At 40.9% G+C, this 288,358-nt stretch overlaps 1 protein-coding gene, 2 non-coding genes and 1 pseudogene across 6 annotated transcripts; all 4 read right to left on the reverse strand.

Annotated features, from left to right (window-relative positions):
* Positions 1–17,832: 17,832 nt before the first annotated feature.
* On the reverse strand, positions 17,833–228,327 carry LOC124594848 (cytohesin-1). Of its 4 annotated transcripts, XM_047133305.1 has the most exons (10): positions 228,190–228,327; positions 217,093–217,166; positions 46,479–46,543; positions 41,257–41,523; positions 40,184–40,296; positions 36,296–36,444; positions 36,062–36,173; positions 34,601–34,828; positions 33,095–33,164; positions 32,608–32,821 (listed from the first exon to the last, which is right to left on the reverse strand). In XM_047133305.1, exons 1-10 carry the CDS (start codon positions 228,257–228,259, stop codon positions 32,623–32,625), a joined length of 1,347 nt encoding a protein of 448 aa, XP_046989261.1. In that variant the 5' UTR covers positions 228,260–228,327; the 3' UTR covers positions 32,608–32,622. The 4 variants fall into 4 exon arrangements, with proteins under 4 accessions (XP_046989262.1, XP_046989263.1, XP_046989261.1 ...); XM_047133306.1 differs by lacking the exons at positions 32,608–32,821; positions 217,093–217,166; positions 228,190–228,327 and adding exons at positions 17,833–19,301; positions 84,738–85,023; XM_047133307.1 differs by lacking the exons at positions 32,608–32,821; positions 217,093–217,166; positions 228,190–228,327 and adding exons at positions 17,833–19,370; positions 84,738–85,023.
* On the reverse strand, positions 71,253–71,327 carry Trnat-ugu. The gene has a single exon. It is a non-coding gene; the product is annotated as a tRNA-Thr (tRNA).
* Trnat-agu lies at positions 174,160–174,232 on the reverse strand. Its single transcript has one exon. It is a non-coding gene; the product is annotated as a tRNA-Thr (tRNA).
* A 54,958-nt stretch (positions 228,328–283,285) lies between the features above and the next one.
* On the reverse strand, positions 283,286–283,403 carry LOC124596881 (annotated as a pseudogene).
* Positions 283,404–288,358: the final 4,955 nt, after the last annotated feature.

Genomic DNA, 288,358 nt, shown 5'->3' on the forward strand with positions numbered 1-288,358 from the left:
CACTACTGGTTTCCTTGAAAGACTTAAGCCAATGATGGATAGTTTTCGCTGTAGGTGGTTCACCACCATACTGACATCTAAAATTATGTTGCGCTGTTATAACTGACTCAGTTTTCACAAGCCAAATAACACACTGCGCTTTCCGTAGCAGAGTACACATTGTTGTTGAGTTGCTCTCCACTGCACACATGCCATGCTATGCCTGGACTGAAATGAGGGAACAAAGGAAAATAAAACAGCACTGGTGCTGTCTCAAGATCAAGCAGACCTGCCAACTGCAGGGGAACCAAAGTTGGAGAGTTGATGAATCAAACACCAGAAACTAGAACAGTGGATGTCACTTTGTACAGATTCTAGGACACATTAAGCTAGGGAGTTCTTTTTCAGACTCACTGTATTTTAAAAATTTACGTGGGTGGTCTCTAGTACCATCTAGTTTTGATTGTGACCTAGAACTGTGTGCAGTTGCTAACTGAGAGGCCACTGCCTAGTGAAATCATACCAGAAGAGCAACAGGAACAGGCAGACAGAGTCAATGCTCCTATGCCCGTGCCCTTGGTTAATACCTCCACTGTCATACTGTACTCATTGGCAACAATTTAATTAATCTATGTAAGCTTTTAGTCCCACATTCATTGTTTCAGTTTAGCTTTCTTTTTACTTGCACACAGTTGAACATGTTGTGCACCATGCTGCCCTAAAAAAGAAATATCGTTTTATGGATAGCTGACCATTTTGGAACATTTACACAACAGAATTGTTTTTGAGAAAAACGTTTCGTGCAAAAAAAGTTTCAAATAGACCAGCATGTCAAGACAAGTCTTCTATCACAGTGATGCAGAAGAAAGGACCATGACAACAGCAAGTTGCAGTACAGGGATTTGCCCAAAGGTAACTAAAAAAAATTTGGTTTAACACAGATCTATGTGAAGTGTTCATTGCAAGCAATATTCCTCTTCACAAACTTACAAACCTTATCCTCAAAGACTTCCTGCTGAGATATTGCTTAAATCAAAATATACCAGATGAATCAACATTGCTTAAAAGTTACATACTGACAATTTACATAAATGTTCTGGAAGAAATACGCAATGAACTCATGGACAGCATTATCTGGCTTTCAGTTGACAAAACTACAGGCACTTGTGGCTGTTACATTGCAAATTTAATCATTGATGCTTTAAAAGAAGAGCCTTCTTTTTCCTCTTTAGTGGCCTGCAAAGAATTCGAAAAAGTAAATCGTTCTACGATGGCCGTATTTGTGAATGAGAGCATTAGAAAAAATATTTCCAGAATCTTCTGAAGATGAAGGGGAGTTTGTGTTTATTTCAGATACATGGTCAAAGCAGGAAAAGCTCTCCCGAGTATTTTATCTCAATTTGACTTATGTGACATGCTTTGCTCATGGAGTACATTGCCTTGCTGAAGAAGAACATTCCACATTTGTGAATGTAAATAAACTGATTTCATCCACAAAGAAAGTGTTCCTAAAGGCTCCTGCTTGCATCAAGACCTACACAACTACCAAATGTGCCTTAACCTCCTGAAGCAGTGGTAACTCTGGGTACATGGATTGAAGCTGTGTTGTTTTAACAATGAACATTTTGACACCATTAGAGGGATAGTGCGGTGGCCCGGTGTAATGTTAAGCTCCCTCTATACAGCTTAAGCATTTTCGTGTACGTACTTGTTGAAGAATGCTGGTTCTGCTTTCTTGCAGCGCCGATGTCTTCTGCTAGCACTGGACACTTCTCGGAAGATTTCACTGCTAGGAAGGGGAAATTTTCACTCTCTCTCTCTCTCTCTCTCTCTCTCTCTCTCTCTCTCTCTCTCTCTCTCTCTTTATTTAAAAATACACTACTCGTGGAATATCATTCAATGCACCAGAACATATTTATTTCCACTTTGTACAAAAAAAACAACTTAACTTTATGACGTAAGCCCACACATTACCGGGCATCCAAGATCAGTTAATTACACATTTTTGAACACAATTAATACATAAGCTTTTATCGTGGCTGACTATCCATGTCCAGTCCACGTACTCTCAACAGCAGTTCAACGTCTACTAAAACAGTCACTATCTCGAGTCACTCCATTTGTTTTTCAACAATACAAAGCTATATTACTCTTTGCAGCCGGCCACGGAGCTTCCGGGCCGTATGTGTTTATTCTTGGCAGGTCGCGCTGAACACTTGCCAGCGCCGATGAATTATCTCCCTTCCAGTTTCGCCTGCACAAACAATAAATGGGTGCAGTATCCCATGCTCATCCTTACACCCTGCTTTAAAATAATGCGTGTTCAAAATGGCTGGAACACAAGTGTCTCCAGACTTTCGTAAAATTCTGGGGGCACTACATAATGTGCCTTTACCTCCTGAACCAGAGGTAACTCGTTGGGGTATGTGGGGTGAAGCTGTGTTGTTTTTACAATGAACATTTTGACACCATTAGAGGGATAGTAAACAACTTCAGTAGTGCAGAGGCTTTGGTAGTTTGCCAGTGCAAGAAAGCTTTTAATGATTCCAGTATAAAAAGACATTGCTCTGATTAGCAATCATTTTTCTCATATACCTGCAAGTATTAAAAAGCTTGAAACGCAAGGTTTGGTGTTGAATGAATCTATTCAGTTAATGAATAAAATTATTCTAGTGAACTCATCACCAGAGTATTCCCAAGAAAACTTAAAAAAAAAATTGGAAACACCTCAAACAATAACCCAGCCTTTGAATCCTTGTGCCAGACTGATAGTTTTTTAGCTGCAGTGTAAATGAATTAGGTCCTGCAACTGTGCCATGCTTTTAGTAAAACAGCTAGCTATACTATGTGCTAAAATGCTCACTAACAGCTATACTGTGCAGCAAAATGCCCCTTCGATGTGCTGTCGGCTGATGGGAGAACGGCAATCTAGCAGGCATTTTGGCGTGCAGTGTAGCTGTTTTACTAACGGCACAGCAGGACCTAATCCATTAACACTGCGACTACAGTCAGGAGGTTGCATGTTGATATCACGATGGGGTTACCACTTCAGTCGCAGTGTAAATGAATTAGGTCCTGCAATTCTGCCACGCCGTTAGTAAAACAGCTACACTGCACGCCAAAGTTTTATTAATGGGACAGGTGAACTTTTACCAGAAACAATAAGTGCTAACATAGCACCCAAATTCGAATACTGCCAACTTACCTCAGTTGATGTAGTATGGTCCTTTTCTGTTTATAAAAATGTTTTGAGTGATCAAAGACATAATCTTACTACCAAACATTTGGAACAGTACTTGGTGGTTTATGTTTACAATAGTAGAAAAATGTAAAATAAATTGTAAATGTTGCTTTGGTCCAATAGTATTAATTAAAAGTTATTCCTGTTCAAAAAAATTGACAGTTGTATGTTTTTTAAATAAAATATTATGGAGTTTTTGAGTGTGCCCCTCTGCGTGTGATGTCTCTCAGCAATAGCAAAGAAGGAGCAATTGTTGAAACACGGTATGCGTCCCCCATGTTGCAAATTTTTAGAAAATAACCCCAGAAGGACCCCCTTCCTAACCTCTGCCAGAAAGTATTCAGAAAATGATATCAGCATTGTAAATATACTGATTTTTCATGTGGCCAATGTTCTTCCTCGTAATTGATATGCCATGTTTGACTTTGAGATATAATGCACGCAGTAACTACTATGTTTTTTTTTTTTTATTACTTGATCTTGCATATTTCGACACTTTTCATGCATTTTAAGCATTTTTCATGCACATTTGCATGCATATTTTAATGTTTTTATGATGCATATAATCCAGTCTCTAGTGATAACTTATGAAGCCACATGTCCATTGACGTAGGATCCTGCGAAGGAAACTACACAAGTTTTGTGCTACTTCTGCCAAACACAAAACGTATTTGCCAACCCCTTTATGTTGCCTTTTTTTCCCTTTGAAGACTGGATAGCAGAAAGCTTTGAACACTTGGAAGAAGAACATAAGGACACTGCCAAAGAACAAGTTCCCTCGCATGCTGAAATCAGCCTTTGATGAAGTTGATACCAGAACTCAAGAAAATGTGAAGTCTGGATTTCGTGGCTCTGGTATAGTACCCTTCAATCCAGACAAGGTGTTAAGTAAAATTCCTGGTGATGAGGGAAAGGAAAGCTCTGCAGACTCTTCCTGATTAGGAATCTTTACTGATCATCTGAAGAGGAGCCGAAAAAAAAGAGGGATTAAATGTTGTTCCAGGAAAAGATGTCTAAGGTTTTGATGTCGAAAACAGAAAAGATGGAAGAATTGGGAGGCCTCTGTGGTTGGAACCTGGTGATAAACAGTTTTCAGAGGCAACAGATGAAGGAAGCAAAAGTCAAGATTCCAGTGATGCGGAAGGAAGTCAAGAACCACAAAACAAATATATGTACAAGGTTGGTATTTTGGTTTTGGTCACATTAAAAACAAAAAAGGAGAGACTGAAATAAATCTTACATTGGCACAGGAAATGAAATCACGATGAGGTTTCTGAAGAAGGAGGTCACTCCTAAGGGAACATATTTTGTCTACCTCATGTCAATTGATACAACTGTCAACCCAAGTGATAGTGTTACAACTGGTAGCTAGGGACGTAAGACGAGGAAGAGTTGAATTAATTTCTAAGATTATATACTAAGATGATATCTGTTCTTTCGGACATGCCCGAAAGAACAGACACCATTGGTGATCATGCAGCTCGTTAGAATGAAATGAACACCCTTAGCTGCTTACAGGCGTTGACATACGTCAACGAGAACAGATGAAAATGTGTGCCCCAACCTGGGACTCAAACCCGGGATCTCCTACTTACATGGCAGACGCTCTATCCATCTGAGCCACTGAGGACACAGAGGATAGTGCGACTGCAGGGATTTATCTCTGGCACGCTTCCTGCGAAACCCACATTCTCAACGTATTGTCCCTCTAACGAGCTGCATGATCACCGATGGTGTCTATGTGACTTACCAAACGAAAGCGCTGGTAGGTCGATAGACACACAAACATACACACAAAATTCAAGCTTTCGCAACAAACTGTTGCCTCATCAGGAAAGAGGGAAGGAGAGGGAAAGACGAAAGGATGTGGGTTTTAAGGGAGAGGGTAAGGAGTCATTCCAATCCCGGGAGCGGAAAGACTTACCTTAGGGGGAAAAAAGGATGGGTATACACTCGCACACACACGCATATCCATCCACACATATACAGACACAAGCAGACATATTTAAAGACAAAGAGTTTGGGCAGAGATGTCAGTTGAGGCGGAAGTGCAGAGGCAAAGATGTTGTTGAATGACAGGTGAGGTATGAGTGGCGGCAACTTGAAATTAGCAGAGATTGAGGCCTGGTGGGTAATGGGAAGAGAGGTTATATTGAAGAGCAAGTTCCCATCTCCGGAGTTCGGATAGGTTGGTGTTGGTGGGAAGTATCCAGATAACCTGGACGGTGTAGCACTGTGCCAAGATGTGCTGGCCGTGCACCAAGGCATGTTTAGCCACAGGATGATCCTCATTGTACCTGCAGTACCTGCATTATGACAGCTGCCACCCATTCCACATCAAACGGTCCCTTCCCTACAGCCTAGGTCTTCGTGGCAAACAAATCTGCTCCAGTCCGGAATCCCTGAACCATTACACCAACAACCTGACAACAGCTTTCGCATCCTGTAACTACCCTCCCGACCTGGTACAGAAGCAAATAACCAGAGCCACTTCCTCATCCCCTCAAACCCAGAACCTCCCACAGAAGAACCACAACAGTGCCCCACTTGTGACAGGATACTTTCCGGGACTGGACCATACTCTGAATGTGGCTCTCCAGCAGGGATACGACTTCCTCACATCCTGCCCTGAAATGAGATCCATCCTTCATGAAATCCTCCCCACTCCACCAAGAGTGTCTTTCCGCCGTCCACCTAACCTTCGTAACCTGTTAGTTCATCCCTATGAAATCCCCAAACCACCTTCCCTACCCTCTGGCTCCTATCCTTGTAACCGCCCCCGGTGTAAAACCTGTCCCATGCACCCTCCCACCACCACCTACTCCAGTCCTGTAACCCGGAAGGTGTACACGATCAAAGGCAGAGCCACGTGTGAAAGCACCCACGTGATTTACCAACTGACCTGCCTACACTGTGAAGCTTTCTATGTGGGAATGACCAGCAACAAACTGTCCATTCGCATGAATGGACACAGGCAGACAGTGTTTGTTGGTAATGAGGATCACCCTGTGGCTAAACATGCCTTGGTGCACGGCCAGCACATCTTGGCACAGTGCTACACCGTCCGGGTTATCTGGATACTTCCCACCAACACCAACCTATCCGAACTCCGGAGATGGGAACTTGCTCTTCAATATATCCTCTCTTCCCGTTACCCACCAAGCCTCAATCTCCGCTAATTTCAAGTTGCCGCCACTCCTACCTCACCTGTCATTCAACAACATCTTTGCCTCTGCACTTCCGCCTCGACTGACATCTCTGCCCAAACTATTTGTCTTTAAATATGTCTGCTTGTGTCTGTATATGTGTGGATGGATATGCGTGTGTGTGCGAGTGTATACCCGTCCTTTTTTCCCCCTAATGTAAGTCTTTCCGCTCCCGGGATTGGAATGACTCCTTACCCTCTCCCTTAAAACCCACATCCTTTCGTCTTTCCCTCTTTCCTGATGAGGCAACAGTTTGTTGCGAAAGCTTGAATTTTGTGTGTATGTTTGTGTTTGTTTGTGTGTCTATCGACCTGCCAGCGCTTTCGTCACATCATCTTTGTTTTTATATACATAGACACACACACACACACACACACACACACAGACACACACACACACACACACACACACACACACACACACACACACACACACTCTCTAAGATGGTATCTGTATTTCGGACATGTCCGAAAGAACAGACACCATCGGTGATCATGCAGCTCGTTAGAGGGACAATACGTTGAGAATGTGGGTTTCGAGGGAGGGGTGCCGGAAATAAATCCCTGCAGTCACACTATCCTCTGTGTCCTCGGTGGCTCAGATGGATAGAGCGTCTACCATGTAAGCAAGAGATCCAGGGTTCGAGTCCCGGTTGGAGCACACATTTTCATCTGTCCCTGTTGACATGTGCTGCCTGTAAGCAGCTAAGGGTATTCATTTCATTGTAATTTCTAAGACTAATGTAAAAGATGTTGAATAAAAAAATTTTCACGTTCATTTAATTTACATTAACAGTCATTGTTTGTATATTGTGTAAAGTATTAGTAACTAACATTTTTTGTTCATTTTATTAATGACAACACATGCTAACTTCACATTAACTATATGAATAATAGTTGTATCAGTGTTCTCTGTATTAAAATAAACATTCAAATATTCTTTTTCTGCCGTTACTTCAATTAAATAATTAATATAATGAAACTTATAAAATATAGATAAATAATATATTTATTCACTTTTTTAAATTTTACTGATTGACTTTACTTTTATAATATTCTAAAGTCTATCTCCTATTAAATTTAATCTGTGATTGACTTTACCCTACTTAGGCGGATAACTTCGATCACATTTAAAGAAACAAATTACACTCTTTGAAAACAGCAATTCTGTTTTTCTTTAAGGCACATGATAAAGAAAGAATACTGTAATACAATATTAAATTTCTAATCCATTGACTTTGTAACATAACCTCAAAATCAATAAAAAAATCATAAAATTTGGTCGACTTCACCCTCTTTTACGCTACTTGCACTTGACAGATGTGAACAGTTACCCTCTGTATGTGTGCACATGATGAGAGGGTTAAACTATGTTGTTGATAAGCATTTTTGCTATCTTGATAAGGGAACATATTGTGTCCTAACTCGTGTCAATTGATGCAATTGTCGACCCAAGTGATAGTGTTACGAGTGGTAGCTAGGGACGTAAGACGAGGAAGAGTTGAATTAATTTCTAAGCTTAATTTAAAAGATGTTGAATAAAAAAAAGCAACCTTATTGCTTCTGTGCCCATCATTTCATTTACATTAACAGTCATTGTTTGTATATTGTGTAAAGTATTAGCAACTAACAATTTTTTGTTCATTTTATTAATGACAACAAACGCTAACTTCACATTAACTATATGAATAATAGTTGTAACAGTGTCCTCTGTATTAAAATAAACATTCAAATATTCTTTTTCTGCCGTTACTTCAATTAAATAATTAATAAACTACATATAATGAAACTTATAAAATATAGAAAAATAATATATTTATTCACTTTTTTAAATTTTGCTGATTGACTTTACTTTTATAATATTCTAAAGTCTATCTCCTATTAAATTTAATCTGTGATTGACTTTACCCTACTTAGGCGGATAACTTCGATCACATTTAAAGAAACAAATTACACTCTTTGAAAACAGCAATTCTGTTTTTCTTTAAGGCACCTGATAAAGAAAGAATACTGTAATACAATATTAAATTTCTAATCCATTGACTTTGTAACATAACCTCAAAATCAATAAAAAAATCATAAAATTTGGTCGACTTCACCCTCTTTTACGCTACTTGCACTTGACAGATGTGAACAGTTACCCTCTGTATGTGTGCACATGATGAGAGGGTTAAACTATGTTGTTGATAAGCATCTTTGCTATCTTGATAAGTAATCTGATACTAGACCAAATGGTTATATGGGAGCACCCATACATGGCGTAAAATTTGTAGCTAATGAAATCTAATCACAATGAGAAAAGAATGGCTCTATTTTTTACCACATGCTTTGCAACCTTATTGCTTCTGTGCCCATCAACCAGCTGCAGATGTTAGCCTCTGTACAATTCTATTTGGTGGCATAAGCAGTAGTTGGTTTTTAAATTCTTTGTCCCAAGTGGCCTGATGATGCAGTTAACATGAGATTACAGGAACTGTGTTGTAAGTGATGAAATAAGTGGGAGCCACGACTGCAGACAAGTGACAGTGTATTATTGAGTGATCAGTTACTGTTCAGTGTTATCACAAATTTAACATTGTTTGCCCATAGCAACACCAATCAAGGGAAAACATTCTACCAGCATTTTGTAGCAGCAAATCAGCATTACTCCTGTTATCATGCAGTGAATCTAAGTTTCCTAATATTATTGTTTCATTTCTCCTAAGGTAGTATGTGCACAATGTACATGTGTCTGTGGACTGCCTGCATGATACTGAGGCACCCAGTGGCTGGAACTTACTTACATCTGCTTCGGCACAGAACAGCTCTCTCTCAAATCAAAAGTCAGCTGCAGCCAGTGTGTGCCAACTTGGCATCTGTAGTGATGAGCAGTCCCTTGCCAAATATACCAACGCCTTTACTGAGGCCTACACAGACCAAAATTACCCTCCCAACCTTGCACAGAAACAGATATCCCATGCCTTGTCTCTCCAGTCACCTACCACTTCCCACATACCCACCGCCTGTCCACAAAGGAGCACTTCTCTCCTGACTCAATACCACTCAGGACTGAAGCACCACTGGCCGCGGTGGCCAAGTGGTTCTAGGCGCTTCAGTCTGGATCTGCGCGACCGCTACGGTCGCAGGTTCGAATCCTGCCTCGGGCATGGATGTGTGTGATGTCCTTGGGTTAGTTAGGTTTAAGTAGTTCTAAGTTCTAGGCGACTGATGACCTCAGATGTTAAGTCCCTAAGTACTCAGAGCCATTTGAACCATTTGATTGGAGCACCTGAATCACATTCTCCCCCAGGGTTTCAACTACCTCTCATCATGTCCTGAAATGAGGACTCTTACCCACTATCCTTACCACTCATCCTGTGGTGGTATACTGCTGCCAACCAAACCTATGCAATTTCCTCCTGCGACCACTACCACCTACTCTTGTTTGATCAGACATCTATTCCATTGAAGGACACATGTCAAGGGGCACCAACATAAGAAATGTCAATTTTGATTGTTAGTTTATAAAATTGATAATCAGAAAATATTTTAATTGGTTTGAAAATGTTTGAAAATAATCCTTTGAAAATCTGCTTTGTTGCAGGGTTGTGCGGTTACTGCCTGTGTTTGATTGCACTATTTCCATTGCAACTGTTTGAGTATTGATGCACTTGCTGGCCCATCAAGGGGTTACCTGTTACTACAGTTAGGAAAAGGAAGCTGGTTATAAGAAGCTCACTGAAGCTCAAAACATGGGTTAGTGTTAACTGGATTGGATGCTTACAGTATGTGAATGTGGAGATCATTATCCCCCCTCTCCCCGCGCCCCACCTCTTCCTGCAGCAAATGCTATACCTTTGTTCTCCTTCTTCCCACTGGGCTGCCAAGTTATAATTCGTGAGCAGTACTGCTCCTGCATTGTTGTCTAGCTCACGAAATCTCCCCAGATGACCTGACCATCAAACTGTACATCTCCAGCTGCAACCCCTTCATACACAGTGACCTCCATCCATTCAGGTTCCATCAGTCCATACCCCTCACTCACCTTGTTGTCCAAAACACTGTAAATCAGCCAAAATCTCTTTGCAATGTCCGTTCTCCAGCTGTAATTCCTTTGCTCTGCAATCCAAAATTCCTGATCTCATCTCTCACACTGAAACTCTTGCCATCAGGAACTACAGCAGCATGCATAATGCCACCTCAAAAAGCTCTCCAACCTGTTCACCTCCTACTCTCACCTTGGATTACCACTATCCAGCATCTCTACAAGAGCCTCCACACTTTCCCCGTATCACCTCATAACCGACAAACCCTACCTCCCAGACCTACAACATTTACCGCTCCCTCAGAAACTGCCTCCAAGCACCACACAGAATCCAGAATCTGAATCAACCCGAAACTGACATGACCTGACCACCAAAACCCTTACCCTTTGTCCCACTCCCAAATTCAATCATGGTGGACACGTTACAGACATTTTTTTCCCCCGGTCCCTGCATTGGAAATACTTTTTTTGCCACCAACCATACCAATCAACTCAACCCAAAACCAATACTGAACTGTGCATGACTCAGTTCAGTCCCCCATCTGACAGTGATCCACCTCCAAATCACTCCCTTCTAACATTTTAGAATTTCTTAACCTCCAACCTTACCTCACCATGATTCCCCCAATCCCTCAAGCAGAAACCAACCTTACATCTGCAGCAAGAACTGCAATCCACCACCTAATAACTGATCCTGTTCTCATAACCATACCTGCTGATGAAGGCCAAAACCATTGTGGTTTTGAACTGTAGGGATTACTTGGCGGAGGGACACTGCCAGCTCTCAGATTCGCTCATTTACAAGCCCTGCCACAGTGGCCCCATTGCAGAAATCCAAGATGATCTCCAGCCCTTCCTCAAACCCTTAGGCCCATTCAAGAAACTTTCCCTTAAGTATCTCTGTCCTCACCCCTACAATCTACATGCTTCCAGAAACTTATAAACCCAATTACCTAGGAGCCTCTATTGTGGCTGGCTATTGTGCCCCCTCAGAGAGAAAATCTGCTCTTGTTGACCAACACCTTCAGCCTGTTACCTGTAAACTACCCTCCTATTTAAAGACAACATTTATTTCCTCCACTGACTCTCCACAGTTCATATTTCTTTACTGCAAGGTGTCCTGCTCATCACTGTTAATGCTCCCCCCCCCCCTTACACTAACCTCCATAATGCCCATAGCCTTGTCACTATTTAACCCTACCTTTCCCAATGCCTGCCTGTCTCCAAACTACAGCCTTGTCACCATGGCCACCTATATACTCACCCACAATTACTTCTCCTTTGAAGACATTACCTATAAACAGATCTGTGGTACAGCAATGAGAACCCACTTGGCACCATCCTATGCCAACCTATTCATAGACCATCTAGAGGAATCCTTGCTAACCATCCAGAATCCCAAACCCCTCATCTGTTTCAGATTCATTGATGACATCATTGTGATGTGGACTGAGGGTGGGGACATCCTACCCATATTCCTTTAGAACCATGTCATCTTCTCCCCTATTCGCTTCACTTTGTCCTCCTCAACCCAACAATTCATCTTCATCAATGTTGACCTCCACCTAAAGGATGGCTATATCAGTACCTCTGTCCCTATCAGACCCATCAACCACTAACAATAACTCTACGCTCTACGTTGACAGCTGCCACTCATTCTGTACCATGAAGCCCCTTCCATATAGTCTAGCCACCCATGGAAATTGTAGTGATGAACAGTCCCTCACCAAATACGCCAGTGGTCTCACCGAGGCCTTCACAGACTGAAATTATCTTGTACAGAAATAGATCTCGCATGCCTTCGCTCTCCAGTCACCTATTGTCTCCCACATACCCTCCCTCCGGTCCAAAGGAGCACTCCTCTGGTGACTCAGTCCCACCTAGGACTGAATAACATTCTAACCCAAGGTTTCGACTACCTCCCATATACTGGCAATAAACCCAGATTCAAGACCTGTCCCATACACCTTCCCACCACAATCTACTCTTAGACTCCTGTTTGATATGTCGGATGAATACAACATTGCAAATGGGGTTTCTAATCAGAAGCTATTAAATACTGGGGTATCCTACCCTCGCAACATGGATGTGGGATCTCATATGGATATTCCAAGAGCCATTGAGTAGAAGCTCACAAATTATGATTGTGTACATGTTTCCATTCCTCCATCTGTGGCAAAACGAATGAAATGTTTCATACAAAACATATGTAGATTTTGCCGTAGATTCATAATTGGCAATTAACAAAATGGGTGTCCCCATTGAAGATTTCAAAGTTGCTCCCTGGCACCTAACACCATGGTGTGAGGGGTCGAGTGTGGTATCGTTGGATGTCCCCCTCCTAGACAAACAAATTGGAATTATAACCTTTTTGATCTGATGTGTAGTTTGAGATGCTGAAATATCTTCAGGTAAAATGAACATACCGTACACTCACCAAACGATTTATATTTAAGGGTGCAGTGTGAAAAACAAAATTACAATTTAGTACAGGTTTACTATTTACAACAATTCAATACAATGCAGTGTGCAACTAGAAAGATGATTGGTAATGCAGTGGTTTTCGTGATTAAAAAGCCTAAAATATGTTCACTGAGAAATACCTCATGTTAACAATGTTTTGCAGCCATGTGTAGCTATCAACTCACCATTTCTCTCCCAGCTGGATTCCTCAACGAGGGCTTCACATTTCAGACTATTAAAAGTGGTGCATATCTTTTTCTTTCTTTGCATCTGATTGTGTATGTAAACTTCACCCAGAGTCATCATCAACAATGCATTTTACTTTAACACTTTCGCTGCGGCTGACACTTATAAGCATCACAACAAGCCATGAGCCAGTGCGGCTGACGCGGCTGCACTCACCGTCTGATTATTCAGTCTAGTTGCAGTGTCTAAGCTAGCATCATAGCGTGTAAACTTTTGTTGTGTGTGGTCAGTTATCGAACATATATTGTTCGTAATGGCGGCTAATGAACATTTGAATGACGCCTGTGAGACCCCTATAGGTGTCAGACAGCAAACAGACTTCAAAACATGACTACAATACAGTCGAAACTTATTTGAAGTAATGCATCTAAGGTGTCATCATTAAGTCGATATAGAACATAATCCTATAGATCGTACAAGGTCTTGACGACACCCTGTAGCTCAGGCGTGCTTAGGCGCGTCGGTTACAAGCGGTACCTGCCGTTTCGGAGTGTTACTGGGCAGCACTGGAGAGTTGCGCGCCTGCACCGATGGTGCAGAGAAGGTGTTAAACAACCTGTTTCTTATGTATTCTACCACAGTGTGTGAGGTACAAAATTATCTGTGGTTCTGTAAGTAATAAGTGAAAAAATCATGTATTGTAGCATGCAAATGAACAAGCATGACAAGTTTTGCATTAGTGAGCAGTTCAAGGATTGCAGTTGTCCCTTGCTGGGATTGTAGTTTTTTAGATTACATGTTAACGTGGTTTGAGGTATTCTTTTTGGATTTCATGCAGCACTGAGTTTGGTGAAGCAGCACCTGGCATCAGCTAAAAGTGCAGCAAAGAGACATCTGTGCCACATGCTGCTCCAAGAAATACCAAAGACCTGAACATATGATGGAAAAGAATATCCTTGGCATGAAGACTTCTTTGTCTAAGAGCTTGTCTGTGAAACTCTACGAGAGTGAGTTGGTGTATTAAAGAGCTAAGATTAAGTAGTGTTTTGTCCACAAGTTGTTGAGTTGCTCCTTCAGTCGAGTTGTTAATAATTAATGTAACAAGTAAATGAGAAGAATCTGTCATGAGTTCAACTGCATCAGAGGAGTTCGACAGATGTGGACTCTTGCAAGTGCTTACTCTGCTTTATTACAGGAACCTAAATAATAAAAGTGTAAACCTGTGTGGCTTTATTATGCCATGCCAAATGCCATTTAACACACGTTAATGCTGTTTTCCTTGACTTCCAAGAGTCTGATGCAGATCCACACTGTCAAATAGTAAATGTAACACGAGCTTACAGAATAAGGAGACCAGCTTTGTAGTAAGATTTAAAACTTTTAGCCAACAGAACTTATTCTTAATGGGGAGATATCATATACGAAAGTATTATGGAACGAATATCCATATGCCTTTCAGATATTATTTATTTATTTCAATGAAAGACAGTTTCCTTATAGCTGTATTTTAATTTAATTTCCATGTTTATCTCACGTATATACATTTCACAACAATCTGTCCCATCTTAAGTTAGTTTGGCATGCTCCATGAACTGGAAGTCATAAGTACTGTAACTGGTACCTTCGAGAGGACAGCCTGTAATGCATCTGCCATGCAGTTTGATAATTTGTGTCAAAACACCCTCTGCTATCTGCTTCGAAATGAAATTTTAATTACAGTACTTACAGCATTTGATTCATGAAACACTCTTAACAGGTACCTGAAGATAATCTCTTATGTATAATCGATTTCAAGACAACAAAGATCAAAATAACAAAAATACATTGGCAAGGAAAGTGACTCACCAGAATAAATATGATTGAGAGGTGTTATTGGAATAAATATGTAAAAAAAAAGAAAAGCTTCAGACACACCCCAAAGAGCTGCTGTTACTATTCATGACAAGAGGATGGAAGATGTATCAAAAATGCTTTTGAAACCGAGAAAGATTCCTCACACGAAAAACGGTCAGTACAAACATTTCTAATTAATAGTGAAATAATATTTTACTAAGTTCTGAAGTCAAAAGATGGATAATGGATTGTTGCATGAACACATGAATGATTTAAAGTAACCAACAACTTGAAACCAGTTACAGTAAAGGTAAAGGTAAATACTGGATAGATCAATTTTGAGACTCCTAAGGAAGCTTAATTCATCCAATATGGACACATTTTAAAAACCCTCATTCATCCTATTCTTTAACATTAGTTTGCAGTGTGACTTACCTACTAGGATTAAAGAGAAGAAAATATACCCAGAGAAACAGCGCACCATTTAATAGTGGTGTGTGCATCACAGAGACTGTCCAACTCTTGTCACAGATGATACCTACTGTTAAAATTCTAAGCGCATGTTTCAAAAAGAGAGAAGCAAGATATTACTTCTTCCCACAAAAGCTGCAAAATTGCCATAGTAAAATTCGAAGAAATTTCAGCTGATATTGATTACTGACACATGACTGTCAGTCTTCCAGTATGTTATCCAAGAAAGAGGAGAGGAGGAAATGACTGCACTACTACAAATTGTCAGTTCAGTCTTAGGTGGCTTACCAAAGAGTAGATGTAGATGTGTGTGCCACCACCATTGCCACAGGTGGAAGTGCTTCTGCACTACAACTGCATGGTCTGATTAATGTCTGCTGCAGTCTACAATATTCACATGAAACTATTCAATCAAATCTGTGGTACCCTCATTAAAATTACACTCCACAATGATCTTGTTTATATCCTTTGTAAGCAAAACTAATATAAAGCTTTCAGGTCTGCAGTCTACATCTACAAGTCAACGGTTACAAATAGATGTAACATTCTGGGAACATACTGTGATCATTTTTCAGTGAAAAAAAGTCTTATCAAAATTTGAGTCTGGTCAGAAAAGAACAGGCCAACATAATAACTATCAAAGTTGAATATTATGTATCACACTGTATAGAATTGTCTGGTGTACAGTTTATGCCTCTCCACTTTTGTAGTTGCCAATTGCTGGCCCTTGTTTCAAAATGTATTCAGTGTCCCTGTGTAAGGGGCCTTTATTCACCACCACTATATTCAAAGCAGTTTCTTTAAAAACATGTGTACACCAGCAGTAAATGCTACTGGAACACTGCACCTTTTTTAATCTCTCAGTAACAGCCTAAAGTATTTACACTTTAAATTTGTTTCTATTTTGAGAAACAAACATCCCACAGTCAAGACTGGCAATTAATAGTTTTTAAACAACTGTCATCACATTGGGTGCCCTACACTATTAACTTTTTTTAGTCATTGTATCCACAATTCACAACAAAAAAATTATATTTGACCAACTGCATACAAAGACAATGGGCAGGATAGAGGAAAGAAAAAATCTCCACTAACCACACACTCATTCTCTCCTACCTACCAGACAGGTGTATTAAATCTATATCAGATTGCAGAAAGGAAGAACATGTAATGGATACTAGTACCCAGGGCATTTGTCAAGATTGGTAAAACTGTAAAACTAATATTTCGCTGTAAAATTAAAATGAGTTCTGCTAAATTTGTAAAATTTCTAAAAACTTTAAATTTTGAGAAAGCTTTTGACACTATCAACTGGAATATACTGTTTGAAACTTTGAATGCAGCAGGGATAGATTCCAGGTGGTGAGAGGTTATCAACTTTTACGATTTTAAGAGTTGAAGCACATGAAAAGAGGCAGTAGCTGGGAAGGGAGTGAGAAAGGGTTGTATAAAATAACCATCTTAATCTCTTTATTGAGCAAGCAGTAATATGAATTGCAGAGAAGTTCAGAGTGAGAAAGCTTAAGGAGAAGAAATAGAAATTGAATTTTGTCAAACACATAGTACTTATGTTAGATATGAGAAAGGATTAGGAAGATCACTTCAATAGAATGGATATTGTCTTAGAAAGATGATTTAAGATTGACATCAACCAAAGTAAAGAAAGGACAACGAAATATACTTTTAATAAATCTGATAACATGGAAGGAATTAGAGCAGCAAATGATATACTAAAAATGGTAGATAAGTTTTGCTATTTGGAAAGTAAGATAACTGAATATGAAGTAGGGAGGGCATAAAATGCAAACCTTCAGGAGCAACTGAACAAGAGTAATTTGTTAACATTTAACGTATGTTTAAGCGTTATGAAATGTAGTCCATAAAAAAATTCAGACAAGAGGAAATTTTAAGCTTTAGAAATGTGTTATTGGAATGAAGGATTGAATAGCTAATGAAGATTTACTTAAATGGGGAAAAGAAGAAATTTATGGCACAATCTGACAGATTGGTTGATAAGACACATCCTAAGACATCGCAGTATCGTCAGTTTGATAACAAAGGAAAGTGTGAATTGTAAAAATTCTAGGATACAAATGCTTCACCATAGTAATCAGGTTCAAGTGGAGGTAGGTTACAAGGATTTATGCTCAGATGATGGGGACTTGTAAAGGATCAACTAGTATTGAGACTGCATGAAACTACACTAATTATGGCATGACAGTAATTTTTACAAAAAAATTAATTTTCTGTCATGCTTCTGAACTTTCTATTAAATTAAACATGAACTGTGATTTCCATATAGGTGAATGCCTCCAATGCCAGCAACCTTAGACTTACACGGCATGAATAATTCATAATCAAGACCACCATTGTATTCACAAAGGAAAGGAACACTCAGGAATTAGCACCATAAATCAGAACAATTTGTACTTAAATGTACAAAATGTTTATTATTGTTACAATCTTATTTCAATAAAATAAATACTGGAGACAACAGAATTTCACAGTGGCTGTGAAAAAGTATTTACATAATTTCCAGTCAAATCAGGTCAAACTTTATTTTAACAGATAAATAATGAACATAACTGCATTAACTACTTGTACAAATCCTTAAATACATATACACAATATATTACAAATAAAAATAATTCTGGTCAACATGAGGGAACTGACAAAAGCAACTGTATCATAAATATATCAAAGAAATAAACATAATGTACAAAAATAAAGTCACACACACTGCAATATTAATACTTCGTTATTTCCATACACATTACTCCATCCTGGTTACAACATCCCAGCACACTTCTAGTATAAAAATCTAACTTTTTTTATAAAAATGGTGAATTACAATGAGATGAGTGAACATTATAAATTACATACCATTTGAAACTGTCTATAGTAACACAAAATGAAGTAGCAATACCATTTACAAACACTTTTATAAAAAAATCACATTTACGAAGAGAGACTGATGCAAAAATAACTGAAGTTCTCCCATTCTATAAAATACTTCCAGCTTTCACTGTCTCAAATATTGGTCAGATGACAGTTTCTTTGGTTTACTGAGAGAAATTTCAGTTGGAACCATTCAAGATATGGAAAGCACATAATACATAGACATATATCACACTTTCATGCAGCACAGGACAAAATACAAACTTATTTGAGTATGTCGAATGCACGAGTCTTCCTTCTGCTGAGATTCTTAGCACCAGCCACTTTGACCATTAGTACTTCCAGTGCCATAAAATGGTTTTGTAATATTGTCCAGCATTTCAGAGCTCTCAAATCATAACAAATTTTCAAATATTACAAACAATGACTGGTATAGCACATTCACTGCATTGTTTATTTCTCTCACCCTTGCAGTTTTCTATCTTAAGCTGCTGCAATGTTTGAACAGTTGAAGCTTTAACAACTATATAAAAAATACAATTTATCATTCAGTCATGCTATGACCATTTTTTGGGAAAACATATTTAAACAGTACATTCAGTATTTAACATTACCACTCTTCTTGAACATTAGTTCAAGGCTGCCATTTCCTTGGGTGAAAATCCTAGATGGATTATTAAGGAGAGAAAAAGCAAAAGAAATTAGGATAGAGCTGCTCAGAAGATACCACAGTCAAGTGCACTTTAAATCACATTTCTTTGGTTGTATGCTGTGTTTCAAACTGCACCTCCAGTACAAGCCCTATACATAATGTACAGCTTGCACCAGTATGGTGCAGTGCTGTAACACACTTGGAGCTGCGACAGCTCTAGAGTAATACCATAATATATGTTACACTATAAATGTCTTAGCTCTTCAAGTGGTGGTGAGCACTTGTCTTCTGCGCTTTCTTCTTGCGAGCTGCCAACATATCGTAGAACGGATTATGGCTGATGCTTTGCCTATAGCAGAAACAAACACTCGTGACTCACTGCTGGCCGCCACTTCATGTATTGTGGCTGATGCTTTTCCTATGTTGGGAATAAGGTTTTGCTTTATTTATTCAAATTTTTTTGTTTTATTTGTTTTTACAGATTTTGTGAATCAATCACAGATGTTTATTTTCAAGTGAGTTATTTTATTAAGACTGGTGGTGTGTCTTGCTGTTAAAATCATGTCCTCCAGAGGACTGAAGTATTTGCCTATCTAGAGAATATGATTTCATGCAGGAACCTACCACACAGTTTTAATATTAATAACATTACCTGAAAAGACATCTGTGATGCAGACATAATATGAACTTTCCGAAAATATTTACAGAGGCATGCATGTGCCTGGTAAGCATGCACCTTACAAACATCAAATTCAAATTCCCATTTATTATAGGAAAGTGAAATATACTTAAGAATGATCAAAACAAAAAAATTTAAATAAATAAGCATAACCATGAGGCCAACATGCGAACATGCATCTTCACACAATACTTTATACACTCAGGATAAAAAAGAATTAATAGAACTTTTAGGAGACTTCAAATGAAAAATACTGAAATCATTAACTACACAGAATTTAAATTTAGACTAAACAAATCTGAAAAATCTCTACAAACACTATAAAATGTTGCTATTTAGTTAACACTGCAGTTGAAAATGTGTTATATTTTACTGTGCTTGGTAAACTACATTATATTTTACATAATACTACTGTTCCCACTTAATTATACTACATTAGTAAAAGCCACTGCAGATGAAACATATGAATGAAATTATGCATTAAGCCTACAACAGTATTGATTTCACGAATAAACTAATCTCAAAAGACAGAACAGCAATGATGTGTGCAGCCACCTTCAGTGAGAACAACATACACCAGTCAACATGATGCCTAACAACAACAACAACAACAACCACCCCCTCCCCATATCCCTTTCCTAAGAAGGAACCAAACAAAAGATTGTAGATAAATGAGAAAGTTATGTTTATTCAAAATATGCAAAGAGCAGATTTAAATGATACTGAAGACAACATACAACTCATTGTTTTTCTAGTATTTCAGTCTCATCTATACAGTTCTGCTTATTATATTGGATACTTCTCATTTAGTATACCCACATATTATTTTTTCCATTTACCATTTTACAATGTTCCAGTAAATTGTGAGGTAAATCTGCCCCCTCCCCTCTCAACATCTTTACATACCTGTATTCTAAGAACAGAAACCTTTATTTAGCCTATAATTTGGAGCAAACATACACAAAACATGTTTTAATCTTCTAGTTTCATGTTGTCTTCATTACATTAAATGATCATAATATGAATATTGCCAGGGCAAGTCCCTTTTGTAGTGTGGTTAATTTGCAACTAAAAATTTTCCTATCCATACCCAGCTGAATAACTGTGCTAATAATGAACTGTGTCACGTTCCAAAAAATCCAAGTATTGTTTACAGAATTCTGATCTGATACTGCCAAAAACTAAACATTGCTTTTATGCTAATAAAAGGGTTCGTAGTATAGGAAATTTCAAGTTAATTAATACACTCTGGAAGAACAAAAAGTTAGTTACCTTCACTTTTTGAAACTTAATGACTTAAAAAAGAATACTCTTTTCATAAGTGTTGCAGATCACTAACAAAAATTTAAGCAACTGCTGAGGTTTGTTCCCACTCACTAAAATTTAAGTAACACACACAACATCTTTGGATATTTACTGGTAAGATCCTTGAGTACTGAAAATTATTACTACTAAATCTTAAAGAAGTGGCTTTCATCCTTACAATGACAAACATACATTTCTGCTAAACAAAAGTTGTTTAAATGTTCAGAAACTGGACAATACATTATTATTAAGTATAGAGGTCAGTAATGCTCTCTTTATGTGCACATAGCCTGTAACAAAGTAAATTCACTGGCTGCAGCTATTAGGTCTTGCTAAAGTAATCCTAACCCCCTACTCTCATATGTAGAAACATCACCTGCCATTTCTTAAATGTGATTGATCTAACAGCATGGATATTCTCCCTACAAAAATGCTAAATTGAGCCTAAATAATTGGTAGTGCACTTTGAAGTATGCTCCACAACCATCTCCATTGTGCAATAATTCTCTCTCTATACTCCCAACATTGTGATAGGTAATATTACACAGTTTTAAAAACAAAAGTTTGCAGTAATGCTGAATGACTGCTTTACACAAGTAAACTGCACTAATCACCTCACTAAAATTTTGGTTCTTGTATATCAGTGACAATCTCAGTGAGTAAAATACTAGCTCATGTACAACAAGTTACACAGGAACAACTATGCAATGTTCTGCAAAAAGTTTTTAGAGACTAATTTTATGCTCCTTCCGTAAGACTTCAATTCGTAATTACAAAAAGATTACATTAAGGGCACATGCTTTTCTAAATTAAGGACTTAATTAGCACAATACCCATGCTAAACATCAGAGCCACTAACTGTTTGCAAACCATCACGAACAGTAACATTTCTACTGGACTTTCTATACCATAATGGACAAACACTATGGCATCTTTTTCTGGGTAAAAAAAAATTAGATCTTATAGTCTAAATGCTAAAATGTCACCTTCATTCAAAAAATTTAAGGCTCCAGCACTCACTAGGACAATTTAATCAAAATTAAACGTTGTGGAATGCCTAATAAAATTTATCCGTTACTTAAAATATAAAACAGTGATGAGAGAAACAGAGGGGGAGGGGGGGGGGCTTGGGGGACTAATAAGAAGGAAAGTTCACAAAATTTGTTGTATGTTCTGCTGAACATGCTATTGCCTGTGACAGCATGATAAATGCAGGTGACAGATTTTTTTTATTATTCCAAAAACTAATCACCTACCCTTTACTCCATGGGAGGACAATTTCACTTTAGGAAGAAAGACCCATAGACGAAAACCTTGAAGAAAATCCTCATACATTAGGAATCTCCATTTGCAGTAGAATCACCCATAACTAACAACAATTGTATAAAATATACAAGCTTTGTTCTCAGAGGAATACATTCCTATAGGGTCTGCAACATTTCACTAATATTGGATCAAGTCTTCAGTGATCTCCATCTGTACAAACTCTGAGATGCACTTATATTCTGAACTGCACCACTTGCCTTTTGAATGTAATATGATATTTATACCTGTATGTATGAGAGCACTTCCACCTGCAAATGTGTTAGAGAGAGAGAGAGAGAGAGAGAGAGAGAGAGAGAGAGAGAGTCCAAGCACAACTTTTCTACTGCTACCATAACCACTGATGTGGCAGCTATTACTATTAATGCAAACTAATAATTTACACATTAATATCTACAATGTCATGTGCAGCCTAATATGTACAAAGCAACAAATGTACAAAGAATTCACACACTCTGATTCAACTACAATTAGATTAAATTGTGATAGTCAACGTCCTCAACAAACAGAAAAAGCAACAGGCAATAACAAAAAGGAAGGAAATAAGGAATTCGTCATATCTGAGCAGTATTATTGTTCTTTAATTACACAAATTCATCATTATCACAACAAAAACACACATAACTTGGACAGCACAGGAGGAATTTCCAAATGAAACATGGTCTAAATGTTACAGCAAAACTGTAAGCAGTGTGCACTGTGACTATAAAGAGAGTGAGCTACTGTTAAAAGAACTCCAAGGGCACACAAAATTAAAACAAAAATTTTCACACTGGAATGATGTTACAGTTATGACTCCTATTTAAACCTTGTGCAACATGTAACTAAATATAATGGTCAAATACCTCATTTGAGAACTGCATATATTCAAGACCTCCATATAAATTTATAATTTCTCTCAACTAATCAGTGAAACAAAAAATTATCTCACAAATTCTTACACAAAAAACTGTAGTTGGCATTATGCTATACATGCCTCATTACAAAAAATGTGCACCCTTTGGGAAAATAATGTATTTTTATATTAAAATATTAGTCTCCATAGTTAGGGTCTTTAAGTGGGATAGTGAAAAAATATTAATCATGTTGTGTGGCGACATCCGCAGTTCCAATGGTTCTACCCCACAGTAGAGACCCATGCCCAAGAACTATCATCCTACATCCTTTGATTTACATCACCCATAACATACCAATTGATTTAAATCACCACCCATAAGAAACTATTCTGTTTGCTACAATCATTTATCACAATTGTCCATACTATTAAATTACAAGCAAGATCATCATTCGTGTGTTGGAGAAAGGCGGTGATCAACTACATCCTCTAGAACCTTCACAATAAACACTGTCTGAACACAATGTAAGAGCACTCTGTAGCGAGTATGATGATTTGGGCTGCCAATCAGTTCATGCAGTTACTAAAGAATATCAAACATTAAATGCACCTGTAGCACAAAGACAGGTACTGCAGAAGATGACGAAGAAGAGAAGCCGTTGATAAAGCCATACCAGGAAGAGGTGTCTGCTAATGCATCTATAAAGAGTCAATTTTGCACTACAGGAAACTGGAAAGGATGGGATGGAGGAAAATACAAAAATAGCAACACTTCAGAAACACATGACATATTCGAGAGGCTCAGTAAGTACTGCAATTTTTCCTGCAACAAGATATGCTGGTTTAGTCTGAATGGAACAAAATATAGCTTTGTTTGCTGTGGAACTGTTTCAATCAAGCATTTTTATTTCATATTGTCTGGCTGACAAAAAGGCAGTACAACGAGCATTATATTATTGTGGTACATGCTGCCATTACCTCCAGCTGTTATTGTCAGTAGATGAATCGTGGTTACGTCACTGCTGCTGTATTTGAGCAGATCCTCATTTGACATGAGACAGTGGGCAGTATTTCAGACCTCCCTACCACAGAAAAAATCCAAAGAGGTACTGGGATTCACAATGGAGCCCTTCTGGACCAAAGACAGCAATGTCAACCATTTGGTTATGGAGGTAGTTGCATTACCAAGAGAAAATAATAGGTTTAGCCAGTATTATGCAATTAAATCCAGACATTATTTTGGGGTGGTACATATTCAAGAGTTATAGCCGTTGCAAGTCTGAATACTGGAACCTATTGAAACATTTGGTGGGTACATATAATCTGTTTTCCTGGACATAAATAGTTTTCTCATATTTCTGGAAGCTATAAGTTGGTCTCCTATTTATCACCTATTAATATGATAATATCAGTCATGTATGAACAAACGATTGAACAGTGATCCGTATTTAACTTCAATTTACTCAGTGTAACCTCCTTAACATCCATTTATTTTCTACAACTCACAAACTTATGTTTTTTAAGTGCACTATTTTATACAATGCCTATGTTGCACTTAACTTCATTCACTACCAGTCTCACCAACAAATTTTTAGAATCCCCATTATATTAGACAAATAACAGTACCAGCCCAAGCACCAACCCAAGATATCACCAACTCATCCGTGCCCTAATCACACACCACCTCATAGCTGCTCTCATTACTGTCAAGAATGACTTTTTGCTGTCTGTTCTGAAAATATGACAGGAACCACTTGGGAGCTGCTATTCTTATTCCATAATGGCTCAACTTCTGCAGTAACATTTAGTGATAAACATTACCACATGAGTCAGTTAAATCAAAGAATACACCTAGTGTGCACAGCTTTCTCTTTGATCCATCCAATGCCTCATAGAGAAGAGAGAATATAGTGTTTTCAATTGTTAAACACTTGCTGAAACCAAACTTTACATTTGACAGAAAATTATGTAAACGAGAATAATCAATTACAATCAGTTATACATACAGCATCTCAATAGATTTTGTGAACACTTACGGCATAAAAATAGGTCCAAAATAGTCTAAATTATCCCCTTCTCTTTTTTTATAAATCAATTTTACTAGTGGCCACTGCAATCATTCCAGAAATTGACCATTCCCAAAGTAAAAATTACAAATGTGGCTAAGTACTGTGCTAACATATGCAGCCAAGTGGCTTAGTATCCTGCTATATATGCCATCATCTTCATGGATGTTCTTAGTATTCAGTGACTTTGCTGCCCAAAAAGCAAAACTCATTACAACTTTTAGTGTCTCATTTCCCAATCTAAGAATGATTGATGGATATGTTGGTCTTGGCACATGACAGCAAATTCTTTAGCACCTGTGTTTGAGATGAGTGCCAGTAAAATACAATAAACAAGAGAATAAAACAGCATGGGAAATGAAGGTAACAAAAGTTGGAAAACTGTGTGTGTACCCACACAGAAGCATGGAATGAAGTATTGCACCAATATTAAAACATTAGCTAAACAAGAAGAAAGTGATATGAGGAGTTAAAACAATACAGCAGGTGGACATGGCAGGCTGATTGCAAGTATAGAAGAGGATGAGCCAGCCACTCTGCAACACACACAAACCTCCAGCCTAAAAGCTTAGGCCAGAGTCCAGGCACATCATGAAACTTTAAAATCTTACTCACACTCATCTCATCATCAGCTAAAATAGAGGGCAAAGCCCCAAAGATATTTGCTTCTGCCCTTGCATCACAGTATACAAAGCACACTGCTAAAATATGGCGTACAGAGATTTGCATGCCACAAGCATCACAAAATGAGGGATCCTCTTACTGTAGTAAAAAAACAGTGTAGTACGGCAATGCCCCATTTGAAGACATGTGAGTCACTTCATCCCACCTCAGCAAACTGTACGAGGAATGCGAATGCCGGATAGCTGACTTCACCAACTGCAGCTTATTGTCCGTTACCGCCAGTCATTCTTCACCCCACAACTGCATGAACTTCCTATGCAGTGCATGAAAGACAGCCTGCAAGGGAATAGGACACTGTCCTCTGCATGCAGGCCTTCCTGGTAGCCATATCAGTCTGTCCATTTCCCATATTCCTACATGCTCTGGCACCCAGCAGAGTGACACCTGCTTTGCTTGCCATTGGAGCAAGTGTAGTTGGTCATATATCAGCTAGGCCAACTTCTCAGCTGCGTACAGATTCTGTAATGATTGTGAGGTACTAAAGGAATCAGAACAGATGAGAAATTATTTGCCCTGAATACATTGCATCTGCTCCAGTGCCTTCAGGATCACCACAAAGAAAATTTATACTCATTCCGAAGACGAATCTTTGACACTGTCAGGGTACATGACAGAGCAACCAAGGGAATTCCACTGTTTGGACCCATTAGTGTACACTATTGTGAAACCGTGATGCATATCTACAATAAGTCCGGGTCTCCGGAGGAGCCAAGGTGGAAATCTGCTACAACTATGATGTAAAACATTAAGACCAGCCACAACAATCTCTAAAAGGAAAACCTGTGCACAAATACCTTAAGGCCTCTTTGTCCATTGCTGGTTATGAAAAAGCATGGTGTGGATAGTGTTTTACATATGTGGTGCACCATAAGTAGCCATCCCCTGATGTGACGTGGTGGTTCACCAGCCTCTGCACAGAGGCTTGGTCTGGATGCCACAATGGCCAATCGAATCCCTTCATTGTGCAACACATTCAACATCTTTAAATAATAGTTCCGCAGACCCATACACCATGTGCCCATAATGTAGTTGAGATCACACAAATGTTCTGTACAACCGGAGCAAACAAGTCCTGTACAAGTACTGCAGCTAAGACATTTTAAAATACTTATAGCCTCGAAAGACTGTTTTTTTTTACATGTCCTTCAGATGTGGCAACCATTTAAGTTTGCAGTCAAATGTAAGGTCCAGGCCTCACTGACACACTAAAATTAAGAACATCCTCAACTCAAGAAAATTTAAAATGGAATGAGAACAGTTAAAAAGAACACACACACACACACACACACACACACACACACACACACTTCTCGGTTGAAAACTTAAAACCACTTTTCTGCATCCATTCATTCAAATGTCGAATAGTTAGATGTAACTGACGTGTTGTCACTGCAAGGCTTTAAGAAGAGCAAAACACAGAAGTCATCCACAAAGAACATGGGCCAGGACTTTTCACTACTGACTTTAGTGCTATTAATAGCTATGGCAAAGGCAGTCAAAACACTACCATGAGGGACACCGTTCTCCTGCTCAAAGCGATCAGACAGGATGACACTGACTCAATATCAAAAATACAGTGGCAAGAGAAAGGACTGAATGAAAATGGGAAGACATCCACAAAATCCCCATTTGTGAATCTGCTGAAGGGTAAGATGCCTGTAAGTAGTATCATAGGCCTTCTCAATGTCAAAAACTGTACCTATAGGATGATGCCAGTGCAGGCAAATCTGTTGAATAGCCACTTCCTGGAGGGCCAGGTTATCAAAGGTGGATTGGTACCTCCTGAACCCACACTGAAAGTGACTAAGGAGTTGCCTGGACTCTATGATCCAGACAAGGTGGCACAAATCCAAGATCTTTCCCACGCAGCTAGTGACGGCAACACTAAGGTAACTTCTAGTGAATGTACGGTGTTTCTCAGTTTTTACAAGAGAAATTAAAACTACATCACAGCATGAGTCGGAAAATAACATGGCACCAAAATGGCATTAAAAAGCGCGAGCAAGGTATCTGTTTTGCCTTGTGAGGTGCCACAGCATATTTTAATCGATTCTGTCTTGACCAGGGAATGTGTGTCAAGTCGCAGACAATGCACAATCCAGCACCCACATGGAAGATAGGCAGTTGTAATCTTTATCAGTGGAGGACCAGAAATCCAAACAACTACTATCAGCAACCGCTCTATGTCACTGGAAACCAGCATCTTGACTGGTGGTTGCCGTAATTGTGGCAAATTAGGCCACCATAATCTGGGCAATGTCTTGCAGATTGGTTTGGAGAGTGCCATTCCCCATTAAAGCAGCCATCACCACCTGAAAGGCTGCAAGATTCTCTGCAATTGGCTGGCACTCTAACCTATGCAGAGCCGCAAGCCTAGTCCTGATTGCAGAGTGGCATTCATAGCTCCACGAAGGAACAGGCTGCTCTTCAGTTGTGTGGACTGTGGATGATACTTCAGCAGCAGGGTGAATCTTTTTGCTAATATGATCCATTCCTCAAGGTTGACATGATGTTCAAACTGGGCTTCACAGTACTACTCTAGCTCTCTCCACTCAAGTCACCTTTTTTGTGGAGTGCATGGCCTTTTAACTCAGGGGTGTACAATCGAGTGAAATTAATCACCTGGTCTACCCTGAGATAGTAGATGATGATCTACATTCATCCTGAATCCCTGCAGGTTCCATTGAAGTATGGGAGCCACTGATCACAGGGGCATCACCTTCATCCCATCTCTCCACCGAGGTACATTCGTCTAGAAAGATTCTGCAGTCCCTACTCTAAACAGGATGGCATCCTGAGCAGTTCATACATTTGGCAAGAGACGAGAACCAACTCCTCCATGAGAAGCCTTACTGCAGCTGCCACATGTCGCGTCTCCCTTACACCCTAGTGTTTTATGCTCGAAACACACTTTTGAAACAGTGCATTGAGTCTGGGATGTATGGATGTAAGTTTAGGCAAAGAAAACCTGCCTTGACTACTCTGGGAATTTTGGAGAAAACCTTTTGGTCCCACGAGCAGCTTTGGAAATAAGGGTCCACTCAGAGCCCTGCATGCCTGAGTAAGCCTTATTGCTAATGTAATTCTTCAGCATCACCCAAATTAACTTGACTATATTCCATTATCCAATTTTTGCTTTTGTTGATGTTCATCTTATATCCTCCTTTCAAGACACTGCACATCCCATTCCAATGCTTTTGCAAGTCTTTTGCTGTTCTGACAATTACAATGTCATAGGCAAACCTCAAAGTTTTTGTTTCTCTTCCCTGGACTAAATCCTATGTCAATTTTTTTTTGTTTGCTTTACTGCTTGCTCAACGTCCAGACTGAATAATATCTGAAACAGACTAAAAGCCTGTCTTACTTTCTTCTCAACCACTGCTTCCTTTGTGTGTCCCTCGAGTCATAGCTACCACCTCGTTTTTTTTACTAGTTGTAAATAGTATTTTGCTCCCTATATTGTAACTTTGCTACCTTCAGAATATCAGATTATTCCTGTGAACACTACCAAAAGCTCTCTCTAGTATTAGCATGTTCACACAGACAATAGTTTTACTGTTACGTAATTAGTATAGATGATAACCTTATCCCATTAATCAGTCTGTTAGTGACAGCACTTTTTTTAAATATTATAATGAAGAGTGACTTTCAAAGAGCATGAGAAATGTGTTGAGGAAAGCTTCATACACTCCTGGAAATTGAAATAAGAACACCGTGAATTCATTGTCCCAGGAAGGGGAAACTTTATTGACACATTCCTGGGGTCAGATAGATCACATGATCACACTGACAGAACCACAGGCACATAGACACAGGCAACAGAGCATGCACAATGTCGGCACTAGTACAGTGTATATCCACCTTTCGCAGCAATGCAGGCTGCTATTCTCCCATGGAGACGATCGTAGAGATGCTGGATGTAGTCCTGTGGAACGGCTTGCCATGCCATTTCCACCTGGCGCCTCAGTTGGACCAGGGTTCGTGCTGGACGTGCAGACCGCGTGAGACGACGCTTCATCCAGTCCCAAACATGCTCAATGGGGGACAGATCCGGAGATCTTGCTGGCCAGGGTAGTTTACTTACACCTTCTAGAGCATGTTGGGTGGCACGGGATATGTGCAGACGTGCATTGTCCTGTTGGAACAGCAAGTTCCCTTGCCGGTCTAGGAATGGTAGAACGATGGGTTCGATGACGGTTTGATGTACCGTGCACTATTCAGTGTCCCCTCGACGATCACCAGTGGTGTACGGCCAGTGTAGGAGATCGCTCCCCACACCATGATGCCGGGTGTTGGCCCTGTGTGCCTCGGTCGTATGCAGTCCTGATTGTGGCGCTCACCTGCACGGCGCCAAACACGCATACGACCATCATTGGCACCAAGGCAGAAGCGACTCTCATCGCTGAAGACGACACGTCTCCATTCGTCCCTCCATTCACGCCTGTCGCGACACCACTGGAGGCGGGCTGCACGATGTTGGGGCGTGAGCGGAAGACGGCCTAACGGTGTGCGGGACCGTAGCCCAGCTTCATGGAGACGGTTGCGAATGGTCCTCGCCAATACCCCAGGAGCAACAGTGTCCCTAATTTGCTGGGAAGTGGCGGTGCGGTCCCCTACGGCACTGCGTAGGATCCTACGGTCTTGGCATGCATCCGTGCGTCGCTGCGGTCCGGTCCCAGGTCGACGGGCACGTGCACCTTCCGCCGACCACTGGCGACAACATCGATGTACTGTGGAGACCTCACGCCCCATGTGTTGAGCGATTCGGCGGTACATCCACCCGGCCTCCCGCCACCCGGCCTCCCGCATGCCCACTATACGCCCTCACTCAAAGTCCGTCAACTGCACATACGGTTCACGTCCACGCTGTCGCGGCATGCTACCAGTGTTAAAGACTGCGATGGAGCTCCGTATGCCACGGCAAACTGGCCGACACTGACGGCGACGGTGCACAAATGCTGCGCAGCTAGCGCCATTCGACGGCCAACATCGCGGTTCCTGGTGTGTCCGCTGTGCCGTGCGTGTGATCATTGCTTGTACAGCCCTCTTGCAGTGTCCGGAGCAAGTATGGTGGGTCTGACACACCGGTGTCAATGTGTTCTTTTTTCCATTTCCAGGAGTGTATTTATTATCTATATTATCTGTACAATGAACTTCCTGCTACTCTCTTCCTACAACAAGATTTTAAGAAGTTTTTTGCCATTGGTTTAACACTTCTAATTAGTCTTTAGATGTTACCATTCCTTTGTGAGAGACTGTATGAGAGGGTGTCAGCTCCAAACACTCCCCTCTTGGTCACATGATAGCATTGTCAATGTGTGATTAAACTATGTATGATATTTTTTCCAGTACATACTGTGGCTATCTGCTCTCCTCATGAAGAGGGAAGGGGAAGTCCACATCCCCTTCAACTGCCATAGTGAAGAAGATACTTGGTATATTGAAAAGCATTTTGCAAGGAACAAGTCTAGGTTTTATATGACTTGGGTCACATAATAAACATGCAACTGCAGTAAAATAAATATCTTCAGCTCTTAAGAGCTTGATTCCATGGATTTATGTACACATAGGCTACAGGTAGTGAAAGTGTGCTACATATGGCAGCTTCACTCGTCTGGCAACAACAACTGTGTATATTGTTTAAAGTAAGTCTGTCATGGCAAAACAGATTTCTGGCGAAGTATTTTAGCACTAACAATTTCCAATTAAATTTTACAATAAGGAAATACGAAATTGAATTCTATCTTGATGCATAAGTTGTTAAACCATTCCAACCAATCTCAACAAAACTCTACACATGTTTGCTATTGACCTATCTAGTTTTTGTTTCACTACAGAAAGACTCTCCAAAATCACTGTAAGTCTCACACACTGGCAAAACACATTGGCAAATACATGGTGGGGGTCATTATTGCATATAGCAATGACCTAATGACAAATTATACAAATTTCCATCAATAGATGACTCCTTACATTAACGACACAATCATTCAGCTCTTGCATAGGGAAGCAACTCCAATGTATTCTAAGATGATTTGACTGCACTGAAGAGAGCATATACTGCTAAAGTATGTGTGTCCAACAACTGGTGAGGCATTTTACTACTTTATCGATACAAATGTATCAAATGTTAAAGGCATTACAATACTAATGGGAGAAACAGGACACAAGATTCTTTATTGTCTTTGAGCTTCAAACTTTAGTGGAAAAATGTCTAGAACATAACGTGTTCTGGCTATGTGCCTAATATCCAATTATTACAAACCTGACAATGCAACACCAAACAAAAACTACAGACTTATACTGAATGGCTTTGGGAACAATGGCTCTAGCAATATGACAACAGAAAGAGGATTTTTAAGTGAAAGAATAAACTAGCCAACAGTGATACCTGTAACTTTTGTATGTTTTAGTCTGTTCACATTAAACAATATATTTGTTTGACTGCTTTAGGACGTGGCATTTTCCAATTTTAGATATTTTATCTGGTTGTCTGGACATGGGAAGTACATGGTGCACAAAAGTCACTTTTCTTACAGAAAGAACTTTTGAGTTGTCTCCGATTTTAATAATTTAAAAGACTTCATAATCTGACATTGTAAGACGGCTAAAGAATCAGAGAAACCATATGCATTCAGAACTTTAAACAATCCCCCACCCCACCCCACCCCACCTCCCCTCCCAAAAAAGTACGTACACACACACACACACACACACACACACACACACACACACACACACACACAGAAACACCACAGCATAGTTACAAAACAGTTTCTCACAATTTAAAAGTTGTACCAGCACAAGATAAGGACAACACATGAAGCAAGCATGTCCATCGTAATATATTTACTGACTTCATGGCCTTCCATTGGTGCTTGATAAGCTTTGCGGCCGTAACACGAGGTTCCAATGACAGCTCTTGGTTTGGCTGAGACAGCTGCTTCTCCCAAGGATGAAAAGTCAGTGTGGCTCTCCTATGAGCGGCAATCACCACAGAGTTTTTGATTGGAATTAAATTTCATTATCAATATTGAAAATAAGTCACCAACTGTGAGTTCAATGACAGTGACAGTTACAGATATAGTTATAGTTACAGTTTTAACAGAATATAGGTTAGTTGATAGTTTCAGTGCACGTCAGTACCATATAATCACTGCATGTGAGTGTTTTTTCCTGAAAATTTTGCCTGTGCTGTCCAAACTACACCACTATCTCTTAGTATGTATGTACACACAGTCCTGACTTACCTTACACATTTGATCCACTCGTCCTTCTCCTCGGGTGTGGCAGCTGACATTCTATATACAGTGTGTTTGCCTGTAATAAAAATTAATGGTTATTTGCAACCTTTTTGTTTAAATAGATTGCGTAAGAGGAGAACTGGGAACAAGATATGCTTCAGCATAAAAGACATAAAATAAACTATTCTCCAGAGTGGAATTCTCAATATATCTGCTTTTACGAGAAGGACAACAGTTTAAAAAATAAAAATTACAAATAGCACTGTCATTATCAAAGAGCATCAGCCTTTCACCCACTGGTTGTAATTGAACAGCAAATGGAATAGACACACTGAAGCACCATGTGGTTGGTCTTTGCGTGACGTCATTGTGCATAATGTTTGCAAACATCGTGATCACACCATGTACACATTTTTACTATCAACCTTATCATCTTAAAGATGTCAACTGACTGCAGCACTCTTAATGTTGGGCACAGTGACATAAAATTCAAACAAAATGCTTGCAAACCATTTGAAATCTTGTAATAAGAGCAGATAAGAAATAAGGTGGTTTAACTGAAGGATTAGTCTGGAAAGAGTTTTATGCCTTTCAACACTTAATTATTATTTATTTATTTATTTTTTTTTTTTTTACACACATACCACATTAACACCAGGTATCCACCTGGAATTTTGAAATATTAGTTTTCTGTACATGAAAGAAAATGTTGACTATAGACATATGTTACTGTATTTGAAATAATGATTTCTATCTCTTGACAAAAAGCACTCTAAAAATACGTCTTAACTTCCACAATATTTTTTGAAATTGGCAGCTAACACCATCCCCTCATTTCACATTTATGAAATATTTAAGGACTGCTCAGTCTTTGTATAAAAATATCTGAAGGGAATATAGGTTCATTCTTAAAAGTTCCTTCAGGGTTTCAGGGGAAACTGTGTGAAAAGTGTGAAACATACAGAAGTGATATCACACCTGCCGACAGGCAGCCCATTTATCCTATTTCCAAAGCGAACTGCTATCATGCCTCCTGGGCATACTGAATTTTGCCACATCATGACTGGCACTCTTAATAAGCAACTGTAATGCAGACTCTAAACTCTGAGAGCTGCTCTATCCACCAATCTGCTTATACTTTCTGTGTATTGTATAGCTTTTGTGCAGTTGTACTTGTGAATAACACTGTAGTTTCTCCATATTATTATTATTATTATAATTATTATTATTATACAAAGAGTCACTCTGCACATAATGTCCCTTCCGAACAGGAACAAGTCTGGTACATTATCTCTCTCTCTCTCTCTCTCTCTCTCTCTCTCTCTCTCTCTCTCTCTCTCTCTCTCTCTCTCTCTCTCTCTCTCTCTCTCCCCCCCACAGACATTGTTGGCTTCCTTACTATTAATAATGTAGCAACATTACAACAACTAAGAGACAGTAGCATATAGAATACATGTTCCTATGCATTTCTATCAAAAGTGGTGGAAATTATTTCAGATTATCTGATCTTACCTTCAACAACTTTTCCTTCACTGTCTGTCTTACATGCCTTGATGAAATCAGAACCACTAGCATACAGTTCAAAACAATGATGCTTATGGCGATCTGTCACTTCACGAACTTGAATATTTTCAAGAGGAATAATACCACGAGGTTCTTTGTCAGTTGTGTACTCAAAATAGTACAGACAGTTGTCATTTAGTATGAACCAACGTCGCTTCCAGCTTTTGTATCGGCCACCTGCAAATTAAAATGTAGCAGAAAATTTTAAAAATTAGCTGAATGAGGCTGTGTTGCATACATACCCTGCAATTAAAATGTGTTTGAATGAAGCATACAGGTGTTTTGTGAATAGTGCAAAAAAGGTCACACTCTTTAGAGTTTACATCACTCTCTCTTTCAGAATTGTTCTTAATAAATTAACACCCAGCATTAACAAATATACAGCACAAGATATTTGTCAGTGTTAATTCTGAATGTCTCTAGGGGAATGACAAATATTCATACTACTGGTGGTGGTGGTGGTGGTGGTTATTATTAGTAAGTTATTCACACGCATGGTTTATCTTAGCTTCATTTTTCGTATTCAGTCAACATTTTACGATGAACACTTAAAAAGCTATCACCTATTTTTTCACTTCACATAATGCTACTAATACATTGCTGAACGCTGTGCCCTGTATTTTAGTCTTTTTACAGAGGTGACTATAGCACTACTCTTGAAACTTTGTTCACAGAGGAGACTGGTTGTTGTATATTGTGATTAAAAATCTGAAATGACTAGTGCTTAACCACAAATTACTGGTGTAAAATATTACTGTAACAATACCTTGGTCCGTTACCTCATCATATTCTAAAGTAGCTGCAGTGCCCAGCATATTTATTTATGTGAGACAAAGTGATTGGCCCTGTGCCTTTGACACCCATAGCAAATGCAAGCCAGATATGGGAAACTGCAATCGCTTTAAACTGAAGAGCATATTCAAATTACTGGTTATCAACGGAATTAAAAGAATGAATATATCTTCGCCTGCAGTATATTCCTTGATGGTGGCCTCTATTACGTTTGGTGAAAGGTTCTCCACAGTCAGCCTTGATCCATTGCAAATGCAACAATGGCAACTAATCAAGAAATAAGAGTTTTCAATCATGTCAAATTCTTGAGCTTTTGCTCGTTCTATGATCTAGTGGTATCTGACGGTACTACCTGCTGTGATTTATTCTCGTTATTGGAATCGCAGTCAGTTAACCACAATATATTTTGTTTGTTAGGCATTTGATTTGTCCATTAATTCTCTTCATTGTTTCATCTGAATCTTATGTAGACAGTGATCTTTCCTTTGAAGGTCGTGTGACACACACACACACACACACACACACACACACACACACACACACACACAAGATTCAAACATATCTAAATACAAATGTCTATAAAAATTAGTGAAATGTACAAGTATTTGCTTTTCTTACCTTGCTTCCACAGCCAACCCTCTTTATCTGGATTGAAAAAGGTATGCATCAAGTCATTCCCATCATCCTCTGGGATTTTGAATGGTTCAGTCTTTATACTCTCATAAAGGCTCTGCAAAAAGCATGTAAAGATGCTAAGCTTAGGATTCTTTCCAGACTAATTCATTTAATTAAGCTGTATGTGGACTACTTAGTTGCTAGTAAACTAAATTTGTAAAATTTCGAAAACTGTACCATGAGCAATTCCTGAGGCAGATCACCACCATTGTTTATACCTCTATTCATGGAAATGAACTGTTCAACTGTAGGTTTTTCCTTCACACTTGGATTATGTAAACTAGTATTGAGCATAATAATGGCAAATGACAATACATAGCACGTATCTGAAAAATAAGAAATTAACAACTTTTTATTCAAGTATTTTGCGCTGGAGACGCAAATCCAAACATTACTAGATACTGTACAACTGATCTTCTGTTAGATCCACACATGCTGTATAATTTAAAGTAAATCATAAGAATTGAACTGAGAAACACATGAGTGACAAATGGCAACAAATTTAAATACTTACATTTTGAAGGAATTTTACAACAAAACAAATTTGTCATAACCTCTTGAAAATGATTCTCAATTCAAAATTATGTATGGGAATTCTTATTCCTCAGTTTTCCATGAAAATTAAGTCTAAGTAGTCACGATACTACATCATATCTCCTTAATGCAATACTAGTGGACCGGGCAATACTTTGCAACTGCTAAATTTGTATGGGAGTTGGATATATGTTCTAATGTGGCGTATCCCTGGGAATTATGTCACGATACAATTTTTGGCTTCTCATTGCAGTTTCACCCACTTTAAAAGAAAATAACTAAATTATAATAAACCACAGAACATTAGCAGAAAAGAATATTTTGTTTTTATTGGTTGTAAGTTTTTTTCTTTAATTTGTACACAACACAATTAGGGAACTTCAAAACATACATCATTTTTCAATAATATGTTGTATGAGAACTGGTTTTCTGAACTACCAAATTGTTAAAGGGCAACATATAACTACTCATGCGAAAAACATTGATGGATGACCTTGAGTTCAGTTTATTGTTGATGTAAACATATAGAATTGTGTCAGATAAAAGGACTGGCAGAGTTTTTATTTTAATCACATGGGAAAACAATTTGTTGAATAGTTATAACTAAAGCCAACTGCGAGGAAGGAAACTGAGCTCCACATTTCCACAGCACATCTACACCGTTTTACATATACAGTGAAACTCCTTTTTATGTTTTTCTGCTGTCAAGAATAAAATACAAAATTGAGGAAAATTTTAAACCCCCCAAAGAGCAAAAACACCTTTAAATGGTACATATGGTTAAAAATCTCAATTCTCTACAATACTTTTATAAACTCTGTCTAAGTGAAGGAAATTAAATGAACAATACAATGCATATACAATAATTTGTGGTAATGAATTTCATCAGGTCTTCAAAATCACATATGTAGCAGCAAGCATAAAATCATCAAAAATTGAAATTGGTATGTGGGTACAAGGTAATTGAGCTGTTTTCCGACATGCTACGACTACAAATTATACATTCAAAATCACAATTTTTTGAGAGATTATCCTTTGTGCCCAACCAGAGAAAAAACAAAAATTGACGAACATGTTGAATTAAACCAAAATCATCACAGCAGCTAACTGGTTAAACAAAATGCATAAATGCGGACATCTGCTTAATGACATACTTTGTCACCACTGCTGTTATTGTTTAATGCTTTTCTTATGAGCAGCACTTCATATGCTAACCACTGTTAAAGTGTTATTTTAGGATTGATGAGAGGAATAGATGTGAAAAAATGATTTTACTTCCCCAACTGACATTACAAGATCAATACAAGCCGCGTCAGTGAATTTCTGTACACTGTAAAATGTATTCAGTTCAATTCAAATTTGAAAGAAAGCGTAGGTGCTACAGTTTCGCTTCAAGCCCTCTACCACTGCTACCAATCTTTACGATCTACAATGTGCGGTGTGTGAGGTCCAAAGTATATACATTAGTAGTGTGTGCAGTTGTTGGAACTGTATCGTGACAGATTTGAATACTAAAGCCTTTAAAATGTGCTAGCACAAAACCCTTGTTCTATTTCTGTGTGACACCTCTGTCATAGCTCATCAACTGCACTAAAAGTAATTTTCAACAATTCACAAAGTGCTTTCATCCTACCTGCACTCCTGCCACTGAAGGGCCACTTCCCCTCACCACACATCCAGGTGAGCTCTTTTACATGTGTTATTGTGGTGTGGTGGCTGTGCTGGTTATCTGGCGACTTACCAAGTTGCCAGCCAATATGAGTTCACTAGCTGGAAATGGGCGACATTTCCTCGATTATGACCGAGCATATTCTTCAAGATTCAGGGTTTGAATTTAAAAGGTTGACAATTGATACTGTTGCTGAATACAGTACATCGGAAATACACGCAAAAAGATGAGACTGAGTTACAAGTGGCACACGAAAAGGTGGGGGTGGGGCCGTTTGTCACGTATTGGCTCGGTCCGGAACCCTTTGTGTTGACTCTTGTTTCTCCGTTACTGCAGCAACCTAGCAGTAGTTTTATCACAATTGTGCGGTGAAGCTAAATGTTGCAGGTTGTGTTGCCAACACCAATCCTGGATTACGTCATTTCGTGTCTCACATCTCCCCACTCCATAATGGCCTAAAATATTCCCTTAATCCCACCACCACCAGTGGTGTGAACCATATGTCTTCTGAACCACTTAACATATTCAGCCACATACATGAAGAAAACAGGATGAAGTGAGACACGAGTACTTGGAATTGAGGCAAACCTTACTATGAAGAAATGTAAAATCGGAGAATTTTTAGCATTGATCTTATTGGTTTTTCACTGGGGCTACGAATTTATGATGTAAAATCCAGAGAATGTAAAATCCAGAGAATGTAAAATCCAGAGAATGTAAAATCCAGAGAATGTAAAATCCAGAGAATGTAAAATCCAGAGAATGTAAAATCCAGAGAATGTAAAATCCAGAGAATGTAAAATCCAGAGAATGTAAAATCCAGAGAATGTAAAATCCAGAGAATGTAAAATCCAGAGAATGTAAAATCCAGAGAATGTAAAATCCAGAGAATGTAAAATCCAGAGAATGTAAAATCCAGAGAATGTAAAATCCAGAGAATGTAAAATCGAGGTTCCACAGTATTACTGTGTATACAATTGTTTAAAAAGATATAGCCTATGCCCTAATAGAAGAGATTATAGTTTTAAATTTGCGGGATATATTGACTAGTAAGAAGTAGCAAAACAACACACACACAGTTGATCTTGCAAAGAAGCACTGATCATAAATCAATTTTGACATATTTGAGGCTTCTTTATTGTTACTGCACACGAAACCTGATTCGCTTAAACTGAATAGGTAAATCAGATGGGATCATTGATACACAGGGTAAGAGAGACCTGTCCAGCTGCTGGATCTGCGAGGATAGTAACTGTAATTACATTATTTCACACAGTTTAAATCTGAACAGGCAGTAAACAGTTTCAGATGATTCAGAGTGCTTATTAGTTTTCTAATCTTAAGTCTTAAACACAATAATTTTCTTAATATGTAGGTTTTCCTGCAATACCAACTGCAAGGAAGAAGAAAAAACTGTACATTCCCGCAACACAGCAGTTTTCACTCACAGTCAACTTTCATGGAAAACCTGTATACTGTTTACAAAAATATATACCCTATGGCCATTTAAATGCTTACTGGATTATTGATCAAAAATTTGAAGTAATTCAGTCAAGAACACCAATTTTTATAATAAATTTTGATGAAAAGTATGACTTCCTTCAAAACATATTAAAGTTTTGTAATATATTTAGTACTATGTCAAATCTAATAAACTATTTGACCTCAGTAACATATTAAGACCTTCTACAGCATTCAAATAAACCTTGCATGCCATTCTCATTGTGTTTTAATTGGAAAATGGTCTTCATAAAAGGTTTGAAGTAGTACACGTAATTCTGTGTGTTTCTATCCAAATTGAATACATGCTACCCTGCTTTCCAGTTTCAAGAAGGAAGGAAATGTTTTGTTGATAGCTTTACCTGTATTTGTGAAAATGTTAGGATTCAGTTGACAATATCGCTGTGCAAAACATTCCATCATCCGATCTATTTTCTGAGCTTCTCCTGGCAACCTGAAGCTCCACAAGAATTGCCTGTAATAAATTCAGTTATGTTGAGCTGTGAAGTAAGCAGTAACAGGGAACAAATGCTTTTTCGAAGTAGGTTGTAACAAGATTTTTTGCAGTTTTATGAGGATTATTGGACCATTTCAAAGTTATCTTCAAATCTTACATAGTAACTGAACCAATGAACTAACAAGTGCTTGGTTTACAATAAGCACATTTTTGAAGGATGTCTGTGATTAAACAATGGAAAATCCAGGATGAAATGTAACAATATTATGAGAAGGAAAGTTGCTACTCACCATATAGCAGAGATACTGAGTCACATATAGGCACAACAAAAAGATTTCCACACTTAAAGCTTTTGGCCAATGGCCTTTGTCAACAATACACATACACGCACACACCCGCACATGCACACCCGCAACTCACACACACGACTGTAGTCAAAGGCAATTGAGACCATAATGCGCAGTTTTATGAGGGTTATTGGACCATTTCAAACTTATCTTCAAATTTTACATAGTAACTGAACCAATTAACTAACAAATGCTTGGTTTACAATATATGGTGAGCAGCAACGTTCCTTCTCATAATATAGTCTCTGTGATAAAACTTTTAAAACAAGGAAAGGGGAATAGGCTACTCAGTTCCACAAAACATACAGGTCTCTGCAGAAATTAAATTGTGAAGCACTATCCTTGAAGGGCTCCACTGATTTCCATTATTATACCCATTCAAGTTTTATCTGTAATAGTTAGTCTAACAACATGGTAGAGGCGTTGAGTCATCAAGAGGTACACACGAAAGAGAGGGCAGACTGTTATATTTCTGAACAAATCTTTTGCTGAGCGAGCCACTGGCTCCTACATTTTGCACATTTCTTTAACCTATGTGTCTATTCTATCCATTTATATTTTTAAAAATTGATTATTTTCATTGATACATAAAAGAGTTGCATATATCTCATTATGAGCCAAAGAAACGTACCTGAGTGCCTGGACCAGTATTAAGTCAGTGAAGTCATGTAGTTCCACGAAGGCCCTCAGCACTTGTTCATTGAAATCTGCACGTTCACCTAAGTAATCTCCAATTGCTGTCTTATTTAAACCTTCACCTTTGTACAAAAATTGGGCAACATCTTCTGGCGTGCTTCGAAGCAAGCCATGTTCAATCAGGTACTCAATGCCCTTTTTAGGGTCCATATTAAACTTTTTGCGGCCAATGGACATCTGCTTTGCTTTAGTGTTGTTTTTACTGAAAAACAGACAAGCTACTCATTATGTGGAAAAATGCAGTAAAATTTCTGGAATACCTATTATATTTCAGACAAACAAAGAGGGAACTACAATGAAGAGATTTATCAGAGCAACATTTGTATAAAGAACAAGCATTTCTCATTTTTGTACAATCACTCTGGCCTAGTCATTAGGAATCATTAACTGAAAACAGTTCTGTTACTTATAGCTTCTTACCATTGTGGGAATGACTTGTGTATGTCAAAAATGCATCTGCGTCTACATTAAACTAAATGTCTCCCAATACCTGACAACTGTAGTCAGCTTCAAGGTCAGGGGATCATGTCTACCAAAGCACTGTAGTGTGAAAACCAACTATTTAGTTGCTGACAGCTTTAGATTCTTTTAATTTAATTACTATGAAACAAAAACAAAAACATTTTTGCCATACATTATGGAAACCATCAAGAACAGAATGGAGAGGTTTGGGAGATATGGTGAGATTACCCCATTTACTCACATAAATGCCTAGTCAGACAGACATCTGTGGTACACACACAATTCATATAGTGAAGTGGAAACAACACTGACACTAAGGCTGCAGTGTTATGTCTGCACATAGCAGTAGTGACTGTAGAGTTTTCTGATGCTACCTAACATCACCCCAAAAAGAGTTAAGAGTATGTGTCACAACATTATGAAATTTACAGTGAAACCTGCATGCTGTTCATAGCAAAATAATGTCTTTTGATCTCCAGGATGCCCGACTGTTAGTGGCAGAATTCAGTTACATATCATGATCGGTGGCCACCCACAGCAAATAATACAGATCTACCTTCTACATTTAGACACACACTCCACAAACCACCCAATGGCACACGACGGAGGCTACCCTGTACCACTTCTAGTCATATTGTTTCTTTCCTGTTCCACTCGCAAATAGAGCAAGGGAAAACTAAAGTGTATATGTCTTCATATGAGCCCCAGTCTCTCTAATCTTATTTTCATGGTCCTTATGGGAAATTTTCATTGGCAGTAGTAGAATTTTTCTGCAGGCAGCTTTAAATGCCAGTTCTCTAAGTTTTATCAAGAGCACTCCTCGAAAAGAATGTCGCCTTTCTTCCAGTGATTCCCATTTGAGTTCCCAAAGCATCTCTATAACAAATATAGTTCTGTGTCCATACCAATAAAGCCAGCATTATTTCATGTTACCTGTAATTGCAAATACATAAAATGCAGATACTTGAGCGTACAATGGACCAGTTATAATGAGCAGCGCTAAGGTCTCATTTTAAGTGGTATACTGTATGCTTTAATAAAGCATTAGTATTTGGATCATTTGCTGTGGTTGTTCCAAGCATGCATACATAACTGTACTCAGTAACTTACAGAGACAGATGGTCTGAACCTGTATCCAAGTCCGAAATTAGTCACCATCAGTATATAAAGAAGACTTCCTAATGTAACTTACTAAGGTACTCCATTTATTTCACAAAATAATGTCAGCAAGAGCACAACGTGAAATTGCTATTGTATCCATTTATATACAATCTCATTAAGCATGACCGTATATGAAGTCTTAAAATTCAAATTGCCACAATAAATAAACTGGCGTAGAGTTCCATTTAACACTGCCCAATATTTATCAATTCCTCTATGGCAGTGTTCTCTCTCTTTAACAAGCTCTGCCTCACGGGTCTTACGATATTTTGCACTTTCTATCAAATATTGTTCACCAATACGAAAAAGCCATGTCATCTACTTCTACATGGATACTCTGCAAATCACATTTAAGTGCCTGGCAGAGTGTTCATCGAACCACCATCGCAATTCTCTATTATTCCAATCTCTTCTAGCGCGCAGAAAGAACGAACACAAATATCTTTCCGTATGAGCTCCGATTTCCCTTATTTTATCGTGGTGATCGTTTCTCCCTATGTACGTCAGTGTCAACAAAATATTCTTGTATTCGGAGGAGAAAGTTGGTGACTGGAATTTCGTGAGAAGATTCCGTCACAATGATAAACCCCTTTCTTTTAATGATGTCCAGCCCAAATCCTGTATCGTTTCTGTGACACTCACTCCCATACTTCACAATAATACAAAACGTGCTGCCCTTCTTTGAACTTTTTTGATGTACTCCGTCAGTCCTATCTGGTAAGGATCCCACACTGCGCAGCAGTATTCTAAAAGAGGACGGACAAGCGTAGTGGAGGCAGTCTCCTTAGCAGATCTCTCTCTCTCTCTCTCTCTCTCTCTCTCTCTCTCTCTCTCTCTCTCTCTCTCTCTCTCTGTCTGTGGACATGTATGTGGCCACAAGGAATTAACTTCCAGGAATTCAATTAAATTATAAAACAATCAAAGTTTTACAGAAGTGTGTTTTTATTTAAATGGCAACCTGTTTTGGACTTACTACCAAGCCATTTACATAAGTACTACGATAACACCATAATGCGTGTACACTGGACACATTACTCACACTGGACTGTCATACACGTGTATCTTCGACTTAGCCACTCCTACAAGCAATGTGGCCAGTGTACGCACATTATGATGTTATGGTAGGACTTTTGTAATTTCATTGAATCATAAGTTGCCGCCTATTGCCATCCATCATGCTGGAAATGAGCCAATTTACAGGTCATACAGTGTTTCGTACAGAAGTTGTGTCCATACCAACAAAACCAGTATGTCACTGCAGATATATAAAATACATCTAACACTGTAGTTTTTAACACAAGTAAATGATGATCATCCAGTGAAGTACACACACATTTATACTCAAAGAACATGTTGTATCCAGTGATATTACTCAGTACATAGCACAGTGAACAGTCATTTCTAATATTTCTTTCACAAGATCTCCTTCATAACAATTTACGTTTACATCATCACGTAAATATGAATCAAGTTACAGAAAAATGGTTATCTTGTGGGAATTTTTTACTTCGAGTGTTTTGGGAGGTAGAAACAGCACAGAGTTTTTGTGATGCACCGCCAAAGTCAAAACTGTCCATAGCAATCATTCCATGAATGAGTTTCATCAGCATTGTATCTATTAAGAATGGAAAGCATTATTTCAGCTTAGAACAAGCTTCTTTGTGTGATCTGCTGTAGATCTCTACTCAAACTACTGGACAGAAATTTATTGTACAGAATTTAAGTGTGCTACAATATTCCAGTTCAGCCACTGAGACAGATGGTCTGAACCTGGATCCAAGTCCGAAATTAGTCACCATCAGTATATAAAGAAGACTTCCTAATGTAACTTACTAAGGTACTCCAGTGGAAATTGGAATTTTAAGACTTCACATACAATCAGATTGGTTTGGATGGTGGCATAGTTAAATACCTTTATAAGTTTACAAGCATTTTATCCAATGGTTTTGTTTGTCTATTGGTTCAAGAAGTACTGCAGGACAACTTTATCTCTCTACAGATCCTTTGAAGGAAGGCATGAAGTGCAGTGTGTAAGTTCCCATGCATTTTCTGCAGACATCCCATGAACAACTTTTGGAAAACATTTTTGAGCAGCAATGTTACAATGCAGCAGTCAAGCAGTTGCTCTTATGCCTGTAGATTTTTGAAGAGGAGGAGGGAGGAGAAAATTAAATTTCCTATGACGCTTTTTCTTAAGGAACAGACATGTGAACCAATTCAGAAAGCACAGGGTGAGTTGGTACTGAGTTGCAGAAATGTTTTAGAGTGGCCAATGGCTTCATGTGGCGGTCAGAGGATACAGAAGGCAACTGACTGCAGTTGTTGGCTGACAACTCTGACCAACAATAACACTACAACTGATGAAACAGAATTGGAAAGACAGAACAATGGCTGTGCAAATCTCTTGTAAAAAGCTGAACAAGTGAATGCTTCATGTTCCAAATACCTTCATACAGGTCCAAACTGACTGTTGAGTTCACTCTTGTCAAGGCTTGCTATTTATAATAGACCACAATGAGAATTTTTAAGAAAAGTTTTAACAGTTTAAAAGTCACTAAAACATTTTTTTAGACAATTTGTGAAACCATTCTTCCAGTAGTTATTTACACCATAAATCTTTAGGTTAGTTTCACACAGTTCTCTTGCTTGCCAGCCATCTTCCATTTCTGCCTAACTGCTGCATCATCTGTCAGAAATCTGCCTTTATACAATCATAAGCAGGCTTATCATCTATGACCAATTGCTTCCACCACACCTTTCATCTGCTGTTTTGAGCAACAACCGATATCAATGTGTGTCCAACCATTTTCTGGGATTCATTAGGTTCTTACATTGTTCTTGTTGATACACTGCAGGATATCTTTGTTCTTTACTCAATTAATTTGTTCTTCAATAGTCTCACCTAAAAGTACATTTCTGAAGGTTCTTGTTATTTCATTTCTCATCATAGAATGCAGGCTTGTTTTCTACTTTTCACACCAGTACAGACAAATGGTGTCCAACTACTTCCTGGGCAGCAATGGATTGCCAGAGTATCAAATGGAAATTCCAATGTTTTACCATATTTGCCAAATTTGTCATCTCCAGATAATTTTCTCTTCCCTCAACTTAATACACATGAAGGGCTTCAGATTCCACTCTTCAGAAAATCCAGAAGTTTGGGAGCATTGTTTTACATAGGCATTCTAACAAAATAGGAAAAATGGCATTTGTTCTCTGTTAGCATATTATACTTTCATAAATACACAGACTAATCTCCACAGCATTCTCAAACTGTAAGGTTATATAAACTGTTAACCTCAGATGAATGCATATATTTTTCACTAGGCCAAATAAATGTGTCACCAAGGTGTTCTAACTTTTTTTTTTATACACATGGTGTTGAAACCAAGAAGATCAATATTTTGGTGTGGTGCCTCATGTGTCAAAAAAGACACCTCAACCAATTTAAAGTCTTACAATAATTTTTTGGCACTTTTTTTGCAATATTTTTTATACATAAGTTTTAGAAGTAAATGTGAAACTTTACTTTACCTCTCATCAGCAGTATCCATGTTTTCCATCTCTGCAACAACCTCACCCAAGGCATCCTTCAGTTGCTGAAACACAAAGCAACACAATAAAAGTCACTGAGCAGGTTATTCAAAAACTGTGTTTATAAAATATGTGGACTGATCATCACATCCTTTCTCTTCAACTACAGCCACCTATGCCCGAACACAAAAAAAGCATACCCATTGACTTGGTTAGCTCTTTCTTACAGCTGAAATTAGGCCTACTACATTCTTAACAAAGTGTGCACTGGCAGATATTGTATTAACTGAAAAAATTAGCAGTAAACTTTGTAAAAGAAGGAAAGAGAGAGATTCATTATTTGCAACATCAGTAACTGCTGACATTTATCATTTACACCACACACTATAAAATTTCGTTTTAGATCTTACACAAAACAGCCTGACAACTACACCAAGTACACACTAAAGAATGTGCAGTTTCGGACTACTACATTGCTTGTCTGTGACAACCTCTTTCCTTTCAACTACGTCACTATCAAACATTTGTTTGTAAATGCAGTAACTGATATCAAATAATGAAGCACGACACCCATTTCGAGGATGACAGGGACAGAATGTAAAAAAGCCAATAATATCAATATTTGCTGTGGAAGATATGCAGATGGTACTGTACATACTTTATAGTTACAGAAAATTTTACTGTTTATGTATTACACCGATTCATTGATGTCTTTTCAATCCCACACACGATTTTCCAGGCTGTCTGTCCACATTTCGAGGTGTTTTTATATACCATTATGAGAAACAGTGATTAATTGCACATCTCAGGTGTAATACAATGTTCATCAAGAACTCACAAACCACCATATTAAAATCTACAAAAACAGCATGATCTGTGTGTAGATCTATCCTCTACCCGTGGTCAAACAACAATTGACCTGTCTAATGTCACAGTTAACTATAGCTACAGTGCACTCTGGACGAGATCCTATGCTACCTAACGCACTGTCAAAATCCAGAGAATTACTGGAAAAAAATAAAACCTAAAATAAAAATACATTATAAGCACACACTTACAATTATGCCGAATGTTTGTTACATAGTTCTCAAAAATGACTCACAGCAAGCTTGATAAGTTATCTCACTTCCCGGAAATCATCTTCCGACAGGAAGAACTGCAGAGGAGCACCAGTGGATTCAGTTACACAACTCTGTCTTTACTAAAATAAATCCTCATTATACATCCAATCAACATTGTTTTGAGTGTGGTAAAGGGTACATAGTAAGCTACTGTGGACCCTCTCACCACTAGCCAGTATCACACACTAAGGCTTTATGTGAAGACTGCCAATTCAACTCCAAATTATCTCAGCTTATCTAATTTCACGCTTTAGGTTATTACAAAATACTTTGTATAAAGTGTAAATATACTACAATTTCTGAGGGGGAAATCATGATGTCTATTTTAGCACCTACTCAGTTGTTTGTTGAAAGTATCTGTGATAGCCTCATTATGCCACCTGGTGATGAACTGCTCAGCTCTTCTTTCAACCTCTCTCTTCCTTCAATGAATACTCATTGGTTCATCAAATCACATTTCTTTTCACTGGCTCATGCACATTAAATTTGACTATACTGAGGCTTAACTTCAATTATGCATGTGACTACAGCTTGCATTTCATAAGGCATTTTGTGGAAGTTTTATGGATGTAAGTCAATGTCATCAACTTTTATGTACATATCACACTGAAGTCAAAAGAAATTGTTTCAGATTGGTAAGAATACACCATCCAGAAGGCTGTGAAACACTAACAACAGTAGTTATTTCCCTGGAAACCGACTCATAAAGTCAACTGTATCTATGAAGATCTCTCTTATCCTTCACTGTGATTTAATGGCAAATTTATTTAATCTGCAACTAATGCTCAAAACTCTTCCCTCTTAAACATTATTCAAAGGCAATTAAATGTTAGTATGGTGCTGCACTGTTCTGCTACAAAAAATAATTCTCGTACAAAAATGGGGGGGATTGGGGGGGGAGGGGGGGGGGGGGGGGGAGGAGTGGAGTGGTTATATTTGGGAAAGAATAGCAGCAACAGTGTTACTTCCTTGCAACTTCTCCATTCGCAGTAATATGTCCCAATTTCTTCACAGAAGAATGTCTGTGAAAGTCATCTAGTAAAGTTCATGACAAATTTAAAAGTGTGCCATGTCGGAACTTGGTGTAGAACCTTACCTTTCATTTTAAACTCGCTGACCTACCCTCACGGCTTCAATTCTGTGAGTATAGCACCCTTCTACTACTTTGCACACTTCCATTCAATTGAAGTTTAAGTGCTTGTGCAGTACACAGTTTTTGTTAGCTAAGAAGTTTCAAAATAGCACATATTCTGCTTAGAACGAAAGATGCATTTTGAGGCCACATTACATTTTTACTGAAGGAATATTGCTTGGTTTACTACAACGCCTAAGTATTGATTCACTTTATGTATACAGATGTTGCACTTTATGGTTTAGTTCAATGTCTGATTTTTATCACATGGCCAAAGAGTACAATTAGTAAAAGATTCATTCGTGGTCATTAAGCATTACTGACTCACCTGTAAGGTTCATTTTCAGAGTGTTACGAACAAAACACGGGAATCCATGGTCATCACCTTTTGTCGAACTATTCACTAGCACCTGTCAAAAATCACCATACTAACTACTACTATAGCAAATCCGCAAAACAACCTCTACACTTCGACCATTCTCATTATTCTGTATAATCACACTCTGCTCAGGCCAGGCCCCCTCCCACTCCTTCCCTTCGCCATCAAATTTCTCATATAATCTTGTTCGATATTAGACAGTGGCATACAACCAAAAATCTGTTCTGGAGCAAAAGATGGACAATGAAGGTATTTCTTTACTAATAAGTACAATGACATAGGAATTGCCACTGCAATGTGGATTTACAGCTTCAAACAAAAAAGGTCTTATCCAATATTCTTCAGGCATTATTTTTTCTAGACTTTCAGAGATTACCAATATTTATCAACCTGTAGCACAAATTGTGTTTTATCAAGGCCTTTAACATTCTTACTGGTTGAAACTTTCTTTTTTATCCTACATGTGTGTTGCCTCTGCTCTAGCAATTTTCTCTCTAATGAAAAACTTTTTATACAAGAGCATTCTTTGCTTAAAATCAGATTTTATACCTAAAGCCTCTGAGAAACATTTTGCAACTGCAATGGCAGGCTATCCAGCTACCTAAGCATCAGCTCCATGTGAACAGCCACACGCCGCCTGATGTATGGCAGGTGTACATTCTCCAACAGCTTGCGCAGATGAACTGCAAGATATGACTTAAGCAATATCACAAACTGTGCACTCACTGCAGATTTGATGACGTGATCTAGCGAAAACTTTAAATCTTTCATGCACATTTTGCGAATTACTATTTTCTGCTCCTACTATGTATATACTGTTTCGAAAGCTTATCTCTCCTACTTTGAACATCTTTTTTTGCTAATCTTTCAGGCTGCAGTACGTAAATTTCAAAAATTTCCCAGTGAATCAAATGTTCAAAGATATATCGGTCTTGCAGCTGGTCCTCGTTTACTGCATTCAACGATATTTCAATTGGGCACCTTCAGGTAAGCTGAGAAAGACCTTTTCGTTTATCATTATTTCAATTCCCCATGCATGGATGGGGTGGCAGTGGACGAAACGGCTCTTCAGCAAAAAGGTTTCACAAATTTAATAGAAGTTTTAAAGTACATAAAAAACAGATGAAAATAAATGATTTTTACATACTCTTTAGTGGACAAATTATGATATTTCGAAACTTTAGATGGTTTTATATTATAGTTAAAATTATCACTGATGATAATCCTCCTATGGTATAACAGTGATGCTGGTGGCACATGAAAATGATAAATGTTATGAGGTGGAATGATCAGTACTGACTTTAGGGTCTTGTGGTACAACAAATAACGACTAAGTCATTGAGGGAGAGGAAGGAAACTGGAAGGATGGTGTGAGGTGGGGCATTGTGATTAGGGCTGGAAAGAACTGATTTCATCACTGGTTAACTGAAGTTGGTTAAAGTTCTACTGGGAAAGGGTGGATAAAAGACCCAAAGGTGCACGGAAGGTGGCGTATGGACGTAGTGGTGCGGCAGAGTACCAGCTTTGTGATTATTGGACAGGGTATTGTGTGCTGGGACTAAGATTTCCCCCTTCTATAATTTATTAGCGTGCTCAGAGTATTCTGCACACGCATTAAGATCGTGATGATGGACTGACCAGCGCACTATCACTCCTGAAATTGTGGAACTCAGCTGTCCTCAGGATTGCCGCCCGCATTCATCATATCTGTTATCTTCGTTTATAGAAAATTGTGGAAGTGATTGGTTGCTCACAATATCTAGCTGGTACCCACTATCACGGTTCGTCAGATTCTCTGCCATCCACATTTCCAAGCATTCTTCAGTACTGCAATCCCAGAAAGATGTTGCTGTAGGAAGACTTGTTTTATCATACTCCACTCTCAGTGGGCATACAGTGTTTAGCAATAACAGACTGTTAGCTGTAAAAGGCAGGTGCAGATTTATATTGTTTGTGGCGTTCTTCCAAGGAGCCCATGTTCGGCCCGTATAAGGAACACCACACTGGCAAGGCATTTCTTACATTCCGCTTTTCTGTAGTAACAAATGAGGCTTCATTGATCCCTGAAGGTCTGCAACCTCAGGTGGATGGAGAAACAGCACTTTAAAATTCACAGAGGATTCTGACCACCTCGAACAAAACAGTGCCAGCAAAGGGAAGGAAATCTAGAGACTTCGCGGCGAACTTTTTATCTACTTCCTGGTCTTTTGTTTTGACTGATTGTGGTTCAAATGGCTCTGAGCACTATGGGACTTAACATCTGAGGTCATCAGTCCCCCAGAACTTAGGTTTAATTAGTTCTAACTAACCTAAGGACATCACACACATCCATGCCCTAGGCAGGATTCGAACCTGGAACCATAGCGGTCACACTGTTCCAACTGAAGCACCTAGAACAGCGGCCGGCGACTGTGCCGTGAGGTATTTTACAGAATGCGATTGGAATTTTTAAGCATTTATGCAATCGTAAAGACGTCTGAATACTACACTTAATTCGAAGACTGGTTTAACACTGACAGCAATGGTCAAAATTTTAAAAATCCCGCTGTCTTCCTCAGATTTTGACTTTACCAACCAGTTGTAAAGGGACGCTGAATTTAACGTGGACTCCGAACCACTGTGCAAATTAGAATTTGTACATTAACAAACTATTGACAAAGATCCGATTTGGAGTGAAATCCTGGTCCTGTTTAATTGCATTTTGCCACTTACCCACCGATCTACACTCAAGAATTAATCTACAAAAAAATTCCTTAATGTCCGAACGTCGTTTTGATTTCGTGGTGTTGCGACACCGCGTGACGTTTTCTAGGTGCAGCTTTCATGAGGTTGAGTTCTGTAAGGCGAGGGTACCTGGTGAGATCAACAAGCGCAGCTAATGGCGAGTCAGCATCCACCTGCAGGGACCTCCTGCGTTGTCCAGTGTATAACAAAGCAGCAGCACAATAGCCGATCCGCCGCTCCAAAAGCGAAGGTACGACAGCTCAGGCGGCGCGGTAGCGAAAACTTGAGAAACTGGTCTCGTAACTGCCTTATTCAAGGCACCGTTTTTCTTTCACTCACACATGCACCACAATCACAGTACGTGCTAGGTTCAGTGGACGCGTATTTTTCCCTATATTCTGTAGCACGATCGGCAAGGCTACAGCTAACTTTATGTAAGGTACAAAAAAAATTGAAATCAACTGAAGTTAGCTAAGTGAGCTGAACCCATGTTTGGGCGAAAGAACAATGAATCAATAGTGTCTTGCAACTCGCAGAATCTAAATGCCAAATTGTTCATGGAAGCTGGAAATCAAGAGTTACAATATCCGGAAGATGACACTAGTTTTAAATGTGCGAACGTGACAAATTTCGGCTGTTAATCTGAAAGTGACTTGTCTATGCTATCCACATTTTTGTCCATTACATGGATCTTCATTTACGGGTACTATGATGCTGTTCATAATTGATAATTTCAGTTAAAGTCATTAACATTCAAAGCACGAAAGGAAACTACACAAGGATGCAACGTCAGAAAATAAAAACAAATCCGAGAAAGTTATTATGTTCACTATAAGGAGACCAGTCCACAGTCAAATATCTATCAATAGGCAGGAACTGATATGACCGGTATCTTAACCTGAAAATCGACCGTAATCGTTAAGAAAGCAAATACCTGAGGCATCAACCCAGGCTACTGCTAGGTTATATCATCTGCATCCATTAGTTAACTGCAATCGGCTGATCAATAATGCTAAGTTGCTCATTTAGGAGGTGAAGGTCCGTCCATATATTTTAAATTGTTGAACTTGCAGAATAGCAGCAGAATCTTCCCTAGAAGGAAATTCAAAAGTTGCCGAATAAGACACTTAAAATATCCATGGATGCTTTCCATCAGGTTGGTGCATAAGTTCGTAGCGTTTTTGTTTTGCATGTTGGTATTACGGTTGATATGTGTTTGTTTATCGAGTAATTTTTTATTTGGAGTTCTCTGTTGCTATTTGAGTTTTCATTTTGTTATTTGGAGACACTAAGTGGAGCTATGGACGCTAGTAAATGGAGTGCCAAGTGGAGAAGTCTGAATATTTCCGACATATTCTTCCGTTTGAGTACAATAGAGGGATGACAGCAGCGGAGGCAGCCGGAACCATTTGTGCCGTCTATGGGGATAATGCCTCTGGGCAGAGCACGGCAAGGAAATGGTTGTCCCGTTCAACGAGGATTGTTTTGACACGGTCAGGAAGATCTTAGGCGTTTGATCAAGATAGTTTAAACGCATTAATCCACAATGATGCATGTCAGTGTACTCGAGAACTGGCAAATGCCATGAACTGTGAGCATTGCGACATCTGTATGCAGTGCGGCGAGCTCAAAAATCGGGTGTATGGGTAGCGCATGCTCTAAGCCAAAAACTACAAAAATCAGCGGCGGCATATGTACATCTGCTTGTTGTGAGCAACACCCCGACCAATCCTATCCTGTATCGTTAATGGTGACGAAAAATAGAGTCTTTATGATAACGTAGGGAAAATACGGAATGGCAGAGCTCAAACAAAGCAGCAGCTCCCCGTACAGACTAGGGCGGATCCACGGAAGATAATGTTATGCGCCTGGTGGAATAGCTAGGGTGCGGTGCACTACGAATTGTTTCCCCGAGGTGCAACCATCACCGCTGACATTGTCAACAACTGGGACGTCTTTCAGACGCAATCCAAGATCAACGATCAGAAAGACTGCGTTAAGTGATGCTACACCATGATAACGCCCACCCGCATTTTGCTAGGCTAACAAAAAACACTATACAGGCGATGGGTAGGTTAGTTATTCCGCACTCATCTTTTTCACCTATCTTGCTGCCTCAAATTTTCATCTGTTCCGCCCTCTAACAACTCCAAGGAACTTCCTTTCCGCATAAAAATGCGCTATGAACATGGCTCAACGAGTTCTTCGCATCAAAACCACATGGTTTCTACAGTCGTGGAATCGGAATCCGTCTAGGGGCAAGAAAACACAAAGCGATATGTTTACTGTACTTTCGTAATCCAATAGCTCAGTCAGAATGCATTTAAGGGGATACGGAATCGGATTTTGGGTTAAAAAATCGAATTTTTTTTTATTGGCGTATTATATTCTGCCATGTTTCCTCTTTAAAATGACGTATCATACATAGCTCTACTACAATTATAACTATTTTATTTTTATATATTTGTGAGATCGGGTATTGCGCTTTAGTTATACACGTCTCTCGTGGCTGACCATGAACTTTTTGGCAATACCTTTAAAGTGACATGAATTCAAATATCCCGGTTTCCAGCGACTATTTATACACTAGTTGCCCGAAAATGTTTCTCTCTGGTTTCCTCAAGTTACTCTTTGACTTTGTGGCGGGACTGTTTTGTAAACAGTGAGATATAAGAAAGTAGTTGTTGTTGAGTTATTTCGTATTTAGTGCTTCATTTTTCGCAGTGAAAATGCCTAGAGCTAAAGCAAAAGTATTTAAAAAGCGTGTGAACTGGCAAAAGAAAAGAAATAATGATTCATTAGCAAAGCAAAGCAGTTCATCATCATCACTGTTGGAAAATGTGAATCCACTTATTACTGATTTGCCGAACGAACTTACACCAAATGAAAACAGTGCTTCTCATAAAAAACTAAGAGATTTGGAAGAGAAATATAATTTACTTGATAGAGGGAATGAAGTTTTTGAACTCATTGATACGAATATATTGTGTGAAGCTCTTGAAAACAGTTTGTGCTGCAAAAAATGTCATGGAAACGTTTCTCTGAAAGTAGAATCCCATGTTGGCCTGGCTGCCCAGTTTAATTTAATATGCAGTGTTTGTAAATACAGCTGTAAGTTTCCAAGTTCGGTTTCAGTAACTGTAAATAATGGATACAAGAAAACTGAACTTTATAGTGTAAATATTAGGTTAGTTTATGGATTGCGAGCAATTGGTAAGGGCAAAGCAGCTGGTGATATGCTATGTGGTGTTCTAAATCTTCCAAGTGCACCTTCAAAGTTTGAAGCTTACAATTATGTACTAGGATCTGCAGTTGAAGATGTAGCACAGAAGTCAATGCAGGTTGCTGTGGAAGAAGCAGTGGAAGAAAATGACGGCAGTCGTGACCTCACAGTGGCGTTTGATGGCACGTGGCAGAAAAGGGGCCACACCTCCAACAATGGTGTTGTAACAGCAACTAGTGTTGATACTGGCAAGGTTATTGATGTTGCAATAATGTCTAAATACTGTAGGTGCACAGGCAGGCTGAAAAATGAACACAGTGATGACTGTATTGCTAATTATTATGGTAGTAGTGGTGGCATGGAGGTTGCTGGGGTGAAGAAAATTTTTCATCGCTCTTCACAGTGGTATAATGTTCGCTATGTCAAATATCTGGGAGATGGTGACTCTAAAGCATTCAAAGAAGTTTTGGAAAGCAAACCATATGGGAACAGTGTAAATATAAGCAAACTTGAATGTATAGGACATGTGCAGAAGAGAATGGGTGCCAGGCTGAGAAGGTTAAAATCAGTTATGAAAGGGAAAAAACTAGATGATGGGAAAACCTTGGATGGCAGAGGAAGATTGACTGATTCCATAATAGACCACATTCAGAACTGCTATGGCCTTGCAATCAGGCAAAATACAGGCAATCTTGAAGAAATGAGGAGAGCTATATGGGCTTTATATTTCCACACTGCATCCACGGATGAGCATCCACAACATGGTTTGTGCCCCAAAGGTGAAAACAGCTGGTGTAAATACAATAGGGGACTAACAACAGGAGAGAAATACATTCACCACCACAGTCTACCATCAGCCATCATGGCAGAAATAAAGCCCATTTTCAGAGATCTGGCTGACAGAAGTCTTCTAATGAAATGTCTTCACGGAAAAACGCAGAACCCCAACGAGTGCTTGAATAGTGTGATATGGCATCGTCTCCCAAAAACAGTGTTTGTCGGAATTAATACACTACATTTTGGTGTGTATGATGCTGTGGCAACCTTCAATCTTGGAAATATAACTAAATGCCAGGTCCTTCAAAAGTTGGGTATGTGTGTTGGTTCCCGTACGGTACGTGCTATGTTCTTTTTAGAAGAGCACAGACTAAGGCATGCTGATAATATAATCAAGACATTAGTGAAAAAAGCAAGACAGGTGCAGAGGGGTGCCAAAAGAAGACTTGAAGATGATTATGAAGACTGTGAAGGGGGTATTAGCTACGGATCAGGAATGTTTTAATCTTCTTTCTCCGTTTCCCGTAAGTTTACTTTTTACTTCATCTAGGAACATTATCTCAGGTACTGGTCAACCTAGAAGTCTGAAATTTTTATGACGTAGTGACATAGGTCCCTATTACATACTGAAACAACGATTTTTTAATTACTTGATTTACAAAAGACTTAGGGGTGATAGTCTAGTAAAAAGCGATGGAAAAAATTTACTTAAAAATAAATGTACAATATCTCTGTAAGAAAATACTTTGACAATAAACTGTTGTTTCAGTATTGTTGTAACATATGAATGCACATACAGTAAAATTTTTACCTCTCTGTCTCCAGTAGTTTGTGAGAAAATGTTCCCTATAGTAGGCATATATTAACATTGCGGGGATAGGTGATTCCGTATCCCCTTAAGGGAACTCCGCCGGTGTCTCAGGTAACATGGTTTTGAGCTCAGAGAGGATTCAAAATCAGCTGTTCATTCATTGGCAGAAGCAAAGGTTAAGCTGCCCAGAGTGGCGCGAAGTCCGTACATCACACTCAATCTTATAAACGAAAATCTGTTATGTCCGCTACATTTGTAATTGAATATGAAACTACCGTTACGCTGTACAAGTACAAGTACCTGGCTATACTCTCACAAGTGCATCACAATGCATTTACGAACATCAACATTTCTCCAATTCTTCCTCTTCGTTCAATTATTTCCATTGCATTCTACAGCTTTAACTATATTGTTACATCGTCGCCCAACGTGACAGCTCTCAAGTCACTAATAAAATCTTTACTAATGTTCAGGAACGTAGTGCAAATACGCCGTGGATGTGGAAGGAATGAAGAGCGAAATGGCGAAACTGAAGCAGGTACGTATTGTTTCCGTAACCAATGATATTTCCGAATGGAAAGAAGATAATTGCTTTCGAAATGAAGTGGCTCCAGGCCACCCACCTCTTACTGAAATACCTGTCTTAGAATGACCTATAATAACGGGAAATGGTTGCGCTGTATTACTGACCGGGAGCCTGAAGAATTCCAAGGACACCACACTGTCATATATTCATCACTCAAGACCGCAGCCGTAATTCCTTTCGTGCTTAGGAGCCTTAACCGGGTTATGTAGCCACGTATAGCGGACCTACTGCATATTTTATCTTCAGCAAAGAGAGAGTATGCCCTATCGACTATAAAGCAAGAGCCGCGGGGGTGACATTTTAAATATTCAACCTCATTTCATTTATACTACTGCAAATCCAAAAGACATCAGGAAAAAGAATCCCGTCCAGAGAGATTGTGCTCGTACGTTGGTTAATAAGCCTCTGAAGAAAATAATTACCGGGACGCAATCAGTAACAGTAAACATGGGCAATATCAAATAAGGATTACGAATTTATTTTGCGTTCCAAAACAATACTCATGTTTAATGTCACATGTGTGAACATAACTATCGTGCCGACTGGAGCTAAAACTGGTTTCATAGATCAGCAAGTGTGGCTGAATTTTGCTGTCATAAGAGTGAAAACCATTAACCTGAATAGACCACTACACCACTCTTGCTAATTACGTGCAGTTTAACTACGTAATACACGAAGAAAATGCAATGACTACGTAAAACACGAAGGCTACATGCAAAGGTATCTTCATTAACATTCAGCAGCACATGGTTCGAACAGCAATTGTGTGCTGAGAGGGAAATCTGGCCAGTGAAACTTCAGTATGTGGGGAAATGTGTTATACAGTAGAATATGTAACCTGTTCAAAGTTCTTGAAAATGTCTTCCGCAAAACAATTAGAGTAATAAAAACATACAGAAAAATCTTAAGTAAACAGTATTCCTACGCATCTCGGTCCTTTGTTCCTAGCCTGCAGCTTTACAGTCCACAGGCATCGCCGTTCGTGTCAGTTTCTCGGGAATGCTTCCAATCGATAAGGCAGCAGGATCGATTTCCATTCAGGTCCTTGGTGAGAACTACCGGGTTTATGTAACAAACAACGCGATGTTCCCATCGCGTGTGTTCCAGCCTGTTGTGTAACGTCCAGCAGGACTACAAGGCAGGGGCGAGGGCACGGGCCCTAGGAACACTTCAGAACAGACTTCCACACCAATTACGCCTAACTTAGTAACATGCATAATATCCTTCCAGTACATACTGACTCAGAGGAAACGACAATGCCAGATTTTCAAAACACTATAGTCGCTGGTTCTATTAGCTCCTCCGATAATCAACTTTGGCCACAGACGAACGAAATCCTTGAAAGCTGCGCAAGCAGCTGGGCCGAACAAGGTACGAATTCCGATGCGCCTATTCAGGTGAGGTATCCTATGACAATGTTACTAAACACGGAGTACTTTCATAGCGAGGCGAGCTACTACATCATCAGACCGGATACAACTTTCCTCTGAGGCCCGTATTAGACTATCAAAGCTTTGACAAATCTCTTATAAAAGCCGGGACCACACTAACTTACGATGAAGTACCCCAGTATAGGGTCAAGTATTTTACAAAACGTCTTCCAAAAATATTTCACAATTTTTACAGTGTAATACAGGCTCCACACCCTATGACCCACCAAGAGCAAGTAATACATGCGACTGATGTAACGTCAATACATTTGAACCATGTAAGGTCTATACCGGACGGGCTCTGAACAGTCAACACTACTCGGTACCAACTTATGTGATATCACTGAGGTAATCAGTAGGAACTACAGACTGGCAAAGCATTCATTAAAAACCTGTCTACACTTGGCTGTGACGACACTTTGCAAACTATTAGTTTCTTGCGGCTCCATCACTTGCTAACTAAGCCGCCAAGTTAGCCTCTGGATATGAAAAACTCGTGTTCAAGTGACAAGTGGCTGAGCACTGTTTAAAACTTCTATGATACAAACGTAAATCTAGACACCTATTTTTAATATTTTGGTGTAAGAACGGATCGCAACCAACAGCACAGGAACGGAAGACCACACAGAGGTTGAAGATTTTGAGGAACTACTGCGGAAGTATCTTTGCACTTAAGTCACAAGCAAATATTACATTACTCCACATATTAAAGGGATCTTCGCATAAGTATCTGGCCAGTGTAAATGCTAGCATCCTTAATTGGGTATTATATCAGAGCGTGAAATCACCTCTAAGAAATTTTCTACGAGTACACATAAATGTTGTAGAGTAGGAAGAAGGTTCAAAGTGGTGGTGTTTCATTAAATTACCATACTCTCGTTGGATATATTTTATTTACTTATCGTATGGCATACATCAAGAGGTTCGGAATCAGGAGAATAGCGACAAATATTATTAAACTACTACATATAAATATTTAAACATAGTTCTCCAGCATGGTACAACAAAATTAACTATAGGCGAATATCAACATCTTGATAGTTTACTGCACACTCGTCACTGTCAGGTAATATTCTAAACGAGACTTGCACTCGCTCAAGGGACATGATACATCAGCAATTGACTGTCGTTTCGCAGTAGTCACAAGATGGAGACGAAAATTTGCCCTGCTTGTAAAAAGAATGTGGCTATTTTCTACGGTCCGTTCGGATGTGGTCCAGGATAGCCCAAATTGCTAGTCAAGTCCAGATGGTTTCCCCCGGATGCAGGGCAGTTCCTGGCATCATGGAGGACAGTTTTGTTGCCAACGGCGTTTTCATTCATCGATGTCATTGATTTCATTTTCAGTAATAATCATGGCTGTGATAAGAGTGAGATGTCTTCATCTTTTTTGCTCCGCAGGGAATACGTAGTTCAATATAGGATGGTGGGGGGGGGGGGGGGGCGTCAATCTTCTGGTATTCAAGTAACAGAGCACCCTTTCGTCAGGTATCAGGCGGTGGAATGAGACTCAAGAGAACCACTATGTGAAGCTAGAAAATACTGACCCCCTAACACACACACACACACACACACACACACACACACACACACACACCACTCTACTCTACTGTTGAGTATACCAATCCAAGTGTTGAATGTGTCTCCTGATGGTTCACAATTAGCGCGGCTATTAACCAAAGACGATCACGAAACAAATAGGAGGAAACGCGCATTATACATTATCAATGAGTGATATATATCTTAAATGTAGTCGGTAGCTGATCAAACTGTGTGACACTAGGAGGGAGCATTATGTAAACCATGTGAAGAGCTGCGTAATGACAAAGTAGCCGGACAAGGAGTACTTTCGAAATTATCTTGCTTCACGAGACTGCAACCACACATGCAACTCGCGTTAATTTTGTGATTTCTGATTATAATTACGTAATTTGGCACGTCCTCTACACGCAACAGACCTACCTCGTACCTTAATCTTCATTTCTACAGACGTCTTTGATTTCTGCACCGTAATCATTTTCTAAATTAGAATGACTTTCTGAACAGGCTCAATGAAATTAACGATCCTGTTACAGATTAACTGGACAACATTCGAAAGTATCTGCGTCACCGCTGAAGCGGTGAATTTTCTAAAAATAAAGGAGTTTGAAAAGTTTAACTACTGTACTATTTATCTTTGGTCACACTGCTTTGCAATGATCAGATTACGGTGTAGTAAATGTCCTACACTGAATCTAACGACGAACCTGGTAATTTTTTTTTTTTTTTTTTTTTTGAAGCAGTGTCTTTAGCGTAACCATTGATACTGTTGCAAGACATCTAATAGAACACAGATACTTCCACGAATGTTGTGCATTGTAACAGCCATCTATAGCATTCAAAACAATCTGAGCGGAGCTTTTGTAACTTGCTTGTAGGAGTTTGTGACATGCGTTTGTTTTCATAGTGGCCATATTGAGGAAATAATTCACAGTGAAAGTAAATGTGTCTAAATTTATTGTGACGTACATTCGAGTTTGTATTACTGTTTTTATGGGTGGTTCCGAAATGGAACCACTGGGGCAGTATAAGTTTGGAAAAAGAATTTATTAAATTTTCGGCCCATTTTTGCTTGTTATTTAGGACTAATATGTCTTTGGAATTATGAGTTCATGTAAGTTTGGAGATGTGGGATTGTGTCTACGGAAAATGCGGATTCTATAATCTATCACATGCGATTATAAGTAGTTTAGAAGTGTAGGTCCTAGTGGTTACAAATTTGCCAGTTTCTTCTTACATTCGTTGCTTACCATGATAAAGGTTGATTGTATGAAAAATTTTAAAATTATAAATTTTCATATTGGTGGGACTCAAAAGGGTTAATGCTTACATATGATTAGACGATAACAGCTGTATGAAATAATATTCCAGGAATTTTATGAGCTTAAAGGGAGACGTACGTAAGACTACGAAATGAGGACGTGGACTGTGGTATTCCGAGATTTGGGTCGGGCTGAGAGACGTGAACTGACAGTCGAAGCTGTTACGATGACAGCTCAAGACAAGCGGGAAATATGGGTTCGAGTCCCAGTCCGGCACATATATTCACATGCCACGTTTGGGTAATACACTGATACCCTCTGCAGCTGATGTCATTAAATCCGCATTCAGCTAATAATTTGGAATACCTCTTTAATGTTGTTCTGTATCTGTCATCCGAGTTTTTCTTCTAAATTTATGCCTAGCAAACAAGGTATCTCCGCTAACTCTTGTCCGCTGTCGTGACAGCAGATATTGAAGCTATAAATACTGTTAGATTTGCAGCTGCTGTCACAGGTTAACTAGGGGTTGACAGTGACAGTCTGATTCCAGTGGAAGCGTGCGGTCCAACATGTCAGTAGATCAACACCACAACGATTATGGATGTTGGTTGGTTGATTTGGGTGAGAGGACCAAACAGTGAGATCAGCGGGTTAGGGAGGATGGGGAAGGAAGTCGGCCGTGCCCTTTCAAAGCAACCATCTCGGCATTTGCCTGAAGAGATTTAGGGAAATCACATTATGGATGTACTGGCGGCTCAGGACACATCTACAAATATTTATGGCACGGAGAGAAAAGGACGTCTGCTGGTAAAAGCGCAAACTCAAAAAATTAGTTTTATACCAATGTACATCTACGCTTTGAAGGGAGAAATCCTAATGGGATTACAGGAGCGACGTCAAACAGGGCGACGGAGCAGGTGAGGCACCACAGGACATTTTAATTTCCACTGTCTATAATTTTAGAAATAAATTCATAAAACTTTGTCAGCATGACCAGGAAGGATTCCGAAGGAGAGAGAGAATACAGTATCCAAGAAAAGCGAGAAGGAGCTAGTATCCAAAAAAGAAAGGGGAAGACGGCATCCTAACGAGATGAAACCAGCGTGTTCTAAGCGACGCGATGGGCGCAACACGAAAGCGAGGAGCGGTTGAGACGGCGCGTCGCGGCGGCTCTCTGCGGACTGCAGATATTGCGCCTCGCAGTCGCGCGTGAGTCAGTGGCCAGCCAGCCACGCAGAGCTTCTTTCTGTCTGCGTGTGGTGTGGTGATGGCGGCGGCGCCACATGCCTGCGCACGCGACGCACACAATGGTCGGCATTCCGACACGCGGGACGGCCGCCAGCTCGGCCCGTCCCCGATGCGCACCGCAATAGCCCAGTCCGCTTCCACCACCTCAACCCTCAAATGGAATTGTGGACGTCCTTTTTCGATACATGTGAAACTTTACACCCCCTGACATTTCCTCTGTTGGTCATTCCATTGTTGGCGGTTCCACATACCTTGCCGGCAGTTGATATCCGACCTGCACACAAACCAGAATCATTGTCCAGTCGCCCGCTTTTTCAGAGGTCACCTGTAAAATCTGGGTTGCGCCGCCATTATTGACCCACGACAGTAAGTGGTCCTCTTTTCTCTATGGTCAAAGTTTAATTATCAACTAAGTATAAATTTTTAGTCTTTTGATTTATTTTCAGTGTTTCTGGGGCTTCTAGCTTTCATGTACGTCAGTGAGTGACTCAAATTTTCTGGTCGAGAGCAACAATCTCATAAGTTTAGATGAAACTTCTCCCAAAAACTACCAATACACATTCTGCATTCGAAGAGGAAACTACGGCCGCATGCCAGCGAGAAAAAGACCAACCGGTACTGTACCTGCTGTTATGCAGGGTTACACAAACAAGTTTTCCCTTTGCGATTTATTTGGACTTATTTGTATTAAACTAATGTTTGTTATTTCAATGTATGCAAATACGAAAATTATGAATAAATATTCGTGGTTAAAGTAAAATGCATTACTTTCCATGGCTAAAACAAAGCGGTATCCTTTCCACCACCATTCCTCCTTGCCTTAAACGTTTGGTGATACAGGAAACATACCACTTAATTGGGAAGTCCTGACTCATCCAGTTTTGTGCGCGCGCGCGCGCGTGTGGCGCGCCAGACCACACAACAATACACCCTGTGTGGACAACCATATCTACAGAATATTTAGAAGCTGCGATAATTTAAAATGGAACAAAGTATGAACCCATTCATTTTCGTTGTAGGACATCTCATTTTGTGGGTGGAAGAGTACAAAACCAACAATTATTTCCACTGCTGAACAAAGTAAGATCATATGGACTATCAGACCAATTGTGTGATTGGATTGAAGAGTTCCTAGATAACAGAACGCAGCATGTCATTCCTAATGGAGAGAAGTCTTCCGAAGTAAGAGTTATTTCAGGTGTGCCGCAGGGGAGTGTCATAGGACTGTTGCTATTCACAATATACATAAATGACCTTGTGGATGACATCGGAAGTTCACTGAGGCTTTTTGCAGATGATGCTGTGGTGTATCGAGAGGTTGTGGCAATGGAAAATTGTACTGAAATGCAGGAGGATCTGCAGCGAACTGACGCATGGTGCAGGGAATGGCAATTGAATCTCAATGTAGACAAGTGTAATGTGCTGCTAATACGTAGAAAGATAGATCCCTTATTTAGCTACAAAATAGCAGGTCAGCAGTTAATTCCATAAATTATCTGGGAGTAGGCATTAGGAGTGATTTAAAATGGAATGACCATATAAAATTAATCGTCGGTAAAGCAGATGCCAGACAGATTCATTGGAAGAATCCTAAGGAAATGCAATCTGAAAACAAACTAAGTAGGTTACAGTACGCTTGTTCGCCCACCGCTTTAATACTGCTCAGCAGTGTGGGATCCGTACCAGATAGGGTTGATAGAAGAGACAGAGAAGATCCAACGGAGAGCAGCGCGCTTCGTCACAGGATCATTTAGTAATCGCGAAAGTGTTACGGAGTTGATAGATAGACTCCAGTGGAAGACTCTGCAAGACGCTCAGTAGCTCGGTACGGACTTTTGTTGAAGTTTCGAGAACATACCTTCATCGAAGAGTCAAGCAGTATATTGCTCCCTCCTACGTATATCTCGCGAAGAGACCATGAGGATAAAATGAGAGAGATTAGAGCCCACACAGAAGCATACCGACAATCCTCCTTTCCACGAACAATACGAGACTGGAATAGAAGGGAGAACCAATAGAGGTACTCAGGGTACCCTCCGCCACACACCGTCAGGTGGCTTGCGCAGTATGGATGTAGATGTAGATCTATGGTCTAACTTAGACATTTTTGGCTCATTGCAAAGAACTAAATAGCAAATTGTGCAATGACAGGCATAGTAGAAAGCAAATAAAAACACAGAAATCACGGTATCAGGCAACTGCACAGTGTCTTTCCTCGTATTATAGGCAGCAAGTGCCATTTACATATCTTGTCTAACACTGTGTTAGAAATACGTCACATAATATGTCAAGGCTAACTAGTTGCATTTATATCGGTACCAAACATCTACAGTCTTAGTAAATAAGCATTTGTAAGTTAAGCTTTCTAAAAATAACAAGACAACACACGTTAAGAGATCTTTATTTTTCCTGTTTAAGAATGTGTCATTGGCTAATATGTAGCTCGCAAGGTTTGCTTTCTCTGAAAGCTGTAGCTACCATAATTAGTTGAAAACTGGTATGTAATGAATAAATAAATAGTAAAGAAATAAATCCCCGTCTGTGCGCCTTTCACCTTTAAAAACGAGATATACAGAACGACAAATTGAGAACTTCAGTTTCTTGGGGAAATTCTGGGGAAATGTTACGTATAAACAAATGACAGAACCAACTAGGCATAAGTAAGCTGTTCTTGCCCGTCAGTTGTATTTCATGTTTGAGATGTTTAAATGGTGTAGAAGGAATTTAGCGTGTTTGTAAGACCGTAACAACCCCGCTCGACCGGCAGGAAAGTGACATTTTTGGCAAGAGACATAGGAATCTGCCCCTCGCCAAAGGCTGATGAGTAAACATTAGATACGGCGTTCTAAGAGTTTAAAACGATTCAATCAGTAATGTTTCGTATTCATATAAAACAAAGAAATAACATTCTTTGACATGCCTGGTCGTAAGGTGTGTGGATCTCTAAGCTCTTCGCAGTAGTGCGAGTAATGTTACCAGAACTGCAACGTACACATGGATAATGTGTGTCGAGAAGGAAAAACGCACAGAATATTTTTGTTACACCACTGAACAGATTCAAATAGGGTACGGATACCACGGATGCTATAACATGCAAGGAACGGTGTCTTCTGGTATACGGATACAAGGACTCAAATCCCGAAACTATTATGAATGTCACCCGACGTAAACAACGTTCTACTGTTGACTGGTGACTCCAATGCTCCTGACGTCCGAAATGTGTGTGTGAGAGAGAGGGGGTGGGGCGGGCGAGGACAGACCTGGGGTATGGAGTATTTTTAATATTTTGGAAAACGTATGGAAACTTAAGTAGACCTAAAAAGTTCCTGTTCGGAGCCTGTTAAAAAACCTGCCTAATGCTTACTTTTAAATTAATTTCTTGACAGAAAAACACTAGACTACACTATAGTTTTCCTTGCCTGAGAAGCTCGCTGGGAGGGTGGTGAGGGGGGGGGGGGGGAGTGTGGGTTTGCAGATTCCCTTTGCATCCCACCCCCGGGGTATGGTGGGCGCTCTTGCCTACATTGGAACCACTGTGATAAAGTGGTGGTACATGAGTAAGGCTTGTGTGACCGTTACCATAGGCAAGGAAGGCGGAGTGAGGCGGGTGAATCACAACGCTCGGCGTCCTGGCGACATTTGCTTTGCGCGGCTGCAGCCGCTCGCTATCTCCGGACACCGCCGCAAAAAACGCGCGGCGCGCGGGAGGCTGCTTTTTGCACACGTGCTACCGCCCCGCCGGTCGCTCTTCTGCCTGCGTTAAGCCAACGCACAAATGGTCCACCGGTAATATCTTTTCCGGACAACAGTAATTAACCACTCATCGGAAAATTAGAACCAAAAATTAATTATCTTACTGCAATATAGTGTGCGGACAGAACCCTGAAAAAATACAGTAACACCATTTTACTTTATTTTGGAAACTTTAATACTGTTCGAGCAAAAGGGTAAATCCTCGGTTATGCCCGATTAGTAGGAATAATCTCGATGCTCGCCTCGAATGGTTTGGGGGATCATTGAGAAATCCAAACTAGAGTGGCTGGATCAAGTAAACAAAGATTGCAGATGGATAATTTTTCGTACTTTTCAGTTCATTTTTGTGAGTTACAGTTACCGAAACACGTGTTACATTCCTCTTTACGTCCATTATCTACAATTTCATTCATTCATGTGAACACGATCATGTGGTCGAACTATTTCTTCCAGAACAGCAACCTTCAGTTTGTGTAGTGGTGGTGATGGTACGTGACTTTCCTTTCTCACAATACAGTATTAGTTTCAGATATTTTGAAGTCATGACTGAACGTGGATAACTTTTTTACAATTTCGTAAAATATATTAGGCGAGATCAGGCAAAACGCTCAGTGATATTCTCATCTCCTTTGACTCGCCCAACGGACTAAGCTATACAGTGCGTGTACCGGTGAAACAGTTTAGGGCGCGAGGAAGACATTTTGCCTTTTGCATATACAGAAGGACGGTTTTTCTGCTTGCTAACTAGTTACATTGGGGACTCATGCATTACATGGCGACTTCTGGAGAATTTACGAACGTGAATAAGCCGGCAGTTCATTGCGACAATTATTCCTTCATAGCTCCCAGATTTAGACTGGCAATGGCAAGGAAAGCGTTTCTGAAGAAGAGAAATTTGCTAACATCGAGTATAGATTTAAGTGTCAGGAAGTCGTTTCTGAAAGTATTTGTATGGAGTGTAGCAATCTATGGAAGTGAAACATGGACGGTAAATAGTTTGGACAAGAAGAGAATAGAAGCTTTCGAAATGTGGTGCTACAGAAGAATGCTGAAGATTAGATGGGTAGACCACATAACTAATGAAGTATTGAATAGGATTGGGGAGAAGAGAAGTTTGTGGCACAACTTGACCAGAAGAAGGGATCGGTTGGTAGGACATGTTCTGAGGCATCAAGGGATCACCAATTTAGTATTAGAGGGGAGCGTGGAGGGTAAAAATCGTAGGGGGAGACCAAGAGATGAATACACTAAGCAGATTCAGAGGGATGGAGGTTGCAGTAGGTATTGGGAGATGAAGAATCTTGCACAGGATAGAATAGCATGGAGAGCTGCATCAAACCAGTCTCAGGACTGAAGACAACAACAACAACAACAACAACAACAACAACAGCTCCCAGATTTCTATAACATAGTTACTAGAGGCGAAACCTGTGATTCGATAACATAATGAAGTTACTAACAATTATTATGGGCCAGTGACGAACGTCCACGCAGACAGGTGATAGCATGTAGGACTCTTGACACTACTTTAACACAGGAATTTCTGCTAATACGAGGTTAACCAATCAACGCGACACATGGAGAGCATCACAACAAAGTCCACCATGTACGCTTACGCTGGAATAAAGACACTCTTGGTATGGATGACGAAACTGTCAACAATACGCCGATGACTGGAATATGCAGCGTGTGATAAGATCCTGCGAAGTGACCAGCCTGCTCTCGGGATGTGGTGTTCGTCTACATTTACGGTGACTCAGTAACCATGCCTTTCTCCTTAACATTTACTCCCAATTACATGTACCTAAACATTTTGGACACCCTGTACTGTTAATGCGAGCTAGTATGAGTTGGTGAACAAAATAATTACGTTCCTTGAGCTATTCTTAATCATTTGCTATTTTCTTCGTTGGGGCGCTGAAAATTTAGCTGCTGATTGTTCTATCCTGCTGTATCAGTAAATCTCTATATAAAGTCGTCTAAGATGTTTGACAGACCTACAATTTGCAGACTGAATTGTGTAAAGATTTCGTAGAATCTTTATCATCATTACGAGACATCGAATTTTCATTTGGACGACATGAAGATCGTCAAAGCGAATATTATTGGACCACGTCCAAAATCTGAAAATATCTTTCCTACTGACAGTCCGCAGCTCGTGACCTACTGGAGAGAGGCGTTGCCATAGATCGCGAGGTCCTGGGTTCGATACCCGGCCGGGTCAGTTTTCTTGGTACAGGTACTGGGTTTTTGTTTTGTCAATCATTTACATCTCATCACGAAGACGTGCAAGTTGCCTAAGTGGCGTGAAATATACCTGCACAGGTCCTCGAACAACCTAAGACGAAGGTTTCCCCGACGAATAATGCCATTCGATCACTTCATCTCCTACGAAACAAACGTTTTAACGGAACTGCTATTTTTAGTGGATTTCTAGATTACTCAATTTCATCTCCAGGGAGGATCTCTCTTTAACCATGGTGATAGCTGGAGAAAACATCCGAGACAGCCGCGACCTAATTTCACCTAATTAACGCTGTCTGCTGTGCTGGTCTCAGATTTTTGGCGGCTGCGTGCCCGCCTGGCGACGTGATTCATTGCCCCACTGCTGTTAACTACATGGTAAGTGGCCTGACTTCCGCTATAAACAGTTGCGTTACTTACGAAGGTGACAGCCCGCCGTACGAGCTGCTCATTACAGTGCAGTTTTCTTTGTGTCAAAAAACTTTGCGTTTCAGTTGGGACCGACGCCCAAAAGAGCAACCTTGTCGAATACGCATTAAGGTATTACATACGTTTTACGATATCAGAAGTTTTTGCAGTTCGTCATTAACTGACATCTTGACTTTTAGGAAATGTGCAAATTGTTCGCTGTAATTTGCAGTACAGCACTGATAAATGTACCGATCACATTTCTTCGCCATTCGCGCCATTGCAGATTCCTGTACTAGCACATTTCTAAACAATGAGAAGATAGAAGTGCAACACACGTAGGTTATCGAGTGTATCTGCACTCGAAGTCATCGGCATAGCGTCTAGTTCTTTCCGTATGTATACTGTATGTTGGACTCGCGTCAGAGGCAGTGAGAGATTGTACTATTGGCGAAATTATGTATTTTAGTCTGAGAAACAGTGAGAAGTGAATTTTGGAGACAGGAGTGGGAAGAAGGATTAAAGCAGTTTTGCCCGCGAGCAGCAAGCGTGTGCTGATTACTTTCATCGGCACCTATAACTTTATATCATTTGTAATTAATTGAAAGAACTTTTAATGAATGTCTTCGCTCTTGGGATGTCAAAAATAATTCAAAATATACGCTCTTACACAAACTGAAAAATGCCTAGACAGGTACGCCTCAACGCATAAGCCGTTTTCTGAAAAGGAACTGCATTTCTGATACAGCTTCTCTTGTGTGTTCAGAATAGTGTGTTTTATGCATTCGCAATGGCCACTTTACTAGAATTTTTTATGGGGAATCAGACATAGTTCACTGTCCTCGCGTAGATAACGCAACGTACCAAGATCACGATAGCCAGTGCCATGTTACTAGACGTCAGACACTCTCTACGAGAGCGACATTTTCTTAAAAATCTTGAGAGCCGATTCGAAAAGTGGACTAACGTACCCTCGTTTCCTGCACAACAAACATGCTATTATAGAGCCCAGTAAAATCTTAACGTTCCTGAAACTTCTCTGCTTCGCACTGGACTCCGAGTCAAATTGATTCGTGTATGTTTTAACATTCTTATAAACTCAAATTAGCACATTTGTAACCAAGCAAATAAGATTTTTCATTTCACTTCAAGAACAGCAGCACTTACGTATCTGGGCAATTCTTTGAAAGCAAATCAGTATCTGAACATTACCGGCAGCTTATTCTTGTTAGGTAGCAGGAACGAAGAAGCCAGAGACACTAACGAGCACATTAAGACTGTGTGCTACGCCTGCTTTTCTTTTCAGCCACTTGACATGATCTAAGATACCACTGGCTTCAAACCAACAAAATATCTGCTAGCAACAGTATGGAGTTCAGCTGCAAATTTATACAATCTTACTGGCCGACAGTTCGGCTGCCAATAGATATTTAAACAGGTTGCGACCGCACGCTACTAATGAGGGATTTCTTAAAGCTTTATATCCATGAAGCATGGGAATTCGCGGAATCTGCAAAACACTGATATTGTAAGAAGACTTAATCGCATTACAACAAATTGTGTAAATTAATGTGAGAAGGAACTAATACCCTACCACTATAAAACGTACTAACGTAATTTTATTATACTTATTACTGTTGGGTATTCTCTAGTCTTCTGTAGAAGCTTTCCGAATGATAAAATTTATTATTTTACCTTGTATCATCTGCTGTTCGACATCTACATAGCCAAGTAGACAATTAAGACAACTGGGACAATTAAGTTTGCAAAAATGACTGGTGGTGACTGTTAGGAATGCAAAACTTCTTTAAGCCCCACAGAATGCTGCTCCCTTAATCCTGTGCTCTATTTGAATCTGTTTAGCGTTTCTTTGCTAGTAACACGAGTTCGTTTTGCAACTCTCACTTTTTTCCTAGCATGCTCATAGTTGAATATTTTATTGACTACACAATGAGCATTAAGCTTTCGTTCCAGATGCCGAACAAAAGAATTAAGTATATATGACGGTAGTATCTGTTCCCGATAGAACAGTTACCATGGATGACCATGCAGCTTTGCTAGAAATGAAATAATTAAATGGACACCCTAGCTGCAAACAGGCGTTGATGTACTTCATTGGGGACATGTTGAAAATGTGCGCCCCGACCGGGACTCGAACCCGGGACCTCCTGCTTACATGGCAGACGCTCTATCCATCTGAGCCACCGTGGGCACAGAGGATAGTGCGTCTGCAAGGACTTATCCCTTGCACGCTCCCCGTGAGATCCACATTCCCAACATGTCCACACCACTACATTCATAGTGCGCCTAATAGATGTTTGCCCATCATACTCATTACTCGTGGCAGATTAATCTACCAAGTCCCGTACGAGTTCGGGCATAGCGTGTGCGTTCGCACAAGAAGGTCAATGGCCGGGAAGCCGTATTTTAACTATATATGACGGTAGTATGTTGGGAATGCTAATCTCACGGGGAGCGTGCAAGGGATAAGTCCCTGCAGACGCACTATCCTCTGTGCCAGCGGTGGCTCAGAGGGATAGAGCGTCTGCCATGTAAGCAGGAAATCCCGGGTTCGAGTCCCGGTCGGGGCGCACACTTTCAACATGTCCCCAATGAAGTACATCAACGCCTGTTTGCAGCTAGGGTGACCATTTAATTATCATTTCAAAAGAATTAAGAGCTGATACTTTTTCAAGCTACGCCGTTGCGACAACAGCCGTACTTTGTCTTACTACAACACGTGCACTAATTGAGTCCAAGAGTTCGGATTTATTTGTTGCAAAACCTCTAACATGTTCGCACAATCTCAGAGGGCTTGTTTAACTGCCGACTTCCGGTAAAGTTAGTCCATTCGCAAGAATATTTCTACCAATGGATGGCAAACAAATTATTACTGCAGGAAGATAGGAAAATTAATGCAACACACCTTTGAACGTTTATTTCAGCCGTTTTAACTTTTTGATATTAATGTGTATTTTTCTGATGTTTCTTTATCTTTACCCTAATCTAGAATATTTCTCATTCCGAACCGCTATGACTTCGAATATGACAAAAATATGCCGCGTCCATTCTCTGGAAACAGGATGATATTAGCTGTACAAGGGTCAGGGACCTAGGAGATGGCTTTCGTCACTCTAAATTCTTCAAGTTTGTCCGCAATGGGTCTACGCTCATCTACTAGAAGATTTTCGTTACATGTACTTTTAAAACCAACAACACAGACAATGAAAATCGTAACGCCTGATGGAGGCAGCAAAAATTTTCATCAACAACCGTCCTACACTGTGCGCACACAGCTTTCGCGTTCTGGTTGCGTAGTCTGTTTCGGTATGAGTCACGAGGATTAGAAGCTAATTATGCAATCCTGATAAGATACGCGTCGTAAGTCTGCCTACCGTATTCCTTGAATCAAACAACGGTAGCAATGTTTTTTCAAGGTAGGGAACTGAGTTTCCTCGATTACACATGTGTAGTCGTCAACCTAAAATTTCACACCCAGTTTGATTGAATGCATTTCCTCTAAATATACGTAAGTATAATGAAAATGTGCAAGAAAACGTGAAAACTCACCAAGCAAAATGTTAATTTTTCCTTGCTAAGAATAGTGAGTCACCCGAATAAAGTTTGTGTAGCCGCAGTGTAGAAGAAAACACTAATGTTGCAACGACATGTTACGATGAGTCATCGTCGCTATTTTGCAGTAACAGCATGTTCAGGACGTTCTGGTTTCATAAATGTCGCGTGTACTATGTTATACCGAACACTGAGAAGCGATTCCAGTCTACGTACGCCATCGCCACCACTTGCAGCGTTTCTCCCAAAACCATTCACGATCTTCACGCTTCATGGAAAGTCCAGGTGGGTCTGTTGAGTTGCGTGTATGTGTACGTAATAAGCTTAGAGTAATGCTGGCTAACTTATCTCCATACACCATAGTCACAGCACGCGAACGATCAGCGTTACCACCTCACGAAGATGTTTAGTAATTCAGCGGCTTTATTTTTGTAGCCAAATGTGAATACTGTAGTACTTTACAGTCGCGTTGGTACGGTGGCTCTGAATACGATGGTTCTGAATGCAATTGTTTAAGCTGGACCGTTTAGTTACAAATCACTATGGTAAGCAGCGGGAGTGAAACATCTAGGTTCGCAATATTTGTTTCATTATTTGCATTTATTTCGCTTCAGATGTGACGTTCTGCATAAGTAAACGTTAAGTGCTGATTAATATTAATCTTAATGGTTTTGGAGTACTTCATTCGCTGAAAAATGCGGCAGGAAGATTTTTCCTGCCAACAACCGTTCGCTTTGCATACACTTCTATTACGATTGTATACTGTACTCAAACGTATGCTACAACATATTTTACGAAGCGCTGTTTATGGTAGTTTCAGAGTTTTGGTTACTATTTAGTCATGTTTCACCCTACCAAAACAGGTTGAATGTTCATGAGCGCATAGGCCTTATACCGACCGAACTCTAAGTATTCGGAACCGTCAACTTAGCGCATGTGACTACGAAAGACTTATGTACACAGTTTTTCCTCCAGTCGCCAGGCGACCCGCCGCTATGTATGCTAATACTAATTGTGGAGGTGACAATAGCGGTAGTGGGAGTGATGCACAAAATAGTGATGTTACTAGTGTATCTTCGAAACAGGTCGTGCCCATTCACAAATTCCTCAGCTAGGTAGATGACAGACATCAGTGTCCCTGGACTCACGCCATAGCCCAGCACAAGTGGTACTTCTTGCGGTAACATGTTCAGAAATCTGAGGTCGTTCTTTAAGATTTGCCAGACAGGGCATCAGCCGAGCATACAAAAGTCTATATTAAGAGGTATCAGGCGAGAATCCAATAATTATGGTATACCGTTATATGGAAGTAAAGGGTCTACGATAAACCGTGCAGACAAGGAGAGGGCGGGTAATTTTGAAATGTGGTGCTATAGCAGAATGCTAACGGAAGAGAGCCGTTTCTCATCAGCGTGTGAGTAAACGAATTCGGACCTAATGTTGTGACTCCATTTACTGGGTTTTATTCTTTTAAGTTTCTTTTAATTTTATATGTACCTACTTAGATTTTTTACATTTGTAGTTTCTATACAATGGTAGCCCTTTGCGATTCCCATTTTTAAACTAAATATTGTTTCTAGTGGAAAATTGATAGATTCGCGTAGATACAATAAAAAAACAGGCCGTAAAAGAAGCCCTTTTGACAACAACACTACGTTAGATGAGCAAACAGGAGAAATCAACAATGACCATGAGGAAATCATCGTGGCCTGAAATGACAAAGAAAAGTAAATGCTTGGAAAAATGTTCCAAAGTTTTAATCGATAGCGCCGTTTCGCTCAGTACAGCGAGAAAAAACGCAACACCAAACTTGCTAGTCTTCGGTCACCCAGTTGTGTGTGTCTTGTTTGAGACTCCAGGCAGATCGCATTTTCGCAAGCTACGCCCGTGCGCGGAATGCGCCTACTAGCTGTCTGGGCCTTGGACTTGAGCCGCCAGCCCGCTGTCGGCAGCATCACGTCACGTCACTCATACGCAGTTCTCTCTGGTCTGGCACACAAAGCGCTACCGCCATTGCCAACTGAGCCCGGGAGGTCGCAAAAACCGTTTCTCCTTGCTGCGCCAACAACGGCCCAGTCACCTAGAACTGACCCCAAACATCTGCATGTTGCATCAGTGGACACGAACCGCAAGTAACACTTCTTGTGCTGTACTGAACCGCGAAGAGGTTCATTTCCGACGAGACCAAACAGGGAACATATCCTTCGTTTTGCCGTAGACCCGAAACTCCGAAGGAATCTGAAGGAAATGATTTGCGTCTGTCCACAACATTCCAAAGATATATCCGAAACTTCAACTGCTGAAATGGTTCGAATGGCTCTGAGCACTATGGGACTTAACATCTGAGGTGATCAGTTCCCTAGAACTTAGAACTACTTAAACCTTTAACTAACCTAACGACATCACACACATCCATGCCCGAGGCAGGATTCGAACCTGCGACGGTAGCGGTAGCGCGGTTTCAGACTGAAGCGCCTAGAACAGCTCGGCCACACCGGCCGGCTTCAACTGCTGAATCTAGACTTTTTCCATGCGTATATTTAAAGAGGATTTTTGCGATTGGTTTTTCTGGATCATTCTTGTGTCGAGGGCTGTCTCTTACGACAATGAAACATGCTGACAGGTGTTGGACCTACTTAATCCTCTAGTACCGTGGCGGCGTAATAAATATCAGATACTTAAGTCAAAGCAGTCAAAAGATACGGTCATTTATGTAACATTTGATACTCGCAAACTTACTCATCAAAATCTGCAGATGTACTTCCCATCAGTCGAGAATCATGAAATCTGGCAAGAATAAGGTTTCATAGCACACGTAAAGGAAAAAAATCTAAATTGTGAAACTGTAATATCACAAGAAAAGACTCATTTGTTAACAGTCTTCAAACTTTTAATTAAAAATTCTAGAAAATCTCTGAACACTTGGAGCGACTTCTTAGCAATGTCAATGACAGCAAAAAATTGTCCTGGAATGGATGAAGTGTCACACACAAGCATCAGAGCGCGAGTCCTACTCGCACCTCGTAATTTTATTATGCATGGAGAAATATGAACGTTTCTTGACTTATCGTAACGCGGGCTCGTGAAACGCCAAGAGTGAGGTAGTTTGACTCGCAACGCGTCTTTAATTGCAGAGTGCAGGGGATTTATGTGACGTTCACGCGTTTACTAAAACGTGTGACGGGCCTAACAGCTTTTAATCGTCACTGGCTCTTAATGCTGCTTCGCGAAAATACCAGATCGACGAACAATACACCAAAACTGATTAGTTCGTACGTCCCACAGTACGAAGTTATGGTATTTGTTAAGTTCACTGACGCCGGACACCAATTTCGCTTCTAACTCCTACCTAATACAAACACTATCCCGAGTTTTGTTTAAAAGCACATCACTCGCATTCCTGTTCCGATGTTCTGTAAGTTTTTGTAAATATATAAGCTTCGTGTGTAAGTTCGTAGCGTTTCTGTTTTGCATGTTGATATTCCGGTTCCTATGGATTTAATTATCGACTGTCATTTATTTGTAGTTCACTGTTGCTATTTAAGTTTACATATTGTCATTTGGAGACAGTGCCTAGTGGACAAGTCGGAACATTTCCAACACTCTTCTATTTAGAGTTCAATAGAGATGACAGCAGCGGAGGCAACCGAAACGTTTGCGCCGCGTATGTGGATATGCCTTTGGATAGCGCCGGGAAGACCTTCCGGGTTTGATTATCCTCTAATCGCACTAATCCAGAACGATCCACGTTAGTGTACTCGAGAAGTGGCAAATGTGATGAACTGTGAACATTCCCCATCGTGAAATTTGCATGTAATGGGAAGGGTTCAAAAATTGTGTTATGGGGACCCCATGCTCCAAGCCAAAAATCAGCGGGTGTCATGTGCATCTCTGCTTGCTCGTCAACAACACAGACCATTCCCGACTCGTATCGTTACTCGTGACTAGAAATGGTCTCTCTCTGCTAACATAAGAAAAAGAAATGGATGATTGAGCCCAAACAAAGCAGTAACTATCTGTGCAAAGACCTGCGCGCATCCACAAAAGGTGTTATGCATCTCGTGGAACAGAGACGGAAGAGTACTACGAATTGCTTCTTCGATGATTGGTTTGTGGAGCGCTCAACGCAATTCCCAATCTTTTCACTGTTCAGTCTCGCCATTTTCCCGAATGATGAAATGATAACACAAACAGCCAGTCCCTGCTTCTTATCAACAAGTGAGACGTCTTAGAGACGCAATCCAAGAACTATTAGGACGACAGCGCAAAGTGATGCTACTCCGCGATAACGCCCGCCCGCATTCTCCCAGACTGACAAGAAACACTATAGAGGAGTTGGTTGGGGAGTCACTCCGCACCCACCTTATTCGCCTGACCCTGTACCCTCAGATTTTCACCTTTTTCCGCGCGCTATCGAGCAACCTTCAAGGAACTTCCATTCCGGACGAAAATGCTCTCTGAACATGCTCGAGTTCTTCGTCTCAAAATCACGGGATTTCTGCAGTCGCCGAGTCGAAAAGTTGCCCATCGTTGGCATACTGTTGTAAATAGTAATGTAGAATATTTTATTGATGTCTGAACTCGCTTATGTTTATCTGTTGTGTTTATTTAACTTATGGAAAAACGCCACCAGAACTACTTCACTGACCCAGTAGTAATGTAATACGGATAAGAATTAATGTCATCGAACCTCGTAATTCAAGAAATAACCTACCCCGGTCAAGGGCACGTCCTTTACTGGGCCAATGCAGCCAATTTTATAAAAACAGGTTCAATTTCGTGTTGTTGCAATACGACTTCATTCTCTCGGATCTCAACTTTCTCCGTATCAAATCGCCCCAATGTTTATTGATCTTGGTCTGTTATCTGGTTCACCTCCCAGTTTGCCATTTTTTAAATATTTTATTGTAATTTTAGTCCTCTCGCATGTTTCTTCGTTCCCATTATGCAACTAATGTTGGTCTTACTGTTGCATAATTTCACTACTGGCCCTCTGATATTTCATCGCAACGATGTTGGAAGGAGGATATGAGTTTCTTTCTAATTCCACCCATCCGTTTTGCTGTAAACTCCTAACGAGTTAGTCTCCAGCGTGCATATTATTGCTAGTGTTTGTTTATAAACGTACTGATTTTTTTCCATCCTGTATTTTTGCAGCGTTCAATTTTGAGAATTGTTTCACTTGCATATGTTATATCTGGTAGTGTGGTTAGTAATGTTTCAGTTTTGTGGCTACTGAGAGGGCTTTTCTTTGTATGAACTTATGTTTTTTCAGAAGGCCTCTTACTGCAGTAAACCTGCCATTTTATGTACCAGTACTTTTTTGCTCGACTACGTCTTACTCGTTACCTATTGCATGTATGATTCTAACAGCCCTGTTATCCGGCATTAACTAGGGGAAACTCTTAATAATTGAGATCAGAATAGTTGTGCTGCTAGAGGACCGTTTTCTCCTCCACGATAAGCGTGTGGCGTTTTAAGACGGGACTATTGCGCCTCTAGGCAGGTAATTCGCAAAGACCCGTTTTACATGGGACGTGCGACTAACAAGGAAGTCGCCTACTGCAGTGCTCCACGCTACTGACAGTCCAGCTACAAAAAAAGAGCCTACACTGTTTATGCCTGTCTAGTTGTCTGCTCGCTCTAGTTACGAGTTCCACTGATCAATCTCACGGTAACAGTTATGATGTGGAACGTGTCGAGTGCACAATAAATGCACTCATGATTAACCATAAAAATAATGTTTTTATTACGTACCCCATTCCCTTAAATGGCACAAAAGGCATATATTCTACATCTACATCCATACTCCGCAAGCCACCTGACGGGGTGTGGCGGAGGGTACCCTGAGTACCTCTATCGGTTCTCCTTTCTATTCCAGTCTCGTATTGGTCGTGGAAAGAAAGATTGTTGGTATGCCACTGTGTGGGCTCTAATCTGATTTTATCCTCATGGTCTCTTCGCGAGATATACGTAGGAGGGAGCAATATACTGCTTGACTCCTCTGTGAAGGTATGTTCTCGAAACTTAAAAGCCCGTACAGAGCTACTGAGCGTCTCCCTTGTAGCGTCTTCCACTGGAGTTTATCTGTCATCTCCGTAACGCTTTCGCGATTACTAAATGATCCTGTAACGAAGCGCGCTGCTCTCTGTTGTTGGATCTTCTCTATCTCTTCTATCAACCTTATCTGGTACGGATTCCACACTGTTGAGCAGTAGTCAATCAGTGGGCGAACAAGTGTACTGTAACCTACTTCCTTTGTTTTCGGATTGCATTTCATTAGGATTCTTCCAATGGATCTGTCTGGCATCTGCTTTACCAACGATCAGCTTTATATCATCATTCCATTTCAAATCACTCCTAATGCGTACTCCCAGATAATTTATGGAATTAACCGTTTCCAGTTGCTGACCTGCTATATTGTAGCTCAATGATGAAGGATCTTTCTTTGTGGATTCACAGCACATTACACTTTTATACATTGAGATTCAATTGCCACCATGCATCCATTGAGATTCAATTGCCACCATGCACCATGCATCAATTCGTTGCAGATCCTCCATTTCAGTACAATTTTCCATTGTTACAACCTCTCGATATACTACAGCATCGTCCGCAAACAGCCTCAGTGAACTTCCGATGTTATCGACAAGGTCATTTATGTATACTGTGAATAGCAACTGTCCTACAACACTCCCCTGCGGCACACCTGAAATCACTCTCACTGCGGAAGACTTCTCTCCATTGAGAATGACATGCTGCGTTCTGTTATCTAGGAACTCTTCAATCCAATCACACTATTGGTCTGATAATCCACATGCTCTTACTCAGTTCATTAAACGAGTGTGGGGAACTGTTCAAAAATGTTCAACTATATATTTATTCCTTTTTAAGAATTCGTCTACTGTATAGGAGTTGTCAAGGAGATATAATTTCAAATTATTTTTAAAACTATTACTGCTGTTTGCCAGACATTTTATTTCATCTGGTAATTTATCGAAAAGTTACAGCAGCATATTTTCCCCCTTTCTGTGCCAAAGACAGGTTAACTTGTGAATGAATTTACAAGTGAACATTTTTTTTAAGACTAGTTCCGGATACAAATACATCTGAATCACTGAATTTCGTTCATTTCCATGCACGGCCATCTTATCGTTTAAATTCCAATGAATGCTTACAGCAGATGCTTCATCCATTAACTATTAGGAGAGGAGCATTTCGCTGAGCAGGACACAATTCAGACGGAGCTTCGCGCTGTTTGTCAGTTGTGCTTACCGCTCGGTCGCCAGCGCACTATCGAAGTTCCTTCATACGCGTGAAAATAGGATTCATCCTGTTCCTTCCAAAAGCGATGCAGGTGTCCCCGACTACGTGGTAAAGGCCGGCGGAACCGGTGCGTCACGGGTAATCTCGCAAGCTCACACGTCCCGTGTAGAACGGGCATAAGTCAAAGGCCGTGAGGGCTGGGCGGCGCAGCAGGAGGCACATTCCACAGGCACAGCACAGGCGCCGCGCCGGTGACGCAAACCGGCGGCCACCGCTTCCGGCTGGCAGGCAAACCAGCCGCGCAGATCGGCAGCCTTGCTGAGCCGAGGCACCCACCTAGCGCAGGTAAACAAGCGCAGCGCGCCCAACCTGTTGCTGCACCTTGAACTCAACATATCGGCTGCGTTCGTGCACACAGCGTGAACAAAAATAACTGCACACAGTCTAGTCGAGTCTGCAGACAGAGTGAAAAAATAGCACGACCACCGCCTCTGCCAAAGTCAAATGAGTGGCTGCCTTGCGTAACGAAACAGTCCTTCCAAACCCAAGCTTGTAGTATTAAGCTTCTTTTACACGATCGACTTTCCTTGTCCCTGTTGACTACTCTAAACTAGTGCGTCCACTGCAGCGCCCTTGGCATTTTATTCCAGTACCGGCTCTCGTATGTTTTGAGTATTTTCGTTTACACGTCGGCGCCAAAATCTCCGGTGTTGTGACAGCTGTCTGCTGTGCAGTTTGGCATCTGAATGGTGAAAGTGAGGTTATGAGGATCGATTCTTTTTCGAAAAATCGAAATATAGTAACAAAATTTACGAACAAGCAATGACGACAGCATTCATTGACGACTAAAGTAGAACTCAAAGTGGAAGTTCTCAAATATCGTGTGGTAAATTGTTCCACGCACCCGAGAGTAGAAAGAACATGAAAAGAGTTATCCAAAAATATCAGACAATACATAGCACGCAGTAAATAGCGCCTTTTTGCTGTATCTTTTGTATTTTGATTTTCTTGTAAGTTGCCAAGTAACAACGAAATTTGTTTTTCTCGTCCAATAATTTTGATTTTCACCGTTGAATTTCATTAAGGAGATTTATTCACGCTCTTATTTATGTAAAGTGCGGGTTTCTTTCTCTGTAAAATGTGAATACTTCTTGCTTTCAGATATTTCGCCTCTCGTAGACTAGGACACTAGTAGGGAAAAAATACCAGGACCTTGGGTAATTTTGCAATTGCCATAATGTAATATCTATGACTTCGATCAGAATTGGTTATAATTTCCGATGTTGGCAGACGCTGCCAGCTCCTTGTCTGCGCATGCGCAGTGTGCAGTATACTCAGAAATTTAGAACTCCACACTCCGCGTAATCCACAGATCTTTGACATCAGACGCTCACGACGTGGTTGGTTGCTGATTTACACCCAAAAACGAAGGGCGCAAGAATTTCGACTATTCAATTTTCACAAAAAAATGGTTCAAATGGCTCTGAGCACTGTGAGACTTAACATCAATGGTCATCAGTCCCCTAGAACTTAGAACTACTTAAACCTAACTAACCTAAGGACATCACACACTTCCATGCCCGAGGCAGGATTCGAACCTGCGAGCGTAGCAGTCGCGTGGCTCCGAACTGACAATTTTCACAAGAAGGTCTCTTTGGTAAAACGGGCCTTACAGCATCTGTCGATAACAAACAACGATAAGGGCAGTACTGAAATTTCTGCAGCTGTACAAGACCATCGTTTTCAAGAAAAGACTTTCTGAAGCAAACACTAAAGACCTTAGGTATCTGGAAACATTTAAGGGTTTTCTCCATCTGATCAATTGAATTACCTAGGCTACAATCCAGGTCAAACTTGGAAACGAAGCGCTACTCATTTGGAGGAATTAGCTTCCTAATCTCGCCACTGCATAACCAAATATTGAATATTGCTTGCCCTACGGAAACTTCGGGCATGCAACTGATATTCCTTCCGTGCAACTATTACAAAATGTAGAGTACTGAACGTCTTCTGTGAAATGAAGCCACGTGTAATCTAAGAGTCAATTTATATTATTTTTCGGTGGGCAACCCATTTCACAGAAACTCATCTCTAGGACTTTCGTGATTTGGTACCAAGTGTACTGAAGTAGCCTAATACAGAATTGAAACGTGGAAGAAACATTTCAGCCAGATAACAGACTTTTGATACGTGGTGCTACAGAATATTACTGAAGATCAGATGGGTAGATCCGGTAATTAATTAAGATGTACTAAATGAATGGGTAGCAAAGAGCGCGCGCGCGTCCGTTGACGATTGCTTGGTGCCTCAGTGTGTGTCCTATCAACTCAGGAGTTGATAGCTGGCGTCATTTCAGTTCTTCCAGTATGAAACTTGTAAGATGCGACAGTGGCCAACTCTACATAATTACGACGAAGCCTGTCAAACATGTGCATATCCTTGTGCGCGCGTGTAGCGGGTGGAGAGGACCGCCGCCCTTGCTCCAGCTGGACTAGCGTGGAAAGCTAGCTGGTTTGACGATTTGGGGAAGAGGTCCAAACGGCGAGGCCATCTGTCCCGTCGGATTAGGGAACGACGAGGAAGTAAAACGGCCGTGCCCTTTCAAAGGGATCATCCTGGTATTTGTGATTTAGGGAAATCACGGAAAACCTGAATCAGGATGGCCAGACGCGGGTTTGGACCGTCGTCGTCCTGTGTGCGAGTCCAATGTGCTGACCACTGCGCCACCTCGCTCGGTGCGTGGAGAGCTGCATCGAACCATTCTTCAGATCGAACACAACTAGTATTACAGTATTTCAAAATATTTTGGTCACTGAATATTTGCGTTCTGCATCAGTGAAAAATATCCGCATTCGCACTTTCTCTTCTGCATGTGAGTGAAGGGGGAGGGGGGGACGGAGAGCAGGGGGCTATATATATACGATTAGAATCTTCTGAAATCTTATGTACGCGTGCCTTCGCTCAAACTTAAATGTCAGGTGCTATACAGCGTACTCAACAAGAGTCTCTTATAGAGTACCCAACAAGCTCAGAGGGTAGCAGCTATGCATTCTCCGAAATAGTTTTTTTGGCAGACAGTCTCAGCAGACCAACGGATCGTGACTGCTTTCATACGAAGCAGTCTAATTCCAAGCGCGAAGTCGGTGAGACAGCGCGGACTTCCAAAGACTACTCTCGGTACGGGATTTGCTAGCGAACGAAGCCTTTCGTCCCTCGGAAGGTTACAGAAGGTGACAGCCCGGCAGAGCTGGCAACAGCCGCTAATTAATCTCCTCGGCCTTCTACACGTACGTCACAGGCTTTTACCGCCCGATGTAGCTTTCAGACACTGCGCTTATTTCTTAATCCGCTAGCGGAAGAAAAAATTAGAATTCATTTCCGCCGAATGTCAGCAGCTGGTGAGGAGAGGATTCGGCTATGCTTGTTCCACGGACAATCAACATTTGCCTAAAATCCCAAACCTATGAGAACACGAACCCAATCAACCAGAGCGCCACCTCGCTCGACAGTGACAGGAAACAAGCTCAAAGAGCTTTATAGAATTCTACCAAGTGCTGCACAATCTCTTCCGTTTTGATTATGAATGATCTACAGAACTATTCAATGAATCCTTTCTTCCAGACGTCCCCTTCCGGAAGCAGGAAGGGGAAAAAACCGGTCTCTACACTTTCATGCGCGCTATAAACAATATATAACGACCCTTGCGGGAGCAACGCAGCCTGTAAGCCTTTACATGACTGCGAACCGGTTTCCGAAATTTGTAGTTTCTAAATCCACACAACCGATCTCATTGTTTCTCAAGTGAGACTTGGGTGTCTCCAGTGTACTGACTGCGTAATCACTATCATTCTTGCTGGTTTGAATACAGCATTTAGAAAAAACATTTTCGGCAACAGTGCGATTATTTCCAAGCATTATGTAATAGCCTTATCACTCCCTCTAGCTTAAATTTTTAATGTAGCTACATGCTCGCTTTAACATCAATGAACAATATAGTTTCTTAATGTAAATAGTAACTACAGCCAACGCACGCTAGAAAAAAGCTGCTCAATGACAATTATCGTTAACTGTACTATTATTCACCGCTGCTTTTAGTGGCCATATAAACAATGAATGTGTCACTTATGCTCGACGTAACACAGGGAGCGGATTCAGGAATTCTGAGGCTTTGCACTTCCTTTGAGATGATTGGGATCGAGATATTTCGCATCCATCCGGTAGCGCTATCAGTTCTTACGCATATTGTCAAACTGATATCTTTCCGCACGCGTCAGAGATTAAGCGATGACGCCCGCATCCCCTGCGGGCACGTACACGACTAAGATTTGGCGCAAGTTATGCGATCCAGGAAAACAAGCGCTGCACAAACTACGCCAATGAGTGGAACGTGACACCTTACTGATCGGGCACAGACGTCTACGCTTCTCGCACAAAACAGCCCTGACATTCCAGCAGCGTGGTTGCGCAAGTATACCTGACACACATCGACTCCGGTTCTGCGAAAGCAACTTTCCACGCAATGATCCATGATCTGCTGCAACTTCCAACTGATTAACATTTTAGCGCTCTTCTGTCCCATCTCAATATTTTTCGCCAATTACAACATCTGTAAATGCAAGTTTACAGAAATCACTATGTTCCACTTGTTGACGCACAATGTTTGACAGACGTTGTTATGCACGATTGGACCATCACATTCAACAAGTGTCACACTGGAAGGACTGAAATGTCGCCAGTTCTTAACTGCTAACTACCTCGCAATAAATACAGTCACTGTATTTACCAAGCACGATGCTGATAGGTCCCACGCTGACCGAGCAAGCAGCCTCCCATGCGCTGAGGTAGCAGAAGACGACGATGAGACCGAAGCGGTCCTGTGCTGTTTACGATTCCTCCGGAGTGACGCGAACCAACCCGCCGACACTGGCCCCGGGGGCTGAGCTCTACTCGCTCCGGTAGTTAGCACCATGATTCCAAGTCACTTAATCATCAGCCACTAAAACACAACAGCACCACCACACTCTGTACACAGCCGGCCGACCGCTCCGCCGGCTTCACGCGTACTTCCCCTGCTATCCAACAGGCCCTGTAGGACAGCAATATCAGCGCCCCTAGCGGCCACTCGGCGCACCTCGTCGCGCGCCGCGCCTGCCTCTTGCGGAGTCTTCACGAAGCTACTCCTGTCTCCTCGCATTGGTATCGGAATCACGTTCTACTTGCTCATCAGTGAAATCACCTTTACTCGTAAGCAGGCATACAAGTAACGCACAAGACTGCTTTAACGGCTACATGTCACGTAGAGATAAATGTATGCATCATAAGTTTAGCAAAGGCATAACGCATTTTTACGCTGATTATTACACAGCATGTAAAATCAGTGAGTGTCGCTATTTTCTTTATACATCTGCCTCCATTTCCCGACAATAACGTCATTTGGGAGACAATGGTGAAAGAAAACTGAACTGACAGAACATGTTTGGGTTCTACGGAATCAAGAAAGCATCGCACATCAAGATACTTGCCGTCTGTGCGAACGACTTTTCCTTTAATGAGTTAGTACAGGATTCGACAAGTCAAATTCACGTTGATTTAGGAACGATTCTTGGTTGTAAGCCTTGTTTATACTAAGAACATTAAATTATTTCGTTGTTTGAACTTCATTTACATCTGCAAATCACTCGACATTGTCCCGATATTTTGCTTCAGAGACCGTGAGAATGTACAGTACATTGTCTGGTTTAAAACAATGCCTCCGAACATACTGTGTAACCTTATCAGTCTGTTGGACGACGAATGTCTTCGATTCTTTGCTACTGTAGAGAGACGGTCAATGGGAATCACGAACTGTCGTCCATTTATGTACTAGAACTCATTTTTTGGTACTGGCTGATATGGATTTGCAAGTGACAGTTAATAATCGATAACGACGAAAATTAGAGACACAAAAAATAAGAGGTAATAACAATTTACTCCGATGCTCTACTTCGACACCTACCTGACTAATACAGCACGTGAATCTGGAACATGCCCTACGTACAATATAATACTTTCAGGTCAACGTTTAAAGGAACCTTCCTTCTGCAACTGTGCACTGTCAGTGCAGCCTCAGTAGGTCTCGCTTGAAAATAAACTAGTAAGGTTTGAAACTAGTCGCCAAATATAAGTACGGCAACTGTCGATAGAATCGTTAACAAATGCTTTAAGAAATTTAATAAAGTTGCTGGCTCCCTGTCAACAAAATGTCGAAAAAGTAAACTGTTTTGCAAAAGATTGCTGACAAAAAAACCATACTTACATATGGAACCAAATGATTACTATATCAGGCAACAGGTCTGAATCCAAAAATAGTGTTTCATGTTTCAATAAATAGTACTAGTTAACTGTGGAGATTTAAAGAAGAAAGAGGTATTTTCTTAACGCTTCCATATGTAGAGACACGGTTAGTCGCTAGTTTATCTAATTTATTACACACAGCATAAAGAACAAATATTTTGCAACAGAGATTGTACAACGTTAAGTTCTGCTGAAGCGACAAGCACGTTTAGAGAACAGAAAAATGTTATCCATATGCGCTTTAACTACCTCCTGAATGTTCTAAGTATTAACGTTATCTCCTGGCCTTAGATTTGTAGATTAGAATTCCAGATAACGTAATAATAATAGGACTAACTGAAGAGGGGCAGTTCAACTGTGAAATTTCACGCTTCCGTTGACTATCTGTGCAGATAAGTATTTACGTCAAAACGGCTTCAGATTCTGTTATATTGATGAAGCATTCACGCAATTGAGTACCTAAATCGTTCGCTACACTACCGCGCTTATTTAATACTGAAAAGGGGGAATATTAATATGTACCGCGTTACGTTTTGGCTGATGACGAAGGAGGGAGAATGGTTCCACTCGGAGCGCTAGCAGTAGTTCCGTATTTTATTTTTTTAAATATACTACATCACGCAAACCTTAAGCAGAAATTCCCAAAGTACTTCGTTATGAAAAGCATCCATCTTATATTACAAATAATTGCTACTATATTAGGCGACATGACGACTGTGACAGTTTTAAACGCACCTAGGTATTTAAATTCAATACAAGCATGCTGATGGCGAAATATTTTATTGAGAGCTGGCAGTCTCTGAGACAGTAGTATAAGGAATCGAATATCGTCTGTCTGGTAGATAGACCAGAAAAGCATTAGCATGGCACACAGGCTCTCAGAGATGGAATAGTTCCTCACGCAAAGAGGTGCGTCCGATAACATCGTGTCGACACAGAAGAAAAAGGAAGAAGGGTTAGTATTTAATGTCCCTTCGACAACGGAGTCATTCACCCCCACCCTCACCTACCTTGGCCTCACCATTGACCGTCACCTCACCAGTATCCCTCATCTCCGCTCCATCTGATCCAAAGCCCACAACCACCTCAGACTCCTCAAACTTCTCTCTGGCCGGACATGGGGGTTGCACCCCTCTACCATCTTCCACACCTACAAATCCTTAATCCGTCCCATCCTCTGTTATGCCAGTCCCGCCTCGATATCTGCCCCCCCCCCCCAAATTCTATAAGTCCCTCCAGATCCTTGAGCGTCCTGCAGTCCGCCTCGCCTTCCATATACGCCTCCCGTCCCCCACGCGGATCCTCTATGACCTCATTCCTTTCCCCCATCTGCTCCTATTCCTAGAACATATCCGCATACTCTACACCTCCCGCCGCCTTGATCCCCCTCACCCCCTGGTTGCTCCTCACCTCTCTCATCTCCCCCCCCCCCTGCCACGTCTTCACTGTTGTGTCTCCCCCACCCTCCATCTCTACACATTTCATCTCCTTTCCCAAGGTGGCTTCCATCAACTCCCCCTCCCGGATGATGCCCCTCTCCCTCCATTTATCCCTCCTATCAATTCTGATCCTCACGCCCCCTCCTTTCCTCTGTCCTTTTCCCGGGCTCCCTCTTCCCCCCCTTCCACCCTCTTTTTTCCCCACCTCCCCTCTCTCTGCCCCCTTCTCTCCCCCGAGTCCTTTTGCATTTCCCTCCTCTGCCTTTTCTCATTCCCTCTCGTGTCTGCCCTGCCCCTCTCCCCCCATATGAGTCCTCTCCCTCCTTGGTTCCCCCCTTTTTCGTTTTTTCCTCTCCTCCCACATTGTTTCCCCCCCCCCCCCCCTCGTCTGCCCGTGGCTCGGGAGTGTCATCTTTGTGCCGCCATCTTCGTGCAGTGTTTTACAGTGAGTGTTCCGTGTTGTGTGTCTTTTGGGACGTGTTGCGAACGGCCATCATACTGTCGCTGGGTGTGATTTTTTATCTCTTGAGAACTGAAACCAGACTGTCGCCATGTTTTTCTAATTGTGTGTCTACTATGTTACTTGTCTGATTCCTGTATACTTTATTAACATTGCCAACCCCTTTGCTTTCTGTTTTAACTTTCCGCATTTTTCCGCCATTTTACACTTTAAGTCACCGTTTTATCGCCTGTTTTTCTTGTTTCTTTCTTATTCCGATTTTTAAAAAGTCTGTAGGCTGTAGAGCAGCATACTAAGCTGCTGCCAGCCCGCTCCCTTCGGGGGGAATTGAAAATCAATAAAGGAAAAAAAAAAACGGAGTCATTAGAGACGGAGCACAAGCTCCGATTAAGAAAGGATGGGGAAGGAAATCGGCCGTGCTCTTTGAAAGAAATCATCGCGCTATTTACTTGGAGTGATTTTAGGGAAATCATGGAAAATCCAAATCAACATGGCCTGACACGGATATGAACCGTCGTCCTTCCGGATGCGAGTCCAGTGTGCTAACGATTTGGATACTTCGCTCCGTGGTACGACAGAGTGTCACATAAATGGAATATGTTTGCCACACTTAATTACTCTAAACGTGACTACGGCACCCTCGCTGGGCGGACCACTAGTACCACTGGTCGTCTGGTTTCATTTCTTTTTCTTTATGTAATTTGTCAATGAGTCGAGAGTCAAACGTACGGTAGGTCAGATACAAGTTTCTTCGGTGTACGCGACATTACAATGAAACCTGGGAGAGGGTCGCTGGCAGTTAACCCTTTTGTAGAGCGGATGAGGGAGAACTCGACAAGGCTCAGACCACCGCCCGCCTGCACTAACTGTCAGCGGGGACTGAGGCAACGGGAACAATGCTGCCATTCCAGAGCTGACGCCATCGAACTTAATGATACCGTGCACAGGAAGCGGACTCTGTGGCGCCATGCTGCACTGTCCTCTCCGTGGTCTCGAAAGAAGCCGACACCAACCACTCCTAGATGATAATCTGTGCTGTAACTGCAACATAGCTGTGCTCATTAAGTATAGCGTTTTACTGGTTGACATTCCCAGCACTCCAGTTACATCACAACTAATTGATCAAAACATTCCGGCAATTATTCTAATGCTCACTGATACATAAATTTAATATTAACGCCACGTAAATAAATCAATCCTTTATATTCGTTCAACTGAATAATATCATTACAAATAGCAAATAAATGATGACATGGTAAAGTTGAAGAATTACCTATCTCCCATACCTCTCTGATTAGTTATCCCTAGATGTAACGTGAAAATCATGTAAATTCGAAGGCCTCCACCAGCTATTTTCTGGAGTTGACACACAAGACGCACACCGAGACACTGATCAAGATGCTGTTACAAGTAACGCCAACATCATGCATGCTCTTCGTATGCAAAATGCACGTTCTGATTTTGTCGTAGATCCTGGGAGATAGTTGGAATGAGGAAGGGAGCACGGTTAGGATTTAACGTTTTGTCCACGTCGTAGTCATTAAACGCACGTACGAAATGGCGGAAGACTTACTGAGGAAAATTTAGTATTTGCTTGGAGTGATTTAGGGGGCTCACAGCACACCAAAATCAGTACGGTTGACAGGTCTGAACCCCAGTTTCCCCCTAATTCCAGATCAGTATCATAAGCGCTACGACAGTTACGTCGGTAGATATGTCCGACATGATATTAGTCAGAAACTATGAAATATTAGGAAATGTCTATTCATGTGGGGTAAGGGGGGGGGGGGTTGACTTTTTCCAGCGATTGGTAATTTTGCAAGTGGCAGCTCTGGAGTGGTAGATAAAAATATCAGAAAAACGGTGCCCAAGTACGAGGGGCGTTTGAAAAGTCCGTGCAAAGTCCAAGAGATGGCACCACCGGCGCGTATCGAGGTTATGTTTAGTTAGTAGCATCTTTGGAAAGAACGCACACCAAGTTTCAGCCATATTGGTCTATTTCTTCGCGTTTGGCATTCGTGTGAATCAAGTATGGTCGAAAAAGAATTTTCGTGTGGTGATTAAACATTACTTTATGAAAGGCAAAACGCCTCAGGAGACTAAATAGAAGCTTGATAATCATTATGGTAACTCTGCACCTTCGATTAGAAAAGTTTATAAGTGGTTTCAAGATTTTCGGCGTGGCCATATGGGCACAAGTGATGTTGAACGTTCTGGACGGACGCCCTGTGGAGGTTACGACTCCGGAAACCATTGATAAAATCCATGATAAGGTGATGGATGACAGAAGAGTTAAGGTGCGTGATTGCTAGTGCTGTGGGCATTTCGAATGAACGGGTACATAATACTTTGCATAAACATTTGGACATGAGAAAGCTATCCGCAAGATGGGTTCCGCGATTGCTCACGCTTGACCAAAAACGGAATCGTGTGAAGTGTTGCAGGGATGGTTTGCAGCTGTTCAGGAAGAATCCGCAGGACTTTAAGCGTCGTTTCGTCACTGTGGATGAAACCAAACAACAATCCAAGCAATGGGTTACCAAGGAAGAATCTGCAGGAAAAAAGGCGAAGACCATTCTTTCGGCCGGAAAGGTTATGGCGACTGTCTTTTGGGATTCACAAGGGATAATCCTCATCGACTATCTGGAAAAGGGTAAAACTATTACAGGTGCTTATTATTCATCGTTATTGGACCGCTTGAAAACCGAGTTGCAAGAAAAACGCCGGCGATTGGACCGCAAAAAAGTCCTTCTCCATCATGACAATGCACCAGTACACACCTCAGCAGTTGTGGTCGCAAAATTAATGAAAATAGCATTCCAACTCGTTTCACATCCCCCCCCATTCTCCAGACTTGGCTCCCTCAGACTACTATTTGTTCCCCAATTTGAAAAAATGGCTGGCAGGATAAAGATTTTATCCAAACGAGGAGGTGATTGCAGCAACTATTAGCTATTTTGCAGACTTGGACAATTCTTATTATTCGGAATAGATCAGCAAATCAGAACAGCGTTGGACGAAGTGTACAAGTCTAAAAGGAGACTATGTCGAAAAATAAAAGAGATTTACCCCAAACATAAAAAAGATTTACCCCAAACACGTAAGTAGTTTTTATTTTTGCGCGGACTTTTCAAACGCCCCTCGTATGATGTACTGTCTGGGAGATCTGAAACGCACGCAAGTGGATTGTCTATATCTACAACTATACTCAGCAAACCACTATGAAATGCGTCGCATGTGGTATTTTCCATTGTACCACTTATTAATGATTATTCCCGAAGGAGGAATGATTACAAAATGCCTCTATGTGCACAGTAATTAGTCTGTTATTGTCTTCTCAGTCCCTACGGGAGCGGTTTGTACGGGCTTACAGTATTTTGCTACATTCATCACTAAAAGTTGCTTCTAGAAACTTTCTTAGCAGGCTTTCACAGAATAGTTCTCGTCTATCTTCAATCGTCTGCAAGTTCAGGTTTTTCACGCATTTCCGTAACGCTTTCTGTGAGTCGAACAATGCTGTGCCCATACGTGCTGCCCTTCTTTGCATACGTTCAATATACCTCCTATATCGTGCTGGACCTCCTTTTTCCCAGATACTGCAGCACCTTGACGTTGTATGGATTCAACAAGTCGTTGGAGGTTCCCTGCATAAATATTGAGCAATTCTGCCTCTACAGCCGTCCATAATAGCGAAAGTGACGCGAGTGTAGGGTTTTGTACACGATCTGATCAATGTCCCGTAAATGTTCGATGGGATTCTTCATGTAGGGCGATATGGATGGCCAGATAATTCGCCCGCATTATTCAGAATATTCTCAAACCAGTCGAGAACAACTGTGGCCCGGTGACATGGCGCATTATCATCCATAAAAAGTCCGTCGTAGTTTGGGAGCATAAAGTCCATGAGTGGCTGGAAATGGTCTCCACGTTGCCGAACATAACCATTTCCAGTCAATAATCCGTTCATCTGGACCAGAGGACCCAGTCCATTCCATGTAAACACAGCCTACACCATTATGGAGCCGTCACGAGCTTGCACAGTGCCTTGTTAACAGCTTGAGCCCATGGTTTCCTGGGGTCTGCACCAGACTCGAACCCTACCATCAGCTCTTACCGACTGAAATCGGGACTCATCTGACCAGGCCACGGTTTTCCAGTCGTCTAGGGTCCAATCGATATGATCTCGAACCCAGGAGACGCGCTGCAGGCGATATCGTGCTGTTAGCAAAAGCACTCGCGTCGGTTGTTTGCTGCCATAGCCCATTAACGCCACATTTCGCCGCGTTGTCCTAACGGATACGTTCGTCGGACGTACCACATTGATTTCTGCGATTATTTCACGCGGCGTTGCTGTTCTGTTAATACTGACAACTCTACGTAAATGCCGCGGCTCTCGGTCGTTAAGGGAAGGCGGCCACTGCGTCGTCCGCGGCGATAGGTAATGCCTGAAATTTGTATTCTCGGCACGCTCTTGACACCGTGGATCTCGGGATACTGAATTCACTAACGACCCCCGCAATGAAATGTCCAATGCGTCTAGCTCCAACTACCACTCCCGCGTTCAAAGTCTGTTAATACCCGCCGTACGGCCATAATCACATCGGAAAAATTTCACATGAATCACCTCAATACAAATGACGGCTCCTGCCCTATTATACCTTGTGTATATGCTGCATATGGCTAACCCATGAGTTTTGTCACCTCAATGTAGTGCCTATTTGGTATGGATCCTACACACTTACGCAAATTCTGGGATGGGTAGCCCGAGCTTTTCGTAAGCAGTATGCTTTATACAGTAATTGCACTTCGAAAAATCGTGCCAATGACCTGTAGTTTATCGCCGGCCGGAGTGGCCGAGCGGTTCTAGGCGCTTCCGTCTGGAAGTCGCAGGTTCGAATCCTGCCTCGGGCATGGACGTGTGTGATGTCCTTAGGTTAGTTAGGTTTAAGTAGTTTATTAGCGACGACTGCGCCTGTTGTATGAGTTGACTGATTCAAATTGAGCTCATTAATATCGTGGTAATAGGTTACTAAGATTTTTTCGTTCTGTGAGAGGCAGAGTTTTAAATTTCTGAACATTTAAAGCAAGTTGCCAATCTCTGCGTCCCTTTGATTGAGATCGGAATGAATAGTTGATCAGCTTCTTCCAGTCAGCATTTCATCATTAGATAACTGGGTCATCTGCAAAAAGTTTGAGATTATTATTAACGTTGTCAGGATGTCGTTAATATAGAACACGAAGAGCAAGGGTCCGAGCACTCCTGAAGTTACTTCTGCGTCTGTTAACGACTCTCTACTGTACTTTCATAGCTCAATACCGTACAACAGAAACTAGTACAGAATTATGCGCGCTCCGAAATAAAAAAATCAAATCGTTTAATATCGTGATATCCAAAGGTGAGTAATTTAGTCAACACGAGCGCGTTATTAACTTTTCCATTACTTGTCGACGTAGTAACTACTTACAGCTGAAAAACAATACTGAAGTTGTAATTATGTTCTGACTATGTGTTTGCAACGTTAACACAAAATGAGAAGATACTACTTAAACATGTCATCGGAATGCTTCTTATAATCTATAGCCGCGTTTAATAAACTGTTGGACAGTGTCTATTAAGGATACGAGCGACGTAATAATCTACTTTCCATTTAGATTCCTCAGACAGGCGCATTCACGAATAACGCACGGAGATTTTGAGCGTGGCTGAACGCAGAGGAGCACGAGTGGAACGGATAGTATGTTGTTAATAAATGTCGATTTACAACATGCACTGCAAAACTGTTGCAGTGTGCGTTAGGTAGTTTAACGTCCCGTTAACAACGAAGTTATTAGAGACTGAGTACTAGCTCAGTGGGACAAGGGCAGGGAAGGGAAGGAAAACTGATGCGACCTTATTTAAGGAATCACCCGGGCATTCGCATAAGGTGATGTACGGAATCTACACAAAACCTAAATCGTAACGATATACGGGGACATGAAGCACTCACGCCCAAGTACTACGTTATTTTATGTTCGGAGTGAAGTAACAAATAGGTATCTCTTCTTTGTTTTTCTTTTATTTTCGCTAAGCTTCTGGTCAACAACGAGATCCTCAAGGGCTTGTGTAAGTCCTTGGTTGTGACACCCGATTGGAACACATTTCACACACCACTGGAAACCCACGTGGCTGGGCCGGAATACGAAACGTTTCCTTTGTTCTAATGACGTATCTACTGTTCTACATCGTCCGTCAAGGTCTTATACTTTAATTTCGTGTAAAGCAGCGAAAATCCGCAAAGAAATAGCAAGGCTATTGAAAACGGTTGCAATTCAACGGTTAAAGTGCGATCGCAATATCCAAAGAGACTTCAGAATAGCCAAAGATGTTATATGATGCGACAGAGCACATGATAAGATACATATTTATACTGATTCATGATTTAAAAAAAAAAAAAATCAAGCGAATACCAAAAGATGTCAGGTGTATTAAATTTCTCCACGCCGTTTTTACTTCACATCGAAAAATTAGTATTTATATGAGCACAGTTATTTGGACATCTCTGCCAGCCTCTTCCTTATTGGCCCTCTGACACACACAATCCATTTTCAAGCTCCTAAAAGAAATTCCGCTTAATACTATAAAAAGTCACCCGTGGAATAACTTATGGTCTCTCTTCAGAAACACACATACTTTTAAAGTTTTGACTTATCTATGAATTAGCCACATGAATATTTTCCGTGTCTTTTTATTCCAGTTCTGCATTAATCCGTTTTATAAGGCATGCCACACACTCAAGAAGTACTCAAAGCTTGTTCAAGAACGCTGGAATTAAGTGAAACATTCACACACCTTGCCAGTTAACCGAAGGCATGTGTAGTAGATGAAGATAAAAACTTTTGTAGCGATGCTATACACATGTTTTAGTGGCGTAGTTCTATATGGTTGTTCATCCGGGCGCTAATGACCGTAGCAGTTTTGCGCCCTAAAACCATAACAAAACAAAAAAACAAATGGTTGTTCATCATCAATACAGCATAATAAGCTTAGATACGTTTCAGGTTTCTTTAAAGGCAAATATTCACTCCATTTGGTATAACAGTTTTCAGGCCAACCATTACATTAAGCAATATTGTTATCAAAACCGAAGCAGCTTGTGCAACTCCATGTAACACTTTATCCTAGTGATGGATAGCTATAGAAAGTCACGTCTCCAGTAACGTTTCCCAACAAACTACCAAACAAACCGCTTGTCTCATAGTACAGTTTCTTCCACTGACCTTTGCATTTCTAATAATGCAAAGTAGAGCTGGCCATTTTTTTTTAAAGTGGAGCAACGTATATCACGTAATGTTACCTCAATAAAGTGGTTCTATCACATTAAGTTAAATGAAAGTGAGTTTGTATGGTTGGTCCTTGCAAAATGGATTGCGATATTGATTCTTGTAGAATACAAAACAGTCTTTGATCGAAATTTCTTTTAAAACCGTTTTCGATCCGAACAATCATCATCAGATACGTCTGTCATTGTTAAACTGGTTTAAAACATAAAGTTTGTAGCCAATATATAGTCACCGTCAAAAGACGAAAAAACATAATAAAATTATGACAACAAACACAACTGACCTGTATTATAAGGTCGCAATGACAATGTCATAGTGCTTTTCTTGCCATTTATTAGTACGTAAACAAAAATCCTGTCGACAGCTCAGCTAAAGTTACGTCCATTGCATAAATTTCTTAAAACATGCTTTTACTTTCACACACAATCTCATTTATACTTTTATACACCAAAATATAAAAGTGACAATGTAAGGATGTCATATTGTTTTAACAAATACGGCTTTCAAGTGCGTCGCCACACGTTATGATGTCGTACTCCATAAACAGACAAATTGACAGCACAGTTGGGACGGAGAAGAGAACTACTGCGGTCGTGCTGAAATAGTCGTATTTGAACGGCGTGAAGAAAACATCGAATATAGCAATCTACGTCAAAATGTAAATTTCTGACCTAAAACACAGTCTCTCAATCCTAGGCCATGAACCTTTCTCCATTTTGTCTCCGTGTTGCTACTTCCAAACCTCTTGTGCGCACTACGTGCTCTTACAGACGTCTGCAGATGGAACGGGTAATAATAAAACACAGGATAAAATTTTAGTCAGCTCCTTAACCCTTTCATTAACAATTATTTTGTCGGGCGGAAGTTATTAATGTATGGCTATTTTAGTTAATTCCGGAGTCTGAAGTAACAATATGAAATAATATTTACCGCCGTCTCCTTTTCCATTGTGGAGTAGCGCGCGACCTATAGGGTTATACCTAGTTACCTTGGGGTTTCAGAAGACGATTGCGCAAAAACTAAAAAGACGTACAGAAAAGAGACACCTCACTGGCTAGGGCCTCTCTCCAACTTTTTACCTCACATTACAGGTGCTTAATATGGCAAACGTTTGTGACGTGGCAAACATCAGTGCGCTCGGGCAATTCATTGACACGAACTCCTGGTAGGCGCGACAGCAGGTCGCTTAGCAAATCTGTTCGTTCGGTTGCCTACCTGTAGGCGCAAACTAATTCGATGGGGCAATACGGAGCGGATGATTTGTTTACATGTTCTACCTATAGGTGCAATCTGAAATTATAAGAATTCTGCAAACCATTACCCATCGGACACTGATACATAGTAATGACATGAAACAAATACCCACTGGTTCTCTGGCAACCTATCGTGGGACACACGTCCTAACTCAAAAGGTTTAAAGATCGCACTGATCACTGTGCAGCGTTATTGTGACGCGACGGAATGGCAGAAAGGAGTTATCGTATTTGGACGTGCCCACCACCAGGCCGTGAACAAAGTTGTCGGATTTGTTGGTTATCAATTCGGATTGTTCAGTGTGTCTATAAGGAATGATTTACCACTTTGGAGCCATGAACACAGCGTAACAACATGTTCGTAAAATGAGACTAACCGACAGGTACCAGAGACGAGTGTCACGCCTTGTCAGTGATAACTGGCTTCAAACACGATGGGAATGCTAACTGTAAATGCGGACATCTTAGGTTAGGTTTTACCGTGACTGTCACTGATATCGAATGAAACAGCAAGTTTACTGTTAGCGACCCTGATTTATTTATATCCACAACACGTTCAGAAGGTTTAAATCTCCATCATCAGGATTTACATGTGTTAGTGTGACATACGTGTGTGTTGTATTGATTTGGGGGTAACTTGTGGTACTGTCTCCAGTGGTCACAGGCTCCTTTCCCTATCGTAACACATCACATTTAAACTGTCATACTTTGTGAATTTTTTACAAAATATGACAGTTTACATGTGATGTGCTACGATAGAGAAAGGAGCCTGTGACCACTGGAGACATTACCACACGTTACCCACAATTCGTAACACAGCACATAGTAATATATATATATATATATATATATATATATATATATATATATATATATATATATATATATATAACACATGTAAATCCACATGATGATGCTTTAAATTCTTCAAAACCGTTGTGGATATAAACAAATCAGTGACTGGTAACAATAAACTATAGGAATTACTTCTCTGAATGAATACAGGTCTATCTCAGCCAGTTCCCGAGCGAACACACTGAACGGAACAGCATGCAATTGACATTGGGTACTTCACAAAAGGCCTTGCTCACACTGCACATGAAGATGCAAGTCTTCAAAGGGCTAAACGACTCATAAATTGAACATTAATTGACTGGAAGTGTAAATTGTTCGCCGAAGAGTTACGATTTTACCTCTTTTTCGAGTGAAGCACGGCGTCGACGGAATCGACGGCGCAACGAGGCCGTTGTTTAGGGCGGAGGTGCTTCTGTGATGTTTTGGTGTGTTTATATACCATGATTTGGGCCCGCGCATTCGTTTTGTTGTGAACGTGAGTCAAGATCCTTATTGCAACTTTCCCGGTGATCAAGTGTTGCCCTTTCTTCTATAAATTCGTTTTGAGTATGCGGTGAACAATCTTGTCTCCCAAGATGAATAACAGCCATGTTCACAGGGATGGTCTGACAAACACTCAGGCATGATGTTGCACCTCGACTAGCCCGCTAAATCACTTGATCTTAATTCCACAGAAAATGTCTGGGATTGGAACAGTGGAAGAAGCGTAGCAGACGATACCTCCACAGTCTGGTACCTATACGTGATGTAATCATCAGTGACTGGCTAATACGGCATATCTGAAGAAATTTATGGACTCTCTTCCCGGATTAAGAGAGCCAGTTGCATGGGATAGACTCGGTGTCACACGGTATTATCGTGATGTGTCCTAGGTGTCAGCGATGCTCACAAGAAAGACACGCCGTGGCGCGTATGCCACGTGACACTGCTGGTCTTACGAATGCCAGCAGCCGTTTCCGGCGAGGAGCGAGTAATTATTTCAGACGAGTTAAAAATTCTTGACTGAGTGATCAAATTTATGCAAGTTCTCGACAGCACACGACAAATTTAAGACCATTAGTGCGTACCTTTTCAGTTAAAAATTGATTTTCCGTGGGGCTGAGCATTTGTGAAGTGTGGCGGACAAGCCGACTAGTGTGACGTCACTAATTCGTTGGATGTGACTAACTTTTGATCCGGTGTGCCTATTAACTCGACCCTTAAAAACCATTTTATGCATGAAATGATGGTTGGTGGTTTGGAGTGAAAGGGACTAAACTGCAAGGTCATCAGTCACTTCATCAAGTGGTTCAAATGGTTCTGAGCACTATGGGACTTAACTTCTGAGGTCATCAGCCCCCCTGAACTTAGAACTACTTAAACCTAACTAACCTAAGGACATCACACACATCCACGCCCGAGGCAGCATTCGAACCTGCGACCGTAGCGGTCGCGCAGTTCCAGACTGTAGCGCCTAGACTGCTCGGTCGCTCCGGCCGGCGGTCCCTTCATCCGTTAAGTGACAAACGAGGAGTGGTCGTCAGAGCAAGGAGGCGAAAGGCAAATCCTGGAAAGGCTGAGTGTAACTAACGCAATAAACAAGAGATAAAAGCCCCGAAAAAAGACAGCACAGACAAGTCGTTAAAAGATATGTCAAGACAAGGCATTACAACAGAGAAATGAAAAAGAATAAAGAAAATAAAAAGGTGGAAAGGGTACAGGCCAGGCTCGGCTACTGAGCAACTGCCACCAAGGCACACCAGGGGGGGGGGGGGGGGGAGGGAGGAGGGGGAATGGGAGCAGGAGAGAGGTGCCCCACCAATCCCTCAGGTGGTCAATGAGGCCAAAAAGCCCTACCTTACATGGATGAATAGACACCACCTTCGTGGGCAAAACAACACCAGGTTAACCGCTATGGCGTTGTATGCTAACACCAGAGGGAGCGTGCCAGGAAGATTAAGATGTCGATTCAAAGCAACCAAATTAAGGCAGTCTATGAGTCAGTGGGGCCACCGTCAGGCGGGCTAAACAACAGCAGTGAGGGGAATCCTCATATCAGAGAATGTGGCCATGGGTCAGCCAAGTCGGTCAATGTGGAGTCGACAGAGGACGGTGGATTCCCTGCGAAAAGCACACAGGGAAGGCTGCCATGTGGTTGTGGTCTCCTTAATTGTCCTCAGTTTGCTTGTGGCGATCAGGGCAGACCATTCTGAGTTCCAGACTTCCAGCAATAGATGGCGTATAAACGACTGAGCGTTCTGTTCCCTCGACTCTTATGCATGAAATGATACCATTTCCCTTGGTACAGTGACGTGACAGATAATTGGACGTTGCACAAAGCTCTACCGCTTTCTTCAAAACGGTTGTACAGATTGTGTTCACTGTAGCGCATAATGAAATCTTTAGCACGATGTCCGTGGCCGTGGAAACTGGTGCTGATCTTCGACCTTTTCTAAATATCCATCCTTTAATGCAACACATTTTTTACAATGAAGGATGATTTGGCGGAGAGTTCGGGTGCAGCAGTTTAAGTTTCGGTTGTTTATGAAACGTTCCACCTGGAAAATTATCTCGCCGTTTTTCGAGATGAGCGTGTCCTCTGTAGAAAGAGGTGGGGGCTCATGTTGAGCAAAACCATCCCCTCGGACAGTGTGCCGCTTCGTTTCGACAGCCTCCAGTTACCGCATCATATTTCGGCAGCATACGCCTGGGTTTGCCGCTCACGAACACAACCTATTACCATCACACCATGTCAGGTTCAAGAAACGCTCAGTGTTGCCCTATTACCCTTCCCTATGACGGTTGGGTCTCCGACTATTTCGGCGGTGGTGAATCCGTGAATGTTTCCACTACTTGCTTTGCTCCTTTGTCTGGGGGTATTATCGATACACCAATCTCGCGTCCATGGTGATAAGACGTCTCAAGAAGTAATCTGATTTGGCTTGATACAGCTGCAATATTTCCACTGCTGCTTCACTTCGGAGAGCTTTTTAGATTGCTGTGAGCAGTCGCGCAATAAAGCAGGCTGCGACAATAGTCACGTTCAAAATGTCTCGCAAGATGTTGAAAATTGATCCTTGATTGATGTTCACTTCTTCCAGTATCATCTTGAGTGTTACGCGCCTGTCTTCAGCATTACAGTGCGATTAAAATTACTTGATAGTTGAGTCCGTCACTAGCCACTACAGTGTTGTCACATCCGCTGCCGGCTATGCCTCGGTTATAGGCGACAAACACGGCGGGTCACTTCACAAAAGCTGATAATGTATGACGCGGAGCAATGTTAGAAGCGGTCGCCGCGTGGTATGACTGAAATAGAAGATGCTCTGTCGAAAAGTGATTTTATGTGACCATTGACTGAACTGCGGCAGACGACGGGTTTTGTGGGCCTGAATTTAAACTCACGTCCTAACCAACCACAACCTCGTGACGTGCATTGTATCTGAGAAGATGGCGATTAACAATCTGCGGCAGAACTAAAATCACTATCCCCCTGTTCACGGTGTTTAACGATAATCTCTACGAGCAAACGCAAGACTGTTAATTTCTAGATGTCACTTGTTACCTGAAACTATCCTCACACTGGGTACACGGGATGCTGCGTTACCAATCGATAGGCAATCCTGGTTGGCACTTGGTTGCAGATTACTGGCGAAATAATAAGACTCCAAACAAAGGAAGAAAATGACAGGAAGAAAAATAAGAGCAATTATAAAAGTCAATGCGGCGATGAAAATTATGTAGCGAAGTATTAGAAATAAAAAATTACATTTGAACCAAGTAATCGAACAAAAATGATACCCATAGACTTAGAAAAATAAAAAAAATCGCTGCATTTGACGAGATTCGTACCTTCGACGTTCTACACGAGAGGATTTTACGCTAACCACTACGCTAGGCCATTACATTGCGAAATACTCTTGTACTTCTGACTATGGTGTTCCAGTCACAACTAATAATTGACAGCCTTCAAAAGTTCGGCTTCACATAATGTCGTGCGAAGCTCATCTAATGTAAGGCAATCTCTGAGATTGTAACGAATATATAAATGGTGCCGAATCGCACATTGTGCGGAAGGACACGGTAATGTTTGGTTAGTGCCGTGTATGAAACGTGTGTATTTCGTTAGCATAGTTTGTGTATGTTTTCGATGTGATTATCATGTGTGAAGAAATACGAAATAAAAGTGCCAGACCCAGGATTCGGAATCCAAACACATCAAGAAAGAATGCCAAACAAGGAATTGGAAGTGAACTGACCAACTGTTGTGGCAGTTTGGCAATGGCGACCGGTTCGGGCGTGACTGGAGGAAACCAGCTCCAACGCGTGAAATGTCAACTATCAAGTAATTTTAATCAGACTTACTGCTCTTGATATCCGCGATTTTTCAGAGAGGTGGTCTACTACTTTGTTCTTCGCCAATGACTACTTTGACCACACAAGTAGCTTCTAACCAGTGTCAGTAAAGGTGCGTAGATGGCGTTCATTTCCATTAACTCAGTAGGTACTGTAGCGGATTGTTCCCCTTCAAATGAAAAAAAAAAAAAAAAGATTTACTGAGCAATAATCTACTTTATCAATGGGGTGCGCCATTTTGTTGTGGCTCCTCTAACAGCGTGCTACGGTACTGTTGCGCGGGGATTTCAATGTGTACTACGACTGCAGTCACACGTACCTGTAAGGACTTATTTATTGCGAGGTGCTAATTACGACTTTATGGCGCCCCCTCGTATTTGCACGCGTCAGCCAACTTTCAAGTCTTACTCAGAGGAATTGAGTTGCTAGTGAAATCCAAGTACGGGAAGCCACGCCCGTCGCCACTAACAGGACCGGGGAAGGTCTACAGAGCCGCGCGGCGTCGCGCCGTGTCCCAACGGCGCCCTGGTTGCGTGCGCAGGTCCGCACGCATGCGGGCGTGACGCGTGGAAACAGAGCGCGCCGCCCACTGGCGAGGCAGGTTCACTGCACTGCCCGCACACCGCTGCGCGCTTTTCCAGCTTAGCGCTGCTGCTCAATAAATGTCCTAACACCCGCAATGGCGCTGGAAAACGACTATATTTGCCCTTCACCGTAATCGAGTCCCTAAGATGATGTTTCGACAGCAGTGAGCTCTAACTAACGAATACATCAGGCTGTTTCGAATTCCTAAAAATCACCTTCAAAAATCTTTCTGTTTACACAGACTAGCCGTAATGTCTTAGGGAATCATAGTTACCGTTTTGTAAAACGTTTTACCACACATTTCAGACTCAGGCACTAAATAGTATCATTACCGGTTTCCATTTATTACAAAGTCATTATCAAACGATCTTTTTTGAAAAGAAAGAGGAACAGGGATACTGAAATAGTAGGAAACTAAATTACAAATCAAACTATTACACAATTACACTACTTGAGCACGTTCCAAAGTAACCAATCATCTGAACAGGAAGGGTATTCACAATGAAAACATAGGGGCTGGATAAAAATATGCTAAAACACCGCGAGAAATGGTTGTTTGAACACATATGCCTGCAGGAGCGCTGTTGTATTTACTACGAAGAGCATCTGTACAATGTTCTCCATACGTTGCAAGTGGCAGGTGTCCTCATATTAGTGTTCTTTGTCGTTGTGAGTGCCCTATGTCGCAGCTAAGTGGATTCGAATACGGACAGACTGTTGGTGCTCCTATGGTGGGTGCTTCCTAATAAAGTTGACTGAAGTCTTTCACGTTTCAAGAGGCTCCGTATCGAAGAAAAGGCGCTGAAGGAGATGAATAATCGGAAAGCATTAGGGATCGGAAAAAACCGACCGGGTAAAACCGAGTTAGCTCGGCATTTGTTTGGCCTCGGTTACAGTAGGTGTTTTTTCCTTTTTACTGACAACCAGGTAAAAAAAAAACGAAATGTCAATAGCCACAGCAGAAGTGCAGAATTTTTTTTATTTTTAAGAAACCGTTTTTTAAAAAAGGGGTAATTTTTATTCGCAGAATTTCCACTGCTTTGAAATCTTGCGTTATAACAGAAAATAAGAAAAGCGATCAGTGCTAATTTAATAAAAATGCCGACAGAGAGGAGCAACAAACATATGGCATACGAATTGGTCCAACACTGCTGAGACACTAATATACCTGCTAAAATGTGGCGTGGCCTATTAGAGGATACGCGTGTACATGCAATGTGCAAGACTTTCTCCACTTCGTCGATGCGGTATTTTCTCGCTGTCGTCGTCGGACATCAATTGTGTTATAGAATGGCATCATGCCTACTCTGGCAGTATTTTGCGAAGTGCGGTATCAATGAAGTACAATCCTATATTTGGTTTAAAAGACTAAAAACGGAATGACCACAATTATTTTGCGATATTAAAACTTGACAATTCATAGTTCATGATCAAAATAAAAAGTAGCTGGTCTGCTGTCTGTGTTCGGCATAGTATAACTTTATTTGCTTGTGGTCCTTGAAAACGGACAAATTAACGCGAAAAATAGTTCTTCAACCTCAGTTTTGACCCTTTAGCACTGACTATTCGTAATGGCCAAATAACGGTATGATACTCGATTACTAAATGATTTTTGAGCACAGTTTCAAAAAATTAGAATCAACAGGAGAATATGGATGATTTTTTGTAGTATTCAACCACTTACTACTTTTAGAGAAAAGCAGCGAACGGTGGACGGACTAAATTTTCTTTTATTGGTCTGTTTAATTTAATATTTTGATTCTACATATCTTGAAACTGAGGGAATCAAAATTTATCCACCTCTGTTCGATTTCTGCGTTTATTACAGGAAATAACACGAACAAAAAACGGAAAATCGGTTATTTCAGAAACCGATTATTTTGAACGGTTTCAACAGTCAGGTTAAACTGAAGTCGAAAAGCAACCATGTAAGTGAAAAGCAGTTGTTTCAGCGATAGCTGCCATCCCTAGAAGGTACGTGGAGCCGATAACCTGCCGGGAGAAATGTTGAAGAGACGAGTGGTACAGAATCGATATTTACAAAAGAAGGTAAGAATAAGGACTGAAAATGGAATGCTGGAAAGAAGCACCAGTTAGACAAGGTTGCTGTCTCTCTCCTTCGTTGTTCAGCTTATACCTGGTAGATATTATTGCGGAATGCTTAGATGAAAAAAGAGGAGTATGTATTGTTGGGATGAGAATAAATGTATAAGACCTCCTGATGTCGTAGTATTAGTGGCAGAAAGCCAACAAACTGCAAATAAAATGCTAAAAAATCTGAATGAAGCTTCTGTGGAATACGGGATGAGAATCAAGACCGCTAAAACAAAGAGTATGGTGATCAGAAAAGGAAGGAGACTGGCAAATATTACGACAGCATAAAGTATTATTAGCCAAGTAAGAGCATTTAAATATCTTGGCAGTACGTTCACTTACGACCTAGGACGCCATCAGGAGTTCGAAACTCGCATTGCTATAGCGAAGAAGGGATTCAACAAAAAGAAGAGATTGTTATGTGGTAAACTGGATAAACGCCTTGGGAAAAGAGCTGGCAAATGTTTTGCCTGGTGTGAGGCACCCTATGGGATTAAAAAACTGACACTGAGACGAGAGGATGAAAAAAATGTTGAAGCATTTGTGTTGTGGATATGGAGCAGAGCGTCGAGAATAAGGTGGAGGGAAAGAGTGAGTAACGATAGAGTCTCAGAAAGTGTTGCTGTGAGAAGAAGAGTGCTGCAGGCTATAAGAGGAAGGAATAAGAACTGGACAGAACAATTGTTGAAACGGGAATGCTTGCTAACAAACGCTTTGGAAGGTTTAGTTTGAGGGAGGAGATTGAGACGAAGGAGGGGATACAAGATGAGAGACGACATAAAGGGAAACTGAAATTTCGCGGACCTGAAGACGATGGCAGAAAACAAGAGAGCATGGAGAGTTGCCATATGAAAACCTGGCTATACGCAGAACACTGATAATGATGACTGACGATGTACCGAAGATTTATACCACATACAGGGAAAGAGGAGCAAGATCATCAGCAAAGTCACAACGCGGACGAAAGTGTGTATTGAGTGATCGTGAGGTCATGGAAGGTCATTGACAACAGCTGCAAAATTCACTGCAGAACTGTATGTCGCTCTCGTTAGACCTGTCAGTACCAGAGAGCTCCATAAACAGGGAATTGCAGGACGAGCTGGAGTTCCAAGACCACTCATCGATGAAGCAAATGCTCGTAACAGGAAAATGTGGCGCCAAATCCATAAAAGGTCGCATTACTGCCTAGGATTATGTGACCATTTTGACTGTTCAGGTCCATCTCATGGTACAATCTTCGTTCGCCACTGTTTGTGTTCAAGATGCCAGGACGCTGTTCACATAGTTCGCATCGGCCAGGACTAGTTTTGTGAGCATAACGACGACTTGTCGCAACTCCCCTGGCCACCACTGTCACCAGGTCTCAACATTATTGAGCCTTTGTGGTCTGCTTTGAAGAGAAGGGTGCGTGACCGGTATCTACCTGCAACATCGTTACCTCAACGTGACACTATTTATCAGGAAGTATAGTATAAGATTTCCTTGAAAACCATACAGGACTTGTATTCATCGATTCTGAGACGACTGGACGCTGTTCTGAATGACAACGGTTTTCTTACACCGTATTACGTACGCTAACGTGTTGTGTTTTGTGGTGTCCCATATTTTTCTCCATCCCCTGTATCTGCGCTCTGATTGTTTGACGCTACATATGACTGTACAATAAAATAACGCTTGCAACTCTTAAACTGCAAACATCAGAATCAAAATATTCACAACATACAACTGATTGCGAGGAAAAGCTTTCTCACTGGTGCAGTCAGATAATTTTGTACTAGTCTTCACTTTGAGAACGCTTTCCCTCACAATCAATTGCTTGAGCACTCCTAAACCGTTTTCATGTTACTGAAATTTTAGCGTAATCTTATGACAACGGTTTTCTTACACCGTATTACGTACGCTAACGTGTTGTTTTCTAAAGCAGTCTGACTGAGAGTTAGTCTCAGTGGCTTTTATCATAACCACAAAGCTCATTAAATAATATACACCAATCACAAAAGTTTTCCCTTGTCCAAGGCCAGAGTTACGTACAACTGACTGGCTAGTTCGCTGTTTGCTATTTCAGAAACGTTCTTTTCGTCGGCTAACGCTACTCGTACACTTAGGGAGACCTGTAGGTGCTTAAATGCACGTAACTCTGCGGCACTGCCGGAGTACCTTCAGCTGCCGAGAATCGTGGTGTATTCCCCGCTGGGACTTTTTCGGAAGAAAAGCAAATAACGAACTATGGCGCCGACGACTATCACACGCACGCACCCGCAACAAATAAGAGCACCACCAGATGTTTCCAAATCAACGGAAGGACTGGCTTTACAATGCGTTGCACGAAGTATAGCAGGCGTCAATCGAGCGGATGTTCCGAATATACCATCCTTCCGCCATGGTATGAGCGCGTTACTGGGGAAAGAAAATCACATTCCACATCCCAGCAACGTCTGGGCGCATTAAAATGCGCTGGTATTTTTGAAAGCGTACGTACTTTCCTTAAGAAAACGGCTAGATTACCGCACCCGCCGCATGGCGCGATAGAGATATTACTGCTATTGGGCATTCTTTCAATGAGCATACTTCGACGTATCGATTTATAAAATCCAGTTATATTTTGCAAGAAAGGAGCGATTCAAGGTCAGATTTTTACCATTCACCGAAGCATGAGGTCCAGCACATGAAACCTTGTAATAGCAATAATGCGAGCCGATAACACAATGAATGTCACGGTCAGATCTACGCCAACATTATAAACGATTTTTATTGCTATCACGTCTCAGTTGGACGTATTATTATAAAATGACGTGTAGGAACAACAGATAATTTTCATTGGCGACTACATCAGGGGAGCTAGTTGCATTCAGAACACCGAAGACAGTGTTTCTTAGTTGATGCATTGATTAAAGCGTTCCGGACATGTACTGATATCCTTTTACTGTTCTAATAAGTATATAAAATAATACAAGATCAGATATACTTCTGGAATAAGGATTTACTAGTAGACGTAAGTTGTACTCAATAAGAAGCGGATAGTTTTCTGGCAGAAATGTGGAATAAAACACTTAATCCTATGAAGTGGATAAAAAACTTAGCAAATTAGGTTATTGAGTCTATGTGACTGTTTACGCTTAATATTAATCTACGATGAAGCGGAATCCCTCAGCTGTTACATAATTTAAGTAAATATAATGTGCGCCGGCCGCGGTGGTCTAGCGGTTCTAGGCGCTCAGTCCGGAACCGCGGGACCGCTACGGTCGCAGGTTCGAATCCTGCCTCGGGCATGGATGTGTGTGATGTCTTTAGGTTAGTTAGGTTTAGGTAGTTCTAAGTTCTAGGGGACTGATGACCACAGATGTTAAGTCCCATAGTGCTCAGGGCCATTTGAACCAAATATAATAAGCATAAACATGTGACAAAGTTACATGCTGTTTAATAAAGCGTCGGTGACAAATCACTAGAAACAGTCTCAACTGTCAGATATTTAGAATGTCTGTAGGAAGCTATAAAAACTAGAAGGGCATCGCACATGTATTAGTAAGGAAATTAAAACTTACGCGGTGAGTATCTGGAAGAATTACAAGGAAAACCATATCTATTGCGAGGAAGCTCGCTTAAAATATTTGAAAACATTCTCAAGAATGTCTGCATATCTTTTGAATCCGTAACGAGTTGAATTTTCTACCAGAAAATCAAACTGTACGATAAATTGCCCAAGGAAATGAATGAGATAAAAACCAACACATTTAAGAGACAACATTATCTGGATGCCAAAATGTTGGGATTGGGCAGGGATTGGTAAAAAAACACGTAGCATGGACAAATAATAAAACGCATAGGTGAATCTACAATGTATTTTCACAGTACTATAGATTTACCGGAAAATCATGATCCCAAAATCTGTGATGGATAGTAGTACCTTCAGTTCATTTTCGTGAGCTCAACATGTGCTCCATTAGAAAAGAAGTGGGAAAATATCATGAGTTGGTAACGTGTGCAATGATTACTGATGAGAGCTAATAAATAGTGAAACACTTATTTTGGCATTATCAGATAATTGCTTACAAGTATGTACTTACATAAATTATCATTTTACTATACAGTACAAACACACAAGAAAGTAGAACTGTAAACGTTCATATACTTGTCTGTAAGAATTCGTTAATTTTCACTCGTATTTTAGTGAGTTCTTTTAATTTAATTTTATTGTTGTATTAAGGTGAAGTTTAATACAATTGTAAAATGATCTGCAGCTGAATTAATATTTAACTAATAGACTGTGAGTTTATTTAGCCTGTACGAGAACTTCATGAAAGGTGTACAACTAAATGTAATTGGAAACATTACAATAAATGGATTCGTACTAGTTGAAGACTTTTTCTCAAAACTGCGAGAACATACATTCAGACAAGAGGCAAACATATTTCCATCACCCATTTACAGTGGGCATAAGAACCAAATGTTTAAACTGAAGAAATTAGGTTACGAAATTAATCGTACAGATAGTGCCGAGAACCAGTAATCGTGCTGATAAAAAGACGTGCCAAACGATATTAACACCCCTCGGAGACAAACGTAGATGACAATGTACAAAACCTCAAATGAAATCCTTTGAACAAGCATGTAAATGAACAGGCCCCATGAGAGAAAAAATGGTATGGTGCCAGATAAAGAAAGGTACGGTACATCTACCTGCCGTACATGGTCGTGCCTTGTCCATAAACACTGGCGCCACTTTCCCAGGACTTACGCTTTCATAATACTGCTGTACAATGATTATTACCTATCACTTGATGAACGAAATGTTTCAGATAGACATTGTACTTCCGACTTATTTCATATATTTATTCTATCCATTTGCTCGTATTTATTATCTTTTAATGCCCGAAAAATCTGCCTACGTTGCAGAGATTGCTAAGTCGCAACGATGACGTTATCAGAAAAACATCTTCACAAAATACGTCTGTTCCACAGTGTCTTCCCCATTGTCAAATTGCCAGCCTTTGTACGCCCACAACACGCTTAAGCGGCGGATAAAATTTCTTTGCTTTCAAGGTGGTGTTTGCCAGTTACTGACATCGTAAAATAAATAAATAATAAAAAAACACCTAGGTGATTCTAATGTATACTTTCGCAGTACAACACATTTAAGGGAATATCACAATCCTAAAATCTGTGATGGATAACAGTACCTCCTGTTCATCTTCGTGAGGTCAACATGTGCTCTATCATGGAAGAAAAGACAAACCATGATGAATGTCAATTTCTAAAGTAGTCTTGGGAAAGACTAACAATTTCATGGGCCATATAACTCAAATGTATGTTAATATAAAGCTAGGTCACTGCACACTCAAGATACAGATAAAAATTTTATGGGTGGCAAGAAAGGCCCGCCCGCAGGAAGCGAAACATGAGTCAGTTTCAATGGAAAGCATCAGTTTGCACTCGTCAGGTGTTGGCTCAGTAGCTATCTCGCTATCACCACCAACGTCCGAACACTTGAGCTCTTAGCCTGGATGCAGTGGCCGATAAGCTTTTTAACCCACTGATAGGCACGTACGTGCTAGACGCCTCGGTTACAAGGTGTATTCCTCACACACTCTTATCGTGTGAGCTGTTTGTACATCACGAGGCAGCTTGTCTCGTATCTCTTGTGTTTCACAACGTGCAGGTAACAAACACTTTCAGTGGGCCACATCGCAATATATAACTTTACTACCACGAAAATTATAAGTGCGAGACTCTTACAAGGAGAAAAAGGCTGAACCACCGAAAACCTCTGACAATGCTATCCACATAACGGATTTTTATACTGTAAACTAAATTCTCGTTCAAACTAGAAAATAAAAAAATTCAGTAACGGAACAACGCGGCGCATCACACCGATTAAGTCATTTACCCAAACGTATCTGCCATGGACAATAACATGTCTGGTAAATTTGAGTTACACGTGATTGCCGAATAACCTGGTACGTAGAGTTACTTTACAGTCAGTCCGAAATAACGTAATATTTTTTTGTACATACAAATGTTCCTCATTCAGTAAATAATTTCAAGATGATACCGTTTAGAGCTGTCCGACTCAGCACATTTGCACTAACCCCTTCCCTAATTTCGTTAACAGTTGTATTGTGAAGTATTTTAAAGACGCGAGGCAAGTGCTCCGCTGCAAGGTCCTGATTTACAGAGTTCCTGACTTGAGAGATACATTTACCACAATAATATACTTTGGAACAAATCTGAAAGGTCTTCGAACCTGTCTTCACTGTGACACTGATGAATTTGGTACACCTCTAGTGTTACAACTCATATTCAGGAGAAGCTGCCAGCATGATTGATGAAGCCAATGGTCTCACTGAAGGACTTCAGGCGGAACGCTGAAATGATTTCTCAACAAGGGCATCTCAGTTTTCTTCTCCTTCATAGACAACCGGAGCTCGTTCTTCGTGTCTAATGACTTCGACGTCGATGTGTTGTTTATCTGTAACCTATACATTCCGCGTAGCATACATCTTTGATTTCCTGAGTTGCTAGAAAACACTATCATAATGCCAGAATGACAGTGTGTTTTGTCATAATAAGCCTTCCACGCTAATAATGTCTGCAGTGAGCGAAGTTGACTCGTGGCCAGTATAATCGCAATTTGCCATACATCGAGGGAAAATTTTCTTGATAATATTTTTTTCTGTTATCAGAAGAAATTGATGATTTCTGTTATCAAAACAACATATTTAGCCATTAGTGTTATCACATGATAGGTTAATTGCCCTTGATAACGGTTTCATCTGTCAAAGTATTTATCTTCACGTAACACTGCCACGAATTTTCAAATAAAATCTCCTTTTGAGAAAAATGACAAAGCTTTGGATTATATCAGTACACTGGTGCAGTGCCCATTTGTACAGTGTCACGATAATTAGCAGTTACGATTGTCGCATAAGTCATTGAACTACCACAGTCACTGTTAAGCATATTAATTCATTGACACTCCTACAGACATTAAGCACCTTTAATTAAAGAAAATCCGTTTTTTTTCTTGCCAGTCAGTTTAGATCTCAAGTTTGTTTTACACCTACATTTTTAATTTACTAGCGTTCGTTGGCATCTGCAGGGTGGGAGGGGAGGTGGGGCAAGGGGGGCATCCCCCCCTCCCCCCACGGAATCTGGAGTACAGAGTTTTTATACGTTACAGAATTCACACACACTTCTAGAAGCGAATGGGTAACCTACAGTTCTCTCCGGTATAAAAAGGTTTTGTGTCCCCTATGAAATTTAAGTTCTTGTGGCATGATACGTCTCGAAACTGATCAGATCATTTATGTAAAAAACGCCAATTTTAGAGTCTTTTGCCTCGTCCCCACTCGATACATTTATGTGGCCGCCCATGGTTGCGTTAGTAATCTACACGATCTGACTTTTAAATACATCTTCGCACGTATCTTACTAATATGATTTCATGAATTTTATTAATTTTTACTCTCTTAAAGGAAGAACAATCCATAGTCAATGATCAGCTCTGTAAAATGCCATTTTATGGGCAGCAAAAGAATAAGAAAGTCTGAAATGATTTCTTGTATTCGCGGTCCAACATTATGATACATGAATTTCAACTGTCTTCGCTGGGGGGTTCTTCGTAAAACGCTGCAAAGAATTACACAAAAAATACACTTTTTATCTATGTTTACTTAAACAAAAAGTGCGCTTTCTATTCTAATAATACACAAATATTTAGTATTTGCACTGTTACCATTCATCTAGTTCGAATCAACAAATTACAGCACTTTCAACATTCCTCTTGTTAGTTCATGTCCCCTGCCATCTGTCAAGCACTAGCGCACTCAGTTCTTGTTGCGATGCTTACTCTGAATAAGGTTGAATGACTAAGTTGTGATTCACAGTCAGACTTTCAAAACAGCGTTATTGAAAACTCCAGGCTACCTTTTCAAGTGTACACAATGGGAAACTATTAAAAGACGCCTCTGTCATGCTATGCGGCCTACTCAAATGGTCAGCCATGAAGTTGAAAAAGCAGAATTTCCTCTTTTTCTGCGATCCGAGAATGAACCACTGCCCTAAACGATTGTATTTGGCTGTTACTCTCCTTCCGTTACAACTGTCTGTCTCTCTCCCCCTTTTTTTTCAGCGGGCACGAGATGCTGAAAATTCTTATTAATTGAAAATGAGTTAGGGCGCAAACAAACAGGCACTAACAAATAAAACCGCGTTTCCTTCTCGTAGTTCCCAGACTGAAGTTCTATTGCACCAACTGGTACATTCAGTGTACTATTTGTAATAGCTCGATATCCGTGTGAGCTCTTACACAAGAGCCCTTCTGCCAGGAAACGCTTTCACCGCGTAGTCCACACCATCTAGTCTAACAACATAAAGACACTGCATTTACAGCTCTGACAAGAGATGCTACAAGCTTTTAGTTTATTGAAGCCAAAACCTATAATACACGTCGTAGCTGATGAAGAAGCGTGGCTGTATCAGACTGGCATTTGCCGAAGATTTAGCAAGAAAAGTGAAGAGACGAAGTGCGGCTGTTTAAAGAATGCTCAATGGCCTTTCTTCATTGAAGCGGACACTCCGCTACCGCTACACTTCACGAAGAGTACGTATAAAAGATGATACGGTAATATTTCTAAAAAGCTGGAATCTGCATTACGAGAAAAGTCATACTGAAGTCTCTTCGTCCGCGGACGTCCAGATCTTTACAATCAGAGTTTTTAGAGAAAACTAAATTAGTATGTTTGGAGGGAATTTCTGCACCCGATCCTATCGAATATGAATTCAGTGCCTGTGCTACTGCCACTACTCTCCGCTGTTTGCGTTATTTCCTCAAAACTGGCAGTGATTCTTGTAAAGTTATTCTTGTTGCAAAAGTCAAATGTCTGTTTCAAGTTACTGAATTATTTATTGAGGGCCAAGAATGTTCTATACATCTTGCTTTTATACTAACAACGAATGTCGGATTTGTTCTTCAGCCGCCTTTTATTTTTTGTGTGTTTTGCCTCGGAGATTCAGTGGTAAGTGCCATATTACAACCCAAAGACGCTAGTCAGTTCCGGGGTTTTTATGTCACTTGCTGCTTCTTTCATCTCTGGCAATTATTCATACATCTGAAAAATGCAAAGTTGCACGTTGGATCGACTTCCCAGGGCGTTTATATTCCGTTTGATTGCAACCCACACTGTCAGAATAACAGACAGTTATAGCCTTTTAAAATTTTCCTCAATAAGTTGTGTGCGCGCGCCTTGTGCCATACAATCAAATAACCAATGTGCAGTAAAGGCGATATGGACTGCGAGAACAATCAGTACATTCCAACGTCTTGGTTAATCTAGTTACGTCTAAAAGGTGATACATTATCTCTCGTACGCTTGCAGTGCAGCACAAGAATGTACCGATCCGAGCAGGACTCTCACTGGCTAAAACAGCAAGTGCTGGGAAGGTTCAGTTCTAACTTGTCATTGACACTATAATAATGTGAACACAGTATTACGAACAAGGACGTAACTTCTGAAATTAGTAACAGTATGCTCCAGGAATACTCAATACGTCTCAGATGTACAAAAGAAAGTAACTACATCCAACTATTATCTGGTGTCGAGCTCAGAGCCACCCTGAAACTACTCGGAATGGGTGGTTTTTGTATTTCACTTCATTTCCAAGAAAGTCACATCACACTAGTGACCATTCTAAACTGCAGCTGCACATCGGCAAAATGTGCAAAAACTAGAAGCACTGAAAGACCTCAACCGTAGTTTCAAAACTGATATTTATTTAAATTACAGCAGTTCAAAAGAAAAATGTCTTTTGCATGCTGCACATTAAGTTTTTTTCATTTATCTTCCGCACCCAGACGCGTTTCGCTTTAGTTCCAAGGCATCTTCAAAAAAATGGCTCTGAGCACTATGGGACTTAACATCTGTGGTCATCAGTCCCCTAGAACTTAGAACTACTTAAACCTAACTAACCTAAGGACATCACACACATCCATGCCCGAGGCAGGATTCGAACCTGCGACCGTAGCAGTCGCGCGGTTCCGGACTGAGCGCCTAGAACCGCGAGACCACCGCGGCCGGCAACGGCATCTTCAATTGGCGCCCTGAAATATTACACGATTTTTTCGTTTGCACACACAGGTTATCGTTCCCACTCTTAGGTCATAGATTTAAAACAGTTCAATGAGGTTTTTATAACTAACTGCTTTAAATCTATAATCTACATGTACAAACGATAACCTGTATGTGCAAACGAAAATATCGTCTAATATTTCAGGAAACCCATCGAAGATTGCGAAACGCGTCTGGGTATGTATGACAAATAAAAAAAATTATGTGCAGCATACAGAAGGCGATTTTCTTTTGAACTACTGTAATTTATAAACAGCTGCTGCGAAAGTAGCCAGCACAAGAAAATTGTTATATAAGCCATGCTAGAAATTTCCAGTTGCCCTCTGCCACAGATTCATTAGACTACATCCCAATATTCGTAAAACCATGGAACATATAAAGTTGGATAATTTTTGTCAATTCAATACCCTTGTACTGAAGTACATCAATGTTAAGTTAAAAAAAAGTTCGTCTAGCGCTCAAAAACCTAAGCAAGCGCCACAAAAAGTATGGCTAAAATACGGAATCAGATCTCTGCGCTTAAAAAAAAAGAACAGACTTTATCTCGAAAGTTATATAAAACTCATATACAGTTTGTAAATAACGTTACCAATACTGTTGTTTTCTCTCGTCCAGTCAACAAGGTTGAATCTTACAAATGAAACAACAAACACAAAACACAAACGTGAACCATAAACAACCTAAGCACGTACATCAATTTTATCCAAGACTGATGACTTTCACAACCACACAATCAAACAATGAAGAAAAAGAGCTATTAGAAAAAAGACTGAAATATAATGTGATCACAAAAGTAGATGAAAAATGCATAGAAAACCTCGTAACGCAGTCACAAGCTATTCTGAAATGGGAGGAGAATGCCAAAATAACAATATCAACACTGGACTAACAAGAGAACTGATTAAAAAAATACATAAAATTATAACGGACATGAAATAACGCAACGACAAAAACTATAAAAACACAGAAACCACACTCCAAAAAGAAAACATCATTATTTCCAAAGCAGACAGAGGAAATACAGTTATCCTTATGGACAAACAACAATACACTGACTAAACACAAGAGTCCATTTCAGAAAATAATATTAAAAAATTGATATCTGATCCAACAAACAGATCTCAGGCTAAGGTAAAAAAAATATCTTCAATAACATAGATTACACACTAGTTGAAAGAGGAAAAGGAAAATTAACAGAGTAACCCCACTGCACTCACCCTCTGATGCCAACAAAAGATCTATACAAACATCCCTTTACGTCCGATTGTAAACTTCAAAAAATCTTCCACTTATAAACTTGCAAGAAACATTGAAATTATTAGCTGAAACTTATGAAACAGGAGAAGACAGAACTATAAGGAACACTTCACAGTTAATACAAATCATAAAAGATATAAAAATTCTAGACACAACTACCATTCTCCCTTTTGACATAGAAAATATGTACTATAACATACCTATAGCAGAAACAATAAAAATCATAGGACAAAACCTGAAAGACAACAGCTAACTACCAGATGAACACATCACAGGAATACACAAAATGCTGGAACTGATAACTGAACAGGACTACTTTCAGTTTAGTAATGAGCATCATTTACAAGAAGACGGGCTACCAATGGGATCCCCAGTGTCATGTGCCCTAGCCAACATTTTCGTAAACCATGCAGAAAATCTGATTTTAAAAACATTATCGTACCACATAGAATTACAATATACTTTGATGGATCAGATACACAGATGATATCCTTTGTTTAAGTGATGAACCTCCAGCAAAAATTGATCAGTTGCAGGCAGATACAAACATCACATAAAAAAGATTCACAATGGAAAAAGAAGATGACAACCAAATAAAATTGTTAGATGTATCCATAAAAAAGAAAACAATTAGCATAGCTTTGAAATTTACTATAAACCTACAACAATGGACTCTATCAAACGTCGGACTTCAAATCACCCCACACTCGCAGAAGTAATCGGGCACTCCGATACATGCTCCGTACACTCAACACAGTACCACTCAGCACAGAAAACTACCAGGAAGAACTAGGCATTATCATACAAACAGTAACAAACAGTGGAACAATAGTACTCTAGGCACAAAAAATTAAACAACAAATACAGTGAATAAACAAGACGCATACTCAGCCAAAAGCAACAACACAACAAAACACCACACAGAGAACACACACACGGCAATAGAATAACAATGACAAGAAGAACACATGAAAACAAGAAAGAAGATTCGAGGTGGTACACAATGACCTACAAGCACAAACACACACATAAAATAACAAACATTTTCAGAAGACGAGGGGTAAACATAGAAATCAAGACGGGCAGTTCGATCCAAAGTACATTCTAAAAATAACAAGAGGCACAGATGTTTACCAGAAAGCAGGAATATACCAACTACAATGTAACACGGGGCAAACCAACACATCATTTGACACTCAGTACAAAGAACATGTCACAGCATGGAAATATGGGACAAACCACTCAAGTTTTGAAGAATGTTTGCGAGAAAATAATCACAAACCTACTGCAAGAGAGAAAGACAAGAAAATAGAATAAATAATGAAAGCACCTTCTAACCTTGCAAGAAAGTTACCATATATACAAAACAAAGGCTGAAAGTAAGATGCTACCAAATTACCAAGTGAATATGACTAAGTACTCACTGTTTAACACTGAGTGATCATATAATAGACAGTAATCCCAACAGTTGATCATAAATCCCATTTCTCTTCCAAGAACATAGATGTACGCGAAAAACACACACACACACACACACACACACACACACACACACACACACACACAGAGAGAGAGAGAGAGAGAGAGAGAGAGAGAGAGAGAGAGAGAGAGAGAGAACTTACGTCAACACACATATAGTCGCAGGAAAAAAAAAAAAAAAAAAAAAAAAAAAAAAAAAAAAAAAAAACTGAAAAGAAAACCTGAGGAAGTTGGCAACGATTATGGAAACGAATGACACTATACATACAGAAAATGGCTGTTGAAGTGCTATTAAGTTGAAAACAATGACCAAAAGGAAAATAGTTAACTTTCAACCATTTTGCCACCAGAGAGAAAGCCACTCGGCTTCAAATAGCGAATTAGACGCTGACCGTAATGCTTTTCCATTTTGTAATAAAACCCTCGATGAATTGGTTTCCGTTTATGACCTAGAACAGACACAAAATATATGTAATTAAGGCGAGGACGGTCAGTGATCTCTACAGTGCAGATGGACACCAGGCTCGAATTCTTTATGCGAGTCACCGGAAAGCCGCGAGTAATGAGAATAACGGGTAAGGGGCACTGCATTAGTCGTGTGTGAATAGGTTGAGAATTTGGGTCTGGCAGGAGGAGTGCTGGGTAGTCCGTGCAGCTGCGATGACCACTGTGTCAGGATGGCGCAGTGTTCAGCCCATTTTCCCAGTAAGTGTAGACATGGGTTCGAATCCCAGTCTAGCACAAATTTTCAACACTGCCCACTGATTTAAATCAATGCTCACTCGAGATCAATGTCTGTAATTCCTTTGTGTCCGATGTTTATTTGTTCAACTAAGTAATTGGAACAGGACAATTTCCAAGATAGGAATGTTTACAGTTTTTTACTACTTGCGCATTTATGTCTGGGCTTTAGGTATCATTTCTCCTTTCGTGGCTAAATTCTTCCTCATTTCAACGAGTTAAAGGAAAAACTTTCTTAGATATACAGGGTGTTACAAAAAGGTACGGCCAAACTTTCAGGAAACGTTCCTCACACACAAAGAAATAAAATATGTTATGTGGACATGTGTCCGGAAACGCTTACTTTCCATGTTAGAGATCATTTTATTACTTCTCTTCAAATCACATTAATCATGGAATGGAAACACACAGCAATAGAACGAACCAGCGTGGCTTGAAACACTTTGTTACAGGAAATGTTCAAAATGTCATCCGTTAGCGAGGATACATGCACCCACCCTCCGTCGCATAGAATCCCTGATGCGCTGATGCAGCCCTGGAGAATGGCGTATTGTATCACAGCCGTCCACAATACGAGCACGAAGAGTCTCTACATTTGGTACCAGGGTTGCGTAGACAAGAGCTTTCAAATTCCCCCATAAATGAAAGTCAAGAGGGTTGAGGCCAGGAGAGCGTGGAGGCCACGGAATTGGTCCGCCTCTACCAATCCATCCTTCACCGAATCTGTTGTTGAGAAGCGTACGAACACTTCGACTGAAATGTGCAGGAGCTCCATCGTGCATGAACCACATGTTGTGTCGTACTTGTAAAGGCACATGTTCTAGCAGCACAGGTAGAGTATCCCGTATGAAATCATGGCGGTGAATCGAGGAAGTACAGTACATACTGACGAAACTAAAATGAGCTCTAACATGGAAATTAAGCGTTTTCGGACACATGTCCACATAACATCTTTTGTTTATTTGTGTGTGAGGAATGTTTCCTGAAAGTTTGGCCGTACCTTTTTGTAACACCCTGTATAAGTTCGACCACAGGCCCAGCAACAACTGGTGCCGAAGAAAACAGTTTCTTGTGTGCTGCTACATGCACACTGTCCAGTCACATTACAGTAAACAACTCTAAAGCCTGAATAACCACCTACTGCAGAGCGAACAGCTGCTAGACGTAAAGGAATAGAGTCAATGAGGTTTCAGAAGGTACCGATGGGGATGTAAAGCCATGCCGACCCTAGTGCCGTGACCAGCTGCGCCAGGCTCCTCGGTAGAAGAAGATCCATGGCGCGAAGAGCCCGATCGAAGTGGTTCCGCAGATACTCGACTTGAGTTTTAATCCGGAGAATGTGATGGACACGGGAGCACAGTGAACTCACCCTGGAGCTCTTCAAACCACGCACGTACACTGCAAGCTCTGTGACACATTGCAGTGCCCTGCTGCATGCCAAGGAAATACAAAACTCCATGACCTCCAAGGACAGATGCATACTTGTGGTGTTCCAATGTGCCTTCCGAAAAAAAAATAAAAGAAATGGCTCTGAGCACTATGGGACTTAACATCTGAGGTCATCATTCCCCTAGAACTTAGAACTACTTAAACCTAACTAAACTAAGGACATCACACACATCCATGCCCGAGGCAGGATTCGAACCTGCGACCGTAGCGGTCGCGCGGTTCCAGACTGGAGCGCCTAGAACCGCTCGGCCACTCCTGTGCCTTCCAGAATAACATCACCCTGGGAATGCCATGAAAACATTCCCCAGATCATAAAACAGGCAGCGTGTTTGTTTCCAGGCGTGTCACACTGTACACGCCAACAGGCACAAAACGCGATTCATCTCAAAAGCCTGCCATATGTCGCTACTCAGTGAACGTCCAGTTGCGGTGATGGCGTGCAAATTCCAGCCTTCATCGCAGAAGAACAGCAGTCAGCATGGGTGCATACACCAGGCGCCTGCTGCGGAGGCCCATACGCAGCAACGTAGGCTGAACTGTTGTCGAGGGGACACTATTGGTAGTCCCTTGGTTCATCTGGGCGGTCATTTGCTCAACAATTGCACGTCTAATCGCCCGTAAACATCTCCGCAGACGTCGTGCACCACAGTTGCCTCGGCACCGGTTTTCAATAGCGCTGTCGACAGGGGATCTCAAGTTGATTCCGTATTTCTAGATTTCCGGAAAGCTTTTGACACCGTTCCTCACAAGCGACTTCTAATCAAGCTGCGGGCCTATGGGTATCGTCTCAGTTGTGCGACTGGATTCGTGATTTCCTGTCAGGAAGGTCGCAGTTCGTAGTAATAGACGGTAAATCATCGAGTAAAACTGAAGTGATATCAGGTGTTCCCCAGGGAAGCGTCCTGGGACCTCTGCTGTTCCTGATCAATATAAATGACCTGGGTGACAATCTGAGCAGTTCTCTTAGGTTGTTCGCAGATGGTGCTGTAATTTACCGTCTAGTAAGGTCATCCGAAGACCAGTATCAGTTGCAAAGCGAATTAGAAAAGATTGCTATATGGTGTGGCAGGTGGCAGTTGACGCTAAATAACGAAAAGTGTGAGGTGATCCACATGAGTTCCAAAAGAAATCAGTTGGAATACAATTACTCGATAAATAGTACAATTCTCAAGGCTGTCAATTCCACTAAGTACCTGGGTGTTAAAATTACGAACAACTTCAGTTGGAAAGACCACATAGATAATATTGTGGGGAAGGCGAGCCAAAGGTTGCTTTTCATTGGCAGGACACTTAGAAGATGCAACAAGTCCACTAAAGAGACAGCTTACACTACACTCGTTCGTCCTCTGTTAGAATATTGCTGCGCGGTGTGGGATCCCCACCAGGTGGGATTGACGGAGGACATCGAAAGGGTGCAAAAAAGGGCAGCTCGTTTTGTATTATCACGTAATAGGGGACAGAGTGTGGCAGATATGATACGCGAGTTGGGATGGAAGTCATTAAAGCAAAGACGTTTTTCGTCGCGGCGAGATCTATTTACGAAATTTCAGTCACCAACTTTCTCTTCCGAATGCGAAAATATTTTGTTGAGCCCAACCTACATAGGTAGGAATGATCATCAAAATAAAATAAGAGAAATCAGAGCACGAACAGAAAGGTTTAGGTGTTCGATTTTCCCGCGCGCTGTTCGGGAGTGGAATGGTAGGGAGATAGTATCATTGTGGTTCGATGAACCCTCTGCCAAGCACTTAAATGTGAATTGCAGAGTAATCATGTAGATGTAGACGTAGATTTTGCCATGTACGATACACTGTAATTAAGCCCACACGCGAACAGTTTACACAAGCCTGACCGTTTCGGAAATGCTCCCACCGTTGACACGAAAGCCAATGATCTAGCTCTTTTGGACGTCACATAAATCACTCCGTTTCCGACGAGCGCAATGTTTTCCGCGCCCCCAGCGCGGTTTATATACCCTCCATTGCTAGGGCAGCCACCTGCCTTCTGTGAGAGGTTATTGCACGTTGACGTCGACCACAGGCGGTGGTCACATTAATGTGACTGGACCGTCAATATGGGACGATCAAGAAGTTCCAGTTTGAGGGCGTTGCTACAGCGTAGATGCAACGTAGCGCGATTCCGCTGAGGGTACATAAGCACCGACATTTAGGCAAGGGATTAGTGAGGCATTCGTGTGTTTCTGACGGGCGTGCGGTAAATGGGAAAACGCGAACTATGGCGACGTTATTATGAAACGCGACCACAGACGACCCAAGTGCTGTTATTCGGTTCATGGCTGCTGAAGGACAGACAGCGGTTGACATCCATCGGAGAATGAAGAACGTGTATGGAGCAGCATGTCTGTTGAAAACCACGTCCGGGAAAACTGCGACAAGGAGTGCTGCTGCAGCATGATAACTCTCACGTCCTCATATCGCAAATGTCGTAACGCAGAAGTTCCGCCAACCCCACAGGGAGACACCCGAGCACCCGCCCTATAATTGTGTTCTCTCCCCATGCGATTATCACGCCTTCGGTCCCTTTAAAAAAGGCCTTGAAGGGTCGACGATTCCAGTCTGACGAGGATGTATAGCAGGCAGTTACGGACTTCTTCATGCAGCAGGATATGGTGTTTTACCAAACAGATATCGTCAACCACCTGCATCAGTGGTATGATTGCCTCAGATGATCACGGCGATTTTGCCTGATTGTCATTCCGGTTCTGGACTGTACAGCCTTCGAACGGAATCTTTTTTTGATCGCCCCTCGTACTTTGAAGGCGGGTATTGTGGGGAGATGTGAAAGTAAAATTTCCGAAAATCGAATATTTCTATAGTTTCAAACCTATAAAAGGGTTATTCATAAACGAAGCATTTGTTCCACTGAACAACTGTGGAAAAGTAAACTATAGTGAAGATGTTGAAGGAATTATCCGGGAATTTTCCTGAACTGATTCAGGCAAAGAACATAGAGGGCAAAATATGATTGTGCATAGGCCACCCCGAATACGAGTATAGTATCTTAAGTGCTGCAGCAGCAGTTCGTCGCAAATGGCTTTTTCTTGATAAAAGTACTTCAGATGGGCAGATACATATCGGCACTTTCCCTCAGTAAAAGTCATCAATATGAATTACAGCTTTAACGAAGCACTTTCTTGCGAAATAGTTTCCAGAATGTAAAGTTTTTTCGATGTATATCAGCGGCGCGCAGAATGAATATAAGTTTACCATAGCAATTTCTCTGAGGAAGTACGTGAGTTCCTCGATCATTCTGCTGCTCCGATTATTTGTTAACTGAGTTCTGTTCCTTATGCGACTGAAAGAGGCAACAGGTAAACGGAGGTCGTGGGTCGACGCAGATCTTCCCGCCGTTGACTTCAACTCTCAAAGCGCTGATGAGATCACCGCAGGTTTATGTTCGGACTCTGCTCACGTGGGAGCGACCGACCTCCCAAGCAACTTTCAAGGCCACCGCGCAACATCGTTGTAAGAGACGACTCCACTTCCCCTTCCAATAAAAACGAGGACTTCTACTCAGCTTCCTAGTCAGTAGGGTACCTATTTTATTTCATCCATTTCCGCCAAATTCTGGAAATCGACTAGTGGATGACTCAACCGTCCTTAATAATAGCCCTCCTTAACAATAGTGTCTTATTATAAGAACACCATGGAGAGAAAGCTTTCTCTCAGGCTAATTACAAATACATGTACTTAAGGTTACCGCTAGTCAGCAGGACTATTATATGTATGAACTGTATTTGCACTTGCGAATATGGAAAATCATCAGCTGTATAATGGAATGATGACAGTGAAAATTTGTGCCAGACCGAAACTCGAAACCGGATTTCCCGGTTATCGCGAGCGGTCGTCTTACCATTAGGCTATCCGGGCAGGCAGACCCAAACTTCCACGAGTCGTCAACCATGTATTAAACAATGTATACTCGTACATCCATTATGTATGTTTGCGTACGGGGAAGACATTTTTAACTGGAAGTCGGTCGCCCGCCGTCGCCGAATAAATACGATACACGCACGACATAGCATCGTACTTCTGAACAACAAAGGCTCTGTAATATCGCAATTTATCCGCCGACACCTCCCCTGTACGGGAATATACGTAACGGATGTACCAGTATAGGTTGTTGGCACACAGTTTACGGCATATGGGAACTTCGATCTGGACGTGAGTCGTGCTCGAATAGCCTAATGGTAAGGCACCACTCGCGATATGCGGGAAATACAGTTTTGAGTTCCGGTCCAGCACAAATTTTTTATCGTCGTCATTCCATTATACAGCTGACGGTTGTCCATATCGGCAACTGGGAAACATGAGTATTTCATAACTGTTGTAGTCGGCACAGTACCTGTCCCTTCGCAAATGCACGCGGATACGCATGTCCAAAGGAATATTGCATCGTAATTCAGAACAATGTAAGCACTGCAATACCGCAACTATTGTATGCGTTACGCCATCGCCGGATAGCGGAGAGATATTAGCATTTGGGTCGGAATCCATCACAAATGCCAGCAGAGAATAATAATGGCTGTCAGTAAGGGAATGAAATTAATCAATTCTGCTTTGTTCTGGCGTAAACACAAGAGCCGGAACGAAGATGAAGAACGCAAGAGAAGAGAAGGCGGCGAAACGACGTCGGCCAATGGTGCGCTGATTAGGACCGCGCACAACAGGGGCGGCCTCTACAAGAGGAGAATATAAGCGCCGCTCCTGCCAGCCTCGGTCGCTCAGTTGTAGACCCGGCACTCGCAGAACAGCCGTTAATGATCCACATCCACTGCTTATTTGAACATTGTCTGTAGCGAAGAACATTACTGTCTGCATGTCGCCCATCGCTTGCGACACTTGTTTTAAATACAAGTTAAGTATTGTCAATCTGATTTATTGAAATAAAACTATGATTGCATTTCGAGAACGCAGCATCCTTAAGGCACCCTACACGAGACGAATGGACAGGACCCCCACATGGATGACTAAAAGTGCGAGAAACAGGTATCACAATTACCATTTCGAGAACGCAGCATCCTTAAGGCACCCTACACGAGACGAATGGACAGGACCCCACATGGATGACTAAAAGTGCGAGAAACAGGTATCACAATTACCAACACAAAAACTGCTAACAATTTTCAATTTTCTGGCCATGGTTTGACATTCTATCGACATGGAGGCCACAAGAAATGGAACATTTACTCAATTGGCTAGGATGGCTGCTAGAAATAAAAGCAAGACTGCGAAAGAAAACATACTGTCATTCTCTTGAAATTAATCAGGGACACTACAGTCAACCAGAACTAAACGGAGAGACCGGGGTTTGAACCCAGACCCACAGAATGGGAACCACGGATAAAATGAAACCTTTATTTAGTATCTGCAAACCATAGTCTAGCTAAATTAAGTTTTCTTCATTGAGTGAGGAGGTATTAATTTATTTAAAGTTGCTGTTAGAACAGAATACTTTGCCAAGACACAGAGGAATTACATACATTGGCTGCAAGCGGCGATTGGTTGAAATTAATGAGGAAAATTAAAAATTTGTGCCAGACCACGATTCGAAACCGCGTCCCGCACTTACTAGGCAAATGCTCCGACCACTAAGCCATCCGAACACAGTGGTCATTGATTCTGCACGTACTACCCTAGCACGCCTCCCGTCAGATCCAAATTCTCAACTTAACCACACTACTAAAGTAGTGTGCCCCTTGCCCATTATCCTCAATATTCCCGTAAGAGTTAGAGGCTGGTGTATCCGCATACCTTAAGAGCTATGAGCACTTGTTCACCTTCGATATTTTAAAATACAACTCTTCTAATGAACAAGTGCTCACAACTTTAAAGGTATGGATTTTAGAGCACACGTTTACTGGACACTTTCTTCTTTTTCTGGTCCATACCACTCCTTCCAAAAATATGGTAAGCAACGAGCTTGCACTACAAGATATTTGTTTCAAAGTATCTAAAATCAAGAATTACTCATAGCTCTTAAGGTATGCGTTTAATAGCCCACGTTTACTTGACTTTTTTTCTTTCGAATGATCATTACTGTCATATCCATGAATATTGACCATTCCTCCTGGAACACCCTTTATAAAGACAGTGCAGATGCACACCAGGCTCGAACTCTTACGGGAATCGGCGGAATGTCGCAAGTAATGAAGGGGCACTACATTAGTAGTGAGTAGATAAGTTCAGAAAGGGGTCTGACGGGAAGCGTGCTAAGATAGTCCGTGCAGACGCAATGGTCACTGTGTTCCGATGGCTTAGTCGTCAGAGCATCTACCTAGTAAACAGGAGACCCAGGTTTGAATCCTGGTCCAGTACAAAGTTTCAACTTTTCCCATTGATTTCAATCAATGCCCGCTCGCACATAATGTCTGTAATTCCTTTGTGTCTGAATTCGTAATGGCTGCTGGATCACAGTGGTCTGTATTTTTCTCAGACGTGTCCGAAAGAACAGACACCACATATACATATAATACTTTGTAATTATTAGTGTGTACCTGAAGTGCTTTTTCAATGCAGCAAAATAAATGAAATACTATTTTTCTTCCGAACTAATAACACTAATAAAAACTAGGAATAAATATGAGCGAAAATCTGTCGTGATTAAGGTTTCATCTTCATGATGCAATGATCACTGAAGTCGGACGGAAGGACAGAAATTAATGCTCATATTCGAAATGTGACAATAGCTCCGTTGTGTGTGTGTGTGTGTGTGTGTGTGTGTGTGTGTGTGTGTGTGTGTGTGAGGTAACCTAAGACAAACTTCGGTAACTTAGCCTCGCTTGAGTGAAGCCTGTGGTAGCGCGACACAAATGTTGCCAAATGCAACAATTATTATCATACAAGACAGCACTTTGGCCAGTGACATATATTAGACCGTTCTCTTTGTCTAGAAGACCAGTCTCTCCTCTCAGAGTACTACACCATCATTTAAGGAATTTTGGGTGTGCATGTATGACACCAATCGAGTCTGTTTCTCACAGGTACGACGTGAAGGCTACTAACTCAGTGAAAACCACGATTCCTGAGACTAGACGCGGCTGTGAAGCTGTTCTCCCCGCTACAGTGCCATATGAAAGCTTGGTGCTGGGAACGCCGCTTTCAAAGCGGCGAAAGCTACAACGGGGGCAGCAACTTCCGGAGTAAAGGCAGGCTTGCCCGTCGCCAATGCTGGGTGCTGCCGCCGCCGTCGCCGCAGCTGACGACGCTTCCTTTGATTTGCTTCTCGGAAAGAGCTTCTAACGAAACGACGTAAACTACCGGACTTCCGACAAGCTTTTGTGACTCACGTCTGCTGTGTGCAAGGTACGCCCCAAAAAGATACGTCAGGACCAAACTAGCAACAGTTATAATCATCATAATCATCATCATCATCATCATCAACAACAAAAACAACAACAACAACAAGAACAACAACAACATTATCACCAACACCACAATTTATACGATGTTGCACTGCCTCTCAGGATCATTAATCCTAATTTGGATTAACACAGGCACTGCAGTATAGTATTTATCCGCCGACACCGCGAAGCGACTTTCATATAAAATGTATGGTCTATACGGGAATACACATAATGGATGTACGAGTACAGGTTGCAGATAAATGGTTGATGGCATATGGAAGTTTGGGTCTGGCCGTGAGTCGTGTTCGGATAGCCTAATTGTTAGGCGGCCGCTCGCGATAAGCGGGAAATCAGGGCTCGAGTCCCAGTCCCGCACAAATTTTCACTGTCGTCACTCCATTATACAGCTGATGGTTGTTCACATTCGCAAATGCGAATAAATTTCATCTAATACCACAATTTGGCATTCATTGCTAGATAAAGGGTTCTTCCAAGCATTGACGTCTCCGCTGTAAGCATCCATGCTCCTACTGATTTTTTTCTAATGTGGGAAGTGGCAACTAAAGACTCTCTCTCTCTCTCTCTCTCTCTCTCGCTTATATATTGGTTTTATGGCAATGGCATTAACCTATCTTTCACGAATTCTAAGTTTTGAATCAGACGATAGCATTAGCCTAAACGTAGTATCAAATAAAATGCTTTTAAGTGGACTAAACGGCATTAGTGGCAAAATTTCATACCAACCGCAGAGTCATTCAAGGAATTTATTACCTTTATTAACATGAAGTTTTTTGTTGCCATTCTTTTCTTCCGTGCTATTAACATTTCTGGGCGTGTTCTGAACCGTTAGGACGTCTATGGTCGTAGTAGCATTGGACGGCGCTATACAGACTACACCAATGTCTGACTAAACGAAAGTCCAACCCGGCCGCCTCCGTTGCTGCGCGGTCCTCGCAGCGGATTGCCTAACCAAAGGGGCACGAGTTCGATTCCCGGCTTGGTCGGAGATTTTATCAGCTCTGGGACTGGGTGTTGTGTTGTCCCTACGTTCATATCGCCATAACTGACATTACACTACTGAGATGGCTGAGTTACAATCCAATCAAATGAGAGGTGTATTTGGGGCATCCGTAACAACTGTCACAAAGATTCTAACGCTCTACAAAGCTGCTGTATCTATAGTTTGATTTAAATTAGTTGGCATCTGACTTAAAAGGCAAGAAGTTGTGACTCTGACGTGACAAGTTTTGTTTGCAGCCAACTCCTCAGGGACAGAAAGTTACTGTAATTCTTGATCTCTTACAATGATCACGTAACATGTGTGAAATCCCCGAATCGTATAGATGTTCAGATGTGTGTGAATTCCTAAGGGACCAAACTGCTGAGGTCATCGGTCCATAGACTTACACACTACTTAAACTAACTTACGCTAAGGACAACACACACACCCATGCCCGAGGGAAGACTCGAACCTCCGGCGGGATGGGCAGCGCAGTCCATGACATGGAGCCTCCAACCGCGCGGTGAATCGTGTAGATATCTACACTGTCTACTCCGCAATCCATCACAGGTCGCATGGTCGAAGGTATCTTGTACCAATATTAAGTCACTCCCTTCCTTTCCTACGCCACTCGTAAATGGAGCGAAGGGAAAAACGACTATCTATATGCTTCCATCCGAGCCCTGATTTCCCTTATCTTGTCTCGGAGATGTACGTTGGACGCAATAGAATCATTATGTAGTCTGTCACAAATACCGGTTCTCTAAGCTTTCTGAATAGTGTTTCGTGAAAAGAACGTCTTCTTCCCCTCCACTGATTCTCAGTCGAGTTATGGAGGGAGCATTGTCGTATACGCGCATGTTGAACAAACCTACTGGTAACAAATCTGGCAGCCCGTTTCTGTATTGCATCTATGTCTTCCATTAACCGTATCTAGTGGAGATCCTAAACACTAGTGAACTACTGAAGACAGGATCGCACATGTGTTCTGTTCGTGGTCATCTTTATAGACAAACTACACTTTCCTAGAAAGTTCCCAATAAACCGAAGTCGACCATTCACATTCCCTGCAACCACCCTTCGTGCTCGTCCCATTTCATATCACTTTGCTGTGTTACTCCTAGAACTGGCATTGGCGACAGACTACATAATCGACAAGATTGTGTCAAGTAAAGCACCAGTACAACTGCATTCGAATATGACAGGATTGCTTTTTCTATCCGTCTGCAGTGGACTACATTTTTCCAGTCTTTGGAGCAAGCTACCATTCATAAAACCAAATACAAATTCTGTCCACGTCATCCTTTATCCTCCTCCAATCATTCGACGGTGTCACTTTCCCGTACACTACAGCGTCATCAGCGAACTGTTCTATATTCTTGCTCGCGCTATCCGTCGGATTATTTATAGAGAGCAGAAGAATAGCCCTATCACACTTCCCTGGTCACTCCTAACGATACTTTTCCGTCTGATAAACACTGGCCGTCCAGGACAACAAAGGGGTTTCCATTAGTTGGAAAGTCTTTAAGCGACTTACATATCTGAAACCAATTGCGTATTATCGGACCTTCGTCAAAAGTATGCAGTATGGCACTACCTCAAACGTTTTCTGGAAAACTAGGATTATGGAATCTCCATGTTCCCTTTCATGTACGGTTCGCAGGATATCGTGCGAGAAAAAAACCAACAGCATGCTTATGAAGCTAATCTCGAACTCTATTGAACTCAATGTTTTTTTTTTTTTTTTTTTTTTTTTTCTTTTCTTCCGCTGATTACCAAAGCACCTAGCTTGGTAAAGGGGCTTTCCAAAGTTCAGCACTGCATTGCGTTTGCTAAGTATAACCTTCAGAAAACGGCGCTTTTTTGCAATTTCGCCAATATTCATCTGTTTAGTACCAAATATCAAATTCACCTTCTCTATCCCCTAGAAGGCACATGAAAAAATTCTGTCATTCACCTATGGTACGGATCGCTACGGTGTCTCTAGGCACGTCAAAAATCTGTTCTTTTTAATTTTAAAGCCAGAGTTACTTTTTTTCTTAATAAGTACAAAATTTTCACGTCTAACATACTTTCCTACTTGAGAACTTCCAGGCACAGTTTTAGGCACGCACAACGGTCTGAGCAACAAAGTGACAACTCAGATGGAGACGACAATGTCAGCCTCCCATTCGGAGTACAGCTGGCGGATGCATCCCAGTCCGCTAGCTGTCAAATGCTAACTACTTTAAATTGGACTATAGTGTCATGAAAACATACAGAGGTCACGGGGGGACCTGTCACTTAAATCTAATAATGGAAGAAAAACGGCGGGATTGGAGCCGAACAACAACGTATTAATGGAGAGCTGCTACTGAAGAGCCTCTTGTAAAGTTCTCGGTAGTGCAACGAGCACAAATCTGGACTCATCGAGCATTGCAAACGCCAATGATAGTTAACAAATCCGTCCATGATTTGGTAAAGTAGGAGGTAAAGCCAAAGGGAAAAGTACATTCCCGATAGTATTCTTCCGACTATGAAGCCTGGTAAAGTAATGTGTTCATTTGTGGGACCTACAGTCACGATAAATGGAATGTAGAACATAAGATAATCACACTATTTTGAGAGACCATGTTTATTTAAGAAGCACTTTTTCCAGCATTATATTTCCTACGATAAAGGCACGATTTTTGGGATTGAAATAGTTGATGTTTGATTGGATAAACATGAGCAAAACATAAATATCGTCTTACACGGTCTCCTCAGTAGACAGTTTTGAATATTACCAAGCCGTAGGAGTCTGTATTGGAAAAATGTGAATGGTACAGAGTCCGAGCTAGTCCGATCTGTCACATTTCAGTGAACCACCATTAATGGGAAGAAATACTCCCATTGCCACATACATCGACCATATCATGTGTTCCACATCACACCACTCCTCAAAGTTCGCTCTCTGTAAGTTAGCTTTTAGTGTCATGTTGGGATTTGGCAAATGCCACACGGTTCCTGCAGTAACTACAAGGAGGGAAAAATAAAATTGCCCTGGGAGATATTAATAAACGTCACACAAAATAAATTATCATGACTGATTTAAAATTAGGTACAGCATTTATTGAGCGGAATTCTGCTCTCGGAATGGGCATCTGGGCATCACTGAGTGCGATTTATGAAACTGTGAGCCGTGCATAGCAGCTCCGCTGCAGTTTCTCCTGTGTGTGTGTGTGTGTGTGTGTGTGTGTGTGTGTGTGTGTGTGTGTGGCGGGGGGGGGGGGGGGGAGGGGGGGTGGAGGGCTATAGTTGTTGAGCACATTCCACATTTCAACACACCCCACACATAAAAATTACAGGGAGACAGATTAGACGGTAGAATAGTAGATACTAGGAAAATGCAGTCGGTCTACAAAGGACATTGCACATAAAACAGTCGTGCGAACCGTTCCAGAATACTGCTCGAGTGTATGGAAGCCATACAAATATGATAAACGGGGACATTGAACGGAAACAAAGGACAGCACGAATGGTCATAGGTTTGTTTGACTCATGGGAGTGTAATACGAAGACGCTGAAAGAACTAAACTGGCAGCTGCTTGACGATACACGAAAACTAGCCCCATGAAAACCTGTTAAGCAAGTTTCTAAAATCAACGTTTAGGGATGAGAGTAGGAATATACTATACCCCCTATGTACCACTCCCATAGGGGTCGGAAGAGAAGATCAGATGAACTACAGCGCGCACAAAGCCGTTCAAGCAATTACTTTTCCTGTTGGTTGGTTGGTTGGTTTGGGGAAGGAGACCAGACAGCGTGGTCATCGGTCTCATCGGATTAGGGAAGGATGGGGAAGGAAGTCGGCCGTGCCCTTTCAGAGGAACCATCCCGGCATTTGCCTGGAGTGATTTAGGGAAATCACGGAAAACCTAAATCAGGATGGCCGGACGCGGGATTGAACCGTCGTCCTTCCGAATGCGAGTCCAGTGTCTAACCACTGCGCCACCTCGCTCGGTACTTTTCCTGTGCTCAATACGTGAGTGACACGCGAAAAAGCGTTTTTGTTTTGCATGTTAATATTCCGGTTGCTACGGATTTATTCATCGACTGTCATATAAACGGTACAATGGAACGTGTCCTATGCCATACACTCCACAGTGTTTCGCAGAGTACGGATTTAGCTGTACCTCGTTCTAAGGTCGAAAGTTTCGTTGGGTGCTGATGTTCCATCTTGTTGAAAATACACTACAGTCGTTCACCTTCTGCCACTTGATGTACAAATGTCACGTTGTCACGAAATGACGAAAACAGTTTTATTTTGGCAAACCCGTATCTTCGCTGCCTGAGTGTCGTGCTTCAGTTTCAACCGAAGGAAAAATAGAGATTTGGGCTTGACATCCCGTAGACGATTTGATACGAAGCTAAAGTTTGGAATGCGTAAATATGAGGAAGAATCCCGTAGACGATTTGATACGAAGCTAAAGTTTGGAATGCGTAAAGATGAGGAAGAATATCCGCCATACCCTTTCCAAGGAATCATCCCGTCATTAGCCTCATGGGATTTATGGAAATGTCTGAAAACCTAAATGTGGATGGCCGGATGCGAATTTGTACTGAAACCCTCCCGAATATGAGTCAAGTGCTGTACCATTTCGCCACCTCGATCCGTAGCTTCCACGAGCCATTTATTAGGCTGATGCATAAGTTAGTACCGTTTTTGTTTTGTATGTTAGTATTCCGGTTGCTACGGGTTTATTTATCGATTGTCATATTTTATTTGTAGTGCACTGTTGCTACTTGAGTTTTCATACTGTCAATTGTAGATAGTGAGTGGAACTATGGACGATAGAAAATTGGCTGCCAAGGGGAGAAATTGCAATATTTCCTACATATTCTACTGTTTGAGTACAACAGAGGAGTGACATCACCGTATATGGGGATAATACCATTCGACAGAGCACGGCAAGGAAATGGTTTTCTCTTTTTAAGGACGACCGTTTCGACATTAGTGACTCTCCACGTTCAGGAAGACCACCGGGATTTGATGAAGACAGTATAAACTCATTTATCCACACATTGATCCACGTTAGTGTACTCGAGAACTGGCAAAAGTGATGAACTGTGATCATTCCACTATTATAGTGCGACATTTGCAAGCCATGTGGAAGGTTCAAAAATCGGGTGTACGGGTACCGTACAATGTAACTTAAAATCACAAAATTCAACATGTGGTCATATGCGCATCTCTGCTTTCTCGTTATCAGTGGGCTCGTGAACAACACCGACCATTCCTATCCTGAATCGTTACTGGTGAAGAAAACTGGTGTCTTTATGCTGACTTTAGGAAAAGAAAGGAGTGGAAGAGTGCAACCAAAGCGGTAACTCGCAGTACAAAGAACTGCGCGCATTCACAAAACATAATGCTATGCACTGGTGGAACAGCGACGGTGTGGTACACTACGAATTGCTTCCCCGAGGTGTACCCATCACTGCTCCCAATTACTGTCAACAACTGAGACGTCTTACAGACGCAGTCCAAGAACAACGACCAGAAAGACTGCGTTAAGTGATGCTACACCACGATAACGCACGTCCGCATTCTGCTATTCTGCTACACTGATAAAAAACACTGTACAGTAGCTGGGATGGGTAGTCATTCCGCACCCACCTTATCAAACAAATTTTGCGCCCTCGGATTTTCGCCTTTTCCGCGCTCTATCGAAGACCTTCAAAAGGAACTTCTTTGCCGGATGAAAATGCGCTTCGGAAATGGCTCGACGTGTTTTCTACGGTCGTGGAATCGAAACGTTACCCCAACGTTGGCAGACTGTTGTAAACAGTGAATGAGAATACATTACTGATGACTAAAGTTTCTGTTATGTGTATCTGTAGTGTTTATTGAACTTATGTGAAAACGCTACGAACTTATTCACCAACACAATACTTGCGTCTATCCTGTTTCTAACATGTTTACTGTATTCACATTTCTCGGTACCTTACCTTGTACCTCTAGACACATGTCCGTATTACTTGATTTTATTGTATTTGCTGTATTCATTCAGCTTGTATTCATTAATTTATTATCCTTCAGAACTCCTAGGTTCTATTTGACTCGGAAATTCGATATTTTTGTTCATTTAGAATATATTAGTTTCATAAGATAACAATCCCTGTTTGGAATGGCGACTGTTCTTTCAACAATTCTAATGATGAGGTATTCTTTAGTAATGGAAACATGGAATATTCACAACTTTCTAATGCATCACTGCTTGAGTTTTCCAGACACGTACGCCGTTTCTGACAACTGTCCCTGACGCCCTGCACAGAGTACGTGGCTGAGCGAAAGCCGGCGCAGTGGCGAAACTTGCACTCGACCATCGCCAAAAGTGTCCGGCCTCTGCGTGGGCCAGATGCCAGCCTCCAGAGCGAGGGCTGCATTTCTAAACAACAAACACCCTGGTTGCACGGCCTCGTGTCTGATGCCATATGAGCAAGCGCGAAACTCTACGCTTTTCTAGGAGAGCAATTCGCCTGAAGCAGTAGGCCAAACATCACTGGTAGCATTAGTTCGATTTGCTGCAGCAGGTGTTCTTCTTCCCTATCTTCATTTATTTCTCTGCACTATCGTTGTTTCTTCGTATCTCACACATGCGCAGAACAGCGATGAAATTTTAATGCCGTTAAATTACACGATACTGAAGCAGCAGAGAAATTCGAATGAGGTAAGAATACAGCAGTTAACGATGCTTTAGGCATAACACGGACAATGCCCAGCGATCTCTCTGTCTGTGTAACGTGTTTCGGCCGCTGTCCCATGAAATTCTCTACAGCTTTCTTTTCGTATACCATCCGATGTCCAACCGAACTAACCCGACTGTTCACAAAAGGAAAGCAGCACATTAAAGAGTGAGCTAGCTGATTTTGATCGAACAAAGCATACTGCTGTCTCGTGACCTGATATTGAACGAACTTGCTTTTTATTTCAGTGACGCTACAAATGTTGTCCTTCATGAGCTGATGCTAAGTATACCGTATTTACTCGAATCTAAGCCGCACCTGAAAAATGAGACTTGAAATAAAGGAAAAAAAAATTCCCGAATCTAAGCCGCACGTAAAATTTGAGACTCGAAATTCGAAGGGAGAGAAAAGTTTTAGGCCGCACCTCTAAATCGAAACAAAGTTGGTCCATTGGAACACGAGACACAATTTAGGTCGAATGAAAGACGATACAGCTACAGTAGTTTGGTTCCAGAAGTAAGCTTAGCAGTTAAGCTTTACCAGGTAGCCATTGCTATGCGTCAGGCACTCCGTCCGTATTTATACGGGTACCCTTCCTTTTTCACGTGACTCGTCTGGTTTGAAACGATTGCTTATTTTGCTTTGATCTGATAAGTGCCGTTTTCTTTGTTATAGGTGTTTACGTCACTCTAAGCTGAAAATGTATTACTGTACAGTGTCATGCATTGTTTGTCGCATTCTGATAGTGCGTGTTTACGTCCTGTAGCCGCTCGCAGCACGGCTTGCTTTTGTGCACGCTACCGCCGCTTACAATAAAAAAAAAGAGAGGAATCGTCTAATTAGCGAAACAATGGCAAGAGACCGCTATTTGTTCTTACTTACACTGGTGCTTTCTTTGATAATGATTAACAAGAATCAAATAATAGACTGCGTATGATAGAAGATGTTCTGAAGAGTTAGGCGAACATTTTTCTCCATTTGAAAATCTTTGCGGCCGCTTCTTTAGTACATCAAATTGTGCACAGAAATTAGAGTCATTTTAGATTTAAAAATCTAGTCAGTTGCCGTGCTTCATTTCTGACTGTATCACTATTAGGTATAAAAATAATACGAATATAAACATGACACAATATGTATATTATTCCGCGTTTGCTGTTGTCTCACTCTAGTTTCGTAGTTCATTAGGCAAACAGGATTTAAATGAGATAGCAGCAAACACGAAAGAATACATGGCAAAATGTTTATATTCGTATTCTTTCTTATGGTGAAGAGAATACTGCATGTGATACACATTTCGTCAGGTTCCTATTAGCAACCATCTCTTTTTTTTAAAATTTATTTACTGACGCAGAGGTTTTGGCGCCAGTATTTATCTTTGTGCCTACAAAGCATGCATGTGTAGTGCTACATATATTCGACGGCAGAAGTTAGTTGTGGCGGCACCTACCAACATTTTTCAGAACTTCCGCTTGCTTTGCACTCGATTCTAAGCCGCAGGCGGTTTTTTGGATTACAAAAAACCGGAAAAAAGTGCGGCTTAGATTCGAGTAAATACGGGTACTCAAGCAAAGAAACGGAGAATACTTAAACTTGAAGATGCGGAAAATAAATGCGAGGGCTGCTAAACCAGGATCTTAAATTTTACCGCTGCGTCACGTCACTGCTCTGTGACAAGATGATTGCGACCGAAAGCAAAACAGAAATAGACAAGACGTTCAAAGGATTCACGTCCACGACTTCGAGAATCACTATTTGTTTGCGACAAGCACTATCTCCCTTACGACGTAAGCTGCTGTAAGGACGGCACTAAACTGACGTTAAGTGTACCACTTTCATTTTTAATTCTTGTCATTGAGATTCACTGAAATGAGTGATAATTTGTTTCTCTTTCCGAAAATCTCCTGTCATGTAGTAGGATCGGTGATAAAAAAAAACGCACTGTAGTGATCATATAAAAATGGACTTTAAAAATCTTAAGAGCTGAGGAGTATGGGTATACTGAAAGCAAACGCGTTTCCTAAAAGGATGCGGTGTGTAGGTGTAGAAAGCGTGGGATGGTGAGACTCCCCCTGTGTAGAAACCTACACGGGAAGCGCTGGGCAGATTTCATTACGCGATGTGAGAAAGCTGTAGCAAACTCCACAGCCTGTCTGCCTTTAGCGTGGGCCGTAATATAAATTTGACAACTGATTATATGCGCCACGCAGCAGTCGACTACAGGAACGTCTACATCCGCAGAGGAAGAAACTTATACGTGATAAACTAGCATCAAACCAATCTTTTGACTGATGATCACAAACCCACATGCATCCATACCCTATCACGAACTCACTCACTGCTGGCTCAAGGAAACCAACGTGTGATTTCTGTCATTTTTCTGTGATTTCTAAGACTATTCCTGTTGCAATAGTGGTACGATCATAATGAAAAATCCCTTTCTATGCCGGCATCTGGAAAAAGAACATGTGCTAAGTAAGTATAGGAGTCAAGAACATGGGCATGCTGCGACAAATGAAAATATTATGTCAGGGCAGCATTCGAACCAGGATATCTATTTGATTGTGTAGCGTATGTTATTCCCTTCTAGAAAATCTTTAACTTTTATGGAATTGATGGTTACAAAGAACTTACATGAATCATACTGAAAGTGTACTGAATCATTCGAACACTGTTGGAAGGAGAGAAAACTTTAACGCCTAGAAAGAAATCGCGGAATCCTACTGGGTTCAATTTTGCGTCCACACCTATTCCTTACGCTGTACATATGAATGACCTTCCACTCAACATTCAACAAGCAGAAAGAGTATTTCTTGCAAGTGGTAGGTGTGTAATAATAAATGGAATCAGTGAGAAAGCAACAGAGGAAATTGTTCATTATGTTTTTTAAAAAAAAAACAAATAAATAAATAAATAAATAAAATAAAAAATAATGTGTGGTTCTCTGAAACTTCATTCTCCCTTAATTTTGAGAACACACATTATATTCAGCGCTGTACAACAAACAGTCATACCAACAATGAATTAGGCAAATGACCAGCTGCCTGTAAACAGGGTAGAATGTTCCAAATTACACATATTGATGAACAGTTGAATCTGAAGAAACATATAACAAAGCTGCTCAAACAAGTTGTGCTACTATTTCTCTTCGTAATTACTCGTCTTCGAAGCCAAACGAATCAACCTACCAAAATATTTTGCATATTTCAACTCAGTAATGTCTTGCGGATTAATATCCTGGGGTAACTTATCATTTACAACGAAAGAACGATTGCCCAAAAGCGAGTAGTAAGAATAATATGTGCTGTTTACCCGCAGTCATCTTGTAGATACCTCTTTCTGATCACTTGCCCAATAATGCAACATGTCTGACAGGTAGTGAAGCATCTGTTTAACGTAAAACCATTTCTTATAGACGACTCCTTCCATTCCATAGAAGATTTTTTATTTAAAAACTGTTAGTTACTATAAAAAGTTGTAAATATCGTTGCAAGACTAGGACTGAAAAATATGTCCTTAACGTTAAATTTATAAAATGATCAGTGGAACACGTAACTAACCTATTAGGACATTCGAACATGCCACCAATACCGACTCAAATCATCAGTGTTATAGTCTTGTATTGTTTCTGAACTCTACAGCCAGGGCTTAGCCTTTGGTGTGTGTGTGTGTGTGTGTGTGTGTGTGTGTGTGTGTGTGTGTGTGTGGAAACAGCAAAACTTGACGAACGGATTTGTTGGAGGGCAGCGGCTTATTCCGCGAAAGATATATGCATAACCCGAATTAAATACACTGAAATGACATGAATAGAATCTACAGGAATGAAATCGAAGGAAACTGATTGCTCGCGACATACAAGATACGAGGATTCGAAACCATTCATTCTTTTCCTTATTCTCATTCCCTTGCTGACGCATAAATTCTGAACTGATTTCATTTATCATCATTTCATGGCATTAGGCCCTACGTTCGCTAGTATCACGTGCATTTATTCTATTCATTTTTTGTCGGTGAAAGAAATTAATCTGAGTTACATCTCTAAATTCCTATGAATGCTTGTCAGAGTAATAAGAACAACTTTGGTTTCTGTATTAATTATTTTGCTTGTAGTAATATGTGCATGTAAGATATTTATACTTAATAAATTAATTCAGCTTTCATCTCTCATACACTTCCACTTTCAACCGTCTGCTGTTCATTTGATTGCAGATCAAGTAAACACAAAAGGCTAACCTGAAGCGTCTGTGATAACTCAACGAGTAACAGATGTCGCAAAGAAAGCAACCAGTCTTGGCGATGCTTATCTTTTGAGTAATAAAAGAAACATACTGCTTGGTAAGATGAAAGAACTATTATGATTCAGAATTCCGTCGACATCATTAGAGACGGAGCAAGCGTTCAAACGAAGCAAACGATGGAGCAAGGAATCGGCCTCCTTTCTGAAGGAATTAACTGGTATTCGTGTGGTACGACCTACGAAAATTACGAATATCCAAATAATGGTGGTCGAACGTAGCTTTCCATACCGCTCCTCTCGAGTAGGAATCCAGTTTATTAACCACCGCGTCGCCAAACTCGGTAACTTAGTTAGGAATGGTTACAAATAACATACGTTGTGTGAACTTTCGCATGATGTGTCACAGCCAAGAAACATAGCTCGATGAAACTTGGATCATACACAGAAACAACTGCTACAGTTCAATACAGAAACTAACTGAAAGAAATATGAAATCAGTCGAACAGAATACACAGTTTCGCCCAAAGACAATAATTACACCGAGGTCACAGCGATTTGTGGCGGTCCCATGGACATTACAAGCGACGAGACGTGGTTCTTAATAGTCTGTGATCACCACGGACGGGAATGCATGCTTTGCAAAATGCTCCTATTCTGGCCATAATGCTGACACGGAGTTCTAGCTGAAGGGTGTTCTTTACAAAGATGTTTTTAGTCTCTGATATGAACCAGAATTACATTCATTATATTATCATACAAAAGCCAGCCGGATTCCATCGCTTGTACAAAATCGATTGAAAAGCAACGACTGTTCCCACGATCAAATCCTTCTTGGTGCTTGCACGAGTGACGGACACGATACTGTTTACGTAACAGCCAAAAAAGAAGTTCAGCAGTGCTACGTGGAGTGATAGCTCTGTGTACATCAGAGGTCTCTCCATATACACTGCTTCTTGTAGGTGTTGCCTGTGTGTTTTTGCACAATCAAAATGCACCGTCCAGTAATGCAAAACTATGAACACAAGCACAATCAAATTGCATTGGGTGTGTCTTTCAAACTCTTTTATCTCTCATGGCGATACATTTCATATCTCCAGTATACGGCAAAACATTATCTCTTGTTATTAAAAAAAGTATCATTTCAGAGAGTTTTACGTTACTTGCATGCTAGTTGCAGAGATTTGAACTTATCCCATATATATTTTTCCCCAGCTTTAATACTTTTTCACCTTTGGTGACACTTTTGCGTGCACTAAACTCCTAAACTGCACTGTCGTTGGAGCTACTCACTGAGCACTGGCCCCTCCGTAACTAATTGGAAAGCGTGGTTATCAGTTCTCAGAGACGTAAAGACTGCCATGTATTTTATATTACAATACCGTATGTTATTATCTGCTGACTACATATTGCATTTTTGCTGAAGTCTGTACGTTCGTTTAGTTCCGGATTAAGATTTTTCGTATCTTCTTGATAAACCTCCACGTTAAGAACAGGAATAAAGTGACATAAAAACTTAACGACACGTATGAGTGTACTATTTCAGGAGATGGAAACGAATGTGGGGGGATGCTAGAACTGAGCTTCCCGGGAGACAGACCGACCCGGTGACCCGATTAAATTGCGCCGGGCCGCTGGAAGGCTTCTCGTGAAAGTGCTTCCACCGGACAAACATGGCTGAGGTCAGGGAGTCGCGGCTCCGGCGTGGGAGGATGAAGGCGAGTTTCGTTCGTGACAAATGCCACGGCCTCGTAAACCCCGATTTCTGTATCCCTCACTGCCACCGAGACACAACGGCCACCGGTTGTCGACGCCTCTGCACGCTGACTATCGCAACCGCTTTCTTGCTGCACCCATTCCGAGAATCGAGATGAAATCACTAATCATACAGCGTCCGGGTACTGGAATCTTTAATGGAATGCTGCTCAAGGTTGCCATTTGTATCACTGTCTCACAAGCGAATATCAGAGAAGTACTCTTTCTGGTAGCTGAGACTTTTTAACTTGAGTTACTAAAGCAACAGAATGTTACCTCCGTTACTACAATTGGTGTATGCAGTTTATTTACGCAGAGAGGTGTTCGTCGTTCTATATTTAAAGTTACTTTTGAGTAATGCACGATGCATTACATTTTAAAGGAAATTTTTCACTTATTGCCCGAAAAAAAGTCTAGCTCCAACGGCGACTTCTTCAGCAATTAATCTGAAATAACAACGACAACATTTTATAAACAGGGCGCACATAAACATCTCACGCCTGTACGTCAGGTAGCTAACGGGCACTAGTACATGGAGTTCAACCCAGAGATGCTTGGCTGTAATCCTGGAGACGTAAAACAGGCCGTCAGCGAACAGTACACCAGTATCGAGTGTACATTTCCTAATCTCCCCATCGTTTGTTCTGACCGAGTGAAAGGGCAGTTCACAATGTTCATCGTGATCAGAACAGCGCGTGAGAGCATTAAGCGCGCCACTCACCTTCGCGATCCACAGAAGGCGCTCTGCCAACACCTGATTTCACTCTATCCTCTATCTCACTCCCAAAATTAACTATGGCCGCACCATAAGCAGAAGCACAAAGCACTGTCATCCGCACGATTTAATTAAATATGTGACACATCGCCCACTAACTGAACGAAGCCAATAGCAAACCATCTCCCCTAGGACTTTGTTTACAGACCAAAGGGAGATCTCGCACGCTGTCGTGCACGTATATGAGTAAACGGAGTCGATCGCCACATCTAAATATATCCACAAATACCATCACCAATGATCAATGCGTTTAAACAGCACCGGCTGAGACCCTGTCTCGTATCTAGTGAAATATAAAGTCCCTTTGGCGTTATTATTACGATCGTGACTATTGAAATTACGAGATACGTAAACAATTTGCTTTCTCTACAATCTCTTCACTGCCCGGCAGCTTATTCGGATTGAAATTGAGGCAAAAGAAGAAATAAGGAGAAGTACAGAGACGCAGGTACATTACGAATGAAGAAACATAGAATAAAATAATTAAAGTTTTTCTTTTCTGCTGATTCTTTCACCACATATCGTTTTAGGAATGTTTCTTGCCAGATGAAACGCATACTCGAATTAGTAGACAAGACCTCGAAATAAAACTGTAAAACCAGGGGCCGGAAAATGTACCTTCATCAAAAAATACAAGGTCGCAACCATATCTTCTTCCGATGACATTGCTGAATAAACAACAGAATCATTTTCTTATCCTCGTGTACCCTAGCTCTTCTACGCTCTGGAATGAGACTCCTTCACACCAAGTTTCTTGACCGAATAAACCGTATGCCAGTGTTTGCACTTCGTGTCAGTGAGAAACTTCAAGCTGTCACTCCCAACGAACATCTCTACTACTTTCCCAAACACCACAAACACTGTTTTACTATATTCTCACTTTCTGGACGAAAAATATGGCGAATAAAAGTTTTGCGCAGGAAAGCCTGTGGAAATTATGGAAATGAATGTTTCCAATGACTTCGTTGTCGCCGGCCGCTGTGGTCATGCGGTTCTAGGCGCTTCAGTCTGGAACCGCGCGACCGCTACGGTCACAGGTCGAATCCTGCCTCGGGCATCGATGTGTGTGACGTCCTTGGGTTCTAGGGGACTGATGAGCTCTGATGTTAAGTCCCATAGTGCTCAGAGCCATTTGAACCATTTTTGACTTCGTTGTCTCGTTGTCGACACGACGGTAAAACTTCGTTCCTTCTAAAGAGTCGGATACGAAAGATGAGGTTTCGAGTGTCATAATAATAATAATAATAATAATAATAATAATAATGTCAGTACAATGTAAACTGTACCTTTCAAGTGTTAAATTTCAGATTCCTAGTAGCAGGCAGGAATGCACAAGGTTAAGATCACGTCTACTTTTAAAACACTGGATTGATTTGGGAAAACTGTGTAAATTCCAAATCAGGGTGGCTGGATCAGTAACAGACTTGAGTCCTCATTACATGAACAATATTTCCCAAATTCAATTTATTTTAGTAAGTTAAATAATATCTTACTTTAGATACGCCAGCACAGGTAGAAGGACGTGTTTAAGAAAGAAGCCATCTACTTGTACTTGAAAATTACACAGTTATCTCTAATCACTAAATATTATTTCAGAAACCTTTGAAAAATATATGCTCACAGACTGTTAGTTTATTTGTATTGTACTCACTGAATGATTGCAGCATTTCCTTTTAAACAAGTACATACTGTCAACAATAAATACAGTGGAGTTCTGATTACCTGTGATGTCAGCATATGAACCATCATCTTACTTAAATCTGGCCTACACGAGATACGCGAATTAAAATTGGAATGCACATGTGTTTGCATTCTCTCTACGTTGAGTTTATCACTGGCGCTGACAATGGACAATTTTTTTGCCGTAAAGGTAGCTGAGTTCAATTTCGACACATGGTGGTAAGTACATGCCTTCAATAGGAGCTTCCCATCTACAAGATGTCCGACAAGTATCCGCAACCCTTAAGAAACGTGTGGCGACGTCGCTCAATCAATTCAGCAGTCTCCAACGACATCTACTTGTAAATCAACAGCTGAACTGCAAGTACAGTGGTCAACAATGCACGGCCACGTTAAAAAAAAAGTCTTGAAAATGAACTATCTGATGACATGGAGCAGCAAGTTGCAGCCTGTCGTACTTTGTCCGTACAATTTCCAGACGCCGTGTCTCGCTCAACAGTGTTATTTTCTGGTGTATTTGAGATACATCGGAATTCACACAGGAGTAATGTGGTATTTTGCTCTAAGGAAAATCCCATTATGTGCAAGAGCTGGAAAGGAACCCGCTTCATGTTATGAGCCGGGGTGTCATTACTGTACCCATTCGGATCATATTTTTTTCGCTTTATGTGAATGAAAGTTCTTACCTGGAGTTGTCACAAATGTTGTTAATACTGCAGATTGAAGAAAAGGGAATCATGGATCATATGTGGTTACAGCAGGACGGCGCTCCAGCACACTTCTCTGTTCAGGTGCCTGAGGTCTTTAATGACATTTAGAGATCGCTGGTTTCGGCCTCGTTCAGCAACATCTCAAGACCCGCTGAGATAGCCACCAAGAAGCCCGGAATTCGTCATGCCAGACATCTCATTATGGGAAATAATAGTTCTAGTTGACAAATGAATAATTGCGCTAAAGTGTCGAAGAAGCCTTCCGAAACGTAACTCCTCAGATGCTCCGCAATATGCAAAGGACATGGAGACTTACAGATCTCGTGTAAGGCTCGATACTGCACATACTGATTCGCTGGATACATTGCTTTTGCGTGTAACTACTCCAGAAGACGATAACCAATACACTGTTTGGACCTACCGACACGGAGGTTTTCGGACACGCTGTATATTTTGGGATAAATGTCAGACATGCAACCTTTCACTGTTGCGGGGAAGCAGACTGTTGTCTCTATGTAGAGGAAATTGAATGTATTGGAGGTGACAGAGTGTGAACCATTGATTTCTGCCATTCAAAACGCTTTACGCAAATAATCTAGAGTTTCTAAACACCAAACAGCATACATTGTACCTTTGACTACTTCGCTCTGAGTAAACAGATACCGGAACGGACGCAGATAATTGTAGCAAGGGCGCCGTGGGCTGCATTAGGACATGACACGCAGGTCCTGGTGTCCTTAGTCACGTCCGTAAGTCTCTGCCAATGCCACTTGAATATGCTCCGAGGTCCGCTCATACGAACACCACTACTACTGAAGGGCGAGAGAGAGTTTCTCAACGTCGAGCTGCGAGGGACACTCGTTACGTGCCAAGTGACGTAGCGGCCGCGCCAGGTGAAGGCCGAAGGCGTTCCCATACGGGTCCGCCGGCCGGTGACCCCAATGAACAGGGAAGCACTCGCGGCCTACCCAGCACGGGAAACGATACGTCATCTGCCGCAGAGTCCCCGAACCACAGCAGACGACGCTCTTACTTCCTATTTGAACGACCCCCACGACGTAGTACACCTACAGAAGCCTCCCGATTACATGCCATCACTTCGGTTTACAATAACGCTGGTTCTTCGCACGTTACGTCCCGTACCACGTACGTTTTATTTATTTTATCCAGGGTAATATGAGGTCGAAGTAAGAGCATGATGACCCTTCTGCCGCGTCATCGGGAGTTCCACGACAACATTCTCAAACCAGAGATGATATAAAAGAGATTTACCAATCGAAGTTCTCGTTCAGAAGTATAATATTTACAATACTGTAAATTGTTTAAACAGGATACCCGCAGGAGCTTCAAAATCGTTCAAATGGCTCTAAGCACTATGGAGCTTAACACCTGAGGTCATCAGTCTCCTAGACTTAGAACTACTTAAACCTAACTAACCTAAGGACATCACACACATCCATGCCGGAGGCAGGATTCGAGCCTGCAGCAGCGCGGTTCCGGACTGAAGCGACTAGAACCGTTCGGCCACAGCGGCTCGCCCCGCAGGAGCAGTTCGCGTGATTTTGACAAGGCTACAGTTATACTGACAGAATACTTAAGCTGTAATTTTATCAAATAGATATATTACTTTAGGCAACCAAATAGCTATGCAAGACGAGTGCTTTCCGATGTGTCACGAACAAGAGAATTTGAATATCTTTGGTACGGTTCGGTCCGCATTCGATAAAACAGGATATCTGAAACACAACTATGAGCAGGATCTTGCAATTACGCCATATTTTTAACATCATTGGGCGTACAATTCATCAACTGTTTTTTATATCAATCGTTGGAGTTTTATTTTTGATGTTTCACTATAAACAATATATTCGACATGTACCCCGAGGGCTCCCCTCTGTCTGTTCGTTTTATACACTCTTCGCATCATCAGTCGTGCTACAATTTTCTAGTTCACATCGAGCGCTACACGAGTTTCTATTACAAACCCCTGTCGAAGACAAATCATTGTGTTCTCCTGAGGAGTAATATTTCATAAAACATTATGTTTGAAGGTGCATGCAATATAAATGTGTTCTTAACAGTCAACCTCCCAGTAATGTGTTGAGCTTTTTCAGTTAGCACGGCTCACGAAGAAAATTAAAAGACCTACTATATATGACATGAAATAAATTTGATTAAATATGTGAAAGTCGTGTTTGACAAAGACTACGTGATCGAAAATAATGCTTAATTTTACACAGAAGGTTTATCGCAAACGTTACTACATAGGAGTACGCAATACGTTCTGATTCTATAGCGCCAGATGCCAAAGTATTATTACCCAAGTTTGCATAACTGTTCTACTTTTTCGGCATGTGAGCATTTGTGCTCTCTGCTAATAGTAGACAATAATTAAATTCGCACGCAAAATGTGTGTGAAGTACGAAAGTTTTTAAGCTGGCTATCATTCTGCGGCGGAATGCGCGCTATTTTAAAACTTCGTTTCAGACTACGACTGCGTGCTGGAGCAGGATTCGAACCCAGAACCCTGCCTTTCGCGGGGAATCCACTTACCAACTGCGCTCGTCTAGCACGATTCATGACCCGCTATCACAGCTGCAACTGTGCCATAGTTGTGTCACAAGAATGCAAGTTCAAATACTATACAGCCCACCGGGGTAATCGGACAATTTGGATTAAATGTTCTTCTTGCAATCTGTTTGCAGAACTCATAATTTTTCATTTATGTTTAGTTTTGTATAAAGTTAGTCTGGTACTACTCAGTCGACAAAGTGGAATTCAGATGTTTACCAGCCGGCCGCTGTGACCGAGTGGTTCTAGGCGCTTCAGTCAGGAACCGCGCTGCTGCTACGATCGCAGGTTCGATTCATGCCTCCGACATGGATGTATGTGTTGTCCTTAGGTTGGTTAGGTTTAAGTAGTTCTCAGTCTAGGGAACTGAGGACCTCACATGTTAAGTCCCATAGTGCTTAGAGCCATTTTTGTCATATGTATATCAAACAATCAGTAAGGGGCGTCTCGACTTCTCTTTTTCCCCTTTACAAGTGCATTTACTCACTGATCATTAACTCAGATGGCTTTGCACGCCAGTAACTGTGAGTTCTACGATGCAAAACACAATGCCTTCCGGCGAATAATGAGTTTCTAAGAAAAGAAGGAAGGTAACATTCGTCTCGTCGACAACGAGATCATTAGATACGGAGAACCAGCTCGGACTGGGGGAGGATGTGTAAGCAAATCAGCCGTGTCCTTTGAATATACCACCCCTTCGGAGAAATCACCGAAAACTTAAATCTGGATACCTGGACAGATATCTGAACCGTCTTCCTTTCGACTACAAGTCCTTTGTTTTACCACTGTGCAACCTCGCTCGGTTCGAGTTTCGAATGATGCACTTGTCATTAAACAATCAGCAGGTTCCTTCTTGTAGAGCGTTTGCCATCATGACTAATTACGTTACTTATCAGTTATAAAGTCACTACTAAAATATTTAGTTATTCAAAAACTTTGACTAACGTTCAGTTATTTACATCTTAAACGGAACAGTTAGATTAGCACAACTCTGCAATTCACAAATTCAAACATTGGTAGCGTAAAAGGGGCCTCATCGTGCGTAAAATCCGTGAGCGCTCGGACCAAGCACTCAAACACTTTTTACTCATTTAATACCGAGAGGACTGACGATCGATTGATACACTATTTCTATCGCTGCTCATGATTATATGCAGAGTGACTAGCAACAACTAGCTCTGTTTTACGACGGAACCAGCAAGTACTCGATTGTTCTTGAAAATAATGTGAATGCTGGAAGAGCGCCATCCTCTCACGTTTGACACGCTGGATCTGCCGAAGCTGAAAGTTAGCCCAACATCCCCACCTCCACCTAAGGGGGTGCTTAGACAAATATTATTAGCGGACTATATCTACCTCATAGACGTCTACGATTGATAGCATAATAGTAAATTTAGGCAGGTTATTCTCCTTACTCGAACAGATTTAAAGGCGAGAAATATATAGGATACCACGACGAGCAACAGGTTTCGTCACACGTTCATTTAGTGAGCGCGCATTTGCCACAGACATGCTCACACAACTCCAATGGCAAATGGTAAAAGAGAGGCGTTGTGCATTGCGATGTGGTTCGCTGTTAAAATTCAAAAAGCGTACGTTGCTAGAGAAGTCAACCAATATACTGCTTCCACCGTCGTATAGTTGACGAAAAGCCGATCAAGGCAAGATTAGAGAGATTCGACCCCACACGCAGGGTTCCTGGCAATCATTCCATCCGCCCAGCATTTGTTATTGGAACAGCAAAGAGGGAAAATGATAGTGGTGCACAAACTACCCTCCACCACATACCGTAGGGTGGCTTTCGGCGTACAGATGCAGATAACAACAAGTCGCTGTTAACAAGGACGGAACATCGGGGTTCCCGTTGCAGAAATGGAACAGCAGTGCTAGCGTCCCAAATTGGGCTTCACTAAATTTGGCGACAACGTACTTGCATAAAGGGGACACACTGTTAAGACGAGTATTCAATGCTGTGGTAAAAACTACTAGGCGTTATTTTGATGCATCATTTTCAGTTTCGGGAGACAATCAATCAATCCATCACGAGTCTAAGTGGAGATGGACTTGTCGGCTTGCGAGAGACTGGCTGGTAGGTTTGAGGCCAGCGGGCAGCGGTCCGCTTTCCCCCTGCGGACTGACGGGGAGGTCACCGTCTCGTCTGCCGCTAGCAGATTTCGGGTGCACGTCGCGTGCTCAGAGGTTGATCACCCGGCCTGCTTCCGGTCGCACACCTGCCGTTGCCCAGCCTTTTCCGGACTCAGCACCAGCCGCGGCTGAACAACTGCTGTATCGTTCAAAAGCCAGGATCAATGAGCACATGCACACAACGCTGAACATACATCGAGACATCCGAAACGGGCTGATTTCACTGCAAACCAACCAATCCCACTCTCCTCACCGCCGAACAACGGCATCTACAATCCTGCTACGAGGGTATAGAGAAACTGCATCAGTTTTGCAGTGAACGACTTTATTTTAATATAAAACGCACTTTTCCGTGCAGCTGATTCGAAACATTTTTGTGGTGACCTATTTCGCCAGTACATTTCGTCCAACCATTTTATTCCAGTTAGCCAAGTTCCACCACCGAATTGCGACCCTGGAAGGTCTACGTAATCTCTCCACTGAACGCAACAAATTTATTTGCTTACGGTGACATGACCCCAGAAATTGCCAAATCTGATTAACAGAGAGAATGTTCTAAGCAGTTCGTGCTCAGTCTTCAATCAGTCCGTTTTCAATTGCCAAAAGCACATTTGCAGGCAGATGCACTGACATGTTAATAATATTTTTTCTTTTGCAATACAGACATGTTCTCACGTAGTTTTTCATCCAGTTCCTCCACAAAATTACAGCCGTTTACTTTTTAAGACTTTGAAATGTAATCAATAGAGAAAATTCCTCTTGCATTCAAAACAGCGCTAGCTATGGCCTTGTCCGTAAATGACTTCGACTTTACTTTAACAAATCTGGTCCGTTAGATTTGTGACACATTCCTTTGATGCCTATTCGTTTCTGTCATTAAGTCATAAGCCCACATTTCATGTAGGGAAAGAAACTGACGCACAAAAACAGTTTTGATCTATATATAGCGGCCTCAAAATTACTGACAAATTCGTTTTTCCACTTGCTTTTGCAAATATGGTACAAATCTTGTATAAATTTGTATCACAGTTTCTTATGTATATATGAAACTGCGTATTTCACAAACCATTGATAAACTATCATCCAATCTCATGTTGTGCACTTTTTCGACGTTGCTGAGCCTGCATAGTCGCCGAGATCTTAATAATTTCTTGCTAAAATGCTGTTATACATATTTTAAGTTTCACTTTCTTCGAGCCATTTTTCATAAACGTCTCTTCAAGGTCGAGGTCATTAGTGACGTACCACAAGATCGAATTGGACAACGGTACGTACGGATATCGGTCTTTTTGAAGACGATGTCCAGGCCTTTCCGGAATCAGCACCAGCCGCGACTATCCAGACATTTATCTGAAATAGTGTATTTTGCATTCCTCAGGGCCTGCAGCGTAGTAGATATCTTGTAAGATATTTTATGTGTATTTATACCAGGACGCTGCTATTTCTTGAAGCTTTATTCAAGAGTTGTTCAGTTAGGCAATTAGCTTTTTTCGGCAAAGTGCCATTTTCAAGCGATCTGCGGTTATATGGCATTGTAGGTTTTCCTACCAGTGTGTCGGATACACACTTCCATTTACTCATCGTTGACGTGGTAATTCTAATCTGTCAATAACTAGGCTTCTATTATATAGCTACACATGTAGCAACTTTATCTGTATCACTTTATATATTTTTTAAGAAAAAAGTTTTTGCTTCTCCTGTAAAGTTTAGCAAAATGGAATTGCGCGGTTTTTCTTATAAACAAAAATAAAATCGGTGCTAAAAATACAATACGCATAAAAGACATAAGGGAATGACTTCCAAGGTACTAGAGGGAGCTGTAGAGGGCAAAAACTGTAGAGGAAGACAGAGATTGGAATACGTCAAGCAAATAATTGAGGACGTAGGTTGCAAGTGCTACTCTGAGATGAAGAGGTTAGCACAGGAAAGGAATTCGTGGCGGGCCGCATCAAACCAGCCAGTAGACTGATGACAAAAAAGTTTGACAGCTACAACGTAAGCAATGAGATATAGAAGTAAGTCGTGTACTCGACACACTGTTACAAAACCAATCAGATATCTAGCGTAAAAACTGTGTATACTAACAGCGCTATTTGCCTGTAGATCACTTGAAAATGGCACTGGTCGAAATAAGCTTATCGCCTAACTGTACGACACTTGAATAAAGCTTCAAAAATAGCATCGTCCTTATACAATATCCATAAAATCAAATAATGTACGTCATTAGTAATAAAGCCTCTTAACCGCTGACCATCTCGCTCGACGAAAATAGTTACAGATGCACAGTGTTCGCTCTCATTCTTACGTACTACACGTTGCTCTGCACTTTACGTCGGTCGTTAAGTCTCTCTGAGATTATGCATAAAGAGCTTGTGACAGTTGTGTGAAGCTGTACCCGCGCAGAAATGGAATGTGTCGACATTTATACGGAACCCCAGGTACTTAAGCTAGTTTCTTGCTTTCACATTGGTTGGCTTCTACTGCTCACAACCAAAGTATCACATTCCAACTTAAGCTTGACCTCGGGCTAAGCCATCAGTGCGTCACAACCACCATGTTTTTTGTTTTCACATTCGTTGGCTTCGCCAGTTCACAAACAGACTACCTGCGAAAAACTGCTTATCCCGCCAGGACCAAGAGCCCCAGGCTCCGCAGAAATGCCTCTCTGCAATGTGTCACTCGGCACAAGTGTTCCAACCCCACGCATAAATCCACTGAACTACAGTCATCCGGTTCCCTTTGAGTGACACACCCTTCCGCACCAGGGGCACAGGGCAAGCAAGAAGTACGAAACTCACGACCAGTACCATCTTCGTGGGCTCAAATGCTGGGTGGGGTTTATTGTGATACCGTAGAACCATGATATACTTATATGAAGTATTCTGGAGTGTTACTCAGTAGTCTGGGACCATTACCAGATTATATTAATAGGAAATATAGAGAAGGGCGAAACGTTTTGTCGCAGAATCGTTTAATAAGTGTGACAGCGGAACGGGGGTGTTCAACAAACTCCGGTGACAGACGCTACGAGAGAGGTAATGTGTGTCACGGACAGGTTTACTGTTGAAATTTCGAAAGCGTACGTTCGAAGATGAGTTACATCCTTCCACATATTTCTGACCAAATGGCAACAACGATAAAATCGTAGAAATTAGAGCTCGTAGGGATGTTTAAAAGGACAGTGCTTTTCCTGCGCACCAGTCGAAAAATGAGTAGGGAAGACGGAAACAGTGGGTTTACCGGAAATACCCTTCGCCACACATCGTGAAGTTGCTTGCAGATTATTGATGTAGATGTAGACTTTTTCGGAGCATATAATATATGACACATATTGTGGTTTTTATATGAGGTGATTATCATAAGAAAAGGAAAGTGGCGAACACCAGAGCCACTGCTCGCACTTCGGGTTTGTTGACTTTGAAAGCTCATGCGTCCAAGGTGATCTCCGTCCACAGATTTCAGTGGGTGCTAAGTGGTAGGCTCTAAGGTCAGATTATTGCTTTTAGCCAGCTGCTCTAAACAGAGAAGCTTTTTATCTGCTGAAGAACGCCGTCTTTTAATCCATGGTGGCTATTTGAGTGGTAGTGATCTCTGTCACAGAAGAAGTGTGTTTGTTAATCTTCACTTTCTTCGTTACTTGTTCAGATACTTAGCCACCACTTAACAGGGTCAACTGCCAATCTCTGCACGAATCATCGATCCTCTGCGAGTTTTCCTTCGTTTCTCTGCAATTTTTTGGCGTTTCAGTCTTCCTGGAGACAACATTACAGTCTGCGGACTGTTTCATGGAGTTTCTGAAGTTATCCACTACATTCTTTAACACAAACTGTAAACAGTGACTGTGCTTTACACTCCCTTGGGGTACTCCCGACATTATTTTAAATCTGTCGATTTCGTCCTACTAGCGCTATTATTGATGGTTTCGCCCAAAAACGTCATCAAAAAAGTCACAGAAAAATAATCTAGAAAAAACGTTTCTAAACATTTTTTGTTAGAATGGGAGGGGGAAGAATAGGATTTGGACAGATTTTACGCTTTTAGGTAATTCGTATACTGAAGTACGACAAGACACGTTTAAAAATTAAAAGCAGACATAACAATCACTGTTTTACGATTGAGAATGCGCGCATTAAAACATTATCCATCTTTTCGTCTTGTGTGTAAAACGAAGTAACAAGCGTCGTGCGCGCGCGCGCGCGCGCGCGCGCGCGCGCGCGCGTGTGTGTGTGTGTGTGTGTGTGTGTGTGTAGACAATCTCGGAACAGGACACACAACGACAATGCTGAATAGCGGTGCACCTGCGATATAAATAACTGCGGAAGTCCTGCCAATAACCTCGCCGTGTTTACACCCGCTGAAATGACAACGGCTGCGAAAGCATTGTTCTCCGCGGATGGACTGTACACAAACAACAAACAGCACAACGGCCTGCGTACACGAACGTCACATAGGCGTGTTTACACTGTCTCCTGTGCAGAATGGAAAAACTGCTGAAATAAATGAAAAAATGATAGGATAAATATGTAGTACTGGGTTCCACAAAAATATGAGAAACGCACTTTTATTCCCTGCATGGTATACGCACCCAATACGGTTATAATAATTTGGAACCCGTCGTGCAGTTTTATCCGATCACTGTTTTTTATGAACAGAATGACAAAGGGGTTTCCAACGTTTTCACTGGCCGAGAGAGTCTGTGTGGCCGAAGATAAATGTTTTTCAATAAATGTACATGTGTTTCTACGCAGAACTTCAAAAATATTACACTACTGTAGGCCCAGAAGATGACGCGCCACTACTTATCTCTCTTTTTCAGACAGGAAACCAACGAGAAGCTTCCGGGATGTCGCTCACAAAAATACGATGACAGCGGTGAAAGGATTTACGTCATGCCACAATTTTATCTACGACACCCGCAACAAACGAAGACTGACTGCTTAACCGAACAATTCGTGAGCAAAGCGTATTAAAAGTCCAACTGCCGCTTGTTGCAACGCTCCAAGACCTTAGCCTAGAACACCGTTAATAAAACGTCTTATTTTATTTCCTCCTCATGTCTTCAGCTTTTGCTACCAGTAGTCAACACATCTGCACAGTTAGAATAACTAGAGATGACATATTCTTGTTTTTTACACATTCTCGTATTTTTCTGATGGAGGCCGAGTGAAAATTCGTCCTGAAAACCAAACGAGAAAATATCAACAAGAAAATGAACATCCAACTCTGAAGACGAATCTGACAACATCCTTCCACTTGTTGCATGTCCTCCTTTCCACTTCTATCTTCGAGCACACAGTAAATGTGGTAAGAGAGGAGAGATACGTGTTTGATGACATTTAAATAGAAATTAATTACTAATTACTTCGACTCACAAGATGTTTTACGAATCAAATAAAAGAACTTTTTCCAAGTCGCTTAGCAAAACATTTAGGGAAAGAATAATACGTAAATCAGAATAATTCGACACTGAGCTGTTGCTCCCTATTTGAAAAGTAATGACAGAATACATGAAATGTATTCGCAGTTACGAAAAAGGAATAACCGTCCGCTGTATAAAGCAATGACGACAATGAAAATTTGTTTCGGTCCGAGACTCGAGCCCGGAATTGCATCATTAGGCGAGCAGTCACCTTAACCGCTCTGGACTGAGCGAGGTGGCGCAGTGGTTAGCACACTGGACGAGAGGACGACGGTTCAAATCCATGTCCGGCCATCCAGATTTAGGTTTTCTGCGATTTCCCGAAATAGCTCAAGGCAAATGCCGGGTTGGTTCCTTTGAATGGCCACGGCCGATTTCTTTCCCCATCCTTGACACGATCCAAGCTAGTGTTCAGTCTCTCATGATCTCGATGTCGCCGGGACGTTAAACCCAATCTTCCTTCCTTCTTTCCTTTTAACCGCTCTGACTATGCGTGCACGACTCATGGCCAGGCCCAAACTTCGAAATGTCATCATTCCTGCTCACACCCTGTCGTTGTACACACATTATACAATTACCGTACAGGAGAGGGCTTTTTGAAGTCACTGCCTGGTGTCGGCGGATAAATGCGATATTGCAGTGGCTGTGTTGTTAAGAAGAACGATGCGGTGTTCCTTCGTACATGCATGCAGCTGGTGGTTGTTCGTACTCGCAACTGCGAATACATTTCGTGTACTTCATAACGGCTGTAGTAAGCCGCAGCGCCTGGCCCTTTGAACATGCATGAATGTCCGAAGAAACACTGCTTCGTTCTTCTTAACAACACAGGCACTGCAATATCGTAATATGGTTCTTGTTTTTGAGAATAATTACTCCGCAAAATAAAACCTACGCAGTTCTTGTTGCAAACTGGAAATTTGCAGAAATCTCTAACTTTCATTGAAAGTATTTTACTTCACGCATACTATAGTTCATTATTTCACTCACCAACTAATTCAATAAAAATTATCAAGCAGATATTTTCAATTTACTTTCTCTTTGCCTACACGCCAGTCCCATACCTGAGTTGTCGTGCACTATTCCACAACTTTTTCTCTGACAGAGATGTGTGAATGAACAAACAATACGCCCGAACATGATGAAAGTCAGCGTGATATTATTTCCGTAGAATAAGTGGCTGCACATGTAAGTAATGAAACAGAGAGGTAGATAGGGGCATTCGTCGTACGCTATTAAGAGATGACTTAGTACTGTGCACCAGTAAGTGCGAGAACTGCTCTGACAAAGTCCGTAGCCTTATCGCGAGGAACACCGCTGCCGGCACACGCAAATCCCTAGACAATGGCCCGTATCTACCCTCCCAACGCACACTTTCGTTATTAAGACCGAAGCTGCACGCAGGAAATGGGTTAGGTGCGTCCTATGGAACAATTTAACGACAAAAGTGTAATTTCACGCAAATGTAAGACGACAAACCTTTATCCTGCTCTTTTTCACCTTATGCAGTTTGGCACCACTGTCAAATACCTTAAATCTTATACATTACTTCCCTGTAATTCTTCTGCTATGTTTACAGAATCCACTTCGACGAAACGAAATGTCCTGCAGTGTGGCGCAAGGCCTGGAGCGAACCTTTCGACTCGGCGCTGCTTCGGCGGCTTACGTGCCGGTGCCTCAACAGTTTAGTTCAGCTGAGTGTGATGCATGCGTGTGGCATGTGGGGTCGTTATTTCCGTAGTTGACCATATCCCATACAGGCACACAGGCTAACACTCTTGAACAGTATCAAGCGAGCCACCAAGATCAAAAAAGGTTTACACATGACGACTCCGTCAGACTTTGTGTAGATGTTATGTAACTGAGACCATCATCAGATAGCCAGTCACCAACCGTATTCTTCGAGGCGGGTATGTCCTCTGTAAAGGTCCATCCTAGGGCGAGTTAAGCGTCGAAACTGGCTATAACTGTAAAAGTTTGAGTTTGAAAAAGTTGTATAGTAGCTTACAGTCATGGATTTAACCAGGGGCGGTTTAAGTTTACGCAGCGCCTGTAGCACTGATCTACTGCGGAGCGTACTTGCACCTTAGTAACTAAACCTTATTCTTAACAACATAATCACCATTATTCAAGACAAAATACCCATCACTTCTCTGTTATTAACTCCATTCACATAAGTATGAAAAATCGTTGTTGACGAATCATAAGTCTCTCCACCATTAAACTGAAATATTTTTTTTGGGATGTGACCGAGCGTTGAGTGAAATCTTACTTATCATGTTTTTCACTAAATGAAAGAGAAAGGTAACCCACTCTTACAGACAAGCATACTGCACACATAATAAAAAATGTTTTGCATTACCCCGGTTCCAAAATTGGCTCTGAGCACTATGGGACTTAACATCTGAGGTCATCAGTCCCCTAGAACTTGGAACTACTTAAACCTGACTAACCTAAGGAGATAACACACATTCATGCCCGAAGCAGGATTCGAACCTGCGACCGTAGCAGTCGCGCGGTTCCGGACTAACGCGCCTAGAACCGCACCCCGGTTCCCAGAACTCCTGAACACAGACGTTGACTGAGGATATTGTATCACAGACGTAGTCCCTTTGACTGTTCAGAGATGTCACTAAACCCGTCCAAAGATGTAAACAACCTTGTATGAGCAGCGCCTATTAGACGGAGGGGGTCTGACAGCCGATCAGTTCCAGTCATTCCACCAGGAAGGAGGTACACGGCTCGTGTTGTCTATAGCTCAACCATGCCTAGACGGTCAATACCGCGGTTCGATCGCGTCCGCATTGTTACTCTGTGTCAGGAAGGCGTAGTAACGGCTGTACGATACGTGAATGCCATCCTCCGACCGATAGTGCATCCATATCGGCAGCATATTGGCGTGGCATTCGTCTTCATGGATGACAAATCGCGCCCCCATCGTGCACATCTTGTGGATGACTTCCTTCAGGATAACGAGATCGCTCGACTAGAGTGGCCAGGATGTTTTCCAGACGTGAACCTTATCGAACATGCCTGGGATAGACTGAAAACACTGCGTCGGGATTCAAACTTAGAAGCTTAAAATACCCTCACAAAACAGCTCTAAGTGAGCACGATTATCTCTAACCTTTATTCAAACGTATAGCTCCCAGACGTCGGGTGTATATTAGATGTTGAGATAAGGGGTGATCGAGACAAAAGAGCCCCCGCGTTAAACTGAACATGATATTTGAAGCTACCTCAGTGTTGTTACTTCTTAACGCTAGGGCGCACTGGAGTGGGATCGCGTGATGTCACCTGATGTCGAGAGGCCATTTCATGATCAGCACTAATTGTCAGAAATCAGCTTGAAGCTTCTTGTGAATACAGTTTTGCAGAATGCCTTTTTCGATCAAACAAAAAGTGTTTATGGTTTAAACTTTTTGGGTGTATATCGTTTAAATAGGCTTCTATCCTCCCAACTAAACATGAAACGAACGTCATGCCAGAACATAATGAACCTGTTACATGTGCGAGCACACAAAGTAAGAGTGATGCAAACATCTGGATCCAAACCTTAACGTCAACTGAGACAAAGCATGGTTTCACCTTAGCGGTTACATGAACTCTCAAAAAACACGCTATTGGGCAGCAGAGGATACGCGTTTTGTGTGCAGTTTCAGCCAACGGACTGTAGGCCCTATCTTCTTTAACAAAATCGTGAAGTCTCAAGTGTATGTAACGGAATAGTTGCAACCATTCATAGCGTAGCTAACGGAGGATATACGACTGTACTCGTTTTTCCAACAAGATAGGGGCTACGGGGCATACTTCACGGTTTTCACGGTCCATGAAGCTTTCGGAGAAGAACGTAAAGTTTTCGCAGGATTATGGCCACCCAGATCGCCCTGTCTGTCTTCCTGCGATTTTTTGTTGTGGGATAATTTAAAGGATAAAGTTTACAGGAAAAACCCGCATACAATTGAAGAGTTGAAAACAAACATTTGCAATGCGATTGTGAAAAATAACACCAAATGAATTAGCAAAAGTTTCTAGAAACATGTTGAGACTCACTGAGTTGTGCACCGGAGGTGATGGTGAATGTTTTCAGCACCCCCTGTGAACTACTGACCTATTGAATGTCCAGTACGTTGTTTTTCATAATAATAGTAATTTACTGCTCTGTATTCTGTATCTTCAATAAACAAGAGAGTGGTCTGTGTTGTGTTTATAAGACATGGCGCCTCTTTTATGGTGCTTTAAAGCGATCTGAATCCCGTTTCCCCGCGTACGAGTCCAGTTTGAACCCTTTTGAAAGGGAGGGGGGAGGGGAGGAGGGTTTGTGGCCTCGTTTTCCTCCGAAATTAAAACCTGATTTTAAACAAAGCACTGCTAGAGGTGAAAGGAATCGCAACAGTAACTAAACGCACGTGAGTCAACACTTGGAAGTTACTTATGCTGCTTTCTTCACCCAAGTCACGCAGTAGTTGCTCAGAATACGCCTGATAACGAGTACGGCTATTATCGCCGAGTGAGTCATTCGGCAAGACCCTTTGTCGCAACCTCATCGCTGCCTCTTGGACGCTGACGGGCGCAGCTGCGACGGCTGAGACCGCAGCCTGAAGAAACGTCCGAGGTGAAGGTCGCCGAGCAGGCAGGTGGATGGCGCGCTGAAGCAATTAACGTGGAACGCTGGCTTCCGTGGGGCCAGCTGCGGCCACAGTTATCAATACTGCCTACCTGCATCCTCGTGGCTGCACAACTGCTACCCGTATAACTCATACTACGGAGTTAATTGCTGCTGGTCTCAAACCAGAAATTCATCCTGCGAGGTGTTCGTGTCACCAACCAATGTCCCTCAGGAAAACTGCTACATGGAACAGACACAGTAATCAACCCTCAAGGGTCCTCATAAGAAACGCATCAGACCTTGTTTTGAATGTCAATGTAATCGTATTTTTTTCGACGTACTGAATACATGCCGGAAAGTTCGTAATAGTTTCGTGTGAGGAGGCTGCAGGAGATTGCATTTCACATGACTCACTTCCCTTAAATAGTATCAAATCTTCGTCCATTCCGTCAGCCGAACTACATATGCGTCACATGAGATTTTTCTCTTATCATACTGCTTCTTATGGGACAATTAACAAACGGTTACAGTATATGGAGCTATTATTTGAAGATGTGTAGAAGAATAATAAATTCACTGGTTGTAAGGCTTCGACTCAGGTTTACCTTTCCTGTATTGGTTAACTGTCGCGTCCGTTGTTTCTGAAATAGTGTGCTATTTAAAGTGTCTATGCAAACGCTTTTCTCTCAGTTCCTTGTAACTTTCAATCTGTTTCCTGAAGCCAAGTTCTTAAATCTCGTCCAAAAAATACTAAACTGAACGGAAAGGACTATTACTTCGTAAGTTAAAAAGCAAGTAGTCTGTCGACATAGTAAATGGCATCTCAAGTCCTCTGTCAGGCACATAACTGTGAACTGCTGAGTAGTCACGTAGATGTAGATGTAGATGTAGATGTAACACAAGTAATTACTGCAACAACATGACGGAGCCATGAAGTCAGTAAGAAAGCCGCTTATTCTAGCACAACACACAACCGTGCGTTGGTCTCAGATCACGCGTCGTCGCTACAAAAGAAAGTAAGTGACTGATTTCGGTTTTCAGATGGCAGAATTCAGGCTGCGTTTCTCATCTGAGACTAACTTCTGCTGTACGCCGAATCGGCAATAGAGTTGCGGCATTCGTCTTTTCTCTTCCAGTATAGCCACCCAAGTACGACTCACGAATAGACTAAAAACTTCAAAGTATCATCGACTCCTCCATAGCTATTTCAAGAACTCTTACCAATTTTCTACCACACACTTCTTCTCTGCAGGGAGGAAGAACTGTAATGATGTTAACACTGTTCAGGAAACATGGAACTGCCACAATAATTGCTGTTGGGCGCATCAATCATGGGAGGAACGGGATCAAATGCAGGTCAGACCACTATTAATTTTACTTCCTGCGGCATGCCAAATTCACTTTTGTTAAGTGCAGTGACACCACCTTAAACAGATCTCTTATTACCCAGTAGGAAAAAAAAACTTAACATGGCGTTCGTAGTTAAGAAATACACGGTGTAAAAAAACTACATTTATCTATAAAATTTTAGTGTTTTTAAGAGGGCATAAGAAGAACACTATCGTATGCAACAAAGACGCTATAGAAACACTGTTTCCCCACTAGGGGTCGGTGAAGGCTTTCATATTAGTGTTCAGAGACGGTGTTCTAACTGCTGCCGTGTGAAGAAAATTTTGTTTTAGAGATGTAGCTGAAAATGTCGTCCAATTATATTAATCCACATCTGGCATATGCATGGTAATGACTGTCTAACAAGCTCAAAACAACCAAATGTTTTACCAATAATGGCTCTGCTTTAGCCAAAGGGGTAACTAGCTCTTACGCAGCGTTTATCGTAGTCTCGTGAACCAAACGCTTCATCTTCTCTCAAAAAAGGAAATCTAGAGTAGTGACGTAGGGACAACGGGTGGCCACGGTACTGGCCCATTCCTCCCCACCCAATAATTGTAAAAAACATTGTCTAACTAGTCAGCCATCATATTAGGCTCCAATAAGCCATTCCCAGAGCACTGGAGATGCAAGAAGTACATAGATGACGAAATATGGTGTGAAGTACCTGTGACAGATGTTAGATTCGGTACCATTCCCGTGAGAAAGACCGCCTGCATAATGCTACTGCTCTGTGATTGGCTGCTGTGTTCGGAGCAAGGGCGCCAAAACGTTAAAGTATAGTTTTTATTATTAGTTAAACTATTCATTGGAATGACTTCACTTTTTAATACAAATATCTTTCAACAGCTATCAATCAGCCATTTTAGAATTATTAAAAACAATTTAAATATAAAACAAAAGACTGACGAAATTGCAGACGAAGCACTTAGGAAGCGTTCGGGTCACGCTTTTTCTGGTATGGCGCGCGAAGTGTTTCGGGCTGTTCGTCACTCTGGATTAGGCAGTCGAGAAGAACAGACATGTTGTCTGTCGTAGGATGTCTTTCCAATTTTTATTTAAGTTCCTGTTCGTCACTCTGGATTAGGCAGTCGAGAAGTACAGTCATGTTGTCTGTCGCAGGATGTGTTTGCCACTATTCTGTATTAAAAGATTCACTCCAGAAGTCATGAGGCACAGACACGTGCCACAAATAGTGTAAAAATACATTCTCGTAAACATTGTGTTTGGTCATGTACTTTGCTGTATCAGAAGGTGTTGTATTAAGATCGTGTAGTCTTCTCGTGTGTCTATATTAAAATACACGAGTGGCATCCCAAAGAACTGATACATTATTTCAGAACAGAACCACGCTAAAAGTCAATTTCAGCCTCAAGATACAGAACCTACGACCCGCGTGCTGTTTTCTGCGCTGGGGACATCAACTTGAAGATAGCAGGTTAGTGAACTATAACAGAAGCTTCGTATTCCACACAGTGCAGTGGAAACAACTAGGCGCCTCACGTGTACTTCATGTACAGAACAAATGTGCTCAGTGACGCGTCATCTGCAGTAATGCAGAGGAGGTAAAGGAGGATGATCGTTATTAACACCAACAATCAATTCATTCTTCCTTTCTTGCCGTACACTACGTCAGTAGTGTGTGGATAGTTGAAAACATGGGTTCGTCAGGGACCGTGTCCGAATGGCCGAGATGGTCAAGGCGACCGTCTGCGAAAAACGGAAAAACTCGGGCTCCCGATACGGTATAAGTTTTCAACTTTCCCCATTAATGTATTTCAATTTCCAACAATAACTATGTCTGTATTTCCCTTGGATCATATCGAACTATGTTTAGCCAGTTAAAAAAGCCCAAGTTACAAAACCTAAATGGCTGGGGAGCCAACAGTAACACACACCTGTCTCTTACGACGGTACTACATGGGAATAATGTGGTAGCTACTAATCTTGGAATAACAGACTGTCAAGAATTTTTCTGCACTAGGTGTATCGCGAATCCCAGATGTTCAAACTTTTGGGTAATAACAACTCTCCTTTGACCTCGACATGGTACATGTTTGGTTCTCGTGATATCAAACACTGTTTCAGCCATGTATGTTGCGTCTCTGTGTCATGATGACAAAAGTGAAGTCGTATCTCTGATAGCACGGTTCATCGAATACAAACTCGCTTCTGCTTGTAGCAGCTTGTGTTGCTTGACGTCTAAAGTTTCCTTGACTGCGAGGTCAATACAGGCTGATTATTTGCAATTCTAAAACTGCTTACAAATATCTTATCTGAAGAAATTTAAGAATGTTCAGGTAAAGATAGGTCACCTGAGTCAGAAACTTCAGTTTTCCATATAACAACAAAGTTAGGAAATGAAGAAACATAGATTCCCTCATTACATTTTTATCTGAGATTACTGTTAAAAATTGACACCTTATGCTGGTATCACTACAAATAAGTACCATAGTCTCTAAGTTCAACATTATCGTGGTTTAATTTCGATTGTATGGTACGAATTAATCCATACTACTTGTTTTGTTAGTAATCTCCATTAATGACTTAAAATTCATCTTTTGGCAGGTAATATACAGCATGTTTCTTAAAAGATTATTTTATCGCGAAGAATTAAGTAATGCCATTTTGTAAATGAATACAAATTTCCAAATTTTACTTCAAACTGAGAACTTTTTCGGAGCGGGCAGCAACAGCTGTTCTCGTGTCAATGCAATAATTAATTAGTATCACAGAAAAAATACGTGTATTGTATTTACGGATATTGCCACGATTTCTTAATTGTGACTTGAGTGAGGAAACAAGTGCCCGTTTTTATTGCTTCAAGCAACTAGTCGCACTGCGTAAACACAAGTTTTCTGCAGACATTGCCCAGACAGCAATAACGGTGCGCGTTTGACCTCGTACAGTGTTCTTCCTCAAAGATAATACCGAAGGCCGCTGCGTACCCAGAAACTAGCAGTATTCAGATTAAATGCGTCACGTAACAAATACTGCTAGTTTGTTTGCTGAAAACTGGGCAACCTTCCACAGAAACGAACAAAACCACAACGGTTTTGGACTAATACTGAGTGTACGTATTGACACATTCGGGAAACTACTAATTTTGCTTCCTGTTCTCTTTGAAAATATTGTTTTTCACGATAAAAGCTGTTTTAGTGTACGTCATATAGCTATACCGCACTTTACCTATTTTGGACTGATACAGCATGTGACCTAAATTAATCTCCAGAAGCAATTGATTAATTTACGTTTTCGGAATATTTTTTGCTCATACCGAAGAGAGTTTTTGTTCATACGGAAGAAACCAATAAAATTAAAAAAAATTTCTTCTTCTCTTTTGCTTCACAAACCACCTCCTTTTTTGCAATTCATAAACTTTTTAAGCAAGTTCCGTCTTCACTAATACTCTTAGTAGATCTCGCTACGTATCTTCTACGTGCCGTCTTTAATGTTAATGTCAATTTGGAAAGACGGAATATCGTATATTGTTCGTCACATGAACATATATAATCCAGAAAACACGTTCATTTATTATCAAAAGTGTTTGTGATTAGCAAAACTCATTGCAATTTCCAAAATGTGATAACTGGAATGAAGAAATTACAAACGTTTACTGAGTTTCCACCATACACAAATAAAGACGAGTGTCACTTGTGGTCTTCGGTCCGAAGACTGGTTTTGTGTAGCTCTCCATGTCAGACTATCTAATCTGCTAACTACTAAAACCTACATCCGCTTGAACCTCCTTATATTTCCCAAAACCAGAATAAAGTGTGTAGCAGTAGATAAATCTATCCTATATTGTGTGTTAATTGAGTGCAGGTCTAATTAACCATATTATCTGTATAGGTCAAAACCTACCTTTATGTTCAACATCTTTACACTGTTAAAACGCTATCCGGTACCACTTGTAGGTGCCTACCTAATGGCATCCAGGGTGCACAAAACTGTTACTTTCAATATTTCACGTAATTATTGACAGAATTAAAAAATTCAAAATGCTGTCGTCAAAAGTTTAAGGCAATAAGACAAGTATTACAGAGGATCGGTAACTGACAGCAAGCAAATTCGGTATTTGAGAATGAGAGTACTTAGCGGCTTCCAAAAAGTTTTAAGCATAATTTCAAACTTTCCCTAAACTTTATCTCGGTCACAGGCTTAAAATCAAATGTTTAACGTGTGAAGCTGTTTTATACATGAGAGTTGGATTCTTTAAAGAACCGGGGATTTAACGGTAATGGATAACTAATCTCGAAATTTCTTGGGAGGATTTCACCGAGATACTTGGCAGTCTTTTACGAGCATCTGAATTGTTTGAAGGTTTAATCATGTACACTGGATTAGTTTTTCCACTCTACGGTCGATAAAAATCGATATCGTAACGACATCATGACGAGCAATCTGCGCCTGTCAAGTGCCAAGGAGGGGAGAGGTGGCTGGAAATAATATTGCTGCGTACAGTGATTCTAATCGGACAAAAATGTGATGTTTTATGTTGATTCCTTCTGTCCAAATTTCAGCACTGCTATACCTACAGGTACGAGGGAGAAAAGGAAACAAAACACTCACTTACATATACAGAAATGAGTTGTTTCTCTCGAACTGCAAAATTGGCAGCTACGAAAGGTAATGGATCCACGTGGACGAGGAGGGAATCTGTGTGGCCTAGATAGCATGTGGCTGACACGTGCTGAGCGCGCCGCAGGTGCTTGGTGGGCTTCAATGCCATAAGGCCAGCGGCTCTCCTCACAGCACCGCATGCCACAGCAACAGGTTGCGCAACAGATGGCTCTCATATGTCGCCTGTCATCGTAGGGCTTTGGCCGAGCTCTTTCGGCGCAAATCCCCCCTATAACCATACTTCGTCAGGCGCCGGGTAGCACACACATCCTTTGACTGTAACACTTTCCATTAATCTACGCCTGAAGTGACAACAATTGTCGCGGTGTAGCATCTTTGGCATGCAAGTCATACGTAAGACACCGTGTGGATACTTACAACAAATAAACCATATCGATTTTTGTCTCATAGTTCAAGCTTTATAGAAAGCTGGGACGCTGCAGAGACTTAATTTTTCAGTATTACAACAGCCAAAGGGGAGCGGGAGCCGCAAGTAGCGCAGGATCTGAGCATCGCAACAGCATAAAAACATGCCCTGTAGTAAACAGCAGAACGGTTCTCAGACGAAACTCCAATATTTTCCACTCGTCACTTAGTTGCTTCAAAATCAACTCTCTCTCTCTCTCTCTCTCTCTCTCGTATCATCCTTCATGGCGTGAAGATACCGTGGATTTCGTTTGTTCGAGTCTATCCATCGGTTATACATGAGTCATCGCTTTTTGTCCCTTGCATACATGTGAATAACTAATGTACGACGTCAACTTCATTTAACATTTAGAAGGGTAATAAAAAATAAGAATAATAATAAAAGATACCTAAGCTTCCTGTGATAAGTAAATAGCATATATGATGAGTACAAAACAATGACACACAGGTGTCACTCTTGTGGCAGCTATCGACATGTAAGAATTTCTAATAACATTATTCCTCAGTATCAAAACGCGGGCGACTAAGTAGCCGAGCTTTTTATTACGAAATCACTCGTCCAATACAAGTCTCAGAACGATAACGCCATGGACTAGAAATGTTAGAAACGGTCATACCTCATAGCCCCCCCCCCCCCCTAAAAAAAACTTACTATCGACGGTGGACCCCTTGCCGGCATTTTGTACTAAACTTTTGAGACCAAATGAAGATATGCAGTTGTGAATCAACGACAGGTCAGAGTTTTTAGCAGACATAAAGGTATTTAGAAAAACTTTATTGTATTAGAAAAACCTCAATGCTGAAGGTTTGCTCATTACACAAATTCCCTCAACTCGTCGGCAGAAACAGCAATTTCCATTACAATATTAATGAAATCAGTTACTTGATTTAAACGTAGCTGAACGAAGAAAAAAAAAAAACGAAAGAGAAAATTCATGCCTGTGGCAGTGAAAAACTGTTTTAACTAAAAAAATATAAGTTTTTGGAAAATGTCCATCTTGGCGTTAATGAATTCTGTCCATTTCTAATTCATTGTGTAGTTTTCGGAAACAATTCAACATTACACGTTTACAGAAACCCGTCTAAGCTCTCACCTGAAGCCAATAATGGTATACATAGGCGATCTCAATTAGAAGGGCAACGCCACACGGTTCTCAAGATAACAAGCCTGTCGTTTTATTATCGTGTCACTTGGGCTGTTAGAGAGAGAGGTCTTTCATAGTTGTTTGGGGAATATGAAAAATCACAGGCCAACTAAGATGTAACATTGTCGAATATCACCGCAAGCTTGCAAAAGAACAAGAAGGCACAAAGAAAACACACAGTGAAAACAAAAACCCCATATTGGCAAAATGTAAAATAGATTTCTGCAAAATAAGTTGTCACTACAGTGACAAGGCTTTATCGCAACAAATGAAACAACTAACTTATTCAGCACTCTTTGTGAGATTCAGAATACCTTGCTCTACAGTCCTTCCTCATCCTCAAAAATTGTTTGGGAGTAACAGCCATTGATGATGAAAGTAACATTTTGATAGTTTAAATCATTCAAAGACTTTCGTGAAGGGAAATTTTAAAGTGTCACGAAAGTAATGAAGCTGTTGTGAACAGCGACCTAATCGTGGAACACATTGCTACACTTCAAGCTGTCATCTTCTTTAATATTAGAGCAACGTCTTTGGCTTCAGGAGCAACAAGAAGTATAACAGAATGGTAATATGGCAAGACTGATTTGATGATATCACTGATACCTCCACAGCCGGCCGCGGTGGTCTAGCGGTTCTAGGCGCTCAGTCCGGAGCCGAGCGACTGCTACGGTCGCAGGTTGGAATACTGCCTCGGGCATGGATGTGTGTGATGTCCTTAGGTTAGTTAGGTTTAAGTAGTTCTAAGTTCTAGGGGACTGATGACCATAGATGTTAAGTCCCATAGTGCTCAGAGCCATTTGAACCATTTGATACTTCCACAAAAACAGATTGCATTGGAAAACGGAAGTATATCGAAAGTTCATAATTTTTTTTTCAAGTTTATGAGCAGTATGACAGTCTAACAAATGTGAACATTAGGTTAAAGGCAATGGAAGCGTAGAGAAGTGCGTATTGTGCTACCTTCTTCTTGTTGAATCACAAAACCTGTCGCGTTACGTAAAGCAGATGGCATCACTACAGTGGTTAGTCATGCCTTAAACGTGTGAGGCAACCGCAATGGGGGAAGCTACGTTAAAGCGTACAGGACACAGCACAGTACCTATGCGAGTAGAAAACAATAAAGCTACCAGGAGGAAATATTGGATTGTAGAAGGGTGAAAATATGACATGATTTTAAGATACCCAGCCGCTGTTCTCGACGTTACTGTCTGCTGGACAGTCGAAATGGTATGTGTAATGCCGATATCGTTTAAAGCTAAACTCACACAATTCGAAAAGTAATTCTGACGAACTGTCCAATAAATGCTGTATTTGACGGGTATCTAGAAAACTGCACTTTTTGGGTGTTAAAAATGATTTTGTCACATCAAATGCAAAATTTTTGAGAAGGTAGAGTTCGCAAAACCAATACTGAAAACCATGATTTTTTCTAGGACACGCTACAAAAATAATACTTTTTAGTATTTCGTGGTCAGCACGTTTATGTGGATCGCTGCGACTGCCCAACATCCTCAGATGTTTTCTGCAAATCGGTTATTCAAACCAGACTTGGCTGGAATTTGTTATTTCAGAGAAGGCAAACTTTGGCCACGATGATATAAATGAACGGCACTTATACGCTGTTTTCCAAATCGTCTAGGTCAATGGTTACCTAGTCCTCAATTTATAAATCACGGTCTCCACTCTCAAAGAAAAGTGTGACTGTTCTGTTCACAGACTAAAGTTTTCCGTCTCTGTGTTTACTATACAATGAGGTGACAGAAGTTATGGGATAGCGATATGCACATACACAAATGGTGGTAGTATCGCGTACAGAAGGTATAAGAGAGCAGTGCGTAGGCGGAGCTGTCATTTGTACTCGAGTGAATCATGAGAACAGGTTTCCGACGTGTTTAGGGTCGCACGACCGGAATTAACAGACTTTGAACGTGGAATGGTAATTGGAGCTAAACGCATGGGACATTCCTTTCCGGAAATAGTTACGGAATTCAGTATTCCGAGTCGACAGTGTCAAGAGTGCGCCAAGGATACTAAATTCCAGGCATTATCTCTCACCATGGGCAACGCAGTGGCCGACGGCCTTCAATTTACGACAAACAGCAGCGGCGTTTGCGTAGAGTTGTCAATGCTAACGCAGCAACACTGCGTGAAATAATGGCATTAACGGGCTATAGCAGCAGACGACCCACACGTGTGCCTTTGCCAACAGCACATCTCCCACAGCGCCTCTCCTGGGCTTGTTATCATATAGGTTGGGCACTAACTAGACGACTGGGAAGCCGTGGACTGGTTATATGAGTACTGATTTCAGTTAGCAAGAGCTGATGGTACGGTTCTACTGTGGCACAGAGCCCACGAAACCATGGACTCAAGTTGTCAAAAAATGGTTCAAATGGCTCTGAGCACTATGAGACTCAACGTCTGCGGTATCGCGGTTCCAGACTGCAGCGCCTAGAACCGCACGGTCACTCAAATTGTCAACGGGGCATTGTAAAAGCTGGTAGTGGTTGTATGGTGATGGGGGCTGTGTTTACATGGAACAGAGTGAGCCTTCTGGCCCAAACGAACTGATCATTGACTGGAAATGGTTATGTTCGGTCACATGGAGACCATTTGCATCCATTCATGGACTTCATGTTCCCAAACGACGATGTCATGTCACAAGGCCACAGTTGCTCGCGATTGGTTTGAAGAACATTCTGGACAATTCCAGCGAATGATTCGGCCAGCCAAATCGCCCGACATGAATCCAATCGAACTTTTCTAGGACAAAATCGAGAGGTCAGTTCGTGTTCAACATCATGCACTGGTTACACTTTCGCAATTGTGGGAAGCTATAGAATTAGCATGGTTCAATATTTCTGCAGGGACTTCCAACGGCTTGTTGAGTCACAGCCACGGTAGCTGTTGTACAACTCCGGAAAACAGGAGGTTCGACAAGATATTAGGAGGTATCCCATGACTTTTGTCAACTCAGAGTTAAAAAAAATCAAATGCCGGCCAAACTCAAAATTGTCTAACTGAAATGAATCTTTTGAAGACAAAGAGTAGCTGTGGCTCTACTTCGAATACCGTCATCAAGTAACAATAACAAATGTACTGCTGTATCGTGTGTACTTTCGTTTGTGACTGGACAGTAAAATTGCGGAAAAATATTGCTTGTTCCTTGCAGCGGGTACAATATTACCATTTTGAACATCCTGTAAATCTGACAGATCACAAAGCTAACACTGTTAGGTTGTGATGTTTCTTTGGAAACGAATATGGAATTGATATCGAATCTGGAGCGACAATGCGCAAAGCAAAACACTTAAGAAATTTTATTACCTAATTAGACTGTTCAGAAGCTATGAGCGTGTTCCAGTCCCCTTTCTTAATGTCTCAGCCTCAAAAATATTGTTGCTTTGTGCAAAAATGTCTCGAGGGAAGTTTCGTAAAGTTAAAGTGCATGCCTGGATAAGAAAATATCACATAATCCAGTCTATATTCTGAAAGAAGCGAAATAAACATAATTCTTAAAAAGTATTTAAAAGTTGAAAATCTCTGCCGTATCAAATGAATACGAAAACTAGAAGTTTAATATGCTCATTCTTCATAAGTTTATTTTTCCCATAACAACGACTCGTAGAAACGTGGAAGTACACAATGAAATTTGTAAATGCATTGTTTGAAGTACAAAATCGGAACGACTACTCCGTTACAGCGTTCGGTACCGGTAAAGTACACTTAAAATGACTGAAAGTCGTGTCTGGAAGGATTAATTACAAAAGCAGTTGTCAGTGATTCTAAATAGTTTTTGGAATTTACAAGAAACTAACGGATTACTATGAAATATTCTCTTTACAAAATGATGCCCCATTTACGATTAAGAACGCTCTGTTAGCCACAGAGTGTAACCTGTATCAACAAAAAAATCCGAATGAAATCACGTGACGGAGTTGACTGAAACTGAGAACAACCTTCAACAATATTTACCACTATAGCGATCAACGAAATTTAGTCAAAGTTACAAAAATCGAAATTTTTTTTTAGGAACGCAGCACGTAATGGCATGTGCTGGAGTAGAATTTTATTCTCTTCGTCTGATTTAACATTTGTTTCCATGGTCTGAGACTCGGCCTGACGGGATATCGTCGTCCTAGACTTCCCCTTTACAAAGAGAAAAATGGTAGGCACTACTTTCTCTACAAGTCTTGCGTAGATGGGCAATGTGAAGTGCTTGCTTCAAACAGTGACGATGCATGCTGAACCATTTGATTTGCGGCATGGTTAGGGTCTCAGCTGTTATTTCTCAGGCGAGAAGATTAACAATGTAGAGTGTAAAATCTTCTAAGATTACATTTTTCCTAATTAAAGAAATAACTTCGAAAAATCTTTGATGACAAGTTTTATTATATACGCAATGTCTACGACATACACGAATTTGGTGTAACGGTATTAGCAAGTAACACCGTCTATATATAAGTTGGACTGTCCAGGACAGTAGAAATTTTCACAAATCAAGGAATAATTCATTGCATGACTGGCATAATCGATCAGGCCAACAACAAAATCCCAGTATAAAAGTCAGGTAACGGATGAAAATTGCATTACATTGCTCATTTTAGATTTTGTTTACACCTCGCAAGTAATTAAAAAATTCTTTGCGATATGGACTGAACCGTATTGATGCAGTGTCAAAATATGACCAACGACTAGCTTGTTTTGGTACAACGACTATCTTGTTTTGGTAGCTTATGGGAAAATGTCGCCGATGTCAAGGGCATTACGTTGTGGTATCCCAAGTTGAAGAATACAGGAATTAGTACTGATTTGCGAGAAATTTTATAGCTACGTGAGTACTAAGTGAGAAAATCTTGCCAGTACCGTTCACATACAAACTTACTGGTATGTTTTTCTGATATCCGTTAAATATACAACTTCAGCTCTGTTATATTTACGGCAACAAATAAATTCTTAATCACAAATAAATTCTTAATCACGGAAAAACCTTAACACAGCTGAACACGAAATTAACAGATGAAGTTTAAATCATTCATTTCTTCTTTCAGAGGTAATGAGGAGACAGTTTTATCAGCGACTAATAGTCAGCGCTGCTTCACAGTGTGTAAAGGTCAGCTCCCGAAGTGCTGACATTTAAAGATGAGTTTATTTACGTGTATGTCCTTAAACGCAGCTTGACGTGTGCAGCTAGAATTAATACAGCGGCAGCGAACACAAACATGAAGCCGTAGAGCGGGGTGGAGGCAGCAATTTTTCCATCATGGCCTCGGTTTCCACGAAGTGGCGTCATCGAGCGCGCGTAGTCTAGCGTGGTTGTGACGTCATGGCAGTATGGCTCGTCATTCATGCGCTCCAATGCGCCTGTGTCACACTACACAGCAGCGGCGTCCATAGACGTGCACTCACTCCAAAATAGCCTTTCTATGCTAGCACACAGCTGCGGTAATGCCTAGTTACTCTTTGCGGATGATTTGTAAATACCAACGATTTCTCGAAAAGGAATGAGAGAGCATTTGTGTTACGAGAGAGATCACAGTGTGGAACATAAGTTGTCTTGAAAAGCTACGATGCGGCAAGCGGTGTATAATATTTCACCTGCAAAATTTCTCCGCGACGAATCGGCACTTCCAGTTCAACTGAAAGCATTCATTACGTTAAAAAACTAGAAAACGTTGGAACCCATATGTTTAAAACGGTTTTCTTTAAGGAACATTTCTGAAATACAGTGCTGAAACCCGACGCCTCGTTTAAGAAAAAGTATTACTTTGCGCCGTAGAAATTACATGTTTGAATAGGTCCAGGGCCAGATGTATTTGCAGTTTCATCCGTCTTTGTAAAAGTGAACTTTAAAATTTGGCGTCGTTTCCTTTTGTATATATACAATTGGATTTTATGTTAAAATTTCGTTGCTTTTATTATAATGTTGCACTCAGGCTAAATTTGTTCATTATTTATTTGCTCGCTTATGTTTTATATTTTGTTATGAAGTAAGACCAACGTCTCGTTTGCATCATTATGTGAAATAAAAATGTCTGATGTCATGGGCTCTGCTTGAAACCCAATCAAATAAAATTAAAAACAAAGATAAAGTAAAAATTTACATTCTGTGAGACGTAAACAATGTTAATGTCTTGTCAGTATTTTACAATACAGAAGGTATTTATCGTCCATAGTTCGCTACAGCACATGTGTAATAATTACTTACATCACTTCAGTCACCTGTATTAAATCGGAAATGGTTGCGGCAAGTGTTGGTCCCACGAAATTTGCAGAACGTCACACTTTTGCTTCATCCACTTTTGGGTTTCCAATACTAGGTAGGCCCAAATGGCTCTAAGCACTATGGGACTAACATCTGAGGTCATCAATCCCCTAGATTTAGAACTAATTAAACCTAACTAACCTAAGGATATCACACACAACCATGCCCGAGGCAGGATTCGAACCTGCGACGGTAGCAGCAGCGCGGTTCCGGACTGAAGCGCCTGGAACCACTCCACCATAGCGGCCGACACTAGGTAGGCATGACGTGTTTTGGTAACACACTGTCACCTTCAGCAGCCCACATGCTATCATTACATTGTTTTGTGTGGTAAACACTCATTTCCAATATGATATTTCGGCTCAATGCGGCAGTTAGATGCCGAATTGTCGTTTCTGAACAAAATAATTAACATAAATGCACTTAAATCATGCAATGGCCTGTATGACAGTGTGTAAATCAAACAAACCATAGAATGATATAAGTGAAATTAAACTTGATTCTGTATGACCGTCTGTGAATGATACATTTCATCCTGTCCATCCTGCTGTTAAGTTTGCAACGCCCTCGCTTTCTTGGTATGTTGAAGTACAAAGAAAAGGTAGCTGCTACATATAGTTTGCCACGCATTTGGACAATACTGTCCTTCCTGTTCATTTTATAAATTAATCGTTCACATACGATTTTCCTGCAATGATGTGCTTTTTTTTTCCAACTGTGTTTGGTGAGACGGATACGCGCAAAATGATAATTATTTCATACCGATTAGTAAAGATCACTAGGTACTCATTTTTAGCGATTTTTAAAACAGATCTTACAAGCATAAAGTGTTGTCAACACCACTAGAGGAGAGTAACCGATAAAGTTTTGAAACTGATGGTACCAATAAACATGAGTATCACGTCGAGTGTTTTTTTTTATCCGTACTGTGTGTGTGTGTGTGTGTGTGTGTGTGTGTGTGTGTGTGTGTGTATGTGTGTGTGAAATCCTACGGGGCTTAACTGCTAAGGTCATCAGTCCCTAAGCTTAAACAAAGTCGCTGCAGTCATGGACTGTGCGGCTGGTCTTACAGACAGCATCTTATTACACACATGATACATCTGGTTGTTGAAGTACTTGTGTAAGGATATAAAGAGCACATAATTCCTGATAACACATCACACATGCACGTCAGCAACAGCTAGGCAGTGGCTTCGATCTAGAAAGCGAGTTCATTGTACCACCACCACACCCAAACCAGTAAATGAGCAAAGAATGAGTTACTCCTTGGATTATAACCAGAAACTAATCCTATTCCAAGAAAAGCAACCATGTGGCGCGGAGGACTGACGGAAGACACTAATATCAAACTACAGTTCATCTCCCAGAATGTCCCCTAGGACCGTCATGCTCAATTAGTGACCCAGCAGTGGGAGACGCACAAGCATGTAACGCAGCAGCACTGGCCTAACACTGTCTTGCTAACAGTTTTCATAAACGTGTTTAATGCGGTTTTTAGTTTTATGTTTCATGCCTGATTTGAGCAGCTGTTTTGGAATATATGTATGCGGTGTCTGTTCTTTCGAACATGACCGCAACAACAGACATGGACTATGATTCAATACACACACGGATTAATGACACTGCCAGTACGCATTGATTTAAATCAATTGGGAAAGTTGAAACTTTGTGCCGGACTGGGATTCGAACCCGGGACTCCTGCTTACTAGGCAGATGCGCTGACCACTGCGCCATCCGGACACAGTGTTCATCGCAACTGCAGGGACCACCCTAGCACGCTTCCCATCACACCGAAATTCTCAATTCATTCAGACACTACCGATGTAGCGCCCCTTGTCCTTTTTCCTAGTTATTTCCGGCATTTTGCCGATTCACGTAAGAATTCGAGCGTGGGGTGCATCTGTACTGAACTGATCATTGGCCATCCTCGCCTTAATTGTACATGTGGTATCTGTTCTTTCGGACATGTCCAAAAATTGAGTCTCCGAGGCGATTGAAAAGAAATCGCGTGACTGTTTGGTGGAAAATTAGGGAAAAGAATTATGACAAACCTCTCGTATGCCACTTTAACCTGTGCACAAACGCCGCTCCTCGACGACTGGCGCTGTCATGTAGTATTAAACAGGCTCATAGAACTTTGCATCTCGGTTTCTACTACAGCAGCGTTTATTACCTCTAAATATGAATGTTGCGAAAAATCGGTGGCACGTTCGCTGTATGCATCCCTTATTAGTGATTCAGGCGTTTCCTGTCAGGTGCGCCACTAATCTGGCAAACTATTCGCAACAAAGTAGCTGGGCTAGTATGCGAGTCTCAAACACAAGACAGAAGCATACTGATCCGTGTAATGCACCAGTTAAAGGTGTAATACAAACTGCTGACGATAAATGGCTTGTGCTGCAAAACTAATTTAAAACTAAATTATTGTTGAAAGAAAACTCTTCAGCCACACAAAATACACGGTCCAATCACATTAATGTGATCACGGCATATGTTCGACGTCAGCGACAATGACCACTCACAGGCGGCAAGTAGCAGCACTAGCAGTGGAGGGTATATAAAGCACGCCGGGGGTGGGGGGCGGACGTGTTTAACAGTGCACTCGTTGTCGTAATGCGGAAACGGAGGATATCCCTGACGTCCAAATGCGCATGATTATTTGCTTTAGGTTCAAGGGTGGAAGCATTTCTTCCGAAACGGCTAAGTTTGTAAACTGTTCACATGCCGCCGTGGTTGAAGTATACCGAACATGGCAAATGGTGCTGTTCAAAACTGTCACCGAGGGCACTGTGGTGCACCACAGGTAGATGACGGGTTGAATGACGGCGGTGATATGTACGGGTAAATAGACGTGCAAGTGATGAGCAACTGACCGCCCACATGAAACAAGAGGCAAGAAACAGTGTCTCCTCAACGACGCGGGCCATTACAACTGGACGTCCACTGGCAGATGGCTTTCCAGATGAGTTGCGTTGGGTTGATTTTGGGGGAGAAGACCAAACTGCGAGGTCATCAGTCTTATCGGATTCGGGAAGGAAGTCGGCCGTACCCTTTCAAAGGAACCATCCCGGCATTTGCCTGAAAAGATTTAGGGAAACTACGGAAAACGTAAATAAGGATGGCCGGACGCGGGATTGAACTGCCGTCCTCCGGAATGCTCACTGCGCCACCTCGCTCGGTGCTTTCCAGATGAAGCACGTTTTATGCTCCGTCGGTCACATGGCCATTGCTGTGAACGGCCTGAAACGTCTGTTAGTAAACATCCTGCAACCAGTGTCTGAACAGTCCAGGATGGAGTGCATTCCCTGAGTGATCTCGTCATTCCAAAACGGACAACGTATCAGCACAAGTACGCATCTATCCTTGGGGACCGTGTCCAGCCCTACAGCATCTTGTTTTTCCTCGACACGATGGCATCTAACAGCAGGAACATGCAATGGGTCACACAGCTCACAATGTAAGTGCATGGTTCGACGTGCACCAGGATGAGTTTACTGCACTCCTGTGGCCACCACACTCCTCGGATTTAAGCACAGTCGAGAATCTGCGGGATCACCTCCATCGGGCTGTTCGCACCATTGATCCTCAAGCGAGAGACCTAGTGCAACTGGGCCCAGCACTGGAGTCGGCCTGGCTTCCCATCCTGTCCGTATCTTTCAGAAACTCACTGAAACTCTTCTTGTGCGCCTCCCAGCAGTCCACACTGTAAGTGGTGGTTATTCAGCCTTTTCACAGGTGGTCTCGCTGGTCTTCAAACAGTGACAGCAGAGCAAAGATCAATTGACGAAGACCAAAGTACAAGGGCTCCCTGCGCTTCTGTCGTGATCCGATATCCTCTGCCGCGTCATGAACTTTTCCACACCTTGGCTGCCAGTGTGCTGTGCTCCATCATCACTCATTCGTCCCAGTTCCTAGAACGGTAAGGACGAGACTCCCGGACACGACGGCGGCCTTGCTTAAAACAGAGCGACTTCCTGTACAGCGAAGATTTAGAGTGCAGGCAGTGCTGCCAAGGCCAGGGACGAGGCAGTGCGCAGTGGAGCAATCTGGACCACTTGCTGGCACCGGCGGGGCGACCTCGGCGAGGCGCTTAGTGCTTTCGCGGCGACGCCTGCCGGCGCCGTCACCCACGTCGCGATGACGGATGCAGGCCCCGCTCTCGCCTTTCCCGATTCCGCCCTTGGAGACGCATTAAAGCGAGAAACTGTGTAAAGGCTCGCAATCGCGGACAGCCATCTGACAGATACGAATGGCCAGCACGTCCTACGGCAATAGAGGAATCGAGTCTCGCGTCCGCTGACGCCCTTACTCCTTGCCCTTACCGCGCTATTCAAATACGATGCGTGTCGTGCCGGCGACAGATGAGGGCATCCGGTGGCGTTTTGGAGTTTTTGCATCTTGCGCCCGAGGTAACCCCCATCGCACCGGCAAAGTCGCGCGGTAAATCCAGACACACTTTTTTTGCGCATACATGAATTCAACGCAGTCGGATCGCGTTAGTGTAACAATCAAATTCTATTGAGAGCAGTTTCATTAGTCGGAAGTATCTCGATAAGTTACCGATAGATTATAATAGGCGTCGTGGTGCCAAGATGTTTGCACGGTAGGAAGATGCAAGGTATATTACCCAGTAACAGAACAAAACTATGAAGCTGGTCCCAAGGAGGGCATTTCAGTTGGATTCATAATCACTACAGGGCATTTCCAGACCTGCGACGAGGGGCATTGTCTTCCTGAAAGATTCTGTCCACCTGTGGAAGCTCAATTGTATCATTTTCGCAGACGGTACAAGTACAGGAATAAAAAGCAGTACTATTTGCCTTGTTGAAAAGACAGCTAATGAATATTCGAACAGTGATTCCAGGATAATGCATTATCACTGAACTTTAATACTTAGTACATACAGTTCAGTACTTCTGCCAGAACTCCAAATCCTTTACAAATAGGTTTCTCGAAAGATGAAATACAAGAAGTAGTAAGTGTTAAGTTTTTGGAACTATAGGGAAGTTACAACCTTAAATGGAAAACCCACTGTCCGGAATTAATGAAGCGCCTTAGTTTAGCTATTTTTGCTGCACAGATGATTACTGCTGTAGGCGATTTACGACGGAATAAAATAGTTTATTCTGTGTCCATTCATCAATAAGTTAAGATATCATTTTCTGGGGAAACTCAGCTGACAGGGACTGTATTTACTGAATACGAAAGAGTGATGTAAGTATTACACCCAGTGCAAATTCCACAATATTCTGTAAAAACCTTTTAAAAAACTTGGTATTTTTGACAAATACTTAAATATATAAATGTTGATTAACATCTTTTGTCATTATCAATATTTATCTTGTCAAAAAACTAGAGAAAATCATGAATATATCATGAGAACCAAAAACTACTACTACAAAGACATTGACATTAGCACACAAAGGAGTCAGATGCACAGATGCACATGTGACCAACAACTTACAAGAGCACATTAATTGTTGTGTAGATAATGTGGTGGTGTTATAGGCTGAATTAATGAACTTTCCGTTGGGCAACTCCTTTTACTCGGTTGAAGAACTACTCTATCCTTACTCTATCTACATTCCATGTTCCACTTTCCGTGGGATCCACGGGATGCGACGTAGTGTAATGCGGGGAGTATGTCGAAAGTGATCAGTGTGGATGCATGTTAAAACTGACTGCGAGCTTCTGCACAGAGGATATTCGCGCGATGTAGCGCAATGGTCACGCCAATAGACTTGTATGCTGAAGACGTGAGGTTAAATTCCTCGCACTGTAGGTATGATTTAGGTTTTTCCTTCAATCACTTCAGCGAATGTTTCATTGGGCAACGCTGTAAGGCATTTTCTTCCCCGACGTTGCCTAACTGAGCTAGTACACCTGCTCAACGACCTCAATGTCGGCGGCTAAGTTATGCTTTTCTGTGATACTTCTCGAAAAGCAGTGCGGGAAATGTCTTTTAATGCGACAGCCCAGACTATCACGACATCGGAGTTCCATCTCTGTCATCACGAAGACACGGCATAACGGGGAGTCAGCGGCCTTCATCATCAAACACTGCCTGACAAAGTGTGAAGCACTCGAATACATGGTAGGATTCAGTGTACTGTAAGTTCGTATCCCGCGCCCGGGTTCCCGGGTTCGATTCCCGGCGGGGTCAGGGATTTTCTCTGTCTCGTGATGACTGGGTGTTGTGTGATGTCCTTAGGTTGGTTAGGTTTAAGTAGTTCTAAGTTCTAGGGGACTGATGACCATAGATGTTAAGTCCCATAGTGCTCAGAGCCATTTCTTTGTAAGTTCGTAAACACACACACACATCATCATCATCATTATCATCGGCGGGTACGTAAATGATTTTTAGTTGCAGTTACCTGTCACAGATAGAATAAACGCCAGATGCAGCAATATTGTTACAGGTATCCTAGGGGAGAGAGGGGCGTGAACAACGTCAGATGTTGAGGGTTACTGCGAAGGACACAGAGATGTTGCGTACTCGTATGAGACAGCATATCAGCAACTGGGAGAGTTTGAAAGGGATCTCATTGTGGGTCTCCATTTCGTCCGCTGGTCGAATGGTGCAATATCCACATTTTTGGGGCACTCGGATGTAGTAGTGGCGCGATGCTGGACTGCATGAGAAGGTGAGGACAGGCATACTCATCGTCAAGTTTCCGGGAACCATATCTTACCACCACAAGGGAGGATCGCGGTACTGTGCGCCTAGCAAAACATAGCCTCTTCAAATCAAGTCATCCGAGAACAAGTGAACGATACGCTGCAACATTCTATACCATCCCACGCCACTGATCTGGACTAGGGAATTACCGTTCCATGCGTAGACTGCCTTTAACGTCACATTACTAACAGCTGTGTTTGGAGAAGTGCAGTGACCGAGAAGCATAAACTGATGATGAGTCGGGTCGCACTGTGTTCAGCGACGAATCGTGGCGACCTGGGGACTGGTCCCACTCTTCCAATGTTTCGGAGAGGCACAGCGGTGTTACTTCTGGCGTCACAGTTTGGGGAGGTATCGGGTCTGATTTCAGGTCACAGCTGAGAGTTACTGAAGCAACTCTGATGACACAACCGTCCTCATGTGTTACCTCTCATGTGACAGTATCGTGGCGCCGTTTTTCAACAGGACGACGTGTCTCTTTGAACTTTCTGCGAGATGTGGTGCTCTCGTGCCAGCAAGGTCCCCTGATCTGTCTCCGACAGAACACGTGTGGAAGCAGCTCCGTCCCAGTGTCGGTATCTAGGATACCTTGGACCGCTTACAACACGTGGACTTATACTGCCCAGTTCTTTGTAAATATGACTCAATTTTGCAATCACTTCAAAAATATAAGGCACCCTCTCATTCGGTGAAGTTTCATTACGTTTCCTCTTCTCCGTTTGGGAGCTTCACTCTCCCACTACTTCTTTTTTTCCAGGCAATATATTTACCACCTTCTCGACATATCTGGCTGAAAGATTCACTGTCATCAGTAACGAGTATTCCAAAATGTATCGAATATCGTTAAAACAATTCGATTTAATCACTCCTTTCTTCAGTATCTCAGTCAACGAAATGGTACCGCCCCTCTGGATACCTCTCGAAACCGCAAAACTTGTTCCGCTATCTTGAACCTTTTATGAAATATTGGAGGTGTCTACGTCACGTGTAACGCTCTGTGTGCTCACCGTATCAGGTCCCCCGCGCAGTTTACGTCATGCACCGCGTAATATCAACGTCAAACGTAGATCATTATTGTGTGACTCCAGAAGCGTACGACTAAACTCCTGTATGCAATAACAAGAGGTACTATAGCATTCCAGAATGTTGATTTAAATAATAAAACACTGCACCAATTACTTTTTTCTCATAGTCAGTACGACATATTTGAGTAATTTAGTTTCATTTTCCAGTGCAGTGACAGTTTACACAGGTATTGGGTGATTTCTCAGATTTTCTGGGCGTGACTGATAATATTGTACGTCCGAGTGTTTAGCCGAGTTGTCGCTTCCATTTTATGCACAACTGCTTCTCTTATGCTGCAGTCGTCTTTTTATGGCCTTACTGCAATCGGAAAATATTTTTTCACTTTCAGAAGTTAATCCCACAAAATAGTATCTTTTGCGTACCTGCTTACAGGTACTGTCTCTCCTTCATCACGCAGAAATTCCGAGATTTGTGTTTCCCAACTGCAGTATAAAAAGGGTTTCAGTTTTCGAAAAAAACTTCGCTTGTTCTTCCTTGTCTTTTTCTGTTTCTATGATGTCAACATTATTATATGGGTTCTGGCAATGTCAGCGACATGTTGGTTGCTGCATATCCTTGTTGACAGCACCACTCTCCACCACTGGACGGGATCTGTGTACCCCATCTCTCTGCGTCTAGGGTAAATATCACGTTCAAGGGTTAAAACGTCTTTACGAAAAACTTCGCTTATGATGGATTGCATTAAAATACATGGATCACATCACCATGTGAGACATACATCCAAATACGTAAGAAATGATATAAAACCGTTTCTTAAAAAAAAAATCTTTTACCTGAATGAAGCATTAAAAACAAAACAAAAATTTGATAGCCCTTGCAGAATAACATACATTTGCAACCCTGCACATTCGTTTTCTATCAATGGTCATTATATTTATTTTGTATCGGAACTTCTAATACAATTACATCTTTACTTTCATAAACTATAAAATTACGCTGAAATAGCGTTCTAGCTTCTTTTTCGGGCCTCATCCATCTCAGTGCCCTCCTGCTTTGACTTAGAAATACGGCCAAAGATGCATCAAAATGGTCGTCTCGATGAATGATCTCGCTGCGTCTGATAACAGTGTGATCTCTACACACGTTACGTTGCGGATAAAATCAGTCTCGTAAATTGTCACTTGCCATGGCACAAACACGGAAAAAAGGCGCAGAAGTTGTGAGAAGGAGGTACCACAGGACTAGCAATGAAACAAGATTCTAGACGTCAATTACAAAACGAAGCACAAATGCAACGATACTTTCGTAATTGCTGCACCACGCAGAGCTACTGAAGTGACATATCTTATTACAGGTAGTCCCGATCTCTCTTGCAAATACTTGAAGAATGGGAAATACATAAACGGAAGATAAAGTGGGCAGACAAATTGACGCACGAACAGTACGAATTGAAATACAATAACTTTTTGCTCTTTTTCAAAATGATTCATACTTCAGTAAAGCCTTTACCTGATGACATAACATTAATGTATAAAATAATATGACAACGCGCGAGACCTTTGTCAATGCAGTATCTATGTATGATCTCAAGAGAGACAAAGCATATGAAAACAGAATAATGCTGCACTAATCTGTGCACAAAATGTTTGAAAATTTTATATTTTATATTCTGTTACCAACACTGCACATCTAATGTAGGTAATGGTTTGAGAATGAACGGAAATGTTCCAAACTATTCACTATTAAAAATATTACGTACAATTCTGGTGGAGCCCTTAATTAATAAATTACAAATATATTGAGCTGTTGATCTTGATACCAACACAATGTTGGAATTGCGTAAAAACTAAATCTTTAAGGATCTATACCCCTCTGTGTCGTCAACGATACTCCTAAGCAAAATTGAGGATGTTTTGCGGAGAACTAAGTCGTGGAAGCCTTATTATGGCGCAGCGTTTGTAATATTAGCCACGCACATAACAGATACAGTATATCCCATCATCAAATTTTCGGGGTCGTGGTAACTAACTGCTAGGAACACTAATTTTCTATAAACCAAGAAATATTATACAATAGCCTCCTCCTTTTCCACATGCCCGCAGTTAAGGTATGAGATTGCCCTTAGTTCTTTTGAATGAAACAGAAAATTATAAGTGGTTCAGCACGAAAAAAGTGCAAAAAACCTCTCCCCTGTAAATCATATTAACGGCAACTACGCAGCAAACGTAAGAAAATTCCTCTTATTTGCTGAATTTATTATCAAACATCGTAGGTTATCCAGGCACACGAAGTCAAAGCCGTTGTCAAGAGTGTAAACGACGATACAGATAAATGTAAATGGACACGCTGCATGCTGATAAGCGCTAACCCTTTCTCATCAGGCTCTGCATGATACAAAATACAGTGGAACGATTTCTTTTCAGAAGCTATAAATCAAATGTCGTTAAAGAGTCGAGACAGTTCCTATCAATGCTAGTTCCAAGTTCAACGGGACGCAAAGCGAAGTCCAACAAGCTGTTTGATTCACTACAGGGCACCATTCAGGCACAGTTTTTTTTTTCAGAAAACATCACCTAGACAAAGTTAGAAAGTTTAGCAGTGCAACTAATCACTTACTCACTTCGCTGCATAAATTTTACTGAAGCGCATTAATCTATCACACGGCTACGACGCGCGGCAAGAAAAAGGTGCAAACAGTATAGTATAACGAAGCAAAATTTTTGCACTGAAGGACAACGGTACATTTTGAAAATATCTGTAGAAGAATAAACACCGAGCGTCAAATATTATTATTTTGTATTCATTCTCTAGAGAAGCGAATATTGCAACTACAAACTTACTTGGAATACAAGGGCAGCTGTAATCGTTTGCTTCCAAAGCACAACATGCCACAATGTTGCCTTTATCGCCAAGATCCGACTTCGCTTGTTCGGGTTGTAAGAAATTTTTATGTCATGGTGACTCGCCAGCCTGAACCGAACAGAAACGAAGCACAATAGACAGGAATCTAGCCTCGCTTTAAGGTAACAACGTTCTGGCATTCTCTTACAATGTACTGTACTTCACTGTATTTGTAGTATTCTATGAAACAAAACATTTTGTTGATCTGAATATTCCTCTTCGAAGTAAAAGCTGCCTTATGAGACATGGAACTGACGTTCGTTCTTCCGACATTAATAGGAAAAAATGCACGGAGACAAAAGTCAAGAAGAATAATGATACTGACGCAGAACTTGTTATTCTTACTACGCACTAAATTGTTCATGTCTGACAACGACAAGTAGGCCATGAATACACTAATTGAAGTTATCCATAAGAAAAAACAGTTTCTTAAGGTCCGAGACTGTTCCTCGCAGCCGACTACTGAAAAGAACTAAGATTCATTCTGGCTCGGTGAAATGTGTTCTGCATGTTACGTTGGCGTTCAAGCCCTCCTCTCACGGGACGTGAAAACGCACGTGGACGAGAACCTGGTGACGATACAACGTGGAATTCCATGTTACATTACACTGTGGAGCGTGAAGAAAGAATCAAGCTTGTTACATTTTTGCGTCGTGGAGAGGAGCGTGGCCAATGAGATGCGACGTCATTTTACGTCACAAGCAGAACCTAGGAGAAGCAATATTGTATGGCGTTAAACACGTATTTGGTGGGTTTTGTTTCTCATAGAGTACGTGGTACGAATGTAATCTCTTTCAAAGCATCAGCACATTGAGGATATCTCGAAAATGAGTCGTTTTAGCTACGATTTGTTATAATAAAACCTGAGAGTGTTGGTAGTCAATGCAACATCTAGAACATGGATATTATGCATTAACCGTCATTAGACACTGTACCTTAACTATATTCAGTTTGAAACCGAAAATGGGATGAAAATGCAGTTGAGTTAATGAATAACTTCTACAAATACGAATTTCAGATCGCCGTACAGCATTACGCAACGCGAGCCAAATAAATACGGCCGCACGAGAGCGCTGAGAGTGCAAATCGTGTTAACCATCTCGTCCCGCGTGCCGACGGCACACACACCGTCAGGTTGGATGTCCCGCCTGCGACAGTGTCAACGGTAGCTGCATCGTCCCGTGGCAGGACGGCTTCAGGCAAAGTCTGTCACTTGTAAAGTTTATGCATTACATTATGTTGTCGTATATTTTTTATGAGATACTATTGAACACATGGTATTAAAACAACTAGTTTAAGAAGTAAGATATTCGAATACATTTCACTGTGTTATTACAAAATACACACACACACACACACAAACTGCATCGCGTGAAGCGGGAATGCCGGCCGGAGGGGCCGAGCGGTTCTAGGCGCTACAGTCTGGAACCGTGCGACCGTTACGGTCGCAGGTTCGAATTCTGCCTCGGGCATGGATGCGTGTGATGTCCTTAGGTTAGTTAGGTTTAAGTAGTTCTAAGTTCTAGGGGACTGATGACATCAGCAGTTAAGTCCCATAGTGCTCAGAGCCATTTTTGGAAGCGGGAACACGCACACACTCAATTACAAATCACTACATGAGTTTTGCTATTTGGGCGCCAGAATATTTGAAGATGGTAGAAGTACAGAGGACTTAAATGAGTCCTTGTCAATAGCAAGAAAAAATTTATGAAAAGATACATCTGTTAAGATCGATCTTTTCTTAATGTATTTGTTTGTTGTGTAGCCTCGAACGGAACTGAAACGTGGCCGATAAATTGCTCGGATGCCAAGGACATAGCAACTTCTGAAATGTGGTGCTACAGAAGAATGCTGGGTATTTTTTTGGTGGGTCGTATAAGTAATAGAGAGAGGTGAAATAGAATTTTGTAGAAAAGAACTTTGTGGCACAACTTTACTAAAAAAAGGAATCAGTTGATAGGATGCATAATGAGGCATCAAGGAAGAGTTAATTTGGTAGTGGAGGGGAGTGTAACGGATGGAAGTTATAGAGAGAGACCTTGGCTCGAATACATCCAGAAGGTTTCAATGGATTTAAGTTTCGGTAGTTATGCAGAAATGAAGTGGCTTGCACAGCAGAGACTAGAGTGGAGAGCTACATCGTACCAGTCTTCGGACTGAAGACCACGCAAACAAAAGAAGAGACCTGGAATTATCCTGGAGTTTCCATGATACATCGACTGCCAAAAGCGCTGAGGCAGTCCTTACAGACATTTGAATCGTTCTATGCGGTGTTAACACAAAGTACAGACGGACAAAATTAATACCTAAGTGTTTGTAGAGAGTACGTGTAAAGCTCTGTTGCCGAAGTGTCAACACAGGTTGAGCAGATCTTTGTGAACCTTTACGCTGCCTGTTTGGCGACCCACACCAACACAAGTACACAACACGAAAAGGCTGCGCGGAGTAGACGTAGACTAATGCACGCGGGAACTGATGAGGAGCTCTGTGAATGGTGAGATCCTCAGGAGCGAAAGGCCCTTCCGTGGTGATACATCTCAACGATAAATCCGGCGCCGCCAAGGCGCGATGCAGATGTTTATTTTCTGACAGGGCGTCACGCAGTACAGAAATCCCGCTGGCAGACTGTGTAAATAGCTACCGCGCTGCTGGCCCTGTGAGTAACAGAGGCCAGAACAGAGCAGAGACATCAGAGGGAAGCGGTTGGACTGACGGCGTGTGCGCTGCGCTACTCACGGCGTCCTAACCAGGCCTGCTGCAGGCATTGCGACAGCCAATTACCCTGTCCGGCACAGCTACACGTGTATCCGTCGCTGCCTGTGGTAGCGTCGAGCTTCTCAGAGCCACATGTACCGCTAAACTATTCCCGGGAAACCGAGCAGATTCGCCCGTGATGACAAGGTCGTCACTGAACTAAACTACATATTATAGTAGACAAGCGGGGACATAAAAATATTAGCAGAATTATCCTACGTTCATCTACAGCTACATAGATACTCCTCAAGCCACCGTATGGTGCATTGCAGAGGGTACCTGGTACCACTACTAGTCACTTTATTTCCTGTTCCACTTGTAAACTATGCGCAGTTCGCTGGCAGAGGCATCTGGTCCTGCATTGGCACATATACGTTTTGGGAGCAGAGAGCGAAAGAACTCAATGCCTACCCCCCCCCCCCCCCCCTCGCCCCCCCCCCCGCCTATTCCACTACACAATGACTGGACGGAACACAACACGTAATATAAAAATACTTTATTCCGTAAAAACTTACAAGGCGCACGAGGTGCCCGAGAGCCTCGGCTCTTGGTTAGTCGAGACGTACACAAACTAACTGCAGTCTCCACGCTGCCTGGCAGACCCGCTTTCTGCGGTCGCTCAGCTGCCAGCTCAAGGTTATTCAGAAAGAGATAGTTGTGCCTGAGTGCATGAAGGACCCTGAAGATTCAGTTAGCCGGACCCAAAATTACATTTCCCGACAGGGGAAGACTATACTGGACTAACTGACTAGCCCAGTTTGCAAGATGCCGCTAGATGACCTTTTGAGTGGCAGAGTGAGTTACGGAACTCAACTAGCGCGAGGAAAAAACGACTAGCTATACGCCTCCGTACGAGTCCTGATTTCTCGTATCCTATCTTCGTGGTCTCTACGCGAAATGTACGTTTGGTGGCAGTAAAATCGTTCTGCAGTCGGCTTCAAATGTCGGCTCTCTAGATATTCTGAACAGTGTTCCGGGAAAAGAACGTTGTCTTCCCTTCAAGGGATTCCCATTTCATGAAGCACTCCGTAACACTCATGTGTTGATCGAATCTACCTGTAACGAATTTAACAGCCCGACAAGGTGGGGATATCGAGCAGTATTAAAGTACGGGTGGCATTAGTACTCTAGACGCGGCGTCCTTTTGAAATAACACAGACATTTTTGTTTTATATTTCTGTTTTGAAAGTTCTATAATTTCAATAGTATCTAATAAGTGATTTCGTGTAATATATTAAGGACCTTGCCGTTGGTGGGGAGGTTTGCGTGCCTCAGCGATACAGATGGCCGTACCGTAGGTGCAACCACAACGAAGGGGTATCTGTTGAGAGGCCAGACAAACATGTGGTTCCTGAAGAGGGGCAGCAGCCTTTTCAGTTGTTGCAGGGACAACAGTCTGGATGATTGAATGATCTGGCCTTCTAACATTAACCAAAACGGCCTTGCTGTGCTGGTACTGCGAACGGCTGAAAGCAAGGGGAAACTACAGCCGTAATTTTTCCCAAGGACATTCAGCTTTACTGTATGATTAAATGATGATGGCGTCCTCTTGGGTAAAATATTCCGGATGTAAAATAGTCCCCCATTCGGATCTCCGGGCGGGGACTACTCAAGAGGACGTCGTTATCAGGAGAAAGAAAACTGGCGTTCTACGGATCGGAGCGTGGAATGTCAGATCCCTTAATCGGGCAGGTAGGTTAGAAAATTTAAAAAGGGAAATGGATAGGTTAAAGTTAGATATAGTGGGAATTAGTGAAGTTCGGTGGCAGGAGGAACAAGACTTTTGGTCAGGTGATTACAGGGTTATAAATACAAAATCAAATTGGGGTAATGCAGCAGTAGGTTTAATAATCAATAAAAAAATAGGAGTGCGAGTAAGCTACTACAAACAGCATAGTGAACGCATTATTGTGGCCAAGATAGACACAAAGCCCATGCCTACTACAGTAGTACAAGTTTATACGCCAACTAGCTCTGCAGATGATGAAGAAATTGATGAAATGTATGACGAGATAAGAGAAATTATTCAGGTAGTGAAGGGAGACGAAAATTTAATAGTCATGGGTGACTGGAATTCGTCAGTAGGATAAGGGAGAGAAGGAAACATAGTAGGTGAATATGGATTGAGGGGAAGAAATGAAAGAGGAAGCCGCCTTGTAGAATTTTGCACAGACCATAACTTAATCATAGCTAACACTTGGTTCAAGAATCATAAAAGAAGGTTGTATACCTGGAAGAATCCTGGAGATACTAAAAGGTATCAGATAGATTATATAATGGTAAGACAGAGATTTAGGAACCAGGTTTTAAACTGTAAGACATTTCCAGGGGCAGATGTGGATTCTGACCACAATCTATTGGTTATGAACTGCAGATGGAAACTGAAGAAACTGCAAAAAGGTGGGAATTTAAGGAGATGGGACCTGGATAAACTGAAAGAACCAGAGGTTGTAGAGAGTTTCAGGGAGAGCATAAGGGAACAATTGACAGGAATGGGGGAAAGAAATACAGTAGAAGAAGAATGGGTAGCTCTGAGGGATGAAGTAATGAAGCAGCAGAGGATCAAGTAGGTAAAAAGACGAGGGCTAATATAAATCCTTGGGTAACAGAAGAAATATTGAATTTAATTGATGAAAGGAGAAAATATAAAAATGCAGTAAATGAAGCAGGCAAAAAGGAATATAAACGTCTCAAGAATGAGATCGACAGGAAGTGCAAAATGGCTAAGCAGGGATGGCTAGAGGACAAATGTAAGGATGTAGAGGCTTGTCTCACTAGGGGTAAGATAGATACTGCCTACAGAAAAATTAGAGAGACCTTTGGAGAGAAGAGAACCACTTGTATGAATTTCAAGAGCTCAGATGGAAACCCAGTTCTAAGCAAAGAAGGGAAGGCAGAAAGGTGGAAGGAGTATATAGAGGGTTTATACAAGGGCGATGTACTTGAGGACAATATTATGGAAATGGAAGAGGATGTAGATGAAGACGATATGGGAGATAGGATACTGCGTGAACAGTTTGACAGAGCATTGAAAGACCTGAGTCGAAACAAGGCCCAGGGAGTAGACAACATTCCATTAGAACTACTGATGGCCTTGGGAGAGCCATTCATGACAAAACTCTACCATCTGGTGAGCAAGATGTATGAGACAGGTGAAATACCCACAGACTTCAAGAAGAATACAATAATTCCAATCCCAAAGAAAGCAGGTGTTGACAGATGTGAAAATTAGCGAACTATCAGTTTAATAAGTCACAGCTGCAAAATACTAATGCGAATTTTTTACAGACGAATGGAAAAACTGGTAGAAGCGGACCTCGGGGAAGATCAGTTTGGATTCCGTAGAAATGTTGGAACACGTGAGGCAATACTAACCTTACGACTTATCTTAGAAGAAAGATGTTTCTAGCATTTGTAGACTTAGAGAAAGCTTTTGACAATGTTAACTGGAATACTCTCTTTCAAATACTGAAGGTGGGAGGGGTAAAATACAGGGAGCGAAAGACTATTTACAATTTGTACAGAAACCAGATGGCAGTTATAAGAGTTGAGGGGCATCAAAAGGGAAGCAGTAGTTGGGAAGGGAGTGAGACAGGGTTGTAGCCTCTCCTCGATGTTATTCAATCTGTATATTGAGCAAGCAGTAAAGGAAACAAAAGAAAAATTCGGAGTAGGTATTAAAATTCATGGAGAAGAAGTAAAAACTTTGAGGTTCGCCGATGACATTGTAATTCTGTCAGAGACAGCAAAGGACTTGGAAGAGCAGTTGAACGGAATGAACAGTGTCTTGAAAGGAGGATATAAGATGAACATCAACAAAAGCAAAACAAGGATAATGGAATGTAGTCAAATTAAATCGGGTGATGCTGAGGGAATTAGATTAGGAAATGAGACACTTAAAGTAGTAAAGGAGTTTTGCTATTTAGGGAGTAAAATAACTGATGATGGTCGAAGTAGAGAGGATATAAAATGTTGACTGACAATGGCAAGGAAATCGTTTCTGAAGAAGAGAAATTTGTTAACATCGAGTATAGATTTAAGTGTCAGGAAGTCGTTTCTGAAAGTATTTGTATGGAGTGTAGCCATGTATGGAAGTGAAACATGGACGATAACTAGTTTGGACAAGAAGAGAATAGAAGCTTTCGAAATGTGGTGCTACAGAAGAATGCTGAAGATAAGGTGGGCAGATCACGTAACTAATGAGGAGGTATTGAATAGGATTGGGGAGAAGAGAAGTTTGTGGCACAACTTGACTAGAAGAAGGGATCGGTTGGTAGGACATGTTTACAGGCATCAAGGGATGACAAATTTAGCATTGGAGGGTAGCGTGGAGGGTAAAAATCGTAGAGGGAGACCAAGAGATGAATACACTAAGCAGATTCAGAAGGATGTAGGTTGTAGTAGGTACTGGGAGATGAAGAAGCTTGCACAGGATAGAGTAGCATGGAGAGCTGCATCAAACCAGTCTCAGGACTGAAGACCACAACAACAAACAACATATTAAATCTCTTAAAATTTATGATTCCATTTGTGTACTGGTAGGTCAAACTTGTCCAATATACGTTCGCAATATTTTGCATTTAGAAATGAAGCCATAATTAAGAAAATTTAGGTTAGCATTGGTTTCTTTCAGTATTTTATATAATATGATGTATATCCCATGTAAAAGTCTTTTTTTATTGTATACGCCAGTGTCAGCATAAAATAAGCAAGGTTTTGTGGATAGTTACTCATAAAATTGTTAAAATTTTAATTGTTAATTGTTAATTTAATAAATAGTAGGAGCACAAGGCTCAAGGAGGGTCAGTTGGACACAGTTCTGAGACGCAACCACTGTATTGTACGTCTGTGCAATAATCTAATTGTTGTAATACAGTATTGTGACTATGTAGCCTGTTATGTGGAATGGGTTCCCACTAAGAAGAAGTGGTGCAGTTTGTCATAAATAAACCAATTTAAAACGATTTGGTACCTGGATTATTTCGTGGAATTCACACAACTTGATAAAATGGACCGAAGCAACGACTATTACAGCAGCAACAACAGCAGCGGCGGCAGGAAGCAGATACCGAACTAAGATACGTATAAGAAATCAACTGAACTTTATATGTGTCACTGCAGAACTAATTACTGAAGTGTAATGTTTTGGAAACTGTTCTAGCAGTAAACATTTACATTTGTCTCAAAGTAAGTCTCTGAGTGGTGGAGGCCAATGTGATCAGCAAGAAACACCCTCATGATCACACGTTTCTTGAATGTCTATGGAACACAACAATAATTTTTGAGGTTTTATCAAATAATCTCTTTTCGATGTTAAAAATTTCGCCCCAGCAAAGTTCCACTGCCTCCTCACGTAACGTAAAAAAGAAGTTTCGTTACACTTTACTGGTGAACTGCACTTCCCTAAAATTCTCCCAATACTCCGAAGTCGGCCGGCCGCGGTGGTCTAGCGGTTCTAGGCGCTCAGTCCGGAACCGCGCGACTGCTACGGTCGCAGGTTCGAATCCTGCCTCGGGCATGGATGTGTGTGATGTCCTTAGGTTAGTTAGGTTTAAGTAGTTCTAAGTTCTAGGCGACTGATGACCTCAGAAGTTAAGTCACATAGTGCTCAGAGCCATTTGAACCCTTTGAACTCCGAAGTCGACCATTCGCCTTCCCCAGTACCGTATTTACGTGGTCGTTCCATTTCATGTCGCTTTGAAACATTACGCCCAGATAATTAAACGACGTGATAAAGCTGTACACTACTAATGCTGTGTTCGGACATTAAGGTATTGTTTTTCTACACGTCTGCATTAAATTACATTTTTCTACATTTAAAGCACGCTACCATTCATCACACCAACTAGAAAATTTGTCAAAATAATCTTGTATCCTCCAACATGCAATCACTGACGACACTTCCCGTACACAAGAGCATCATCAGCAAGCAGCCGTAGGTTGCTGCCCACCTTGCCCATCAGACAATTTACGTATACAGAGAATAAGAGCGGTCCTACCACACTTCCTTGTGGGCAGACCTGCCGTACTGGGTTCTATTACTTACGAACTCTTCTAGCCACTCGCATATCAGGGAACCTAATCCTTATATTGGGACCTCCGTTAAGAGTCTTCAGTTGGGTACCGTGTCAAACGCTTTCCAGAAATCTAGGAATTTGGATCTGTCTATTGCCCTTCAGCCAGGGTTAGCGGGGTATCGTGTGAGAAAAGGGCAACCTGAGTTTCGTAAGAGTTATGCTTTCTAAATCCATAATAATTTGTCGACAGAAGCTTTCCGTCTCCACGAAATTTCTTGGATTCGAACTGAGTATATATATAATAATTCTGCAGCAAATGGATGTTAAGGATATCGGTCTGTAATTTTGCGGGACCGTTCCTCTACACTTCTATATTAACGGGAGTCAACTGAGCTTTTTAGTCGCTTGGAACTTAGCGTTGGGCGACAGATTTGCGATAAATGCAAGCTAAGTGGCCAATGCAGTAGGGTACCGTACGTTCCGTAGGACCGAATTGGGATTCCATACGGACCTGACGACTTATTTATTTTGATTTCTTTCAGCTGCTTCTCTACACTACGAATGCATATCACATTGTCCTCCATACGGGAGTCTATACGACGGTATGTTTGTTACGATCCTCCCGCGGGAATGATTTCTTAAATGCGAGACTTAAAACTTCGGCTTCGTTTTTGCTACCTTCTCTTGCCACATTTACGAGTGACTGAATAGAATCCTACGACGCGCTTAGCGATTTCACTTAGCAGTTGAATTTGCTCTGGTTCTTGGCAAGATCATTTACTAAGATATGACGGTGGTAGTTGCTCCATCATTTTTAAAGATGCAGCAATTTCTAAAATTTTTGCCTGTCATCATTTGCGCGTTCCTTTTTGAAGCAAGAGTGCAACAGTCTCTGATTCCGCAACATTTTCCGAATTTTGTTATTAAACCTCTGTGGATCTTTTCGGTTCTTAATCCACTTGCTCAACACATACTTCTCCAGAGCACGTTTTACAATCCATTTAAACTTTGCCCATAATTCCCCTACCTTCATCACACTGGAACTAATTTATATACATTCGTTTTCTAAATGGGGTGCTAACAACTGATTATCTGCTCTTTCTGTTTTCTCAGGAATTGGCACTGTCAGACCGTGCAAGTACAAGTAGTTCCCTGTTGAAAGGAAGATAGCAACCAATGACGCTATTTACTTCAGTTAAACAGGACCGTTACTGATTTGAAACTTAACGCCTCTGCCAACAGAAATGTTTTATAGACTTTTCCTACAAATGATTGTTGACAGTGTGATGGCAGTAAATCTGGAAATTTGTGGTAAGTTTCCATGGGAGCAAACTGCTGAGGTCATCGGCCCCTAGGCTTACGCACTACTTAAACTAACTTACGCTAAGGACAACACACACACCCATGTGCGAGGGAGGACTCAAAACATCGGACGGGGGGAGCCGCGCGAACCGTGGCAAGGCGCCCCAGACCGCACGGCTAGTCCGCATGGCTGTGATGGCAGTCCATCTTGCAATAATTTCTTTTATCATCACTGTTTCGTGCAGATGTGAATAAAAATATTTGGATGTATGGCGCCTGAAGCAAATAAATAAGTTGGCATATTATACACATTAACGTAACACTATAACAGCCTAATATGTTTTAAAGAAACTTGACGGAGCTACTAATATGCAAAATTGTTAAATGTTACTGCAAAACTGACGTGTTTCTGAGATTATCGCAGTAAAGAACTATTTGATTAGTGTATAAGACACTTCTGTCATACATTCGCTTTGCTTTGCAAGACAAGATTGGCAACTACAAGTAACAGAAAGTACAAACTGAAAAGAGAATACGTGAATCATTTATGGATGTAATAGATATAAACTTTTTAATGAAGTATTTCTGCAGTGCGAAATCATATTGCGTCTGATTATTACACACGATGGCTAAATTGAAGGCAAAAAGATTTTTGTAAACAGCTGCTGTGAATTAAATGTCAGATTTCCACAGTTAACTATTAAGAAAAAAGGTACTTGGAACAACAGATGAGATTCAGCAAAACAGAATTCTATGATCTAGCGACGAAACGAAGTAGTCAAGAATCGTAATCGGTAAACTGCTGTCTCGTTATCCTGATTCAGGTATCTTGTTTTTTTCTTACTACCTTGCAGCTGAATCAGAAGACTAACACAAAGTCCCTATCTCATCGTTGTCTTTATTTAAAGAAAATGAAGAGAACTGTTATGAAAGATATCATCTGATGTATTTAGTTTTGCATAAAACATGATGTATTTAGTTTTGCATAAAACAAAAACAATCACACGGTGCCTTTCGTAAGGCGGAATTTATCTCCATTTTTTCTAAGCAAGCACGGAAAGTAGGACGAACACAACACCCAGATGATGGTTGTTGCCATCATCTGGGTATAATAAATTGATATGGCTGTGAAGCGGAAACACGAAGAAACAACCGCCGCTACAGCAGGACCAGGGAGAGGGACCTCGCGCACCCTCGGACGTGAACCGTCGAGCATTGCGGAGGATGATTGTAAAAAATCGAAAGAAATTGGCGGAAGGAATCATTCATGTATTCCAAAGTGCTATCAGCAGTCCAACTAGCACAATGACTGTGCTTAGGGAGTTAAAAGGAATGGTGTAGAATGGTCGAACAGCTCCTCGATAAGCCACATGTTTCTGTATTCAGTGCTAGGCGGCGCATATCGTGGTGTAAAGAGCGACGCAGCTGAACAGTGGATGAATGGATACGAGCAATTTGGAATGATGATTCACGCTATACCCTATGGGAGTCCCACGGAAGGGTTTGGGTTTCGCGAATGCCTGGGGAATGTTACCTGCCGACGTATATAGTGTCAAGAGTGAAGTACGAACGATGTGATCTAACGGTATTGAGATGTTTTTCGTGGTTAAGGTGTGGTCCTCTTATGGCACTTAAGAAACGCTGTAAGTTGTGTTCGTGTCCTTACTCATCGTAAGGACACGAACACACCTTACGGCATCGTGTATTGCATATAGTTGAACTGTTCGGAGACGATGGCTGATTGTATCAACATGACAATGTACCCTGACATAAAGCAGCTTCTGTGAGCCTATGGTTGCGGACAATAAAATTCCTGAAGTGGATTGGCCTGCCCAGAGTCCCGTCCCGAAACGAGTGGAACACCACTGAGCTGAGTTATACGGTCGACTTCGCTCCTTACTACGTTCTCTGGTTTCGGCTCTTGAAGAAGAACTCCACAGACATTCAGATATCTGAATGGATTTTTCACTCTGTAGCGGAGTGTGCGCAAGATAGGAGATTAGTTACTGGCGGAGGTAAAGCTGTGAGGGCGGGTCGTGCTTGGGTAGCCCAGTTGATAGAGCACTTGCCCGCGAAAGGCAAAGATCCCGAGTTCGAGTCTCGGTCCGGCACACACTTTTCATCTGCCACGAAATTTCATTCTGACACCTCATTGTAAGTGTCCCCTGCAGAGTTCAAATCGTTATAAAGGCGAAAGGCGGAAAGCACTCATATTAATATCCACTAATACGTGTCCGGTGGTCTGACCCAAACATTTATCCACGGAAAAGGTAACTTAAAAAATCCTCGTTCCATCAATTCTTACTTGCCAGCCTGGAATCCTTATCAAGCAGGATTAATTGAGAAGTTTCGTCACGGATTCTATCAGAACGCGCAAGAGCGTTTCTGGGGTGTTCATCAAACTCGAGCGGCAGGCACTTCAAGAGAGGCTTTATGCATCACGATGAGGTTTACTGTTAAATTGTCGTGTCCGCCCGTTCCAAGAAACGTCACCGACCATACTACTTCCTCTCACATACATCTCACGAAATGGCCACGTTGAGTAAAATTAGAGAAACTTTAGCGCTTATGGACGCTTACCGATAGCCAGTCTTCTCGCGCACCATTCGCAAATGAAACACGAGAAAGGGTAAATAATAGTAGTTCCTTAAATACCCTCCTCTACATGCTGGAAAGCGGATTGTCGAGTATTAATGTATATGCATAAATTCAGAGAAATTAGACCTGATACAGAGTTAGACAGTCGGATTCCACGCACACGATTTGTAAATGAAATACGAAGAACCGATCATAATGGTGATTAAGTACGTTACGGCACACACCATGAAGAGTTGCAGACTACATATGTTGGTGTGGTAAACAGCTCGTACTGTTCAGTGAGATATACAAAGTAACATGCACGTGACACTTGTGCTAGATGCAAGTGCCGGGGGTACGCTTACAACTGAGGAGGTCGGCGGAAGAACGTGTTAACCCTCACTTTTTAAGGATTAGTATGATCACGTATTCTTTTGTATTTTCGAATACACCATATTCTGGTAACAAGTAGTTTCGTATGCACCGCTGTACTATAAAAACTAATCACAATTATAAGATGCAATATTTCAAAACACGCTCTCGTGGGTGACCACTTTTTTCCGCCGACCTCTCCAATTCTTAGGAGCTACAGCTCATATACAACACAATAAGCTTAGAATATCGTTTTTAAGTAATTATTGAGAAGTTTACGCTTGAACGCCTTTGATGGAACACATAAGAATGTTAAAAGACGAGGTCCATAATTCTTGATCTGTTTATTTATTGAACGTGAAATCGTTGCTGTAATTCTCGATAAAATACAATAGAAGATACTACAAGAAAGTCGGGCATTACAAAGCTTTATCTTACCTCTCTTAGACGAGCGCTGTCTCTCGTTTATGGGGTGCACCTCTGAATGGAAATGGATGGACGACATGTTATTGGTGCAGTGACGGACTGTGAAATACAGTCTACAGACAAAACTTACGAAAAACTAAAACTAGTTTTCATTGAAAATGTGTGCGTTAGATCATAATTAATTAAGGAGTTACGCACAAAAATATGAGGAAGACGCAGACAGATAAGACCCACTATAGATACGCAGAGTAACCGAAATATATATTTTTAGAAGTGCTCTGTTCCGTAAAGCGTTCCTCTTCTGTATCGCCCGCCAGAGCTTAGCATCCAGTGCCAGCTCTAGGGACATGTTCACTCTGCCAACACAGAACTGCTCCTGGACACGCACAACCCGGCAATTTCCACACACGGTGCTTACTTCATCGTTTCTCCAAACCTCACGTTCCGACATACCTACTTCCAAGCATAGAATTACTGCGCCAACAGTGTTCACTAGATATTTGATCCATGCGTACTAAAATAGTTTCCAGCAACACGTTCGTTTCTGTAAGCTCCTAGGGCCTCATACTGCGTAATCTGTCACGTAACATCGGCTAACTGATATCGCGATCTCTAAAAGCAAACCGAAACATTTTTCGGTGTTACAATGTACTCCCCATCAGACATAGGTTTACTACAAGGACGTGTAACACTGGTGAGTATCTTTACACAGAACATGACAAGAAAAATCAATTTCGGTAAATACTTGGTAGGACTTATCATGTTGTATATTACAGCATACGTATCTTGTTCTAATGCTCTGCAGAAACTCACTCGATCATGACTATCACGGGGCGGGGGGAGAGAGGGGAGGGTTTAGAAGTGATATCCGACAACATAGCAGCCAAAATATTTTCATACATCTCGGCTGAATGTTTTCAATAAGAATTGTACGCTTTCCAGCAAGTCTTTAATGAGTAACTGTGCGTCAGTAATTCTACTCCACATGCTCATTATTTATCAGCATACTATTTTCAAACTAAATGCAACTTGTCAACGGTCGATTTCCTTCTTTTACGTACGTTCATTTCATTTTAGTTTCTTGCTTCTGATCTACCCTTTTAACCTCAATGGAAGAAGACACAGCGAGTGAGTGCTGTGGGATGGGGATGCTGTACATATCGCGCGTAACTTAGCACTGAACGCTGTTACCACATTAGCTAACTAATCACAAATGCTGAAGAATAACACTGAATTATTATTTTCACCAATTAGACAATAGAAAATGAACCACGCAGTTGTAATACTTGTTGCTGTGGCACAGAAACAGTTCGCCTATGGATACGGGTTCTTATTGAAACCATTTTCCACCTTGCGCCCTACATATGTCCCATGGGTTTACAGTGCGAATATAAAAACATCATACACATCCATTTGCCCTAATTTCACTGCATACACAGCGTTATTATTTCCATGGCATAGCATCGTTAGGAATTAACTATTACCATTTTTATGATAATTCACTAGAGTTTAAATTGAGTTTTCACCTGCTGTTTCAAAAAGGAAAACATACATGTCTAATTTCGAAATGTAAAGTTACTCCTCTAAGACGGATCTTATTATGACAAATGTGCAGAAAATAAGGCATCGCGCAGATGGTAGAAAAAAGGCCATACACAGGGGTATGTAGACAAGCAACACAGATAAAAGCGAATGAACTCGCCATAAGCAGACAGCATCATATTCTGAAATCGCATCTGCTGACTCGAAAAGTTTCGTGATAATTATGACACACTAACAAGCTGCACAGCTTTCTAATTTTGGAAGGGGGGGGGGGGGGAAGTATACGGGATTCTGATTACCCTGATATTGAATATACCTATCTATTACCGTCCTATAAATTCTGGTACATTACTGGTGGAAACAGCGTCCGTTCTGTACAGTCTACAATTACTGCGCAAACAATTTGCCCTTCACGTGTTCTTTAAACTCGCGCTTCATTTCCGCTTGAATCGTTCTGTAGTGTATGTAGACCTTTAAATACGGCGAAATTATCATGTTAAAGACTAATGCAATGGGGCCAGTCGTTTGATCATCAGATATTCAGAAACAGAAGATCTTTGTAACTACTGCTTTTCCTTTTCTTCACGTCTTCTTACATGCGAGAAAACCTGTTCGTTTTGTGATTAGCAAGGCTATTTCTTCTTCTTCTTCTTTTTTTTATTTAAGAAGAAAAAGAAGGAGAACAGAAGAGTTTAACCTATAAGAAGAGTTTAACCTATACACATTAACACGAATTCTCTCAACTGCGCATTCAAGACTTTGCTAATATTTGTTTCTCTGCGAAGTAGAGTGCGTCGCAATGGAGGGAATGGGTGCGGAAAGATAAGGACGGTTTCTGCCGCCGAAAAACACGAATTATCACAGCACGCGGGACGTGTGCTCAGCTGATCTGCACCCACCACTGATGCAACATTTCTCGTTAACACAATCTGCGTATCGCTAGTGTCGCCACGCTAAACCAACTGTCGAGGCACTGCACTTACGTGGTTGGTTTCAGTGAGGGTTAACAGAAAACCACAACGCTAAAGTTATAATAATCCTAGATTTGGGACAATTCTTAAGAATGGCATCCCTTCTCCTCGAAACTAGCGTTTCATACATGGTGCTGTACAACATTGCTGGCAGTTTCAGCAAAACCACTTCCTTTACTTAAATTGTCGGTACATTTCTTACAGTTAAGCAGAAACGAATGTATTTTGGTTGCTGCCGGATCTAGTACATGGGCGACAACAGGATTCCTAACGACAGTCCTGTTTTTCTTCGGCTATTTCACGTGTTCCGCTGTACACATTCGGAGAGATTCTGGCGGTGCTATACGTCGAGAAGCTGAAACCGGAACCACCAACAACATTCCATACTGATAGCTAATCACTTTCTAGAGCCGACAGTCGTAGTCGTCTCCTTCATATTTGACAAACTGCGCCACTCGTTTCGGCAGACACTCAGATACAATATCCTTATCGAAAGGAATTTCTCAGTAAAAAATCTATAGCGCCTAGGCCACGAAGGTCGCACAGAGAGATACGGCGGTCTGCTTGCACGTCAGGATAAAGAATGTAAACAACGGCACGAAGGACATGCTCGAGTATTTTTCTCTTTTGGAAATGCGTTTGACGTTAGTTCATACTGTTTAATCAGGATTTGTACTAATATGTATTATTATATATGGTTCGTATCAGTTCTGTCGGATGTGTCCAACAGGAAATATTATTGTTGATACAGAGACCGTAAATAATATTTCGTGGGAGGTACCCAACAGGGCACTGAAATAATTCAATGGCGAAACCACTTGCGGGAATACAGGAAACGCTGCGAGCAAATGACGTAAACGGACAGGAACACTACCTCGTAGTGAGCGATGAGTTGAGAATTTCGGTCGGATGGGGAGCGTGCTCGGATAGCCGAAGCACTAAAGGCGACAGCTCGCGTAAATCCGGAAATCCGGATTCGAGCCCCAATCCGGCACAAATTTCCAACTTTCGCCACTGAATTATTTCAGTCCTCGATTGTGGCGACCCGCCCTCGAATTATTAATACAAGGATCATTCAATAATAAAAAGAGACAAATTTGTCTGGGTAAAAACCTGTTAGTAGGGCAAGTTTGGTACTTTTCAAATGGTTCAAATGGCTCTGAGCACTATGCGCCTTAACTTCTGAGGTCATCAGTCGCCTAGAACTTAGAACTAATTAAACCTAACTAACCTAAGGACATCACACACATCCATGCCCGAGGCAGGATTCGAACCTGCGACCGTGGCGGTCGCTCAGTTCCAGACTGTAGCGCCTAGAACCGCACGGCCACTCCCGCCGGCTTTGGTACTTTTATGGCTTTAAGTTGGTATCACTGAGATGAGGCCTGATCAGTTGATGTATCAACATTGTTTTGTATATAACTTCAAAAATACATTTCAAGATGGCGAGTCCGCTTGAAACGTCCACATTAGTTGAACAACGTTCTGTTATTCGTTTTTTACTTGCTGAAGGCGAGAAACCAGTGAATATATACTGCAGAATGTCTAAATTTTAGGGTGAAATTTGTATCAATCGTGCAAATTTTTACAAGTGGCTAGAGCATTTCAAAAATGGTCGCGACTCAGTGACTGACGAATACCGTTCTGGCGGACCAGTAGCAGTTTCAAATACCTCACTGGAAATTTGAATCGATGACATTATTTGCGGCGACCACCGTGTGACTGTGGAAATGATAGTTGATAAGGTTCAAGTTAGTACTGTTACACTTCATAACATTATCTGTAACAATCTGAAATACTGCAAAACATGTGCAATATCGGCCCCAAATGGGTTGACACGGCTACACAAGGAAACAAGGTTGAGAGTGTGCACAGAGCTAAAGGAACGTTATAAAAGAAAAGATGAACACTTCCTCAACAAAATTTTAACTTGTGATGAAACTTGGGTTCACTATCATGAGCCAGAATCAAAAAGACAAAGCATGGAGTGGAAGCACACCAACTCACCCGTGAAGAAAAAATTCAAAACCCAAGCATCAGCAGAAAAAGTCATGTCGACGGTGTTTTGGGATGCTGAACGTCCAGTTTTTTGCGATTATCTCGAAGAGCAGCGTACAATGAACAGCCAATACTACTAGGATTTCCTTTCAAACAAGGTGATGCCAGCCATGAGAGAGAGAGAGACATCGTGGATCTCAGTGGAGAGGTGTGATTCTCCAGCAAGATACCGCACGTCATCATATTGCTCAACTAACCCGTGAAACCATCGACAAAATGGGATGGGAAATACTACTTCACATCCCCTTACAATCCTGATTTAGCACCTAGTGATTTCCGTTTGTTTCGTGCACTGAAGGAGGCATTACGTGGGAAGAAATTCCAGGTCAACGTGAAAAAAATTGTGGGAAATTGATTCAAACATCAAGATAAAGAGTTCTTTGCAGTAGGAATAAAGAAACTAGTAGCCCGATGTAACAAGTGCATAAATGTTCAAGGGGATTACGTTGAAAAGTAGAAAAAGTATTGTTTCGTAAAAAGAAACGCGTTTTTCTCCAGACCAATTTGTCTCTTTAATTACTGAATGACCGTCGTATGTATTAATAACCAAGTCACATTAATGCCAAGACAGGAAACCAGTGTAATACTGTTCAACATACTGCTTACCTTGGGCTTTTTCTCTAACACGCAAACGCTAACCTCACTTCCAGCTATTTATATGCAAAACAGTTTGTATTCCATTTCAATCTGTAGGTCCCAGAAAACTGACTCAAGAAGCTGGTGTATATGTCAAGGAGGACAAAGGCAATCAATCTCCAATAGGATGGCGCCTGCTTCATTACTGAGCTGTACGAACAACCATTTAGTTTAAGATAGCCTTTTTCGCTTTTCATACGTTTACTGAAACTATGTTCTGAATGGCGAAAGATCTCTGACGGTTAGCTGCGCTTAGCCAGTTTTCAACTGTGACGCGCGCAAATAACTGCTCTAACAATGATACGTTACCACAGAAACGTAAACAATATCGTATTATCTGATTAATCGCAGACGAGCGAAGCAATTGGCGCCAGTCCCACTTAAACTGTCAAAGACTTGTTGCTGTACGTGCTATTGTGCGGGAAACACAATTACCTGTACAAACCACTGGCAGGATACAAATAAATCTCCATCAAGAAGATGCCAAAACATTTCGCATGAAAAACTGTTTATCAGTATTTCAAGCGTATACAGTAATTTTAAATTTTTGAAAGACTCGTGTCCAGCAATTAGCTAGTCTACACTCCTATAACGAAGTTCGCTCTTACTATCCAAGCAGAAAGACTATCGTGTGTGTACTACTTTCCAGTCTTAAATAAATCAGCTGAAATTGAACTGTGTTTCTGTATCCAAAATACTGAGCTCATAATGTTGTTCCTCATTGGTCAACATTTTATGGAAAAAAGTATGCCCCTAATATCTGTCTTCGTTGTATCTCAATTTCCTTCGATGTTCTGAACTGCTAGCTGCTAACAATACTTGTAGGCTCTCTCTCTGTCAGGAGGTATTTTGTGGCCTGTTATTTCTTGTCCATCCTCCAGCTTCTTTGTATCCCTCGACTGTTATCAAGGATGTCCCGCCCCCCCCCCCCCAAAAAAAACTTATTTTCCACGACAACCGACACAATACCAATATTTCAATTGTTTCTCGTGGATAGCACTCAATCTCAATCACACTCTGAACGCTCATCATCTCGTCTACCAACTGAAGAGGGAATCCTCCAACACTATACTGCGCCACGAATACACAGAAGCAGATAGATATATCTGGGCTTGTCCCCTGAAGAGCTGTAACATTTAAATAACATTTAAAATAATTTTAAAAATACATAATCACAATAATATGCTTGCACCATGCAACATCACGGATTTCGAAAGCGACAAAACGAAAAATCGCAATTTTACATCAAATTTGGCTGACAGCCTCTACAGGGAGTGACAGTTTCCACCCCCAAGGTCTATTTCTCGCTAGGGTGCAAGGTTAAGAGAATGATATGGATTAACTTAGCGTCGACGGGATTGTTATTGGAACAGAGCCCTAACCGAGCGGTACAAGTAGGGATGAAAGAATCTACAATGCCCTAACGAAGAAACCTCTGTGCCACTTCGTCTGGTCCTCGGGTAATATCAGATTTTACACCATCGCTAATGGCACTGTTGGCGATGCTGCGAGAAATCCTATATCATATATACACAGGGTGGGCCATTTTAATCCACAATGGGGAACAACTCTCGTTGGAAACACGATACAGCAAAAATTTTTAGATAAAACCTGAAAGTAGCAAAGTGGGTCACGCTTTGCTACTAACGGCCGTGACCTTGAATGTGGTTTTCAAGGTAATTTGGAAGTGATTTCTTTAAATAAGAACCCCACTATTTGATTTAAGATTTGAAAAGAGCGACAAATTTTACGTATACAATGATACATAATACAAGGTCATGCCAAAGCTCAATGAAGATCAAATAAGAAAATATGTTTTTAGTTCTAGTACGGATTAACTCGGAATAGAGAAGGGGTACAGAGAGTTACAATGTTGGATACAAACTGGAAGGGGCACAAGGGATAACTTATTACCAATAGCCATGATCTTCAAGGTAATTACCGAAAAGTCATTCGAAGACTGAGTTTTGTTGCATGGAAACCACTATTTATGACGCCGGATTTTGAAAGAGCGAAGTATGATTAGAACGTTAAGTTTTAATTAACATTTTTACTCGCAAAAATAAATACATCACAACGTGTAAATGTTATTTTGACTTTTGTAAGAAGGAAATGGCTCAAATGGCTCTGAACACTATGGGACTTAACATCTGAGGCCATCAGTCCCCTAGAACTACTTAAACCTAACTAACCTAAGGACATCACACACATCCATGCCCGAGGCAGGATTCGAACCTGCGACCATAGCGGTCGCGCGGTTCCAGATTGAAGCACCTAGAACCCCTCGGCGACACAGGCCGGCTTTGCAAGAAGAACACACATTAAGAAAAGGTAGATTATTAATTTATTAATCGCTGGGTGAGTCCCACTGCCTCTCATTCCTCGTGATGCTCCTTTGAATTTGTATTTAACATTATATTTTACTGTATCCCTCCTCTGAAAAAATCATCAACTATATTAATCACAACATTATTTCATAATTAAGAATGTATGTGATGTCGTGAGTCACTGTCCTCCGGTGGACCAATTCATCCAGCAAGTTTTAGGAGCTGACAGATTAATGTACAAACCGAAACGTCTCACTTACTTCGCTACAACCAAGAGGCATATTCTTATCTTTTTTGTTTTGAATATGTCGTGAAACGTATTCCATGCTCTGAGAACGGGCACTTCCGACAATATGACAGCAACAGTGCAATACGAGTGCTGACGAGTCGCAGAGCGGGAGAATGTAGAAGGAAGGAAACACAGTCGGCAGTTCAGTGTTTCAAAACGGTTCCGCGAGGCAACACTGTTTCTTCAGTTTCGCATGCTTACGGCGAAGCTCACGCAACAGCGAGAGGCACCCGCCGACCTTCTCTATCCAAACACAGCCTGTGCAACATATGAAACTGTTGCACACTCACTCCTGGGCTTCGAGATGGAATCAGGGTCGTACCAAAGGGGTGGTGAGGTAGGTGCTCGCCTAGGGCATAAGCACAGAGGGGGCGAAGGGGGAGAGAAAAACTGGCCATGTGAGCCAGCCGGAGTGACCGAGCGGTTCTAGGCGTTACAGACTGGAACCGCCTGACCGAGAAGTTAAGTCCCATAGTGCTCAGAGCCGTTTTTTTGGCCACGTGCGAGTACGACTCGCGCACTTAGGGTTTCGTACAAATTTAATTATGTGTACAGACAGTTCATCCACTCCGGAAATCGAGGATCTCGACGAATTTTACCTCTTATCGACATCGATACTGACGCGATATCGGCCCCAGGGATTCCAAGACTTTCGAGAATGTTTTAATTTCAAGTTTGAAGTCAGATAACGAATGAAAAAATTAATATTACTTCGTGTGATATTATTACAAATCAACAATTTTCTGACACTTTTGTAGTGTGAAATCTTTCTTCTTGCCAAATTTCATGACTCTAGAGCAACGGGTAGTGCCTTAGAAGTTTCGATGAGTTAGGTTTGCGAGTGTATGTGACGTAAATGGCCGTAACTTTTGACCGCATTAAGAAGCTAACGTTTATTATTCCGCCAAGGGACCACAGACCTTAGTACGTAACATATATTTCAACTTGGTACGTCTACCCGTTCGTGAGAAAAAGGGGTCGTAACAGATAGACAGACACAGTTAAACTGATAACAAACGACAATTTTTTTCGTGTGATATAATTACAAATCAACTATTTTCGGATTTTTTCCTTTGGTTCTACTGTGAAACCCTGCTGCTTAGCTCAACAGGAAGTACCCCGCAAGTTTTCGTGACTGAGTCTGCGAGTACCAAAATATGTGACGTAAATGACCGTGTTTTGATTGCCACTGACTTAGAAATTCGCTTTTTTTTTACATCGCCAAGGGACCGTAGACCTTAATATGTACCATAAATTTCATCTTGACACGTCTGCTATTTCGCTTCGATATTGTATCATCTTAAAGACAAGTGAGAGGGTGCTGAAACAAAAATGTTGTTGTTTGCCCGAAGGTTTTCAAGACTTCTGCGAACAGGATTGGAGCGGACTTGTCCCTCAAGTCCAGTACTTTTCCTTCTCCAAAATTTCGATTAGTACTATCTGCTATACAAATGAAAAAGAATTAACTAATGAACCTTCTGTGGCTGAGTAATAATATTATGGAAGTTGTTAGTCATTCTGCGAATAGACAGCTACGCACTGTTCATGTAAGTTGAACCCAGGTTAAAAAGTGTGCTCCGCCAGTGGTCATCCGCTGAACTGCTCAGGCATCTGGTTTTGTAAGATCACTGAACATAGGCCTTACTTATGTATTACGTATTTTGTTGCTATTCTGGCGCGGAGTCTGACGACTTAGTGTCAAACTGAAAATCTCAGTGTCAAAAAAATCTCGAAGTTGGGAACTATCATTGCGAAATTTGTACTACATGTGGACGGAATACGATGAGAAAAGAGGCTGTGCATCAACAGTGTCTTTTGTAAGACAAATGTTCATGACCATGACAGAAGTGGTTGTGCGTAAGGCTTCCAGAATTATATTTTAAAAGTACATACAATTATGTTGATGTAAGATAAAATGATATGAATCAGCGCAAGCAGATAGTAATAAATAAAGAAAGCTGGAGAACTGGCAGTATATAAAAGAAGTATTTTTTCTTCTTCAATTTATTGGCTTTCGGGATGTGCCCATACAGCCATCTCAACAGAATGTCAGTTATGACGATACGAACGCGAAGACAACACAATACCCAGTCCCCCGGAGGAGAAAGTCTCTGGCGTGGGCGGGAATAGACCTCGGGTCCTTTCGGTTAGCTATCCGTCACGCTAACCGCACAGCTACCGAGGCGAACATAAAGAAGGTTGAGAGATCCATTTCCATCACATTTGGATATCCAAATACTCCAACCAGTTAATTGTTGCAGGTGTTGCATCTACAACGTATTTCCAGATATCTACGAATTTTATTTTTGTGCAATCAAGCAAAATGTGTTCCAGTGTTTGTTCCACAGTTGCGTAGGTCATCATCGGTAATTCCCCACTTCCGTAGCGTTGCTCTGGTCACGGCGTGGCCAATTCTGATACGGTTGAGGGAGCTCCATATTTTTCTTGGTCGGCTCGTACCCGGGCGTTGGATGGAACTATGTTGCTTGTCATGACCGTGGAAGAACGTCCGCTGATTTCTCCATTCACCTCTCAGATTATAGCTTTCTGGGGCGAGCTGGCCACTGTTTACCCACCTCAGTTCTCTACATTTCAATAGAGTGCGCGGTATGTTGTTCACTGTTTTGTGATTATGTAAGTTTCTACATCTTTTCAGTTTCATCCCGTCATGTGTTACTGTCGGTTGTCGTGGAGATCTGGAGGGGCAATGCTGACGAGTACTGACAGCCATGGCGTTGGCGTGGATTTAAGAGTCCCTGTTACCATTCTCACGTGTCATTTAGATGGATATCTATTTTGTTGGCATAGCTACTTCTACTCCACACACGAGAAGAATATTCGGCGACAAGATAAACAAGTGCTTGAGCTCTAGTTCTTAAGGTGTTTGCAGTAGATCCCCAGCTAGCACCGGCCACTTTCCTTGATATCTTATTTCTCGATTTTAGCTTATGTCCTGTTAGTTCTAGTTGTTTCCTAAATGTCAGGGATCTGTCGCGATTTCAAACCCAAATATCTGGAGTGTCGACAATGTAATTTTTTGTTGCGTTTGCTATTCTGTTGGTTAAGTGGAATGAGCTGACTTCTGACGCCACATGTCTATAATCACCAACGAACTGGTTCAGAAAACTGACAAATATGAACAAAAAACTTAAAATGAATTTGAAAACCGGAGTTTCACCAATCACGGTAACTCAACTGTCGAATAAATGTCAGCAAATTTCTCGTAGTTTTCTGTATGTAATAGTGACTAAGCAACTGAGGTACCAAAGTTCTGTTCTTGTTGAGTTAAAACAACTCTGAGGCGGCAGAATTTTGTACAGAGCGAGCTAGTCAATTCGTTAAGGAATACAAGGTGGTTAAAATTAACCTTTCGCTACTTGACTGTATCCCCATGAAAAACGAGTGATCGTAGGACAATTACACTTTGTGGAAACATTTGTAAGGGCATGCAGAAGAGAAATAAAGAACAAACCATCGAAAGAACACACTTTCATTTCTACATGAGAGGGTGACATTTGTAAATTGCGTTCCATGTTTTCATTCCAGGTTACAAATGTTGCTCAATGTGACGACCATCTACATCCAAGACAGCCTGGAACCGCATTAGAGATACCAGTTCACAACTGTTCACAGCACATTTCGAAGTTGGACCATGGGGTGTTCAGCTATCGTACCAGCACTCGTACACTCCTTGAAGATCGCACATTGCGTCCAGCATCCTCAGCGTTGGTAACAGTAACTTCTTCAACAATTTATGGCACAATTGGCCGCCGGTCTCTCCCTGGAGCAGTTCCCAAATGTCCAGTTAATTTTAACTTCCGAATTATGTTCTTCAACCCTGGTGTGGAAAGACCTCTCTGTATTCCTTTAATGCGTCGATGCTCGCGAAGAGATGCAGCACTATTGCTGTTCTTTTAATAAAACAGCTTTTCGAGTAAAGCACACTCACGCAAACGCAACTTACACACACGACTGCAGTCTCAGGCAACTAAAACGGTCGAAAGCTACAATTGTGTGAGTCTTTTTGTTGTGCCTATCTGCGACTCAGCATCTCCGCTATTTGGCGAGCAGCAACTTTCCTTCTCATAATATTGTTAGTATTTCCCGTTAAATAATCTATAATTTAGTGCTATACATTCGCTTATGTAGAGGCACTCTGGTTTCATTGCGGTATTGTAATCTACGCTTTTCGTGGAATGTGCATTTTACTGTAAATATTTTTTGTGAATCCATTTGCACAGTGTGTCGCAGAAGAGGGTGTCTCGAGAAACAAACTGAGGATAGGAACTGCGTCCGGAAACGCCATCCAACGACGCCACAGGGCGTCGAAGTTACAGGGTTCGGCGCCTGCTACTAGACCAACCTTCGTTAGCGTGACTTTGGACGCTGACGGACCGTAGGCAAAACGTCTCACACTGTTGTTTGTTATCCAGTGATCGCGACCGATTGCTAGTGGAAATATGGAGTTATCTGCTGCACAGACAGGCCTCGTCTCCTACGAATGCGATACTTCGTTGCGTTGGTGGATGACAAGTTTCGGACACGGGTCTCCTTCTGCAGTTTATTTTTCTTCTGCTTACCGAAGAACATTAAAACTTTTTAGAGGGTCCCTGGGGAAAAATAAACTGCGGATGGAAGCCGTGACTGAAACCATCATCCACCGAGACGACATAGTATTGCATTCATAGGAGACAAGGCTTTTCTCTGCAGCACCTAGTTCCATCTACTCCACTGGCGATTTTGGCAATGAGTCGCGAGCACTGAATAACAAACAACACTGCGAGACGCTCTGCCTACGGTCCTTCAGTGGACAAAGTCACTTTCGCTGCCGAAGGGGTGGCCTAGTGGCAGGCGCTGGCACCTTTAACTTCGATGCTCTGTTGGATGACGTTTCCGGACACGGTTTCGTATCCTCAATTTGTTCCTCAAGACATCCTCTGCAACCCCTCGAAGTCTGTCGCAACATTTCTGGAACACCATGTATACGCCACATTTTTGTAGCCCATTTTCTTGAATTCTCTATCTTGGTTTTCTCAGCTGATATTCTTCCACCTGCTCTGCTGGCTATCTGTTACACAAGGCTGAGTTGTGTTTCTGAAGTCAGTATTATTTGTATATCCTAATGGAAGTTATTTTTTTTATATCCCTCATAGATCTTAGTCCGTCATAATGTGCCGCAGTGAACGGGAGGGAGGGAGAGGGAGAGTATGGGTTTAACTTTCCCCGCAGACGAGTTTATTGTAGACGAAGAACAAGCTCGTATTGGACAAGGCGGGGGAAGATAATCATAGGAACAATCCCGGCGTACGCCCTAGCCGAACCACAGGAAACCTAAATCTGAATGGCCAAATAAGAGATCTGAACAAGGCTCTCAACAAATGCGCTACAAGGCCCGACTGACACATGCAAAGGTGGCGTAATGGTTAGCGCATCGGATTCGCAATTCGGAAGGTCGAGGTTTCAAATCCTCGTCCGGCCATTCAGATTTAGGTTTTCCGTGATTTCCCTAAATCACTTCCTCTGAAAGGACACGGTCAATTTGCTTCCCCATTCTTCCCTAATCCGAGCTTGTGCTCCGTCTCTAATGACCAAGCTGTCGACGGGACGTTAAACATTAATCTTCCTTCGCACGACTAAAATAAACGATCTTTCATTAAATCATTAAACTGTTAACCTTCACTTTAGACCATGGCTGGCTGCTATTACGTTTCTCTGCTTCTCATCGCTAAAAATTTCTCGTGTTTGTTATAATTTTTCGTTCTTAAGTATGATGCAAGTTGCTCTCCAAGAGCACAAGTCCGACACCAAAGCTGCATACACAGTTGTTGGGAAAAACATTGACTCATCGCTGACGGCAAACGAGCAGTCGGCGCTCTGTCCACTGGTAATTAGTTGAAACTGCCTCAACGGCTATTTCGCACAGTCCGTTACGATTCTGCAGAGTTTGTCAGCACTGACATTTGCAGCGACGCAAGTTCCTCTGTGGTTAAACTTACTTCACACGCATATTTTCAAAATCTTTGTTTCACAGGCCAGCGAAACGAAGACGACCTTCTAAACGAAGCACTGTTAACGCCCAACGGTTCAACACAGGCATGTCTATACCCACCAGACGTAATAGCCAAACACTCAAGATATAGTGCGTTAAATTGCGAGACAGATGTATTTCTATTCCATGTGCTTGTACAACGTGGTCAGAAACAGTTCCAAATGCATGTAAGGATGTTGCAGGGTAGATTGTGCTGACAAATAATTGTTTAGAAAAAAAATTCGATACGTTCCGCCATTTCCATGTCAATTAGCATTCAAGTTAGACTATCACGCCGTTGCCCGCCAGAGACGGTGTCGCCGAATGTGTTATTTTGGTTTCATAGAACCGATTAAGACAAAATACAAAAATTGGGCATGGGACAGTAATAAGGATCGAACCCAAGCCACAGGCTGACCAATCTCCTGCGCTATCATCTACGCTACGAGAACAACTGACAGTTAACAGTGTCTGGCGGTCCGCTTGAATCTGAGCGCGCAACGGCCTGATTGGTTAACTTCAATGCTTATTAATTCGGAAACAGTGCAACGTATCAAATTTTTTCTTAACAACTGCTTCTCAGCACAACCTACCCTGTAACATCCTTACACGCTTTTCAGATAGTATCTGGCACCATGTATACATGGTTGCTCTAGTCCGTTCCCTTTTTTACGGCGTCGACAGTAACCCACATTCCGCATGCAACTTTCTATTCTGGCCGTAATGATTGCATTCATAAAAGAGAGAAGAAACTTCTACAGCACAGTCCTCTTTTCTTAAATTCCAGGAATTACAGAGAATATGACGGCGAGGAATTTGTTAAAAAAAAAAACTGAATAATACCCAGCTGTCACGACGCGATCTTCCTCTGGGGCATAATTTTATCAGTGCGCTACAAAAATAAATTGCCTTGCATTGACTTTGATCCGCCATCTGAAAGACAGGTCTATAGTTTACATTTTACTAAACGTTTTTCATACAGGCGGTATAAATCTGGTGAAGAGATATCTCGTCTTACACGGTGTACAAACTGCACCCAAGAACTAAAAGAAATAAAAAAAAAAAAAAAAATACTGGAATACTGACAAAAAAGAACTGGGCTGTAAGAAGCAGGTCGAACTGAGAGGAAACAGCATCTAGCAAACACAAATCTACGTCTATACTTCGCAAGGTGTATGACGGAGGGAGGGGGGGGGGGGGGGGATTTCACGAACATCAACAGTTCTCCTTTTTTGTTCCATTTGCGAATGGTATACGAAATGAGAGATTTGATGGTAAAATTCCGCTTGAGCTTGAGTTTCTCCGATTTTTACGTGTTGATCTTTCCGAGTGATGTATATTATATAAGAGGCAGAAATGTGTTGCCTGACATTTCTTACCGTACGCTTTCAGAACTTTCACGGCGAACGTCTCTGTGTTTCAAATGCATCTGTTAGAGAATCTGTCATTGAAGTTGGATAAGCGACCTCATAGAGAAATCCGCCGCTCTTATTTGAATCCTCCCACTGTCATCTACTCGGCTTGTCTGATAAGATACAATATCCTCGTACAGTTGATACCATGTAGGAGCTGGATAAAAATAAAACCAAAAATGTACGATGGGTCGATACTTCGTTAATCGAGAGTAAGAATGCAGGACGTACAGGGTGTTCATGAAGTCATGCCGTCATTTCAAAAAATCATAACACTGAAACTATTACAAAAAGTGAATAGTAGTTTACTGTAAAACTTTTAGTATCTCTCAAAGTTTTTCTTCCGTTATCCTTTGTTGCAGATTTGACTTGAAGTGCCTCCAAATGGCGACAGACCAGTAGAAGGTGCGAGGTGTCATACGGTACACAAAATTCAAATTCGTGATAACAGTCCTATGGCAATTTCTGTACCAGTATACGAGCGCAGCATCGGCAAAACGAGCATAATGAGGTTATTACAAAACAGACACTGTCAAAGACCTTCGACGAAGTGAACATTCTCTTGTTTCACACGCATCTGTTGACAAATTGCACGTTGAATTTAAATGCAGCCCCAGAAGTCAATTCGCAGTGCATCAAGCGAATTGCAGGATGCAAGACCAGCTGTCCAGAAAGTGTTACATAAGTGGTTGCATCTTTTTCCGTACGAAGTGCAGATGGTCCAAGCACTGCACCCAAACGATCGGCTCTGCGATAGGGATTCGCGTGTTCCATCTGACCTCCATAGATGCTGACATGACTGTCTGAAAAAGTGCCTATTTTTAGATGAAACAATGTTTCAAAAAGAGATCTTTACCCTTATGGTTCGTTACCTAATTTAATATAACAGCACGCGTCAAACTTTTGACAGAAAGCCAGAGAAACTAAAATCACTCTGCAAGTCAAGAAGCACCAATACGTGTCACTTTTATGCCGAGTTGCTACCACTCTGCTATGCCCATCTGGCTCGTAGACCTTAGGTTTCCTAATGTCCCCAATACACATATTTATTCTTAGCGTGCAATGAATGGAACAACATGTGGATAACACACAAGCTATTCTTGAGTTCACAGAAAGCAGTCCTACGGTAAGTAATTTCAAAATACAACGAATATTACGTCAACAAGATTTGTGACCTATCAGTTATATTACAAACGCCGTGATGAAGCGACTGTTGCGATTCTGTCATTGGATTCGATTCAAAGATGTACCCAGCGAGGGTCAGTGAAGGGCAGCGGGTCACCTTAAAAAAAAAAAAAAAAAAAAAAAAAAATACTTCGCTAAGCAAACTCGCATCCTTCCCTGCCAGACAGACGTATTAATTCATTACCAATTTGGAAAAAAAGTCAGACTATGGAATGGATTCCAACAAGCAGCTAGTGCAGCCAGAGTCCTTCGTCATGAAATCTGAAAACTATTTCGTCACTCACCGTTAAAGTAACAGGAACTATCTCCCCTTAGAACCTTGGCACTCTCTTACTTCGATTCATGTCGTTTACTAATGACAGCACTCTCACGCAATACCATATCAACAGCACTCACAACTGTCATCAGTCTTGCGCCGAAAATCAACATACTGTTCTAGAAATACATTTTAAACAAAAGATTTTCTGTAAACTAGACGTGCGGTGTGATCGACAAAATCGGTCAGTTTCGTCCTGTTGTCATATATGGCTCACGTATTGATAATTCTTTGATTTTATTGTAAAATAAAATCTTTGGTCTACGAGACTGGACATATTCGTACTAGAACGGAATCCCTACCTGAATAATAAGCACCTCAGATAACACATCTATATGCAACACTTTATGTTGCCTGACCGACTTTTCCTGTATACACGTTCAATTTCCAGAAACGTCGTCAGACTTTTAAGTCTACGAGATTAAAAAATTCTGTCAGAATTAATCACCAGCGTTATGAACAGTACTATTTTTCTGAACGCGCTCAAGACGTCTTAGGAAGAGACACAAAATTTTGCGAACGGAAAAATCTCTGGCAAAAAGTTGCAAATTTATTTTAACTTTTGTGAATTATTTACGTTTTTTGGTACCAATAAATTTTCTACACTAATTTATGTGGTTTTGGGCACTTTTCATTCGTGAATGACATTTAACACACTTCCTCAAACACAGTTTCGAAATAACGGTTTGCGCCGCAGATTGCGCGGATGACACTCGCGCTAACCGACAACAACATGGCAGCTGCAACCCCGCGGCAGATGCGGCGGGTAGCAACGCAGCCGTTCTCGCGTCCTTGCCTATCCGCGTCCTTGTGACGTCACAAGTCGGGAATAACCCCGACACGGCGGAGTGGCACAGTTGTTAGTCACGCGCGGAACGCCGCCTTTCTACCGGGACAGCTCATTACCACGTTTTAACGGCTTTTGCGAGGAATGTTCCCATTATTTAGAGGGCATTGCCGTTACGCGTAAGACTGGGATGCAAAATAACGAACGCACTGCATACGGGCTTTTCGTTTCCAAAAACAAACGAGAGAAATCAATAAAAAATTTACCTCGAGGATGTGAGCTATTCAATGATAGGGTATGACCATATGCAATATGAATACAACTGTCTACAGTCTATTAATTCAATCTAAGTTGTCAGAATCAATGAGGCATAAGTATTTATGAAATGGAGTCACATGAAAATACTAATGGACAGATAACTGTTAATTTCGTTTTCAACTTCGGGCTACTATTGACCAGGGAAGCAACTGGTTTGCTGGTTACTCTTTTCTTCTCCTCCCAAAATCTCTTCATTCTTTTGCCGAGGCTCGTTTTCCTTTCCTCTTTCTGGATGATCTTCGTTGTTGTACACTAAAATTGTCAACCTTCATTTGAAATACCCCTTTACCCTAAATCTCTCTCTGACTAATGACTGATCCCAACTTCTTCCGTGTTCTTTCTTACATCCTCAACTCATTAGTTATGTAATGTAGATGAAGATTTTGTTTGTCAATCTGCGTTCGCTCATTCTTTAGAGAGTTGCCCATAAAACTTCAGCCTTCTCTTGCGTATAGTGTCTTCAACCTCCTTCGCCTGTTTATACATACCTTCATTCTTCCTCTTCTTCCATGTATCATCGTTTCATTTTTGCAGTCTTAGGATCCTCCTTAAAATTGTTCTTTCCTTTTTCTCTAGTTCTTCCATATCTCCTTTCTTATTCAGTTTCAGGCACAGTGAACTAACTGTAAAGTACTACTGGTTTAATAATCGAGGTGTACTGCCTTTGAACTGTACAAGACTGTTATTTTGTTATATTTATTCTGTACTAAATGCTAGTTTTATCTTTCTAGCTCATCCTTTGTTTGATTCTTTATTACGCCCATTCAGTTGGGATTCATTTAACAAGATACTTGAATTTATTTGTTCTCTGGATTGTTCTAAACCCAGTATTCAGATGAGTATCACCTTCATGTTTGTATTCCCTGTATTTTGATTTTTAATAGAGATTATGAGACCTGTTTCTTATGCTATCTTGTATAGCTTTTTTGAGCATTATTACAGCTGCTTCCTTATTGCATCATCTGTGAAAACTAAACACTCCATCTTCACATCATACATCTTTGAACCCAAACAGATACTTCTACTCCTTCTTCTTTTATGACTTGCTTCCATGTTCTCATTAGCTTTGCCAGGACAGTGATAAACAAGTTGGGTAATAGTCCATCTCCCTGACCAACTCCTGTCTAAATCCAATAGGCTCTGAAATTTCCCAATGAAATTTCCCTTTGGTGATGGTTTCCATTAGCATTTGATATATAATTGCCCTAGTTTTTACATCTGTTCTGAATTGTTCCAAAACACTCAAGAAAATCTGCTGGTCAACTGAGTCACATGCTTTTTTAAAGTCAATGAACACAATTATAGTATTTCTACTTCTTAGTGCTCTTACTCTGGGGATGCTTTTCAGACAGAAAATCTATTCTATACAAGACCTTCCTCTCCTGAAACCTCCTTGGTAGTCATCTATTTGATGATCCACTTCTTCTACTATGTTTAATAAGGCTTTGGAAAGTTCTTTGTAAGAAACTGGTATTAACCAAATTCCTTGGTAGTTGTTTGAGTCAGTGCAGTCTCCCTTATTGTGGAGTGGGGATATAAGCACATATTTCCAGTCAACATGTGTTTTTTTTTTCCCAGATGTCAGAAATTACGTGATGTAAGTTTTCTGCTGTCTGATCCCTCAAAATTTAAACGTTTCAGCTGTTATTACACCCTCCCCAGGCACTTACTGTTTTCAGTTCTTTGACAATTTTTTATCTCCGTGATCCTTGGTGGGTTTGACTGTGGATTTACATTTCACTGTCTCTTGAAGTTTAGTCTTTCGGCAATTCTCCTTGTTACCATCCTGCCTTTTGGAACAGATACTCGAGTTTGTGACACCACTGTAGTTCTTTTGAAGCTTCTGTAAAATCCCCTAGAATGATATTGTTTTAAGCCTTTCTTCAGATTTTCTACACCAGTTCCATCATACTTTCTTTTTTCCTCTTTAATAAACTTTGCAGTAATTTTCTTTTGTTTGCTGAATTCATTCCAGTTTTCCTCAGTTTCGTCGAAGTAACATCTCTTCCAAGTCCTTAGCCTGTTATCAAGGGCATCATCACATAGTGTTTCTGTTTCATACTTCCTTTTCAGTCACTTTTGTTAACAATTCCTCCATTTCCTCCCAGTTGTTAATCTTCAGCTTTGAAAAATACTCTTGGTAGATGTTCTTGTTTTGTATGATAGTTTGTGTAACAATCTTTAGTTTTTCTTTCCAACTCTGTTTCGGGTTCTATTCGAGTGACATTTTATTTTAATTTCCAAGGGATAATGGACAGAATTGATGTTTAGATTTTTCACGCTTTAGCAATTGAGATCTTCCTTCTATTTTGTTGTTGTTATTGTAACATGGTCTAGGCAGTAGGTCATGTCCCAACTATTTTTCTTCCTTGGGAGGGCCCTGAAATGAGTAGGCATAACTTTTAGATTGCACTGCTTGCAAAAGGCACTTAATCTTTTCCGATTTTTGATTGTTTTCGCACGAGTTGGATACTCTTCAACAATGTTTTTGTATATCCATGCATTTAAGTTGACAACCAAAATTTTAACATTTTCTCAAGGAATTTTGGATGTTTCATTTTTAAGTCTTTCCCAGAATTATTTTATGCAGACCTGAGTTTATTCAGCTATTTTTCAGAAGATATGTAATTATGAATTAGAAACATAAAATAGTCTCTGAATTAATGTAAACACTTACTTGTATTTCTAGCAGCAATTCAGTCTTGCGTCTTCTGATGTCAATGAGCATCTTCTGCTGTTCAGGTGTGAGTTCTACAAAGATATGAAAACAATACTAAGATCAATTTTTTCACTTGGTAAAACATTAAATTTTGTTTGAAAGCAATGTTGGAGAAAATAATCATTTGTCTCCATGTTTCATATCAGTGACCGCAGCTATACAAGCTGATTGCTATTTAGGTAGCTTGTTTCAATTCTCACTAAATGAGAGTCAATTGTCTCAACACAAATTTAAAAAAGAAATACCTGTTAGTCTTATCACATGGATGAATAGTATAATATTTCTCCATTTCAGCTATCATAATCTAAAGAAAGAAATATCTTACACAAAAATCATAAAACCACATATTCGAGCAATGTGATACACAGAAACTCAATAAATAAAAAGTAACTCCAACAGGAAGATAGTATCTCATCTTACAATAGATTACTTCGTATCAAAACACATTACAATCCCAGACGCAACAGAAACATTTTATAAAGGGGCATACTATTCCACAAATGGAGGTCACAAATAGTGAGAAATAAATTACACAGATTAATACTGAATGAGGTCAACAGAAATGTCAAACAGTTTTTCTGATTACCAGATTCTTTCATGTCATTATGCATCTTGTGTCCTCCAACTTTTCCGATCTCAAGCCTATCCTCTTCATTCTTGACATCATGTTGCCTCTGAATTCTTCAGCTCTGCCAACAAAGACACCCTGTGGATTTCTCAAGTTCCTCACCACCATTAGCTTTCAACTCTGCTCCAGCTCCACAAATGTGACCAAGATTATAAGTGCAGTAGAACAAGCAATGTGACATATTCCACAAGAAGTGGCAGAAAGGGTATGGCTTGCTACAAACCAGATTTTAGTGATACTCAAGCTATGTAAGTCCAATATTAGCAGGGTGGAGAAACATGGACTGAAATCAGTGGGGAAGGATGAAGAGTTGACTGTCTTATCGGGCGAGAAGGGGAAAGATTACGCTTATCCTCAATGCTACAGATTATTGTATGAAAGTGGATCTGGTATTGGAAGACTGCGCATACTGGATCCTCAAATGGGATTCGACTCTGGCACTTAGCAGTAAGCCAGAGGAGCTACTAAAGAACACTGGCCTCTATGACATATCCATGAAGATTTAAATCAAAAGCACCAAGACCATTTAGGTTATATGGTCCGCATAAGACACAAAAAAGATGGCGTACCACTGAGACCAACTGTTAGTGCTATCAGCTCTCCTACATATAGGTTGGCAACATATTTAACTAAATTATTAGCAGGTATAGTTGACCGCTGTGGACATCATACCAAGAACTTACAAATGTTTATTAATGTGATAAAGCAGATGAGCATATACCTAAGTCACGTCAAGATCAGTTTCAGCATGGTCTCCCTTTGTACAGTGGTCCTGTAGAACAGACACTGTTAACTATTGGTCACTTGTCGCTTCAATGAAATGTTAAAATCATTTTGACACTTCTTGTCAATCAGTCACTTTTTATACGGTGGACATTATTATGACACGACTGATGGAACAGCCATAGGTTCACCACCGCCACCAGCCAGAGCTAATCTTTTCATGGAGGATTTCGATGAATAAGCACTGAACAGCACTACATTACAGACATCCCACTTCTTCAGATATACTGACGATACAATTTTATTCTGGCCGCATGGGAGTGAGACGATGCAGCAGTTCATCAAGCACAAGAATGAGACACATCCAAACATAAGAGTGACATTAGGGGTGGAGAAGGACAGGAAGTTTTCTTTCTTAGAAGTATTGGTTGAATGGAAATCAAATGGACAACTTAGGCATTCTGTGTGTAGAAAACCGACATACACAGAGCTCTAATTCAATGGGTGTAGCTTTCACCATCCAGCTAAGAACAAGCTATGCTGAGCACAGTAACATAAAGAGCCAAAACTATTTTGGACAAGTAGCACTTCGGCTCTTAGATTAAGCATCTGATGATCATGTTCCTTCTGAAAAGGTATTCTGTCTGTGATATCAGGTCAATGCTGTCAAGGAAACAAGGATGTGACACTGTTCAACCAGGCCAGGAGGGCCAACTTGCAGCACTGCTTCCATTCTGCAATGCAGCAACTAGTACAATAGGTAGAGTCCTAAACATGCAAGGAATCAAGCCAGACTTCCGACTACCCATGAAAATTAAAGAAATGTTGCAACAAATTAATAATAATCTCAGCCTGAGAGTACCAGGGGTTTGTAACATTCCTTGCAAGCGTGGCAAAAGTTAAGCTGACTAGTTTATACAAACTGTTGCCAATTATGGTGTTAAGCATTCGTGTAACCTTAAATACAGGAATCTCAAAAAATCAGCAGTGGTCAAGCACAGCTGTTAAATAAACAGAAGATTTTGTTTGAACACAGGAAAATTCTTACCCATCAAACTACTGGGACACTCTTATCATGGAAGCAGTTGAAATTATACTTTTAAGAGCAACCAACTTTAGTACACATACCAGTTATGCACCTAAAAAGGCAAGGGTGCATGCACTTGGTAAACAAGGAGTACAGAGGAACACTACCGATCAATGCAAGTGTGGCACTACAAGTGACACTAGGCAGAGCCTGCAAACATTATTACGGCCACCTTGATACGTGCGCAGTTTCCATATCATCACAATGTAATCCAGCCAATCAGATGCTGCCCTCTGGTTATAAAAGTGGAAGCCTAATCAGTATCACAACAGTCAGATATAGCCACTGATGATGACAATGATGATGATGATGATGTACGTAATACTCGAAAACACAGGATTTTATATGAATCTGACATGACAAGTGAATCAAGGACTTTTTATCCATCATCATTTACCTTCTGCTACATGTAGCACAGAACGTTTGTCAATCTGTCCTGTCAATAAGCAATTTCTGGTCACTATACTACATCCAGATTTTCATTCCCTTATTTATTTATATTTTTTGCATGAAGCTGATCTCTATGTAGTACCAAGTGGAACCAAAATATGGTGGAGAAAATACTAGTTCCAATTGTGACCACAAGGTATACACTGATTATATAATGGCATGACACCCAGACTGTCATTTGACAAGTCATAATGTGACAGTATGGCTATCGAGGAGAGAGACCACATGCTGTTAGCAAAACTGTTTTATGTGAACGGCAGCAATTAGTGCTGCACTGAGAGAGTATCACCATCTAAAACAAATGTGGAGGGTTCTGAAGTCATTAAATGGTTTAAAGAAGATGATAATGAAATTCAAACACATGAGTGGGCTTGGTGTGGTACCTGAAAGAGAAAGGCATCTTATCCTGGTGGAAGTGATTGACACGGTTGCTGTTGCTATAAGTGACCATACAGCAGGTGCCCTGGGTGGTACTAGTGTTCGTACAGTGTCATGAGGATTGTCCATCCCATAGCCAACAATACAGAAAGTTTTGCAGTTTATTTTACATTGGTATCTGTACAAGATCCAGACGGTGCAGCAACTGAAACCTCATAATCCACAGCAAGGTTCTGAATTTGGTCTTCAGTTTCTGGCTTGGATCAAAGTTGATAACATGTGGCTGGGCAATATTCCATGGAATGACAAACCACATTTTGCACTACAGGATGCAGTGAACACACATAACTGTCGAATTTGGGGTACTGTTAAACCGTGTGTTGTGCACAAAGAGCAACTACACTCACCGTATTTGACTGTATGGTGTGGATTCACAAGCACCTTTATTCCCAGTCTGTCGTTCTTTGAAAAGAACATACCCAGAGGACCTCTCTGGTGTACCCTGATGTCTGCACATTATGGTGTCTTCCCTGCACAGCAGGCGATTCTTGCTTTAGAAGAGTGCAACTGTGTGGAAACCACTTTTTACATACAAGATGGTGCAACATTAAATGTCAGTCATTCATGAACAATCTGCTTAATGCAACCTTCCACAGAATGTTATCTCCAGATACTTTCCAGATGCATGGCAGCAAAATCACCAGATCTGAATCCAAGTGACTTTTGGCATACTTAAAAGAATACATTTACCAGGGTATGTTCAGCCTCTACCTGATCTGAAGGCCAATATACAGGAACATGTTGCTCAGATTCTACTGTTGATTCTACTGTTGTTCATGTCAGTTTATGGATGTAGCAGCTTGACACTGTCTACAGTGCTCATATTAAATAAATTGTGTAAGTGGCAGTTAATAATAAAATCATCATTAGGGCTTTCTCACTTGTCTGACCTCCTCTGTCTGAATCTTGTTCCGAAGATGATATATATGGAAACATTTCTATACACCTTTCTTGCATTCACAGTGCCACACTAGCACATGGTGGCCAAAACTGGAATTGTTTTTCCAGTGTAAATGGGTTCTGAATTAATGCATTAGAATATCTACCAAGTTTCACTGCCATTTGATAATTATACCCCACACCGGATCTCTGTGAGTAGCTGCACTTTTGATTATAACCACCAATATTATCCAGTTTCCTTGTCTTTTATGATTTCTGCTCTATTCCCATATTAACTGTTCTCTGTGATGCTGATTTATAACTGAATCACAACTGTACAATGACAAAGTGGATACAGAGAGACCTACAGATCTTTCATCACCAGTAACTGCGTGTGAAGAAATGTTGAGAATCGTTTTTGAGGTTTTTGAAAGAATTTGGATTAAGTTGAAGGTATATCTTAAACTGTCTGAATAGTAAAAATTTGCTAACAAAATTAAAATTCACTAGAAATTGTAAATGTATATGGAGAGCAAATGGCACATCAACATTTTTTGCCATTAAAGAGGGATGTGCAAGACAGATACGCTCTGCCTCTAGTATTGTTCACAATGGTACCTAATTAAAAAGCTAATAAGAATATCTAGAAGACTAATGATGAGCTAAATTGTCTGTTGTGGGAGTATGCTGAAAAACAGACAAAGACAAAGAAAAAGGCATGCAAAGATATTTAAATGTTTTCATCTTTTTATTTCATTTTTTTAAGTAATAGATTTTCAGTTGAAAAATGCTAGATAGTATGAAACTTCAAGTTACTGTTACCAGTCTCTGTTTATTTGTCACCAAGACACATTGCAAAGGTTTAAACCTCCATCATCAGGTGAATTTACATGTATTAGTATGACGTGTGTATTGCATTGCATTACGATTTTGGGCTAACTTGTGGCTCTGTCCCCAGTGGTCACAGGTTCCTTTCCCCATCATAAGTTTACATGTAATATGTAGACAGTGCCACAAGTTAACTCAAAATCATAACACAACACACACTTCATACTAACGTGTGTAAATTCACCAGATGATGGAGGTTTATACCTTCAAAACGTGTCATGGAGATAAATAAACAGTGACTGGTATCGGTAGACTTGTTGTGTCATTTGATATGAATAACAGTCACGGCAATGCCTAACCTAAAATGTTAGCATTTAAATAATGAAACTTAACAATATTAAAAACATGTCAGCTTTGGAATTAACCAAACACTTAAAATTTTGTGGACAAAGAGAGTCAACTATCAGGTAATACACAAGAAGGCCAAAGAAACACGGAACTTCTTTGGTACAAACAACAAAATGTAATAACATACAGAAAAACATTAACTATTCAACATCATTAATTGTAACTCATTGAATGATATATATGTGAACTGGGGTAACAACCAAAAGCAAAAATCAAACTATTTAGAACCTTGCATAATCAAACAATTACAGATGTACGACAAAAAAGTTTATCAATCTTTTTAAAAAAGTGCCTTTCTTTTGACACATTCATATATCTTCCTTCTGTGAAGATAGGAATAAATTTTGCTTCTGATATGACAAGATAACTCCAACTTGAATATATTCAAATACAGTTCTAGTATTATGTTAAAAGCCAGTGGTCACTGCATTCTGCAACATTTTTACGGAAACAAAGGATTGCTTTTCTGTGTTGAAGTTAATTTTTTGCTTCTATTTTCTTTAGCAAGTGCTGTTCCAATTTAATTCAATCCTATACTGTTTCTTAAAGTTTGTCACATTGTTCATTCCTTCAATACTAACTGACAGCAACGTTTTATCTGCTTTTTTTTCTCACTGACATCTATATATTTATTTCATTAACTGGCATCAATTTTTTATTCTGCAATTATCATTGAATCTTATGATTTGTTCCATCCTCATTAGCATGGAAGAACTGGTCATTTTTGTGCTCACTCCTTGCTTCATCAGCCATAGAAAACCAGGATAACAAAGTATAAGGGACAGATATGTGTTCCCTATTATATAAAAAAATCTGGTCTTGTATATCACAAACGACCTGATAAGGTTTCACACAGATGTCTTTCAAATGTCCTACACAATAAGGGCCAATACTCATGGTAATACTTTATCTACTTTCTTGAGGTTCACGTACAGTAGATGAAGGGATATGTGTTGTTTGCTCTTATGACAGTATGGAACAAGTGATATTATATGGTTCATAATCACAATATTATACACAAATTATAATTAGATGGGAAGCATTCCTCAAGTTTCTAATGCAGTGAAACATTTTCACTAATGACTCACCTGACTGTCAAAAACACCAATTTTGGCAGTCCATTTATCTATTTTGTAACAAAACCAAACAACTTGTCAGCATGCATTTAAATTCAAAATCAGTCCCTCACCAGTTTTCATTTCTCAGACACTGAAGATAACAGAAATACTACACCAAACATAATACTCATATTTCACAGTTATTTAAATGTACAGTTACACAGTAAACCCATCATAAATTATAGAAAGGCTTGGGGAAAGCAACATCTCTCTAAAGGCAGACTTGTTACTAATACTTCTAAGTGAATAATTCAACTCCAATGTTTTGGATTTTGATCCGATGTCAGTGAGATGATTATTTCCATCGGTTTCCACTTCTTTCAACTCTGATGATTTGTACATGTGAAAATAACTGCAGGTCCCTCTATACCAGACTATGTAAGTTCAAAAACCAGAGGAAGGCAAAATGCACACCACCTTTGTCAAGACCATGACAAGTAAAGTGCCTTCGAGTTCAAACTTACCTGCAGACTGAGGGCAGTTTTACCTTTTACTTGCTGATGAGTTAAATCACGTGTACCTTTGTACTACTTTCTATTAAAAATTCTGTCCCCCCTCCCCCCCCCCCCCCCCCCCAATAGCTTACACACTATTCTTTGCTAACTTCCAGCAAATCGCGAACTGAAAATAAATTTTCTAAAGCCATTTTAATGGTTTAACTCTAGCGAGGGTCTGAAAAAGTGTACAGTCAAAACAGCAAAATTCATCCTATTTTCTTCCCCCTGACCGAGTTATCACTTCTTCTCTGACTCTAAACTATTTTACTGGTTTTCTTTATAATTACAATGCTGAATTTTACACTCATTCAATTCAGTACGCTGTACAGATTGTTTATATTTTCATCCAGATGTAAATGTTAAAAGGCAAATTCTAAGATCATTGCTTTCGCTGTTATAATTTTACTCCTGCTGCAGAAAAATCCTTAGTGATTTCTGCAGCAGGTTATAGGTAAGTAATGTAGCATCCTTATTTATGTTTCCATGCCAGGCTTTCTTTTTAATTGCCGTTTCCTTTATACTGTGTGCTCACTTACAAATAACTTATTTATTTCTGAATTTCAGTCATTTCTTTCCAAAAGTTTCACATGATTATCTGGTTCATCACAACAGGAGAAGCTTCTTTCAGTTTAATTTTTCTCTATTTTTCTTTTTCTTTTGCCAACCTTTACAACTGCTTCTCAGACAGGTTTTTTTTTCTTCTTCCAATCCAGTCTGATCATTACTAACCCACTTGATTTTTCTTCTCATTCTGATATATAATGCCCTGGATAGGTTCAGCAAAACCCAAGTGGATTACTCCTAGTGTGAGGTTTGAGTGACCTAATCCCCCCCTCCCACACACAAACAAACACAAAACTGCTCATTTGTCTACAGACAACACCTCTATCTTCCATGAAAAAGTTCCAAAAGCTAGAAATGCTGTGATTTATTTTTAAGCATCTCTATTGGTTGTACCAGCAGTTACACCACCTGAAATATATGCTGTAACAACTGTTCAGATACAAAATCCTCTCGGGGGGGGGGGGGATCACGCTGTCGTTGATAAACCGGATAGATATGCTGGCATCAGCTGAACATTTAAAGCCAGGTAAATTCCTATACTGCAGCAAAGTCGCGACATAATTACATTCTGTCAATATGTTTTCGAATACAGTATGCCCAACATTGACACAGAACTATTCTTTTTCAATAAATAATCTGGAACATCATCAACTCTACACGAATAAGATTTTGTGGTTCTTGCAATTTCAATACTTTTTTTCCAGTTACCGAGGTCAGAAAAAATAATGTGTGTGACATTGGGAACAACAGTTTTGCATGATTCCTCAAAACAGATTATCAACAATCTTTGAAAAATGCTGGTTAAATCACTCAAACATCTGATCTCCATCTGAAATTTGTTTCAGTTAGCTGCAGGTATTCAAGTGTGCCCATTTTGCTTTGGTTCCTATGGTACCAGCATCAAATTCAGAAAAGGCCACACTGATACTACCTGAGTTTGCAATATACCTATAGTTTGAGGTCTGGTTTGATTTTGATAGGATTTTGTTGAGGACCTGTTTATACTTTTTAAAGTATTTTTGGGTGTAGACTGGCAAAACAAAGCTTAAAAGACAATTTGATAAAGATGCCAGTAGAATAAGGTGTCTCAACAGTAGAGACATTATATCTGTTCCTCTTTGCCTGTTGCCAAGCCAATCAGAATGTTAACAAAAGAGTACCTTTAACTTAAACTTTTTCTAAGGTCACAGTGACAGTAACTGTTGCCATATAGGTTTTAGTAGCAAAAGACTAAAGCTTACATACTATAAAAAGGAATTGTGATGTATGACGTATCACATGAAGGTGAAGCAACAGCTTTGCAAAAGATTTTAAAAGTTAAAAATTATAAACAGTGAGTGGTTACAGTTTTCTAATTGTCCTGACTTATCAGTTGTAGTAAACAGTCATGGATAAGCCTAGAGACAAAAACAGTTATATTTAAAAAATATATTAAATGAACATACAATATAAAATTTAGTGGAATTGCCTGAAGTTCAGTTTAATTGGACATGGTTCTGTTATTCATCATCTATAGCTATATATCTCTTACAAATATCTGGTTTAGCAACTCATTTTACAAAAGGAAAAAATACAGGGAGACTGGCCATTTTTTGGGTCTAGTGTAGCAGGGGATACAACCCGTCGGCTTTGGACAATGACGTCACAAGTCGCCAGAGAGCAGTTTACCATTTTCACTTTTGCTGTTATGTTTCAGTTTCGTTTTTTTACTGATTGCTTAATAAAGTGGATCTGTTTATTCTATCTCGTGAGATTTTTTTAAAAAAAAAGCCAAAAAACACTTATCAGCTACTGAAGGGAGCTACAACACTAAGAAGAATCGCTTCTCGTTTGGCGACTTGTGACGTCATTGTCCAAAGCCGACGGGTTGTATCCCCTGCTACACCAGTCCCCATTTTTTGAATAGCAGTGACTTAATTATGATGGAGATGTGTAACACAATGACTGCTGCACACTTATTGATGAAGTTTCACGGCCAGGCCAGGCCAGGCCAGGCACACAGCATTAGTTTGAGGCTCTGCATGTCCAGCTGTGGTCACAATGTGCCAGGTAATACTGTGACTGCCAGCAGTGACATGGCAGTTAACATGTTAATGTAATACAGATATGTGTGTCTTTTTTTTCTTATTGGATGACACATTTAGTCTACACTTCTATGCATTAACACTCACTCTTTTCTACTCACAAGCAATACACATCTTGTTGGAGAAAGAACTTTGAATAGTTCCATGTCCTTCACCCCAACATCAATAAATTAATTTTCAAGCAATGACAATAATATCTAATATCTTACATAAACATATATGTAAGTTGCAGGTTTCTACTTCAATTCATATGTGCTTTTCGGTTTTAATATAATTATAAATGGAAAAGAGCTACATAGTTTTAAATACTAGACTGTCAGTCTTTCTTATAAGAAAACAAACAGCACTCTGTCAAAAAATACAGGGCCCAATTACTCTGTCACTTTGGCCCAATCTTACAACATGCCTCTACATGTAGCACAATCATCAATCTTTGGTTCAGATAACTTGCTGACATATGGGATCTTGTTTTTGTTTTATTAACCAGTGTGATTAGTTTCATGTGTCAAAAGACACCAGGCATTAAAGACAAATTTAATAAGGATGTCATCAAAATAACACCCATACTTTTAGTTAAATGTCATCTAGTACACTGGTGTAATACTTACAATCGTGCATAACAATATGTCTTTTTCATGGATACCTACTACTTTTGAAACAACTGCACAAACATGTGGATGAGCAAGTTGTGGATTAGATGTACGACAAATTATTACAGTTCTCTATTACAGTAAAATACAGTGTGATGAGTTACTATTTAGGATCGAAAGTTCTATATAATAATGGCTCATGACAAAAAAATGTAAAGTATTTGTATGATCTCAATCACAAAGAGAACAATACCATCAGAAGTTTCAAAACTCTATATATATATTTTACGTTTCGCTTACAGATGGACTGCAAAGGATATATGAAATATTATTCAAGAGATTAATGCAAACATTGCATTTGTCTCAAATTATGACAGCTAAGAAATTCAGCACGTTCTTTATTGTACATTAATAACGAACTTTGGGGGTCACAATATGATCATCAAACGTTCAATTCGTATCCAAAAACAAATGCTTTGAACAATTTTAGAACAGACTACACGCTCCGCAATTTTGACAGATGACTTCCAAGAACGAGTTGCAGAGTGGATGACAAGTATCAGCTGTATGTCACGGACAAATTTCAGTATTTGGTGTAGACGTAATACACAACAATGTATTGGGGTTTTAAGTTTATAAAGGGTGCTAGATTTGACAACAGAGTGTTTAAAATAGAACAACAAGGTTTAAAGGGGTTGATCAATAGCTTTTATGCCATTAGCGTTGAACATTATGTCAGTAGACTCCTCATCACAGCTCACCTGTTAAATTAAACGTATCGGGAACATGCGACGAAGTACTCATTTTTAAGGAATCAAATTCCTTCCACATCAGAAAAACAAACGCATAAAAAACTGAAATAATTTTACGTAACCATTAGCTTTCTTCCACACCAAAGATGTTGCAACGGGAATTGTAAAAAAATTGCTTACACCAAATACATAGTACTCTCTGTGGGCGTCTTTAGCGCGCCGTGTGGCGTTCTGTACAACTAAGCTGCATGGCAGGATTTTCAAACATATGCAGTGCATTCAGTGACGTATTGTTTGTATGACATAAAAGCAAGAGGAATCACAGTAAATATTTGCGTGTTAACTAGCGAAATGATGATCTGCGGGTTCAAATCCCACTCTCCTACGGTAGTAGAACAACAATAAGTTTTTGTATGTCTCTAGAATGAAATTTTCACTCTGCACCAGAGTGTAAACTGACATCAAACTTTCTGGCAGATTAAAACTGTGTGCTGAACGGAGACTCGGAACTTCCTCGCAAAAGGCACAGGTACCGAGTTCGAGTCTCGCTCCAGCATACAGTTTTAATCTGCCAGAAAGTTTAATATCTCTGTTTTAACGACGAAAATGTCATCCGTGGTCGGAATCTCATACTCCCACACTAGTAGAGCTACAGTAAATATACGCATGTTAACTACAAAAATTGGTATTCCGTGGTTGGAATCACACACTTTCACATCATCAAATAGAATGGCTAGAGTAACTGTCTAGTTCTAGATTGACAGCTGTTCCCTATTGTCCTCCACCTCATTCGTTGCTCATGTCAGCTAGATTGGCTAGAGGCACCCTGTAGTATCAGTGTAATAGTTGCGACCTTGCTTGTTGTCATTTACTGTGTTCCTCGCAGTTTCCTGCCTTCGTCACATTGTTTAGTCTCCGTGTTCCTGCAACCGCCTTCTCACGTTGTCACCGCCGTCGCCATCGTCTTCCGTCGCTGTCATCACCGCCCCATCGTCCTGGACAGCTCTACAGTCACCCCTGCCACCATGGCGACACTTTGTCGCCGGCCGCTTGCTAATCTCTCGCAACTCCGCCTCTGCCCGGTACCGTCGTCCTCGCCACCGCTTCGGCTGCCGCCCACACCACTAATATTCAGATTTATTTAGCTACCTCTGATCATGCACAGGATACAGTTTCCGTCAGTTTATTTAGCTACTTCTGATCATGCACAAGATACAGCTTTAATCAGGTATATAAGTATGAAGTGGATTCACAAGCACCTTTATGCTCAGGCGTTTCTTCTTTGAAGAGACTACACCGAGAGAACCTCTCAGGTGTATCGTGAGGTCTGCACGTTGACACCACCTTGTACAGCATTCCTGCTTTGGCTCAACTGTATGGAAACTATTGTTTTCACACAAGATGGGGCAATACCTAATGTCGTTCACCAATGAAAGGTCTTCGTAACGCAATCTTCCAAGCGCATGTTCTCTCCAGAAGTTTTCCAAATGCATGGCCTGCAAGATCATCAGGTCTGAACCCATGGGTGACTTTTAGGTCCAGGGATATCTAAAAGAATGTGTTTAGCAGGGTCGTGTTCAATCTATACCTGATCTGAAGGCTAGTATACAGGAACCCATTGCTCACAAGCCACCAGAACTGCTTCGAACAACTGTTGATCACGTTGTTTTACAGATGCAGCATCTCTCAAACTCATATTGAACAAATCGTGTAAGCTGCAGTTAATAATAAAATCAATACCATGCCTTTCTCTATTCTTAGAGCTTCTCTGCCCATGGGTCGTTCCTAACCCACACATAAGGAGACATTTCAATAACTCTTTCTTGCAATCATGGCATCAGATTTGCACCTGGCGAGCAAAATCAGAGCTAATTGTTTTTCCAGGATAATGCATTAGAATATCTACCAAGTTTCAGTCATACAATAATTAAGTCCACACTGGATGTTTGTGAGTAACTGGTCTTTAATTACAACCATTCAAGCACATACATTAGCGACAAGTGTACATAATATATAACACAACAAGCATCATTAATAACTGTGAAGAGAACTCAAAGGAATGAAAAAAAATCCTAAGCAATATACTGTACATGTGACAAAACATTAGCAACTACACTGAAGCTTAGCCATAAAATGAATATAACAACCCACTTTATAACAATTAAAGATGTTGTGCACAACAGCTAAACTAAAAAGCTAAAGCGATGAATCACTATATGACACAGACTATCAATGAATTAAGAAATGAAAACAAAAGAATGATGAGACGCCCTGCTAAACCCGCAGGACAGGACAGGTAGTTGAAGTTGTGGAAAGGGGCCAAAATAAGCGGCTGTCAGTTACACTCGAACATACAACCTTTTATTTGATCAAACATTACAAGAGCCAAGAATTTTTTTTTTTTAAACACAGCTTTAGTTTTGGAACTTAATTAGCGGCTAAATGCGGCATACAATCTCATGCCTTAAGGGCAAGATCACTTTAGTTTAAAAGCAGCTGAAAGCCAATAACTTAAAGCTCAACCAAAATCAGGAATTTATAAGGGAAAGCCTTATCTTAAAACAGTTTCTTAATTAGGCTGAAGGCCCAAAGAATCTGACATTTTAAGAGCAAAAACTTAAATTCAAAATCCGCTGAAGGCCAAACACTTAAGACTCAATAACATTAATTTAAAAAATGCCAAAGGCCTTATATAAAACAGTCCTTAAATTAGGCTGAAGGCCCAAACCATCTGATGCCTTAAGGGCAAAACAACCTTAATCTAAAAATCAGCTAGAAGCCATACAAGTACAAACAACAAGAACAAACAAGAAAAGGCAGTACACTCAAGGGCACTCAGAAGTTCCGAGGGTCGGCCTGGAATTCAAACACTAACGCTTGCTTAGGTGAGACAGGCAGTCGGCCCAACCATTGTCGATGTGACGACAACCCAACCTACAAACAGTCAGCGGACCCACTGACACGGTAACCTCTGCTTCACCCAACCAGCAGGGAGTTCAATGGAACAACTTAGAAGGTATTTGCACCCACAACCAATTATACATTGAGCTGTCAAACTACACACCATGCTGGACAGTGACAACACAATAAGGAAAACACACTGCATGAATTTACATCAACGGCCACGGCAGGTAACTGGAATGTTAACGGCCACAAGGCAGAAGATTCCACTGGTGCTCTTCAATTCATATAACCAAGTACAGTTAAACTCCACTGGAGGGTGGCTAAAATTTGCCAACTTGAAAACACATGTTGCTGCTGGCAAGAATATCCCAAAAGCCAACAATGAACTCCAAATGACACAATGTGAACAGTCGTGACTTGCTGGTAGATTAAGTCAAAACTCAACTTTCATGTCCAGGATTGGTGAGCCACGAACCCCATAGCAATGGGAATAGCACCAAAGACTCCGACACTACATAGAGGCTGCCAGTGGGCCCGGCCAAACCACGCGCCGCGGAGATTTCCTCGCTGCTCAACGCCAACCGGCCAACTGTCCGCACACAGCCCAACTGCAAAGGCTAAAGATAGTCCAAGGTGCAGATATTGATACGCACCACTGCTGCCATCCACAGAATGAGAGGATAACAGCATAATCGCAATAACTGTGGGAGACGAAACACAGAATAGCAACCAAGGTTTAATCCAATGCATAGCATGAGCCAGCCACGGCTCAAATGGCTGTTTATTTGAAATGGAAAGATTAAATCAAAATAAATTTACTCTACAAAGTTTCTTCTTAAAGGGAGAAGTGAAGAAACAGGTATACAATAGGATCACTTTTCTCATTAGCAAAAACAAAGTAAAAGTCCCAAATCTCAGTCTACATCTACATAGATACTCAGCAAGTCACAGTACGGTGCATGGTGGAGGGTACAAAGAACCACTTCCAGTCATTTCCTTTCCTGTTCTTCTCACAAATAGAGAGAGGAAATAACGACTGTCTATATGGCTCTGTATGAGCCCTGACTTCTCATATTTTATCTTTGTAGTCCTTACAAGCAATGTATGTTAGCAACAGTAAAACTGTTTCACAACCAGCTGCAAAAGCCAATTCTCTAAATTTTTTCCATGGTGTTTCTTGAAAAGAAAGTTGTTTACCCTTCAGGGATTCCCATCTGAATTCCAAAAACATCTCTGCCCATCTGAAAGTTGTTTGAATATACCGGTAACAAACCTAGCAGCCCACCTCTGAATTGCTTTGGTGTCTTTAATCCGAACCTAGCACAGATCTCAAACACTCAAGAATAAGTCACACTAGTGTCGTATATGGGGTCTTCATTAGAGATGAACCCCATTTTCCTGAAATTCAACCAATAAACTGAAGTTGACCATTCACCATCCCTACCATAGTCCTCACATGCTCTTTTTATTTCATATCGCTTTGTAGCGTTATGCCCAGATGTTGAAATGACATAACTGTGTTGAGCAGTATACTGCTAACATTGTATCTGAACATTATGGGTTTGTTTTTCCTACTAATTCACGTTACGTTACATTTTCCTACATTTAGAGCTAGCTGCCTTTCATCACACCAACTAGAAATTTTGTCTCAGTCATCTTGTATCCTCCTACAGTCACTCAACTTCGACGCCTTACCATACACCACAGCATTATCGACAAACAGCCACAGATTGCTGTCCACCCTGTTATGTTGTGTTATGTTTACTTACAGTGAACTTGTGTGCTCCTTGAGTGCTTTGTTGGTGTGTAACATACAAGCTGTAAGTTGGGATTTACCAATGCAGAAATAACTGTCATCATGCTCAAGCTGTATGGAGAGTGTAGGAGGAATGCAGTTCATTCATGTAACAGTGTATGTGGCAATATATCTCAACAGAAGTCAACCATCTCAACAATTATTTATCAGCAGCTTCAACCAATTATGGTAAAACCTATACAATGTAACAAAAAGAAACAAGTGGCAACAGAAGATGGGGAAATTAGTGGTCTTTTGTCGCTGTTACAGTTGATCCGCACGTTAGCTCCCTTGCAATCACACGAGGAAGCAGTATGAGTCAGGCAAGTGTCCTACGCATTCTCCTTTGACATAGATTCCATCCGTACCATATTTCTTTCCATCAACAGCTGCATATAAACAATTATGAGAATCGTGTTAACTTCTGTACATGGATGTTATGACAGGATCTACATCTACATCCATACTCCGCAAGCCACCTGACGGTGTGTGGCGGAGAGTACTTTGAGTACCTCTATCTGTTCTCCCTTCTGTTCCAGTCTCATGTTGTTCGTGGAAAGAAAGATTGTTGGTATAGCTCTGTGTGGGCTCTAATCTTTCTGATTTTATCCTCATGGTCTCTTTGTGAGATTACGTAGGAGGGAGCAATATACTGCTTGACTCCTTGGTGAAGGTATGTTCTTGAAAGTTCAACAAAAGCCTGTACCGAGCTACTGAGCATCTCTCTTGCAGAGTCTTCCACTGGAGTTTATCTATCATCTCCATAACACTTCCGATATTACGAAATGATCCTGTAATGAAGTGTGCTGCTCTCCATTGGATCTTCTCTATCTCTTCTATCAACACTACTTGGTACGGAGCAGTATTGAAGCAGTGGGTGAACAAGTGTACTGTAACCTACTTCCTTTGTTTTCAGATTGCATTTCCTTAGGATTCTTCCAATGAATCTCAGTCTGGTATCTGCTTTACTGACAATTAATTTTATATGGTAATTCCATTTTAAATCACTCCTACTGCCTACTCCCAGATAATTTATGGAATTAACTGCTTCTAGTTGCTGACCTGCTATATTGTAGCTAAATGATAAAGGATCTTTCACCGAGCGAGGTGGGGCAGTGGTTAGCACACTGGACTCGCATTCGGGAGGACGACGGTTCAATCCCGTCTCCAGCCATCCTGATTAGGTTTTCTGTGATTTCCCTAAATCGTTTCAGGCAAATGCCAGGATGGTTCCTTTGAAAGGGCACGGTCAATTTCCTTCCCCATCCTTCCCTAACCCAAGCTTGCGCTCCGTCTCTAATGACCTCGTTGGCGACGGGACATTGAAAACCACTAACCTAACATAAAGGATCTTTCTTTCTATGTATTCACAGCACATTACACTTTTATACATTGAGATTCAATTTCCACCATGCACCATGCACCAATTCGTTGCAGATCCTCCTGCATTTCAGTACAATTTTCCATTTCTCAATATACTACAGCATCATCCGCAAAAAGCCTCAGTGAACTTCCGATGTTACCCACAAAGTCATTTATGTATACTGTGAATAGCAACTGTCCTACAACACTCCCCTGCGGCACACCTGAAATCACTCTCACTGCGGAAGACTTCTCTCCATTGAGAATGACATGCTGCATTCTGTTATCTAGGAACTCTTCAATCCAATCACACAATTAGTCTGATAGTCCATATGCTCTTACTTTGTTCATTAAACGACTGTGGGGAACTGTATCAAACGCCTTGCGGAAGTCAAGAAACACGGCATCTACCTGGGAACTCGTGTCTATGGCCCTCTGAGTCTCGTGGATGAATAGCACGAGCTGGGTTCCACTAGATTGTATTTTTCGAAACCCATGCTGATTCCTACAGAGTAGATTTCTAGTCTCCAGAAAAGTCATTATACTCGAACATAATGTGTTCCAAAATTCTACAACTGATCGACGTTAGAGATATAGGTCTATAGTTCTGCACATCTGTTTGACGTCCCTTCTTGGACACCACTGCAAGAAGGGGGGCAAGTTACTTTGCGTACTCTGTTTAAAATCGAACTTGTATCCCATCAGGTCCAGCGGCCTTTCCTCTTTTGAGCGATTTTAATTGTTTTTCCATCCCTCTGTCATCTACTTTGATACCTACAATTTTGTCATCTGTGCGACAGTCTAGAGAAGGAACTACAGTGCAGTCTTCCTCTGTGAAACAGCTTTGGAAAAAGACATTTAGTATTTTGGCCTTTAGTCTGTCATCCTCTGTTTCAATACAATTTTGGTTGCAGAGTGTCTGGACATTTTGTTTTGATCCACCTACAGCTTTGACATAAGACCAAAATTTCCACATGCATCACATATCTTATTTAGTAATGAAATGCACATTTACCAATCCTGGCCAGGTAAACCATGAAATCGTGTACTATTTGTCTGTTGACAATCTCTGCTGGTTTTGTCAGGTGGAGGCCATTTTTTCATAGATGGAACACTGAACATGCACAAGTATCACAGCCTCCTAACAGACCATCTTCCATGGATGCTAAAAGATGTTCCTTTGCAGACTAGGAGGAACCTATGATACCAACATGATTGCTGTCCAGCCCATAGTGCACAAAGTACTACAGCATGTCTTCGTGAATTGTTTCCAAATCATTGGACTGGGTGCAGAGGACCTGTATCTTGTCTGGCCCATTTCTCAGATTTGACACTTTTTGACTTTTTTCTGTGGGGAAAGCTGAAATATGCTGTCTACAAGGACATGCCAACTACATCCAATAATATGCAATGACGTATCACTGCTGCTGCTCGGGCATCTCCACTGAAATGCTAGCACATGTGCAGCAGTTATTCCATGCCATACTGGAAGCATGTATTGCTGCTATCAGTGGTAATTTTGAACACAACCTGTTACAGTCAGTTGTCTCCTTGCTAGTCAGAATCCACATAACTAGTGTATGTACTTGTGTCGTTCATTAGTGTGTGCAACCAGAGCTATTGAAGAAGCGTTAGTGAGGGAACTTTTCAAAATATGATAACTCATAAATGGCCCACACTAGAATCCTGCAACAAACATCACTGAATTTATCCTACTTTTAGTCTGTTAATGTCAGTAGATATTGTTCGATTTAAAAATGTGTATGTCTGCACAAAAAAATACACTTTCTAAGTATTATAAAAATCTGTTGATTGGATAATAATATGGGCCCCAGACTATCAATCCATTCTGTGATAACTTCACATCTATAGCACTTTCCATTTCCACAATGTTTTCAGTGTAATTTTTAGGTGATTCACTCCGTATATATGGTGAAAATGCTAGTAGCAAAGAGGAGAGCCAATGATATCTTCATCAAAAAGTCTCCCAACAAATGCAAAGCTGCCTGGGAGGTAGTAAAGTCTATTTCAGAGAGTCACAGAACCATGCAAGTGACTCCAGTCTCATCTGAGGTGCTAAATAACTTCTTAATAAAGTATACAAATCATGTAGAAATCCAGTAAGTCCTCCACGTTAACAATGACCTTGGCCACACTTACCTTGTCCATGTTTCTACAGAATCTGCCTCCACAATAGATCATCTCCTCAAAGAGGGAGCTCTGATATTCCATTGCCACCTAAAGTAGATCCTTTCTAATATCACCTGGAGTCCTACTTCTGTCAAAAATGTGTCCATTCTAATGATCACCTCACAGCTGATTACAGCAATAAATCCCTCTTTTCCACACTGTAAAGCCTCTTGTCTTATTAAACAATACACTACCCTTGCTTCCACTCCTACCTGCAGCACCTACAATGACTCCCCACCCTGTCTGTTTCATCAAATGCAAAGCCAAGCCTCAGCCTACCAAACATGAAATAACTATCCCAATTTGTCCCATCGATAATTCTATTCATCCCACCAGTTCCATCAAATTCCCACTGCTGAAGATGATATAAAATTCATAAAGGTGGTACTTCAAAACATCCATCCATTTCAATGACTACAGACCCTCCAAAAACTCTCCGTCACCACCTACTCCATATTCCATCTAAACATCCAAGTCACCTGTTCCCACAACCAGGATCATATGCCTTGACTCCTAGTCTAATCCCTCTTTCATACTCGCCTACACAAACCATTCCTAGACCCTTATATGGCAAAACAGCATTATAATGTCCTGTTCCAAAACATCTGTTCCCTCCCTACAAATAAACCCTTATTTATCCATGCCCTTTCCCAACACAATATACTTGCCTCCATTTTTAATGAGACCTTTGTCCAATCCTATTACACCACTTGAACCTCTTCCTATATCCTACACCACATGGATAATCCCTTTCCCTTGGCCAGTGATGGAGTTGCAATTGGCCACCTTTTCTGCCACATACCTTATACAATACTCCCACCTAACACCTTAACCCTTATTTGTGCTACTTTACACATGACCTAATGAACCTATCCTGTATGACTTCCTCATCCATGTAGACCATAACTTCCCAACTACCCATCTACATTATTGCTGCTTATTTTGACATCTGCAGCAAGTCGCCTGCAGAATTCCAACAGTGGTTTCAGTTTACAGACTCCCTCCACGGTGACATTGTACCTATCCTGCAGCACATCTCCTGAAATTAACACCTCTCCAGATGTCATCTTAGTATCTCCCAACCTCCTGGGACACCTCACAGCAGCAGTCCTTTATTCAAATTTAAATGTTCACCTGCCTGTTCTACTCAGCATTGCCTACATACTACTTCATTCCCAAGCACTGCAACCTAATATCCATCCAAAAGTTATCGAAGACTATTCACGGACCAACTGGAATGCTTGCAGAGAATCTATACATACTTGGAATGGAAGCCAGTCACTCACCTCCCAGCAACTTGATGTCCCTCATGCTATGTATTTTCTACTCCATACCTTGTCAGACACTATATCCTCCCACGTTTCTACCAAGACTGTATATCCTCTTTGCGTGACCGCCCCCCCCCCCCCCCTCTCCAACCCCTTTCCCAAGCTCTACTCCTCCTTCGAGAATCATGTCGTTTAGTTATTTATACTGCTGCTCCCTATGGACTCATGACTAGGATAAGCTCACATGCCTCTGGCAAACACAAATATACCTAGGAAATTACTAAATGCTAAAACACACTGGGAATGTTGCCAGAAATGCACCAGGTTCAGTGCTATACTACAATTAACTCTTCCAAGTATTGGAAAGCATTTCATTGATTCACTGACAGTAATTCCATCCCTCTCTATTCATTCCTACACAACAATCATTCCCTACTGACAACAGAAGTGAAGCTGATCACCTTGTATCCTATCTTTCTGACATCTTCACAGTTCTTGAAGACCCTCATTTTGAATACTCCATCTTTTCCTACAATCTATGAACAAACAAATGCCACTGTTCCACCCCTGACATCCAGCCTCATACCACAAATTGAATTAAATACACCATTCACAGCAAAACAAATACTTCACAGAAAACACAACAGGAGAACCACATCATCTATCAATACCTAAAAGAATGTCCCCTCTCCTTTCTTGTCGCTCTTGCAACCCTTTATAACATGATCCTCTCTACAGGTTACTGTCTTGAAGTGTAGAACAACTCCAAAATCCTACTTTTCCTCAAGTCACACAAACCCTCTACTGACACTTCCTCTTACTGCTCCATCAGTCTCACCTCTGTGTTGAATAAGGTCTTTGAATCCGATGATGATGATGATGATGATGTCCCATACTCCGAGGAGTGTAGGGGAAGATGAGGGAGACTTGCCCCGCCATACTAGGCAAGGCCCTAGTGGAGGTGGTTTGCCATTGTCATCCTCCAACTGTAATGGGGATGAATGATGATGATGAAGATGACACAACAACACCCAGTCATCTCGAGGCAGGAAAAATCCTGGACCTGGCGGGGAATCGAACCCGGGACCCTGTGCGTGGGAAGCAAGAACGCTACTGCAAGACCACAAGCTTGAATCCATTCTCTCCTAATGCATCTATCAAGACCTGAACCAACACAAACTTTTTCCTATTAACCAGCATGGCTTCTGTCCCAACTTCTCTTCTGATGATCAACTCCTGTTCCTCACTCACCTTCTGTCCCACCAGCCAGACAGCCAAAAATCCAATATTTTTGTATTGCTCAACATGGAGAAAGCCTATGACCATGTATATCATTCCAGTCTCTGTTTCAGACTCCAGAGTAGTACACATACACTTAACTATGTCCACCTTATTGCATCCATCCTACCTAATCACTCATCCTTTGTCACTATTAACAATTCAGTTCCCATATCTTTCATCCTATTCCAGGTGTGACCCAAGGCTCTGTCCTCCCTCCTCTACTTTACCTCCTCTAAACTGCCGATATGACCAAACTACCTCCATCAATCCACCTTGTTCAGTATGCTGAAGACACTGCCTTCCTTGTCATCTGCCCTGCACTATAGAAATCCCAATGATACCTCCAACTCTACCTCAACTATTTTAGGTGCTGATGCACCCAATGACTGCTCTAGATCAACAATTCCAAAATCCATGCAATACAGGATGTGTCCAGAAAGTAATGTGTCACAATGTTTTTTTATGCTGCCATATGTCGCAGAGCAATCAGACCAGTTGGGGAGGATGGGAATCTTAGCTTTTCAGCAGTAGGTTGCTCAATTGCCTCCTCACTCTTGGAGGCCCAGAATGGCTTGTTCTGTGAAGATCTATGCAGTGGTCATGTTGAATTTACACTGGGGGAATCTTTAGAGCAACACTATGTGATAAAGTTTTGTGTGAAGCTGAACAAAACTTTGCTGCAAACTTTTATAATTCTTAAGGAAGTCTTCAGGGATCACAGTCAGACAGGTGGCTCAAGATGTTTAGAGAACGTTTGGAGGAGGTTGCCAACAAGGCCTGCCGAGACGCTTGACAATATCACAAAAGGATCACCATGTGACTTGTGTGCACCAGTTACTGAATTCATACCATCAAATGAGTGTTTGCTTGATGTCATAAATATTGGACTTGCTCAGTTTTACAAGGCAATGCTTCAGAGACTGAATCACAGAGTCTCCCATGTATGAAAAGAGTTCTGCACATCATGGAAACTGCACAACGACAATGTGCCAGCTCCCACTGCCTTTGTTGTCCCTGTCTACCTGGTTCATAATGTGTGACAATGGTGCAACAGCTGTCCTGCAGTCCCATTTGGCCCCTGTATAATTTTTTTTTGTTTCCTTGGCTGAAAAGGGATCTTAGAGGGAAATATCTCTTGTCTGTGGCAAACATGCAAGCTACGTTTGATGGCTTCCCTGAAGAGGATCCCAATTGAGGAGTTCCAAAAAAGCTTATGATGCATGGAAATTGTGCTGACAAAAATATATTGATGCAGAAGGTCATACTTCAAAGAATTTTAAGTGGTTGAAACTGTCTGAGGGGGAAAAAACCAGTGTATTACTTTCCAGACAAACCCTGTAATTATAGAATGAATGAACTGCATCTTCTTCCTCCATGATTTCTACCTTACCATTTACAGCCATTCTGCCTAGTTACTATACCAGAAACTATTAACTGGCTGAACACATGGATTGCAACCTCCCATTGTATTCCACACCTACAAAGCACTGACTCACACACATTGAACACTTCAACATATTGTTTGCTATCCACAAACCAGATTCCAGTAAACCCATTGTATTCCCTGTTATCTCCAAACCTAGTATGCTACTGTGCCTTTACAAACATGTCCCACCATCTACACCAACTCCATATCGTACCCCAACACAACTTCAACTGACACCCTCTCCCAGATAATGAAATCTGCCCCGATTTTATTTATTTATTTATTTAACCTGATCAGATTAGGGCCATCAGGCCCTCTCTTACATCGGACCAGTGTTCCACACATGCAGCATTTCACACATCAGAGTAACATCATGAACATAGTTCAAATGAGAAAATTAGCTTACTCTAGTGACAATATGAATAAAGACTAGTGACTAAGACCTAATAAAGTAAATGCGGAAGTATTTTTACAACAGTTGCTATACATACAGATTATGATAAAAGCAATAATAATAACAGTAAAACAAAAAATCAAATAATAATGATAAACATGACTAAGACCTAATAAAGTAAATGCTGGCAGTATTTTTACATCAGGTGCTTTACATACAGATTATGGTGAAAGCAATAATAATAACAGTAAAAAAAATCAAATAATAATGACAAAAATGAGAAAGATTCGCAATAGTAATGAAGGTTTGTGCAGATGTACATTAATATTTTGGTGTGTAAAGTAGATGTTTACTAGTATAGCGAGTTTTGGGTAAGGGAGGTTTAAGGAGGGGGAGAGAGGGAAGTAATGAGGTGAAGTGCACTCATGTACAGAGGAAGGCATTACTGTTGCTTAAGTAGATACGTCATTAATTGTTTTTTGAAGCCGGTCATGTTTTTAAGTTCTCTAACATAACGAGGGAGGTTATTCCAGAGTCGGGTTCCCGCTACTGTAAAGGACTTGGAGAAGGTGACTGAGCGATGCAGTGGAACGGAGAGGATTTTATTATGATGGGAACGTGTGTTTCTGTCATGTTGTTCCGACATGAGTGTTAGGGACGAGGAGAGATATGAGGGACAGTGTACATTTATAAGGCAGTAGATGAGACAGAGTGTATGGAAATCTCTGCATTTGTCTGCACGCAGCCAGGACAATTTTGCATATGCTGGTGAAATGTGATCAAAAAGTCGAACGTCACAGATATATCGGACGCAGGCATTCGTGACCAGTTCTAGACGTCGGGAATTTTCCTGAGAGAGGCCTTGTAGGATAATATCGCTGTAGTCAATGATTGGGAGTATAAGCGTTTGTACTAATTTCTTTTTCAGATCGAAAGGGAAGAGTTTTTTATATTTTTGTAGGACATGAAGGGATGCTGATGCTTTTTTGCACACTGCAGTTACGTGCTCTGTCCAATTTAGATTTTCATCTATTATTACTCCCAAACTCTTTGCTGAGGGCGAGAAGTTAATAATTGTTCCATTTAGGATAAGAGGTGGTACGGATTCCCGATGTTTGGGGCTAATAAGCTTAGAGTGACCAACAAGTACCGCTTGGGTTTTAGATGGGTTTGGTTTTAGACCTATGTCCTGTGCCCATTTTGACAGTGCGTTGAGGTCAGTATTGAAATTTTCAATAGCTTTCCTGAGATTGCTTGGTTTCGCACTTAGATACAACTGAAGGTCATCAGCATACATATGGTATTTGCAATAGGTCAGGACCGATGACACATCATTGACATAAAGAGAGAAGAGTATAGGACCTAATACTGAGCCTTGGGGAACGCCTGACACTACCTGCCGCCATTGTGATTTTATATCCCCAGACAGGACGCGTTGCTGATGAGACGTCATGTATGAGCAAAACCACTGCACTGCGCTTGGTGAGAAATTTAGACCGCTACGTTTGGCTAGTAAGATGTCGAAGTCGACAGTATCAAATGCTTTGCTGAAATCTAAGAAGCAAATGATAGTCGCTTCTTGTCTGTCCATGGCAAGTTTCAGGTCATCTGTTACCTTTATCAGAGCGGATGTTGTGCTTCGATGTTTACGGAAACCTGATTGGTATTCGTCTAATATATTTTAATCTGTTCTATCAACTGTACATCTTCTGTGCCTATCCCATTCCACATACGGTCTCCCCCCTTCCTCTTCCCTCTCTGTCTCTGACAAAAGGGCCCAGCCATCATCTTTTTTGTGCCACTTACAACTTAGTCTCTTCTTTTTACATGTATTTTCGATGTACTGTATTCAGCAAAAATATTGATCGTCAACCTTTCAAACTCAAACACTGAGTCTTGATGAATATGTTCAGTCAGAATCAAAAAATGTTGGTCACTTCTGGCTAGTGAGTTCTTATTGGCTGGTGACTTGTTGTGTCACCCAACAGCCAATGTAGTCTTCACAGCACACTAACACACGTACAATGAGCTCGCCTGCTGGATGTGAATAGGGGAGTGGCCCTTCAATGACAAGAGTGCAGGTAGGGGTGAAAACATTTTGGGAAGAGCTGAAAATATATTTTTCATGCAGACCATGTGCTATGGTAGTGATGTCACACAGAAACAGAACGAGGGTTCTGCAATAACAGATTTTAAAGACTTTTGTGTTCAAATATGACACAATATAATTGCAACAACTACATACTCTACTCATGTGTATACTTGCACCACCCACTGTAGATCATAAAGATCGGCAGCAGTGGTAGAAGGCACAAAGTGAAACTGCAGAGCCTGAGCTTTCTTTTAATTTACATTTTACACAGTGTACAGAAATTTGCTGAGCTGACTTCTAATAAGCTTGTAATGTCAATTGGGGAAGTAAACTCATTTTTGCACATCTATGATTCTCTCACTGAGTGAAGAAAAACACGCACCTCTGATGCCTTTCACCATACTTCACAGTTTCTGGTTTAATTCACCATGCTCATCAGTTTTTGCTTTTTTTCTATGTGAGCACAAAGGAAAGATCTCTCAAAAACACGTGTTTTGGTTTACAATTTGTGGTCATAGCTTGTCAGAAAATAGCTCAATTTCCTTGTACCCAGGTAGCAATTTCAATTTTTTGATGAGTTTTCACTTGCTGTTACACATCTGTGATTTTTCAAGAACTGATGAAATTCATTGCCACAAAATAGTGTAGAAACATTGTATTGTACATTTATATTTCCTTCACTTATACAAATTTTAAACAATGCACTGGAGAGGATTATGATTTTTAATCATGTATTCCATTTGCATATGGGTTTGCTTGTATTTTGGGGGTTTTAAGGTTTTCCTCGATTCTTCATTTTCTTCAGTTTTGAATTTCTCAAGTCTGGATCACACAAAAATGTAAAATAAAGATTCCACTGTAATGTGAATACAAATTATACATTGAATAACGGATTGATCTGCAGCATATCTTGACGTCTACATTCGTGCTATATCTAATGCACTTTGATGTATTTATCATATATTTTGTTGTAAAACTAAAATTGCAAGAATAATTCAGAAAACATGTATTAGATAATAGGCAAGTCTCCAATACGCGTGTGTGTGTGGGGGGGGGGGGGGGGGGGGGGGGAGGGGGGGGGGGAGCGGCACATGCCCGCGAAGAATGCTGGAAGAGAGAGTTGGATAATTCAGTTGCAGAAGGATGGGAAAGAATATGAACCATAGATATCCTGAAGGAACCATCCAAGTATACATTTGGACTGTGTCAATGAAACCTTGCAAACACAGATAAGATGACTGGACAAGGCTCTGAACTCTGCTTAACACAACTGCGAGTCCCGTATCTTAATGACTGCATAAGCTTACTCATTCTGTGCTAAAGTAGTAAAAATGGAACTGCTACAGTATTCTTTATTTCACCACCTGACCCACAATGATAACAGACAATCTGAGTACATCTTGTTGACTTGCCAGAGCTCAAATCATTCTGCAGTCTGTCAAATTCTCACCACTTTACTGGATCACTTGCTTCTGCCATATGAAACTCCTCATCCTCTCCTGTTATGAAATGGGAAAGCTTACATTTAAAGAGGGACAATATATTATGCAGTAACTACTATGTTACCACTTGTCTTGTACTGGTACTGGCACTGCTACTGTGGCTGTCACAACATTTTGTGGGGCAATGATGCAAGCCCTTGCTATTCAGTCCACTAACACTGGTGCCAGGGAATGTGATGCCAGCTGCCAAGCAGCAGCACAATCAAATGTCCAAAGACAGCATCGCATCAGGGCTTGCATGCACTGCTGATGGTCAGCCCACCTTGACACACCAGTCAGCAATCTGACTGCATATAACCCATGAGTGGAGAGCATATGCTCTCATTTCACTCTTGTACTTTCTCACAGTAAATTGGACTCCAGTCTTGGGATGAGCTGTAAATTGTATCTTGGGCTTGACCTGGTTTGTACTCTGGACTAGTATGGAATATTGAACTGTGTTCACATTAAAATGGTTAGAGCTTCGCACATATTCTTATTTGTATGTGATATTACTGCAAATTATATGTATATAACTATTGACAGTACTTTATTCAGTTTAGTAGGTGTCTATGGGGTAATAAATATGTATCAGATGTGATCAAAAAGTAACGGGAATTTTTTTGCTTTCGTGGGCTTTATAAATTCGATTAAAAAGAAATAAATGTTGAATCTTGTTAATACAAGTGTTCCTGATGTGTGTTTATGTTTAGTTAATTGTTGACAGTCGAAAATGTTACACTTGTTTTTGAGTGCTCCATGAATTTTTGCTTTCTAAAAAGAATTCACATTAAATTTTGCTTGAAAAATGGAATAAAGTGCATCACCACATTCAAAATGTTGACTGTGGCTTTTAGCGAATCTAGTATGAACAAGACAAGAGTTTATGAGTGGTATAAACATTTCTAAGAGTGTTGAGAAAAAGTTGAAGATGGCACCCTCCCTGGACGCCCTAGTACATCAATTACTGATGACAATGTGGAAGAAGAAAAGAAAGTGGTTCTTGAAAATTGTTGAATCACCACCAGCAGGGTTGCTGATGATGTCAGCATATCCTTTCATTCATGCCAAGCAATTTTTTGTTGTTGATGTTTTGGGCATGAAACATGTAGCAGCAAAGGTTGTTCCAAAATTGTGAAATTCAACCAAAAACAACATCATGTAGACATCACTCAGGAATTACTGAATGAAGTCAATGATGAGATTTTAATACCATTCTGCCTCTCTCATCAAAAACTGTGGTGGGTAGGATACATTTTATAAAAAAAATAGCTTAATTTGGTGCAATGAAAGAATTGGTGCACATTTTTTATCGATTTAATGCGTCTTTCTCGGATAATTCAAAATAAATCAGAGTTCTTCCCCAATTTTACTTTTTTCTCAATTTCAGCGCCATCTGTCAATGGTTTAAAAAAATGCTTCAGACAAAACTTGATTACTTTTTCGTGGAGAAACCGAATCTGCAACAAAAATTTGGTGTTTCCATTTAAGATTTAAAAGTTACCCCGCCCCACCCAAGGGGGCGCGGGCTGGAGGTCACGTGATGTATCATTTGATGACCCCCTTTGAGCTTGCAAACTTGTCTTACCCACTATTTTTACCCGATGTATAGTTTTCGAGATAATCTCATCCGAAACGTCAGATGGACCACCCTGTATATCACAGTATTCATTGTGACTGCTTATGAGCTCATTGCCCCATGGGACTGTGTTGTTATGCTACCTTTCTGTTCACCAGTTGACTGCCTACAAGCCCCCAGTCTCATAGAACTATGTCATTTCCAGTAGACTCCCTATGAGCTCTCAGCTTCATAGGACAATATTTGCTCATCAGGTGACTATCTATGAGCTCCCAGCCTTGTAGCACTATGTCTTCCCTGCTCCTCAAGTCATTGCTTCCCTGCTCCTCAAGTCATTGCCCTTCTCAAGTTGTGTAAATATTATTCTCAGAAGTTGTATTCATTTTGGTTCTTGTGATAAATAGTTATTATTTCAAGGATTACATTTCTCTATATCCAACCACACCACTCAGCAAAAGATATTACATTGGGGAAGAGTATGTTGCACACACATGTTATAGTGCTTTCATGTTTACAGGTCTCTGGTTGTTTTCTACTCGTCTTGTCCACCATATTACATTGCCAATGATGTAAAATGCTTTGTGTTTTTGTATTCCTCAAGTGTGTCTTAGTGTTTATTGTTGTGTATTAGAGCATTTTTCTGATGCAGGCATTTTGTTTTTCAAGTTTGTTTGAATGATTTTCAACATTTGATTTGATTTGAATTATTATTGGTCCTGTAGATCATACAATTTGTACAGCAAAGCACATCATGATATAGACAAGTCAATTTGAAAAATTATTTTAAGATGGTATATGGCGAGAGATGACAGTAGTGGTACATAACTCACATAGCAGAATACATATAGGATATATAGACAAAATATAAAAAAGGTGGTGTGTAATGAGAGATGACAGTGGTGCATACTGCATGTAGCAAAATACATATCATATAAGAGATACATACAGAATATGAGGAACAAACAATAATTAAATTATCTTACTAAGCAGAAATATCTGCAAGTGAATATACAGCTTATTACAAGTAATTAAAATATTGTGGTGCATAGTTCACATAGCAGAATACATATGTGAGATACAGACAGAATATAGATAAGATATAATAATTAATTTATCTTACTAAGTAGAAACATCTACGACTAAATAAACAGCTTATTCCAAGTAATTAAAATTCTGTTTCAAGAAATTCATGTACAGAATAGAAACAGTGATTTAGTAGCAATTCCTTTCATTTAATTCTCATTATTTTTGGGTTTTTGCTTGTTTTTATGTCTGGTTGGAGGTGGTTGTATATTTTAATGCCCATACATTTAACCCCATTTGTAATTGTGTTTTGTTTCTGGTATCATGTGTGTGGCAGTCTGCATTTCTGCCGATGGCGTCCAAGTGCTGTACTGTAAAACAAGCTAGTTCCAATATATAGAGGCATGGCAGTGGCAGGATTTTTAGCTGTTGAAATAGTGGTTTACAGTGTTCAGTTCTTTTTTTACATTTCATTATTCTTACTACTTGTTTTTGTAACTTGAAAATTGTGAGAGAATCAGAGCTCTTTCCCCAGAAGATTAGGCCATAGCTCAAGACACACTCAAACAGGGCATGGTACACCAGCTTCAAGGTATCTACACTGGCTGTGTCTTTTAATGATCATAATAGATAGAAGGTTTTACTAAGCTTTTGTGTCAATGCCTCAATATGTGGTTTCCAATTTAGTGTGTTACTGATGGTAAGTCCAAGAAATTTGGCGTCCTGCCTGTTCATGATGTCATTTTTGTCGATAACTATAACTGCATGGAAGGGGGTTAGATTTTGTCTAGTATGGAAGTTCATACTTACAGTTTTTTGAGTATTTATGAGTAGTCTATTTGCTTCAAACCATGATTGTAAATGACAAGTAGTTTCATTAACTGCATCTTGCAATGTGTCACCTCTACTGGTTATCAGGATATTTGTGTCGCCCGCATACAGAAAGGAGCTGGTATTTGGTATGTGTTCTGGGAGATCATTTATGAACAATATGAAAAGAACATAGTGGATTTTTGCTTGTGTAATAGTTGGTTTGTTAGAGCAGCATCTCACGCTTCTTGTGTTGTTGTAGTCTGGAGGTAGTGGTGTTTTTTACAGTCCATGATTCCTGCCTCAGGGCAAGTTTCTCAAACTATGCATGTTTGTGTACCATGTTTCTTAGTGGTTTTCTTCTGTGCATAGTTCAGGTGGTCCATTCACATGTTGTACAAGTGTGAAATCTACTAGTCGATGCTGTTGGTATGCATTGTTTTTGGTGGTTAGTTGACATATTTTTGTACTTTTGTGACAATTCAGTAATTAAAGGTTCAGTTTTCAGTTTGCTGGTGGTGTATTTTTGCATAATATTTGAATGACTTTTTCAATTATCATGTCTGCCCCATCAGTGGAGCTGTCTTTGTCTCAAGTGATTTAGTTACAAGTGCAGCAAATTCAGAAACAGTTGCAGGGTGTAACTTAGAACACTCAGGTTTATGCTTCTACAGCTGCATCTTGGTGCACCAATTCCAAATCTGTGCTGACTTTTTGTGTGTTTGTTGGTCAGAAAGAGGACTATGAGTTGTACCATCAACAGTTGGAATTCCACTTTATGGCATATGGCATACCAGGTGCTCATGTTCTTGCCAGAGTGCATGCACAAATTTTTTGTTGTGTTGCCAGCTTTTCCCAAGCTCTCATCCAGAGGACATAACTATGACTTCTTAGAGGAATGGTTAGCTGTATATTTTTGTTGTGATAGTCACTTCCAGCTGGGCAGTGTGCATGCCAAGTACTTGGTAAGTATCGGACTGTCTTTGCCACAGTTTTCGAATGAGCTTGTTTATGAGAAGTGTCAGACTGGGTGCCTAGAATTTTTTATGTGGTAAGCCAGGCCACCTTCATTCAGGTTGTTTGCTGTGTTGACATGGTGTGGCCTCCACTTTTGTGTCCACAGAGTTCTATGGCAGCAGTCCGACTGTTCTTAGCCCAGCCCTTGCTTGTGACGTTATCAGACACTAACTCTCTCATCGTCAGTGTCACGCCTGTCTGTGCTGGCACCAAATCCATCTGCAATGATGACAGTCCTGTCATCACTCCACATGTCACTGGCCCTGTCCCAATCATCCCTTGCGTCATCACCAATCTTATTATGATGCTGACAGCTGTCTCGTATGTCCTGCCATAGCTGGCTACATCCTGGCTGTCCCTGCTGTTGTTGTCAAGTATGTCATCAGTTACATCAGTCCATTCATCAGTTTTATCACTACTAACCCTGTTTCATTCAGCCCTACCTCCATCTTCTGCCCTGCTAACACCAGTGCCAGCTGTCTTGTCAGTGCGTTCCTCCCCAGTTTTGTTACAGCCTGTCTTCTCACTGCTGCTGCCATTCCTGCGGCCAGCCCAGTCATCCCTGCTGACATCACTGAGGTTGCTCACTGTTCCCACTGAACCCATTGTGTTTTCTTCCAGGCCCTGGTTAACACCATCATGGGTGTTTCAGAGCAAGGTCTGCTGATGATCAACCACCTCTGCCATTGCATGTGGAGACCACTCGTCATTCTCCTATGATGATGTGGTGTGTTTTTTGCATTGGTGTCACTTTCTTTGGTTTTTTAGTAATTTAGTTCACTAAATTCATATGCCTGGAGCTGAGCTTTTGGAACCTATAATGCGATCGATGTGTGTCTCTTTTTTAAGGGGGAGCGGAGGGGGGAGGGGGGGGGGGAAATGTGGTTTATGTTGGTCTACCCCTTGCACATATTGGTCACCACACTTACATGTATGTTTTGGAGGGGAGGTACAGCCCCTGCCTCACCTAGGAGTTTTGTAAATGGAAGGGGTAAGGGTACTGTGTACAGTCAATCCACCAGCAGCTGCCATAGCATCTGGGGGATCCACCTTCACCATTTGTGGCATGCAAGTGGCATCTCACAGCACTGCAGTTTCAGGCACATGCTCACATCATACCATGCATGTATCCTTTCAGATGTGTGTGCTTACATCAGACCTTCACACTTGGAGAGCCAGTTATGCACTCAGTAGCTGCCTCAAGTCTCCGCTGTGAGTCTCTTCTAAGGATCCCACCTGCCGCTGCCGCTCCATTGTCCGCCAAGGTGCCACTCTCATCTTGAGCCATGTCTGACACTGCACCTATGTCAGTTGCTCTGGGGGCACTGCCTCACAGTATTCATTGTGACTGCCTGCAGGTTAACTGATTCATGAGACCATGTTGTTATGGCATCTTGTGCTCATCAACTGACAGCCTATATGCCCCCAGCCTTATAGATCTGCGTCATTACCAGTAGACTCCCTATGAGCTCTCAGCATTGTAGGACTATGTTTGTTCATCAAGTGATTGCCTACAAGCTCCTGGCCTCATAGTACTGTGTCATCATTAACCTTCCCTGCTCCACAAGTCATTGCGGTTCTCCAGTTGTGCAGACGTTATTATCAGAAGTTGTATTTGGTTTGGTTCTTGTAATAAACAGATCATTATTTCAAGGACAGCACTTCACTACATCTAGCCGCACCACTCAAAAAAGAATATTACTGTTAATATCACTGACATTATAACAATTTTTAAAACTGTATTTAGCAGGTAAATACAGCTTAAAATACATATGTCATCACCACATGCCAGTGATGGAGTCAGACATATTAAAAAAATACACTTTGAATGCACATAAATACTCTACTTTGTGCAAGATTATCTTATCCTGGTTGATTGCTGCTAACTGCTAGATACCATATCGTTGAAACTTTTGACTTTTTGTTCTCTTGAGGTGCAAGTCAGACAGACAGATTGTGACAGAGACAAAATCAAATACACAGCAACAATGCTCTCTGACACCTTCTCTCTCTCTCTCTCTCTCTCTCTCTCTCTCTCTCTCTCTCTCTCTCTCTCTCTCTCCTTCCCTCCCTCCCTCCCCCCCCCCCTCCCTCCCTCCCTCCCTCCCTCCCTCCCTCCCTCCCCCCTCCCCCCCTCCCTCCCTCCCCCCAACACCACCCCCCACCTTTGCTCCCCCCCCCCCACACACACACACACGGGGCTGGATTTGTGATGGTATGCGTCATTACTCTGTACCAGTATCTCGTGAGAAGGAAGTGTTGAAATAACATTTTAAGATGTTTAAATTTAAAAACAATCACTCCATGGAGGCCTGGAACGTCACAGTACTGGAACCTCTTTTTTTACAAAGCAAGAGAATGTTGCTGATTAGTTCAGTTACAATTACTTGTTCATCTTTTAAGTTATTTCACAAAGTTTTTTATCTTTTAGTATTTTTCTATTTCTCTGTCAGCTCAAACAAATCTTGATATTTTATAAATTTTGCATTTCTGTGTTACAAATTGCAATTTCTCTTTTTGATAAATATGTAGCCTACTTTACTGATTTCATTAGCAGTTTTGGCTGTCAGTGTTTTTCTTTGCTTACACAATCATTATTAATCAATCTCTAATTGAATATAATTCCATTTTTTCCTATACATCATTATCAAAATGCAAAATTATTTGATTTAATGATGTTAGACAATGAAATGCACAATACTACTGTGTCATTATTAACTGAAAAATTATATTTTATAATCTAAAATGAACAAATTAACCCTTTATAATACACCAATATATTATCTCACTATTCAATTGTGTATTAAGATGCCAAACTCCCAATGAGTCGAGCCATAAGATTACAAAATACACAAGTAATTGACTGCTTCATTAAACTTATAGATCAGATATTGCACTCAACCCTTGTCAAGACAGTTACATTCCAGAATGGAGTATGAAAAGAATGACTCTTTAACCCTGGTGAATTGGTCTAATTTTGTCTTTCTGGTCCCTGTAGGAGTGATGCATAGGTTACTGTAGTGCAGGGTGATTATAATTAAAGCTACACTTTCAAAACACTGTGGAAATAACACCACTCGTCAGAAAGACATCAAATTGTAACAGGATTTTATCAGAGAAAGGGGAAAACAAATGGCAAAAGGAGAAAAAAACCTGTGAAAATTGATCAATAGATGCCACTTTATGTGTCAGAATATGTAAATGAAAACATCTGTCATGCGCATGACCCATTGAAGTTAGTATAAACATGCCGGGTACACAGCTTTTCCTCCTTTCATGTCTGTGACGTTCGCCATGACTGTCTCAATTCAGTATCGCACTCTGCTTGTAAAGCTGTATTACAAGAATGATGACTGTGCACATGTTGCTCTGCAGAAGTTCCAGACACCGAATGATTTGAAAAAAGGCATTGGTCTGATGACTGCTCTGGGTCTGGAGAAAATGATTCAGAAATTAGAAAAGACGGGTTCTTTTGGTGTGCAGCCTAGTAGAGGGAGGAAACAAATTGTTTGACATCAGTGGAAGCAGTGGCCACAGCAATGCAGGAGGAGATGGGTAGTGGTGTGCACATGTGTAGCGCATGGAGAATTGCCCGAAAATTAGACATACCCATGAGCATGGTGTGTAAAATCCTATGAAACATCCTTCTTTGCTATCAATTCAAAATTATGCATGTGCACGAGTTGCTTCCTGCTACTTGCCAGCAAGAGAGACCTTTGCTTTAGAATTCCTTGCTTGCATGGAAGTGGACAATGATTGGCCATGGAAGATTTTGTGGAAGATCTGACAGGATATGTCAATAGACGGAACAATGGAAAATCCACATGCAAATCAACTAGTACCCCATATTTTTTCCAAGAGACGAGTGCTTTCGCTCCTGTTACCTGTACCGTCACTGGTAAGGGCTATGAGTGTCTTTTGTGCCACCACACCATTCCAGCTCTCCATCAGTGTGGATGGGATCATTTTTATGCAAGATGGCATACCTCCGTACATTGCAGATCCAATTAAGCAGCTGCTGAAGTGCCATTTCGGAAAAGCTAGAATTATCATTTCCCTACAGCCTGGCCGTCACAGTCACTTGAAGTTAATCCTTGTGACTTCTGGCTGTGGGGCTATCTGAATGATGTGTTCAGTGTTCTGATTGCAAACTTAGTTGCATTGAAGGCACGCATTGCGCAACACATTCTGAACGTGATCCCGGAAACACTTTGATCCGTTATGGAACATGCTGTTTCTCCATTTCAACTAGTTGCAGAGAACTATGGACAGCATATTAAACATGTTGTGCGCCAGTCATATGGAAATTATTAATCTGATTTGATTTTGACTGATGCTTTTTATACGGTCATTGGCCTTAGGACAATTAAAAACCGATGTGATTGTTGCTTTTTATGCAGTTTTTGGCCTCAGGACAGTGAAAACTGACGTGAGTGATGCTTTTTATGTGGTTTTTGGCCTCAGAACAATTAAAAACCAATGTAAGTGATGCTTTTTATGCTCTTTTGGCCTCAGGACAATTAAAACCGATTTTTCCCATCCAGTGTGGTGGATGGGCTTAGGTAACTAACAGTATCACACCTGTACACTCATGTGCACTGAGTAGTACAGTTTGTTTAATGTCAAACATACACCTTTGGCATTGTTGCATGATTCATTTGTTATCTGTAGTTGACCACTATTAAATTATGTGCCATCTATTGCTGCATTTTGTGAATATTTATTTTTCTTCTGCAATACGTTTTCCCCCTTCTCTGATAATGTTCCGCTGCAATTTGACGTCATTCAGACCAGTGGTGTTATTTCTACAATGGTTTGAAAGTTTAACTTTAATTATGATCACCCTGTATATTTCTAGATTACACACTTAATATTGGTCCTGAGTGTAAATAAGCTTTTGTGGGACAGTCAGTATCTTTATTCAAGGATCTGCCATTTCAGGTTTCTGAAATTTCTGTGTCACTCTCCCATGAGTAAAATGAACCTTGTGTCCATACATACAGGACTTGTTTGTACACATTCTATATCCCCAGTTAGTCCTATCTGATAAGGTTGCATACATTTATGCAACATTGTAAGACGGGATCACATGAGTGTATTGTAAGGAATCACCTTGGTAGATTCACTGCATTTTTCCACACATCCTACCAACAAGACCTGTTTACCTGCATGAAGGCTACTTGATCATCCCATTTAGAAGATTACAAGGTGAATTGCAGACAGGCACAATGAAAATATTCTTACATATTGAGCTTTCAGCTAAGCCCTCTTCAGAAAACAAAAGACACGCACGTTCTCACATCTGCGTACACCTAGGGCACACATGACCACTATCTCTGGCCATTTTTTGCCAAATGAATCTGGTAAGCTTGCTGGCTGCTGAAGATCACTCCTCAAGTACATGAGGTGGTTAGAGAAGTGTTCATGCAAGAGAGTCATTGACATTCATGATGTGTGAGCCATGACACTGTCTTGTTGGAACCAGACATCCCCCACATCTGTTTCTTTAATTTCAGAAAGAAAAAGTCTTCAATCAACTGGATATAACACTCAGAAGTGCCCTATCATTCTCTTCGAAAAATTGTGGGCCAATAATGCCAATGTTGGATAACAGTCACATGGTCTGTATGCAGGGGTTGCTTATAAAGTTCTTGGGGATTCGTGCCACTCCAGTATTGTATGTTTTGTTTATTCACACATCCATACATATGAAAATGTGGCTCATTGCTGAAGAACATAAGGGTGTCATGATGCAGGTTCTTCTTTATCAAAGTTTCACATGGATTTTTTCATGAAAAAAAATCAGTAGGTTAGGTGTGCGCACCAGTGCTGGTTTATATGGGTGAAATTTCAAGTCTTCATGAAGAATTTGCCTCACTGTGTGAGCACAGCTGCATGTTTTCTTGCAGACCACTTGGGAAATTCAAAATTGCCAGCCTTATTTTCTCAGTGTTTTCTGGTGTCCTTGTGGTTCTTAAAGGTCCTGCTTTCTTTCTCTGCATGCTACTTGATCCATCCAATCACATAAGCTAACTGTTTCAAGTTCCTCCTTGAGATATGACACTACTTCCTGTTTCTATAGATTACTGAACATGTGGATCTTTATATTTAGGTATTTTAATTACCTTTTGTGTTTTGGCAATCATTGTTCTACAATTGCCTTATGGTCACTGATACTGGATGTGAACGTCCTCCAAGATGTCAGGTTTTTTCATTGCCAGTAAATCTTATATATTTCCATCAGGAGTTGTCTCCCAAACTATCTATTCTAAGCAGGTTACAGGGAACAAATTTAATTTTGGTTTGCAGTATGTCTTGTTACACCCACCACTTGAAAAACAGTAATTATTTCAATTGGTTGTTGGATGATTAATTTCTCTTCCAATGATACAGCGTGATTGGAGAACATGGAAGCTGAAGTTCTCCCTGAAGTTTCCGGTTTAATCTGAGAATGAGTCTGGCAGCTGATAGAAGCATCCAGTTGTAAGCTTTCATCAACCCTTGATCCAGAGTTGTTCAGATAATTTGGCATGCAACTTCATTTTTGTAGTCAGTGCACACAATTTCTGATTGCACCAAATTCACCACCTCAATTTCCCAATAGTCTATCCTTTCCATGTGCACTTAGATTCAACCCATAAAACTCACTGTGGTCAGTTTCAGGTTTTAGCCAGCTTATTGTACCTCATATTAACTGAGCTCAACTGCTTTTCAGGAGCACTTCAAACTATGGCACTTTGCTGCAAATGCTTTGGCAGGTCATAATTAGGATTTTAATAGTGTCGTCCATGGGGGAAATTTCTTAATCTGGGTCTTATTTTAGTGCATTGGTGTTCTTACTGTTGCATTTTTCTGGACTGCGTGGCGAGTTGCCTATTCTACACATCTACATGTATAAAAAAAAAACCACCATTTGTGCACCTCATACACAGTTAGTTACATAGGTAGTCCCCCTGATGTACAGTGCACTCCTGAGCCATGTAGGGGAAGCCTACAGTTTTCAACCTTATGGCATAAATCTAGGAAATCATAGCTTATCTTTTCATAGAACATTTGAAGTCTGTGATTGATGCCTTCTATTTGACTTATAACCAGGCAAACATGATTAGTTTTGGGACCAACTCTCAATGCTGCTGATTATAAGTTTCATTCAAATCTTACGAGCAAGGCCACTCTTCTCAGTGTGCGCTGCCATTTTTTTTGGGATGACTCAATTAGGTGAATGACTGTGGGTCCCAGATGACAGACATATTTGTTTCAATGTAGGTCACCATCTGCAGCTGGCTGCACACTGTTTCCGCAGTGGCTGCAAGAATAGCCTCATCAACATATTGAATGGGGCCTTAGTCATATACACTGTGCACAGAAGGTGACTTTCTTATCTCTTGCTGCCATTTCCCCAAGGCATATTCACCATACTTTTGAACTGCCTGCAGTTGACAGAACCCTAATGCTTTGCATTTGCTTCCCCCTTGACGTCAGGCTTCCCAATAAATGAAATGTGTTGTAATGTCTCAGTTTCACTTTCAGTGGGAGGCAAGACCTTTGCTCTCTCTGGTCCTTGCCTCCCTGTACAGCTTCCACAGAATTCTAATCTATTTTCTGATATGTGTTCCACATAGTATTGAAGTTTCCCTACTTTCTGCTTCAGATTTATACTAAAAAACAATACTACATGAATAATTCAACAGCATTCAAATAGTGATAACAATGGTCACCATTGAACATATCTGTAATAAAACAAGGAATCATAAGCTGTGTCAAAGTGTTAATTCCACCATCTGATCAAAAGTATATGGACACCTATTAGTGGACATTAATATGGGGTGCCTCCCCCCATGAACCATGGACCTTGCCATCGGTGGGGAGGCTTGCATGCCTCAGCGATACAGATAGCCGTGCCGTAGGTGCAACCACAACGGAGGGGTATCTGTTGAGAGGCCAGACAAATGTGTGGTTCCTGAAGAGGGCAGCAGCCTTTTCATTAGTTGCAGGGGCAACAATCTGGATAATTGACTGATCTGGCCTTGTCACACTAACCAAAACAGCCTTGCTGTGCTGGCACTGCGAACGGCTGAAAGCAAGGGGAAACTACAGCCGTAATTTTTCCCGAGGGCATGCAGCTTTACTGTATGGTTTAATGATGATGGCGTCCTCTTGGGTAAAATATTCCGGAGGTAAAATAGTCCCCCATTCGGATCTCCGGGCGGGGACTACTCAGGAGGACGTTGTTAACAGGAGACAGAAAACTGGTGTTCTATGGATCGGAGCGTGGAATGTCAGCTCCCTTAATCAGGCAGGTAGGTTAGAAAATTTAAAAAGGGAAATGGATAGGTTAAAGTTAGATATAGTGGGAATTAGTGAAGTTCGGTGGCAGCAGTAACAAGACTTTTGGTCAATATAATAGAAGGAAACATTCCACGTGGGAAAAATTATATATAAGACTTTTGGTCAGGCGAATAGAGGGTTATAAATACAAAATCAAATAGGGGTAATGCAGGAGTAGGTTTTATAATGAATAGAAAAATAGGAGTGCGAGTAAGCTACTACAAACAGCATAGTGAATGCATTATTGTGGCCAAGATAGATATGAAGCCCACGCCTACCACAGTAGTACAAGTTTATATGCCAAATAGCTCTGCAGATGACGAAAAAATTGAATAAATGTATGATGAAATAAAAGAAATTATTCAGATAGCGAAGGGATACGAAAATTTAATAGTCATGGGTGACTGGAATTCGGTAGTAGGAAAAGGGAGAGAAGGAAACATAGTAGGTGAATATGGATTGGGGGGAAGAAATGAAAGAGGAAGCCGTCTGGTAGAATTTTGCACAGAGCACAACTTAATCATAGCTAACACTTGGTTCAAGAATCATAAAAGAAGGTTGTATACATGGAAGAAGCCTGGAGATCCTGACAGGTTTTAGATAGATTATATAATGGTAAGACAGAGATTTAGGAACCAGGTTTTAAATTGTAAGACATTTCCAGGGGCAGATGTGGACTCTGACCACAATCTATTAGTTATGAACTGTAGATTAAAACTGAAGAAACTGCAAAAAGGTGGGAATTTAAGGAGATGGGACCTGGATAAACTGAAAGAACCAGAGGTTGTACAGAGTTTCAAGGAGAGCATAAGGGAACAATTGACAGGAATGGGGGAAAGAAATACAATAGAAGAAGAATGGGTAGCTTTGAGGGATGAAGTAGTGAAGGCAGCAGAGGATAAAGTAGGTAAAAAGACGAGGGCTGCTAGAAATCCTTGGCTAACAGAAGAGATAATGAATTTAATTGATGAAAGGAGAAAATACAAAACTGCAGTAAATGAATCAGGCAAAAAAGGATACAAACGTCTCAAAAATGAGATCGACAGGAAGTGCAAAATGGCTAAGCAGGGATGGCTAGAGGACAAATGCAAGGATGTAGAGGCTTATCTCACGAGGGGTAAGATAGATACTGCCTACAGGAAAATTAGAGAGACCTTTGGAGAAAAGAGAACCACTTGTATGAATATCAAGAGCTCAGATGGAAACCCAGTTCTAAGCAAAGAAGGGAAAGCAGAAAGGTGGATGGAGTATATAGAGGGTCTATACAAGGGCGATGTACTTGAGGACAATATTATGGAAATGGAAGAGGATGTAGATGAAAATGAAATGGGAGATATGATACTGCGTGAAGAGTTTGACAGAGCATTGAAAGACCTGAGTCGAAACAAGGCCCCGGGAGTAGACAACATTCCATTAGAACTACTGACAGCCTCTGGAGAGCCAGCCCTGACAAAACTCTACCATCTGGTGAGCAAGATATATGAGACAGGCGAAATACCCTCAGACTTCAAGAAGAATATAATAATTCCAATCCCAAAGAAAGCAGGTGACAGATGTGAAAATTACCGAACTATCAGTTTAATAAGTCACAGCTGCAAAATACTAACGTGAATTCTTTACAGACGAATGGAAAAACTAGTAGAAGCCGACCTCGGGGAAGATCAGTTTGGATTCCGTAGAAATGTTGGAACACATGAGGCAATACTGACCCTACGACTTATCTTAGAAGCTAGATTAAGGAAAGGCAAATCTACGTTTCTAGTATTTGTAGACTTAGAGAAAGCTTTTGACAATGTTGACTGGAATACTCTCTTTCAAATTCTGAAGGTGGCAGGGGTAAAATACAGGGAGCGAAAGGGTATTTACAATTTGTACAGAAACCAGATGGCAGTTATAAGAGTTGAGGGGCATCAAAAGGGAAGCAGTGGTTGGGAAGGGAGTGAGACAGGGTTGTAGCCTCTCCCTGATGTTATTCAATCTGTATATTGAGCAAGCAGTGAAGGAAACAAAAGAAAAATTCGGAGTAGGTATTAAAATCCATGGAAAAGAAATAAAAACTTTAAGGTTCGCCGATGACATTGTAATTCTGTCAGAGACAGCAAAGGATTTGGAATAGCAGTTGAACGGAATGGATAGTGTCTTGAAAGGAGGATATAAGATGAACATCAACAAAAGCAAAACGAGTATCATGGAATGTAGTCGAATTAAGTTGGGTGATGCTGAGGGAATTAGATTAGGAAATGAGATACTTGAAGTAGTAAAGGAGTTTTGCTATTTGGGGAGCAAAATAACTGATGGTGGTCAGAGTAGAGAGGATATAAAATGTAGACTGGCAATGGCAAGGAAACCGTTCCTGAAAAAGAGAAATTTGTTAACATCGAATATAGATTTAAGTGTGAGGAAGTCGTTTCTGAGAGTATTTGTATGGAGTGTAGCCATGTATGGATGTGAAACATGGACAATAAATAGTTTGGACAAGAAGAGAATAGAAGCTTTTGAAATGTGGTGCTACAGAAGAATGCTGAAGATTAGATGGGTAGATCACATAACTAATGAGGAGGTATTGATAGGATTGGGGAGAAGAGAAATTTGTGGCACAACTTGACTAGAAGAAGGGATCAGTTGGTAGGACATGTTCTGAGGCATCAAGGGACCACCAATTTAGTATTGGAGGGCAGCATGGAGGGTAAAAATCGTAGAGGGAGACCAAGAGATGAGTACACTAAGCAGATTCAGAAGGACGTAGGATGCAGTAGTTACTGTGAGATGAAGAAGCTTGCACAGGATAGAGTAGCATGGAGAGCTGCATCAAACCAGTCTCAGGACTGAAGACCACAACAATAACAACAATATGGGGTGTGTACACCTTTCAACTTTATGATGGATTGAACTCTGTTGGGGACACTTTTTATGAAGTGTCTGGATGTCCACTATCCAGAGAAGTTGCTTAACATTGACTACATAACTGAGTGGCTTACGAGGAGCTGCTTGACTACTGTAGCCCATCCCTTTTAACTCAGCACACACAGTTGTTGTGCTTGCTGGACTGCTGGTGGCACTTAGAAACTGATGAGTAATTCCTTCCATTTATTTCTTGTGATTGTTTACAACTACTAGCTGCACTGCCCAACATTCCTTGTCCATCATGAAGTCAGCCTGGTCATGGTTTAGCTTTGGTTATTCCTGCATGTTTCCTTTTCACAGGCACATCACCTACAGTAGACTAGGGCAGCCTTAGAAGAGTTGAGATGTCTGTGGCAAATTTGTTACTCTGGTGACATCTGATGACTAGTTCACGTTCAAAGGCTCTGAGCTCTTCTGACTGACCCACCCTGCTCTACTGCTTTTCTACTGCTAACAAAATACTACCCAACTCATTTTATAATAGTAGCCTCTGACAACATCTAGTGGTCAATTCCACAATACATAGAGCTGTCTAGATACTTTTGATCAAGGAGTGTATTATGATCTGATGAAATTCACATCATAACTTGCAAATGAAGGACAAGTTGTGCATTTTACACACTTAACAGATCAAAAAATTGCTTCTATCCTTCAAGTTTTTGCATGCTTCAACCTCAGGCTATACCAGATTTTGAAGACCACTTCGTTTTACAGGATGGGTGCTATGTTATTATACAGTTTCAAGGTTTCGTTCCTCAGTCTGACTTTACCTACAAGATGGATTGAGTGCAATGCAATGCATAGTCTCCACATGTAGCCTAAGAATTTCTTTTCTGGAACATGTCTTGAAAGTAGGCTTGAACATTTGAGTCTTCTGTAGTTACTTCTAGTACCGTGTAAGCTATTCCCTGATGTCTTAACAGATGTCCTTTCTTCCTGTCCCTTCTTCTTGTCAGTGTTTTCCATATATTCCTTTCCTCACTGATTCTGTGAAGAACCTCATCATTCCTTACACTATTAGTCCACATAATTTTCAACATCCTTCTGAAGCACCACATCTCAAATGCTTCAATTCTCTTCTGTTGCAGTTTCCCCACAGTTTAAGGCCTATATTTGATATTAGCAGACTTCTCTTGGCCAGAAAAGACTTCTCTCAGTCAGAAATAATGCTTATACAGAAAAGCTAAGCTGACTGAGCACTGAACACAGAACTATTGGATTAGTAGTTTGGCCCTTACTTATTCAACCATTGAGATACACTTTGGCAACCAATAATTGCATTATATGACACAAGACTGAAAGAATCTTAGAAGATGAGGTTCTTTCAATATTAAGTAGAAAAAAATTTATAAGACCATTGATCAGAGAAGACACAGCTTGATGGGGACAAGAGGAAATCAGCGGTGAAATGTGAGTTAGAGGTGGAACTGGAGCAGCTCAAATCAGCAAACATGGCCTTTGAGAATTCAGGTATAAAGAACAGACCAAAAATATACACACAGACGAGACTAAAATGAGGAGCAACTGAGAAAACAGAAGGAAAATTAAAAGTCTGCTGTCACTTTTTTTTATGAAAGCATAGTTTTTTATTGAACCCATAACCAGTTTCAGGTATGTGCATCCATCTTAAGATGGCTGCATTCATTTATCATACACTGCATATTGTTAGCACCATGTTGTCTGCTGCCACACTATGTGAAAAATCATTGTTTCATCTTCAAAAGCCTGTTTGTTTAATTTGAATTGTTATATGCAGGCAGAAAGATCAAATGTCTGATTTACTTGGAAAAATTATTGATAGCAGGTAGGAAACACACAAACTTTGTGTGGTATTATCCACAGATCACAGTACCATACCAGAATCAGCAACTCACATTGACGCCACAGAAGTTAGTGATATCTTACTGCAATCTTCACTGACAAATAGGAAGTGCTGGTGGATCCAAACCCCCCTCTCAGCTTCGCAGCACTACTGCACAGAGGTGCAGCCAAGCATGGAATCAGTCAGCCCAGTGCATGACCTCCAATCAAGCAGATAACATCAGCTAGTTAGGACACAAGAGTGACTCATGTTGTTGGATATACTGTCATTATGAACCTCGTGAACTTTGTATGTCAAGAGAAGATTTTTGTAAATGTGAGCAGAGTTTATTTATTTATTTTATTTATTTATTCCATGTGATCTGATGATACACAGTGTGTTGCAGATGTTCGAAAATATCAGTTAACATTGTTAACATATATTAACATAGGCCTATAGTATCCTGATGTATTATATTGCTCAGTGATTTCAATTTAACACAAATAGCAAGATTACTGTTCTAAGTATTCATTTGCAGAGTAAAAACAGTGACACAACAAATATGACTTCACGGCTTTGTCTTCGATGGACTTAATACAAGTGGGAAGATTGTTGAACAGTTGGTACTTTAACATTCAAAGACACTTGTAAATATTTGGCACATTCCTGTGGCTATGGATTGTGCAAATTTAAGTAGATCTTTTTATCATTCTTGTATTAAAGTGAACTAATATTTCAAATGTGGTTCTGCTCAACCATCTCCCAGAGCAATAAAAAAAAAACCCACAGTTATTACTGGACACTTGTAGTTTCATCAAGTCATAACACCCTCTTATATGAAATGAATAATTATAACAATGTTATGAACTTTTGTGTTGAAGTTATGTTGAAAGTTGTGTGTGTGAGTTGCATTTGAATGCATATGTGTTTGTGTATGTCTGTCACCTATTTTTGATGAAGGCCTCGCTGGCCAAAAGCTTTGTTTGTGACAGGCTTTTTGTTGTCTCTATTTATGACTCAGCATCTATGCTATATGGTGAGTAGCAACTTCCCTTTTCATAATATTGTTACATTCCATCCTGGATTTCCCATTGTTTGATGAGTCATTATAAGCTAGTTTATCATAAGACAATTCTTCACATTACATATCATGCAACACTATGAGGTCAGGTAAGTTGGTGTTCATCATCAATTTCTCCTCCCTGCTACCATTCTCTTTTTAATTATTTTCTTTAAGTGGAGCATGCATTTACCTTTCTAACTAAATTTGTATATCAAAGGAAATAATCAATGTTTGACAATATAATATGGATAGATGAAAAAAATCTGCTCAACATGCAGCAGCAGGGAAGCACATATAAAAGATATGGAAATGCACAAGCTTTCAAAGCCAGTGGCTCCTTCCTCTGGTAGAAGTGTTGAAGGGAAAGGAAGGGTTGAAGGGAAAAAAAGAGGGATGAAGGAAAAGGTCTGGCAAGGTTTAGTAAATGGGGAGGGTTACAGAAAAGTTGCCCAGAATCATGAGTCAGCAGAGACTTACTGGATGGAATGAGAAAGAAAGAATCTTTCCTTGCCTGGTGTTCTGGATGACTTTTCTGTAACCCTTCCATTTTCCCAAATCTTGTCAGTCCTTTTCCTTAATCCCTCTTCCTTTCCCTTTAATCCTGCCTTTCACTTCAATCCTATCTCAGAAGAAGGAGCCAATAGCTCCAAAAGCATGTGCATTTCCATATCTTTTATATGATTTTATCATGCTGCCACTTGGTGAATAGATTTTTTGTATCTGTGTTATAACTACATTCATAGATTCGATGTAAAAATGTGCCCTTAAAGGCAAAGTAGTTATTCCTCACACAGCCCATCAGCAGACAACATGGTGTAAACATGCAGTGCATATGTGAATGCAATGATCTGAAGATGGGCATATATGGCTTAGAGCAGTTATGGCTTTGCAGAACATAAAATGGGAAGACACAAAAAGTATAAATAGGGGAAAGGGAAGTAAATGAATATTAAGCAAACAAAAAGGGGAGTGATTCACACAAGCTAAGGGCAGGTGGCTGGCAGTAACTGAGAACATGCTGCAGAACAATTTCTCATCTGTGACTTTCTGAGGTACTGGTATTTGGAGGAAGGATCCAAATTGCCCATGTGATGCAACTATCACCAATGTTGGAGCTACTGAACTGCAGAGACAGTTTCCCAACAAGACATTTTATGCTCTCAATGTTTCTGACTACATAGCCACTCTCATTCTTAACTCAGTACTGGTACTTGTCACATTGACATGAAAAACTGAATGGTGGTTGAACAACAACTGCTATGTGGCTTGCATAATCTTAAGTAGCCCTCCATTTGATTCAGTAAGTAAAGATAAGAAAATTAACTGAAGGTGAGAATAGCATCTGAGTAAGAACAATATGGGCTGGATGGGTAATGAAAAGCTATTTGGTGCTTTGTAGGGAGAAGTTGAATTTGCTGCATTTAAAGACATGAATTGATTTGTTGCTGTGGCAAGAGGTACACTCATTTGAGATAAGTCAGTGGCCATCACCATCATATTTTGGTGATTGTCTGTAAATAAGGCATTGTTTTAATATGTGTTCCTCAAAGGTGAATAGTTATCCATGAGCTGTATGACAAGGAAGAAAATTGCAAGTTTGCTTTTAGATGGGCATAAAGGTAATGCTGTCTTCAACTTGACATTTGCTTTGGATTCCACAGTGCTTTCTGAAACCAGGTTCTATCGGCTTAGTCCCTTGCCTTTGCCCAAGCACTGAACTGACTTGCCAAGGTAGTTATGGGGAAATACGCCATCTAATATGGACTCTGAACCGCAGTGACACTTAGCATTTGTCACATATTCAAATTCATTACCAGGGCTGAAGAAGCAATAAATGACAGAAAAATTTGTAGTACAAACAAGTGATTGAACAACAGTCCTTTGGATTTGCAGTGATGCTGAACCATCAAGCCTCGCTAGATGGGTACTAATGAAGTATGTATTCAGCAGCTTACGGGTCATGCTATCCACATAGCGAATGGTTACAGTGGTGAGTGGTAAGACGGGGAAACACGAATAAAGGTAGATAGCTATACTTTTCCCCACAAATCATGAACCATGCCAAGGTTGGGTGCCTTGTTTGCCTCAGTGATACAGATAGCTGTACTGGAGGTGCTATCACAATGGAGGGGTATCTGTGGAGAGACCAGACAAGCCTGTGGTACCTGAAGAGAGGCAGCAGGGCAGGGCAGCTACAAGGGCATGGAAAATTATTTTGAATGCAGATGGTGAAGTAATTGTGGGAAGTGAAGTCTGTGGATTGTTTAAATGAAATGCAGCAAAGCAGCAATTAACATCGGTGTGCAAAATTAATTTAATGACTTGTTTTTAATTAAATAGAAAGCTGTATATTAGTATAGGAAGTTTTTTTTCATATTTATTCATCAATTGCTGATTATGTACATGATATGGGTTGTGATAATTATGTACTTGTATATATTCATAAAATTTTACATTAAAATCAAACAATGGAAAACCTAGGGTGGAATGTAACAATATTACAAAAAGTAAAGTTGCTATTCATCATATAGCAAAGATCCCAAGTCTCAGGCACTACTTCAGTGGGTCATACAATTTGTGAGAGTCATTTTGTTGTGTATATTTGCAACTCAGCATCTCCACTATATGGTGAGTGGCAACTTCCCTTTTCATAATATTTTACATAAGAAATTTGACATTACAGGCAGGGCCAGTTTAAGACCCAAGCAACACAAGCTGCAGCTTTGTGTGCCAAGCTGAATGTGGTGCCAGAGGTGACATAACTGTAAGATTTCTACATCATATATATTACAATAGTAGCAGCCACTTGGGGCTTCAAGTGGAGGGAGCCACCTCTGAGTACCCAAATTAAAAATTTGTATACAGTCCATAAAACAATTAGTAGTGAGAAGTGACATGGGTGAAAGAGTGCAAGGGAAAAGAAGGGAGTGGAAGAGGGAGGGGGGGAGGGGAGCAGAGGGTGCCAAATGATGTCAATTGTGAGGAAAAATTTTCTCAAGGTGGCCCTGATTAGAGTTATATTTTACACATGAAATTAATTTTTTTGGTTTATGATGAAATGTCGTGTGGCTATGGCCTCCCATGGGGTAGACCGTTCGCCTGGTGCAGGTCTTTTGATTTGACGCCAGTTCGGTGACCTGTGTGTCGATGGGGATGAAATGATGATGATTAGGACAACACAACACCTAGTCCCCGAGCGGAGAAAATCTCCGGCCCAGCTGGGAATCGAACCCGGGCCCTTAGGATTGACAGTCTGTCACGCTGACCACTCAGCTACCGGGGGCGGACTTGGTTTATGATGCCATACTATTACAGAATTCATATACTTAATTAACATTGCTTTCGGTTAGTAGGTTATGTATACAGGGTGTTACAAAAAGGTATGGGCAAACTTTCAGGAAACATTCCCCACACACAAATAAAGAAAAGATTTTATGTGGACATGTGTCCGGAAACGCTTAATTTCCATGTTAAAGCTCATTTTAGTTTCGTCAGTATGTACTGTACTTCCTCGATTCACCGCCATGATTTCATACGGGATACTCTACCTGTGCTGCTATAACATGTGCCTTTACAAGTATGACACAACATGTGGTTCATGCACGATGGAGCTCCTGCACATTTCAGTCGAAGTGTTCGTTCGTACGCTTCTCAACAACAGATTCGGTGACCGATGGATTGGTAGAGGCGGACCAATTCCATGGCCTCCACGCTCTCCTGACCTCAACCCTCTTGACTTTGATTTATGGGGGCATTTGAAAGCTCTTGTCTACGCAACCCCGGTACCAAATGTAGAGACTCTTCGTACTCGTATTGTGGACGGCTGTGATACAATACGCCATTCTCCAGGGCTGCATCATTGCATCAGGGATTCCATGTGACGGAGGGTGGATGCATGTATCCTCGCTAACGGAGGACATTTAGAACATTTCCTGTAACAAAGTGTTTGAAGTCATGCTGGTACGTTCTGTTGCTGTGTGTTTCCATTCCATGATTAATGTGATTTGAAGAGAAATAATAAAATGAGCTCTAACATGGAAAGTAAGCGTTTCCGGACACATGTTCACATAACATATTTTCTTTCTTTGTGTGTGAGGAATCTTTCCTGAAAGTTTGGCCATACCTTTTTCTAACACCCTGTATATCTCTCTAAGAAATTGTATGATAGGTCTCTCTGTGCCAGGTGTAGTTTATTACATAGCTTTTTGCCAGTATATTTGAGACTATTATGCAGCATTTTGGAATGCCTGTAGTTGTTCTCACTGCTTTTTTAACCACATAAACACTGTTTTCACACTGAGGAGTTGCTCCATAGGCCATTTCCATAAGTTAAGTGAGAGCGTAAGAAAGCTTAACAAAAATACTGCAGCTGTTCCTTACTGAAACAGGGTTTTAATTTGCACAATAAGAAAATCACCCATAATAGCTTGATGCACAATTGATCTGACAGTTTCACACTTATTTATCATTTCACTTAATGTATGGAGATAGAAGTACATTGTTTCAATTTTGTTGTTATTTAGTGTTAGTCCATTTTCTATAGCCACTGTGTAGACATATCAACCATTGTCAGCATTTTCATTTTCATTTCATCTATCTTAGGGTCAGTCATTATGAGGGTTGTATCATCAGCATATTTTACTGTCTTCTAGGGCAAAGAACTATGTAGATCATTCACGTATGTAAGAAAAAGAAAAGACCCAAGATAGAACCATGTGGCACACCTATAGTAAGATGTAGAGCATATGATCTACACTTATTTATAGTGACAATTTGTTTCCTGTCTAAGAGATATGATTTGATTAATGACAACTCATTATCCTTGATTCTATATTTTTCAAATTTATGTGATATAGTGTCAAATCCATTGCTCAGATCAAGGAGGATAGCACAGATAAAGAATGGCTTTTAAAGCATTCCAGGACATCTGTAAGCAAAGATTTTACAGCATGGAGAATTATTTTGAGTGCAGTTGGTGAAGTAACTGTGAGAAGTGAAGTCTGTGGATTTGTCTAGGAAATACCGGTAAGTGTCCAAGCAGATACATTTTTCACTTTGGTGTTTCATACAGAAAAAAACAGCAAATTTCAAGAGTCACATCCTTTTGTTTGTTGTTGGAGGTGTTGTAAGAGTGTGGAATGGACTTTCATAGAAGTTTTCAACATTAAAGAATATGATACAAAAATCAGATGATGACCATGTGCATTCCATATGTGAAAATGAATTGTAATGTTCTAAGCAACGCTGCAGTTCAGTTTTAGTGTGGTTCTAGGTGCTGAAAAGAACATAAACATATTGAAATTAGAGGGGCACTGTCAAAGAACTCATCAGCCAATATTGAGATAGGAATGCTTATTTAGATTAGCGCATGAAACAAGAACAAAAAGAGAAATTCTAGTACAGAAGGTACCCGTTTGATGTACAAGAAGTTAGCACTGATTTATTAATACATTAACACATGATGTTTTATGAACATCCAGAAAGAAAGCCTTAAGGGATGTACAATGAGTCAAGTTAAGCATTAATAGGTAAAAGCAACCACTGCTGCTTGCTTCTGTAAAATACAGTACCAACAAACTATGATTAGTGCCAGTCTACTCATCTTGATAATTATGGTAATTACATCTAGATTAATTTAGTGTATATATGTACAATGGGAGGAAAACAGCTAATTTGAGAAAAGCCATGGCTCCTCCTTCTATAACACGCAGCTGCTGTTATCTGATACTTCAAACAAAGCATTTTAACTCTACACAGATGTCTATTAGCTGCCTGTATACTGATAAAATCAGGATCTATCTCTGTATATAAAAGGCAATGTCTCACCTGATTGACTGTCTCACTGACTCATCATTGCCCAGTCCAGACTGCTAAACAGGGACTTAAAAATTTGTAGAGAGTTCTGAGCCATACTATAGCCATCGTTCAAGAGATGGTTCTTTGAAATTCTACCGCTTAGGAGATGAAAAGCTTTTTTGAGAAATCTCACTATTAACACATTAATGAAGCTAGACCTACAAAACTGTTATTTGGTTTCTCAGTCAGATATAAAGAAATATGTGTTTCAACATTTTTCAAAATTTAATATCTTGGAAGGTGAGAAAGGGGGTGATTTTTTAAGTCATTCTTAAAGAACTACTAAAGTATTTTTAAAGTTTCATCTATGAAAATTGGTATTTGACTCCTCACTTAGAAATAAAAAAAAGTGTTTCAGTATTTTTGGAAATTCAACCCATTACGGGGGTGAAATAGGAGATGAATAGTTTTATTAAAATATTTCACTATGTAAGGATTTTTAAACTAAATATACAAAAATTTGAATTTTGCTTCTTGGTTGGAAATAAAAATATGCATTTAACTGTTTTTGGAAATTCAACCTGTAATGGGAAGGACAGAAACTTAAAATTTCATGACAATGGGCCTTATACAACAGTCATCATTTAAGAAGGGATTGTCCAAAATTACACTTCTAAGGGGATAATATAGGGGATGAAATCTTTTTTTGAGCTATTTCATCATGTAAGGAACTGAGGTTTTTGGTCAGCTAATCCACATACTGGCGCCACCTCAGTTTATCACAATGGCCAGGAACTTCACACATGGAGCCTCTACTTCTTGAACCTGTAAGTCATTTTTATTAGTCTGGAGTTGCATAATATGAGATTTTTCATGATTATGGGTCATGATGTTGGCTGCAATCTAGTTGTAGGTCTTATAACATAGCAGGTAGATTCTTCCCATCTGTTATGTTTTTTCTTCTCTCATAAAAACAATTTTTTTGCTAATTTTTATCTTATTTTGAAAAAATGAAAATCTCAAATTCTTAATCAAACTGGGATTCACTAAAGTCTGTTGTTCAGATTATTAGTTTGATTATATGAGTCCATTGGTGAAACTGATTTTTATTAGGTCATTCATAATTGGATAATATAATTAACTGATGTCAGTACTACGGTTCACTACATGCAAAAATGTATAAGCTAATCGGCATAATTCCACATAGTGGCCCCCACCATTTGAAAATTAAGCATTTCTACTCTCCAGTATTGTATTTCAAACTAACCAAAACCGGTAGTATTCCTCAATAATGAAACTTAAATTCTTGAATTTCATAAGCAGCCCCATTTTTCACTGCTGATTTTGTCTGAACTAGTGTTAGATTGTGAACTTCGACTGCATACTTTTGTTACTGTAATTTATCAGTAAAACATGACATACAGCATTGATTGATTAACTGAGTAACTAATAATTACATGTAAGTCACTCTAAGTCGTAATATGGCACTCATTCATATGAAAAAGGGATCCACATTGTGTAAGGAAAATAGTGATCATATACTTTTCCAGGTTTCTGACCTGCAACATTGTTTATGAGTCAAAATCACAGAAGTTCTTATAGTTCATCACAAACATTAAAATCCAACCTAGCCAATTTTCAAAGCATTATATAGTTTTCAAAGTGATAATTTGTTCTTATGTTTATCTATAGGTAGTTGGACATCACCCAAAATTGGAAGGGGTTTGAAAGCTTACAAGTTACATGTATGTCAGACACGCTCTTGTTGTTGACTCACTTCACCATTATGTTTCTTCAGTGTGTGGAAAAACATGCATCGATCACCATAAAACACAAGAACTTAAATTTTTAGTTATTTTCAAGTGATCTTTGTGACCTAAATTAATGAACTTTTGAACTGAACTCTGCAATAATTAGCAAAATTAAGGAATATCATTTTCAAATGACTGAGCTATTATTTGACTTAATGGCTTATGTGACTGACTTACTTAAATGATTTATTGAAGTCAAATCTTCTTTAACAGATTACTTACAGGAAAATGAGAAGTTTGAACTTCAAGATAGCATTGTAACTCTGTGAATCTGAACTGATTATTATGTGCCACAACCCAATAGCAGAATTAACATCACCACTGTTGTAATAATGGTAGTAGTTTTATTTATTCATAGAGGTATCTTATAATGGTACTTGACATGTCTTGGTACTATAATTTAAGAACAAAAATAAAGTAATTCACTTCTACAGACATTTACGGACTTGTAGGTCTAGAACGACAAAGATTGGACAGGAAGTCATGGTGGCTTTATAGTGGGAGCTGTCCTGGCATTTGCCTAAAATAATTTAGGGAAACCACAGAGAACATAAATCAGGATTTCAGGATGAAGATTGGAGCTTCAGCCCTCCCAAATACAAGACCAGCTATTTAAAACAGTAATACATCATTCGGTTTATCCCTAGTATACAATACTGTTTTACAAATAAGTTATTTAATAATGATAAAAGGCTAATGCTACATTGTTCATTCATTTTTCACTCCCAGTCACTGCACACACTACACACACTGTCCACTTGGGATGCCAGATGCTCTGTTGTTAATTGGTCCCTCTGTTTTTTCACCCAAATTTTCTTGTTCTGGAGTGAATAATTCTCCCTTTTTGTACTTAAGTCTATGATGAACTATATTTTGTGGAAGAAATATAATCGTTAAACTTAGCTTCTTGAAAAATGACTTTATTATAGTTTCTTTGGTTATGTTGAACTTTGTGAACATTGGCAATGCTTCAGCTTCCATATTGAAGCAAAAACTGATACTAATTTACATGGCTTTCTCCAGTGTCTCCAATCTGATCCAAACATGGTTTATAATGTGTTCTTGATCCACTAGCCTCCGTGATAAAATTAATTTCACTTTAAAAATGTTTGAGGGACAAGATGATTAATTAAAGACTCTTCCATGACAAAAAACTAAATTTCGCAGAAAACGTAACCAAATATATCTCAGGAAATGGGAAGATACATTTTTGAGGGTTAAGCGAGGACCAGATGAAAGCCAAGCTTTTTGTACTTTGCGTAGGAAGCATTTTAGTATTTTACATGGTGGATAGACTGGCCTGATGTAAGATGTGCAGTATGATGGACATCAAATTGAGGGAAGTGTAATTCTAGAAGTTCAGATAAAGTATTGAGTTACTTTGAAAGTTTAAACAGTGAAGAAGCTCCATGTGTGAACTTGATTTAGTGTCTCATGCAGAAAAACATAACAAGAAAAGGAAAAGGAAAAAAGATAGAGTGAAAATGTTATGTGAACTGTTAGATGTTTTATTATCATTGTTATTGCTTATGTTACATTTTCATCAAAACCCTATTCTGTGTTATCTAAGTTATCCTTCAATTTATAGGATATTTGGTTTAACATGTCCTTTTTTAACTGACTTTTTTAATAAGTTTGTTTTAGCATTTTCTTCAATCTCCTGTGGGAAGTTATTGTACCATACAGTTTTATTCCTTGGCAGAAAATTGTGGGTGCTAATCTGATCACAATCATAGTAAATGAAGTGGCCACTGTTCCTATTATTCAAATGATGCGAAGAATAAAAATGTGTGTTAGTGAAATATAAATGTTCAACAAACACCATTGCTCACTTATATAGACTTTTAGCTTGAAAGTGATCAACACTGGTGCTACCCAGGAGACACTATGAGAATCAGCCTGTGCAATTATTCTCCTGGCTGTCTGATGTGAGTGTGTTTGGACCTTTTGTCAGTATACTTGCATCATCAGCAAACATTATACACTGATGGAAAAATATAACACCAAGAGAGAGTTGTGCAAGATAGATGAAAGTTGGTAATGTGTTTCTACGTCTGAAAAATGACGTCTGTTCAGATTTCACGCCCATAGCTTAAAAGTGCTGCTATTAGCACCATTATGAGCATGCAAATCAGGTTTGCTTTAAGTATGTACAGTAATTGTCATGAGTATTAGTTACCGTTGAGATTAAACATAGTGAGTTGATGTTAGTCAAGAATGCCTGATAAAGAAGATGCCATTTTCAACAGCTCACTGAATTTGAACAAGGTTGTGTAATACGGCTACGAGAAGCTTGATGTTCCTTCTAAGGTACTGCCGACAGACTTGGCAGGAATGTAGCCACTGAACACAATTGTGAACTGCAATGGCCACAGGAAGGTATGACTGCAAGAAGACTGGGCTGCCACATGCCACTACTGAGTGGGAAGACCATCATTTCTGGCATAAGGCTGTTGTGCATCAAATTGAGTCTGCAGCAGCAATCTGAGCAGCAGTTGGCTCCACAGTGACGTTACAAAATGGTTATTTCAAGGAAAACTCTGAGCCATATTCCCTGTAGTGTGCATTCCATTGACCCCAAACCACTGCTGTTTAAGACTTCAGTTGCCTCGGGCGACAGATCACTGAAGGGCAGATTGCTCATTCGAGTTAGAATTATCCGCTGAAGCCATATTAATTGACCTGAGTAAGGCTTTTGACTCAGTTAACCACAAATTATTATTAGATAAACTGTGTTGCTATGGAATCAAACACATGGAACTCTCACGAATTGAATAATACCTCAGCAATAGAAAACAAATTGTAAAGCATAATGGCCAAAAGTCACAGACTATAAGTATAAAATGAGGTGTTCCTCAGGGCTCAGTGCTTGGCCCTTTACTGTTTATGTTATTTGTGAATGACTTTCTGAGTAGCTCACCCTGTAAATCTATCCTCTATGCTGATGACACGAAATTAGCTAATTCCGATAAGGATATAAACAAATTGAAGGAGGAAAGTGAAGAATGTCTCACAATATCTAATATCTGGTTGAAAGCTAATGAGTTAAGTATGAACCATAAAAAGACTGTCAAGATAATCTTCAGTATGTCGAACAGTAACACTGAGTTATCATCTGTTAAACTACTAGGAATACACGTTGATTCGAAATTAACGTGGAAACACATACAGATTATGTATGTCGAAAGTTATCATGAGTTATCTGCCTACTAGCCAAACTACACACGTGTTACACAAGATTTATTACTTCATTCATACTATGCCTTCTTTTACTGCCATCTAAAATAATGCATTCTTTTATGGGGTAACTCCCCAGAAGCCAAAAAAATTTTCGCTTGGCAGAAAAAAGCAATTAGACGTCTTTATGGAATCACTGACAACAAGACCTCATGTAAACCTTATTTTAAAGACTTAAAAATTCTCACACTCCCATCTCCTTACATATATTGTTCCCTATCAAACATAAAAGAAAACTTAAATCACTACACTATGGGGAAATCTGTTCATCAACACAATACTCGACAAACAAATATGATTGATAAACCCACAACCAGGCTTAAGAAAACCCAGTCTAGCTATGAATACATAGGCATAAAATTATTCAACACTTTACCCATACAGGCTTAATTGGTTTTACTGGATATTTTCAAAACTAAAACCAAAGTGTGGATGAAGGAAAATACCTTTTATAGTATAGAAGAATTTCAGAATAGTTGTAAAGATGGCCTAATTTATTGATAAATTAAGGGTTACTGTCATGTATAGATATGGGTGTAGAGGCAGATATAAGCTAATAGGGTACAACACTGCTATATTTTTTACCATGTAATATTTTGCTATATGAAACATAATGTACAAATAGCTATAATTCTTCTGATGATAGCGATTGCATGTTAATGCTGATAAATTAAGAGTCACTGTTATGTATAGATATGGGTGTAGAGGCAGTTATAAGCTAATAGAGTACAACACTGCTATGTTTTTACCATTTAATATTTTGTTGTGTAAAACATAATGTACAAACAACTGTAATTCTTCTGACAACATCGATTGCATGTTAATTTCGAAAGATGGATAAAAAAAAAAAAAAATCGAATGTCTATTGTGTTTTCTGATGAAAGCTGTTTCAGCCTCAGTGCCAGTTATCATGTCTTGATTAAGAGGAGATCAAGTGAGTGGCTGCAACCAACCTATCTGCTGCTAGTCACACTGGACCTACACCTTAAGTTGTGAGTGGAATGGGATGAGATTCTGTATGACAGTAAGACCACTTTTGAGGTTATCCCATGCACCATGAGTTATCCCATGCACCATGACTGCAAATCTGAATGTCATTCTGATGATTGAATCTGTTGTGCTGCCATTCAAGAATAACATTCCAGGCAATGTTTCCCAACAGGATAACATTTGCCCACATACTGGTGTTGTAATCCAGTATGCTCTACAGAGTATCGACATGTTGCCATGCCCTGCTCAGTCACCAGATCTGTCCCCAGTTTAACATGTATGGGGCATCATCTGACGACAACTCCAGTGTCACAAATGATCAGCATTAACTGTCCCTACAATTTTGAGTCACTAAGTGCAACAGGCATGGAACTCCATTCCTCAAACTGACATCCAACACCTTCATGACACCATGTAGGCATGTTTGCATGCGGTAGTTACACCAGTTATTAATCTATCAATATTTCTCATTAGCAATAACTTTTCTTGCAGTTACATTTACCTGTGATCTTGCAATGTTAATCACTTAAATGTATTACCCAGACAAGCATATTTCCAAAATTTTATCACTCTACATTGATTATTGCATGGTGTCACAATTTTTTCCTGTCAATGCGGTTTTTGAGAAGTCCTTCAGAGTCCCTACAAAAATCATTTATGTGGATCAGAATTAGGAGAGAACCAGACACTGAAGTTTGTGGCACACCATACTTAATATTTCCTCATTCTGAATGTAATCTTTTTCCTGATGTACCATTTGCTACTCTGATGCTCTGTTTTCTCTTGTTAAGATATGACACCTCCTGTGCAAGGGGAAGGCCTCTAATACCACACCATTTTTAATATTCTGCACAGTTAAGGCTTTGGAAAGATCACAGAAAATGGCAACAGGGTAATTTTTGTTGTTTACTTTAGTTTGTGAGATCACATATTGCATTCGCAGTAAAGAAGCATTTATGGGAGCCAAACTGCACTATTGTTAACAGGTTATTTTCAGACAGATAGATCTGTATTCTGTTATAAGCTACTTTCTTGAAATTTTTTGAAAATACAGGAAGGAGTGAGATTGCTCAGTAATTGGAGATCAGTTGCTTATCTGCACTTTTGTATGTTGGTGTTCCTAGTGCTTACTCATTCTTTCACAAAATATTCCTTGATTCATCAACTGCCTACAAAAGTATGGTAACTCAAGGTGAGGGTAGTGGGGGAGGGGGCCCTACCAAGTCAGCACACACTTTTAGTGCTTTGGCTGGGACATCATAAGAGCCAGCAAAGCTACTACTTTTTAGTGAAGTAATTGTTTTTGTGATTTCTCTGGCAGTCTAATAGCTGAACTGGCAAAAATGATGTCTAGTGGTGAAGTATGCATTCCCTGTCTAAGTAAATTTACTAGATCTGCATTTGTTGGATGACTTTATGTCCCTTTGTTTTCAGTTACTATTAGCAAGAATTCATTAAATTAAGTGGCCAATCTTCTTTAGTTTTGCATCATGTCTCTTGCTGCTATTGCCATCTTGGAGTTAAGTATTAGTTGTCTTGCCAAGTTTATTAATTTCGTGCCTAACAATGCTCCAAATTGTTGTTGGTTTTTTATGGAATTATGAAATTTTTATGCCTAGTATGTCGTTTTTGCCTTTTTGATAGCAGGCTGAAGAATTTTGCAGTCTCATATACTGTATTTTTAAATCTTGATTGAAGTTAGTCTTAACACACTATATTTGAATCTCAGATGTTAGCCCACTTTTCTTGACTTCCACTCTAAATAATAGGGTCATCATAAAAGTAAAGAGTGATTGCACACTACCCCCAGCACCGACCCCTACCACTGCAATCACAAGCATGCCAGTTAGCTCCTTATCCAGCATCAATGTGATCTGAGTTCTGTTGTCAAGTGGTCATGCCTCTTTGCTTTTTAAATTTTTTAAATGGCAGTACCCACATAAAATGCTGCCAAATGCTAAGTGTGCAGTGTCATTCTTTTGATCTATGTGGAGTTCATGTCAAGAGGAGAAACAATCATTTAAGAGGCTGTTGTGAAACTCTTCAATGACTTCAGCATGCCATTCAAAACAAGAGATGTGAAATGTCGGCAAAAATGTTTTTGATTCATTTCATTGTCCAGCATTAGGCATCAGCACGAACACAGTAAGAATTTCAACGTCTTAAGTGGGATATTTTTGGACCACTCTTTACGGCCCTGAGTTGGCAACAAGTGATTTTCACTTATTTCTAAAACTAAAGGAATTTTTAAATGGAAAACGGACCTCAAGCAAGCAATGACATTCTGGCTCAAATTTTTGGCAGTAGAAGAGTATAACATGGGATTTGAAAAATTGGTCCCACATTACAATAAGTGCCTTAACAGCCATGTTGGCTACACTGAAAGTATCTTTGTAAAAGTAACTTCGTAAATAAAGTTCTGTGTTGATATCTTTGGTTTTCGTTTAGTTATGCAAAACGCTTTTTACTTTCTGGATGACCCTCATATTTCGACCTGTTGTAAAGACAAATTGGATTCATAACGTTCTATGAGTGTTCTTAGGAAATAATTAAATTTCTCGTCTGTTGTGTCTCCTGGTATACTTCTCATCAGTTTTCATGCTGCAAATTATCTCTGAATAGTCTAACTGAGCACCATTTACAAATATATATTTTACTTTTTCCTTCTTAGTGAAATAAATCTGATGGGGATGCTTTATTGTTGTCATCATGGTCAGATAAACCATTAATTATGAGGGTCACATCTATTTCGTTCAATATACATGGAATTAGAAATAACTTACTATTTGCTGTTGCACTATGTCCTTCTATTTTTGTTGAGATCGCTGGCTGTAAATGAAGTGGAATGCCAGGCAGCCATTTTCGTTCCATTAGATCATTGTTTCTCTTATACAATGTTCCTTTTATTAACTGGAACCGAGCGAGGTGGCGCAGTGGTTAGCACACTGGATTCGCATTCGGGAGGACGACGGTTCAATCCCGTCTCCGGCCATCCTGATTTAGGTTTTCCGTGATTTCCCTAAATCGTTTCAGGCAAATGCCGGGATGGTTCCTTTGACAGGGCACGGCCGATTTCCTTCCCAATCCTTCCCTAACCCGAGCTTGCGCTCCGTCTCTAATGACCTCGTTGTCGACGGGACGTTAAACACTAACCACCACCACTATTAACTGGAGTTCTTCTTTGGGCGTTTCCCTCTTCGTCCAGCTTCTATTGTTTTCAATAATTCTGGATCCTCCCTCTGTTGAGTAGTAATATCATTTAATACAGCGATGAATGAGATTTCTTACGCCTTGCAGCGCTGCGCCAAAGGATTTCTTGGAAGACAAACGGCGTCCTTGTGTTTGCGTCCCCTTTTGTATACGACCGTGACGTCATCCTCTTGAAGCCTCAGTGCCCACCGCGCAAGTTGTCCCGATGGTTCCTTCAGGCTACGCAGCCAGCTTAGACAATGATTGTCCGTCACATCAGTGAACGGTTTGGCAAGAAACTTCTTGATGGCGCAAGCAACTGCAAATCACTCTTTCTCCGTTGTAGAGTAGTTCCCCACAGACTTTGAAAGTACTCTGGAAGCACAAACTTTCACTTTTCGGTACCTTTCTGAATTTGCACTAGAACTGCACTTATAACTGCTAGCGTAGGTATAAAATTATGTCTCCGCACTCTTGCCATACAGTACTAGGACTGGGGATGATGTTTCGCCCTTTTAAGGACAACGGGAGATATTTCTTAAAACTCATTCCAGGAGTTCTCTGGGTAGGTATCACAAGTTTTTTTACTTTCTGAGCGGCGAAGAAACCATTTTCGGACTCAGGCGAGGCCTGCGCCCGGAATACACTTCAGCAATGTTGTCAGACGACCTGTAACATAATAGTCATTTTCTACTACAGCATAAAACTACTTGAAATTACTTGTTTTTCGTATCGGTCTTTTTTCTATATATAGTCTCGTGTTTACCCTGTCAGCTCTCATGTGTGATTCAAGTTTTCGCTTTTGTTTTCTTGTTAGAAATTATGTCCAACATTGATTACGTTAAAAAAAAAACACAAACCAGCTGGAACTGATGGAATACCAGTGTAACTGCTGAAATGTGGCGGTCATAAACTTCATGAGAAATTGTTTCATCTTAAAAAAAAAAAAAATCCGAGATGGAAATATACCGAATGAACGGAAGGAACCAATGGATCCCTATCACAAGAAAGAAGGTAGATGACACTGGAGGAGTTAAAATGGTTCAAATGGCTCTGAGCACTATGGGACTTAACATCTGAGGTCATCACTCCCCTGGAACTTAGAACTACTTATAGAACTACTTAAACCTAACTAACCTAACGACATCACACACATCCATGCCCGAGGCAGGATTCGAACCTGCGACCGTAGCGGTCGCGCGGCTCCAGACTGAAGCGCCTAGAACCTCTCGACCACACCGGCCGGTTGTAGAAAGTCAGAATCACCTCTTATTCATAATGGAATAAAAGGCTTTGTGGGGCATGCTTCCAGGAACTAACTCCCCCAAAACGGATACGAAAGCACTGCTAAATTTATTTTTTGACACCTTCTTTAAAAAGCATTTTGAAGCAACTGAGGTATCTCATTCAAAGTATGAGGTCAAAAATACCTGGATATAGATTCTGGTAACTTGTTTCACCTAAAAGGCGATAAATTTTTATTTTGACATTTTTATAATGATATTTGTTTTAGCCCTTCAGTCCAAATGTCACATCAGTTTAGTCAATACGTTATAAACAGTATTTGCTTGCCAACTGGTCTGGCAGCCTCCGAGGAGTTCTGATTTTTAATTCCGATGCACTTAATCTTCCATAAAATTGGTCTTTAGTGTAACTGAAATCTTATCTGTTAGTTGGCAAGTTCTTCACGATGAACATCTACGTTTGAAACTGTATTCTGTGCATGATTATATGAGTACACTGGACTTAATCTTACGCTGAAGATGATCACTCTGTAATTGAAATCGACATGTAATAACAAATACCGTATCAAATTTATACGACCAATGCTGAAGCGACCAATGCTGAAGATTCCCTAGTTTGCAATATTTGCATAAAATGTATTTGATTCAGAAGACATTTTGTAATTCTGACATATGGTTTAGTTGGCACAATAACAATGATGTGACAAGTCATCATTATAAAAGTAGTTGCAACAGCAGTGGTAGGCTGTAACTACCAGAGTGGTGGGCGTGATAGGTGATGGTTGGTTTGATAGCTACAGCTGTGTAATAGTTCAGATGGCACTCTATGTTTGTTTCTGAATAATGATATTGTAGTAACACTGGTGACGGCCCCATTAGACTGCAGCCAACACATTTTTACTTGTGCTGGATGCTGACAATATAAAAACATTACATAAAGTTTTGGTTTGTTAATCAAATCTCGATATCACATGAGAAGCCGGCCATTGTGGCCGAGCGGTTCTAGGCGCTTCAGTCCGGAACCGCGCGACTGCTACGGTCGCAGGTTCGAATCCTGCCTCGGGCATGGATGTGTGTGATGTTCTTAGGTTAGTTAGGTTTAAGTAGTTCTAAGCTCTTGGGGACTGATGGCCTCGGATGTTAAGTCCCATAGTGCTCAGAGCCATTTGAACCATTTTAACTCCTCCAGTGTCATCTACCTCCTTTCTTGTGATAGGGACCCATTGGTTCCTTCCGTTCATCCGGTATATTTCCATCTCGGATTTTTTTTTAAGATGAAACAATTTCTCATGAAGTTTATGACCGCCACATTTCAGCAGTTGCACTGGTATTCCATCAGTTCCAGCTGGTTTGTGTTTTTCTTTTTAAATTTTTCGAACTGCTGTTTATCTCTTCGTACGGTTCATTTACAAGAGGTTCAGCTGTTATAGAGCAAGTTTTCTTCAGTTTATTTTCCAGTTCAGAATAAACCGGTAAGTCGTCAAAAAATCGTTCCGAAGCTTACACCATATCGATAATTTGATCACTGATGTTATACAGAGCTGCTGTACGCGATTGATAACCCTTCCTGATGTTATTTTCGCTGCCACATACTTTGCGGACGTTGTTTGCTTTTAGGTCTTTGTCTGTACCCACTACGCATGCTTCAACTACACACACACACACACACACACACACACACACACACACACACACACACACACACATCCATTTTTATAATATGTATGGATTTCGCACTGTATCGACATCAAACTGGCTTTCCGTAGTGACTGCTCCCAGCGACTCGGCTGTTGTATTGCTCCCAACTGCTTCCTGGTAATCATTGTCTTGGTCCTCTGATCTGGCCATTTATATACTGGTTTTTCAGGGATTTCTGTTAAGTTTCTCCTGTACAGATGTTTTCCGTGACACTTCAGAAGGTCATCCTAAAACTCTTCCAGAAACTTCTCTAGCATTCTGGCTGTATGCCAGCGTCTGCTCTCCGCCTTAATGACCGACGGTGTTGTCCTCGCCTAGCCATCACAACAGTGCCGCTTCTTCAGTAGGCTGTCAACAAGTCAGACTTCATAGGAAGCACCGCCCCACATTATAATGTCCGTCTGCTCTCCTTTGCACACAGCCATGCGACTTCTCACTAAAATTCGACTACCATGACAGTTTACCCTCCTTCGACCCTTTCGAACACATCTGTTACCTCCTCACAATGGCAGTCTCAAAGGACAGTCCGTATCACCATGCCCGACAGTGGTCGGGTTTTCGTCTTTGTCAACGATGATGAATCCACATGTTTCCATTGCTTGTTTTGCTCCCTCGTCTCGGGATGATACTGATACAGGTGCACTCACCTGTGATGATTAGATAGATGGCTGTGGAAGTCATCCGAATTGGCCTGATTCAGCTGCAACAGTTCCAGTGGGGTCTCGGTTCGGCGGTGTTTTTGAATGGGCGTGAGTATTCGTGGAACATAGCGGGTGGCGAACCTTGCCAAAAACCGTGTAAGATGTTGAGAACTGATCCATGAGTAATTTTCCATTTTTCAACCATGCCTCGATTATGATACTCCAGTCCTAACCACCGTGTCTTCTACTCTTTCATATAATGCTGCTTTATTACCGTACACTTCCATTAAGTCGGTATGGGTTGTGGTATTTACGATCCTGATCTACGATATGCTGTCCTGCTTGATGTTGGCCAAGTTGCCTGCCCTGTGTGCCGCGAGTAACATACGCAACTACTTTAATCATAATCGTAGCAGCGCGCCTGCTCGCTGTTCGCTATTGGTCGCAATTTACAATCGAAAGCAAGACTCTCACTATAATGAAAGTCTTACTTCGCAGAATCTGAAGCTGATTCTTCCATCGAAGGTCTGCTTTTACATTCAAGTTTGATGTATAAGTTATAGGAGATGAGGCATATCTCCTTTCAAGAATTCTTTCTGCCTGTGACACTATTGAAGTGGGTAGAGTACAGCTTTCTGTAATGTTGCGATGCCTGCATAGAGGATGGAAGGCGCCTCTTTGAACGACATTAAATGTATTCGCAGTTGGGAATAGTGCCAACTATCGGGTGTAGAATGGAATGACGACAATCAAAATTTGTTCCGGACCAGGACTCGAACCCGGGTTTCCCGCTTATCGGGAGCGGTCGCCTTACCATTTGGCTGTCTGTGCACGACTCACGCCCAGACCCAAACTTCCATCTGTCGTCAAACGTGCGTCTAAGACCTGTACTCGTACATCGATTATGTACATTCCCGTACAGATCAGATATTGTACTTGAAAGTCGCTTGCTCGGTATCAGCAGAGAAATACGATATTGCATTGCCTGCGTTATTCTGCTTACGATGCAAAGTTCCTTTGGACATGCATGCATCGTTACAAAATTGCGTCTGTTTCCATTTTTGTCGCCCTCTGAAGACCAACAGTAAAATTTCGCTTACAGGTTTCCACTCAGTCCTTATCAGACCAGGGCTCCCCGTCTCAAATTCATACATTTGTTTATGCCATCATCACATAACATCCTGTGTTTATGGGCAGTGAGTGCTAATGGTCGCCTCATAAATTCTTTCGATGTACTCGATGCCACTATTGATTCTCACTGTCAGCCTGTAGCGAACGAAGTAGTGAGTTCAGTCTGGTAAGCATTCTTTACTGCTTTGTTCGTTGGTCACTTTTTCCACATTTCCCTTCAGCTCCTTAAACATTAACTCGTTTAGGAGGTTCGCGGCAACTCGCAGCAGCCTCTCGGTAGTGGTAGCTCGCACCGGCGTTACGCGGGTCAGGCGGTTTTACACCTAGCGCTGCTAGATGGCAACGACTTCGTTTTCACAGCGGCAGGGGATTTGAATACATCGTAGTTCAACCAATATGAACGAAATATTACTAATACACAACCCTTCCCATGAAGCAATCTGCCTATTAAAGCACTCGGTCTTCAGGCCGCAAGTGGCCCATCGGGACCATCCGACCGCCGTGCCATCCTCAGATGAGGATGCGGATAGAAGGGGCGCAGGGACAGAACACCGCTCTCCCGGTATGATGGTTTTCTGTGACCGGAGCCGCTACTATTCGGTCGAGTAGCTCCTCAGTTGGCATCACGAGGCTGAGTACACCCCGAAAAATGGCAACAGCGCATGGCGGCCTGGATGGTCACCCATCCAAGTGCCGACCACGCCCGACAGCACTTAACTTCGGTGATCTCACGGGAACCGGTGTAGCCACTGCGGCAAGGCCGTTGCCAATCTGCCTGTTAACGAAAACAATACTAAAATCTTTATGTACATACACAAACTATGGCAGAGAGCTTTAATGTATATGCTGTAGATAGAAAGAGTAGAAGAAGATATAACACATACACTGAAGCGCCAAAGAACCTGTTATAGGCAAGCGCAACCAAATAAAGAGGTATGTAAACAGGCAGAATACGGCAGAGCGGTCTGCAGCATCTATATGAGACAACAAGTGTCTGGCGCAGTTGTTGGATCGGTTACTGCTGCTACAATGGCAAAAAAATGGTTCAAATGGCTCTGAGCACTATGGGACTTAACATCTGAGGTCATCAGTCCCCTAGAACTTAGAACTACTTAAACCTAACTAACCTAAGGACATCACACACATCCATGCCCGAGGCAGGATTCGAACCTGCGGCCGTAGCGGTCGTGCGGTTCCAGACTGAAGCGCCTAGAACCGATCGGCCACCAGCGGCCGGCCTACAATGGCAGGGTATCAAGATTTAAGTAAGTTTGAACATGGTGTTATAGTCGGTGCATGAGCGATGAGACATAGCATCTCCGAGGTAGTGACGAAGTGGGGATTTTCCCGTACGACCATTTCACGAGTGCACTGTGAATAAAACTGCTGGAGGCTCTGTAATTGTGTGGGGCGTGTGCAGTTGGAGTGATATGGGACCCCTGACACGCCTAGATACGACTGTGACAAGTGATACAAACGAAAACATTCTCTCTGATCACCTACAGCCATTCATGTTCATTGTGCGTTTCGACGGACTAGGGTAATTCCAACAGGACTATGCGACACCCCACACGTCCAGAATTGCTACAGAGTGGCTCCAGGAACACTCTTCTGTGTTTAAACACTTCCGCTGGCCACCAAACTCTCCAGACATGAATATTATTGAGCATATCTGGGATGTCTTGTAACGTACTGTTCCTAAGAGATCTCCACCCCCTCAAACCATTAAGGATTTAAGGACAGCTCTGCAGGATTTATGGTATCAACTTTACTTCAGATATTAGTCGAGTCCATGCCACATCATGTTGTGGCACCTCTGTGTGCTCGTGGGGGCAGATCTACCAATTTCTTTGGCTTTTCAGTGTATATGTAAACTTGTTTACTGGAAGCAACGCGAAACTGTTATCTCCACAAAAAAATTAGCATAGAGACGTTTGTCTATTACTGCAACATCTATAAGCTGGGCTCAAGGAACAATCGTCTCACTAGGAAATGGCAGCCGGAGTGGATGCCCTTGGCTTCGTATCATAGGGACTGCTATAGTGCGATGGGCAAAAAAACATTAGGAAGGATCAAGGAAAATGGAAGAAAAGAGGCCGAAGTAGGAGGGGGAGGAAAAAGAAGATGAATAAGAAAAAGAAGGGAAGTGAAACTTCATGGCAGATTGAAACTGTGTGCCAGAGTGTGACTCGAACGCAAAACTTTTGCCTTTAGCTTATAATTGCTCTACCAACCACGATGTCCAAGCATAAATCGTGACTTGACCGCACGGCCTTACTTCCGCCGAACCTCATAGACTATGTCCCACATTTCACAAGAGGTCTCCTGCATACCTTGCGAGACTAGCACTCGTGGAATAAATGATATTGCGGAAGAATGGCTTAGACGCAGTCGAGGGCATTGTCTGCAGAATGAATTTTCACTTTGAAGCGGAGTGTGCACTGATATAAAACTTTCTGACAGCTTAAAACTGTGTGGTTGGCCTGGGACGCTTGTCTTTCACGAGCAGTCGCTGTACCATCAGAGCTACCGGCGGAAATGAGACTGCGAGGAGGGCTGCGGGAGGGGTTGTTTGCTGTACCTGGATAGTTCGGTCAGTAGGGCGAGTGCCCGCGAAAGCAGAGGTTCTGGGTTCGCGTCCCGTAGTTTAAACTGCCAATGAGTTTTAAACCAGCACGCATTCCGCTGCAGAGTGGAAATTAATTCCTACAACAAAAGGAGTGGTGACCGTTATAACGGGCAGAGAGTGGGGTTGTGTGAAAACGAATCACGAGGAAATTCCGACCGAACTAATTTGTCGAAAATTCGCTCTTATTAAATTCCGGGATATTATGTCTAGTTGGATGAATTTCTCGTTAAAACCCAACGTTTCGTCCCCATCAGCGGAGGACATTTTCAAGCTGGGTTGTAGCTTTATCGAAAATCTGATGCTCACCATTACTCGCTACTAACTGAAGTAAAAATCCGTTTCTGCGTGTTCCCGCGATGAGGTAGACGTCACACGTTGGACGCTCGAGCACAGTTCGCCGTTGTCAGTTGCTGTCACCTCATGGTGGAAGACTGATACAACAGCTAGAGTATTCAAAACATGTGACGTTACGCCTCTGCGCGGGATCACGCAGAAACGAAATTTATTTCAGTGCCAGGGTGAACATCGTCTCTTCTGAAAAGCTACAACCCCGCTTCAAAAAGTTCTCTGCAGACGGAGACGACGACGGCATAACAGCCTCGAAAATTTCAGGAAGTCTTACATTCTACAACGAACAAAAATTCCATAGCACCTATCTTTCACTATTTATTGAAGGACATCTTCCCACACCGTGAGATGCGCTATCAAAAAATGTCACTGCGTAAGATTTGACAGCAGTAACATAATGACAAGCTGTATACTATGTTATAGGACAGATTTCGTATCCTGTTGTATTAACTGACATGCAAGTCACTGCTATAGAGGTAAATAATGTGAGTAGGCTTTCATTACTGCTACTAAATTTTGTAATCTATGTACATTCAGGCGTTCGTTCCTCTGTATCAGATGCGACCGATCATGGGTTATAAACCCCAAAACCGGTTTTGGTAAATAAACGTTTTAGTGCAGCTCATGTGTATAAAAGATGTCCTTTAATAAAACGTTTCTACTGCAGCTCATGATGTATAGAAGATGTCCTTTAATAAATATCTTAAAACTGCCTTTCCCTGGTGCAAGAAAGCTTGTTTCTTGTTTTCTGCAACTGAATGGAGTATTATTTGCATGTGTTGTTTTCTTTGTAGCGGCTTTGCAATGGTCAGTACGGAAAGAGTGAAATAGGGATCGTGCTATTGTTGTAAGCAAAATAATTATTTATTTATTTGCCGTATGGAATACATTACAAGTTGTTGAATCACAAGAATAGCAATACGTATACAAAGATTACTAAACTACTACGAGGGTTACTTCAAAAGAAATGCACACTATTTTTTTTTAAATCCGTCTTTTATTCTACATGTTTGACAGTTTTACAGTGTGTAGATACATCCTTTAGGAACAATATTTTCATTTCTCCACATAATTTCCATCCCTCTCAACTGCCATAAGCCATCTTGGAACCAGCGCCTGTATACCCGCACGGTAAAATTCTGGACCAACCTGTTGGAGCCACTGTATGGCAGCTTGCACAAGGGAGTCATCATCTTCAAACCTTGTTCCACGAAGAGAGTGTTTCAGTTTCCGAAAGAGATGATAGTCACATGGAGCCAGGTCAGGACTGCAAGGCGGGTGTTTCAGTATTGTCCATCCGAGTTTTGTGATCGCTTCCATGGTTTTTTGACTGACATGTGGCCGTGCATTGTCGTGCAACAGCAAAACATCCTGCTTTTGCCCATGTGGTCGAACTCGACTCAGTCGAGCTTGAAGTTTCTTCATTGTCGCCACATATGCATCAGAATTTATGGTGGTTCCACTTGGTATGATGTCCACAAGCAAGAGTCCGTCGGAATCGAAAAACACCGTAGCCATAATTTTTCCAGCAGAAGGTGTGCTTTTGAATTTTTTTTTCTTGGGTAAATTTGCATGATACCACTCCATTGATTGCCTCTTCGTCTCTGGTGAAAAATGATGGAGCCATGTTTCATCACCTGTCACAATTCTTCCAAGAAATTCATTTCCACCATGCTTGTACTGTTCCAAACGTTCGCTGCATTCCGTTTTTCTTGTTTCTTTGTGAGTCACTGTCAACATCCTGGGAACCCACCTGGCACAAACCTTTTTTAACCTTTTTTAACGCCAACACTTTCAGTATTCTGCAAACACTTCCTTCCCCTATCCCAACAATTCCTTCACTGTGATGCGCCTGTCAGCAGCCACCAATTCGTTAACTCTCTGTCTGGAGTGTGTGAAGTACGAGGCCTGCCGCTGCGAGAACAATCCCCAATACTGCCGTGCCCACTTTCATCAAGTAACCTGCTTGCCCACCGACTAACTGTTCTGCGATCGACAGCAGCATTTCCATACACCTTTTTCAACCTCTTGTGGATGTTTCCCACTGTCTCGTTTTCACAGCACAGGAATTCTATGACAGCACGTTTCTTGTGACGAACGTCAAGTGTTGCAGCCATCTTGAAGACATGCTGTGACGGCGCCATTCATGGGAACATGTTGAGCTAAGTTTGAAAAGAAGCGGGAAGGATGTGCCTATATAAGGCAACAACTGTCTGATTCAGTTTTTAGATCGTTTACTGCTGTTAAATGGCAGGTTATCAAGATTTAAGTGAGTTTGAAAGTGGTGTTACAGTCGGCGCACGAGCGATGAGACACAGCATCTCCGAGGTAGCGATGAAGTGGGGATTTTCCCGTACGACCATTTCACGAGTGTACTGTGAATATCAGGAATCCGATAAAATATCAAGCCCACGACGTCGCTGCGGCCGGAAAAAGATCCTGCAAGAACGGGACCAACGACGATTGAAGAGAATCGTTCAACGTGACAGAAGTGCAACCCTTCCGCAAATTGCTGCACATTTCAATGCTGAGCCATCAACAAGTGTCAGCGTGCGAATCATTCAACGGAACATCATCGATATGGGCTTTCGGAGCCGAAGGTCCACCCGTGTATCATTGATGACTGCACGACACAAAACTTTACACCTAGCCTAGGCCCGTCAACACCGACATTGGACTGTTGATGACTCGAAACATGGTACCTGCTCGGACGAGTCTCGTTTCAAACTGCATCGAGTGATGGACG

The sequence above is a fragment of the Schistocerca americana genome, chromosome 2, assembly GCF_021461395.2.
Source record: "Schistocerca americana isolate TAMUIC-IGC-003095 chromosome 2, iqSchAmer2.1, whole genome shotgun sequence".
In the NCBI taxonomy this organism is placed as follows: domain Eukaryota; kingdom Metazoa; phylum Arthropoda; class Insecta; order Orthoptera; family Acrididae; genus Schistocerca; species Schistocerca americana.

Bases quoted from the DNA above. Each gene is read 5' to 3' on its own strand.
- LOC124594848 (XM_047133304.1), bottom strand. From the start codon at position 84,923: ATGGTGCTAACTACCGGAGCGAGTAGAGCTCAGCCCCCGGGGCCAGTG. The intron at 36,445-40,183 runs GTAAAGCTATCA...CTTATTTTTCAG, and splicing joins TAACATTTTCACAAATACAG to ATACGTGCTATGTATTGTCA. The intron at 32,822-33,094 runs GTAAGTCAGGAC...TGCCGCTCATAG, and splicing joins GAGTGGATCAAATGTGTAAG to GAGAGCCACACTGACTTTTC.